A 241354-nucleotide genomic window follows, 5' to 3' on the forward strand; every position below is an offset into this window, starting at 1 on the left:
AGAAGAAGAGTTAAGCATGGACAATAAGTTTTCTTAGGATAAGAGTCCTGGTCCTGTTGAGTTCAAACTTATAGCTGAATTCACAGCTGAGCCCGACGAAACGGCCAGAGTTTTACTGCACTGCAAACACTGTTCAGCAGGCGGCGCTGTTGTTATGATGATGATCAGTGCTGGATTGTTTTGTGGGAGCAAAAGAGGGTTCCACTTTATTCTTGCTATTAAATCATGGTTGGTATGAACCTCACAGCTTCATGAAGCCTACAAAAAGAGGATGGGCAAAACAGTCTTCTTCACAGAGGGCTGCTGCTTCGAGAGAGAGAAGCGCGAGAGAGGCAGATACTCGTTGACTAAGGTGAGTTCTTTGTACTCTGAAGGGCTAAGAATCTGGCATCCATAAGGACCAACTGCAAAAATTCTCAAGGCAGAATTAGTTCCTGAATGTTATTTCATGCATTCGCTGAGAGGAGTTTATAGAATGACTCCAGAGGCAAGGTGCCAGTCCTGAAATTGCATATATTCTATAACATTTCACGTCTCTTGCATTTTCTAACTTTACTAGAACTTCCCTTTCTGCCGGACTTTCTGTTGCAGTCCATTCTGTCAAAACCTTTTCTTTTCTTCCTCGAGATTTTCTCATTGCACTCTGTTTACCGTTCTAGTGCAACCTTTCTGTCTATTTCTCCCATTCTTTCTTGCCCTTTTCCCTAGCTTTATTTATTTGTTTTCATTCATTCATTCAAATTCACACTTGAGTCAGTTAGAAAGAGCTTTAGGAAAAGTTCTGTTAGAGAAATACAGTAATGCATCACTTTACTTGTGTGTACTTTGTCTAGCATTTCACGATCTGTTTGCCGCTTGTAAAATGGAAAAACTAAAGACATAATGAGAATGAATGACTGCAGATATGAATGAGATAGGTGTGGGGAAAGCATTTTTCATGATAAAAGTCTGTAAGCATTGCCAGTGCTTTCTCTGGGGGGACGCATACCCCTAAACATTTTGCAAATCTAAGTTTGGCCTCATTGAGGGGCAGTATTTCAATATGAGTACGAAAATGCAGAGTACCCCTAAACATTTTTTTAGAGGGGAAAAAAGCACTGAGCATTGCTATTTATTTGTTATGGTCTATAACCTGCCTTTCCAAAACTACACAAACACACACACAACAGAGAGAGAATTCAAGGTGTCTTAATGGTTTGTTGGAATTAGCTACTTTCCAGATGACAATTAAGTAAGACTGGGAAAGTTTTGAAAACTTATGAGCACCAGACCAGTATAGTGAAAAGAGTATAATATATAACAGACTCCGGTTCAAATCTTTGCTTAGCTGTGAACTCATAGAATGTCTGCCAGTTGGTTTTTTTTAACCCCCCCTTTTTCTTGCAATGTTAACAAACAAAGGTAAGGGAGGGGAAGGGAGGAAAAAGAATGGAATGCAATAAAATAAAAACAAAGACATCATGTATAAATAATACTAACTGTAACAAAAACAAAACAAAAACAAGCTTTTGCCAGATTGACCTATAGCACAGAATCATTGTGAGAATACCATGGTGTATACCCAGATTCTCCCTGTACATGGCTCTGAGTTCCTTGGTTAAAGATCAGAACCCAGAGGAACCCAGGAAGCTGCCTTCTACCAAGTCAGATCATTGGTCCATCTGGGTCAGTATTGTTTGCTCTGGCTGGCAGCATCTCTGCACAGTTTCACGGAGGTAGTCTTTCCCAGCCTTAACTGGAGATGCCAGGGATTGACTGACAGAGCCGATGACCCACCACTGAGCTGCGACTCTTCTCCTTTGCAAAATGCGGTAAGATGAAGAGGCTTGTCACTAACTCGCCTTCTGTCTTCTCGCCTTTCCTCACTCCGCCGACCCTTACGAATCAGGACTGTGACATGATCAGGCTTTTGCTTTTGTCGTTCCTGCTGGCAGTCATCGGTCAGAATGGGACTTGGGGAAAACCTGTTCACGGGGACATCAGGTCCATCCTGCAGGTTGATTTTTCAGGTATGGCTTTCATCTTATTTATCCATCTGTCTGTCCTGCCTACCTTGTCTCTCCGCTGGTTCTCTTATTCCCGGGTTGTGGTTGTTCTATTCTCTCGACCATCTAACTCAGGCACCCCCAACCTGTGGCCTTTCAGATGTTTTGGCCTACAACTCCCATGATCCCTAGCTAACAGGACCAGTGGTCAGAGGTGATGAGAATTGTAGTCCAAAAATCTGGAGGGCCGAGGTTTGGGGGTGCCTGATCTAACCCTAACCCTAAGGGCATAGCAGCTTCTAGACAAAAGTCAGCTCATTCTGATCTCTTGCCAGTTCAGGTCACGGCAAGCTGGTCACGCGCTTGGCAGCCATCTTAAATGTGGGACTAGGACGCGGGTGGCGCTGTGGGTTAAACCACAGAGCCTAGGACTTGAAGATCAGAAGGTCGGCGGTTCGAATCCCCGTGACGGGGTGAGCTCCCGTTGCTCAGTCCCTGCTCCTGCCAACCTAGCAGTTCGAAAGCACGTCAAAGTGCAAGTAGATAAATAGGTACCGCTCCGGCGGGAAAGTAAACAACATTTCCGTGTGCTACTCTGGTTTTCCAGAAGCGGCTTAGTCATGCTGGCCACATGACCCGGAAGCTGTATGCCGGCTCCCTTGGCCAATAAAGCGAGATGAGCACCGCAACCCCAGAATCAGTCACGACTGGACCTAATGGTCAGGGGTCCCCTTTACCTTTAGAGATGAGTGGGCTTGCCCAAATTGGAATCCATTCTCTCCTTCCGGAACATTCCCCAGCTGTTAGCTCCTATGGTCAGTGGTGCAGCATGTAGCGTGCCCCCTGATAGGCTCCCTCATCGAGGCCAGAGCTGCGGGGAGACAAGCTGCGCCCAGGCCTTTGGGACTGGGCCAGTAGTGGTGCCTCCTTCTCCTCATGGCTGGCAAAGGGGCGACCATGTCCACCCCACCCCTGGTCTGTCCAAGAGGGGGCAGAGGGAGGGCGCCAGCGCCGCCCACCGAGGAGAGAGGAAGAGGAAGGCAGGAAAGCACTGCCAGAGCCACATGAGTTGCCCAGGGTGCTGCACTGCAGAGACAGGATCCGACACAACAGCGCTCCTGGCTTCACGTTTCTGTGATCCCAGGTTGCGGCTAGTTTGCAAGGAGAGACTCCCTTCATTAGATGCTGGCCGCCGAAGGGACTAACTACTGCCCAGTGCACCAGTGACACTTGCCCCAGCCCGGGTGCCAGCAACCCACGCTATGCCCCAAGTCTCCTGTGCTTGGCTGACTGTTTAGCCTAACAAGGCCGGACCTTTTTGGCAGGGTAGACTACATAAGTTGCTCCTCTGTTTGTCCAGATCTTACAACCATGGAATTACTAAACTGGGGTCATTCCACTCAACCACAAATACCACTACAGGCTAATTGTTCCCGAGTTTCCTCCTAGACGCAGCAGATCCAGCCAACGATTTCCAAGCCAAGAGGAATTCTTATCACGCTGCCCGAGGCCCTGAGGTTCTCAACCCGGCAGACCCGTCCAGCCTTTGCTACCTCATCCAAGAGAGCGATACCGAGAGCCAGATCTCTTGCAGGCTCCGCTTCACCAGGAGCAAATTCAATTTCAACCCTTTCGGACTGCGATTCGGGAAACGGCAGGGGGGCGTCTTGGAAGCCGATACCGGGAAACTGGGTCCCCAGAGCAGCAGCAGCAAAATGCTGCAGTCCCTGCTGAAACCCAAACTGGACAGGATGATAGAGCTGTGTGGGGAGATGTGGGGAGAAGATTGTTAAGCTTTGCAAATCAAATCCATTCCAGGGGCCAGGCATTTGTAGCACAGATATCAATAACCGGGTTAGGGAAACGATTTCAGGCACCCACAAAGAGCCCTTAAAAAAACACAAAACAAAAAAAACCACTGTTGAAACCAACAAATCAGGCAAACTACAAATTCTGGCCCTCAGAATAATCTAGAATATATTCTGCCCTGTCTGAGGTTATTAAATATCCCCTGCTTTCAAAAATGTATGTGCTTCTGCTTGGGTGCCTCTTCTCATAAAAGGAACTATTATTATTATTTTGTCAGTTAAAAAGGACTTAAAAGTCCTTCTAATTACATGCCATGTGTCTTTTCTTTACGAAGGAGGCTATTGTCCTGCTTTTAAAATAGACAAAATCTTCCAGAGTATGTGTTGTTTTTCCTGAAGGAGATACTCTGCTTGGGTGGCTATTTATACACCACCAAAAAAGGAGAGAGAAAATGCATCACCACAGCTATGCACAAAATTTGAATGAGTTAATTTATAGGTAGATGTGCAAAATTAGAAGGGGGGGGGATTAATGTGATTTAAATAGAAATAAAATTCTTCTCCCTTAAGTGGGGCACACACAGGTAACCTGTCTGCAGACGTTCCTAGTATAGTAAGAAGTTCTGAATTTCTATTCAAAGAAATTGTTGATGGACAACTGTCTTCTGTAAAGCAGGACAAATGGTGACCCTTCATTCTATACCTTTATGCCTCCTTTTTGATTTAAAAAATGAGGTGCCAGTCCCCATGCCTTGATAAAAGTGCCACAGTTGCAGAAAGAGGTGCCATTATTCCGTACCAGCGAGTACCATCACAAAAAAGGATGGCAGAGAAAAACGGCATTTGTTAAGCATTGGTGAATTATTTATTTCATAAAATTTATGTACCGCTCGATTGCAGAACCTTAGGCCTTGCCTCAGGCCTGGTAGTATAACTCAACAAGTTTGGAGAGCAGAGTCCAGCCTCCACCATTTACCATGTAAACCCAAGAAGAACTCATTTGAATTTACTTGTATTCACTGTATTTTTTGTAACTTAGGCTTAGTTCTCACTGAGGTGAAAAACCTTTGTCCGGGCTGCACAATGTCAGCCCACTTGTGGAAGCTTATGTGGCAAAACTTCCTCATAACAAAAACAGTTCCTCCTGTAAGAAAATGAGAACGTCGGGGGGAAAGTTAAGCTGGACCCCTTTTGTGATAACAAATATTCAGTGTGGAGGCCATTATTTCGGGAGGAGAAAGATTCAAACTGTATTGCCATTGTTGTTGTTGAGTCATTTAGTCATGTCCGACTCTTTGTGACCCCATGGACCAGTAGTCAAGACTTAAATTTACCCTCAGTGGGAACTGGGCCTCAGCACAATCAATATTCAAGTTTGCAGTCTCGTCAAAAACGCTTTTTCATGTGCTAGAATATGGCACAAAAGCTGCACGTTTGTTTTCTGACAATAAAATGTGTTATCTGTGTCACAATATGGGTGTGAAAATGGCCAGTGTTGTGACTTAATTTTCATCTACAATGAAGCAAGTGGGAATCCTGGTTTCACCGTGAATGATGTGCACTTGCTTCCCTCAGACTTTTGCCCTCCTTCCAGGAGCATAAAAGGATGCTTTACCAAATCAGACCATAGGCCCCATCTGGTTCAGTCATGTCCACATTGTATACAGAATCAGGTCCAGCTCCCTGCAATGCAGGAATCAAAACTCTGGCTGGCTCTCCCAAGGTTTCGGGCATCTCCCTATCTGGAGATGTGCTGGACCTGGAGATGCAAAACATGCTCTACTATTGAGCCACAGCCTCTTTCCCAGTTTATAAATACAACCGTATCCTGCCCCCCCCCCCCAATTCTGTTTTATCTATCCAGGAGTTTTGTCACTGACTAATAAAGTATTTGTGAATCCCTTTTATCTGCAGTGAACAAGGCAGAAATTCACCATTGTTGAGGTTTGGACAGGCCTTTTCAAAACAGGGTCAGAGAGAGGATTTATAGATCCTGGAGGAAATGACTCAGATTGTACTTCTTAACATGCACTGGCTGTCAAGTTTTCCTCTCTGCTTCATATGCTACTGGATCTTAGTGAAATAAGATTCATCTGTGAGACAATTTACAAAGCACCAACTCATAAAAATAGGTCACTGCATAACAGAACCATCAGATTAGCACAGGATTATCAAATACAAAGCAAATGACCATCACTGAATCAAATTAGTTCTCTAAAAACTCATGAGAAACACATGTTTTCAGCAGGAAGTGAAACAGCAAAATTGTAGGTGCTGATTTGCTATCAATGGGGGAAGTGTTCTGAAATACTGGTGCCGAGAGTTCACATGGAAACTAAACAAATGAGTAGGGCTTCTCCAGAAGATCAGTGATCTGGCCAGTGCCTTAAGAGATAATATGGTCCTTCACTTTTTAAACTTACTCCTCTTCCTGACTTAAGCTAGTCCTAGGCCAGGCATCCCCAAACTCGATCCTCCAGCAGTTTTGGGACTACAATTCCCATCATCCCTAGCTAACAGGACCAGTGGTCAGGGATGTTCCAAAACAGCTGGAGGGCCGAGTTTGGGGGTGCCTGGCCTAGGGTGTTTAGGGCTTTGTACGGTGTGGGTTTTATGGGGTGTTAGAGGAGAGGGCCAGTGCCTCTGCTGGGGGACACACTGTGTTCCTTTGGGGGCAGTTTGTCCACCTTTGGTCCCCACCCTGAACTCAGCTCTCACCTATGGCTCCTAGAAACTGACCGGCTGAACCAAGTGAGAGTAGCCAACAGGCCTCAAACTCTTGGTGAATTAGGGACATTCCCTGCATGCAAAGTAATCTTTTTCGGACATTTCAATTAACCTAACCGAAGTCTGTTGATTTCAATGGATCTACAGTGGTACCTCGGGTTACAGATGCTTCAGGTTACAGACTCCGCTAACCCAGAAATAGTACCTCGGGTTAAGAACTTTGCTTCAGGATGAGAACAGAAATCATGTGGCGGCAGCGGGAGGCCCCATTAGCTAAAGTGGTACCTCAGCTTAAGAACAGTTTCAGGTTAAGAACGGACCTCCGGAACGAATTAAGTACGTAACCAGAGGTACCACTGTACTCGTGTATGAGTTACGTCACATACAACCCTATAGAAAAGCAGAAAAGCAGCATCTTCTTGTAATATTAATCATCCAAATAATAATAATAATAAATGCAAAGCTGCCAGATTGTAGATGTTTGGAAAATTCTATCCCCCAACCCCATCATCACATACACAGAATCTGAATGCTGAGGTTTTGTATTATTATTTTTTTTAAAATGAGCACCCACTGCAAGAATAGAGCACACACAAAAGAGCTGGTTTTATTTAGTTTGAAAAGGTCTGCGTTACACCAAGCACACATCTTAACCGTGGTGGGTGAAAACTTGTACGGTTTTGGGGTTGATTACTGGAAGCTCAGCTACGGAGATATGCTAGAGAGGCTCGCGCAAAATTGCGGGGTCCAACTTTGAACGTTGGTTATCATTCTTGCTGCTGCTGCTGCTACTGGTGGGAAGGTGGCCCTTCTAAGCCTACAGGTCCTTGATGTCCTTCTGGACGTTCCACAACGTGGTGGCACTCTTCTGGAGCTGGGCCACCTCGTCGTCCTTCAGCTTCTGGTTGATCACGCTGGTCAAGCCAACAGACCCCAGCACACAAGGCAGGCTCAGGAAGACTTCGTTTTCAATGCCATACATGCCCTGCAAGGAAGATTTAAGAGAGAAGTTGGAAACTAGGAGATCCCTCTTAACACGTACTCTTGGCCCTGAGTGAGAAGGCTCAGAGGCTTCCATGGCCGGAAGCAGCTTTCATCAGCTTGGGCTGATACGCCAGTTGTGACTCTAAGCTAAGAGACCTTTCTTCCATTTGTTTATTTCACATTTATATACCGGTTGATTGTCGCAAACCCTTTCCCATATCCATGCACTAGCGACATCCTGTCAAAGAGCAAGCCGGCAGTAAACCGCATCATTCAAAGTTGGAGTTAACTCTATTAGCAAAAGCACAATCGCCACGGACTTGGTGGAGTGTCAGCCCTAATGAGCACAACAGCTCATCCCTGGTAGGTCTGGTCCCATGAATCGGTTGACTAGACTGAAAGTCCCCGCCTCCCCATGGCCGTCTAAGTCCTCTCCTCTCTAGGGCTTTCTCCAAGCAATCAGAGACTGAGCCTGTGTGCAGCCTGCTAGAGTTCCACTCATTTCAGCCCTCTTCTGGTTCTGGGAGAACAGGGGTGAGGGCACCCATGACTCTTCACCAACCTGACTCATCTCTGTCTCCTGGCCATCCTACTGCTTCAGCTTCTGCCTCCGATTCTGGACTTCTCTCTGCCACAGACTCTCCCACCTCACTAAGCCCTGTTACCTTTTCAGCTTCCGACACGTCCTCTTCCCAGCCTTCTCCCTTTTTTCCCTCTGACCACTCATTGTGGTCCCACCACCACTCCCTGGGCTCAGAGCCGTCTTCCTTTGGGGTTTCCCCAGCTGATTGTCCCCACCGTTCTTCTGCCTCTAACCAGCCCACGGCGCTTCCCTCCAACGAACTGATACAGAAGTAATATGGAAGAGGGCAAAGGGATGCATTCAGGACCACCACTCCCATCTACTGAGTAAACCCAATCCTTTCCCCTGGTGAACTAACCTTGCTCGCCCTGCAAGTGACGCCGCTATTACGACCTACACTGTTCTGCAAACACAGTCTTGCATTCTCCAAATCTACTGCACTGAGCACCCAGAAAATGAAAAGGCGGAGGGGGAACTGTTCATCCCCATTTCTCTATTTCCCATCTGGAAGCAGGGACGAAATATAGCAAAGGGCAGAAACACAACCAAGCTATTAACGTTCCTTACCTTTACCATGGTGGACACTGGATGAACTCGGCAAAGGTTCCCGAAGATGGTCTCCAGTAGGTCAGCAACACTCAAGCCAATGGCCCAGTTGGTGTAGCCTTTCAGCTTGATCACTTCATAGGCACTACCAAAAACACATTGCAGAAAGCCCAGTTAGACCATGTAAAGTGGTTGTGAAAGATAGCAAGGGAATAGCGAAACATGGTCATGGCAAGAAAGAAGAAAGAGAAATGATCGCATTTCTAATTCTGGGGGGAACTAGCACCAGGAAAAGTCCCGCTAAAGGAGGAGACACACTAGTACAGAGGTGGGAACTTCTGTCCTATGAAACAAATTAGGCTTGTCAGTTCTCCCCGTCTGGCTTGCAAGGCTGTTTTGGCCAAGCCACAGCCACCTGCTCCTCACCTGTGAAGGGCAGGTAAAGAGGAGGTAGGGCTATAAGGGGGCTTCCACCTGAAAGTGCTTTGCAAGCCCCGACAATCAGCTGGTTGGCAGGGCTTGCAAAGCACAGCGTCTCTGCCTGCACGTTTTGAGGACGTTGTTAGGATGTCCGGTGACTGGCAGCTGGGCAACTCGTCTCTCTAGTGGGAGGAGGGTGGGGGAGATAAAAAGATTCAGCCCGCTGCCCAGATCCAGATCCACCTCTGCTCTAATTGAAGGTGTGGGGTATGTATGTGCATGAAACTCCAGGTTTAAATGCATTAGTAGGCACGAAATTTTGAATGGCGCATGTCTGAAATATCCAAATCTCCACTAAAAACATGTGGCCCCATTCCAACCAGGCTCAGAACCCACTTCGTATCAGGCCTGGAGCTAGCAGGTGACAGTCTTGGGCACCACCAACATCTACAGAGTCTCTATCCTGACCACCCCCCTTTTAAAAACTCATTGCAAAGCAACAACTAAGCAGTCATTCCCAGACAACCCGTACTGCTTCTCTCCATGCCAGGGGGAACCAGGAGGTATCACTCTGAATTAACAATTTTGCCTGATTATGTACTCCAGAGAACTCAACAACCGCTCACAGTTTTGGTGATAAATGTACTGACCATAGATTTAGGAAGTTTCAAGTTTGCTGAGGCTCTCTTTTACCCAGATCCCTCATACACAGATGTTCAAGAAGGCAACCCTCGTAAAGACTGAAGTTGCGTCTGCCAACCTTGGTCATCCCCAACGCACCATACCTGTCAACCACCTCCTTGTGAACTTGCTTCCAGCCCTCTGGATCTTGGTCAGTCCCCATGTCAGGGTTTAGCTGCTGGAGAGAAACACCTGCGACGTTAACCCCACTCCAGACAGCCACTGCAACGACAAGAAGAGCCCAGGTTATGATAGGTGGTAGGTTCCCTGTTTAAAGGTAAAGGGACCCCTGACCATTAGGTCCAGCCATGGCCGACTCTGGGGTTGCGGCGCTCATCTTGCTTTATTGGCCAAGGGAGCTGGTGTACAGCTTCCAGGTCATGTGGCCAGCATGACTAAGCCGCTTCTGGTGAACCAGAGCAGCGCATGGAAATGCCGTTTACCTTCCCGCCGGAGTGGTACCTATTTATCTACTTGCATTTTTGACGTGCTTTCGAACTGCTAGGTTGGCAGGAGCTGGGACCGAGCAATGGGAGCTCACCCCATCACGGGGATTCGAACCACCAACCTTCTGATCTGCAAGTCCTAGGCTCAGTGGTTTAACCCACAGCGCCACCCGCGTCCCAGGTTCCCTGTTCAGGGAAGCTTTTAATGTTTAACAGACTATTGTATTTTAATATTTTGTTGGAAGCCGCCCAGAATGGCTGGGGAAGACACTGAGAGATACGATAGCCATCTTCAAATATCTCAAGGTCTGTTGCATGGAAGAGGGAGCAAGCTTGTTTTCTTCTGCTCCAGAGGGTAGGACTCAAACCAACGGATGCAAGTTACGAGAAAGAAGATCCTGGCTAAACGTCAGGAAGAACTTTTTGACAGCAAGACCTGTTTTGACAGTGGAACGGTCTCCTCGTGAGGTGGTGGACTCTCCTTCCTTGGAGGTTTTCAAGCAGAGATTGGGTGGCCATCTGCCATGGATGAGATTCCTGCATCGCAGGAGGTTGGACTAGATGACCCTCGGGGTCCCTTCCAACCCTACAATTCTACGGTTCTATATCCTATTGGGCTGGGTATGTCCCGTCTGAAGCCCCTGGGGAGCTGGGCTAGACAGACCAATGGTCTGACTCACTATAAGGCAGCTCCCTTCCTATGTTCACATATACTGGGGCTTATAGCTCAGAGGCGGAGCCTGTGCTTTGCATCCAGAAGATCCCAGGTAGGACTGGGAATGCCGTGTTTGTAATCCTGTAGAGCCACAGCCACACAGCGAGGCAATGCTGAGCTAAAGTCAACGCTCTGACTTCAATGCCATCGTCCTATGTTCTGTACCATTCAAATAAACAATACTTTATTCGTTCTGGCTACTGTCCAAAGGCACGCATGTGTGTCTGTACAACACAGAAGGGACCGGGAACTCAAGAAGTCCAACTAGGAAAAAAACATCCTTAGAAAGGGATCTCCGCTCCTGAGTAGAACGCTTCCCCCGCTATAGTTGATTTCATCTCTCACGGCCGTGTTTGAACTATTTTCAACAATGGGGTTGTTTGCTTTCCTTGCTCCATGTTAACTGCTTTGGGCAGGAAAGGAGAGATGTGCAGATCTGCTCCATAAATAAGCACAGGAAAGTATGATTTATAAGCTCAGCTATCGTCTCCCGTGATTCGCAACAGCTCTCCAGGGAAGAGTCCTTCGCATCACCTGGCAACGTTTTAACAGGAGATGCTAAGGAATGAAACTGGGACCTCCTCAAACACTGAGCTATGGCCTTTCCGCATGAAATAAAAAATTAGGGGGGGGGGGACACGCTTTAAATCTCTGGCACTTCTTGTTAAAGGATTTCAGCCCTGCCTGGACCTTTGAGGTCTCCTTGCGGCAGGGGAAGCAGGACCCTCTTCTGGAAGACCCTCACAAGACCAGTGACCACGAGGTCTCAAGATATGGTAGCCACAAGGCTAGAGGACTCCACACTTGTTTACTGATTTCCTGGCTGGATCTCACCTTTTGCCCCCATCACCTCCAAGAGCAGTCAGGAGAAAGCTTTCAGGAGTGCCAATTAGCCACACATAACTGTACCTCGGAGGAGGGGGCGAGCTTGTGAAATCGCCTGCTTGGATCAGGGCCTGGCTCAGAACCAGGAAGGGGTGGAGCCTCGACTTCAATATAGCCTGAAGCTCTAGTTTCCAACCTTCTGTGAACTGTGTAACACAGTGGTTCTCAACCTGCGGGTCCCCAGATGTTGTTGGACTACAACTCCCATCATCCCTGAGCTCTGGCCTTGCTAGCTAGGGGTGATGGGAGTTGTAGTCCCAAAACATCTGGGGACCCACAGGTTGAGAAAGGTTGGAACAAGTCACAAAGATGGACCACCTCTCTTCCCCCCCCCCAAAGCAGCTGGGAGTGCAGAGCTAGCCTAGAAAGACTCCATATACAGCAACTTCAAATGTCCCCCAACCCAGCAGTGTTCTTCTTTTCTTGGGTTGCCGGATGCTGCTGTTGGACTACAACTCCCATTATCCCTGATCACTGGGCCAAACAGGTTGTGGGTGATGGGAGTTGTAGTCCCCCACACTTGGGGACCCAAGGTTGCAGCATGCTGCCCTACAGGATCACTGCAGGTTTCGGACAACGCTGCTCACCGCTGGAATCGCCGTGTTCTCCCAGGATCCAACCGTGACAGCTGGTGGGATGGACGCCCAGCTTTTCGGCCATCAGGAAACGGAACCGAGCCGAATCGAGGTTGCAACCGCTGCCGATGACGCGGTGCTTAGGCAGGCCGCTCAGTTTCCACGTCACGTAGGTGAGGATATCCACTGGGGAAAGGAGGAGAGAGAGGATGAGGGGCTGGTGCACTCAAGAGTCAACTCTCTGGCCCCATCTGCACTGCACGTTTAAAGCGCTATGATACCACTTTAAACAGATACGGCTTCCCACAAAGAATCCTGGAAGCTGTAGTTTGCTAAGCGTGCCAAGAGTGGTTAGGTGACTCCCCTTGCCTTCACTGATGCTCAAGATGCGGAATGTCCCAGGAACGAGCCAGTGCCACACTCTCATAAAAAGGTAAAAGGTAAAGGACCCCTGGATGGTTAAGTCCAGTCAAAGGCGACTATGGGGTGCAGTACTCATCTCGCTTTCAGGCCGAGGGAGCTGGCGTTTGTCCACAGACAGCTTTCCAGGTCATGTGGCCAGCATGACTAAATCGCTTCTGGCACAACGGAACACCGTGACGGAAACCAGAGTGCACAGAAATGCCATTCACCTTCCTGCCACAGTAATACCTATTTATCTACTTGCACTGGTGTGCTTTCGAACTGCTAGGTTGGCAGGAGCTGGAACAGAGCAAAGGGAGCTCACCCCATCACGGGGATTCAAACCACCAACCTTCTGATTGGCTAGCCCAAGAGGCTCAGTGGTTTAGACCACAGCGCCACTCCTGTCGATAATCAACGCAAAGAATTTTAAGCAAGCCTTCCACCACAACCTTGCCCCTTCCACGTTTGCCGCAAATTGATGGGGAGTTGTAACACAAAAAACCAGCAGAGCACGAGGTGAGGGAAGGCTGGCTTAAGCAAATATGCCAGGACCCAAATTTATTTCTTGTTTACTGAAGCGGCTGCCTTGTGCATCTGGATTTGTCTGGATTGCAACCAGGCTCTGGAACTCGACTGGGAGTGAGTGCAAGAAATATAAAAGGCCATGATCTAGCTACAGGGGCTGCTCTAACTGCTAGCCCAATTTACCTGGGTTCGAAACCACCAGGATGATGCAGTCCGGACTATGTTTCACGACCTGTGGGATAATGAACTTGAAGACATTCACGTTCCTCTGGACCAAGTCGAGGCGGGACTCCCCTTCCTGCTGGCGGACTCCGGCGGTCACCACGACAACCTTGGAATTAGCGGTGACCGCGTAATCTGCAGGCAAAAATGTAACCGAGAAGTTATCAGGAGGCAGGGCAAAGTTCTGCGGCCTTCCAGAAGTTGTCAGATGACAGCTCCCATCATCCCCAACTGATAGGAGATGGAGTTCAACAACATCTGGAGGCCCAACAGCTGGCTGTCAAATGGGAACCAAGGGGAAGACAGGTTGAAATTCCCACTCAGCCCTTAAGTTCATTAGGACACTTTGGGACAAGCCACTATTTATTTAAAGGTAAAGGGACCGCTCACCATCAGGTCCAGTCGTGCCAACTCTGGGGTTGCGGAGCTCATCTTGCTTTACTGGCCGAGGGAGCCGGCGTACAGCTTCCAGATCATGTGGCCAGCATGACTAAGCCACTTCTGGCAAACCAGAGCAGCACACGGAAACACCGTTTACCTTCCCGCTGGAGCGGTACCTATTTATTTACTTGCACTTTGACGTGCTTTCGAACTGCTAGGTTGGCAGGAGCTGGGACTGAGCAACGGGAGCTCACCCCGTTGCGGGGATTCGAACCGCCGACCTTCTGATCGGCAAGTCCTAGGCTCTGTGGTTTAACCCACAGCGCCACCCGCGACCCTTAAGAGTTTGGATTTGATATCCCGCTTTATCGCTACCCGGAGAAGTCTCAAAGCAGCTAACATTCTCCTTTCCCTTCCTCCCCCACAACAAACACTATTTATTTACAAGCATTTATAAACCACTTTACACATAAATACTAAAAAAATTAATTGAAGTGCGTACAAAATAAAAATAATAAACATGTGTTATCATTACATTTATTATCGGCCCTTTACCAGTAGGTCCCAAGGTGGGTTATCATTAAATTTAAAAAGTTTGAATATGCTGCAGTTACAGGAATAGGTGGAGCCCTGAAAACACACATCTTGAGTGTCAAAGGGCAGAGTAAACTGGTGTGTCTTCTGCATATGCCAAAAGTTACACAATGAAGGTGCCGGGCGCACCTCTATGGGGGTGGGAATTCCACATCCCAGCGGATGCCACAAAGAAAGCCCTTTCACAATCTATCATCCCCCACAAACTTCTGAGGGAGTTGGAACTACAAAGGCGGCTCCATCTCCTGATCTTAACACCCAGGAGCGACCATAAGGAAAGAAGCGGTCTTCAAGATCTTTGTGGCCTCGGTCGTTTATATTGAAAACCAGGCAAGCAGTGGTATAAAAGCATATAAAACCAGGGTTTTCGAGCAAATGAAAACTAAAAACAGTCCGGTCTTGTGCACCAGGGAAAGCCTGTGCAAAAACAGACGCCTTTGCTATCTCTCAAGCTACTTCACCAGGTTGCTGACAGGATACAGAAGACAGCAGGGAGACTCACATACATCAGCCTGGACTCTGTGCAGGAGCTTGCCCAGGATATAAAAGAAGCAGGCGAACAGGCGTTGAAAGGTCTGAGGCCCTCCTTTCCACCCACAAGAATAATGAATGTTATAATGGACTGCATAACTGCATGTCCTGGCTATAGACAAAGGTCGCCTGTATGTTAAGATTCATAGTCCCTGTATCAGCTTACAAAGAAGTTCACAGAAGTTCTGCATTGCTGGTCTCGAGGGATGGGGAGCCAGCCCCCTCCTCTGAAACCGGCATAGAAACACAAGTTGCTAGCCTCTTAGGAGGTAGTTAAAAACAACAACCCTGCCTTCCATGAAGGAGACTGTTGGAGGACAGTGGTCTGTTCCTCCTCGCTCGCCTGCGTGGAATTTCTGATCACCTATGGCTACCAGGCAAGTTGTGGCCTTCCACTCTTCAGTAGCTCAGGGAAAGCGGATTTCAAACATCTGTTTCCCAATGTGACCTGTTGAGCAAGGACATAAGTCTGGCTCTCCCCCACCGGGCTCACATGGCGGTAAGATATAATATAAAACCTACCCTTGCCCGCTATGATCTTATGTGTCTTAAGAAATAAGCTTCCATGCTGAAGATCCATCATTTCTCCCTTCAGTTTGTCTTCCAGGACATCAACCAATGCAAGCTCATCGCAGAGACCCTGGCAGCGAAGGTGGGGGAAAAACCACAAGTGTTAAGTATATGAATGATGATGATGATGATGTACCCCACCCACTTGACTGGGTTGCCCCAGCTGCTCTGGGCGACTCCCAACATAATATACAGAAACACAACACCACAGCGGAACATCATACATTTAAAGTGTCCGATACTTCCCATGGACTGCCTTCAGACATTTATGCAAGGTTGTATAATTATTTATCTCATGCAAGGGACAGTGTTTGTGTGCTTCCAATATTTCTAATCACAGGTCTAGAGGAAGTCCATCCTGCGTCCAAACAGCACCCAAGCCTTCTTGCGTTATAGAGAGGAGAAATATTTATACAGTGGACGCTCAGGTTGCAAACGTGATCCATGCGGGATGTGCGTTCGCAACCCGCGTCTGCGCATGCATGGGTTGAGATTTGGCGCTTCTGCGCATACGCAAAGCGTGATTTAGTGCTTATGTGCATGCACGAGCACCGAAACCCAGAAGTAACCCGTTCCAGTACTTCCGGGTTTTGGCGGTCCGTAACCTGAAAAAACACAACCTGAAGCGTCTGTAACCTGTCTGTATGACTGTAATATAATGTAATGTAATATTGTACCAGCAAAAAAGTGGTGCCAGTCCTGACTTGATTCGCTTTGTTGTTGTTTAGTCGTTTAGTCGTGTCCAACTCTTCGTGACCCCATGGACCAGAGCACTCCAGGCACTCCTGTCTTCCACTGCCTCCCGCAGTTTGGTCAAACTCATGCTGGTAGCTTCGAGAACACTGTCCAACTATCTCGTCCTCTGTCGTCCCCTTCTCCTTGTGCCCTCCATGTTTCCCAACATCAGGGTCTTTTCCAGGGAGTCTTCTCTTCTCATGAGGTGGCCAAAGTATTGGAGCCTCAGCTTCAGGATCTGCCCTTCCAGTGAGCACTCAGGGCTGATTTCCTTCAGAATGGATAGGTCTGATCTTCTTGCTGTCCATGGGACTCTCAAGAGTCTCCTCCAGCACCATAATTCAAAAGCATCAATTCTTCGGCGATCAGCCTTCTTTCTTTCTTTCTTTCTTTCTTTCTTTATTTCTTGATTCGCTTTAGGCTAAGTTAAATCCAGGGTTTGCTCTCCTACCGCAGATGCCCATGACTGCTGCCCTTGACACCTTGGTCAGCTAACGTGAAAAGGGACTCCGTGCACATATGATCATCAGGGAAGGAGCCGTACAGAACAGAGCCTCTTCTCAGCCTGGTCAAATTTGTGCAAATTTGGTAGCCCACTGAGTTGTCCAACTGAATGTTAATTACAAAAAAAAAATAGCACCAAGAGAATAGACTTCATGCATCTCTCTATATATTCATAGAGTCATAGAATTGGGACCACAAGGGTCATATACTGCAACCCACTGCAATAATGCAGGAATCTTTTGCCCAGCATGGGGATTTAACTCATGACCCCGAGACTCTTGTGCTCTACCAACTGAGCTACCCCAAGTCCTGGAATCGAATCATGTGGATTCTAACCCTTGGAGCTTACAAAGCCAAGGATGGGGCTCCACAACTCCCATCAGAGCCCAGCCACCAAGGACGATGGGAGTTGTAGTCGAGCTGCAACAGGAGGAACCCGTATGTTCTTCACACTGTCTGTTATATCGCTAAAGAAGCCCATCCATCACATTCCCCTTTTGCTACAACAGGGTAACAGAGTAACCAGATGGTTCTGGACTCCCCGCTCCAATCTTCCCTAACCATTGGTCATGCTTGCTGGAGCTGGTGGGAGCCGGGAGCCTGCCAACACCTAGATGTCACCATGTCAGCCCTCTTTGACTAACCAATATTCCATGGGTAGGCAAACTAAGGCCCGGGGCCCGGATCCAGCCCAATCGCCTTCTAAATCTGGCCCATGGATAGTCCTGGAATCAGCATGTTTTTACATGAGTAGAATGTGTGCTTTTATTTAAAATGCATCTCTGTGTTATTTGTGGGGCATAGGAATTCGTTCACATTTTTTTTTTTCAAAATATAGTCCGGCTCCCCACAAGGTCTGAGGGACAGTGGACCGGCCCCCTGCTGAAAAAGTTTGCTGACCCCTGCATTTGTCTCTTACAATGAAGTTGACTTAAAGGGAAGATGATGGAGCATCTGTTTTGCATGGTCCCAAGATTCTCCAGGTAGGACTGGGAATGGTCCTCATCTGAGATCCTGGAAGGCTGCCGCCAGACAGTGCAAATGAACTAGATGAACCCATGGTCTGACTCTGCACAAAGCAGCTGCCTGCATTCCTAACCGGAGAACCTGCATCTTGCTCCTCTAGATGTTGCTGGAGGACAGTTTCCACCATCCCTCTGCCCATGGGTACCACTTGCATGGAAGAACCTATTAACCAGATTATTATTATTATTTTGGTGGGGGGGAGTCATAATTGCACTTAAAAAGGTAAAGGGACCCCTGACCATTAGGTCCAGTCGTGACTCTAGGGTTGCGGCGCTCATCTCGCTTTACTGGCCAAGGGAGCTGGCGAACAGCTTCCGGGTCATGTGGCCAGCATGACTAAGCCGCTTCTGGCAAACCAGAGCAGCGCACCAAAACGCCGTTTACCTTCCCGCCAGAGCGGTACCTATTTATCTACTTGCACTTTGACGTGCTTTCGAACTGCTAGGTTGGCAGGAGCTGGGACTGAGCAACGGGAGCTCACCCCGTCACAGGGATTCGAACCGCCGACCTTCTGATCGGCAAGTCCTAGGCTCTGTGGTTTAACCCACAACGCCACCCGTGTCCCTAATTGCACTTAGGTCTGGCCGTTTATGCCACCCAAACACAGACACACACACTGACCTTTTCCAGGACGCTGATGGCACAAGCCATCCCAACTTGACCGACTCCTACCACGGTGACTTTGTTGTTTGGCTTGGTGGCCGGCTGCGTCACGGGTGTGATCAGTTTGTCCTTGAGCGAAGCCATTTTTTGCTGCAAAAAAAGGAGAAACCAGATAGAACAAAGGTCAATTTCCAGCTTCTTCAAAACAACGAAAGCAAGGTCCTCAAGTGCTTTCAAAAGAAGACTCCAGCTCCTACCAAAATGCAGTTGAGAAATAAACAGGATTAGCTTGAGACTGACAAAACACAGCACGTGGCCACCAGACTATTACATTTCTACCCATTTACGTTTGCCCTACAAATCTGCAACACCTGCCAGCAGTTTCTCAACGTGCGGTTGCATAACGCCACAAATTGTGGAGTCTCAGCTGTTCCTTTTCATTTAAGTACCTCCCCATTTCATTTCAGTTCTGTCTTCCTTTCAAGGTCAGTGTTATGCACAGGTCTTCTTCCCTTGATCCATTTTATTCTCACGATGTCCCTGTAAGGTACGTCAGGCTGAGAGACGATGGCTGGCCCATGGCTAAGCTGGGATTTAGAGCAGTGACTCCCTAGTCCTAGCCCAGCCACATGGGATTTTATTTTTTTTTGCCCACCAAATACTTCTTTGAGGCATTGCCATTAATTTGCACCAGTACAGAGGTGCTTAAAAGGCGTTAGGAGATGCAAAGCCTTAAATACATAACTATTAATTTGATTTAAAACTCACAACTTCCTCAAAAGGAGCCCAAGGTGGTAAACCTATCAACACAATTAAAACTTCTATAAAAATAAAAAAAAGTTTACAACTCCTGAAAGCAACCACCTGCTCTCAAAACTAACCACCTGCTCTCAGGGTTGCCTTGGACAGAAACCTTCACCCATTTAATGCCTGTATAAACAGGAATGTTTTAAAACTTCTCCAAGAAATTAATAGGGAGGGAGGCTAGCACACCACACAATCTAATTTACACCCTTTCCTTAGCAATTCAGTTTCCCATCCTTACAGTCATGTTTCTCCACCGACAATTTCCTGCTGCCTTATACACGGTACTTATACATTTATTCATTTATTGCATCCTGACTATCCTTCCCTCGCTTATACAGTCGTACCTTGGTTTTCAAACACCTTGGGAGTCGAACGTTTTGGCGCCCAAACGATCGAAAACCGGAAGCGACTGTTCTGGTTTCCAAACGTTCTTTGGAACCCAAACGTCCGGCGCGACTTCCATGGCTTCCGATTGGCTGCAGGAACTTCCTGCAGCCAATCGGAAGCCGCGCCTTGGTTCCCAGACATTTTGGAAGTCGAACGGACTTCCAGAACAGATTCCGTTCAGCTTCCAAGGTACCACTGTACTTCAAGACCTGCTCACGATTTCATTTGGCTAGAATACTGTTTTAAATAGTCCGAAAGGAATTTCCATTCTTCCATGATGATGATAATAATAATAATATTTTATTTATATCCTGCCCTCCCCAAAGCCAGGCTCAGAGCAGCTAGCAACAATAAAAATAGCACCGTTCACATAAAATCACAGTCAGTTAATTGAAATACATTCTAAAATCAATTCAGAATCAAATTAATGGCAACCATTGGGCTAGAGTTCTATGAGGATTACAGGAGAGGGGGTTAGACTGTGTCTTGGCCAAAGGCCTGGTGGAACAGCTCTGTCTTGCAGGCCCTGTGGAAAGATGTCAAGTCCCGCAGGGCCCTAGTCTCTTGTGACAGAGCGTTCCACCAGATTGGGGCCACAGCCGAAAAAGCCCTGGCTCTGGTTGAGGCCAGCCTAACCTCCCTGTGGCCCGGGATCTCCAAGATGTTTTTATTTGAAGACCGTAAGGTCCTCCGTGGGACATACACCTTTCTTCATTTTGATCTCTTATTTTCGCCGTTCATTTGGCTAGAATACTGTTTTAAATAGTCCGAAAGGAATTTCCATTCTTCCATACACCTTTCTTCGTTTTGGTCTCCTATTTTCACCGTCAATCTCTCCACCTCCACATAGTTCTTCAAAATCCGGTCCTCTTTTCTTTGAACCTCGCTTTCTTCCCATTTCTGCACGTACAGAACTCTGGCTGCTGTGGTCACACACATAAACAATTTGACCATCTTTTGGGGGGACTTCTCATCCTATTTTTCCTATTAAGAATGCTTCAGGCTTTTTTGGGAAATAACGATTTTAAACATCTTTTAAAATTCATTATGTATCATTCCCCCAAAGCCTGTTGCTTTTTTACAAGTCCACTACGTATTTTTTTTTAAAAAAGGTCCTTTCTGCCTGCTGCCACTTCCAGAATTTATTTGACACAGTCTTATACAGGCTTCCTTAACCTCGTCGCTCCAGATGTTTTGAGACTACAATTCCCATCATCCCTGACCACTGGTCCTGCTAGCTAGGGATCATGGGAGTTGTAGACCAAAAACATCTGGAGGGTCGAGGTTGAGGAAGCCTGGTCTTATACATCTTGGCTAATTTACTCGGAGTTAGGTATCACCCATATATCATTTTCATGTACCGTATTTTTTGCTCTATAAGATTCATTTTTCCCCTCCTAAAAAGTAAGGGGAAATGTGTGTGCGTCTTATGGAGTGAATGCAGGCTGCACAGCTATCAGAGAAGCGAGAACAGCAAGAGGGATTGCTGCTTTCACTGCACAGAGATCCCTCTTGCTGTTCTGGCTTCTGAGATTCAGAATATTTTTTTTCTTGTTTTCCTCCTCCAAAAACTAGGTGCGTCTTGTGGTCTGGTGCGTCTTATAGAGCGAAAAATACAGTAGTTTTCCTTTAATGTATAACACGCCATAATTTTCAAATCTACTTTCCACAGCTTTTCCCACGCTGCCGTATCGATAAAATGGCCCAAGTCCTTAGCCCATTGTATCCAGACTTAACCAGCTCATTTTTTTGTTTTCCATTCTCTTCCACCACTTTTATTGGTTTTCAGAGGTTTGGTTGCATAAATTCTGTCATAAGGTAGAAACGTTGCCGTTTCTACGGGGATATACGCTCGGGATTTATTACCCCTGCTATCCAAAAATCTCCAAATGAATCTGAACTTCAGCGTCTAAAATTCCTGGTAGAGGACAAGGATCCTGAGTTCACGTTAAGGGTAGCCAAATTCTGCGCAATTGCCATAAAACTGAGGGAACAAGCTGTGCTATCATAAAGGTTTTAAATGATAATTTTAGGCTATATGTTAGTGACTAGGTTTTAATTTATATATATTTAAACTGTTGCTATATCTGTACTGTCCTTGTTATACGTAATTGCAAATTCAAATGTATCCCTATCGTGTTTTATGACTTCCTTGATATTGTATGTGGGCTGGAACTGGTCTGTGACCGAAATAATAAAATTCATTCATTCATTCATTCATTCATTCAAATTCTGTCATATATAATTGCTAGTCGCTTTATCTTGCGCAAGGCAACCCAAAGTGACTTACTACCAACCAAGCAAAAACAAACACACAAAGCCCATATAAATACATTGGGAGGGGGGAATAAATCAAAACCTTCCCACCCACTTCTAAAAGGGCACTGATAGAATTGTAGAGTTGGAAGGGACCCCAAGAGCCATCTAGTCCAACCCCCTGCAATACAGGAATAAATACCATATTTTTCGCTCTATAAGATGCACTTTTTCCCTCCTAAAAAGTAAGGGGAAATGTGTGTGCGTCTTATGGAGCGAATGCAGGCTGCGCAGCTATCGCTGAAGCCAGAACAGCAAGAGGGATCGTTGTGCAGTGTTCTGGCTTCTGGGATTTTTTTTCTTGTTTTCCTCCTCCAAAAACTAGGTGCATCTTATGGCCGGGTGCGTCTTATAGAGCAAAAAATACGTTAGTTAAAGGCCAATGGCCTGGTTGAAGAGGAACGTTTTCGCCTGGCACCTATAAATATGTAAGGAAGGTACCAGGCGAAAGCTCCCTGGGGAGAGCATTCCACAAACAGGGAGCCACCACAGAAAAGGCCCGTCCTCGTGTTGCCACCCTCCGGACCTCTCGTGAAGGCGGCACACAAGAAAGGGCCTCAGAAGATGAACACAGAATCTGGGCTAGTTCATATGGAAAGAGGCGGCCCTTGGGGTATATATTTGTTGAAATATGAAGCAGCACATAAATTAATTAAACTAACTAAATAGACATATGCTGTTCAGTAAAGATTGCTTTTTAAAAAGTTGCATCAGCATTACAAATCAGCCCCTGAAATTTACTAGTCTGCAAACAAACTTACTATTCCGCGGGGATCTGGCCGAGGGCGGGCAGACTGCTGAGTAGGAGGAGCTTCCTCTCCTGTGGCTCTGATTTTTTCCTCCTAAAAAGTAAGGGGAAATGTCTGTGCGTCTTCTGGAGTAAATGCATGGTCCCCGGAACCGAATTGCCCAGGGGCAAAAAGCAGATTGTGCTTTTTTTTTTTTTAGAAAGAGGGAAGGGGGTGTTGAAACAAAGCCGCTGAGCAGCTGATCTGCAAGCGATCGGGGAAGGAGATAAGGGACTCTAGAGATAAAGGAGGCTGCCAAGGAGGGGGGAGGTAAAAGCCCATGGATCCTCAGGATTTTTGCATTGGGTCACCCCAAATTCACTATCAGATCACATAGTATGTCCATAGCTACAGCCTGCACCAAAAAAACCACGCATCCACTGTTTCGTGGGGCCACAATGCTGCAAAAATGTGGTTACAAAGCACGGATCCTCAGGATTTTTGCACTGGGTCACCCCAAATTCACCATCAGATCACATAGCATGTCCATGGCTACAGCCTGCACCAAAAAAATCACACATCCACTGTTTTGTGGGGCAAAAATGTGGCTACAAAGCACGGATCCACATGGATCCTCAGGATTTTTGCACTGGGCTACCCCAAACTCACCGTCAAATCACCTATCATGTCTGTGGCCACAGCATGAACCACAAAAATCATACATCCACTGTTTCATTCAGAATATTTTTCCCCCTTGTTTCCCTCCTCTAAAAACTAGGTGCGTCTTATGGCTCGAAAAATACGGCAGCTACAAAGCTACTCTGCCCTCCTGCTTACCTTCTCTTGAGGGCTCCGATACGGAGGCCAACTGTTGCCGTCGCTGTCGCTATCACTGCCACTGCCGTTGCTATACGTGCTGAACACGTAAAGAAAGCAAGTGAAGTCACTCATACTGAACTGCCACTGGCTTTAACGCACCAAAGACATGCTGGCAACATAAGGAGCTGACAAGGTCCCTGCCCAGAAAGGCTTACAGTCTACAATAACAGACAAAACAGGAATGGGGGGAGAAGTCAAAGGCTGCGTATATCTCCTGCACACTTACACCACAGGCAGCAGAAGGGAGTCCCCCATGAACCCAAGCAATAGTTGGAAGAGACCCTGTGGGTCATCTAGTCCAACCCGCCCCCCTGTAATATGCTGACTTCCGTTCATTTTTTAAAAAATAATTTTGTAAGTTGTGTGTCCTTGTTGCTCAACTTGACCCTTTTACATGATTTTGTATGTTTTGTGGCATTTGTGCATTGTGATCTGCTGTTATTTTATTGATTACAGATTAGTAATTCTTTATTGTAATTGATAAGTGTGAACTGCTAGATTATTATTTGATGATGTTTAATTTTACTGTTTAGTACTGGATCCTAACGGATTGTTGAGTATTGCTTTATTTGATATAAGTTGTTTATTTTAAAGCTATTGTGGCTTTTTATATAGGATCTGATTGTTACTATTAATTTTTTGATGTTTTATTATTACTTTTATGTGCGTTGGAAGCCACCCAGAGTGGCTGTGGCAACCCAGCCAGATGGGTGGGGTATAAATAATAAATTTATTATCATTATTATTATTATTATTATTGCTGTCTCAAACGGGGTTCGAACCTGCAACCTTGGCATTATCAACACCATGCTCTGACCAGCTGAACTAGCTAGGCCGATTTCTGATCTCCATGTTGCATAGGATGAAGTTCGGCGGTGGGGGGGTGGGAAAGGGTGGGGTCCTGGAAACTATGGCCAGGGGGTGGAACTCAATGGTAGAGCACATATTTTGCATTCCAAGTCATAGGTTTGATCCCCAGCATCTCCAGGTTAAGACCCTTGTCCCAAACCCTGGAGAACCACTGCCAGCCGGTGGAGAGCAATGGTGGGGGAACCTCAGCCTAGGGGCCAAATTATTCTTAAATGTGGCCCTCCAAGCATCTGTCTGGCCCTTAGGACCACCCCCCTTCTCCCACAGGCTACCCCTCTCAGCAGCCTGGCTATGCACCCTCCTCGAATGTTTCTGCCTGACTGGGATGTGTCCCTGAACTGTGACAGAATCGTGGGGTTGGAAGGGGTCCCGAGGGTCATCTAGTCCAACCCCCTGCAATGCAGGAATCTCAACTATAGCATCCATGGCAGAGAGCCATCCCTCTTAGCTTGGTGGAGATCTGTGCTTGTGTAGAACAGTCAAATTCAGGCTTCCTCAACCTCGCCCCTCCAGATGTTTCTGGCCTACAACTCCCATGATCCCTAGCTAGCAGGACCAGTGGTCAGGGATGATGGGAACTGTAGTCTCAAAAACATCTGGAGGGCCGAGGATGTGGAAGCCTAGTCTAACTTTTGCATGGATGGGATGTGGCCAGCTGTACAAACGGTGGCCTTTGCTGATCCACCCATTTTTTTCCCCTCTGGCCCCCTCCACCACTGGCAAGCAGCCCTCTGAAGATTGCCTATGAGGGAATGTACCACATAGACTGTAAATAAATAAATAAATAATAATAATAATAATAATAATAATTTATTTATACCCTGCCCAACTGTCTGGGTTTCCCCAGCCACTCTGGGCGGCTTCCAACAGAACACTAAAATACAATAACCTATTAAACATTAAAAGCTTCCCTAAACAGAGCTGCCTTCAGATGTCTTCTAAAAGTCTGGTAGTTGTTTTTCTCTTTGACATCTGGTGGGAGGGCGTTCCACAGGGTGGGGGCCACTGCCGAGAAGGCCCTCTGCCTGGTTCCCTGTAACTTGGTTTCTCGCAGGGAGGGAACCGCCAGAAGACCCTCAGCGCTGGACCACAGTGTCTGGGCAGAACGATGGGGGTGGAGACGCTCCTTCAGGTATACTGGACCGAGGCCGTTTTGGCTTTCAAGGTCAGCACCAACACTTTGAATTGTGCTCGGAAACCAAATTGCCCCCCCTCCCCCATGTCTGCCCTTGGCATAGGCTGGTAGTCTTCAGCCTTTGCAGAAACATTATTCCCCTAACCCAGAGATGGAGGTCCCATCTGTTGGTCCAAGACCCACCAGTTGAAATCCAACGGTGCACACCAGCGTTTCTTATAGAATTGAAGGGACCCTGAGGGTCATCTAGTTCAACCCCCGGCCGTGCAGGAATTGGACTACAACTCCCATCATCCCTGACCACTGGGGTCCTGCTAGCTAGGGATGATGGGATTTGTAGTCTAAGAACATCAAAGGGCCTAAGGCTGAGATGGGCTGGTATAGGCAGCTCTGAATGAGACGGGCTAATGGCAGGAGTCAAGGTAAGGCAGCCAGTGGCCGACACAGGAGGAATGAGGAGTACAGGCTGATGCACACATGTGTCTCTAAGAACGCATGAAGGGTCCTGCTGGATCAGGCCAAAGGCCTATCCAGTCCGGCATCCTGTTCTCACAGTGGCCAAATAAATGCCTGTGGGAAACCTTCAAGCAAGAGCGTTCTCTCCTCTTGCGGTTTCTAGGAACTGGTATTCAAAAGCAGTAATGCCACCAACTGGGATATAGGAGAGAGCAGCCATTGTTGCTAGTAGCCACTGCCTAGGTTCTCTCTCAGCCAGGTGAAAATAACTAGGCCTCAAAGGGATGCCTCATTCCTTATCTTCCTCTCTTTTTCTCTCCAACCAAAAAAGAGGTCTGGCAGCTTTTGGAAGATCTCATTCCTAAGTTTTATAGTCGATAGCAGTAATTATTCCTGCACCATTTTCCACCTATCTTATGCCCTCCCGTTTTTGTGCATCTTTACTCCATCTCCCACCAGCCCCAGCCAGCAGAGTAAAAATCTTGCCGGCTCCCCCCTTGCCGTTTTCTTGCAGGGAGTGGAAAACATTTTATTCCAGCCGGCTTTTGGGAACAGACTGATCTTAACGAACGGGATTGCGCCATGCTGTTTTTTCTGAAATTATCTGTATGTTTTTAATAGATTACATAGTTTTAATTCGATCCACATATGACTGTTTTTTTAGCTGCTCTTATTTTTATCTGTATGCTGCCTGGAGTCCCTATGGGGGGGGGGGGAGAGGCAGGGTATAAATAAATATAATCATCATCATCATCATCATCTGGAGGGCACCACATTGACGTCCCTTGCTCTGAGTTATAGAACTGCAGACCATACCGCAAATGTGCATGGGTCATATATACCCCCCCAAATCCTCCAGCCCCCACTATAAGATAAACCTCCATTCAGGCTGCAAAACGAGCAACATCATGGACAGAAGGACAGCGCAGTTGGGCTCTAACGGGGCATTCATGGACCTATGGCAGCCACAACACGCCGCTTCGTTCCAGATTCACGTGGCCACCCGTTCTCACAGGACGCGCGCGCCTTGCAGGCTGCATCGCGCGAGGCTCTTGCGCTCCAGCGCGCGCAGGATCCCGATCCTGGCCTGGGCAAGTCGGGCAGGATGCGGCCCGGCCCGGGCGCTGAGCGGGAAGCGTTTTCCTCGCCTGCCTCACCCGATTCTGCTAAGAAAAGGCAGGGGGTGTGCGCATTTCGCTGCTCCCCCCGCCTAGGCACGTGATGCCTTTGCGCTCCTTCATTTTTTTTGGGGGGGGGGGGCTTCTTCCCTCTTGCAAAAAGGAATGAGCAGCCTCCCCCAGCGGATGCTCCCCGTTTTGAACGCGCGCATCCCACCCCAAGTTGGCAGGGCCATTTCAAGCACCCAGGGAGATTCTGCTGTTGCAAAAAAAAAATAAAAAATAACTGTTTCCTTTCCCCTCCCGCTCTTTGGCAGAGCACATGTTCGCGGCGATGGCACGAGGAACGGGGGGGGGGGGGGAGAGGCGCCGCGATGCGCAACAAGTTTTCTTTTCCTCCCCCGCGTCTTCCGCGATGGTTGCCTCTGTGGCCCGGCCTCCCTTCCTCCTCCTCCGCTGAGCCAAGGCCGGCCCGAAATCCTCTACCAGGACGAATTAAAAATGCAATTCGCAAACCTTTAAAATGCAACAAGCCTGTCCCGGGGATCAAAAGGAAAAGGCGGAGCGGGAGGTGGGTAGATTGCGCCTCTAACCACTAGGCCACCGCTCCTCTGGGCGGAAAGAAAAGGCAGGGCAGGATCGTCCACCCGGAGCCTCTTTCCAACGCAAAGGAAAAAACTCTTTTTCCTTTGCATCATTTTTGTTTTTTGTAAGTCCTTGGTGCGTTTTGGGGAGAAAAGGGCTATATATATATTTTTGCAACCGCATTGACCTTTAGAAATGAGGGGGACGCGCGATGCAAAGCGGGAGTAAAAGATGGGGAGGGGGAGATGGCTCAAGACCCCGGAGGGCAAGAGATCGACCTCCAACCCCACTTTCTCACATGCATACACGCACACGCGAGCGCCAGGCCACGATGCGCAGGAGAGATCTCCCCTAACCGATCCCTCCCCACCCATTTGAAGCGCTTGAGTCCATCAACCGTTGCCAAAGGCTTGGGAGGGGGGGAGAAGATGGAGGGCCACCCCTCCCCCCCAAAAAAAACAACAACAGAGGATCGGTGCGTTTGCTATGTGATACCCACCTCCGGGGTTTGTTTGTGCGCCTAGGACCGGCTTAGCAGCAGCAAGAAGACGAGGAGCGCAGCTGAGGCACAGCCTGGATGGAGGAGGGGAAAGAAGACAATGTCAGCCGGGCAAGGGGAAGGAGGCGGATCCGGAGCCGCTCCGCGTCGCTTTCCTCGGGTTACGCTTTTGTGATTGGAAACCAGAGCCCCGCCCGCCCCCTCGGCTCGCGCAATCCTCTTCAAGGACGGCGCGCCAAGGGTGAAGCTGGTGCGCGCAGCCTCGGTCCTCCTCCTCCTTCCTCCAAATTCCTTCCTTTCTTCCACCTGCGCCTTGCCCCCCTCCCCAAAAAAGAGAGAAACGACCACGTGGGTGCTTGCACCCAGGAGGACGGGGAGGTCACCGGGCCTCTGCTCACGCCATCAGCACTGCCCCCCCCCCCCACCAGATCATACAATGCAGCTTTGTTGTTCTGGCTCATTTTTATTTATTTATTCCGGCCTTTTCTCACCGGCAAAGCCAGAAGCGGCCTGCTAGATCTCCGCCTGCGGCTGTTGCAGACAAACATTTCGTGTGTGCCTTAAGACGCCTTAATTTATGGCGTCGATTTTCACAGGCTGCGTCTCATGAACTCGCCTGCGCCATATAGTTGCAGCAATATTGTACCGTACTGCTTTAGCAGTGGGGAATCATGGGAAATGTAGTTTCCTAAGGGTGCAGACATCCCAGATCTACAGTTACCAGGTGGTGCGCCCTAATAAGGCTGCCGGCTTCAGAGATCCTACAGGACTCCCGCTTCACGTCGCTTTTGCAGAAACAGACTAACAATGCAGCTAGTCCCTCTGGAGGTAGGAACTAGGAAGAGGCTTGTGGCAGTTTAAAATAGCAGCTTTTTACTGTAGTTTGAGCTTTGAAGGATATAGGAACTTTCGTGGCAATCAATCTTTAAGATGCCACAAGAGTTCCGTTTGTGCTGCAACGGGCTTATTTATTCAGTGTGAGCACCTTGAATTGAGTCCAGGAACAAACGGGTTATACGAGTTCTAAATTAAATGCTAGGTGCTAATCTGGCTGCTGCATTTTGCACTAGTTGAAGTTCCCAAGTTGTCTTCAAGGGGAGCACCACGCAGAGTGCAGTGCAGTAGTCCAAACTGGAAGTCCATGCTGATCAGCTGATTGGCAGTAACTTTTAACCACTGCTTGGATCAGCTTGGGCCTTCCCTTTGCAGCTTGGCTGGAACGCAAGGCATGCTGTAAAGGAAAACGGGCTACCTGAAGCCAAGGTGATGCCAGGTGACTGACAGGTGGGCGGGGGGGGGGGAGGGCAGAGGAACCCAGGATCCAACCAACCGGCTGGAAAAAGTTACCAGTCCTTGCTGTACCTGCATGCTTCCGCATGCTCCTCTGCAACCTTCCAGATCTAGGGCCTTTTTTGGGAAAGTTGGCCTTTTTAACATCTGTGCAACAGACCGAAATCAACAGGTGTCTTGACATCAAAGCAAGTCAGAGAAAAAGGTTGCACCTATGAAAGTTGCTTGTTTGAGACTGAAGTTGGGACTTTTAATATGCATGGGAGCTCTTCCACTGAAACATGTGCCACCAAACTGGTATTCTGCACATCTTCTGTTGCAGTTTCCCCCACATTCTTATATGCCAATATTTCATGCAGTAAGACAAACTGAGACAATAAGCAGAGGGACAACTTGTGCAAGTTTCTCCCCCAAGCCTGGCTGACCCCACCCAGCTGCCCAGCCTCTTGGCAAACTACAGTACAGGGGATAAATATCCTGTTACCCAGAGGAGCCGCACTGCTACTTATCCCCAATGTCCTTCAAATTAGAATCCTGGCACCAGCTGTCAGGATGCAGGGAATTCTTCGAGAGAATAAACACCACTGCAGGAACCCCAGCGGGCACAAATTTCGCACTGCAAAACTAGTTCGTGTGCCAGTTTGGCTGGAGTCTTTGCTCACAGCAGCAAAACTTGGAGCAGATGTGGCACATCTACGTAAGCAATCGATTTGGGAGTATCTCCAAAGGCTTTCAACCGTTTTGGGTGGGTTTTGCTTTGTTTTTAATCCTTTTTTATACTGTTCTTAAGAATGCTGCCATGAGAGGTTGAGTAGGCAGAGCTTGATTCTGAAAAAGTTAAAGATTCCCGAATTTGGGAGACCCCTATCATTTTCTCTGTGCCTCGCTTCCAGGTGTGTAGGTGACATCTGGCAGATGTTCAGTGCTGCGGCAGAAGCACTCTGCACATGCCCAGATGTCCTTTCCTTTATCGCACTTTGTATATTTTTACATTTTTATTAATATGAACACACAGAAAAGATAGCAAAAGTGATGTGTAACAGATAAAAATGCTTATAGAACTAGAAAAAAATAAAACACAGGTGCAATGGGGAGGAAAACCCTGAAAACAACTGAGAATACAATACTGCGTTCAACTGGAAATATATATTCCACATGCTTATGACAGCTGGGTAGGTGGAGATAACTTCAAGGCCAACAGGACCTGCAAGAGCTTTTGACCTTTTGTTTTACTTACACCACTTATGTGCTCTGCAGAGTCCGTGGCATGGTGGTCAGTCCAGCCCTGGTGTGCGCTGCAAGCAGAGAGCAAGAATCAGTAGGGTGCCTTGAAGCAAGATGTATGCAGATGACTCAAGCAAGAATTACCGGGGAAGGCAGTGCAATCCGAGTCATTAAGCAATCTGACTGTAAGGGGGGGAATTCCTTCCTGGTGACAAACAAGGTGATGAACCAGATTCTGAGCAAAATGCAAACCCGTGTTCTGCGTCACCCATGGGAAATCTGGGGGCATGCAAAGCTTGGTGACCCCACTTGTGGAATTCCTAGCAGTGCTACACTGCTATCAACCTATTCTGCTAGCCAGGTTTCACTTGGATATTGGTCCAAATTAGGAGAAAACAAGCCAAGCTGAATGCTTTTTATGAATCATAAGTATAAGAATCACTAGAAGTGGCCTTAGCAATATAGTCTGTCTAATTTAGAATCTTGTTTTAAGAATACTACTACAACTGCTACTACTACTACTACTACTAATATTTTTAGTATTTATATGCCACCCGTCTGATGGGGTTGCCCCAGCCACTGAACTAATTATTAAAAACACAACAAAACATCAAATATTAACAACTTCCGTATACAAGGCTGCCTTCAGATGTCTTATAAAAGTCAAATAGAGTGGTACCTCGGTGGTACCTCGGGTTAAGAACTTAATTCGTTACGGAGGTCCATTCTTAACCTGAAACTGTTCTTAACCTGAAGCACCACTTTAGCTAATGGGGCTTCCCGCTGCCGCCACGCCGCCAGAACACGATTTCTGTTCTCATCCCGAAGCAAAGTTCTTAACCCGAGGTACTATTTCTGGGTTAGCGGAGTCTGTAACCTGAAGCATATGTAACCCGAGGTACCACTGTAGTTGTTTATCTCCTTGACATCTAATAGGAGGGCATTCCACAGGGCGGGCAACACTGCTGAGAAGGCCCTCTGCCTTGTTCCCTGTAACCTCACTTCTCACTGTGCGGGAACCAGCAGAAGACCCTCGGAGCTGGACCTCAGTGTCTGGGCAGAACGATGGGGGTGGTAATGCTCTTTCAGGTATACTGGACCAAGGCTGTTTAGGACTGTAAAGGTCAGCACCAACACTTTGAATTGTGCTCGGAAATGTACTGGGAGCTAATGTAGATCCTTTGGGACCAGTGTTATATGTTCCCAGCGGCCACTCCCAGTCTAGCTGCTGCATTCTGAATTAAAGGCCAAGCTCTCGTCCATCACTCTGTTCTCTCAGTGGCCAATCAGATGCCTCTGGGAAGCCCACCAGCAGGAAAAAGGAACAAAGGAACACAAAGGCCACTAGCAGAAGCCCATCAACCCAAGCTAACATGGTCCATGGTCAGGGATGATGGGAGCTAGAGTCCAGCAACGTCATAAGAATATAAGAAGGGCCTGTTGGACCAGCTCAGTGGCCCATCTAATCTCACAGGGGCCAGTCATATGCCTGGTGGAAACATGGAGGGACACAGAGTCCCTAACTTGGACAACATCTGTATCTGAGGGGCAGATTTATCCCATACAGACAACCTTCCAGATGTTGTTGAACTGTAACTTCTGTCAGCCCTAGCCAGCAACATCTGAGGGTCTCCTAACTCCAGTTCAGTTGTTTGGGCTAGTTTATGGAGTACAACAAACCTACCTCTTTTTTTCCCTTCCTCTCTCTCTCTCTCTGTCCCTCCCCCCCTGCTCCCCTTTGTCCTGTGTCCTGAACTGGACTTTTCATTATTTATGTGCCAGATGCTTTGTGATGCATGTGAGGCAAGGACAACCATCCTGACGCATCACAATAGCAGCTTCCCGGGGTAACTGTAGTTAGGGCTGGGCACCTATGGGAAATTGTAAACAAAAGTGCAGGGGAGCCTAGAGTGAACAGGAATGGGCGGTAAAGAACATTCAAAGTGCAGAGGTTCTCTCTGGGTGGAAAGCGACACACTCTCCCAAAAACAGGGCATGACAAGACAACAAATAGGCATTGAACTCCAACTCCAACCACCTGATATCCAGTTCTGACCTCGAGATTAGCCCATCTTTTTAGCCCACCTGGTCTTGCCTGTAGTCCATGCTCTTGACACAAAGTCCTTGATAAGCTCTATCAGGAGGACGAGGGAAGAACCAAAAAACCAACACATATTATAAAAAGAAAGGAAGTTGCCAGAATCAGTATTACATCCAATCTTTAATGACTCCAATCTTCAAATTTCTCCTACCAAAGTGAAGTAAAAAATAGCCCACTTTTCACAAATTTGTTCTCTTGCATTGTCGTTTATCACACGTACAGCATGTTTACGTATCATCACCTTGTCATCTCATATTGTGACAGAAGATGGGGACTCCCCCCCTCAATATTTTGAGGTCAGTGTTTGAGATGCTATTAGGAGTTTGGGGACAATTTCCACATCCTTCCAAATAATTCAAAAGTGTGTCGGTTGGGTTTCTTGGAATCTCATTCCCAGTAATTTGCTTGACTTGTTGTTCCAATACTTGTTGCTAAAAACGTTGATGCTTTCTACATCCCAAAAAGAAGTAGCTGTTTCAGTCTCTCATTTTGCCCCAGCTTCTACCTGCGATGGTGTTATTTACTTTTGGTTCAGTGTGTATAAAGGTCGCGCGGTGCCCCAGATAACCGTCACCAGATGATGTTGTACAACGTCAATTCAACAAACATTGCAAATGGGAAAAAGAACAGGTTGATCGCTGAAATTTGGAACAGCAGGTTCAACAGGGGAGACTAAATGGAGGGATGCCTTTAATTGCAAAATAACTTGTCAGGCAGCGGAGGTTGAGGACCAGAGTTTTCCTTCTTTTAGATGGGCTACCATCCCAGGCTGATGAGCTCCACATACCCCTCATTTCCCTCTACAGCACGTTCAGAAACTGCCTTCTTGACTGTTGGACAGATGAGAGCTGAGTGCAGGGTTGGGAACATCTTCCTGAGACAGAAGGATGCCAAAACTGCCTCTGACAGTGGGAGCAGAACATAGATATTGTGACTGATAGTCTCATCCTCTGTGAATTTGTCTGGTCCTCTTTTAAAGCAATCGAAGTTGGTGGCCATCCCTGTTTAAATATGTGCGGCACATTCCAACCAAACACAAACACTCTGTGATGCTTAGGGGGGGGGAGGCATCTGCTAAGGGAAAGTGTGCATAAAAATGAATACATTAGTGGAAACAACACACAAAATGCATTATATTAGGGGAAATCGGTTTGCAAAAAAATGTGTACAGCTATCAAACTCCATACCAAAAAAAATGTGTTTACAAGAGAAATTCACTCTAAAATGCTGGTGAAATCTGCAGAGGATTTTTTTTTAATGACAAATACTAGCAGAAATGTGGAGAACTTGTTTTAAAGACTGGGAAAGCGAGAAGCCGAGAGAACTGCAGCAGACAGATCTGTCCATCCCTAGGAAGGGACAGAAAGCAAATCTGGGTTAAAAGTCACGTAGGTTATTCTACGCGAACCGTTTCCCCAATAGCTGCCAATGCGTGGCAGAGGGCAATATGCTTTCTGCAGCTACTGACCTGGCCCAGTTTCGAAACGCTCACCTTGACATCACATCAGCACCACCAGAACCTTTCATCTCCCTGCCTCCACCATGTCCTTTGTTGCTGTTGTGCAAATAATATGGAAAAACAAGAATCGGTCCAGCCGATCAATTACAAAATGAACGAGACATTTCCAAAACAAGCTGATGGGCAAACATGAAGCCCCACTGAGTGCAATGAGGCTTGGTCCCAAGAAAACGAAAACTTAAAGAGAGATAAACCAGGGTGGTCAAGAAGTAAAGGTAAAGGGTCCAGTCCATCAGGTCCAGTCGTGGCCGACTCCGGGGTTGCGGCGCTCATCTCGCTTTATTGGCCGAGGGAGCCGGCGTACAGCTTCCGGGTCATGTGGCCAGCATGACTAAGCCACTTCTGGCGAACCAGAGCAGCTCACAGAAATGCCGTTTACCTTCCCATCGGAGCGGTACCTATTTATCTACTTGCACTTTGGCGTGCTTTCGAACTGCTAGGTTGGCAGGAGCAGGGACAGAGCAATGGGAGCTCACCCCGTTGTGGGAATTCGAACTGCCAACCTTCTGATTGGCAAGCCCTAGGCTCTGTGGTTTAACCCACAGTGCCACCCGCGTCCCTAGTCAAGAAGTAAACCCTACACAGATCCAGAGTGGAGTCCCTAAGATGGTTGAATGGCTCCTTGTACGCCTCCTTCTGGCAACTCCTGCAGCCAAGCTGGTGCCAAACGTCTTGCTCTGCTTTCCTTTAGACCACATCAGCAAGTCCAAGAAGGGGGTCTTGTCGTCTGGGCAGGTCAGGACCTCCACACACTGATTGCAGAGCCAGTTGTGGGAGTGCTGCTGCATTGAGGTCCTGCTTGCAGGCTTTCCACAAACATCTGGTTGGCCACTCTTGCGAACCAGAGGCTGGATGAGATTGGCTGTTGCCCTTATCCAGCAGGTCCTTCTTACCTTCTTAAGCTCTTCCAGCTTTTGAACCGCATAAGGTGCCCTAGTGCCTTCACCTTTTTTGTTGCTCCAGCCTCAACTACCTAGAAAGCTATGAGTTTATGTTTGGGCTAAAATCTGGGGGAGTCTATGGGTGACGCTTGAGGGTTTTATAAATAATAATAATAATAATAATAATAATAATAATAATTTATACCCCGCCCGTCTGGCTGGGTTTCCCTAGCCACTCTGGGCGGCTTCCAACAGAACACTAAAATACAATAACCTATTAAACATTAAAAGCTTCCCTAAACAGGGCTGCCTTCAGATGTCTTCTAAAAGTCTGGTAGTTGTTTTTCTCTTTGACATCTGGTGGGAGGGCGTTCCACAGGGAGGGCACCACTACTGAGAAGGCCCTCCTGGTTCCCTGTAACTTGGCTTCTCTCAGTGAAGGAAACGCAAGAAGGCCCTCGGCGCTGGACCTCAGTGTCTGGGCAGAATGATGGAGGTGGAGACGCTCCTTCAGGTATACAGGACCGAGGCCGTTTAGGGCTTTAAAAGTCAGCACCAATACTTTGAATTGTGCTCGGAAACGTACTGGGAGCCAGTGTAGGTCTTTCTACAATCTCCTATTGTCTCCTGCATAACTTTTCAGAACCTGGCCTGCTGATATGCTGCGTCGCTGCTGCAAGTGGACCCACTCCACGGTGGTGGGCCCTGATTTCTCTCTGACCTTGCCTCCTTTCCACATCTTGACCTCCACACTGCCATCATGCACAGCTTCAAGCAACCGGCACAAGCCACCTCCTGCCTCATGACAGCATCTGCCCTTGTTTTCCTGTACGCGCATTTTAGGTGCTTAACATTCCTGTGACCGGCGATAAAGAAACGCTGCTATAAATATTGCCGGAGGAATGCGACCTTGGCCGTTGAGGCTTTGGCTCACACAATACCCTTCAGAAACCGTTGGAGGGCATCCCATAACCGTGCCCTTCCATGCCCGCCCGTCAGTGAGGGTGGAGACATCCTGCTTTGCACTATAACTCGCAAATTCAATAAAATATATTTTATGGGCACTAAAGGAAATATTAAAATGCATGTATGTAGTCTTAGCCTACGCATGTAGTGTTAGCTTGATGAATTTTGGGAGGGTCTTTTTTTTTAAGAGAAGGAAATGGGGAGGGTGCTTAACCCTTTCCTTGCCAGCCTGTTTCCTCCTGAAACTTTCCACACTCCCCCTGAAGATATAATAATAATAATAATAATAATAATAATAATAATAATAATAATAATTTATTTATACCCTGCCCATCTGGGAGGCTCCCAACAGAATATTAAAAACACGATAAAAAATCAGACATTAAAAACTTCCCTAAACAGGGCTGTTTTCAGATGTCTTCTAAAAGTCAGATATTTGTTTAAATGGCCTCGGCCCAGTATACCTGAAGGAGCATCTCCACCCCCATCGTTCAGCCCGGACACTGAGGTCCAACTCTGAGGGCCTTCTGGCAGTTCCCTCACTGTGAGAAGCGAAGTTACAGGGAACCAGGCAGAGGGCCTTTTCGGTAGTGGTGCCCGCCCTGTGGAACGGGGATGGGAAGGAAATAAACAACTATCTGACTTTTAGAATACATCTGAAGGCAGCCCTGTTTAGGGAAGCTTTTAATATTTGATGAATTGTTGTATTTTAATATTTTGCTGGAAGCCGCCCAGAGTGGCTGGGGTATAAATTGTTGTTGTTGTTTCCTTGGCACCTGATGGGAGGACGTTCCACAGGGCAGGCGCCACCACCGAGAAGGCCCTCTGCCTGGTTCCCTGTAACCTCACTTCTCACAGTGAGGGAACAGCCAGAAGGCTTTCGGAGCTTGACCTCACAATCTACTTTTGTGTCATTTCTTCCTCCCTCCACTTTACCATGCAGATTAATGCTTCTCACACCTGCCGTTAAATGCATAAGAACTCTGATCAGGAAATCTAGCAACCATTCAAAACTCAACCAGAACATTAGTAAGTGCTCTAAGGTCACCAGGGAAAATTCACACCCCAGTCATTAAGCAACTTGAGCTTCATTTACAAAAGTAGCAGAAGTCATGCGGGAAAATGCTTTTGGTGTACCAAAGCTGGAAAGTTTTGAGGTTTGACTTTTAATAAGTGTTGCGAAAACCCCTCATTTTCCAAACGAGTTTCATATGGACCATGTGTTTGTTCTTTCCTTTTTTTCTGGTTTCAGAGCAATCTGAATTTTGCCTTTTAACCACAAAAACCAGAGACAGAGTGTGTGTGGTGTAAGAAAACTTGCATACCATGCAATCACAGCCTTGTTTATGCAGAACTAAGTCCCTGTGCTCGGTGGACAGAAAGCATGGAGAAGGTGTTCTCCCAGGGTACGTCAGAATCCATGTTCGGGATCCGTAGGAGAGGGATTGAAAATAAAACTGCCAATATTATAATGCTGTTATATAAATCTGTGGCGTGGATGTGTACAGTTCTGGCCGCCTCACTTGGAAAAGCGTCTTGCAGAGCTAAAAACCGTTCAGAAAAGGGCAAGCAAAATGATCAAGGGGTTGAGCAACTCCCTTGTGAAGAAACTGAAATATACTCGGAGTCGAGAGTGGATTTCATGCTCTTTATTCAGCTCATAGTGGTGAGGAGGAATGGAAGTTGCCCCAGAATGTCTCCTTTATATACATTCTTTAAACAATGGGCCCCACGTGATTGGCTAATTCCGGGATTCTCCTGTAGGCCAATCAGGTCGCGGATTCCCTTCCACCTGGAGCTGGATTGGGTGGCTCCTGTGGACCAATCAGACTGCTGCATTCTGAATCCCATTGTTCAGCTCTGTACATAACAGAAACCTTACATCATTTGGGGATTTTTAGTCTGGAGAAAAGGCAAGTAAGAGGAGACATATTAGAGGTGTATAAAATTGTGTATGGAGAAAGTGAAAGCACCCCCCCTTTAATAACAGAATCTGGGAGCTACACAGCTGCAAATAAAATGTTTCAAGTGACACAGATGTGACACTAGATGGCGATGGTGAGCTATGGCAAATTCGATATATTTTTCAAATTTTTTTTCAAAAAAGCATTTTCACATTGTGTGTGTGTGTGTGTGTGTGTGTGTGTGTATTCTAGATTTCACCTAGGTCTTCCAAGGTAACTGGTTGTTGGAAAAATCAGGACAGGACTTCCGCCCGTTTCACACTTCCATGTCATCATCATCTCTTCTTTTTTTTGGGGGGGGGGTAGCATTGGATGGGGAGAACAGATTGCTGATTGTGCTATTTATTAAATTTACTCCCACAAGGTGTAGTAACGGACACCAACTTTGATAGAGGTTTAGACAAATTCATGGGAAATGTAAATCCACTAATTTGTGTGTGAGCCATGTGATGGTTGTGGAACAATATGTAACCCCCCACCAAAAATTAAGCACTTTTAAGGCCCACTGATTTTCGTTGGATAATTGAGCAGATGCTTAAGGCTAAATCCTAATACCATTTTCTAGGGAGTAAACCCAATAGAATTTAATTATATTTAGTTTTGAGTAAGCATGTGTAGGATTGTGCTGTAAGACTGCAGTCCTACGCACCGCTTACCAGGGATTAGGGATGGGCAAATTTGTCATTTTTACTTTCTTTCAATATTTGATTTTTTCCATTCTCGGGTATAGTTCTCCACATTTCCACATGAAAACACACCAGTATTTATAGTGCAAAATTATCACAATGTACCCATGTTTGTATGCAGTTTTGCCTCACTTGAATATTTTTGTGCAGCAGTTTTCCTTAATATGATCATTTTTGTATGTTACTTCCACAAATATATGCATTTTAATGCACACTATATGCATTTTTTGCACACTTGCCTGGAGAACTGCAGAATGTCTAGGAGACACCAGTTAAAGAAAAATCCTCATTCGTGATTTCTGGGTTAACACGGTGGGTAATTTGCCTGCGATCTGCTCTGCTGTTTCGTACATGTCATGAACAGCAAACATGAGTACCGGAATTATGTGACGTCAGGCTGCAGGATTCTGGTTCCTTGCCAACCAGGTTATCTTTAAGTGTGCATGCTGAAGTCACGTGACCAAGTGCTCCCAAGATAACCAGATTTTCCAGCTCTCATTCAGTTCTGAGCTGACTGGACTCCCACAGGTTTAAAAGAAAAAGGAAAAGGAAAAAGCTTCCAGTAGAATGAAAGTCGAGTGTGTAATGGAGCTTGCTTTGGTTGGCATCCATCTGTCTCAGAGTTGAGGAAGGAGTGTGCCTTTGTGGGAAAAGTCAAATTGATGGAAGGTTGCAGTGCCAGCTGTCACTGTAGATATTGATCCCTGGATCCTGTGATCCTCGGACGAAGGGCGGTATAGAAATTTAATAAATAGTAGTAGTAATAATGGAGTTTTCTTGTCAGGGATACTGGAGTGGCTTGCCGGTTCCTGCTCCAGGTGGATCAGGTTTGGTCAAAACTCTCCACTATGACCTGTCCATCTTGGGTGGCCCTGCACAGCATAGCCCATAGCTTCTCTGAGTTATTCAAGCCCCTTCGCCTCGGCAAGGCAGCGATCCATGAAGGGATCACAAATGCAATGACAAACCTAGACAGCATCTTAAAAAGCAGAGACATCATCTTGCCAACAAAGGTCCGTATAGTTAAAGCTATAGTTTTCCCAGTAGTGATATCTGGACGTGAGAGCTGGACCATAAAGAAGGCTGATCACCAAAGAATTGATGCTTTTGAATTATGGTGTTGGAGGAGACTCTTGAGAGTCCCATGGACTGCAAGAAGATCAAACCTATCCATTCTGAAGGAAATCAGCCCTGAGTGCTCACTGGAAGGACAGATCCTGAAGCTGAGGCTCCAATACTTTGGCCACCTCATGAGAAGAGAAGACTCCCTGGAAAAGACCCTGATGTTGGGAAAGATGGAGGGCACAAGGAGAAGGGGACGACAGAGGACGAGATGGTTGGACAGTGTTCTCGAAGTTACGAACATGAGTTTGACCAAACTGCGGGAGGCAGTGGAAGACAGGAGTGCCTGGCGTGCTCTGGTCCATGGGGTCACAAAGAGTCGGACACGACTAAACAACTAAACAATAAAAGTGATGATAATAATAATAATAGTAAGAAATAACTTCAAGGCTCTCGCTGCTCTCCTTTCTGAAGGTTCATCATATTTAACCTGACCTAGGACCAGACAGCTGCTTAACCTGAGGACCATAATTTGTCCAACCAAACACAGGGCCGCTACGATTTAGAAAGCCCTCAGCTTTCAGATACAACTAAGTCCAGTACCATCTTGTGGCTTAACTGTATAGTGGCACTATCAACACATGTTCCTAAGCCTGACTTGGGCTGTACCATTTCATCCTGCAAGTGGTTCTCCCAAGACAGAACAAACCTCCATCCAAAGAGATTTCTCTACACATTGAAAACCTGCAAATCAAGCCTGGGGTTAAGTGATATAAAATTTCTGGAAATTTTGAAGCTATGGTTAAAAAAAAACACCAATAAAAAAACCTGTTGCATTTTCAGGGCTTGGGGTTGAGACAATAACAAAAAATGGGGTGTGAGAGAGAAAATATGCAATACTTATTATTATTTTTAGCGCCTTTTAAAGTTTGAAAGTCACTACATTACGTCGAGAGCATAGAACGATTTATGTATACCTTGGTTCAACATTAGGTTGTCATGCTGGGTATATTATAAGTACAACTTACTCAGCCAATAATTGCAAATTGATTTTTAGTTTTAGTTTTACAAAGTGTCAAGCAGATATAAAGTACTCATTTTTGTGAAGAGAGAGGGAAAACCAAGACTCAGTGAATACTATATGAAATTTAATCAGTCTCATTTCCTGAGCTACTGTTACCATTTTCTGCTTCTTCATATTTTTCAGCGTATTTATCACAGACTTCTAAAAACCGGAGGTTTACCTGGATGCAAACAAGCTTCTCTACCCTTCTGTATGTCATACTCCAACATTTTTCATTTCCCCCCTGATTTTTTGAGGGGGCAAGGGGCTTTGGGAGAAAAAAGGGGGGGCTTTATTCTCTCAAGCCTTCATGTCTCTGACTTGAGTAGAAGAAGTCTTCACCATGACACCTTGTTTTCAACACAGAGACATTTTTAAAATTTACTGTAGCAGTTAAACATGTGAATCGGCTCCCCCTACTGAAAGAATTCAAGGCAGGCATGGGATTTAATCTCAGTGAGAACTGGGACTGAATTCTGAAGCTCCGTGCCATTTCTCTCCTTGATAAATTCTGGGAAATGAAAAAGAAATGGTGAATTATTTTCTCCCGCAATGTAGAATTTGGAATCCTTACGTGTACCGATATGCACAAGCATATGTCAGCTACCCTTGCGTAACAGAAATCAAGTCTGTTATCCTTAAGCTGGCTGCTAAGAAGGTATTATCTGACACTGCCCTGATGGAAAACAAGGGTTGTCATGGCGCTGATCCTTTCAATATTTTGCAAAGCCCTTTTGCCTAATTATATGGGTGCATTTCAGGGCTGCGGAAACAAATCCATTAGGCAGCCACTTAAATTCCATGTGAAATTTGCTTCGTTAACATGGCAAGGCCATCAACCCAGTGCATGTGTCTTCTGTTTGGGGTTGTTTCCCCCCCCCCAAATAAAATTCAGAAACGAGCTAATGGCAACCACTCTTGCCATTTCGACAGGTCCTGAAACAGCCAATTTGTACCTCGGGTGCTATTTTGCCGCCCGGCTTTGCTGATTGCGGCAACTCTGGGAGACTCCAAAAACAAGGCTTTCAGTAAATTAATGGCTAAGTGTATCATTATCTGCAGGCTCAAAAATGGCTGTTTCTTTCAGTTCACATATTGCGTCCTTCCCAACTCTTCCCTGAGCATGGGCGCAGTTACAAAGACCCTGAGATATTTGATATGAATAAGAAGGGCCCATAACTCATCGTTTGAGCATGTTCAAGAGGTCTGAGGTTCCGGCATCCTCACATCTGAAGATCTCAGGAGATGGGGAAAGCTGTGGATTGGATCCAGATGTTCAGTGCAACCCTGAACATGTCTACTCAGTGTTCTGTTGCATACAGGGAAGCTCACTCCCAGGTAAGTGGGGTCAGGATTGCACCCTAAGGCTAGATCTGGTGAGATGAGCAAGATTAAGATGTGTACTGAAAGATTAAGATGTAGTGCAGGGTTTCTGTAAAGTTTTTGTGGCTTGGGCCGGTTCACGGTCCCGCAGACGCCGCAATGGGCCGGAGAGTGTGTGTGTGTGTGTGCGCGCACACATGCGCAAAGTGTGTTCTCCTTCATGGAGAACACGGGTTGCGGTGGGGTTAACAAGACACCTCGCTGTTGCCGGGCGGGTTAGTTTGGATGTCCACTGTTGTGATTGGGGAGAGTTTGATGTTGCCAATTATTGATTGACAGCCTTAGGTTATATTTTCTCTGTGCGCAGCGTTGAGCTTCCTCTTTTCGCTGCGCGCATCAGATCACCCACCCACCCTCCCTAATTTTAGGGCTTTTGCGTATGACCTTGCTATCCCTGTCATGGGGTCGTCTGCTTTTGGGGCAGGGGCCTGGTAGGAATTTTGTCCATTTGGCTGATTGGCTGGTGCCATTTGGTTTTTTGCCTACTGCATAGCAAATTGTCACAACTTGTAAGGTTGCGGTTAGGCATTGGTTTTAGAAAATTGGTTGGTGGAGGGGCATGGATTGGCTGTGCCAGCCCCTCCAATGCTGCTGCAAGGGTATTCCGTTAAAGGAATCCAGGGGCTCACCATGCTTTTGTCCGCACCTCTGTCAAGGGGGCTAGGGCCACGCAAGAGCCCCTGGGAGCACTTGGGGAGAGGTGAGGGTCTGGCACCCAGCTCCATTTTCTCCCCAAAAATGTTTTCCCTTACTGATTTCACAGGTTTGCGGATGTCATTTCTGTCCCTGGGCGGGAACAGATAGTCACAACCAACGCCTAAGCAACCACTCACATTTTGTATTTTATCCATTTAAAACCATACACACACTTAAGGGGAGAGATAGTGACATGTTCATTTATCTATTTATTTCATTAAGTTTATATACCACTTGATTGGTTGGGGAGGGGATCATCAAAGCGGTTTTACAAAAGATGGAACAGCAAAATGAAGAAAAAATTACAACCCTACCTTAAGGCATACAAAGGTTAAAATACTGAAGCAGATTAAAATTACAGTAACTTTCTAAACATCACTTATATGGTTCTATGCAGGGGGGGGGACAGGGTTATTTTGTGTGTTATTGGGGTGATTTAGAGTGGACCAGGGAAAGGGTTAAGCAGCCCCTGGAGTCTACTCAAAAGTTGCTTTTAAAAAAGGATACAGGGGACATTAACACACAACTGAGCATTGTGTTAATCACAAAATTCCGCCTCCCTGTTTTGTTGATCCAACAAAATAGCGCATGCCTTTCAAAATACCCCATGCGCTGTCTGTGACTCTTGTTCAGGTACAATGTCATTGTGAAACACACGCCAAGCCTCCCTGATGCCCATTCTAATATCACAGCGACCTGCCGCCATTACAAAGGCACCGTCCATTAGCCTCTTGCATCCGAACTGAAATTTGCGGCTGCGTGGACTTTGATGGACTGAATTAGGTGGAACTGTGAAGTGTTGTCTAGATGTTGCTCAAAAGCTAAACGACAGAAAAACAGAGCTCGGGAAGGGCCCATGCAAAACTTTCTTACGATGAGTTGGCAAAGTTGCCAAAATATACCGTATTTTTTGCTCTATAAGACTCACTTTTTCCCTCCTAAAAAGTAAGGGGAAATGTGTGTGCATCTTATGGAGCGAATGCAGGCTGTGCAGCTATCCCAGAAGCCAGAGCAGCAAGAGGGGTTGCTGCTTTCACTGTGCAGTGATCCCTCTTGCTGTTCTGGCTTCTGGGATTCAGAATATTTTTTTTCTTGTTTTCCTCCTCCAAAAACTAGGTGCGTCTTGTGGTCTGGTGTGTCTTATAGAACGAAAAATACGGTGGTTTGCATGGGGTGGAGGATGAGAATGGGTAGGCAGGTGAACACAGAGGAATTTTGGGAGATATCCAATAAGGTCATACTCAGATCCCTACTTGACTCTGATGGGTTCTAAATATTCCATTATTATTATTATTATTATTATTATTATTATTATTATTATTCTCCGCCCATCTGACTGGGCAGCTTCCAACATATATAAAAAGATAATAAAACATTACACATTAAAATGCTTCGCTGCCTTCAGATGTCTTCTAAAGGTCGCAGAGTTGCTCATCTTGGGTTTTTTTTCTTTTAAAATTTTTATTTATACTTTTCAGGTTTATACATTTCATTACTTTTACAATCATTTTAACATTTCAGAGTCTGATTTCCTTCCCCCTCTTTCTGCGGTTCCTTGAATTTATTTTTTAATACCTTCTGCATATCCAAATTCATTTAAGTTGCTCATTTAATTATCTACTTTAAATATATACTCTTATGAAACTGTAGGTTATTACAACAATCCTGCCAATGTTTTTATCTGTTGGCAATTTGTCTGTAAATATTCAATAAACCATTTCCATTCTTTTATAAAAAGTTTGTTATCTTGATTTCTTATTCTTCTGGTAAGTTTTGCCATTTCTGCATATTCCACAAGTTTTTCTATCCATTCTTCCTTTGCTGGGACTTTTGCTTCTTTCCACTTTTGGGCGAGTAGCATTCCTCCTGCTGTAGTCACATACATGAATAAATTTCTATACTGTTTGGGTAGTTCTGTCCCTACAATTCCCAAAAGAAAAACTTCTGGGTTGTTTTTTTTATAACAAAAGTTATTTTGAACATCCTTTTCAATTCATTATAAATCATTTCCCAATAAACTTTAACCTTACTACAAGACCACCCTCTCAAGTACCTGTTGCAGCTAGTAGTCACTGAATAGCCTTATCAGGAGTCAGCAAACCTTTTCAGCAGGGGGCCGGTCCACTGTCCCTCAGACCTTGTGGGGGGGCTGGACTATATGGGGGGAGGGAATGAATGAATTCCTATGCCCCACAAATAACCCAGAGATGCATTTTAAATAAAAGGACACATTCTACTCATGTAAAAACATGCTGATTCCCGGACCATCCATGGGCTGGACTTAGAAGGCGATTGGGCCGGATCCGGTCCCTGGGCCTTAGCTTGCCTACCCATGGTAGGCGCTCTTCTTGCTTAGTGGATGGAGCTGATCTGGTCCTCCGTCGCTGTCAACGGGCGCTTCCTCCTCCGTGCTGAAGGTACCGGAATAGTTTCCTGGATTTGACTTAAGAACAATGGGGATCCAAGGTTTGCTCCAATTTATCAAAGAGGCTGCCAAATCTGCTCATGTAAAGAAAAGCTAGCCAAAGGAGAACCCACAGATCAATATGTAGCTTATTGCATGAAGCTTGGTGATATGTTTCTGTCATTTGGGGTCAAACCCATTCTATTATTTGAATTCCCAGGTCAGATCCTCCCTCTGTTGTGTGGGCAGGTAGTCCCTCCCCTACCTGGCTTGGTCTCCTTGGCAACCCTTTCCCCAGGCGGGATTGGACAACTGACTGAGGTAGGCGGAGACCTCCAGGTATCCCACGCAAAGGGCGCCCCCCATTTAATGTGGGGAGCGGTCATTCTAGTATTTGATGCCTGTACCCTGCCTTCCAAGAAGAAAGTTGAAAAGTCGCGACGAGAAAAATGGCAAGAAAACCTCCTAAAAGGGAAACGGCTGCTTCATGAAGGGAAATTATCAGAAGCCAGAGAATGTTTTGCATGTAGCATTGATGTTACACATGCTATGGCCTGTGAAGTGATTAAAGCCGCCCGAGCCCGGGGAATAGATTGCATTGTTGCTCCATATGAAGCGGATGCTCAGCTCGCCTACCTTAACAAGACTGGCTTAGTCGAAGCTAGAATTACAGAGGATTCTGATCGTCTTGCTTTTGAATGTAAAAAGGTATTTCTGAAAATTGACAAGTGTGGAAATGGCTTACAAATGAACCAGACTCGGCTTGGAATGTGCAAACAACTTGGTGATGTGTTTACAGAAGAGAATTTCCGTTACATGCGTATTCTGTCTGGTTGTGACTACCTTCCATCTCTTCATGGTACAGTGGTACCTCAGGTTACATACTGTCAGGGGTTCAGGAGCAGAGGCAAGGGCAAGGGAGGAAACAGAGAGCGAGGGAGAGGAGGCAGAAGAAAAGATGAGTGATGACGACGACCCGAGATCTCCGAGTCTTTCCAGTGAATCAGAAGATTCACAGAAAGGAGCACCAGTGGCCAGGGCAAGGGGGGAGCCTAGGGGGACACCCCAGGAAGATAGAGCCAGAGGGGACTCAGAGGGGAGCAGTTGGAAATCAGGACCAGCGTCACCGCCAGAGAGCAGGGAAGAGGAAGGGCGCCAGGGATCAAGCGCTGGCAGCTCACAACAGGGGGGAGGGCACGAGTCAGGAGTGGCCACACCTCCATCGGGGAGCGAAGAAACGGTCAGACGGAAGGTGGAAGGTTGGGCGCGCGTGCCAAGTTCAAATGCACAGGAAGGTGGCGCAGTAGGCAGCCCGGAAAGGGAGCCAGGTCCTAAAGCCCGCCGAAAGGAGGGAGAAGAGTCAGGGGGGTCAGCGTCAGCGTCAGAGGAATCCCGGAAGGAAGAGACCCCGGGGGGCAGAGGGACCCAGAGAAGAACAGTCAGGCGGAAAAGGTGGAGCAAGGCTAGGATATTAAGTTGGTGTACAAGGGGCGGAGACTCAGATGGGGCTTCGCCGATCTAACCATGAGACGTAGAGTTGCACGCAGCAGCTTGAGAATGGAAACTGTAACTCAATAAAGACTTTTATTTAATGATCGCTGGCTAGCGTGATCCTCTGTGAGCTAGGATCTGGAAGCAGCTCTGACAGTAAGCCCCATCTCTAGATTGTGGGCATCTACGTCCTCGAGGAGAGGAGAGAAAGCGGGTGCCTACTAGCAAGCTCACGAACGGCAGACAACATGACGGCCGAACAGCAGATAGTGGAACTCAGAGAAGCAGTGACACGACTGAATGCCGAGGCTCTTGCATCCAGGAAGAGAGAGGAGGACGCAGCTGCCGCCTACAGGGATCTCCAGGTCAGGTTGGAAGTGCTTACGAAGCAAGGGCAACTGACACCCAAACCGGAGGGGATTGGGTTGGGGAGACGAACAGGCGGTCTGGTCTCTCACTTCGATGGGAATTTGCAACAGTACCCCAACTTTAGAGCAGATGTAATGTGTGCACTGCAACTGCTGAACAAAGACTTTAGAGATGAGCAAGAGAAGGTGGGATTCATCATGTCCCATTTGCATGGAGATGCTAAAGCATGGCTGCGCAATTTGTGGAGAGATAATGATCCAGCGCTCCAAAATGCGGATGCCTTTATTAAAGCGATGGATGGGTGCTTTTTATCAAGCATTGACGTGGATCTTGCTCGGCAGGAGATACATGGACTGAAGCAAGGGAGGGCCAGCGTAAGGCAGTACCATGCCCGCTTTTTCGCTTTGGTCAGTGCCCTGGAATGGGACAGAGATTCGGCTCCTGTAAGAGACCTGTTTTGGGAGGGATTGCACGGCTCGGTTAAAGATGAAATTGCGAGGGGGGAGAGACCCCGGACCACGCAGGAGATCGTTCAGAGGGCGCTGGCGGTGGGGGTGCGGCTGGAAGGACGTCCGTGGAGCAGGGACGAAGGGCGTGGAGGGCGCGAACCAGCCAGGGGCTCCTCCTTCCTTCCCAGAGAAGCAGCGCGTGCGCAATCCACGCCTCCGCCAGGAGGAGGAGCGGAACCTATGGAGGTTGGAGGTGCAAGGGCTCAGTCAGCAGCCAGAGCCCTAGCACCGGCAGCAGTGAAAGCGAAGCCTCCTAGAGGGAACAGGAAGTGTTACATCTGCGATGATCCACAGCATATGGCGAAAGAGTGTCCCCAGAGGCTCCACAAGCACACTGCAGCCTCAGCAATGGTAACTGCAGCAACGCAGGAAGGACAACCACAGCAGGGAAACGAAGGAGTCTGGTTGGAGGAAGAGGCACTGGGGCCCAACCAGACGTGTCAGTGAAGCAGTCCCCAGAGATTTTACAGCCCATGGACCCCCTCCCGCCCAAACCGGTAGTGAAGCTCACCGCGTCGCTCCAGCTGCCCAATGGAATCACCATGGACGTGCCAATCACCATTGACTCCGGAAGCAATGCGGACTTTATAGGGCAGGACTTTGTCGACCGGCACGCTATACAGTTGCTGCCTGCCACGCTGCCCCTGCAGGTTGTCACGGTGGATGGCAGGGAGCTGCTAGGGGGGCAAGTGGTGAAGCAGACGCCACCAATGGTGATGCGACTTGGGAATCACAGGGAAATCATCAGCTTCAATGTCACTCAACTATCGGACACGCCCATTGTATTGGGCATGAGTTGGCTGGACAAGCACAGCCCGACGCTGGCTTGGTACCAGAGGCGGCTGACCTTCGGCTCTTCCTTTTGCGCTGAACACTGCATCGTGCCCAGGCAGGAAGGAGGGGAAGAGGAGTCACAGCTGCAGCTAGGCACGCTGCAAGCGGTCCCCCACAAGTACGCAGAATTTTTGGAGGTTTTCTGCGAGAAAGAGGCAGACAGGCTACCCCCCCACAGACCATATGACTGCAAAATTGACCTGCTGCCGGGGGCGGCGCTACCCAAAGGGAAGCTGTATTCCATGTCTGAGGACGAACTGCAGGAACTCAAAGAGTTCATAGATCATAATTTGGAGCGCGGTTTCATCCGAGAGTCCAAGGCAGCGGGGGGCAGTCCGGTATTCTTTGTTAAGAAGCGGGACACGCCCCAAAAAAGACTTGTAGTGGACTTTCGCATCTTGAACAGTGTGACCAAGCCATCGGACTTCCCCATGCCCCGAATCGACGACCTCCTCGCAAAGGTATGGAAGGGCAGAGTGTTCACCAAGTTGGACCTGCGAGGGGCATACAACCTCATTCGCATGCGGGAGGGAGATGAGTGGAAGACAGCCATGTTCACGCCCCTGGGCACCTACGAATATAGAGTTATGCCTTTTGGATTGCAAAATGGCTCCCACGTTTTTCAAGCTTTCATGCATCACGTGTTGGCGGGGCTCCTCTACAAGACGTGCGTCTGTTTCTTGGATGACATCCTGATCTTTTCGGAATCGCAGCAGGAGCATGACAGACACGTCAAGGAAGTGCTGAGCAGGCTACAGCAACATAGGCTTTACGCCAAGCTGGAGAAGTGCCAATTCGACGTGACCGAGGTGGATTTCCTGGGCTACAAGTTGTCTGATAAAGGGCTCGCCATGGACAGCGCCAAGGTCCGAGCAGTGTTGGATTGGAAAAGCCCACGCAACCGGAAGGAGGTCCAACGGTTTGTCGGCTTCGTGAACTTCTATCGCAAGTTTATCAAAGGCTTTGCGATGCAGACAGCGGCCATCACGGACACGCTCAGCTCCAAGAAAAAGAAGTTCATCTGGACAGAGCAGGCGGAGCAGTCCTTTCAGGCACTCAAGCGTCTCTTCGCGTCGGAAGAGCAGCTGCTTCATGTCAACCCCAGCAGGCCGATGAGGGTGGAGACAGACGCTTCGGACAGAGCCGTGGGAGCAGTCCTGCTGCAGAAAGACCCGCAGGGGGTTTGGAGGCCGGGAGCGTTTTACTCAAGGAAGCTCAGCAAGTCCGAACAGAACTACACCATCTGGGACAGGGAGTTGCTGGCCATTCATGCAGCGTTCAAAGCGTGGAGGCACTTCCTGATCGGCGCCAAGCACACGGTGCAGGTCTGCACGGACCACAAGAATCTAGAGCACTGGCGCACGGCACAGTTCCTGAACCAGAGGCAGATACGTTGGGCTGAGTTCTTTGCGAATTTCGACTTCCGAATAGAGTATGTCCCGGGGGACACCAACATCATGGCGGATGCTCTCTCCCGTAAGCCACAGTATCTGGAGGAGGCAACGCCAGCGGCCGCCATGCACATCTTCGCACCGACAGTGTGGGCGTGCGCGGCGGCAACAGTTGACCTGGATGCGGTGCGACGAGCGTTGCAGGATGACTCCTTCGCGCAAGCAAAGATGGCAGAGGTGCACAGGGGCACGGCAGCGACCGACGAGTTCCAGCTGCGAGATGGTTTGCTCATCCGTAAAGGGGCCATCTACGTGCCGGGAGACGAACTTCGCGCCAAGGTACTGCAGCAGCTGCACGACGCGCCCACTGCCGGGCACTTTGGCAAGGAGAAGACGGTGGAATTAGTAGCCAGAGACTTCTGGTGGCCCGGAATGAGAGGGGAAGTCGCGGACTACGTGGCGAGGTGTGACACCTGCCAGAGGTCCAAACCAGTGCACAGACCGCCGGCCGGACTGCTGGAACCGCTGCAAACTCCGTTCGAGCCATGGGAGAGAGTGGCCCTGGACTTTGTCACGGATCTGCCCAGCTCGAGGGGCAAGACGGCTGTGCTGGTGGTGGTGGATTTGTTCTCCAAGATGGCACATTTCATTCCGTGTGCGAAGGTGGCCACGGCGGAACAAACCGCCAAACTGTTCATAGACCACGTGTTCAAGGTTCACGGTCTGCCGCGGTCTATTCTGTCCGACCGAGGGCGACAGTTCATCTCAAACTTCTGGCAGAGGCTGATGGGCTTCCTGAACGTCAAGATCAACCTGGCGTCGGCTAGACACCCGCAGACCAACGGGCAAGCGGAGCGGGTCAATGCCATCATGCAGCAGTACCTGAGATGTTATGCGAATCAACAGCCTGCGACGTGGGTGGATTACCTGCCTCTCGCCGAGTTCGCCTACAACAACACGAAGCACGTGTCCACGGGGGTCACGCCGTTCTTCGCCAACAACGGGAGGCACCCTAGAACCTTCCCGGGACTGGAAAGAATGGGGGAGGGGGAGCCGCAGACAGCAGATGCGTTCGCGTCGGAGTTGCAGGAGGTCCACGATCAGCTGCGGCGGCACCTGGAGCTGGCTAAACACGCATACAAGGTACAAGCGGACAAACACAGAAGGGTTGGCGAAGAGATCCATGTGGGAGACTGGGTCTGGTTAGCAGCCCACGCAGTGCCGGCCAGGTCGTTGGCGAAGAAGAAACTAGGGCATAAACAACTGGGGCCCTACCAAGTCGACGAACAGGTCAACCCGGTGGCTTTCAGGCTGGCTCTTCCGGAGGGTTCCAGAATGCATCCGGTGTTCCACAGATCGGTGCTCACTCCCTACAAGGCACCTCACAGGTTTCAGGAACCAGGAACGGCACCGGGTCCGCTCCGAGAGAGAACCGGGCAAGGGGGAGTGGCACAGGAGGAGCGCATCAACGAAGTCACGGAGATTTTGGACTCCAGATGGGGGGAAGAGGGGGTAGAATACCTTCTCGCCAAGGAGGGCACCCCGGCCAGTGCCAACAGCTGGGTGCCGGGCTACGCTTTAGACGAACCTCTGCTCAAAGAAGAGTTTCATGCCCTCTTCCCACATAGGCCAATGCCAGCAGACTTTTTCGACGACTGGCTTTTCACGCCCACGCTTTCAGCCAGCACGTTCCGGGGGTTCGACTCGGACGAGGAACCGACACGAGACGCCCGTTCCCCAGAGGGGTCACCCTCGGGATCTGCTTCAGAACCCTCGTATTGGTGGGATGATCGACCAGAGGAGCAGTTCCGCAGAAGGTGGCTGGAGGGTCCAGGACGAGCAACGTCTCCTGAAGGCAACGAAGGAGAGACGGACATGGACGTTTTCGGGGACGACCCGGGTTTCGAGCACGGCGGCACAGAGATGGAAGCGGAGGTGACCGTCGTCAACGAGAGCAGGGAGGAAGAACCGGAAGACTTCGGATGGCGGCCCGCCACGGGAAGCGAACTGTATCCGACATTCGTCCCCCTGACACGGCAGCACCCAGATCCCGCACCGGAAGGAGGGGAGGGGGGAAGAGGGGGCTTCGAGGGGGGGATGGATGTCAGGGGTTCAGGAGCAGAGGCAAGGGCAAGGGAGGAAACAGAGAGCGAGGGAGAGGAGGCAGAAGAAAAGATGAGTGATGACGACGACCCGAGATCTCCGAGTCTTTCCAGTGAATCAGAAGATTCACAGAAAGGAGCACCAGTGGCCAGGGCAAGGGGGGAGCCTAGGGGGACACCCCAGGAAGATAGAGCCAGAGGGGACTCAGAGGGGAGCAGTTGGAAATCAGGACCAGCGTCACCGCCAGAGAGCAGGGAAGAGGAAGGGCGCCAGGGATCAAGCGCTGGCAGCTCACAACAGGGGGGAGGGCACGAGTCAGGAGTGGCCACACCTCCATCGGGGAGCGAAGAAACGGTCAGACGGAAGGTGGAAGGTTGGGCGCGCGTGCCAAGTTCAAATGCACAGGAAGGTGGCGCAGTAGGCAGCCCGGAAAGGGAGCCAGGTCCTAAAGCCCGCCGAAAGGAGGGAGAAGAGTCAGGGGGGTCAGCGTCAGCGTCAGAGGAATCCCGGAAGGAAGAGACCCCGGGGGGCAGAGGGACCCAGAGAAGAACAGTCAGGCGGAAAAGGTGGAGCAAGGCTAGGATATTAAGTTGGTGTACAAGGGGCGGAGACTCAGATGGGGCTTCGCCGATCTAACCATGAGACGTAGAGTTGCACGCAGCAGCTTGAGAATGGAAACTGTAACTCAATAAAGACTTTTATTTAATGATCGCTGGCTAGCGTGATCCTCTGTGAGCTAGGATCTGGAAGCAGCTCTGACACATACGCTTCAGGTTATAGACTCCGCTAACCCAGAAATAGTACCTCGGGTTAAGAACTTTGCTTCAGGATAAGAACAGAAATCATGCTCTGGCAGCACGGCGGCAGCAGGAGGCCCCATTAGCTAAAGTGATGCTTCAGGTTAAGAACAGTTTCAGGTTAAGTACGGATCTCTGGAATGAATTAAGTACTTAACCCGAGGTACCACTGTATTGGATTAGGCAAGGCTTGCAGGCTGATAAAAATAGCCAAAAACCCTGATATTATAATGGTCATTGGGTAAATGGGGCAGTATTTGAAGATGAATATTTTGGTACCAGAAGAATACATGCAAGGATTTACTTGTGCTACCCATGGTATAAGGCATCTTTTTATGCTCCTGGAAGGAGGGGAAAGTCGGAGGGAATCATAGAATAGAATCATAGAGTTGGAAGAGACCACAAGGGCCATTGAGTCCAACCCCCTGCCAAGCAGGAAACACCATCAGAGCACTCCTGACATATGGTTGTCAAGCCTCTGCTTAAAGACCTCCAAAGAAGGAGACTCCACCACACTCCTTGGCAGCAAATTCCACTGTCGAACAGCTCTTACTGTCAGGAAGTTCTTCCTAATGTTTAGGTGGAATCTTCTTTCTTGTAGTTTGGATCCATCGCTCCGTGTCCGCTTCTCTGGAGCAGCAGAAAACAACTTTTCTCCCTCCTCTATGTGACATCCTTTTATATATTTGAACATGGCTATCATATCACCCCTTAACCTCCTCTTCTCCAGGCTAAACATGCCCAGCTCCCTTAGCCGTTCCTCATAAGGCATCGTTTCCAGGCCTTTGACCATTTTGGTTGCCCTCCTCTGGACACGTTCCAGTTTGTCAGTGTCCTTCTTGAACTGTGGTGCCCAGAACTGGACACAGTACTCCAGGTAAGGTCTGACCAGAGCAGAATACAGTGGCACTATTACTTCCCTTGATCTAGATGCTATACTCCTATTGATGCAGCCCAGAATTGCATTGGCTTTTTTAGCTGCCGTGTCACACTGTTGGCTCATGTCAAGTTTGTGGTCAACCAAGACTCCTAGTAAGTGCACATCATTCACAGTGAAACCAGGATTCCCACTTGCTTCATTGTAGATTAAAATTAAGTCACAACACTGGCTGCTTTCACATCCACACATCCATATTTTGACACAGATACACATTTTATTGTCAGAAAACAAACATGCAGCTTTTGTGTCACATTATAGCGGGCCGGATTTAGAAGGCGATTGGACCAGATCCAGCCCTCGGGCCTTAGTTTGCCTACCCATGAGCCTTATTATTCATGAGTTTGTCCTGAGTCAGAGCACTGGTCCATTTAACACAGTACCGTATTTTTCGCTCCATAGGATGCACCCAACCATAGGATGCACCCAACCATAGGACACACCTAGTTTTAGAGGGGGAGAGAACAAGAAAAAAAAAATCTCTCCCTCTCTGCGCAGCACCCCTTCAGTGAAGCGGCAGGAGAAACGGAGCCCCTTCCATTTCTCCTCCCGCTTTGCTGAAGGGGCGCTGCGCAAAGAGGGAAAGCTGCACAGTGCCTCTCCAGCGAAGCGAAGCCAGGAGAGCAAGAGGGATCGGTGCACACCTACCCCTCTCGCTCTCCAGGCTTCAGTGAAAACAACGTGAAGCCTCCGGAGAGTGGCGGGAGCACTCCCGCTGCGCTTCAGAGGCTTCACGTTGCGTTTGTGAAGCCATGGAGCCTGCATTTCCTCCATAACACACACACACATTTCCCCTTAATTTTTGGAGGGGGAAAAGTGTGTCTTATAGAGCAAAAAATAAGGTATTTTATTTTGTTTGCTCTCTTGGGCATTATAGTTCTCTAGATGGGGGGCATTCCCTGACCTGCTACTTGGAGATACTGTATGCACGTGGAACAGATTCTGTGTCTCTGAGCTACACCCTTCCCCACTGGCACAACTGGAAGGTGTGTTTTTTAAAACAACAACAACAACATTGCAGCTGCTCATCGTTTTGCCTGCAGAACATCAGCTTCCATGCTTTACAATGTAGCTTGAGCTTAGTAGCTTTTCCCACCCACCAAGGGGAACCAGCTGGGAGCAGCAGCTGTTGCTAGTATGCATCATTGCGCCGGCCTGTTGCTCAGCCCTGTTCCCCATTGCCACTTCTAGTCTGTGTTTGAAGAGAGCTTAGATGTTGAAGAGACGATGGATGAGTTTTCCTATTTCATTATTGTGCAATTACGGCTTCCACCAGAAAGTCATTCATCTCACGTTAACCTTCTGTTTTAGGGCCTGCAAGTGCTCTGCAAACATTTGCTTTTGACGGTCTTCAGTAACTCCTGAGCTGTAGCATTGCTGCCCTAACCCAAAGCGAATGGTGTGCAGAAGTAACGGAAACTAGAATTAATTCGCAGGGCAAGGGAGTTAACGGTTATTCAGCCAAGTTATGATGCCAGTTTTCTTGAACGTAGGAAGCTATTGCTATGTACACAGTTTGTAGCACAAAAATGTAGTTTTTTTCTCAATCTGCAAAAGTTCCTGCTCATCTTCAACATGCTGTTTCAAACTAGATTGATTCTATTTTTTTAAAATGATATTTATTGAGAATTTTAAAGTTACAAAGAAAGAAGGAAAAAACAAGAGAAAGAGAAAAAGAAAGAAAAAAGTAGATAAAAGTAACATTTAAACAATACAAATCAATGAAAACCAACGTCAAAAAGAAAAAACAAAACACACAATGCATCAAAATCAAAAAGCAAAAATAAACAAAAAATTTAAAAACAAATCCAATATTCCCAGATCCTTAACTGTCATTAACTTATTTCATCAACCTCCTCACACCTCCCTTTTTTGTATTCTAGTTGTTAATTATCTCAGCAAATCCTTTCCAATCTTTCACAATATTCTGTCATTAAATTACCTTAATCTATTTTAACCTTATCTTACCATAAAAAAAACCTAAAACTTAAAACTTAAATCTTATTTATACCAAATTCTCTTAACCATAACATATTCTTACATAATTCTTTTTAACATTTCTGCTAAAGCCAAATAATTTCATTCCAACATTTTTCTAATACTCATTAATTTTACGATACCTTTCTAAAAAATTTTTTAAAATTTTCTTCCAATCTTCATCCATCGTCTCTTCTTCCTGGTCTCGGGTTTTGTCAGTCCTTTCTATCCCATCCATCTAGTCCATCAACCTGGTGACCTTATATCCGAGGCTCTTAAGTCTCTTCCATGTCCCTTACGCAGGTCTTCTTCATGTTTATACCTATACTTTACTTTGTCTTCTGCTCCTTTCACTCGGGGAGACTCCAGCTTAACAATATTTTTGTCCCTTCTCGACAAGTCAGCCCCTTTTCCATAGTCAACACTGAAATCCATGTGATATTTAAAGGCATGTTTCAAGGTCCCTCTAAAGTTAAAGGCCCCCGCAACTCCAAGCTCCCCCCGGCCCAAAGCCAGACTTGAAAGGTCAAAACATCCCTGCATAAGGGGGTCTGTCCAGTCCCCCATCTCCAAGCCAAACTGGACTCCATCTCTCCAAATCTGACTTTTCCCAGGTTCGTTCGTCAAATCCAACAACTCATGTTCCTTCTGGGCCACAGCTCCCTCCATCTCTGCCACCCGAGATTGATTCTAGATCCTGGTGCCTACCAGGCTGGGTATCGTTACTTGAAAATCTTCCCTTTCATTTGGTAACCTGTGCCTTTTCCATTCCTGCAGAAGTCAATGAAGAAGTGCAAGGATCCTTCATTGTTCTTGCACCGCTGTGGTTGACAGACAACAGACAACAACATGAGTTGGGACAGTGCATGCTGCTGTGATGTCACAGAATGTTTGCCCACAATGATTCTCTGTGTAAGTGAGGGCGGGGGGGGGGGCGAGAGGGAGAAGTGGTTAAGGTTGCCATATTTCAAAAAGTTCCTGACATGCAAAATTGTTGAGCTTTTGGGGGAAAACACTGTTAGAATTCCTGCTCCATGGTTGCAGTCATGGGATTGTTGTCTATCATGTTTTGACTCCACAGAGTGGAAAGTGACCCCCCAAAATAGTGATTTTTAGCTTTTGGAGCTATTTCTACTGATTTTTCCATTGCGTTGCCATACACCTAGGTTTTCCTTGACATTTTGCCAGTTCGGCAAAATCCCCCCCGACGCCATTTTTACACCCGAAAACCAGGACATGTCAGGAATTTTCCTGTTATATGGCAAGCCCAACAGTGGCAACTCTTGTCGCATCTACTGAAGCGCTCAGATAAACAACTGGTCTTCCAATTCATCATCTGTTAGAGAAGAAATTGGTTGTTGTTGGGTTTGCTGTCGTTATTATTATTATTACTTCCATTGTTTCGCAGCGCACTGAATTTTCCGTGCAATCATTTTACTCCTTATGCAAGCCTAATCAAGCAGCCGCAGGGAAGGAAGTGCAAAAGAACAGCAAAAGGCCCCAAACAAATCCCAGGTGAATCATCTCAAGCCGTCTTTTGTGTGGAAGAAAACCTGGCAGAACAATGAGTGTGTTCGAGGTTTATAAAGGGCAAAAAAAAAAAACCTTGACGCATTATTAGGCTTATTATCTCTCACCTATCCTGGCTCTGAGATCTTTCCAGACCTCACACAAACCTTATGCCACTCTGCACATAACTCTTACAATCTGTCCATGCATTTTTAAGTTCAATGGCAGCCAAATGGAGCATCGTCTGCCACCGGCGTCATTCCGAAGACCACGTCAAACGTCATGCAACAGGCGCGACTGGCAATTGCATGCTGCCCGTCCGTCAATGAAAATCACGCAAGTGCGAAGTCGAGACACGTATTGCTAAACTAGAGCTGTGCCTGGATATAATTTGTGACAATTTCAATTGTGTGTTTGGCATTTCAGGAGATGCTCCCCTTTAGAACGAGAAATTTCAAGTTTATTTTCCAATATGTTGAATGACACCAACCCCACTTTTAAGAATTACCGTATTTTTTGCTCTATAAGACTCACCTTTTCCCTCCTAAAAAGTAAGGGGAAATGTGTGTGCGTCTTATGGAGCGAATGCAGGCTGCGCAGCTATCCCAGAAGCCAGAACAGCAAGAGGGATTGCTGCTTTCACTGCACAGCGATTCCTCCTGCTGTTCTGGCTTCTGAGATTCAGAATATTTTTTTCCCTTGTTTTCCTCCTCCAAAAACTAGGTGCGTCTTATGGTCTGGTGTGTCTTATAGAGCGAAAAATACGGTATATCTGAACTAGAGTCCTACATGACTCCAAAACTTAACTTTTGGCATTCCTTCATATTGTTGCAAGTTTCAGCTGGGATTTGATCCCAAAGCAGCAAATTCAGGTTGCAGCGTTGTAGCTATATACTCATTGTTGCTCCAAAGTTCAAAGAAACAAAGCAAAACAAATCGGTGCAGATTGGTTCAATTCTCCGTCTCAATTCAAAGTGGCACCCAACTGTATCTGAACATAGACAAAAAGCTGCTTCTTGATACGCAGAAGCACCATGCAAAATTTGGTTGCAATAGCTTAAGAGATGCCCCAACGTTTAGCGAACAGACAAACAACTTTCCAAATTATGTCGTGGAACAGGAGGTCTTGTGCAAGAAACCTGTTTCCCGTGTGCGTGTTAAGGAAACTGGTGGGACGCACTGGAAAGTGTGGGATGACAAATGACACAACTTCATCTAACCTCCCTGCAAACAAAGTCAGAATAAATATTCGTTCAATAGCCAACGTCGTCTAATCTCCTTGCAAACAAATCAGGGTGAAAACTCAATGAGCAGGCTGTCTGGAAGCATCGTAAAATGATCAGATAAAGGGATTGCTATGTAATGTCTTAGTAGCACCAATATCAATAAAGAGACTTTGTTTGGTAGGGATATCATGACCTCTGGTGGTGATCATGAGTACTGGCGTTATAAAATTAGCATGCTTTGTTCGGCAAAAGAAATGCCTTCTTGCATATATATATATATATATATATATATATACACACACTCCGTGTGTGTGTGTGTGTGTGTGTGTGTGTGTGTGTATCTATGATAAGCCATTTCATACTGTCATGTGGTTCTGATATATTAGCAGTGTCTCATCATCGCTTCTGCTGCTACCTATACAGTCATACCTCGGGTTTCAGATGCTTCAGGTTACGTGGTGAACCCGGAAGTACTGGAACGGGTTTCTTCCACGTTTCGGCATTCACTCATGCGCAGAAGCACTAAATCACGCTTTGCACATGTGCAGAAGCACCGAATCGCAACTTGCGCGTGCGCAGACGCCTCGCTGCGGGTTGCAAACATGCCTCCCACACGGATCACGTTCACAACCCGAGCATCCACTGTATAGTGGAAAGTCAAAAATAAACAGAGAGAAGAATGGTAGAGTTCTCATTAGGCACCATTCCATAAATGATTATCTGAGCCAATCTGTTTTATTGTAATAGTATGAACAAGTACAAAAACAAAAAGTGAGGGGTGTATAGAAGAGGGGGCATAATAAGAAGAAAAAAGAGAAAAGGTATCCAGGAGTATGGACACTAAGTTCATGGTAGACACTGTCCTAAACTCTTTCATTCCATAAACTTAGGAAAAGAACCCAGTGTTCTAAGAAATGGTTTTCTTGTTGGTTTCTCTCCTTGAGTATGTTGATGTGATACGCATTAACACTTGCTATGCCTGTGTTGTTGATATTGTTATTGTTATCTACTACCGTATTTTTCACTCTATAACACGCACCCGACCATAACACGCACATAGTTTTTAGAGGAGGGAAATCCGTAGGCACATGTGCCACCTGTAGGCATTCCCTCCATAACACGCACAGACATTTCCCCTTACTTTTTAGGAGGAAAAAAGTGAGTGTTATGGTGCAAAAAATACGGTATATATTTTGGAAAGTTGTTTCCAACTTTGTTCACTATGCATTTTGGACACCTCTTAAGATATTATAACCAAATTTTGCATGATGGTTCCCGATATCAAGATGACATAATAATAATAATAATAATAATAATAATAATAATAATAATAATTTATTTGTACCCCACCCATCTGACTGGGTTCCCCACTCTGGGTGGCTTCCAACATACAGTGGTACCTCAGGTTACATACGCTTCAGGTTACAGACTCCGCTAACCCAGAAATAGTGCTTCAAGTTAAGAACTTTGCTTCAGGATAAGAACAGAAATCGTTCTCCGGAGGCGCAGCGGCAGCAGGAGGCCCCATTAGCTAAAGTGGTGCTTCAGGTTAAGAACAGTTTCAGGTTAAGAACGGACCTCCGGAATGAATTAAGTACTTAACCCGAGGTACCACTGTATATAAAAACATAATAAAACCTTAAACCTTAAAATGCTTCCCTATACAGGGCCGCACTGTTTTTATCCGCTGATGTCAAAACTGATTTTGGTTCATTCAGATTCCTGAACAATAGTGGGTACAAGGCTGGTAGTAATTATTCTTTGAGGTCTTTTTTAAGAAAAGGGGGAGGGATGGGCTCTCTCACATGAAGGGGGCCACATCGACCATGACAAACAACAGCAGAGGAAAACGTGACATTGTCAGGGGATGGAATGAGAAGGAACTGCCGCTTTAAAAGATCGTTCAACCTCGTAGCATCTTTCTTGGTGATGATGTTGATGATAAATTACTTTTGCCCCGCCCATCTGACTGGGTTGCCCCTAGCCACTCTGGGCAGCTTGCAGCATAATGAAAAGACAGCAAAACATCAAACATCAAAAACTTCTCAATAGAGAGCTGCCTTTAGATGTCTATGGAAAGTTGTGTATTTGTTTATCTGTGCATTTTTCAGGCTTTGAAATAAACACCTTACTTTTCCGTGTATAAGACGAGGTTTTTATACTGTAAAATAAGGTCAGAAAACCGGGGGCGTCTTATACACGGGTAGTGGGTAGGGGGATGACAGATGATTGGTTGCAGCCGTGAGCTGCAGGTTGTCATTGGTGCGTGATTGGTGGCTGCGGCAAAGGCTGTTTCGTATTGGCTGATGCTGTGTTAAATAGGTGTGTGACTGGTTGCTGTGTCAAATGCTGTTTTGTATTTGCTGCTGCTGCTGCAATTTGGGTTGCGATTTCCTTCCGCTGTGGGCGACCGGGCAGATGCGTTTTGCTGACGCGAGTGATTGTTAGCGAGCGGCACATACAATTTTAAGTGTCAGGTTGGTGATTTACTGCATTTCCCCCCATAAAAACCTCAACAACCTTTGTCTCCCTCCCCCCCAAAAAAGTTGTACAGCTCTGGGCAATCCTCTGTAAAAAAGCTCAACATTGTCTTTATTTGGAGCCCCCCAAAATAGGGGGTGTCTTATACAAGACTCCCTTGTATAAGAAAAGTAAAAAGGTACCACAGAAAAGGTACCACAGAAAAAGGTACCACAGAAAAGTAAAAAGGTAAAGGGACCCCTGACCGTTAGATCCAGTCGTGGCCGACTCTGGGGTTGCAGCGCTCATCTCGCTTTATTGGCCGAGGGAGCCGGCGTACAGCTTCCAGGTCATGTGGCCAGCATGACTAAGCCACTTCTGGCGAACCAGAGCAGCGCACGGAAACGCCGTTTACCTTCCCGCCGGAGCGGCACCTATTTATCTACTTGCACTTTGACGTGCTTTCGAACTGCTAAGTTGGCAGGAGCAGGGGCCGAGCAACGGGAGCTCACCCCGTTGTGGGGATTCAAACCACCGACCTTCTGATCGGCAAGCCCTAGGCTCTGTGGTTTAACCCACAGCGCCACCCGTGTCCCACACGGAAAAGTACTTATGCTTAAAATGGCCACTTTTTATTCTGAAGAAGGATCTACCTAGCTCTTATCCTTGACATGTTCTCCATCCAGATCGGGGCCCGTAGCAATTTCCTGTGAACCTCGACAACCACCATTTTGGGTGCAAATAGCACCTGGGTGACAAGTTTTCACAGAAAGTGGCTTGATCCCCAGTAGAGGATGTGCCATGCGTAGCTCCTAGGCTTGCCACATGGAGGAGCTGCGCTCAGATCCAGCAGTTCCTAATAACTTGGGGGCAAGGCAGCTCCCTACATATTCCTGCTTGAGCAATCCTCTTTTCGTGATCTATTTTTGTAGAAACCTTGGCACCGCAAGCGGCCTGCCTCGGCGGTATCGCTCCCCTGAGATTAATGGTGCTTTGGATTGGCTCAGCGGGCTTTTCAACCTCATGGAAATGTAATCACACCATGTTGCCATTCCCGCAAATTGATAAGGTGTCAGGTCAGAAGGCCTCGTCTGCCTGTTAGCGGGCTGGGGTGAAACACGCTGTTGTTTCAGAGTCGCTCGGAAGACGTCACGGGCACAAAGCCCACTTTCAAATCTCCCCCTGGGAGCATCTCTTAAGAACGTCAAAGCAGATTTACAGTAAAGAATTTGTAACTGCCTATGGCTGGAGTGCAGGGGGAAGTGGAGGGGAGCACAAACACAAAACAATTTATATTAGTTGGTGACTGTACAATTTTTCTTTTCTTTTCCGCGTGTGCCCTGAACACTTTGGCAACACATCTAGCAAAGAACAATGGGGATCTGCCAGACTTCCACAATACAAAATGAATTGTGTTTTGCGTTTTCATCAAGTGGCTAATGACACGCAAAGAGCTGTTTCAAAAACTCTTGCCAAGGTTGCAAATTTGAGAACTTGGGCTTGATGTAACAGCACATTGAGCAAAATGCTGGCATTTATTATCTTGCGTAATTCTGGCATTAAGGAAGGTGAGGTCTGGTCTTCCGGAGAGACGTACCCAGGCTCCTGGTACCTAGAGCCAGTGTGGTGTAGTGGTTAAGAGCAGTAGTCTCGTAATCTGGGGAACCGGGTTCGCGTCTCCGTTCCTCCACATGCAGCTGCTGGGTGACCTTGGGCCAGTCACACTTCTTTGAATTTTCTCAGCCCCACTCACCTCAAGAGTGTTTGTTGTGGGGGAGGAAGGGAAAGGAGAATGTTAGCCGCTTTGAGACTCCTTAAAGGGAGTGAAAGGCGGGATATCAAATCCAAACTCTTCTTCTTCTTCTTCTTCCTTTGTGCCCTTGGCAAGGGGCTGTATTGGCGACACCCCCCCCCCAAAAAAATCACGAATATAACTGGAATACTGCAGTTGGAAGTACAGTCATATCTCGGGTTACAGATGCGTCAGGTTGTGCTTTTCCGGGTTGCAGACCGCCAAAACCCAGAAGTACCCAAACAGGTTACTTCCAGGTTTCAGCGGTCACGCATGCACAGAAGCACTAAATCACGCTTTGCATATGTGCAGACGTGCCGAATTGCAATCCGCACGTGTGCAGACACGCCGCAACCCGAGTGTCCACTGTAATATCCTGGCAGAAAGCACTAAAAGTGTCAGGGGAAATCCAGAATGTATGGCAACCCATTCATTTTTGGGTGTGATTTTGCAAAAAAAAAAAAATATCTCAAAATTTTTGTCTGGATTTTTACTTTTTGAAATATGGCAACCCTACTTTCACCCTTGGCTAGAACGACTGAGCCAGAATGGAGAGGTGCCCTTGGTGGGGGGGAAATCTAAACAACCCCTTGGTACTCCATTGCTGAGACTCCAAGGGAAAACTTTTCATTTCCCTCAACATCTAGTCAGTAGTCTAGCCAGGAGATTACCGATGCATGGACCACTGCAGCAAGTCTATCCTTGTCCAGGAACGTCCTAGCAGAAGTGGCGGTGGGAAAGCCCCTTTTTTAAAACACCCAGAACTATAAACGTCCGATAAACAAAATCCTTTGGCCTGAGCAATAACTCTGACGCATTCAATCATTTCTCCTAGCATTGCAGCACTCCCATATTCCCATCAGGTTTATTATAATGGAAGCATTGTTTGTGTTGTGATGTCACAGCTTCTGGGAGCACATCTATAAATGGTCACCGTGATTTGATGCCTCGAGTCCAGTGGTTCAGAATTTTCTCCTGAGAGGTTTTGAAAAGCCCAAGGCGGGAAAGTTTATAGAGGCATGGGGTGTGTCAGTCCTTAATGCATTTAAGTCTGCCGTTAGGAGCAAAGGAACACAACCAGCAGAAAATAGATGACAAAAATAAGGTGGCCGAGTCATAACCCTAACCCATCTCCTGCCCTACTCCTCTGTGGGTTGGTTTGCCCCCCTTTCCCTCCCACAGAGCTGGCTCCGGGTTTGGGGGAGCCCTATAGCAATATCCCTCCTGGTACTCCCCTATCAACCCTCCTGAGCAGGGGTGCCAACTTGAATAAAATATTTGGGGGGCAGGAAAGTCCCACCCCACATAATCGAACACAAGACATAGCACACACCATTTGAATTGCAATTCCCATTAACTTTTTTGGGGGGGCCTTCAAATATTTTATTGGGGAGAGATGAACCAGTTCCTAGCAGTTGGCTCCTATGCTCCCCATTGTTGGTGAGCCTAGGAGATCTTACATGGTGTCAGAAGTGGGCTGCTAACCCTATGAACCAATCAGGTCTCCGTCCTGATAAGCACAAGGACACACCTTCACAATGACCAATGAAATACAAGGAACAATAAAAACATTTACTTGGAAGTATTTCTCATAGTTTTTAGAATTTCCTTCCAAGTGAGGCTCATGCATACTGCTGAATAGCTGCCTCTTAGAGCATAACTCAAGGAGATGCTGTTCTCAGATAGCAGACATTCAGAATAATTATTTTTATTTTTATTTATTTTTTTATACCCTACCCATCTGGCTGGGTTACCCTAGTCATTCTGGGTGGTTTCCAACACACACAAAAATAATAATAAAACGTCAAACATTAATAGTAACAATCTGATCCAATATAAAAAGTCATAGTAACTTTAAAATAAACAACTTATATCAAATACAGTGGTACCTCGGTTTACAAACTTAATCCGTTCCGGAAGTCCATTCTTAAACCAAAGCTGTTCTTAAACTGAAGTGCGCTTTCCCTAATGAGGTCTCACACTGCTGGTGCCGTTCCGCTGTTCGGCTTCCATTCATAGACCGGGGTAAAGTTCACAAACCAGGACACGGCTTCCGGTTTTGCGAAGTTCATATACCGAATAGTTCGTAAACAGGGCTGTTCTTAATCCGAGGTACCACTGTAAAGCAATATGCAATAATCCATTGCAATCAAATAGTAAACAGTAAAATTAAACACCAGCACATAATAATTAAACAGTTTACACTTATCAGGGACGCAGGTGGCGCTGTGGGTTAAACCACAGAGCCTAGGGCTTGCTGATCAGAAGGTTGGTGGTTTGAATCCCCACGACGGGGGGAGCTCCCATTGCTCGGTCCCTGCTCCTGCCAACCTAGCAGTTCAAAAGCATGTCAAAGTGCAAGTAGATAAATAGGTACCGCTCCGGCGGGAAGGTAAACGGCGTTTTTGTGTGCTACTCTGGTTCACCAGAAGCGGCTTAGTCATTCTGGCCACATGACCCGGAAGCTGTACACCGGCTCCCTCGGCCAATAAAGCGAGATGAGCGCCACAACCCCAGAGTCGTCCACGACTGGACCTAATGGTCAGGGGTCCCTTTACCTTTACCTTTACCTTTACCTTTACCTTTACACTTATCAACTACAATAAAGAATTACTCATCTGTAATCAATAAAAATAACAGCAAATTACAATGCATAAAATACCACAAAACATACAAAGCCATGTAAAAGGATCAAATTGAGAAACAATATCCATGGACTCCTTTCTTCCCAGCTGTTGCTGTTGCTGCTTCTGTTCTCAAAGTCATGGTCTGGGAAATGATCCTGGGGCTGGAGGCTGGAGGCCGGGGCAAAGCAGGTGGGAAAGCCATTGCCTGAAGAAAGTCTCTCTCCCATGAACCTTTGCCTGGTGAATTTCTGGCTGTTGTGCTATTATTATTATTATTATTATTATTATTATTGCTATTTTCATGAAGACATGAATAAAAATAAGCAAATGTATATTGAAATGGAGTGAGCTGATTTTAAGACTGGGAAAATTTGAAACCGAGAGACACCAAAAATGGCAGTTTCATCTGTTCCCTCCTCTCAGGAGGCAAATTTCAGAGGAGGAAAGTTAGTTTCCAGGTTAGGATGGGTGTCTTCCTCACCTTCTTCACAGGATCTGGAGAGAAATAGGCCCTAGTTTAAAGGGAAAGAGACAAGGCCAGATTTGGGGGAGGTGGGGGGAAACCCACCAAGATTTAAAGCATCGTCATCATTCAGATGGGAATTTGATTCTTTCCCAATATCTCCTGATCCCTTTCCATAGTCTTTCATTTCCCCATTCATCACATGCACGTCCTTTTAATGAACTGCGTGATATTATGACAGATGTCCCAAAGCCCTGAGTAGCATATTAACAACGTGTCTTGGATTCCCAGAAGTCCTTTGTAACTCCATGAAGAATCTGTTTCGTGCTAGCTTTGTCCTTCCTGGGAAGCAAGGACCCTGGGAAACTAGAGGAAATGGAATTTGTTCCCAGGCGGAAGATAATAAAAAAGGACGTGGTCCTTCTTAGGCTCCGTGATAATGAGGCCTGCGGTCACGGTGGAGGTTGAGGCTGTCTCCACGGGGGCTGAAGGATGCTCTTTAGATTACCAGTGTTGGTCTGAGGGGGATAGTGGTTCCTCAGATTGCTTCCGCCTCCGCTTATGAACCGAGTGGATCCCACTTTACATAGGACACACAGCTGTTTCAAGGAGTCCTCAGTTTACAGGGCTGCCCATTCTAAGTCCTGTGTAAAGAAAAAGACCCCTTCGAAAGAAGATTAGAATTACTGCTAGGGATGGAGGAATCTATCAATTTCAGCTTAGTTTCTCTTTTTTCTTAAGTTCATTTCACATTTTCAGGCTGGAAAATGTGCGTTTCAGAATTTGGAGATGTGCACATTTCATCAGCCATATTGTTTTGGACACTGTGAGTCTGGTAGGTTCACCTTTAAATGTGAACAGAATTGAATTTGTGCCCCCATCCCTATGACTGGAATATCTTTTGCTCCTGACATGAAATCTGAAATGACACGGCTGAAAAAAGGAACCCATCATCGCATACCCCCCCCCCCAACACATAGTATTTATTTTCTGCCTTGAAACCAGAATATAATATCTCCCCCACCCTCTCTTGTTTAATTATTTTTTGATTTGTAAAAAACAACCCTATTTGAAATCCGTCAACATAAATGCCCCCCAGAGATGTTCACTTATCCCAATCTAATTAATCTCATGATTTTTCATAGCATGTAACCTCTCTCTCCCACACACAGCAGCATGTAGCATCCTACTTTATTTATTTTGAAGCAGAGATTTTGTGGCTGTTGACATCAGTTGTCCAGCTTTTATAATATGAAACATCTGCCACTCCGTCTCACACTGTTGCCTGTAGGTCATGGGAAAGCTTTCTTTATCTTCCTAAATGAAGGATGTCCCACTGTACAGTCTAGCCCAGATGACCAGGGCCAACCCTTGGTATTGTCCGGCTGTGAGTGCTTCCCACCACGTCTCTGAGGAGATAAGATTTAGCCTTCAATCCTCAAGACATTTGCTCCACAGCAATCCCACCGAGCTGTCGTCAAAGGGAGTTGGCGACCTGCCCTCTTCTGTGGTGGGTGAGAACCTTTCTACCGCAGCCGTATGTCATTTGATTTATACGCAGACAAAGTCCCCCAGAGTATTAGCTCAATGACTCTGAGAAGTGCAATGCTTCAGAGCGCTTAGGAATAATAAAAAAGACTAATTGCCTCTCCCCAATTTGCTTCCTTGTTTTCTCTTCAACAATACTTCCTACCAGTTTTCCTGAGACAGACCTTAAGCTAACCGGCCTGTGATTAACAGAATCCGCCCCAGATCCTTTTTTGAAAATTGGTGCTAATTGACTGTTTTCCAGTGCTCAGGTATGGAGGCTGATCTGTGGGACAAGTGACAAATTTTGCCCAGTTATAAAACCACAGTAAAACATCGAAATTAAAAACTTCCCTACACAAGGCTGCCTTCAGACATCTTCTAAAAGTCAGATAGTTGCTTATCTCCTTAACATCTGACAGAAAGTCAGATAGTTGCTTATCTCCTTAACATCTGACAGAAGGGCGTTCCACAGGACAGGTGCCACTACCAAGAAGACCCTCTGCCTGGTTCCCTGTAACCTCACTTCTTGCAGTGAGGGAACCACCAGAAGGTCCTCGGAGCTGGATCTCAACATTATACAATAATCTTATAATTATACAATAAATAATAATTGGGAGTGAATTGCAGAACTCCATGCGTTGCCTTTCTACTGTTTTCTATGCACCTACATGGGCAAATGAGTTGGAGAGCTCCAATATCTCATTTGGGAGGGACTTCAAGTTGTGTTTTCCACGAAGTCCCATTGCATGTAACAGAACTTTGGCACCATACTTCTGGAACAGAAACACCTTGGGTTCTCAGTGTTCCCAAATTCGTAGCTTTGAAGCACACTAGGGCTAAAAAAATTTATCCCCTTTTATGTTGGTTAGGCAGCTCTGGGACAATGGAGACAGGGAACCAGGCAGAGGGCCTTCTTGGTAGTTGCACCCACCCTGTGGAACGCCCTCCCGCCAGATGTCAAAGGGAAAAATAATTACCAAACTTTTAGAAGACATCTGAAGGCAGCCCTGTTCAGGGAAGCTTTTAATGTTTAATAGGTTATTGTATTTTAGTGTTCTGTTGGAAGCTGCCCAGAGTGGGAAACCCAGCCAGATGGGCGGGGTATAAATAATAAATTATTATTATTATTATTATTATTATTATTGGGACCCTTAAGATTCTGCTGCAAATATAGTGGAGTATTTGACCTGCCTCAACCCCAGACCATTATACCACCGGCTAGATGTATCGATGGATCAGGATTCCTACTCTTCTAAGAACGTTCATGAGCTACAGAGATCGACAACCACAAATGGCTAAGTAACTCCAGGTTCATTCCCTGCACATGATGGGTATTTTGTTCTCGTATGATAAAAGGAAAGAAGTACACTGATGCTTCGTGTTGCCATGTTCTAAAACATCAGCCTTCGGTTCTCTAAATGCTGAGTCTGGGTAGTAGTATTACACAATTTAACTGTACGTTCTCAGTTTGGATGTCTTGGTTCTGCATCTCCAGTGATGTGAAAAGAAGGTAAGAACATGTTCTATCTATCTCTCAGGGACCTTCTAAATTATCAGTGGCACCTAACTGAAGCCTACAGAGATGGAGTAGGACATCTATTATGCCTCAGAATCATTGCACACCCTTTAGTAACTGTGCTCATTACCAGAAGAGAGAGAGCTTTTTAAAACTTGACGTTTCTATAATTTTTTTTATTCATCTTTGAAATAAAGACCCTGGGGAAGAAAGCCACATTTACATGATTAGAGAAATGTGGCTTTTTGTGTTAATTCTTTGTGAGAAATTTTCTTAATTTCAGAACTACAATGTACTTTACCTCAAAGGAGAGGGGGAGTGTGGAGTAGCACCAGCTGGCTTTGTTACTCTGCTGCTCAACTGGCTGCCCAGTCAGTTGGTCAGTTAACTGGTCAGCTACACTGCTGCTCAGTCAGTCCGCTGCTCACTTGGTCAGTTGTTCCATCCCTCTCTCACTTGCTCGGCAAACACTTGGCCAGCCAGCCACTTGGTGAATCGGACCTCAGTTGGTCGGTCACCCTGCTGCTCATTCGGCCAACCAGTTGGTCACTCCACTGCCTGGCCAGTCTGCTGCTCGCTGGGTCAGTCATTCTGCCATTTGCTACACCGACCGCTTGGTTGGTACTTGGTCACTTGGTCATTCGGTCTGTCGTTCTGCCAGCTCACTGGGTGAGTAGTTTTGTTGCTTGCTCAGGCCACTGTTCATTCCCTCAGTTGTTTCACTGCTCAGAAGGTTGGTCTCTCAGCTGGACCACCAGTTGGCCACTCCTGGTTGGTCCGCGGCCACTCAGTCACTCCCTGCCACCCAGTTGGTAACTGGGCCACTCTCCTGCACTTGGTTACTTCCTCTCACTAAGTATCCAACTCTCCTCAGAAGGCCACTAAAGATGTCTGGCAGTCCTTCAAGAATGGAACGTGCCACAACACAGGCTATGTCGCTGTTACTTTAACAACCGCATCCCAATAGCTTAGTTTTCATGGCCCTTAATCTGTTAAACCTATTGTGTGTTACATATGTATTTTACAAGTGTCTAATCGCCTTTTGGGACGCGGGTGGTTGTCGAGGTTCACAGGAAATTGCTACGAGCCCCGATCTGGATGGAGAACATGTCAAGGATAAGAGCTAGGTAGATCCTTCTTCAGAATAAAAAGTGGCCATTTTAAGCATAAGTACTTTTCCGTGTGGGACACGGGTGGCGCTGTGGGTTAAACCACAGAGCCTAGGGCTTGCCGATCAGAAGGTCGGTGTTCGAATCCCCACGACGGGGTGAGCTCCCGTTGCTCGGCCCCTGCTCCTGCCAACCTAGCAGTTCAAAAGCACGTCAAAGTGTAAGTAGATAAATAGGTACCGCTCCGGCAGGAAGGCAAACGGTGTTTCCGTGTGTTGCTCTGGTTCGCCAGAAGCAGCTTAGTCATGCTGGCCACATGACCCGGAAGCTGTACGCCGGCTCCCTCGGCCAATAAAGCGAGATGAGCGCCGCAACCCCAGAGTCGGCCACGACTGGACCTAACAGTCAGGGGTCCCTTTACCTTTAATCGCCATTTAAAGCCATCCACATTAGCGGCCACCATTACATCTCATGGGAGCAAATTCTGTAGTTTAATTATGCACGGTGTGAATAAGTACTTTCTTAGATCTCTCCTGAATCTTCTCACATTCAGCTTCAACAGGGCAACCATATGTCTGGGTTTTTTTTTTGGGGGGGGGGGATATTTCTAAAGCTCAACAACTTTATCCAGATTTTCATTTTTGGGAATATGGCAACTCTAGCTTCAATGGCTTCTAGTATTATGAGAGAAAACCTCTCTCCACCCGCTTTCCCTATACCATGTATAATTCTACACACCTCTATAATATCTCCTCTCGCTCATATTTTCTCTTAAGTAAAAATTCCCAAACGTTGCAACTACTCACACACTCCTCTGTCCTCTATCTGCGGCCTCGGAGGCTGATATTTTCCACCCTGGGAAGGCAGAGCAAATCAGCTTATTTTGTTGATTTAAAGATATACACACTGCTTAGTGAATCTGAAGGAATTTACTGCTGAAAATGGAGTAGGAAAGTATTTCCTAACATATACAATCACGATGCGCTGGAAAAATGAGAACTTCAGTGCAGTGCCTGCTGTTACCTTACAAATGATTAAATATTCCTTACCCTCCGAGGATGGAAACAGGAGGAGAATGGTTTACCATAACTTACTGAATCGGAGCGGCTGCAATGAGTCTCTCTTTAGACCCTCATTTAGAAACACTTATGTGTGACTGAGAAGGACCAGTATTTCATACTATTTATTGAATCATCTCTTGGAAAAGAAACTCTAAATCTAAGAAATGACCACCCAAGCGTGCTGCTGAAAACTGAGCGAGCTAAGCAAGTTTTGGATGCCTTTGTAGTTCTGCTGGTTTTGGCAAAGCTCTTTGAAGTGGAAATGCTGTATCTGTTAAGTGGGGTCAAATCCACTGGACTCAATAGGACACACATAGGATCGCTCTGTCAACAGCACTAATTTTCTGAAAAGAGGAGCGGTTTGCTGGATAGTGCATCGCCTGATGTAGATGTGTTGTACAGGGTGCATAGGGAGTTAGGGGAGGGATAGAACCTCTGGTAGGGGACACATTGAGCTCCTTCTGGGGTGGTTTTCCACCTTTGGTCCCCACCCTGCACTCAGCATCTCATGTGGCTCCTTGGCCACATCTTGGGAATAGCTTTGACTGGCTGGCTAAACCAGGTCTCAAACCCTCAGGGAGTTAGGGACCTCCCTTGAATGTGAAGACATGCTCCGGCAGATTGAGCGGACAAGACCAATAGTGGGTCCAATGTGTGCTGGGCCCCGGGGTTAACCTGAGCAACGCGGTCCAGGTCCGGTCCCAAAATCCAAGGATTCCATGAGGAGTCAGTCCAAAAGGGCCAAGGCAGGAAACCAGGCTAGGTCAGGCACAGGGTAACAGGCAGGTTCCAGCAAGCAGCAATGTTGCTCCCACAACCTGGGGCGGGGTCTGGCAGCCTTTTATCTCTGATAGGGTAACGGCTGGTCCTGATCCCCCGGTGACTTACTTCCCTGTTTCGCCCGAAGGCGAGCATTCCTCCTGCGAGTACTCAGGTCTCTCCTTCTCTCAGACCTCAGTCTCTGCAGCTCGGGAGACGTTGGTGGGTTACTAGACCCAGAAGCCGCCTCAGCCTCTCCTGACCCAACTGGTAGTGGAGCAGCTACATGTGATTGCCCAGTAGAGGGCAACAAGGTAATCCCCGCATCTGGAGCCAGGGCAGGCTCAGGCCCCTGACTTGGCCCAGCTGGTGCTTGTTGCAGGGAAACCTGTGCAGACTGGGGCTCTTCAGAATCAGGCCCCAGACTCGGTTCAGATACGAGGATCCAGCACGGGCCGAGACTCCTCTGGTTCCGAGTCCAAGCCTGAGTCCCAGGCCATCACACAATGGTCAAGAAGGCAGTTTCTGCAGGTGCTGTAGAGGGAAATGAGGGAGCCCATCTAGGAGAAGGAAAATTCCGATGCTAAACCTCCACTGCCTTACCAGATAACTTCAGGGGAAGAAAAGGCTCAGGAGTAAACCCTACACAAATCTTCAGTGGAGTCCCTAAGATGTGGGTGTTGTCTTGTACATCTCCTTCCGGCAACTGCTGTAGCCAAGCTGGTGCCAAACCAATTGCGCTGCTTTCCTCTGGACCACATGAGTGAGGCCGAGAGGGTCACTTCATACACACCTCCATACACACTGTCCCAACTTTTGTCCTGGGGAGGTCACTTCAGTACTGCTAGTCCAGTGGTTTGACTTCACCCCTCGAGGCGTACCCCATTGCCTCTCAACACAGACGGATGCCGACATGTGGCCTAGCCTGTTCTTCAAGGGCTATCTGCAGTTGCTCACTCAAGAGGGACAAACACTCTACACGTGCTCAGAGGCAGTGCACTTGTAATTCATCCAAGCATTTTTGAGCAGTGTTCTAGCACAGAATATGCATTGCTGGGATGACTTCTGTGGCGTTTGCCCTCCTAGGTGTGTGACATCATACTGGGTTCATAAGGAAAGGGTTAACTAATTGTAAAAGGACTAACCAATGGGAACCCAAGGGGTGGAGTTAACTGTGTATAAGGTTTAAGCACAGAGGTTTTTGGGGGGAGTTAGAGTTAGAGTGGTTGAGAAAACAGTCTGGAGTTAGACAAGAGAGAGGGAAGATAAGTCTGTGGGTTGGGCTAGTCTGGTGTGAGAGAGGGAGAGAATTTGTTAAGAGGGGTCAGTCAAACAGCTGAGATGATCAGTCAGAAGGTATTAGGAAGGTATAGGCTGGTAAAGAAGCTAAAGTTAAGATACTAACAGGAATATTATCTGAGAAACCATAAACTTGTTAATGTTTGTAAAATAAACTTGTTTTTTTGGTTCACTTTTAACAACTGAGTGGACTCAGTGTTTTACCCGAGAGTAACTGGTTGGTGGCAGCGGGGAAGCGAGCACAGTGGTGGCGCAGGGATCAATAGACCGTTAAACGTCCAGGGACCCTGTGTGATCGCCACAACTTCTTCAGGGAGTGACTCAAGAAGTTGTTGTTGTTGCTGCTGCTGCTGTTAATCCAACCCCTTCCTCCAAGAAACTCAGGATCGTGTACCTATTGCTCCCCTCCTCATTTCTTCCTCACAACAACTCTGCGAGGATGGTTAGGACTGGGAGATGGTGGTGTGGCCCCTGTTTCGTTAGCTCAAAAATGGAAAATGAGTGAGGTCCCAACTAAAGAAGAATGGCAATTTAAACTGATGGAATATGCTCAGTTTGTGGACCTGAAGAACATACATTTAAAGAAGATTGGAAAATGTTTATTGAATATATGGGGGGGGGCAATTGTGTACACTTGAAAATGTTGGCAGCATTAAGATAAATCCAACAGTGTAAATAATTTGTGATGGATGTAATAATGGAATACTGAATGGTTTAGTTTACGTAAAATATGCAGGGATTTATGATATGCAAAATGAACCATGGAAAGAGAAGAAGGGAAGTCATTGATTTCTTAAGGTTGTTTAAATGAGTATTCTAAATTGTAAAACAGAAAATTTAATAAAAATTATATACACATAAGGACTGGGAGATGGTGTCTGACGCAAGGAACTTTACAGAGCTCCATCACTGGGAAGGGATTTAAACCTGAATCTCCCCAATTCTAGTTTGATGTGGAGGGCCACAGCCCCTTCTTCTCTGAGTTACATAGACTGTTGGTCCAACCCACAGGGATAAAAGGAGCTGCCTTATAGTACCAGATCATTGGTCCACTTAGCTCAGTTTTGTCTAAGGCACAGGTCAGTTCTGTGTCCAGGGCAGCTGTCTACAAGCTCCATCTGGTACACAGGCTGAGACCCTCCCTGCCCGCAGACTGTCTCGCCAGAGTGGTGCATGCTCTAGTTATCTCCCGCTTGGACTACTGCAATGCGCTCTACGTGGGGCTACCTTTGAAGGTGACCTGGAAACTACAACTAATCCAGAATGCAGCAGCTAGACTGGTGACTGGGAGCGGCCGCCGAGACCACATAACACCGGTCTTGAAAGACCTACACTGGCTCCCAGTACGTTTCCAAGCACAATTCAAAGTGTTGGTGCTGACCTTTAAAACCCTAAACAGCCTCAGCTCAGTATAACTGAAGGAGCGTCTCCACCCCCATCATTCTGCCCAGACACTGAGGTCTAATGCCGAGGGCCTTCTGGCGGTTCTCTCACTACGAGATGCCAAGTTACAGGGAACCAGGTAGAGGGCCTTCTCGGTAGTAGCACTCACCCTGTGGAACGCCCTCCCACCAGATGTCAAAGAGAAGAACAACTACCAGACTTTTAGAAAACATCTGAAGGCAGCCCTGTTTAGGGAAGCTTTTAATGTTTAATAGACTATTGTATTTTGATATTGTGTTGGAAGCCGCCCAGAGTGGCTGGGGAAACCCAGCCAGATGGGCGGGGTATAAATTATTATTATTATTATTATTATTATTATTATTATTATTATACATCAGGGTAGCTAAACTGTGGCATCCCAGATGTTGCTGGAGACTACAGCTCTTATAATTCCTGACTATTGGTCATGTTTGCCAGGGCTTTTGGAAGTTGTACAGTCCAACAGCATCTGAAAGACACCATGCTGACTTACCCCTCTCCAGGATTTCACTCTTCTACAGCCATACCTGGAGCTGCTGGGGATTGGGCCCTACATGCAACACCAAGACTATTCCAATTCTAAATAGAATCACAATGTTCTTATGCAACATCAAGGCAATTCCAATTCTAAATAGAATCACAATGTTCTTATGCAGATGTGATGCCCATTCAGCCTCTGTTCTCCACCCATTACTAATCTCATTAGCGTTGTCGATTCTGCCATCACAAAGCACCTGAAATTATTCCATTCAACGAGGCGCCCTATTTGTAACTATGCAGATTCCTAATCACCACAATACAGCTTTACGGTTATATTCAGAAGCTGGACTTTACAGGACTGCTTTGAGGCGCAGCTGGATGTAGAAGAAAATTGTACATCCATTCTGATTGTTAGTGCCCAGATTTTCTTTCCAAAGTGCTTTTCAGCTCTTAAAAATACTGGCTGCTCTCAAGGAGGAACTGCAGGTTTTCTGAAGAAGAATAAAGAAGTATTGTCTCTTGAATCCACTTTTCTGTATGCTGTTTTGTCACGGGCCACGAGCAGTTTTACTCTAAGTTTGCAGCTCTTGAGATCCTTGTTCTAAAGTAGCTCCATAGATAAAGTTATTTGAGGACTGAATCTTTACAGCTGTTTGCCAGCTATAAAGAAACTGGCTCCTCCAAACTGGGTGGTTTCTACCCCTCCCCCATGTGCATTCTGTTTTTATTATTATTATTAAATTTTTATTGAAAATTTTATTTACAACATAACATAAGCCCCCCAATACAGAAATACAATAAGCATAACATACAACGTTGTTGTTGTTTAGTTGTTTAGTCGTGTCCGACTCTTCGTGACCCCGTGGACCAGAGCACGCCAGGCACTCCTGTCTTCCACTGCCTCCTGCAGTTTGGTCAAACTCATGCTGGTAGCTTCGAGAACACTGTCCAACCATCTCGCCCTCTGCCGTCCCCTTCTCCTTGTGCCCTCCATCTTTCCCAACATCAGGGTCTTTTCCAGGGAGTCTTCTCTTCTCATGAGGTGGCCAAAGTATTGGAGCCTCAGCTTCAGGATCTGTCCTTCCAGTGAGCACTCAGGGCTGATTTCCTTCAGAATGGAGAGGTTTGATCTTCTTGCAGTCCATGGGACTCTCAAGAGTCTCTTCCAGCACCAAAATTCAAAAGCATCAATTCTTCAGCGATCAGCCTTCTTTATGGTCCAGCTCTCACTTCCATACATCACTACTGGGAAAACCATAGCTTTTACTATACAGACCTTTGTTGGTAAGGTGATGTCTCTGCTTTTTAAGTCTTTGACCATGGAGTTTTCTTGGCAGGGATACTGGAGTGGCTTGCCAGTTCCTGCTCCAGGTGGATCACGTTTGGTCAAAACTCTCCACTATGACCTGTCCATCTTGGGTGGCCCTGCACGGCATAGTTCATAGCTTCTCTGAGTTATTCAAGTCCCTTCACCACGGCAGGGCAGTGATCCATGAAGGGGACATACAACAATACAAACAACCAATTAAAAGACTTCCTTTATCCTGTATCTGGCCTCCTTATTTACTTCTTATAAGCTGTTTCCTTTATGAATAATTATTAAGATTTTTCTAATTATAACTTAAATATCCACAAAATCTCCTGCAGACATTAATCAAAACAAGTCCAGGTATGTATTTTAGGGCACTGTTTTGTGAAGTATTCTCTGCATTTTCCCCATGCTTTTTGAAACTCTTGTCTAGTGTGATCTCTAATTGCTTCTGTTAATCTAGCCAGTTCAATATACTCTAACAGTTTGTCTTACCATTTCTTTTTTGTTGGCACAATTTCCAGTTTTTAGCAATTAGGATCCTTGCCGCTCCTGTGGCATAGATGAATATTTTCTGATCTTCTCTTGCTATATCCCCATGTGCATTCTGAATAGGGATGGGAGAATCTGACCATTTCAGTTTCTATCAGTTTCTCATTTTTCCAGTCTTAAATCCAGTTCTTCGTATTTCCACATAAGTTTGATATATCTATATCTATTTATCTATAGAGATATAGTTATAGATACAGATATATATTCTTCATGAAAATTCATCAGCACTTTAGTGCGAATTTCCTGAATTTCACTTTTGTATGCAATGCTGCAAAGCAATTTCCCCTACTACAATTCACTTTTTATTTTCACGGATGCATGCATTTATATACTCTACCTTAGCGTATGCATTTAGCTGGATATTACCTGGCAGGAGAACTGCACTGCAAAACTTGGAGAAATGCGAATTTCTAAGCATGGCTGGGTTTCAGCACTTTCAGCATCCTATTTCGGAAAGTGCAGATTTGGTAGGTTTGCCTGTCAGTGTGAACTGAATTTCTCTTCCATTCTGAATTCTGCAACAAATCATGGGCTCTGCAATAGTGCATTAGTGGTGGGTTTATACTGGACTGTCCACACATCATTCATCTTCGTTGGTTTTGCATTGCTTCCCTAATGTTACCCTGTCTGGAGAAGAAGAAGAAGAGTTTGAAGAGTTTGGATTTGATATCCCGCTTTATCACTACCCTAAGGAGTCTCAAAGCGGCTAACATTCTCCTTTCCCTTCCTCCCCCACAACAAACACTCTGTGAGGTGAGTGGGGCTGAGAGACTTCAGAGAAGTGTGACTGGCCCAAGGTCACCCAGCAGCTGCATGTGGAGGAGCGGGGACACGAACCTGGTTCATCAGATTACGAGTCTATCGCTCTTAACCACTACACCACACTGGCTCTCTTGAACTATATCAGGGCAAAATTGGGGTGACAACAACCCTGGATCTCTCATGGTATAAAAAGTCACAGGATATTAGCAGGAGGTTATGGCACATGCACTGATTGGAAATGAACTTAAAAAATTCCTCCCAGTAGCACCTTAGAGACCAACTAAGTTTGTTATTGGTATGAGCTCTCGTGTGCATGCATTGGAAATTAATCTGTATTTCCATCCCAAAACTTTTGCAGGTGCAAGCAGTATTGAAAGAGGATTGAGTATCACTGCCCAGATACCATCATGAGCGCAAATCATCATAAATACACAATAAACACAGCATCTGGAGTGGGACAAAATTTAGCCGCTTTGAAGCTGTTTTTAGGACTCGCATAAAGAAAGAGCAAGCAAAGACGTCCGAAACTACTTGAGATTTATTATATTTGGCCAAGGGACCAGGCATGCAGAGTGTCACGAGTTTTATGGGCCTGTTTTAATGCAGCTGCCCCATTCACATTATGTTCCATTTTAAGCAATGCTGTCTTTTGTCCTATGATACTCCTAACTATGCTACTCATCTCTTCCTTTTGATGTAGACAAGCCTCCTGGCTGGGCAAAGATTAACATTGCCCTAGATCAGCGATTCTCAACCTGTGGGTCCCCAGATGTTGTTGGACTACAACTCCCATCATCCCTGAGCTCTGGCCTTGCTAGCTAGGGGTGATGGGAGTTGTAGTCCAACAACATCTGGGGACCCACAGGTTGAGAAAGGCTGCCCTAGATGAAAACAAAGGACATCATCACCATAAGTTTTCAGGATCCCCAGAATGGGGGAGGGTGATAAGCTCAGAGTCAATTGCTTTGATGAAGAAAAAGCAGAAATACTGAAGCCAACATAGTAGATTTTAGTTTATGCAAGCTTATTCCTCTGTTTCTATGTGTTATGCAATCGTTACAGGGCTGACCCTATTATTAGGTAGAATGAGGCAGCCGCTTCAGGCAGCGAATGCTGTTGGGTGGCCCATGACCTTTCCTGGGCCTCCTAAGCTGCCCTCATGCACCAGTGTTGAAGTAAGATTCAGCTGCCAATTTGGTAAGCTTTTGTACAAGGGGGGCCACTGTGTTGCCAATTGCCTCAGGTAGCAAAATGTCTCGGGGCAGCCTTGAGTAAGTAGATCATGCAAGTTGAAATCATAGAATCTAGTCCAACCCTCTGCAATGCAGGGATCTCAGCTAAAGCTTCCATGGCATGTGACCATCCAACCTCTGCTTAAAATTCTCTAAGGAAGGGGAGTCCACAACTTCCCAAGGGAGACTGTTCCACTGTCGAACATTTCTTGTGTGGTTTGCTGCTTGCAATCCACATCAGAAGAGGACAGCCTAGGGATACAATATTTCAAAAAGTGACAATCCAGACACAAAAGCTGGGACACGGGTGGTGCTGTGGGTTAAACCACAGAGCCTTGGACTTGCCGATCAGAAGGTTGGCGGTTCGAATCCCCGCGACGGGGTGAGCTCCCGTTGCTCGGTCCCTGCTCCTGCCCACCTAGCAGTTCGAAAGCACGTCAAAGTGCAAGTAGATAAATACCTTCCGGCGGGAAGGTAAACGGCATTTCCATGCGCTGCTCTGGTTCACCAGAAGCGGCTTAGTCATGCTGGCCACATGACCTGGAAGCTGTACGCCGGCTCCCTCGGCCAATAAAGCGAGATGAGCGCCACAACCCTAGAGTTGGCCACGACTGGACCTAATGGTCAGGGGTCCCTTTACCTTTATCCAATCCAGATATGGAGGGCCAGATACAGAAGTCTGGAGAGCCACATTGAGACCCTGTTCCTGTGATTTCTTCCCTCTGCTTTATCCCAATCGAAAGGAAATTCCATCTCCAGGCAACGAGGTTTGTTACTGCATTGTTTTTATATCTCTATGGCTCCAACAGTGTTTGCCATCCAACTGGCAGTGAGAAGGAAAGATAAATAGCGTTGTACTCTGGGACACCAAGATCCCAGGGACACTGGGAGTCCGTGCTGCTGGTATGATTTACAGTCCCCAGAATGTGAGTAAATGAATTCAGCCTCAGGAATCTAGTGTGCACTGTGGAACTGACAGAGAACCACATCTAAAGAGCCTTTGTCACTCGTGTATAAGTAATATCTGTAGGAAAACAGGGGCAGCAACAAATATTGCCACTGCTTATCCTTCTAATAGGGATGTGGGTGGTGCTTTGGGTTAAACCACAGAGCCTAGGACTTGCCGATCAGAAGGTTGGTGGTTCGAATCCCTGTGACAGGGTGAGCTCCTGTTGCTCAGTCTCTGCTCCTGCCAACCTAGCAGTTTGAAAGCACGTCAAAGTGCAAGTACATAAATAGGTCCCGCTCCAGCGGGAAGGTAAACGGTGTTTCCGTGCGCTGCTCTGGTTCGCCAGGAACGGCTTAGTCATGCTGGCCACATGACCCGGAAGCTGTACGCCGGCTCCCTCGGCCCATAAAGCGAGATGAGCGCCACAACCCCAGAGTCATCCGCGACTGGACCTAATGGTCAGGGGTCCCTTTACCTTTATCCTTCTAATAAAAGCACTCCTGTTCAGGGTTCCAGCCAGCCAGGCCCGTCTTCAAGATACTCCGTTCCATCCCTCCTCATTTCCTTTTAACTTCCCACCTCCCTAACTGACACACATTCTGTGGTTACTGAGTATGCTCAGTCCTCATGGGGCTGTTTTGAGATTCTTTTTGCCCCCCTTAGATTTAATTTTTAAAAGGTTTCAGATTTGTGCTTCCATATACCTTAGGGTTCCCATGAGCTTGTGGATCCTTCTCTCTTTTTCCTAAGAGACCCTCTGCTTGGACTCTGCCATTTCCTTCAGCATGGAGTCACCTGTCTTCACAGTTTGAGGGCGTAGCAAGCTCCTTCAGCAACTGGCTAGAAATATAAGCCGGGCAGCCAAAGCATAAATAAGCTAAGGGAGATCCATCAGTTATTCTGTTTCTTTCAAAACTGGCAAGGCTTTCCTTGGCCTGTTTTGGAAAAACAAAGCAAGAACAAAATACTGATGCAGAGCCACCACCAGCTCTGCTGAGGAATCATAGAGTTGTTAGAGTTGGAAGGGACCCTTTGGGTCATCTAGTCCAACCCCCTGCAATTCAGGAGTCTCAGCTCACAACCCCCCCATCCAACCTCCCCAACCAATGGAGAAATGAACAGGGATGCAGGGCCTATCCATTGGCAGAGCCGAGAAACAACTGCCGTATTTTTTGCTCTATAAGACTCACTTTTTCCCTCCTCAAAAGTAAGGGGAAATGTGTGTGCGTCTTATGGAGCGAGTGCAGGCTGTGCAGCTATCCCAGAAGCCAGAACAGCAAGAGGGATTGCTGCTTTCACTGCACAGAGATCCCTCTTGCTGTTCTGGCTTCTGAGATTCAGAATATATTTTTTCTTGTTTTCCTCCTCCAAAAACTAGGTGCGTCTTGAGGTCTGGTGCGTCTTATAGAGAGAAAAATACGGTACTTTATGCTCCTCCACTTCTCAACGTTTTCCTCCCCAGCTGGTCATCAGAGGAGCTTGGAACCAATAACTTATATCTTGCGTACTTCCTCCTCCCTCCCAGCCCATTTTCCTTTTGTGAGGTGTCTTCTGTTTGCTTGGTTTTTGTAAGTTTGCCTTGCTTATAGCGTCTAAAGGCCTGTAAGCAACACGGAGAGCTTATATTTTTTAGCCATAGGTCAGCGGTAGAGCATCTGCTTTTAAAGCAGAAGGTCTCCAGTTCAATCCTCAGGGAGGACTGTGTAGACAATACTGAGCTAGACTAATGGAATGATGGTCTGATTCAGTAGAAGGCATCTTCCTATGTTCCTATGATAGCTAGATCTATCCATGCGTCCCAAATCTCTGAGTAGTGAGAGACTTCAGTGGTTCCAGATCTTACCTGGGGTTCGGTTTCCTTGGAATAAAGGTCAATGGAGACTGTGGTGCCTTTAGGATATATGGTTTTATTTACACACACACACAGAACCTGAGGCTAGCATGGAAGGGCTCACAGCATTGACATTTCAACAGACCTTTCCCTCCCCGTTAGGTTTCCAAGGGATCTCAAAGACATAGCTTTGGGTCCAGCACAGAGCGAGACAATCCTCTGTGTATCCAGCTTCCAGCATCAGCCAAAACACACACTCTCTCTCACACACAAAAACCCTCCGTGACCTATTGTTCCCCATCCTAGGTTAATGTTGCATCTAGCCAGGTGAAGGCAGGTGGGGAAAATGCCTCTTCCTGTAGATCACCATCACTTAGCTGCCGCTATGGCAACACAGCATCTTTAAGATGCTGATGAGAGCACTTAACTGGCGAGCTAAGGCGATTTCCTGATAAGGAGAAATGCCTCAACAGCTTCTTGTACTCGATTCTAAAACTCACTGGATACAGAATCACCTGCATGGAAGGGGACCCCGCTCCCTCAAATATCATTCAAGTTAGCCACCACCCCCATAACAATATCTATAATGGAATTTTGAAAAATCAGTGTTTGAACCAGGCCTAGAGAAATGATGCTGCGGTCCTGGATAGTGTTATGATTCAAGGTTGTCTTTTCTTGTCATCAGTTGGCTCAGTCACAGTTCCAGATCTCCCTGATCCAACGTGAGCATCTAGCTAGGCAACTGACATGGCTGGGCGTAGGCAGAGTTTCAGGACATAAAACTTAAACATAATTACACATCACAACAAAGAAAGTGGGGAAAACCTTTATTTAAAAAGGTTGTCTTTATGAAGTGGACAACTAGTAGATCTACATATGCTGAGGTTCTTAATATAGTTTTCTGATATGCATTATTTTCTTTAAAAAAAAAGATTTGAATGACAATAACCATGGTATTTGCTGGTAAACGTACCCTACACAGAATCTTACTACATAGTGAAGTAAATTTTACCTCACCTCTCTTTCCACCCACTTCTGATCGCTGCAGGGGCATGGTAATATTTAAGTTCATTCTACTCAAGTCCGATTGATTTAAGCATAATTCTAAGGCTGGGTCCAAATCCTTGGTTCAAGAAGTAATCTAGGTCATTTAGGGTTGTTTACAGCAATGCCATAACTTTGAACTTCTCCTGGAGCAAGCTCCCCTCTCCGATGGTCTTCCAGGACCAGGAAGGCATGAAGTGGGAGGAGCAAAGGCAGACATGCTGGCGCAGTCTCAGATTGCTTGGGAAAAGCCCTGGAAGGAAGAGACTTAGGCAGCTGTGGAAGGCAGGGACCTTTAGTCTCTGCAACTGCCTCATAGGGGCACTCCTGAACAGATCCTGTTTCTTCTAATAGTTAACTTCACTTACTCTGTGTGATTTATTGCTAGCTCCCTCCTGACACTGGCCTAGTTTAGTCTCTGAAGAGCTTAAAAAAACCTGAAGGGATTCATTGTATTTTTGTATGGAACCATCTTGTCCAACCAGGTGCCCTCCAGATGTTGTTGGACTACAACTCCCAACACCCCTGCCCATTGGCCATGCTGACTGAGGCTGATGGGAGTTGAAGTCCTGCAACACCTGAAGGACACTGGGCTGAGGGAAGCTAGTCTAGAGGAAAGTTTGATTGTGTCAGCCCTCACCTCCGATCTAAAATGGTACACACGCTGGAAGGTGGGCCTGGCTCTGGTAGACCATGTCAGTGACAACTACACTACAATTACAGTGTTTCTCTCTATTTCAGGGGTGAGGGACCTGTGGCCCTCCAGGTGTTGTGGGGCTCTGGGCTCCCACCAGACCCTGCTAGCATGGCCAAAATTTAGGAATGATGGGAACTTTAGTCCAACATCATCTGGATGGCAACACATCCCCTACCCCTGCTCCGTTTGGTTCGACCTGGTGCTTGCACATAATAAATAGCTCCCAGCTCCATTAATTTTTTACATCGAGTTAACACAAATGTCTTAAGAGGTCTTTTTTTTACAGAATAGGGTGCGGGATTGCTTGAGACCTGTCATGTCTCCAGCAAGTTCTGGTTTCCTTCTGGTGTCATGAACTGGACCTTGGGCACCACAAAGGATGAATTATTCCTCCTCATGGAGTTGTTCCTCCTTATGGAGTTATTCCTCCTCATGGAATTGCGTTTCCTCAGGGAGTTCTGGTGTGACAGCTCGCTCTTCTGGAGGGTCTGGATGAGGATGGAAGGCTTCTCGTCCAGCTCCTTAGCACTGCAACGCGGCGCTGCGACTTTGCTTGTGTTGCCAAACTTGGAGTAGTCGACAGCGTAGGCCCCTTCTTCTTCCGCTACGATGGGCACGAAGCGGTGGCCCCAGAGGATCTCTTCGGATATGTAGGACGTTCTTGCTTGGGTGGTGATTCCAGTGGTTTCCACCACACCTTCAAGTATGACAATGATCTCTAGGTCTTGGCTGGCCAAGTCATTGGCAGAGATGTCATAGAGAGGACTCCGCTTGTCAATGATGTGGCTAATAATCAAAGGGGCCACTAGGAAAATATTGTTGCTCTCAATGGGATTGTCTACCGGGACATCTAGCTGGTGGATCGGGATGACTTCTCCTTCAGGGGTGGTGGTCTTCTTGACCACCTGGATCCGCACTGAGGCACTGATGATCATGCTTTTCCTCAGGTCCCCAACCCGAAACATGAAGCAGAGTTTGCCATTGCGTACGGCGATGACCGCGTTCCGGCTGAATATCAAGGTCTCGGCTCGCCGGTGTGCCTGCGCCGTCTTCATGAAGATGCAGCCCAACATGACGGCGTTGATGATCAAGCCCACAATGTTCTGGAGCATCAGTACGGTGATCGCTATGGGACATTCTTCGGTCATCATCCTCCCTCCAAAGCCAATGGTCACCTGGACCTCAATAGAGAAGAGGAAAGCGGAGGTGAAAGACCTAAGGGAAAGGAGAGAGGGGAAACAATGCACACCATTATCAAATACTGTATGAAGGGTGACTCGTGTTATCCATTACTGAAACTTCTGTACCGTCAGGAACGAGCCAGCAGTAAATCACACCATGCAAGATGGAGTTAACTCTTTATTAGCAAAATCATGATCTGCACAGGAGTGTCAGGCCTAATGAGCACAGCGGCTCATCTCTGGCAGGTCTTGCTCCCATGAAGCAGTTGCTGGACTGAAGGTACCCGCCTCCCCATAGCTAGTCCCCTCCTCTGCAGGGCTTTCCCCAAGCAATCAGAGACTGTGCCTGCCTGTCACCAATATCTCCTCCGCTCTTTTCATGCCTCTTCTCGTTCTGGGAGACCAGTGGGGAGGGGAGCTTTAGAGAAAAGGTGAGTAAGAGGCAACAAGATAGAATATTTTTGTAAAATTCTCCATGGCATGGAGAAAGTGGATGAATGCAATAATCAACTGGGGCTTTTCTTCAAGTGCCCCCTCTATGGGAAGTCTAGAGGATAGCAACAAGAGAGCGGGCCTTTTCTGTGGTGGCTGCTCAATTGAGAGCCAGTGTGGTGTAGTGGTTAGGAGCAGTAGACTTGTAATCTGGTGAACCGGGTTCGCGTCTCCGCTCCTCCACATGCAGCTGCTGGGTGACCTTGGGCTAGTCACACTTCTTTGAAGTCTCTCAGCCCCACTCACCTCACAGAGTGTTTGTTGTGGGGGAGGAAGGGAAAGGAGATTGTGAGCCGCTTTGAGACTCCTTCGGGTAGTGATAAAGCGGGATATCAAATCCAAACTCTTTTTCTCCCCAGGGAGACTCACCTGACTCCATCACTGGATATGTTTAGGTACCAGGCAAAATCATTCAGCTAGGACTTTGGATGATAATGATCTATGGTCTTGTAAATCAGTGTGTGTGTGTGTGTGTGTGTGTGTGTGTGTGGTGTTGTTAAAATTTGTACACTGCCCCTCATCCTTAGATCTCAGGTCGGTTCACAACATTTTAAATGTACAGTCGTACCTCGGAAGTTGAACGTTTGGCAAGACAAACGTTTTGGCTCCTGAATGCCGCAGACCCGGAAGTGATTGTTCCATTTTGCAAACGTCCTTTGGAACCCGAATGTCCATTGCGGCTTCTGATTGGCTGCAGCAGCTGCCTGCAGCCAATCAGAAGCTGCGCCTTGGTTCTTGAACATTTTGGAAGTTGAATGGACTTCTGGAACGGATTCCGTTTGACTTCCAAGGTACAACTGTATTTAATTTTTCTGGTGTATTTCCCCCTTGGTTTTAATCAACGTACGGCTTTCCTTTTGCTTTTCGTATAGTTGCTTTGAGTTGCTTGCGGCAAGAAATTTAATCAATCGTCGCTATTACCTGACGCAAGTGACGCAAGGCCTATTGATGTCCTCGCTGGTTGTGCACGGCTTGTCCATGTCCCCGTGAGCAAAGGCCACCAGCCACCACATCATGGCAAAGAAGAGCCAGCTGCACAGGAAGGACATGGTGAAGATGACCAGTGTGTGGCGCCACTTCAGGTCCACCAGGGTGGTAAAGATGTCCTGCAGGAAGCGCCCTTGCTCACGGATGTTCTTGTGAGCCAAGTTGCAAGCCCCGTTCTTGGCGATGAAGCGGGCTTTCTGTTGCCGGTCCCTGACGCGCGGCTTGCCCAGGTTCTCGGCCGCGATCCGTGCGAGGACATACTCTTCGGGGATGATGCTCTTCCTGGCCAGCATCTCCCTGTCACCATAGTCCACCGATCAACCGAAAATGGGCAGAGGTGGAGAGGATGGAAGAATCCTATAGAGACCTCTCGTGTATTCTGTTTGCTCTATCCGATCCTGGAGAAAGAAAGGAGCTTGCATAAGTCACCCCATCCCACTAATTCACTCCATTCTTGCCAATGATTATAGGCCTAGCTAGGACGTGGGTGGCACTGTGGGTTAAACTACAGAGCCTAGGACTTGCCGATCAGAAGGTTGGAGGTTCGAATCCCCGCAATGGGGTGAGCTCCCATTGCTCTGTCCCAGCTTCTGCCAACATGGCAGTTCGAAAGCACGTCAAAGTGCAAGTAGATAAATAGGTACCGCTCCGGCGGGAAGGTAAACGGCATTTCCGTGCACTGCTCTGGTTCGCCAGAAGCTGCTTAGTCATGATGGCCACATGACCCAGAAGCTGTACGCCGGCTCCCTCAGCCAATAAAGCGAGATGAGCGCCACAACCCCAGAGTCGGCCACGACTGGACCTAATGGTCAGGGGTCCCTTTACCTTTACCTTTAGGAAAGAAATTTGGGGGAGATTTGCCAGGAGGGTGGGGATTCTCATCTGAGGATCAACGGTTTCTGTACAAGTTAGGAGATCTTTTGCACTCTTGTACAAACAAATCCAAGAATTCTGGGCTGCTCCAATCAAAAATTCTATACAGAATGGGAATGTATAGGTGAATACGTGAAGAAATAGGGTGTTAAAGCAGAACTCTTAATAGGCAATTGTTAAGCGTTTAAGGACAAGTAATTATAATTTATCAGTTTTCATGTTATTTTATTTTGTTAAAGCAACTAGAAAAAAATATTATGTTGGGAAGATCTCACACAGGTGAAGGGAAGCAGTGGGGTGGAGGGGAGGGTTAGGTTGAATAAAAATAATATATGGGACAGCAAAGGATATAATAGATCCTTATAGAATAGTAATATATTGTAACCAGAATAGAAGTTCAAAAGGGGAAGTAAATGTACTTTTAGTATTTTCATTATTGTAATAGTTATTATTATTTCTTATCAGTAGAAGGCAATGTTAACTTAGACGTCTTCGTTTTGCTGTCTGTATAATTTTCTTAAGTCAATAAAAAATATATATTCTGGATTGCAACTTCAAAGCATTCATTTTCATGATTCCATTGGACTTTCTTTTTTTTAGTGTAATACTTTTTATTAGCTTTCAATTACAACAACCCAGTAAAAGCCTCATTGTCACAATACCAAATTATAATACAATTAATAATGCCAATGGTTCAGATGCCAAATTATATTATTTTGTAGGCACCCTTCATGCTAGAATTGATGATTTGGTAATTTACTTTAACTCTGCGATTCCATTAGACTTGCATTCCTCGATAATGAAATTGTCTTTTCCCCACCCTCTGCAAAAATATATAGTTTTTCAATCTGAAGAGCTGTCACATGGGAAATGGAACAAACCGCTTTTCTTCTGCTCCAGAGGGTAGGACCCAAACTGATGTATTCAAATTACAAGAAAGGCGATTCTGGCTAAACATTAGAAAGAACTATCTGCCGGTAAGAGCTGTTCAACAATGGAACAGACGGCAGGTAGTGGATTCTCCTTCCTTGGAGGTTTCTAAGCAGAGGTTGGGCGGACATCTGCCATGGATGCTTGAGTTGAGATTCCTGCATTGTGGGGGGTTGGACTAGATGACCCTTGGGGTCCCTTCCAACTCTACAATTCTATGATTCTGTGGATGAGTCCCACAAAGGATTTGTGCCCTAGGAAAGCAAAACTCCACACGTTCTCCAACTAAACTCATATAAACATGGTCCGAAGACTGTTTGGGTTTAATTAATACTTTCTTGGGCAACATGAAAGGTTAAATGCACTGTTTAAACTCTTTCCCCCATTATACCTGCATGTTTCTAGCAAATGGAATACTGTGTATGAATGCATTTAGGGGATCTTCCCAACAAATGCTGAGAAACACTAAGGGATAAGCAGAACCTTAGCAGTTGTGTCAATTTCACGATACAAGTAAGAGAAAGCATCTTTGTTTGGGAATCTGGTGTTTATTTACAATGCAGGAAGCAAGTTTTTGAGTCACACAGGGCTCTTTCTATATGCATGACATCCTTAAACACAGAAGTTGCTAATCCAGAAATGGCTGGGATCCACTATTAAGGGCAAGTATTCAGTATCCCAGGAAAGTGAAACAAGCAAACAATAAATAAATAAATATCTAGCCTGGTTGAAGAGCCCTGTTTGACTCAAAAGCTTGCTTCTAGCATTTTAAATGCTAGTCCTCCAAATAAAATGCTAGTTCTCCCAAGTACGTTTGCACATGTGCTTCATGTCAGGAGAAAAGTTGTACAACAAACCAAGGACACAGAATGAGCGGCGCTGAACTAAGTTTTAAGTCAGAGTAGACCTACTGAAATAAATGGACCTAACTTAGGCATGTTTATGCATTTCGTTGGATGTACTCTGAGTAAAACATAGTTGATTGCTGCTTCTTGACTAGTAAAACGTGAAATACCTATAAGTGTTGACATAATATTCAATGGAAATGTCTGCTACAAATAATCCAATGAAGCCTGGAAAACGGAAAATAAAAACAAAAGACTCTGTCATCCTGCAGGCACTTTTTAATCTGAGCAGGAGCAAGCAGGGGCTCTTTTCCCCTCAGTATGAGCCCTGAGCCATGATAATAAGAGTTCCTCTGAGCATGTTTGAAATCCCTTTTTGTAATTCGTACAGTGGTACCTTGGGTTACAGACGCTTCAGGTTACAGACTCTGCTAACCCAGAAATAGTACCTCCGGTTAAGAACTTTGCTTCAGGATGAGAACAGAAATCGTGCGGTGTCAGCAGGAGGCCCCATTAGCTAAAGTGGTGCTTCAGGTTAAGAACAGTTTCAGGTTAAGAACGGACCTCCAGAACGAATTAAGTTCTTATCCTGAGGTACCAACCCTGCCTTAGACAAGGGAGAAAATCCCCTCAAGGGCTCTCCAAAAGCACAGAGCATCACTTTCGAAATCCACCACCAGAACTCTTACATAAAAGTTACTTTGAGAGGAGGGGATAACAGCTTGTTTTAAGTCCCGGGGTGTGGGGATGCCAAATGAAAATGCGAAGCCACAACAGCTGCAGACACCTGAACTGCCTTCCTTAGCATTAAGGGGAGACCCACTAAGGGAACTCAGACAGACCCAAGAAAGAAAGTGGAAACTTACAGAGATTCTGCAGCGACAGAACAGATGCAGTCTGGGCTCTCAGCCTGGCCAGATCCTTTGAGCTTCCATGGCAGCTGAATCCCCAAGAGGCGAAAGGCAGGATTTAAGACGCAGGTATTGCTGGTCTTCCTCAATCTCTGCTCCCCTCTGGGATTCTTCAGCCGCCTGCAGACTGGACGTGGTGGTCAGAGAATTGGCAGAGCCATTATTTGGTCTGCCTTGGCCCGGGGAAATGTTCTTTGGAGGAGAGGAAGAGGGAGGGGCGGAGGAGAGAGAGAGTGGAGGGGATGAAGGAGATCCAAGTTCAGGAAAGGCTGGCTGAGGCTGTGTATGGCGCTAGGTAGGAGAGAGGAATCTTGACATCAACAGTAGCAGCGACCAGAGCCCTGCCTCTTCTCATCTTCCTCCTCCCTCGACATACAGATCGTTGCAAAGTTTTCAGCGTTTCCCCTGAGTTTGGGGATGGGACAGAGAGAGCAGGGGGAGGGATGCTGGCCCCAGTCCAAGCACCACTGACGCAGAGAGCAAGAGAGAGAGAGAGAATTAAATTCTCTTTTAACCTCTGGCCTGAATAGGACTCAGTGACAAGCTACAGCAAAGAAACTCCATCTTCGGAGTCTCCATCCCGGCCAGTTGATTCGGTGTTTGGCTGTTTTCCATAAGAAACAGGGGGCTGAAATAAATGACCTTTCTGACCTTATAGGGGTCGAACCTCTCTTGGGAGGCTCAGCAGGCAATATAGTGCTCTCCCTAAGCTGTTGTGCCATGTGATTTAAGAGGTGCGATGAAATATACTCAGAGTCAAGAGTGGATTTCATGCTCTTTATTCAGCTCATAGTGGTGAGGAGGGAATGAAAGTCCCCTCAAAGTATCTGTTTTATATACATTATTTACACAATGGGCTGCACGTGATTGGCTAATTCTGGGATTCTCCTGTAGGCCAATCAGGTTGTGGATTCACTTCTATCTGGAGCTGGATTGGGTGGCTCCTGCAGACCAGTCATACTGCTGCATTGTCCTAGGACCAATCAGACTGCTGCGTTCTGAATCCTATTGTGTTTTTTTTGTTTTTTTTTAAAGATATTTATTAAAGTTTCAACATATTACAAAAATAAGCGAAAAAAGAAAGAAAAAAGAGAGAGAAAAAATAGAAAATGAAAATACAAGATAAAAACAGTTAAAAAACAGATTAGTCTTTCCATATCTTATCTTTCATTTGCTTGTTTCCCTGACCTCCTCACACCTCCCTTTTTTGTATTCCAGTTCAAATTAGTTAATTCAGCAAATCCTTTCCCTCTTTGATTTTATCTTAATCTTTTATCTTAATATATTATAACTTTAGATTATCACCTGTTAACAGTCCATTTTTACATATTCCTTTATAACATTGCTGCTAAAAACCACTCAACTTCAATCCAACATCATTCTAACATTCATTAATTTTGCAGTATTTCTGTAGATAGTCTTTAAATTTCTTCCAATCTTCTTCCACCGACTCTTCTCCCTGGTCTTGGATTCTGCCAGTCATTTCCGCCCGTTCCATATAGTCCATCACCTTCATCTGCCATTCTTCCAGAGTGGGTAAATCTTGTGTCTTCCAATACTTTGCTATAAGTATTCTTGCTGCTGTTGTAGCATACCTGAATCCTATTGTTCTAGGACCAATCAGACTGCTGCATTTTGGATCCTATTGCTCTAGGACCAATCAGACTGCTGCATTTTAGATCCTATTCAACTCATTTTTTTTTTTTTTTTAAATAATATTTATTAAGATTTTCAAAAAAAAAAGAAAATACAGAAAGCAAGAATTAAAATACGTTCATAGCCTTATTTTCATATATCCACTTTCTGGGACTCCCCCCTTCCCCCACCCCTACCATATTCCTTTTTCATATTGTTGGCTCCACAAGCTCTCAGTTCTAATTAAAAACTTAATTTGTTTAAACCATTATTCGAATTTAAAATTTCTACACTCCACATCCATACCCTTAATAAAACACAAAAAATTTCTTTCCCAGGGCCCACCCCATTTTCATTCCACAATTTCCCTTTTTTTAATAATAAAAACACCCCACATAATAAAAGTATCAGAAATAAGAAATAAAGAGTATAATAGATGAGACAAAGCCAGTTCAAAAAAAGAAGTTAACAAGCCTTTGGATTTTAGTTCTCCCCCCCTGTCCCCGGTTTAATTTCCCCCTGACCACCAAACCATGTTATCCGCCTGGGATTCTTACAATCCATAAATCACCTATTTCCCCCAACTCCTTGCTGGTTTTTTCTTTTTTTTTTTTTCCCTTTCATAATCATTTTTAGAACACTTAACTTCAGATCTTTAATAAAGCTCCCCCCATTGTTCTTTCCAAATTGTAGTCCAGTTTCCTCTTGTTCCGCTGCTGAAACGTTCTAATTCAGAAGCTTAGTAAGTCTGCAGGGATTATTGTTATTCAGGAACAAAAACTTGCGTTCAGTCCCTTCCTTTCTTCAATAGAAAATTCTATTGTCTCCTTTAGCTGAACACCCTGTAGACAAAATATTATTTCCGTTTCGCAGCTTTCCCAGAAGATAACCAGTCCTGTAAAATTCCAATGGTGTTTTTTTCACTTACGACCATCTTTGTAATGTCCCGAAACTCCTCTAGGGGGATTGTTATAACTTTGTCTTCTCTAGTCCAAAAGTCCGATTGTTATCCATGTTTTCGCCATTTTGTATCCAAGTTTTAACAAGTTGTAGCAAATTGTAACAAATTTAGCCAGCAAAGTTCTCATAATAAAATCCTCTCTGCTTTCCGACTTTGACAGCTACTTTGACAGCTGTCAAAATCTCCGACTCTTTTCACCAGGCTCTCTCTTCAATCACCCCGGTTCCCAGGGGGGGGGGGTTACGTTTCTTCTCCCTCAGTTCATCCTCCAGCACAGTTCTTATAATTCCCCATCGTGGAATTCTTAGTTTTTATCAGCAATACAAATCTTTTTGGACCTTGGTTGCCCCGTCCTTGTCTTGAAAGGTTTACAATAGGGGGGGGGGGACTGACTTCCTTTTTGGATCCCCCCCCGCTCGTATCCAATTCAAAAAGAAATTCTTTTTTTCCTCCTTTTAAACCCAGGTTCCAAATTACTCACGGGTTGTTGTCTAAAAGTCCGAATTTTCAATAGAAGAAGTCAGCGCTCTCCGCCGGATGGCATGCGGCTGCGCTCGGCAGGGATAGCAGAGGACTCAAAGCACCACGCTTCTCCCCGGCACCCGATCCGTAGCCTTTAAAAAGGCTCCTTCACGAGTCGGGAGGGCGCTAGCGGTGCCAGCCGAGTCTCCATGTCCACGACCCTCGTGGCCGTGGTTTTTAAGGGTCCCCGCATCGCCGGTGCGGTAGGACCCAGCCCCTGCCGAGCAGGCTCCCTCCGGAGCTCGGAGGGAGTCCGCCATTCGGCGATGGCGCCAACCCGGAAGTCCCCTATTCAACTCAGTACATAACATGCGATCTGGGATCCCTTGCAATGTCACAGAAGATACTGCAGAAGCCATCCTGGTTTCTGATTTGATCCTGGAATGTCCTATTTGCACAGAATAGGGATGTCCGATTCCATAATAATGATGATAACAATTTTATTATGTATACCCCACCCATCGGACTGGGTTGCCCCAGACACTCTGGGCAGCTTCCAACGTATATGAAAACTTAATATGAACCTACCTGGACCCTGAGATCACCTTCTGAGTTCCACCTTCGTGTGCCTCCTCCTCAAGAGGTCTGGAGGGTGGCAACATGAGAACGGGGCCTTCTATGCAGTGGCTCTCTGTCTGTGGAATGCTCTCCCCAGGGATGTTCACCTGGCGCCTATAGACCTATAGGCGCCATGCAAAAATGTTCCTTTTAAACCAGGCCTTTGGTCGGTTTGATTGACATCCCATGCCCTTTTAAAATGTGGGGGTTTTGGGGGGTGGGGAGTTATTGAGTTGTTGTTGTTGTTGTTTTGATTATGTATTTTGTGGTTTTATATTTTGATTTTATTCTGTGAACCACCCTGAGACCTGCCGGTATAGTGCAGTATATAAATTCAATAAATAAAATAAACAATAAAACATTTAACACTTTTTTTAAAAAAAAACACCCTTCCCCATACAGGGCTGCCTTCAGGTGTCTTCTAAAGGCTGCATAGTTATTTATCTCCTTGGCTTGGTGGCGGGGTCACAGAACTCTACATTCCGATGAAAATAGGGACGTCCTAAGGAAAAGCGGGACATTCTGGAATCAAATCAGAAACCGAGATGGCTTCTGTAAATCCAGGACTGTCGCAGGAAAATAGAGACACTTGGAGTGTCCGTCCAAGTACTGGACATGGAATTTGAGAAGACACTCTCCTGCTCCCATTTTCTCCTCCTCTGTAGCCCCTGTGTCACCGCCACCAATTCTTCCTCCATAGATCCCCCACTTCTTCTTTCTGTGCTGATGGCCGATGGCGTGTGAAGTGTAGGTGGGATCCCACGAGGCAAGACACAGTGATAACAGCAAGAACATTTCATGACCTACATAACTAGGAAACAGGGGCAAAGCAACTGCTTATATACATTCCTGAAAGCCTGGGCCACTCCCACTCCCAACATGATTTGCTGTCTCAACTTCTAAGCTGTGAATCATGACTCCAAGGGCCAATGGCAGAGGCCCAAATCCTGAAATGTTCTGTGATTGGACATCATGTATCGAATCAGGACACAGGAGCTCATAAATCCTTAGTCCAGGCTCAAGCTCAGGCAAACACAGACCACTGAATACATAACACCATGCTCCGCGGAGACTGGATCTGCTGCCTGAGGCTACTGCCTCATCAGGCCTCATGGGTGGGACAGCCCTGCTGCCATGGAAGGTTTTGGAAGACATCGGTTGGGCCTGTGTCCTCCTCTGGAAAACTTAGCCACTCCCTTGACTTCAATGAGGCTTCCTTGTAACTGAGTTTCTCTGGATTGCGCCCAGCTAATCTTGTCTTCTAAATCTTGCAGTGGTTGCCCAAAGGTCAAGGCCCAAAATGGTGTGCATTATTTGCATTCGAAGTGCAAGCTATTGCTGTTTGAACACCGGCAAATCGTTTCCTTTAAATCTCTGGTCTTCTTATAAAAAGGTCTCCTTAACGTAAATCTCTCTCACACACATACCCTGAGAAATATGCCGTGGAAACTGAAGAAATCATGCAGGCCAAAACCCATTTCAAAACAAAACAAAGCTAATCAGGGCACAGCAGAAGGAGGCCGTGAAGTTTTCCCACTGGTTTGAGCCGGCAGAGTGTATAATTCTGGCACTCAACGTCGTCTGTTTAATGGAAACTTGAATTCTTGGAAATCTGATTCCACTCCCCCCACCCACCCCAGCCAACTATTAGGGTTCATAATCAGAAGGATAAACAATGAGGCTGATGTATAAAACGAAGTTTAGAAAAGTACATGTGACTTTAACTGTCAACCCAAAGCCAATGAGATGCTCAACTGAGACAGTGATCAGATAGGCAGTGTGCTGTGGTTTAGACTTAAGAGTAAGATTGGGGAGACCCAGGTTGCTTCCAGGTGACCAGTTTATTGAGCATTCATCCTAATTTGATTCCTGCATTGCAGGGCGTTGGACTAGATGACTCTTGTGGTCCCTTCCAACTCTACAATTCTATGATTCTACAACTCATCTGGACAGCAATGTCCCACACGGGGCTGCCAATAGCTTGCAACTAAACTTCGCTTCTTTGACGCACAATTGACTTGGACTGAGATACGAGTCTCATGCTCGCTCTTCGTTTGCAAGAGTCAAAGTCCTCTTATCTCACGAGAAACGATAATCTTAATAGACTCCACTCTGGAGAACGACATAGAAAAGGCTAGAACCTGGTCAAGGCACTCAGTAATTTGCAGAATTAATTGTGGCAGCCTCTTGGACAGATTGTGGAGGACTTGCTTTCAGGGCAAGTTCTGCGCTGATATTAAACTGTTTTCCCCATCCCAAAAGAAACACAAGGATGGTTCTTCATTTCTAGGAGGCAGCTTGTTCCATGAAACATTATTGCTTTTACTCAGAGCCTTTTTGTAGCTCCTAGGCATTTGAGGGGGTGGGTGTAATTTTCATTCTGTATTTAAATGCATACCTACTTAATTCATGCTTCGCCAAATAACATTTGAACTGAAATGCAGCCTTCAGAATTTGCATTCCTCCAATGCCGTTCTCCAGCCAACTGATATGTTCAAAAACGCATATACAGTGGTACCTCGGGTTAAGAACTTAATTCATTCCGGAGGCCCGTTCTTAACCTGAAACTGTTCTTAACCTGAAGCACCACTTTAGCTAATGGGGCCTCCTGCTGCTGCCGTGCTGCCAGAGCACGATTTCTGTTCTCATCCTAAAGCAAAGTTCTTAACCTGAAGCACTATTTCTGGATTAGCGGAGTCTGTAACCTGAAGCGTATATAACCTGAAGCGTATGTAACCCGAGGTACCACTGTACCATGGTTATGTGCGCATATGAATGCAAATATCCACAATAACGACATACAAAAATGCCTTACTCAACTGCTTCAATTGGTGAATTTGGCACTGCCACAGAAATCTGTAAAACCTTGGAACTCCCTGCCTATTGAGATCAAGCGGGCACCTTCACTTTACTATTTTCGGCACCTGCTAAAAACATTCTCATCTAGGCAAGCCTAACCAGAGGCTTAGAAATGCTGGTGTCAATTTTAATCTGTTTTTGTTATTTTAACCTCTTGGGTTTTAATGCACTGCAAACGTTTCCTTGGTTATATGGTTTTATGTTTTTGCAAACTCCTTTGAGATTTTCTTTTGCAATCAGGTGGTGTATAAATTTTACAAAACAAATAAGGTTACGCAGTGGTTCTCAACCTGTGGGTCCCCAGATGTTGTTGGACTACAACTCCCATCCCCCCTGAGCTCTGGCCTTGCTAGCTAGGGGTGATGGGAGTTGTAGTTCAACAAAATCTGGGGACCCACAGGTTGAGAAAGGCTGGGTTAGGGGAAATATGCTTTGCCCAAATTTGCCAAAATATATGGGGGAAATTGCATACAATCTTCAGGAGGTGCTGCTCAGTGAGCTGCCAGAGATACATGTTTGCAGGGATAGCCAACACAGTGACTTCCACAGCTGAGCTACATCCCTGACCTTTGACCATGTTGGCTCGGGCTGATGGGGTTTGGAGTCCAACACCACCCAGAGACAATGCCCCCCCATCCCTGCTCTAGGTAATAAGGGGATCATAGGTACTGGAATAGGGACACGGGTGGCGCTGTGGGTTAAACCACAGAGCCTAGGACTTGCCGATCAGAAGGTTGGCTGTTCGAATCCCCACGACAGGGTGAGCTCCCATTGCTCCGTCCCTGCTCCTGCCAACCTGGCAGTTCGAAAGCACGTCAAAGTGCAAGTAGATAAATAGGTACTGCTCCGGCGGGAAGGTAAACGGCGTTTCGGTGTGCTGCTCTGGTTTGACAAAAGCGGCTTAGTTATGCTGGCCACATGACCTGGAAGCTGTCTGCAGACAAAAGCTGGCACCCTCGGCCTATAGAGCGAGATGTGGACCGCAACTCCAGAGTCGGCCACAACTGGACCTAATGGTCAGGGATCCCTTTACCTTTACCTTTAGGTACTGGAATAATTTCATCTACACACAGACTAGCTGCTGTAAAGACTTCCTGTTCAGGTTGGGACTTTGCCTGAAGGAAAACAGACTTCACTGTAAAAGACACAGCACATATTTCATTTCTTTAAAAAATAGTGGCAGTGAAATCCCAGTATACCTGAAGGAGCATTTCCACCCCCATCATTCAGCCCAGACACTGAGGTCCAGCTCCGAGGGCCTTCTGGCGGTTCCCTCCCATCAGATGTCAAGGAAATAAACAACTACCTGACTTCTAGAAGACATCTGAAGGCAGCCCTGTTTAGGGAAGTTTTTAATGTTTATCATGTTTTTAATATTCTGTCGGGAGCTGCCCAGAGTGGCTGGGGAAACCCCGCCAGATGGGCGGGGTATAAATAAATGATTACAGTGGTGCCTCTGGATGCGAACGGGATCCGTTCTGGAGCCCCATTCGCATCCTGAAGCGAACGCAACCCACATCTGCGTGTCTGCACATGTGCGGGTCGTGATTCACAGCTTCCGTGCATGCACGTGACGTCATTTTGAGCGTCTGCGCATGCACAAGCAGCGAAATCCGGAAGTAACGCATTCCGTTACTTCCGAGTTGCTGTGGAGCGCAACCCGAAAATGCTTAACCCGAAGCTACTTCAACCTGAGGTATAACTGTATTATTATTATTATCCATTTAAAAGAGTTGGGTTTCTTAGTACAGGTCCTAAGCACACAGCTATACTGAACCTTACTTCTGAGGAAGCATGCATGAAATCAGATGGCAGATCCCTTTCCTTTGCTTTCAATAGAAGTTAGCAATAATTGTGTTTATCTGGATTTTACCTATTCCTTCTCTTCTCCCCCAGAGGAAAATGATTGGACCGTTCTCCATCTGCAAAGTCCACCCAGGAATTCAGCTACCATTCCCAGTGCTGTAAATCCTTTCGCGCACCAAAAAAGGGGAACATTTCAACTCCGAGTACTCCAAGAAATTGCCAACTCTCTCCATTGCCAAGGGATCGAATTGCTGAGGAAATACAAGGGAGAATTGCCTAGCATTTTGTGAAGAAGAATTTATTGCACTGAAGTCAGCGTACATAACAGGTTTCGGTTTTATAAAAACTAGACAGATGCAAAAATCCTTGGCAAAGTCTGCAGTGATGCTACAGTGTATAGAAAATATACATATATGTTTTTTCCTCAATCGTTGAAAAGTCAGGCATTAGAAAAGCGAATGGCATGCATTTCCCCCCAGCCCTTTCACATGTCGGCCCGAACAAAGGATGCAAAGATGCCGTCTTCCTGAGCCAGCAGATTCTCGGGTGTGTCGTACTCCAAAATGACCCCTCGCTTCATCACAATGACCAGGTCTGCAGTCAGGATGGTGTGGACCCGGTGCTACAATTAAAAGACATACCTAAATTATTTCATTTCCCTACCAGGCATCATCTAGATGCGAGTTTGTACAATTATTGGACCAGCAGCATTATTTGCAAGCAGCATGGTGGAGGACCCCACACGCTGCTCCCCATTCACAGCTAAAATGCATTGGGGCAGAGCCACATATTAAGGATTTAAGAGTGTGTGTAACCTGTGGATCAGCAGCAGCCACAACAGCAAAAACTGAGCAGGAGTTTGAAGAGAGGGCTTGCTGCAAACCGAGTCAGAAATTACTGTATTTTTCCATGTATAAGATGATGCTTTTTGCTTTAAAAAAATTAGGCAAAAATTGGGTGTCATATTATACACCAGGCTTCCTCAACCTCAGCCCTCCAGGTGTTTTTGGCCCACAACTCCCATGATCCCTAGCTAGCAGGACCAGTGGTCAGGGATGATGGGAATTGTAGTCTCAAAACATCTGGAGGGCCGAGGTTGAGGAAGCCTGTTATATACGGATGGTGAATTAATGGCAGCAGCAAGCAGGAGATTGGCAGCGGTGATTTGGCGGGTGATTGGTGGCTGTGGCAAGGCCTGCTGGCGAATGGCTGCGGCTGCGGCAATTGGACAGGCGATTGGTGGCTGCAGCAAGTGGGTGGGTGGGCTGTTGGTGGCGGCGAGAGGACAGACAATTGGCGGCTGCAGTGAGGTGTGCGATCGGCAGTGGCAGGCAGGTGGGTGAGCGATTGGCAGAAGTGACCACCCCCACCCACCCCCAAAAGCTAAACAACTTAATTTCTTAATTTTGGGTTTAAAAAGATAGGGGTCGTCTTATACATGGGGACGTCTTATACACAGAAAAATACAGTACCTTTTTTTAAAAAAAAAAGAAAGAAAGATGTATACCTAAGGCATCATTCCAAGGGAATGAGTAAAGAGCACATTGTGATTCTCTGGGGATATATAGCTGACTGGTGCAGGGAAATTCCCGACACATTGACACTGCCTTGCGGAATGCAGGATCCCATCTCCAAGTCCCAAAGGAGAATGCTGGAATACCCTGTAGTGGGAATTGCTACAAAATCATAGAATTGTAGACTTGGAAGGGACCACAGGGGTCACGTAGTCCAACCTCCTGCAATGCAAGGATCTTCCAGTCAACATGGGGCTCAAACCCACGACTGAGATTGAGGGTCACATGGTCTACCAACTGAGACATCTCAGTTGCAGAGCAGAGTGTTCCTCTTCAGGGTTCAAGCCAGCCAGCCAGCCAGCCAGCCAGCCCTGTTTTGGGATACTCCATTCCAATCCTCCCCTTGTTTTCCACCCCTTCTCTTTGCCATAGATACTTCACAGTCTCTGCTCAGTCCTCTTTGGGCTGTTTTGTTTGGGCTTTGCTTCCTGTCCCCTTAGAGTCTTTCCTCTGAAGTTCCTTTTTTAATTTCTTTAAATCTTGGGGTTCCCCCAAGCTTGTTGATACACCCCTCCCTGCACAACGATGACCAACTTCTTTTGTTACGTAAGAATCCACACTTGGGTGATGAGTTATCTGTTCGCACATATAATTAAATTCATAGGCTGCTTTTCTTTAAAACACACACACACATACACAACACCTACAACTCACCTCAAAGGTATCTAAAATTTGTATGCTACAAATTCAAAACAAAAATAACAAAAAGGCACAAAGCACTGTTAAAATAAACTGTAATAGACCTAGTTGTAGTAGAGCAATCATTCCTCACATGCTCAAAGGAAAAGGACTCTCTTGGCTTGCTTGCTAAAGAATGAAAAAAAGTGAGAAGAGCTAATTGTCTTTGGTGTTCCAAAGCTCTGTAGAGCAATTACATAATAAAAGGTTCTTCTGATTTGCATGGGTGTAATTCATAAATGTTGGCGTCTGCAGAAGGGCCTCATTATCTGATCTCAAATTTCAGAATAGTGGTGGGGTTAACTTCATATGGGAGAAAGTGGTGTTTCCTAGGTGGGCAGCCCTCACACTATTTAGGGCTTGGTTGTAGCAGCTATTCTAGAAAATATGCCTGCATCTCTCTTTTTGTTTTGGAAGAGTGAAGCAGGCCTCCATGTTTAATACAGGAATAAATTCTGCCCTACTGTAAAAACCTTTGGATCTCAAGTGTCAGAATGCCCCAGACCCCCCGCCAACACTATCACGATTGACTGTTCAGAGACTGAATGAAGAACGGGACCATACAGGACTGAGTGAATGAATACCGAAAATCTTTCCGGAATCCTGGGTCAAGAGTATCTATTTGTTTGTCTTCACCAAAGTGGTGAAAAGGCCTCCCTCTTTGAGGAGCAGGTTGGCTGCCGCGTCACACTCGACGAGATCGCCTTCGGACAAGACTAAGACGAGGTCTGCATCTAGGATTTGAGAGACCCGGTGCTGGAAGGAAGAAAAGGAAAGGAAAGGAAAGGAAAGGAAAGGAAAGGGAAAGTAACAGAAAGGGAATGCCATGCAAAGATCAGGAAAGCTTAGAATAAATACAGACAGAGATCTTTATTGAAAGGAGAGGAGCATGTAAAGTAAATATGCCAGGATTGAAATCAGCATGGTGATCTATATAAGAACCCACTAAAGCAGTACTTATTCATTCCCACAATTACCTCCTTCTGTTGAGTGGATGGGTATTATTGTCCCAAATACACGCCATAATGCCTCATTTAGGTTGTTCCAAATTCAGTGACAAAGCGAAGCCAGAACTCCGCATGAACACTTCCCTCGTTCTCTTACAATGGCAATGGCACCCACCCAAGAGGGGCTGGAACAGAGGTCTGGTGCGTTCCGGCTGAAAAAAAGCCCTGTCACAGGTAATTCAAAGACTTGGTGCTCATCTTTAAAGCCCTAAACAGCCTTGGTCCTGTATACCTGAAGGAGCGTCTCCAACTCCCATCATTCTGCCCGGACACTGAGGTCCAGCTCTGAGGGCCTTCTGGTGGTTCCCTCACTGTGAGAAGCAAAATTACAGGGAACCAGGCAGAGGGCCTTCTCGGTAGTGGTGCCCGCCCTGTGGAACACCCTCCTGTCAGATGTCAAGGAAATAAACAATTATCTGATGTTTAGAAGACATCTGAAGGCAGCCCTGTTTAGGGACGTTTTTAATGACGGATGTTTTAATGTATTTTTAATCTCTTGTTGGAAGCTGCCCATAGTGGCTGGGGAAACCCAGCCAGATGGGCAGGGTATAAGTAATAAATTATTATTATTATCACACATGACTATCTGCACCCAAGATCTGCCATTTCCTAGATGGGAAAGGTCTCCTTGTATTATGGATTTTGATCCCACTCAAAATTCTGGAGTAGTCTCAGCTTGGGATTTCATTTAATACTGGCAGTGTTTGAATGTAACCCAAAACCATGGTTAAGCACTACACGCATGAACTGGAAAAAGGCCTCAAAAGGACTTGGGCTCATATGCTTCTCTCATTCCCTCCTCCTACATGGTTGGGTGAAGGATTCCCAATGCTTTCAATTTCACTTTCATAGCATCCTGTCTTGTCTTTATGTATGAAGCAGAAGTTATGGTTTACAACAAAGCTTGGTTAATGAAACAGGCCAGCTTCATAAACTATGGTTTGAAGTCAGCTTGCTTTTTTTCAAAATAATAATAATAATGATCAGAGTTTGTTTTAAACCACTATCTTTTGTTTGGACATAGACACGAGCCAGGATTTTGAGAAAGTACACAGAAGTCTTCAGAAGGGGTGGAGGAGGACTTCTGCAGGGTTTAGTTGTGCTTTCTGGGAAGCCTGGCTTGTCTTTACACATGAAACAGAGATTGAAGAGGGCCAGGAGAGGTGAATGTAAGCCGATGGTGAGCTTCTTTTTGCTTCTGCATGTGCTGTTTCAGGACATTGTTTCCAGCAGACCAAGTTTATCATCTGCTGGGGAAATGCAGAAAGGAGGTCCACTGTGGAACGGCATACTTACAGCTATCGTCACCACTGTGCGATCAGCGAAGGCAGTCATCACAACCTTCTGCAAAATGTTCTCCTAGCAAATGAGAGATGCAACAGTCACTTAATGACCACAGGAGTGGAGTTTGTCATATGACCACACCTACAGAAGCTCCTGGGTCTGGGTCTTGCATGGCTTGTGGTTAAATATTGAGTAAACCTGACCTGTAAAATTCACCCAATCACCTGTACATATGCATCACAGTTGACCACCCATGTGGGTCACTCACTGCCTGTATAAATGTGTCCTGGATTAGATGTTGGTAGTACTTTTTTCTGGGGGTACGCATACCCCTAAACATTTTGTGAATCTTTGTACTTTTGTCCATTAACTGTATTTATTTTTCCCCATTTGAACTATAAAATGGTGATTTTCTTGAGTCAAAATGAGAGTACCCCTAAACATTTTTTTAGGAAAAAAGCACGGGATGTTGGAATCAAAGGTGTGTTGACAAAGATAAAGTCTCCATAACAGTCCCCCTTAGAAAAAAAAAGCTTAGGAACCACCAATCCCATTGAAACAGAGGAGTGTGCTATGTACTGAGCTGAATTCTAGAACGATAGGATCCAGAATGCAGCAGTCTGATTGGTCCGTAGGAGCAACCCAATCCAGCTCCAGGTGGAAGTGAATCAGCAACCTGATTGGCATACAGGAGCAGCCTGGAATTAGCCAATCCCGTGGGGGCCATTGTGTAAATAATGTATATATAGCTAGACGTTTTGGGGAAAGTTTCATTCATTGCTACTACGAGCTGAATAAAGAGCATGAAATTCACACTCAACTCTGAGTATCTTTCAGTAAGGAACCCAGTGAGACAATGAAACAAGATCTTCTCCCTCCCCACATTTCCTAAAGCACCCATGTCCAACATCTCCCATTCAGGGGCTGGACTTTCCCTGACCAAGCTCTTTGGGGGATAGACCCTCTAATTGGGTTATGAGGTCATCAGGGCAAAGCACCACTTCTGCCCTGGAAGGCATTCTGTACAAAGTGGTGGTAAGACCTCCGCTGTAATGGTTCAGCAACTGACTCTTGAGCAGATTGGTCTGAGTTTTGCATATTAATGTAATGTTCCATGATCTCCTACTACGTGAACATGGAGGAACAAAAATGTGTCAGTCGTTTGTGGTTTGGGGTAGTGCTGGGGTTGGGAACCTAAGGCATGGGGATCAAATGTAGCCCTGCAAGCTTCTCTGCCTGGACCACAGAATGGTCCCCAGGCATGGTCCTCCTCCTCAGCCACACCCTCTTTCCCCAGGTCACACCCCTCACCCGTGATGCTCAGCACCCGACTTGAGTGTTTTTGCCTGGCTGCAATGTGTCCTTGAACAATGATCATGAATCTTGCTTGCCTGGATGGGAGATAGAGTGTGAATGTGAAGCTAGCCTGGTGTGTGAAGGTACAATGTACATTTGCTTCTCTGCCCACGTTCCCCTCTGGCCCTGTCCACCTCTGGCATGTGGCCCTCAGAAGCTACTTCAGAAAAGAATGTGGTCCTCAAGGTGAAAAGGGATCCCCACTCCTGATGTAAACCGAAGAAGAAAGTCCTCTGAATGGGTGGAACTAGGTGAACAGGGTCATCTTCTTCAGTCTTGGCTGAAGGTAAAAAAAAAAAAATTACATTCCTGGCTCTTCCTACTTTTGTCTAGTGCCATCCACAATTGGCATGTTGGCTGCAGATGTCTGTCCAGAAAGCGATGCAGCCCGTGGCCTGAAATCGGTTCCCTTTTTCTTAAGAAAAATGCAAACAGAAGGGCAGTGGTTTACTCACTGTGGCCATATCGATGGATGCTGTGGCTTCATCCATGATGAGGATGCTGCTCTTGCGTACAAAAGCTCTAGCCAAGCAGAAGAGCTGCCGCTGGCCTACGCTGAAGTTCTCGCCTCCTTCAGTTACTATAGCATCTGGATGGGAGCACGAGGAGGCAATAATTAGAATTTCTACACCTGTCTCCAGCTGCCATTTATCACCAGGCAAGCCTCAAGAAGTTTTGGAGCAAGGTGCCATTGGTACATCAATGACATGAACTTCTGTCTCTCCATAATATCTGTCCTAAAGCACCAGGAACACAGCCCTGAGGCCATTTTGGACTCACAGCTGTCCATGGAGGAGCAGGTTAATTCTGTACCCGGGACGGCTGTCTAACAGCTCCATCTGGTACACTGGCTGAGACCCTACCTGCCCACAGACTGTCTTGCCAGAGTGGTGCCTGCTCTGGTTATCTCCTGCTTGGACTACTGCAATGCGCTCTACGTGGGCAGATTTTTTTAAGTGTACACCCAAAAAAGTAACATGTGAATAGGACAACCAAAAGACTGCAGGCACGTGGATCATGCAGAGGGGCAGGATTGGCTGCACCTCCTTATCAAGTACACACCTGACCACAAACCCAGAGTTGTTGCCAACATAACTTGTGGAACGGCTCTCTGAAACATCAAGCAGCCAAATGATTCCACTGCAGGCTGGACTCTTGTTTTTAATTGCATGTGTTGATAGGGGCAAACTAGTATTGCATCTGCCCCCGATATACACACCTAGACCTCCTGGCAATGACTTGACCATGTTCTTCAACTGGGCAATCTCCAGAGCTTCCCAAAGCGTATCATCCGTACATTTGCACTCTGGATCCAAATTAAAGCTAAAGAAAAGGAGAGGTAGAAATGCTCAGAGTTTGTTGCTGGATACATTGCCTAGTTAAATCCTGGCTGGACTGCTCATCCGTTCAGTGAGCACATGCTTATTTTGTTACACTTCTATTCTGTTGTTCTTCCGTCATAGATCTGGATGTGTGATAATGTGGTTCCAGACCCAGACCTGCTTAGCTTCAGCAAAGTGGTGGCCTCATGTGACTTTAGACCATATACTAGTTCCCTTTTTATTTGAATCTCCTCTTTCACATGGCACATTCTTCCCAGAGCGAGAGAATCAGCAGAGTGGGAGAGAAAGTAGGGAAAGACACAAGCAAACCTGAAGCCCAATGTAAACGTATCCAAAGCCATCGAACATTTCCTATCTGTTGCAGTGGGGTAGCAGTGGGGGCTAGCCTCTCTTCCTCCTGCCCTATGCCAGTCTGGGAACATATATCAATGTGGAGAGTATGACACAAGATCATTCATATTCTCCAACAAAATAAACATATTTTGTGCCCAGAGAACCAAATTCTAACCCCCGCCCAAATAATTTGTATTTGGCACAGATTTTGTTCATTATACATTTGTTGCTGTTGTTGTTTTCTTTTTAATGATTTTTATTAAATATTTTATTAGTTTACAAAAGTACGTGCATTGCCTCTTTTTCAGGTAATAATAATGATGATAATAATAATAATAATAATAATAATAATAATAATAATAATAATTTATTTATACCCCACCCATCTGGCTGGGTTTCTCCAGCCACTCTAGGCGGCTTCCAACGGAATATTAAAATACAATAACCTATTAAACATTAAAAGCTTCCCTAAACAGGGATGCCTTCAGATGTCCTCTAAAAATCTGGTAGTTGTTTTTCTCTTTGACATCTGGTGGGAGGGCATTCCACAGGGTGGGTGCCACTACTGAGAAGGCCCTCTGCCTGGTTCCCTATAACTTGGCTTCTCGCAGCGAGGGAACCGCCAGAAGGCCATTGGCAGTGGACCCCAGTGTCCGGGCAGAACGATGGGGGTGGAGACGCTCCTTCAGGTACACTGGTCCTTCAGGTATATTGGTTGTGAGAACCTGACTTTGGGACATCCTCTCCCATCTCGACCAACAGCATTTAGGCAGACGTAAATATCTCCAAGTCCACCGTAACCAATGTTCCATCAGTCTTTCACAGTCTCTGAGGAAAGTGAGTCACAATAGGAGACTCAGAATCGTAGGCGAGTGCGTATGGGGAACACTTCCTGATTTAAGGAGCACAGTTCCAGTTAATAGGACTGGCCTGAAATAGATGGATAGCCTTTGCTTTCTCACTGAGCATCACCACGTGGGGGAACTTTTGAGTATTAGGTATCCTGATTCAGGGCCTGAGTGGTATGTTCCATGCAATTCTGAGCTGGTTTGCAACTGTGCTTTGTGCATGCCTGTTTGGTGGTCAAATCCACAAGTGAAAAAGTTCAAAGGCAACAGCTGCCCTAGCTGTGCTTGGGGAAGACTTAGGTGAGTCCCATCCAAAGATAGCACCAACATTCTCTGAAATCCCTGCTATGCAAAATTCTGGGCGCACAGCAACACCGCAGCTCACCAGCCAAGGGAACTGCAAGAGGAGGCGTTTGTGCTTACCGAATGGAACCACTGAATAATATGGGATCCTGCAGGATTATGGATAGCCTCGAGCGCAACATATCCAGGGGTATCTTTGAAATGTCGATCCCATCGATAACAATCTTGCCTGTTTGGAACAACAGAAAACACAACGGAACAACAGAAAACAGAAAAAGGTGAGGTGCTCAGTGATGTAAATAAAGCCTACAGAAAGGCAGAAAGGCACCTGGAAACAACCCCAAATGTCTGTTGGGTCATAGGGCAATGCTTTGGGGACAGAGGTCTAGGGTCCTACTCAGAGGAATGAGCGGGGGGAGTGGGCGATGCAGCAGGCTTGGTGTTAATCATGTTTTGAAGCAATATACTCGATGTTAGAATTCCTGCTCCATGATTGCAGTCATGGGATTTTTGTCTATCACATGACGGTATATGTTTTGACTCCACAAAGTGGGAAGTGACGGAGACAGTATGTTTGTGTTACTGTGTTCCGTGAAATGGGACTATTTGTTCTTTTTCTCTTTGCTGTCTGATGCTAGAGAGAGAAGGAGCCATGTTGCAGTGCTCCGTGTATGTTTGCATGTAAATAAAGTAGATTAGCCAAAATGCTGAGTTGCTGAGGTCTGTTACGCAACTGCGCAAACTCTGCGGATCCCTAAGTGTGCCGATGTCTGTTGGCATCGGTCGCTGTGATGTTCGGGCAGAAGAAAACTTTTGAAGCTCCTGAACGAATGACCAGGAGGGAGAGAACATGTCAGTCGGGCATGTGTCTCTGTCAGGATCCTACTCAAGTGTAGGATGAGCTGCTGACACTTGACCGCTAAAGTTATCTTGGGCTAGTTACTGCACCTGCATGGCCTCATCTTCTGTTCTGTCTCAGACTATACAATAGCCTTCCCCCAAACCGGAGCTCTCCAGACATTTTGGACTACAACCACCATTTGGCATGCTGGTTGGGGCTCATGGGAGTTGGAGTCCAAAGCATTTGGAGAGACACCAAGCTAGGAAAGAGTCAGCTCTAGAGGGAGGGGGTGCTGCTAGCTGGATTTTACCAAGGCAGAGTTTAGAACACAGATCTTTCCTGATGCTGCTGCTTCATAGATTCATCACTCTCAAGTTCAAACACAATCCCGGGAACTGCATACACTTTCATCTCCATTCCTTTTGTCCTTTCTGATGTAAGTGCGATAGTTTGAACCCTAAGCCCAAGTGAAAGGTGTATAAGAGCGGTTGAAATATAAAGCAGCAATTCATTAATTAACCAGTAATAGGGGCACTGAATAGGAGGAGGCAGCAAACAGGTTGGCTGGGAACGTGGTGAGAATCAACAACGCTGAATACCGCAAGGCACTGAAGTAGCCCAAATGTATTCCGCTGCTTGCACTTGAAAGAGTGTACTTTTTAGAGTCATAATATCATGACTCATGAGCCTGCAATACAAGGTCTTTTCTGATCAACTAGCTTGCTTCTTAAATCTTCAGCTAAGCTCTGCTAGACCAAACACAGCTATCCATCAGCCCTAAATGAACATACCGGTGTGGGGGGTGGCCCTAAGGAAGAGCAGCAAAATGTGTGGGTCACCTCTGGGTCCAGATTCTTGGTCAGCCTATAGAGGCACCTACCCTTTACTGATCCAACACAGCCTGACGGAGAATTATTGACTGACCCTCACTCCTTTGTTCCCTCCCCCCTCTTTCTCCAATTCTCTTTTGTTCTTCCCATAAAGGAAATATTTTGATTCCACGGCGCATGATTAACGACGCTACTGAAGGGATAATTTACGACGTGTTGGACACGGGGGCAGAGAAAAAGCAGCACCTAATGTAGCTGTCACTATGGGAGGCTGATCTAACTCAGCCATGAAATAGGATATGGCCCTTTTGCGTTTTGGCTCTTCCTTTTAGATGATTGGCTGCATAAGCCTTCAGCTGCAAGGAGAGGAGAGAATAGCTCAGAACAGATGCTTAGTGGCAGTGTTATGTACTAACCCTGGAACCTAGAACAATAGGCAAGTAGAATCCTAGAATGCAACAACTGATTGGCTTGCAGGAGAAGACCAATCAGGCTCCAGGAAGAAGTTTATCAGCCTATTAGGCTGGTAGGATCCTAGAATGCAACAACTGATTGGCCTGCAGGAAAAGACCAATCAGGCTCCAGGAGGGAAGCAGAATCAGCCAATCAGACAGGACTCATTGTGTAAATAATGTACAGTGGTGCCTCGCAAGACTAAAAGAATCCGTTCCGCGAGTCTCTTCGTCTTGCGGTTTTTTCGTCTTGCGAAGCAAGCCCATTAGCGGTTTAGCGGATTAGCGCTATTAGCGGCTTAGCGGGCTTAGCGGATCAGCTGATTAGCGGCTTAGCGGATCAGCTGATAAGCGGCTTAGTGGCTTAACGGATCAGCTGTTAAGCAGCTTAGTGGATCAGCTGATAAGCGGCTTAGCGATCAGCTGATAAGCGGTTTAGCGGCTTGGGAAAAAGGGGGGGAAAGGGAAAAAACCCCGCAGGAACTCGCAAGACATTTTCGTCTTGCGAAGCAAGCCCATAGGAAATTCGTTTTGCGAAGCACCTCCAAAACGGAAAACCCTTTCGTCTAGCGGGTTTTCCGTCTTGCGAGGCATTCGTCTCGCGGGGCACCACTGTATATAAAAGCCTGAGGTTTGGGGGGCAATTCAATCACTGTTTTACAAGCTACAATAAAGAGCATGAAATTACTACAGGACTCAGAGTATATTTCAGGCAGTAAAGGTGAGGCGTTAAAATGGGCTAGGTTAGGGATGGGGTACCTGAGCGCCTCCGGATGTTGCTAGATTGCAGCTTCCTTCATCTCTAGCTATTGGTCATGCTGGCTGGGGCTGATGGGAGTTAAGAGTCCAACAACATCTAGGGTTCTCCCCCCCCCCACACACAACAGGTTCCCTGCCCTTGGAATAGGCAGGGAGTGATACTGGACCAAATGGACCAACTGGACCAAATGGTCAGGGGTCTCTTTACCTTTACCTAACAATGTCCACTGCAGGGGATTGGACAAGATGACCCTCAGGTTCCCTTCCAACTCTAAAGTTCTATGGCTCTATGGCTGCTTAGTTGCATTTGGTTTGGTAATTCACAGGTGGCACAAACCTATACTAAGAAGTGACCAAGTACTCACCATCAAATATGTCTACCATTCTGAAGAAGGCCAAGGACAATGATGATTTTCCGCTGCCAGTGCGACCGCAAATCCCAACCTGAAAGAGAAGGTTCATTGTGGCTTTTCTTGAGCATCGATGGAGGATTGGGGGAGGAGACCACAGCGAGCAAATCCACACACCCCTCCGCAAAAAAGTCCATGATGTTTTTTCTTTAACTACCTGAGATGGAGAAACGCTTCAGGCACATTGAGTTTTAAGCTGAGATTTGGCAGTGAAGCGGTTGAGGACACTCGGCAAGAGACAGATATGGGGTAGTGTTAAATTAAATTCATTAAAGTTCCATCAAAGTTTGGAAGATAATCCAAATTTTTCAAGACTTGTTTGAACTGAATGAATTATGAACCACACTTGGCCAATATACAGCAATAGGCCAAGTTAAGTATATTCCTATTCAAGAAAAGAATTGGTTGGATGGATTTAATTCCTTGTGTTAGCTACCGGTAGGGTTTGGACCTATTTAAAATTGGCATACACACACACACACACACACACACATATATACATATACATATATATATATATATATATATATATATATATATATACACACACACACATACATACACACGCACACACACACACATATATATATATATATATATATATATATACACATATATATATATATCTCACATCTGTGACAATGGTCATCCTTCATTAACTTTATGGTAAGAAAGAGAGTAAAATTATTTAAGTCTGAATACTGTAAACCGCCCTGAGATCCTTGGGGGAAAGGTGGTATAATAAATTAATAAATAATAAATTTATGAAACCTTCTGGCCTGGTTTGATGTAAGCTTTGACGTGCTTGAGAACCGGCTTCAGGTTGTTTTCATATCGGACGCACAGATTTTCAATCTTGATTTCTCCTTCTTGCGGCCAGTCTTTGGGGACCTGAGAAATATCTGGAAACGAATGAAGTCGTTGACCGTCAGTGCTTGGAAGCCTTATCTATGCGATCAGTTAGCATGCAAGCGCAATATTGTTTTGCTCTCTGGCTTGTATGCATGTGCAAGATAAAGACATTCATCTAAGTGAAAGATGAGCAAAATATACAACCAAAGAGCCTCCAACTGGATTAGAGGCTATTGACTCCGTTATGTTTCATCTTAAGCTAGAACGGCAGTGTTAAGACTGCATACATTAGGTGATATCCAAGTCATAGTCAAAGAAAACCAACTAAAATCAATAGGCTTCATTTCAGTAGGTCTACCATGATGCTGATTTAGAATCATAGAATGTAGAGATGGAAGGGTCCCTGGGGTCATCTGGTCCAACCCCATGCAATGCAGGAATCTCAACTAAAGCATCCATGACAGATGGCCATCCAACCTCTGCTTCCAAACTTCCAAGGAGGGAGAGTCCACAACCTCCCAGGGGAGACAATTCCACTGTCGAACAGCTCTTACTGTCAGAAAGTTCTGATGTTTAGTCAGAATCTCCTTTCTTGTAACTTGAAGCCGTTAGTTTGGGTCCTACCCTCTGGGGAAGGAGAAAGCCACTTCCGCCCTTCGGAGGAGGTGGAGTTACGGGCGTCATGCGTGCTTGGGGGGATTCCCGGCCGCATCACCTCCTGGCCAGCCAATCGGCTGGCTCTGGGGGCGTGGCCTGCCCTAGATAAAGCAGAACGTGGCTGGGAATCTCCCTCTTTGCCAGCTGTTCCTGGTATAGTTCTGTAGATGGAAGAGGGGAGGTAGCGCCATCACCTGCCCCACATATTGAAGGGTAGTCCGATAAAGGATTCCAGGGGGCGTGGCCCTGTCCAAAGCCTGGGGAGGTGAGGGCCTAAGGTACACCCCCTATCGATGACCCTGGGGGAGTTCCTAGTTGATGTGCATCAGCAGGACTCCCCCTACTGGTGGTTAACCCTTCCCGGACTTCAAGCGGACGGGCTGAAGTCGGATATAGTCGGTTAGGACCAATGCCTAAGCCAATACCGCTCATCACCTGTAACCAACAAAGTTGTGGCCTTATTTAGCCCGTTAACCTTAATAATTGTGTCATTATTTCCACGGGGGGGGGGGGGGGACTCGCCACGCAAAACAAGCTTGCTCCATCTTTCATGTGACAGCCCTTGAGATATCTGAAGATGGCTATCATATCTCCTATCAGTCTCCTCTTTTCCAGTCTAAACATACCAAGCTCCCTCAACCTCATAAAGCTTGATTTCCAGACCCTGGGTCATCCTGATTGCCCTCCTCTGCACACGTTCCAGCTTGTCAATATCCTTAGTTGGGTATCACTTACTTATGAGTAAATCAAGGAATGGGACCACACTGACTGTTCCACCTTCTGAGCATAACCTTTGAAAGAGCCTACAAATGTAGGAAAGAACTGGAAAAGTGTTGGCAATCAAGTCAGGTTCCCAATTGCACAAACAGAGCCAGTTCACACAGCTTTTACAGATGTGTGCTCCTTCAGAAGTTATAGTGACTGTATCTATGGGGCAGAAGTGAGGTCAGCAGGCATGAAGAACAGGACTGTAAGCATTTTGACATACCCATGGTGCCTTCATAGTTCTCTGACTCCATGTTGAGAAAACTGTTCACTTTCTTTACCGCACTCATTTGTACTTCTAAGTCGGCCAGGTTTCTCACCACCCAGTTCAAATAATTGGTGATCTGAAATGATACAATAGGATAATTTCACAGGATGGAAACGGGCCGCTAGTAGTACAATGTGACGGAGTGAGGCTTCATTCATCCACGCATCATTTCCGAAAGTCCGAACAGTGCTGACAGAGTCGTCGTTTTAAAATGGTAGCCGGATAAACAGAACCAATGATTGTGTAGATTTATACCATTGGGTGATGTCTCCATTGAGTGATGCCTCCATCTCTACCATTGGGTAGAGACATCACCTTGCCAACAAAGGTCTGTATAGTAAAAGCTATGGTTTTCCCAGTAGTGATGTATGGAAGTGAGAGCTGGACCATAAAGAAGGCTGATCGCCGAAGAATTGATGCTTTTGAATTTTGGTGCTGGAGGAGACTCTTGAGAGTCCCATGGACTGCAAGAAGATCAAACCTCTGAGATCTTGTGGTGAAGGACAGTAGATAAATGTAATAAAAAATAATAGCATAGAAACATTTAAAAGTATAACCTCGTAGCACCCTGCGTACAGTGGCTTGATTCAGGTGTCACCAATGGCCATTCACAAGCTGTCTGAGCACCATCTCTAGCATCAAGTTGAACAGAGTCTGTTGCTGCTCCTGGCTCTTGTCACTGCTTGCACACCTGGGCAGGTGTGCAAGGCTATAACAAGAAGCAGGGGCTTGGGGTGGAAGGTTCGCAGGCTGTGAAGGACTTGTTCACAAATTTATTGACAGCTGCACAAATTATTATAGCTAGGAAGTGGAAGGGGCAAGCAGGAGATAAAATGGAAGAAGATATAAAGAGGTGATATAACTACAGTGGATGCTCGGGTTGTGAACGTGATCCGTGCGGGAGGCACGTTCGCAACCCGCCACGCTGCGTCTGCGCACATGCAGGTCGCAATTTGGTGCATGCACAAAGCACAATTTAGTGCTTCTGCGCATGCGTGAGCACCAAAACCCGGAAGTAACCCGTTCCGGTACTTTTGGGTTTGCCGCGGTGCACAACCCAAAAACCATAGCTGTCAACTTTTCCCTTTTCTTGCGAGGAATCCTATTCGGAATAAGGGGATTTCCCTTTTAAAAAGGGAAACATTGACAGCTATGCCGAAAACGCACAACCTGAAGCGTCTGTAAGCCGAGGTATGACTGTATTAATTTTCAATTAGCATGTGCCATTAAGGGAATATTCCCTTAATATTCCTCCTCCAACTTTTCCATTCCCTTCCCTCCTATCTCTTCCCCCTGCTGAAATTTAGACTGCAGATTCCTCAGGCTGTGGAAGGATCTGCTTTTCCTTTGCTGTAAGGCATTGCAGGGGTCCCTTCCAACTCTACAATTCTGTGTACAGCAAGGATGAGTGACTGTGCTTCTCTGAAAGAGAGGCAGATTTCATCACTTGATTTTTACCTAAATATCCAGCCTGCCTTTCAAGCTGAACTGTCCTGTAAAAGCTCCTTACAAAGGTTCAGGAAAAAAGTAGAGATTTTTAGAAAGTGAAATGAGGTTTTGCTTTTGTTTTTGTTTTGTTTTTTAAAAGGACAGTAAAGTGGATCCCCTGTCGAAAGCTGGATTTGGGAAGGCTAAAGTCCTTGCATGCACTTTCTTTGGGAGCACTCAGGGCCTGGGAATCTCAGTGACTTTGTTATGATTATTTCCAATTGGCTCGTAAAGCCAGAAGCTGATCCAAGTCATTCCAAACTCCCTCAGCCCTGGCTTGAATCCATAACTTGCAAGATTGTTTCTGTCAATATTGAGAGTGTTGGGAAGTGAACCATTTACGGGTTTTATTTTTATTCTTTTAACGGTGGCTGTGAACCCAGCGGATTGGTTTTGGAGTGTGCAAGGCACCGGCAGATTCTGCTGTGCAAAGTGCAGCAAAACAAGTGGGATCTGTACTGGCTCCTGCAGAGCTTCTCGTTCAGTTTGGTGCAGCTTTCATCAAAATGAACTGCGCCCAAGTGCTGTAAACCTCTGTACGTACCGTTAATGCATAGAGGAGACCCAAGCCCACAAGGCCAGACTTTGGACCATCATTTGGAGAAATGGAAGCCACAGCTGCAGTGAGAACAATGAAAGCCCCCAGATAATCCTGCAGAAAGAAAACAAAACACAAAAGGTGAGGGGCAGATTTATGCTACAGTTCAGTTAAATTAAAGTTCACTGAATTAGTTCAAAAATCTCTAACAACACCTGAAAGCAGGTCCCATAATTGCTGGGTGAACTGTACGTATATCAAGATCATTTTGGGGTAGAACTTTGAACAACTTCCGATTCATCTTCAAATTAATTCTCTTCTATGTGGGCTAGACTTAGACTTTTCAGTTTCATTGGTAGGGAAAATAAATGCTTCCTTAGACATCTTAAGTATGTTTTATACTTCAGCACAGCGGCTTGTAGCATTTGAAAAGCCGACCCAAAAATTTTTTAGCTGATTTGGATGAACTTGAATTGAACTGTGAACTGAATGCAAACCCAACTAGTTCATATTGTGAAAGAACAGAACGTGAACTGCAACCAGCTCCTTTTTGGGCACGTTGAACTGGAACAAGAACTAGTTCTTTTTTTTTAAAAAAAAAAGAACTTTTCAAGCTCTAAGTGGATCCAATACATCGATTTCGCATTTCTTTGCTTAACATTCACCCTGCCTTACAAAGGACTAGTGCACCTTTACTTATTGTACAGCAGAAGGGATTTCAGCAGGGGGAGCAGGAGTGTGACTGAGGTTTTCAGCAACTGCTGTGCCTTTAAGTGCAGAGGTAGCAAATGTGGTGCCACCAGATATTGCAGGAATACAGTTCCTAGCATTCTGCAGATGCCAGGGCAAAGAATGTGTGTGTGTGTGTGTGTGTGCACATGCGCGCGTGTGCATGTGCGTGTTACAACCCTCTGGTGGAATCTGTGACGGATGGATACAGAACCGGTGACTCCCAGATTTGTTGGACTATAACTCCCATCACCCCTGATCAGTGGCCATGCTGGCTGGGGTTGATAGGAGCAGGAGTCCAGCATCTGCAGGAGATGGGTTTTCTCCCCCCAAATCTCTTCCCCTGTGCTGTGTTGGTGGGCTGATCTAAATCACCCATAGAAGGTGCCACTAGGAGAAATTTATGGACACAAAAACCTGTCATCGTCCCCCCTCCCATGGTTCATAGTGGCAGCGGCGGTGGGGAGGGTTAAGTCAGGCACAATGGGGAAAAGCTAGTACAGGCCTTCATCCAAATCCTCAGTCCCTCGTGGCTGCTTTTACAAGACGAAAGTTATGGCTTTGGTGTTCCAATCACAGAACTCCAATTTAACACATAACAGGGGTCACCAGCCTTTCTGAGCTCGTGGGAACTTTTGGGATTCTGAGGGCATCCCATCCAAACTTTAGTTGTTGTTTTCCACTGGGTAACTCTCCCCGCCCCCAGGCAACATAAGGAGAGAAAGCACACATACAGATAATTCTTCCTACACAACACACACACACCATCACGAATTCACAAGGGGGTCTGGTTAAAAGTTGGATCCAGCAGAACTAAAAGGGATCCTCTTCAATTTGCATGTTTTACACAGTGTCTAAGGGACACGGGTGGCGCTGTGGGTTAAACCACAGAGCCTGGGACTTGCCGATCAGAAGGTAGGTCAGCGGTTCAAATCCCCACGACGGGGTGAGCTCCCGTTGCTCACTCCCTGCTCCTGCCAACCTAGCAGTTTGAAAGCACGTCCAAGTGCAAGTAGATAAATAGGTACCGCTCCGGTGGGAAGGTAAACGGCGTTTTGTGTGCTGCTCTGGTTCGCCAGAAGTGGCTTAGTCCTGCTGGCCACATGACCCGGAAGCTGTACGCCGGCTCCCTCGGCCTATAGAGCGAGATGAGCGCCGCAACCCCAGAGTCGGCCACAACTGGACCTAATGGTCAGGGGTCCCTTTACCTTTACCTTTAGGAAAGAAATTTGGGGGAGATTTGCCAGGAGGGTGGGGATTTTCATCTGAGGATCAACAGTTTCTGTACAAGTTAGGAGATCACGACTGGACCTAATGGTGAGGGGTCCCTTTACCTTTTAGGGGTGGGGAGGAGGTAGCCACCCTCAACACAGGCGCCACATTGGCAAGCAGGGGTGTATAGTTTGGCCCTCAGCAGTCCTGTGCCATTCAATGGCTCTAGCACAGGCATAGGCAAACTCGGCCCTCCAGATGTTTTGGGACTACAACTCCCACCATCCCTAGCTAACAGGACCAGTGGTCAGGGATGATGGGAACTGTAGTCCCAAAACATCTGGAGGGCTGAATTTGCCTTTCACTGCTCTAACATAATAGTCCAGCCTGCAGCAGGTCTTGAACTGGTGACCGAAGGAACTCAGGAGGGTTTTCAGCCTGTGTGCTACCATCCATCTCTGGTCAGATTTGGGAAACCAGCAAAGAAGCCTCTTAAAATCAATAGTTCAGGTGATATTCCTCAACTCAAAGCTTCTGGTTTCCTTTATGGCCTTGCATGTACACCCAGGGGCAGCATAGTTGGGGGTCACCTCACCAGGTGAGCTGGGAGGACACACTCTCATTCTCCTCTGTATAGCTGGATTGGGGGTGGGGAGTATAATCCATCCCAGCCTAGCCCAACTCAGATTCTCTTCTGAATGACAATCACCCCCAGCAGCAGCAAATGAAGAAGTTTCTTGGCTTCATCGAGGAGAAAACTCAACAGAAATAACAATGAGCTATTTTAAGGATTGGCGCATATGAAAGTGTGGGTGTTTCGTAGCCAGATGTATTCCAGTTATAATTCTTTGCCCAGCATTTCACATCAAACAAAAGTTAACTGCCGGGTTCTAAGGTTTCAAAACCGTGGCAGGGATGCAGGAGTACGTACCGTCCTGACCTCCAACCATCTGTTGGCAGCCGACAGGAACAAGTATGCAATGTTGTTTGTGTCCGTCAGTTCCAGCATTCGCTGTTTAAATCTGGGTTCGTGCCTGCGAAAGACAAAGGGATTCTTACGTTAGCAACTCGCAATCCTGATGATACAACGCACAGAGCACAGGTTGCAGGGAAGTGGAACCTCAACATTCAGATCAGCTAAATCTGAGTAGGATTGTGCCAAGTTGCCGGGTGCCTTTTGAAGTTCAGGAACCAGAATAAAAGCGTCCCACTCATTTGCTCACATTCATCCCTTTTTCTTAGGTCGCCATATTTCTAGAAGTAAAATTCAGGACACAAATTTTTTGGGAAATGAAACTCAAAGTTGTTCCCCTCCCCCCAGATACTGTTTTCACTGGTTTAATCTCAGCAACCTTTTCCCTTCTGAGTTCTCCCCTACCCTTCCCTCCTTCTATTTTCTTCCCCCGACTTCATCAAAATGTTCAACCTGATCCAAATCATAAAGCTAAAAGGAAAAGTGGGATAGAGTGTCGCTTTTCTAACTTCCTCCTTTAGCTCTATGTGTCGACATGCAGAGGGCCGGGAGGCCAGCTGAGAAATCCCCAGCTGGGCCGTTTCCTTCCAGCCATCCTGCTGCGAAGACTATCAGTCTCTGCTCCGACATAAATCAGCAACCCGGGCTATCAGCAGAGTGACCTGTGCACACAGAATAGGCGTGAGGCTTTTGGAAGCATACTACAACTACAGATTTATTAATCATAAATCAGGACAAAGAAACATGTCGTCTCTCTCTCAGAACAGGGGAAAAGCAAAAGCTATACACACAACGGAAGTTCCCAGCAAGCGGTGCTGGAATATAAACAGACATGTGACACGCAACAGTTCCACACGTCTGCTCCTTAAGGTGGAATGGAAATCTCAACACTATGCACATATTAGACTGCTTCCTATGCGTCATGCATTAACTCAGTAGTTCGCAAACTTTTTTCTCTGGGCCACACTTTTGGAATAAAAATTTGCTCATGCCACTCCAGTTTTTTTCTTGATAAGAAATACAATGGAAAACAAAAAGAAACAAATCTTAGCAGTGCTTGATTTGTAACATAGAACACAACTACCGTATTTTTTGCACCATAACATTCACTTTTTTCCTCCTAGAAAGTAAGGGGAAATGTCTGTGTGTGTTATGGAGGGAATGCCTATGGGTGGCATGCCTACAGATTTTCCTCCTCTAAAAACTACGTGCATGTTATGGTCGGGTGCGTGTTATAGAGCAAAAAATACGGTACTTTATAATACAGTGGACACTCGGCTTGCGAACGTGATCCGTGCGGGAGGCACGTTCACAACCCACAGCGTTTGCAATCCGCAGTGCAGCGTGTGCACATGTGCGGGTCGCAATTCGGCGCTTCTGTGCAAAGTGTGATTTAGTGCTTTTGTGTATGTGCGAGTGCCGAAACCCGGAAGTAACCCGTTCCAATACTTCTGGGTTCGGCGCGGTGTGCAACCCGAAAACACGCAACCTGAAGCATCTGTAACCCGAGGTATGACTGTATAACCGTGGGACATCCAGGAAGTATAAAACAAAGCAGCTACATAAGAACATGAATCATTCCCACCACACTTGCCATTCTCTCCTGCCACACCACTGTGGCACATCACACCCTTTGAGAACCACTGAACTAACTGGAATCAGTCAAGTAAAAGTGTGGGGAGAATCTTTGCCTGATGCCTAATCCAGAAGCACAGGCATCATTGATCTCTTTGGGGAGGGTTTTTCAGAGGCAAGGAGCCACCGCACAATAGGCCCAAAGCCCAACTTATTCCCAGTGTCACCCAAAGCAGGTCCCCGGTTAAAGATCAAAGTCAGGGATGGGGAACATCTGTGAACTTTCAGATGTTATTGGTACATCTAGAAGTCAGGGAAGATGGGATTCACAGAGCAGCCATGTAAGGAGGCCAGTCATTCTGTCCCTGCTTTAGGGAACAGACTGCTCAGTCGCTATAGCATTCCTGGATGGCCGGGGGTTGGAATAGATGGTCCTCCTGGTCGCTTCCAACTCTACAATTCTACGGTTCTATGACAAGTTCATACAGGAGAACAGCCCTTCAGAAACCAGTGCATCAGCTTGTCCTCTCTGACCTATCTGGCAGGTACTGATAATATGAAATCCCATGAGTGGGAGGAGAAGAACCCAGAAAACACCCCTCCATTTATACATCCTCCCTTGTCCTTATCCCGTCCAATGTACTGGCTATCTGATGAAGACCATGTCGGGATTCACAGAATGCTGTGTGAGATAGTAAGTCTGCAGGCTTGAGTTTGCTAGCTGATGCAACTTCTGATGTACTTCTATAGAAGTACTCAGCAGTGTTGTACTGACAGTTGATTGGCTGCCATCGGTTTAAAAGGGAAACCTGTCCAGCAGTAAGTGTGGTGGTGTAGAGGAGTGTGGTCAGAGAGAGAGTTTGAGGTCTTCCTATTTGCCTTAAGGTGCAGCCAGGTACTCTGTTTGACTATGAACTGCTTGTGTATTATAGCCTGTAGATATTTGTATATATAGCTCACAATAAATATACTGCACTGAAGAACCTGGAACGCTGATCATTTCTGCTAAAGCGTCACAAAGAATTCACGACAGACCAATCACAAAATGCCATCATCCCAGAAGATGGGAGGAGATTGGGTTTTATGCTTTGGTCAACATTTAGTAAGTGATGCTGTAAAGCCAATGACATGCTTTTGATGCTCTTTTTGGGCTCTGTGTGCTGGCTGGCCATCTTTTAACTCGAGCCAGGTGTTTACATAACTACCAAGTCTCCCTCCCTCCCAAAAACTAGCTCAGAGACATTTCATCATGATACATACATTTCTCCATTAGGGGGAAGGGAAGAAACCCAGTATTGCTTCAGCTTGGAGTGCAGCAACTCTGCTACAGTGATGTTTAGAAGAAATTGTAAATATTGGCAGGAGGCTGACTGTATTGTATAAACGTTACTGTTGTACTTCTGCTCTGGTCAAAACAGATGAATTGCTCTTTGCTGGTTTATTATAAATTGCAAGAATGCAGCGCTTGTGGTGCATTTTTGTTTAATTCCATTTTGCTTTTTGCAAACTTGGGAGCCAAGAACGGTTTTTACCAAACGAATAGCCTGATTAACAATAGCAATTGATCCAGTTTAGGATACAGAAAGGGGAAGCTTTGCTCTGTTTGAGTAAGCCTTGATTGGTGCCAAGGTGGGTTACAAAAATGCCACTATGAAAATAAGCACAATTTACATTTGCACAATGCAACAAAAAAACAAAGCACCCAATGACAAAATAAGAAAACTGGAGCACAGAAAAGCCATGCAGAATATAGGAATACTCAACAAAAGGCGTGGTAATGAGATGCATCTTGGGTAATTGATGAACGGCATACGTATTGACATGAAGCCTATCCAACACATCGTAAAATCCCTGGATACACAGCACTGAAATGATTTGAATGATTGCCAGTACAGTGGTACCTCTGGTTACATACGCTTCAGGTTACATGCGCTTCTAGAAGACATCTGAAGGCAGCCCTGTCTAGGGAAGCTTTTAATGTTTGATGTATTACTGTATTTTAATATTTGGTTGGAAGCCACCCAGAGTGGCTGGGGAAGCCGAGCAAGATGGGCGGGGTATAAATAATATATTATTATTATTATTATTATTATTATTATTATTATTATTAGTTACAGACTCCACTAACCCAGAAATAGTACCTCGGGTTAAGAACTTTGCTTCAGGATGAGAACAGAAATCATGCAGCAGCGGCGCAGCGGCAGGCCCCATTAGCTAAAGTGGTGCTTCAGGTTAAGAACAGTTTCAGGTTAAGAACGGACCTCCAGAACGAATTAAGTACTTAACCCGAGGTACCACTGTAGATACTGGTTTAAGGTGGCAAAGCTGTACTGGGTCTTAGAAAGCCTTGGTCTGCATATTCCTGCAGGTTTATCTCTGGGGTATCTGGATAAGGGATTGGCCATTTGGCCATTGCAGAAACAGAGCTTCAGATCTCAAGAGGTTGTAAGAGACAGCAACATATGTACCTGGAAGCACTTATTTTGTTTTTCCTGCCAGGGTGACTATTGAATTGACAAACCTGCCCTGGTCTTCGTTATCAATAAGAGTGTAATTCCTAGATGCTGTCGGACTACAACTTCCATCAGTCCTAGCCAGCTTGGCCAGTGGTCAGAAATTATGGGAGTTGTGGTCCAAGAACAGCTGGGCACCCAAGGTTGAGAAAGGCTGGTATAAGGCATCTCAGTTGTTGTTTTGGATAGGGGGGAAATGTAGAGGGACTTATGTGACTCACAATCAGTGCTTTTTTCTGGGGGGATGCAGGGGGATGCATACGGCTAAACATTTTGGGAATCTAAGTTTGGCTTCATTGAGGGGCAGTATGTAGTTTTTATGTAGTTTTGTGGTAGTTTTATGTAGTTTTATGTAGTTTTCAATTTCATTGTTCTGCAAGGGGCAATGACAATAAAGATATCGTATCGTATCGTATCGTATCGTATCGTATCGTATCGTATCGTATCGTATCGTATCGTATCATCGTATTTCAATATGAGGGGCAGTATTTCAATATTTCATAAAGAAGGCTGATCGCCGAAGAATTGATGCTTTTGAATTATGGTGCTGGAGGAGACTCTTGAGAGTCCCATGGACTGCAAGAAGATCAAACCTCTCCATTCTGAAGGAAATCAGCCCTGAGTGTTCACTGGAAGGACAGATCCTGAAGCTGAGGCTCTAATACTCTGACCACCTCATGAGAAGAGAAGACTCCCTGGAAAAGACCTAGATGTTGGGAAAGATGGAGGGCACAAGGAGAAGGGGACGACAGAGGACGAGATGGTTGGACAGTGTTCTCGAAGCTACAAACATGAGTTTGACCAAACTGCGGGAGGCAGTGGAAGACAGGAGTGCCTGACGTGCTCTGGTCCATGGGGTCACAAAGAGTCGGACACGACTAAATGACTAAACAACAACAACAACAGCCTCACCTGTCCCGGGGACAGTCTACGGGATATCTAAAAATCCAGGATAGCAGTGGGAAGCATCGGGAAACGGCGCTGGAATAAAGGAATTTCCAGCAAAAAAAGGGAAGGTTGACAGCTATGCACTGTGCGTGCCCAACATAGTTGTGATGATGTAATGACGTTGTGATGTGGCATGATATACAGAAGGAAATGTGGACCCCAGGCTGCAAAACATTCCCCAGCCCTGTACAGAATGAATCCTGTGATGTGTGAACAAATGTTGGCAAGTCTGCAAAACTTTGAAGTGCTGGGAAGTGGGTAAGAAAGTAATTGCCCAGTTATTAAATGTATGTGCCCTGCTTCCTCTGAGACTCACAGAACAGTTCAGAAAAATGAAGACTCAAAAATACAAAGAGTAAGAAAGAAAGATCTTGCCGATTCTGTTTCGGCAGTGGGATAAAAGGGCGGTATGCCTACAACGAAAGCAGCAAAGTCACTATGAGCGAACTACTTTTTCTCTCTCCGAAAAGCTATTGTCTGTCTCCCGCTTTGGAGAGCTTCTCTTTGGCAGCCACAATCCCCTTCCCTTCCCTTCCCTCCCCTCCCCCCCACCACCACACACACAATGGAAACTCTGACACACTCAATCTGCATCTTTTCATCTGCCTCCAGCTCCTTCTTCTGCACATTCTTTAACTTTTTATCCTGTTCAGATGACGAACAAAAAGGTCACCCAAATCCCAGTCTACTTGGCCTGTACAACGTTGCGGTTAAGTAGTCCAGGGAGCTCATGACTGCTTGAGGGGGTACATAATGAACTCAGAACAAAGGGAGGCAACTATCAGGCTTATCTGGGGGGGGAGACACTTTGGTTCTGGGATGGAAGAAAATTGGTTAGCTGCTGGAAGAAAGCATGGGTGGAATGGAATGATCTTAGGAAATTAAGGTGAGACGGACCCAAGACAGAGGATTTTTTTTTTTAAGTTTGCAGTTCAAAATCTAGGTTGCCACACACCATCTAAAAATATTGGTCAGGATGAGAGGAATTCCATAGATAAGGATGGAGCAGAGATTTGTTTGATCTGCATTTTAATGCAAAACTCCTTAATTCACATTTCCCGAAACCAAAACGTGGCTAATCCATCAAAACACATGCTTTCAAAAAAAAATAAAAAAAAATGCAACTCAGTTCTCCATCCAGAATACCCGGTTCGAATCCCCACCATGAGGTGAGCTCCCGTTGCTCGGTCCCTGCTCCCGCCAACCTAGCAGTTCGAAAGCACGTCCAAGTGCAAGTAGATAAATAGGTACTGCTCTGGCGAGAAGGTAAACGGCATTTCCATGCGCTGCTCTGGTTCGGCAGAAGCGGCTTAGTCATGCTGGCCACATGACCCAGAAGCTGTACGCCGGCTCCCTTGGCCAATAAAATGAGATGAGCGCCGCAACCCCAGAGTCGGCCACGACTGGACCTAATGGTCAGGGGTCCCTTTACCTTTACTTCTCCACCTAGACATAAGTATAAAAATGCATATATTGTTGAGAGCAAAGCAACAATGCTTGCACTGTTACCTGAACCAGTGTAGGTGTGGATAGACAGAAAGGCAACCTGTTCTTCCTCCTCACCGATTCCTTCTCTTTTAGTAACTGCTTGTTGGTAGAGTAGATCACTTCCTCTCAGGCTTAACTCGCAAGGCAGCAGAGGTTTAGGACCTCCTAGATAGCCTACCTTCCCAGGTTGATGAGCTCCATCTGCCCCTCACTTCCCTCTACACTACCTACAGGACCACCTCTCCTGGTATGTCCCACAGAGAAATTTACGGCCTGCAAATAAAAACACCCTGAAGATCCCAGGCCACAGAGAGGTTAGGCTGGCCTCAACTAGAGCCAGGGCTTTCTCAGCCGCGGCTCCAATCTGGTGGAACGCTCTGTCACAAGAGACTAGGGCCCTGCGGGACCTGCCATCTTTCCGCAGGGCCTGCAAGACAGAGCTGTTCCACCAGGCCTTTGGTCAGGGCACAGCCTGACCCCCTCCTCTGGCAATCTGCACAGAATTTTGCTTAATGGTTGCCATCAATTTGATTTTAATTAATTTTATAATGAATGTTTTTAGAATGCTGGATTATTTTGATTGTTGTTAGCCACCCTGAGCCCAGCTTCGGCTGGGGAGGGTGGGAATATAAATAAAATTTATTATTATTATTATTATTATTATTATTATTATTATTCTCAACCTGTGGGTCCCCAGATGTTGTTGAACTACAACTCCCATCACCCCTAGCTAGCAAGGCCAGAGCTCAGGGATGATGGGAGTTGTAGTCCAACAACATCTGGGGACCCACAGGTTGAGAACCGCTGCTCTACACCATATGCAGAAACTGCCTTCTTGACCACTGGACCCACCGTTGGTCTTGTCTGCTCACCTGGCTTAGCCAGCCAGTCAAAGGCGTTTCCCGGGGTGTGGCCGCTGCCACATACTACATGCTGACAACTTATAGGAGCCCCAGGTGAGAGGTGAGTGCAGGGTGGGGACCTCAGAAGGAGCATGATGTGCCCCCTACCAGAGCTAATAGCCCTCCCCTAACACCCCATACACTCCAAATTGTTTATATATAATGTTTCAGGAGCTCCTCCTACACTCAAGTAGGACCCTGGCAGAGACACATGCCCAACTGGCATGTTCCCTCCCTCCTGGTCGATCGTTCAGGAGCTTCAAAAGCTTTCTTCTGCCCGAACATCACAGCGACCGATGCCAACAGACATCAGCACACGTAGGGATCTGCAGAGTCTGCACAGTTTGCATGACAGACCTCAGCAACTCAGCATTTTGGCTAATCTACTTTATTTACATATAAACACACACGGAGCACTGCAACATGGCTCCCTGTCTCTCTAGCATCAGACAGCAAAGAGAAAAAGAACAAAGGACAATAGTCCCACTTCGCAGAACACAGTAACACAAACATCCTGTCTCCTTCACTTCCCACTCTGTGGAGTCAAAACATACACTATCATGTGATAGACAACAATCCCATGACTGCAATCATGGAGCAGGAATTCTAACATAATGTGTGTATAAGGAGAAATGTGCTGTAAAAAAAGAAATCTGTTGCGATACAGACATTGAAAATAGGAGAAATCAAAATGGGCAGATTCATCTATCCCTATCCATAACTATTTATGATATCCAATGAAACTTTGCACTGGCATTGCAGGAACACCAGACCACTTTGCCACATGGCAAACCACTTTGCTAGATTTTTAGGTCTACTGTTGAGAGGGGGAAAGTAAAAAATTTGCATTCTGCAAAAAAGGGGGGTACACACACAGTTTGCACACACATCCCCCAAAATTTGGCAGTTTATAAGTTTGACCAAACCTTTGTCTGAACCAGGGAAAGGGGTAGAGCTTCATGCTCCATCACTGGGGTGTGGAGAGCAGGCGGGGCAGGGCTGGCGCACGTTCCGGGGCGTGGCTTGCAGCCCTCAGGGGTGTGGCGCGTTTTCTGGGGGGCGTGGCATGCTGCCTGCAGGGGCGGGGTGCCCAGTGCAGGTGGGGTGGCAGCCACGATGGCACCCCACCGGGATCGCGCTGCCGGGGGCAGTGAGCTCCCCCCATACTCCTCTTCCTCTGCCAATGACCAGGGGAAGCCAACATGCTGCCCTCCAGAAATGATAAGGCTATGAGTCCCATCGTTCCTGCCCACTGAGCATCCTGGCTGAGGCTGATGGGAGTTGTAGTCCAGCAACACCTGCAGGCTGCCATGTTGGCTACATTAAGCAGACAGGGGGTTCTGCTCTGGCTTCTGTCTACGGATTGCCTTCGCCTCTCACTTGGCAGGAGCTTGGCCTGCAAACAGCCAGTTGGCAGCTGAACCAACCGAGCTTCCCAGGGTCCCTTTAACCAGCACCTACTATAAAGGGAAGTCCTTGTTTACAAACCTGAATGCTCTGATGGTAGTGAGGCCTTCCGCCGTCTCTGAAAAGTGGCAGAGGAGAGGCAGCTGCGTGCTGTCATCAAGTTCCTGAAGGTCCCTGTCACCAGTCGAAGGAAGGTACGTAAATAGCGAAGAACAGATTATGGAAATTGAAACGGGAAACACAAAACGAAAGAGCGGCAGCAAATGGCAAACAACCTCACTCTTTTAAAGCAGGAACCCTGTTTCAACCTGAGGGCCACAATTTGTCCTGGGCAACCTCCCAGGGGGGACAAACCAAGGGTGCATATGCCCAAAAAATGGGTGTGGCCAGACACAGGCCACTCCCCATTCAGGAAAGAGAGATGCTTCCATTAAAGGACACCTACCAACCGGGTAAAGTCACTAGACTTTCTCAACCTGTGGGTCCCCAGATGTTGTTGGACTACAACTCCCATCTTCCCTAGCTAGCAAGGCCAGAGCTCAGGGATGATGGGAGTTGTAGTCCAACAACATCTGGGGACCCACAGGTTGAGAACCGCTGCACTAGAGGGTCACATAGAGCAGGGTCAGTGAATTATGTGGCCAGAAAGGGGGGGTGTGGTGGGCTGGGCAGGATCCTGATGGCTGGGTAGAGAGGTCCAGAGGGCCACATTCAGTCCTTGGTCCTCTGGTTTTCCACCATTGATTTAAAACTTGCTTTTGCTTAATTGGCGGCAGCTACAAGCATCGGAATTATAATGGAAAACATCAATAGCTATGGACTTAGGCTATATTTGGGGTGGTTGCTTGTTTTTGTTTTAAACTTACTTGGATGCAACTCTGAAGTATTTCTGGATGAAATAGAAGGCTATCCCCAGGGGCACGAGAGCGACCACGAACCACGGCGTGGCATACGAAATTATTCCGATGGCAGACAGGCAGAGCAACGTGGACCGCGAGAGGGACTCCAAAGTCGGGGGGATGTGCTGCACCAAAGATAATTTGCAAGCGTTTATCCACAACAATTTATTCACTGTTTTATTTATAGCATTCTTCCTTCATAGAACTTGAGGTGGCCTGCTTCTTCATCTCTTTTGACCGTACCAATGCTTCCTTTATGCCTCCCAAGGCAGCATAAAATACAGCTGCAAGATTTCACTACGCTCTTCTAACACTGGCCAGACACAGACCTCATTAGCTAACTTCTGGCGTCTTCAGATTTGGGGACAAAAGACTGGATAGCACACTTGGTTAGAGTGTGGTACTGACAAACGCCAAGGCTGTAGGCTTGGATCCTGATAAAAGACAGATGCATATTCTTGCATTGCAGGGAGTTGAACTAGGTCAGCCTTTCTCAACCTGTGGGTCCCCAGATGTTGTTGAACTACAACTCCCATCACCCTTAGCTAGCAAGGCCAGAACTCAGGGATTATGGGAGTCATAGTCCAACAACATCTGGGGACCCACAGGTTGAGAAAGGCTGAACTAGGTGGTCCTCAGGGTACCTTCCAACTCTATGATTCTATGAGAAAACTATCTTACTGTTTGTGCATGCACTTCCATTTTCACTATCCTCCTGTTTTCACCCCCTATTTCTCTGGCAGCAAGTCCCACAGGTAATAGCTGCAGTGAGAAGTTCCCTCATCAGGAAATACCTTGCACAGCCGTGGGTGCTTGCTGTCACTGCCCATCAGCTGAGCCCCACTTTGATAGCTTGCAGATGAGGTCTAAACCCAGACCTGTGAATGGACTTGGAAGGGGTTTGCTGCAACGGTCCCCTCTGAACTTTTGACAAATGCCAGTTGTCTCTCGTCCCACATATTTTGGCCTGTGGGGGTGGGGGAATAAAGGCTCTGGACCACCTGATGAGATCAATGAGCTTACCTGATCAATGATATTTGTGTCGGCAGAAAAGCGGTTGAGAATCAGCCCCAAGGGTGTTGTGTCAAAGAATCTATCAGATGGCAAAAATATATAAACGAGGAGGAGGAAGAAGAAGAAGAAGAAGAAGAAGAAGAAGAAGAAGAAGAGATCAGTGCTTATATTCTTCTGCTTCCTGAATTAATCCCACATAAAGTACTAGGTGATCCAAGCTGCTCTCTGGCAACAGAACTCAAGGCACCTTGACCCAAATACCATCATGGCAGCTTTGAGGCTGAGGGTGCTTAGGGCCAGATCTCCACTGAGTTGCAATGCCACCTACGTAATGGCGAGAGTGGGTACTGCAGCCCATCAGCCCAGCCAGACCAGGTGACTTGAGGAGCCAATAGGAGCCTGCCTGGCTCTATAAAATTACTGCTCCAGGCGCAGCTCTTCAATCTGAGCAAACACCTTTTTGTGAGGAGTTGCTGAAAAGCCTCACCTCTTTAGCAACTTGATCACAAGCCTCACACAAGCCCTATGTTATCTGCCTATGGGTCCTAAAGGTGACTCGTTTCATTTTCACTGCACCTGATTGGTCCAAGGATGATCTTGTTGAGGAGATCGTGGTGAAGGTTCTTAGCTGCTGTCAGGCCCATCCATTCAACAGTCAAAGAAGTGACCAGGCAAAGGACAATCCCTGCGCCACTAAGGATGCTGAACACAGCCACGTAACAAGTCTATTAAAACAAGGGCAGGAAGAAGAAGAAGAAGAAGAAGAGTTTGGATTTGATATCCCGCTTTATCACTACCCGAAGGAGTCTCAAAGCGGTTAACATTCTCCTTTCCCTTCCTCCCCCACAACAAACACTCTGTGAGGTGAGTGGGGCTGAGAGACTTCAAAGAAGTGTGACTGGCCCAAGGTCACCCAGCAGCTGCATGTGGAGGAGCGGAGACGCGAACCCGGTTCACCAGATTACGAGTCTACTGCTCTTAACCACTACACCACACTGGAAGAAGACAGATTTCTCATCCTGAGAAGTAGGGTATGCATTGAAGTAGAGCATGCAATTTGGTATGCACTGAAGGCGGAATCTATCAAATGCACACTTTCCAAAACAATATGTCAACTGAAATTTTGAAATTCACAACGGTCTGAATTTTTCGATGTAGTACATCAGTCAAACACAATTTGCAAAAAAAGCATAAATTAGGGGGAAATTGCTTGCAAAAATGTGCACATTATTCAAAACTGCATATAAACATGTTTTATAATTAAAATAATACAATGACATTATAATTATAAATTTGCCCTAAAATCCTCATGAATTTTCAGGAAAGTTTGTTTAAAAATAATAATGTGCAAAATGCAGAGACATGAAGTTAAGACTGGAAAAATGAGAAACAAAGAGAATCAACACTGACAGAGCCTTCAGCCCCTACTGGGAAACAACTTAATTTTCCTTTGATTATGAAGCACCCTCAAAGACATGCTTAGTTTTGCGGTGCAGTCCAGCTGGTGGGTCATAGTTCCAAAGACTTCTGTTTTAGGACTCTGTGCACTTCCTATTCAAATTAACTGAATGTTTTTATAGCACTTTGGGGGAAAGAACGAAGTTTTCTGGTCTCCTGTGTGCGCCTGTGGGAATTCGGCTGAGATACAAAACTAGATCACAATATTACTGCTGAAATTACCTTAGAAGGAATGTCTCTAAGCAGTGGGGTAATACAAGGGCACAAAACAGGACTGACATACCAGTCAATCAGTGAGCCCCAAGTGTCTCATTTGCTCCAGGGATGGGGAGCCTTAGTTCTAGGGGCTGAATGTAGCACTGTGTTTTTCTATCTCGCCCTCAGGACTCTCCATAGGCTGTAACCTCTCATCAAACATACTCCTTCTCCACAAAATGCTTTGTGCATCCATGTCTAATCTTGCCCCCTTTCTAAAATGTATTTATTGGTATGTGTTTATCTTTTTGTAAATCTACAAAGGACAAAAATAAAATAAAATGGGGATTATGGGGTTTTCTCAAGACGGTGGAGGGCGTGTGTGCTGTGCCCATAGGTGGAGAAAATGCTCTACGGGTGGGGAGAGGGACAAAAACGGGGTGCCAATTGGGGGGGAGTGAGAAATGTCCCTATTTTCATCTCAGGAATTTTGGAGGGTATGCCTCCTTCCAAATTTGGGAAAGCACTAACTAGGCTGGTTGAAGAAGGGTGGGGGATTCTTGGACCCTATCAGGGCCTCATGCCCCCTTCCCAAAGCCAAGGGCCTCCTTACCCAGCCTTCAGGCCATGCGTTGGACCACCCTGCAGGTTGTTTATCTGTTTATCAAACCATAAACCTGTTTATCAACCCTAAACCGCTTTAACCTCTGCATGTCGGCCTACCTTTCTGGCCGGCTCCTCTGTGGAACACAATGCCTTGCCGTTGTTAGTCATCGATGTCCACTGTGCCAGCCAGTAATCAATTGCAACGATGACCGAATGCTTCAGCAATTTTGAGAAGATCATCAGGGAGAGTAAGAGAAACCCTCCCGAGGTGAGGTACTGCCAGCAGGTTTTCCAGGGCAAGTTTGTCCGAAGTCTCATGACGGTTGACATGTTGTCATCGTCTTCCTCCTCCTCCTCTTCCTCTGCTAGGTCACAAATTTAACTTAGTCAGTTCATCTGGCGTGTGTGTCTCGGCTGCAAGCAGGGGTGGTCCACATTGTATGTGAACAGACCTGATTCACACCTCCTGGACTAAATACATGGATGAGATTGTGACTGCTCTTCAGATTTTGCACTTCCCTGAATTTTATGACTGGGAAAAGTACCCAAAATGTGTAATAAATAAATAAATTACACATTTTAGGGTAGAATAAATTTAGAAACAAAGACACCGAGATGAAATAAGTATTTAAATATGTATTTTGTGAACAAATGCATAATTAAAAACGTATTTTCATGAAGTTATATGTGTGTGTGTGTGAAAATAACAGATTTATATTAATCATATTCTTTATTGCTGTTGTTTCAACCATCCCAGCATCAACCAAAATATATCTTTACATTAAAATATACCAGAAATAGTAATGTACAAAAGGTTAAAAGAAGAAAAGAATATGAGAATACATAAGGTTAACGGAATTAATACATTTCAATCATCCAACTAAAATTTTGCAGTTCACTCAATTTTAAATTTCTCAGCTTTTGGGCAGCCAAAAATCTCACATATCTGTCAAAAATGTGCCAAAACCAGACAACAAATATGTTGTTTTCACTTGATCATGACCATCAGGTATCTTACTTAAGGAATTCAGAATGAACTTTGCCCTTGGTTCGGAATGCAAAGAGCAGTATAAAAATATTTTACTGCTCAAGCACCATATATACAGAGAAGCTGTTCTACTGATATATTGCTATAACGTCCCTCTAAATATAGTTACAGGTAGGTAGCCGTGTTGGTCTGCTGTAGTCGAAACAAAATAAAAAAATTCTTTCCAGTAGCACCTTAGAGACCAACTAAGTTTGTTATTGGTATGAGCTTTTGTGTGCATGCACACTTCTTCAGATACACTGAAACATCTAAATATGGTGAAGGCATAGTCTGGAATAGCAAAGCCAGAAATGCTTTTCTAAACAAACTAACTGATAAATTATGTGGATAATGCTCAACTCCATGTGTTAATTTAAGGAAATGCAAACATGGAGACAAAAATTATTCATTGAATTAATTCATTGAATTCTTCTCTCTCTCTCCCTCTTTAAGCAAAGGATCAATCAATCAGTCAATATAGGGTATTTCATTACCTTCATCTTCATCTTCCAGCTGAGCTTTCGATTCTCTTGGGTACATAGCTCTTCGGAGAGTCTTCCTTTCCAGGGTGGTCTGGTCAGCTTCCATATCCTACAACCAAGGTTTCAAAAATGAAACTTCTGCAAGGACTACTTAGGTGAGACGTAGGAAGCTTCAGGTTTGGGAGCCAAATACAACTTTCCAGGCCTTTCTAACCTCACCAGACTAGGCTCACTGCCCCTGGTGCTTTTAAGTGCTTTTGGCTGGTTAGAATGTCCCCTTGAAATGGGATAACCATAGAACTGAAGGGTTGGAAGGGACTCCAAGGATCATCTAGTCAAACCCTCTTACTTGGAGGCTGGATCTGCTGCCCCTGTGGATCTGCCACCTGAGGTGGACTTCTCACCTTGCCTTTCGGGTGGGCCAACCCTGGCCAGAACAATAGAGAACAGAATGGACAGCGGTGAGGGGTAGTTGTTCTCCAAAAATTGGAGCGAATAAATAACATTTCCATAATGGAACGAGGAATGCTGTGTATTCTGACTATCTGGTGTGCAGCTAGCAGCTAACTCTGGTGCTAAGTGCATTTTAGACTGGTTTTCTGTAGACTCCAATCCTTTGTGAAATGTGGTAGCCAAGAATGGACAAAACACATCAACCGATCATCTGTTGACGAATTCCTGAAGTGACATTCTGGGTAGAAATGCTTTCATGTGTGAAGCAAGCACAAAAGCCACGTTTGGATGGCAAAAGAGGAAAGGAGTTCTGCTCCCCCTTAAGGAAACACCACCTGATAGGTCAATAAAAAGGTAGAGGACCCCTGACAGTTAAATCCAGTCACGAACAACTCTGGGGTTGCGGTGCTCATCTCGCTTTACTAGCCAAGGGAGCTGGCTTATGTCCGCAGACAGTTTTTCCAGGTCATGTGGCCAGTAGGACCAAGCCGCTTCTAGCGAAACCAGCGCAGCACACGGAAACACCGTTCACCTTCCCGCCACAGTGGTACCTATTTATCTACTTGTATTTTTGGTGTGCTTTTGAACTGCTAGGTTGGCAGGAGCTGGGACCGAGCAACGGGAGCTCACCCCGTCGCGGGGATTCGAACCACCGACCTTCTGATCGGCAAGCCCTAGGCTCTGTGGTTTAACCCACAGCGCCACCCGCGTCAATATGGTGTGCCAAATATGGATCCACAGCTTGTCTTGAATGGAGCTCTGCTGTTTGCGTTACCTTTTCCAGTTCCTGATCTTGGCGATTCATCAGCGTTTTCCAGTGTTCGTAGAGTTCGACATCTTTAGTTTGGATGTCCTTCAGGGTCCCTTCTCTAAGCACGGTGCCATCCTTCATGGCAATGATCTGAGGAGAAAGAGAAGGAAGGGGCAAGGGCCATAGCTCAATTGGCAAAGCAAATCCTTTACGTGCAGATAGTCACGGGTTCAAATTCTGGCTTCTCCAGGTAGGTCTGGGAGAGACTCCTGCCTGAAACCCTGGAGAGTCACTGCCAGCCAGTGTAGACACTATTGAACTGGAAGGACCAATGGTCCTACTCATTATAAGGCAGCTTTCTAGGTTCCTAATGTTGTGCTGCTTTGGAAATTCAACAACCCAAGGGATGGGTGAGTGTGCAAATTTTACTTTCTCTCAATTTCCCATTTCCCTAATCTCAAGTTAACCACATTTCTGCATTTAAACCACATTAATTTGAGTTTTGCTTTAAAAAAAAATGCTTATGAAAAATTGTCTGCACATTGGTGTGCATTTCTCTTAATACACACACGTTATATGCAGATTTCTCTAATATGCATATTTTGCAAGTCATGTCCCCTAATGTAATGCTTTTTTTTTTTGCACGGATACATGCATTTTTATCCGTTCTTTTCTATCCGTTCCCTATTTTGGGTGGGGGTGGAGAACTGCCCTGCAAAATTTGGAGATGCATGAATATCAAGGGAGGCCTGCCTTTCAGTTTGTACATTATTTCAGGAAAGGTGAATTAGGCAAGGGCATATTTTCACTGCACTTCTCCCCCACCTCTCAACAACATATATAATTTGGTCCTTCAGCAAGTTTCCAATTAAACCCATTCAGAGCCTTAGCACAAAATCAGATATACAGAAAACAGCGTCTGGAAAACAAATTGTGTGCTTCCTGCCCCATCTGGACTGTGCTATCACTGCTGACCTTGATGACCCAGCAATTGCTCTATGATTCCAGACTACCAGGAGATTAGCATGGTCTGCTCATGGGTTACGTGCAGGGACTGGATGTGCTAAATCAGCACACTAGAGCCCTGAGATGATCCGGCCTGAAACCAGCATCGTTTCTCTTCAACGGATGGTCTTCTTAACCAGTTATCTGAGCAGGAGGATCTCTCCAACCCTGAAAACTTTGTAAGTGAAGGCAGTGTGGTTCATTGGTTACGAGCATCAGACTAGGACCTAAGTGACTAGAGTTCGAACCGACACTCAGTCATGAAGCTTTACTGGGAGACCTTGGACCAGCCATTGCCTCTCAGCCAAACCCACCTCACAGAGGTATTGTGGGGGTTATATGAGATGGGGGAGAACCACACATGCTACCTTGAGCTCCTTGAAGGAAAAAGTGGGGTATAACTGCAATAAACAAATAAGGATGAATTCCAAGCGTCAGACATGCATTCATAAGAGCATGAGAAGCTGCTGGATCAGCTAAGTGGCCCATCTAGTCCAGCATCATGCTTTTGCAGTGGGCACATGGATCATGTGCTGCTTGCTAGCTTCACAGGGGTCTTCTTCTTCTTTCTTCTTTGGCGATCACTCGTAGCCGAGTAAGATTGTCTTCCATGAACACAGCCTTAACAGTGAGTCTGTAAGTGACTGTGGAGGCCAATTCTGGATCTACGCGTCCTTCCACAGTGGGGACCTAGATTTCTGGGCGGGAGTTGATCACGGTGAGGGTTTGCCAAGCGTGCCTTCCTCCTAGCACGTTTCTCCCTTGCATCCTGAGTTTGAGCGTCTTCAAAGCCCATGACACCTTTGGTAAAGGCTGTTCTCCAACTGGAGCGCTCGCAGGCCAGTGTTTCCCAATTGCTGGTGTTTATACTACATTTTTTAAGATTTGCCTTGAGAGAGTCTTTAAACCTCTTTTGTTGACCACCAGCATTACGCTTTCCATTTTTAAGTTCGGAATAGAGTAGTTGCTTTGGAAGACGGTAATCAGGCATCGGCATAACACGACCAGTCCAACGAAGTTGATGTTGAAGAATCGTTGCTTCGACACTGGTGATCTTTGCTTCTTCCAGTACACTGACATTAGTTCGCCTGTCTTCCCAAGTGATGTATAAAAATTTTCGGAGACACCATTGATGGAATCTTTCAAGGAGTTGCAGATGGCGTTTATAAGTGGTCCATGTCTCACAACCATACAGTAAGGTTGGTAGTACAATAGCTTTGTAAACAAGCATTTTGGTTTCCCTGCGAATTTCCCAGTCCTCAAACACTCTGCACTTCAACTGGGAGAAAGCTGCACTCGTAGAGCTCAGGCAATGCTGGATTTTTGGCATCAATGTTGCCCTTGTGGAAAGATAACTGCCCAGGTAGGAGAAGTGACCAACATTTTCCAGGTAAAGGGGTGATGTCAGAGTCTTGATGGGACCTCCAGTGCATACTCCAGTGCAGCCTAGGACCCACATACCTATGGGACCGCCTCTCCTGGTATGCCCCGCAGAGGACCTTAAGGTCCACAAATGACAATATTTTGGAGGTCCCAGGTCGCAAGGTGGTTAGATTGGTCTCAGCTAGGGCCAGGGCCTTTTCAGTACTGGCCCCGACTTGGTGGAACACTCTGTCACAAGAGACTAGGGCCCTGCGGGACTTAACATCTTTCCGCAGGGCCTACAAGACAGAGCTGTTCCGCCTGGCCTTTGGTTTGGACTCAGTCTGACCCTTATGTTTACCTCCCCTTATGGTCTTGATTTATTGGCTATTTTAAAATGAGGCTGCATTTTAAATTGCATTTTAACCTGTATTTTAAATTGGTGTTTTCCCCCCTCCCTTCTTTCCCCCCTATTATGTTTTTACTGTGATTTTATTGGTGTTAGCCGCCCTGAGCCCGGCTCTGGCCGGGGAGGGCAGGGTATAAATAAAAATTATTATTAGCTGGACCATAAAGAAGGCTGATCGCCGAAGAATTGATCCTTTTGAATTATGGTGCTGGAGGAGACTCTTGAGAGTCCCATGGACTGCAAGAAGAACAAACCTATCCATTCTGAAGGAAATCAGCCCTGAGTGCTGCAGGACAGATCCTGAAGCTGAGGGTCCAATACTTTGGCTACCTCATGAGAAGAGAAGACTCCCTGGAAAAGACCCTGATGTTGGGAAAGATGGAGGGCACAAGGAGAAGGGGACGACAGAGGACGAGATGGTTGGACAGTGTTCTCGAAGCTACCAGCATGAGTTTGACCAACTGCGGGAGGCAGTGGAAGACAGGAGTGCCTGGCGTGCTCTGGTCCATGGGGTCACGAAGAGTCGGACACGACTAAACGACTAAACAACAACAACTATTATTATTATTATACTCAAACTATGGAACTCACTCCCCTGGGAGGCAGTGATGACCAACTCGTGGGTGGCTTTAGAAGAGGATTAGACAAATTCACAGAGGAGAGAGCTATCAATGGCTACTAGCCATGATGGCTGTCCTACCTCCACAGTTGGAGGTAGCGATTCTTTTGAATACCACTCGCTGGAAACCAGGGGAGGAAAGAGGGTTCTTGTGCTCATGTTCTGCTCCCTGGTTTCCCCCAAGTTGGCCACTGGGAGAACAGGATGCTGGACCAGATGGGCCATTGGCCTGATTCAGCAGAGCTGTTCTTATATTCTTAGTTTGATACGTAAGAAAATCCGGCAATGTTTGGACTATGCAGAATTGGACAAAATGACAGGAAGGATTTGAAACCTGCGGGACCAGAGATTTACAGAAGAAGTATATGAATTATTTAAAGAGCAACTGTAGTCAACAAATTACGCTAGTAGGACTACAGGAAGTTTTGTAAGGAGAAATATACGAAGTGTTACAAAGTAGGAAAAGATAGAGATATTGGTTATGAGTTTGAAATGCAATAGGGAAGATAAGAAATGCATACTGAGAGACTAGATTGTAAAATTTTCAGACAGGATTGATGGAAGTCAAAAAAACTGAATAAGATGCAAAAGTATGTTTAATTACTGTTGAAAATGATGTTTAAAAAGGTAATAAAAATTTATATATATAAAAAAGAAAATTCGGCAATTTTATTTTTTTTAGAAAGTCCACGATGCATACCCAATCCGCGTGTGGCAGGTACTGCAATTTATGAGTCACCAATACAAGGGTCCTTTTGTCATCCTTAAGAAACTTCAGGATGCCTTCTTGCATCAGGTGATCACTCAGGTGAATGTCCAAGGCAGAAAATGGGTCATCCTGGAATTAAATATATGAAAAGAGAGCATTTTGAAACCAGGCTAAAGCATAATACCTGCAGGTCTTGCTATCCCTAAAGGAATTGGAGTTCTTGTTGAAACTACACTGAAAAGGATATATCAAGAACTCTGGCCAAAAGTTTCAATATAAGGAATAATTCCTACTCAAGAGTTGAAATGAAAAACGTGTGTGTAACATCCAGAAAATTCATGATACATCAGTTAATTTTCTGGATGTTACACACACGTTTTTCATTTCAACTCTTGAGTAGGAATTATTCCTTATATTGAAACTTTTGGCCAGAGTTCTTGATATATCCTTTTCGGTCTTGCTATCCCAACACAATGTGCTCTCGGGGAAATCATTTGTTAGGCGAATGTTCACATACCAAGTCAACAAATTCCATGGGGAAATTTCTACTACGTTCCCAACCGCAGAATTTTGACACCAAAAGATGGGAAAACATGGAAAAACAATCTGAAACCTTTCAAAAGGCAAACAAAGAAGGGCGGGAGCTCTCTTATTTCCCTCCCCCCTCCCTCCCTGGTTTCTGGCAAAATGGCTGCCGTGGGTCAGCAAAACACAAAAAGTAAGGCTTGTTAAAGGTTGATTTAAAACAAACAAACAAAACAGTACTGCATGAAGGTCCAGCCATTTGGATATCTGAATCTGTGGTGTGTATAGCATGCTTATACACTCCTTGTGAATTTTCGCACAAAAGACATTTGGATAGCACAACCAATTTTTAAAAAAAAAATTCTAAAAAATAAAGAATTAAAACTGAAGTATGAAAAAAGCCTTACCAGGAACACAATGTTGGTGTTTTGGTAGAGAGCCCGAGCAACACAGATTCGTTGGCGTTGACCTCCGCTCAAGTTAATTCCCTAATGGGTACAACAGGCCATGCAAAATTATTTCTCTTGAGTAAGTGCCAACGACGTCTGATTTGCCAAAGCCTTGAAATAACCAGTTTCTAAAATTAACCCCTCACCCTCAAGAACGCCTTCAAATTTATGTAATGATGTGTTATATTAAATATTAGGGCTGTTGGTTGCCAAACCTAGACGACAACTAAGATAGAAAGTGCATCTCAGAAATCAAATAGGGAAGAAAGTGTCCCAAAATTATTTGTAAGCTGCAAATGCCCTCTTTTATGAAGACAGATGACAGAATGTTTTTATTATGTGGACCTGAACAAAATAAAGCCAACATCCATACAGGTAAAATCTCATAACAGAAAAATAAATTAAAGTGGATTGTAATACATAAAAGATGTAAAATATCAGGAATGTTTAAAACGAGTCTAAAATAAGATATAAAACTTGATACCTTAAAATATGAAAGTTAAAAGTGAGTTAAAATAATTGACAACAATAATGCCAGATTATGCTATTATTATTAAAATTATAGATTAATAATGGTAATGTATGAGAACAGCAACCAGACGAGGATAGGTTCAGCCTGGGGAGATTTCCTTTCTGTGTTTTTGCAGCCAGAAGGTAAATCTAGCCACAGTCACTGTTAATAATTTGTTCTAATCTGTCCAGAGGTAGGCCAGATAGCATTCAGAAGTCCTACCTGGAAATTTTGAGACAAAAGAAGTCACCAATCTGCTTCGGTTCTCTGAATAGAAATTACAGGCAAAAAGCACATGAGCCAAAGATTGTATATGTAAACAGTTAAGGGGTACCCTCAAACTGTCCAATCCAGTGGAGGTCAAGCAATTAAACCTAGCTTTAGTGAAAACCCAAAATGGTATTTGAGAATAGTTAAATTCTCCAAATATCTAGCATGGCTTCCTGTAGCGTTCCCAAAGCAAGGAAGGATTGGACTCTGATGAATAAAATACACACGAGGCATGACCAGCAAGACTAGGAGGAGGTGCCAATAATAATCCTGTCCACCCCTTGGCCCAGGTTGTTTTATTCACAAAAGAACTTTTTACACAGTGTTCGTAAGAACCAATCAGATTTCCTCTGAGCTTTTCAAAAAAAACCACGTGGGACAAAGTTAAAGTTAAAACTACAAAGAAACTATTTCCTACTTGAGCATAGTAGTCCAAAGTAAATAAAATAGGAATAAAGGAGGAATGTTTTTAGGAAAACCCCGGAGGTCATAAACAGGAATAAACGGGAGAGGAAGGATGGCAGTATTTACCATCTCCTTGTGAACTCTCTTCCTGGCCCTTAATATCTATCTAAAGATTAAACTACATCAAAGCTACCTTCTATCTTTATGACCCAGGATTCCTGGTGAAGCGACTGGCCTGTGCATTTAGAATGCTTATATGTGCCTGTAAGGCAGAGAAATAGCACATTGATGCAGAGGCATGGATTGATCAGAAATCATATCAAAATGTCTCAAACCCAGTCAACACAATGCTTTCATTGCTGACACAAATGGCTGGCTCCATATTTTTTAAAAATTCCTCCTAGCGATCCCACCTGATCACTACAGCTTCCTGACATCGGGGCAAAGAAAAAACCCAGATAGATTTGGAGGCAGGAAACCATTCAGGCAAAGGACACAGAATACCAAATATCAATGCCCTTAATCCAGAAAGCAATAGTGGATTTCACCTGACGATTGCCCAGGGTAGGCCAAGGGGTTTATGGAAAAACTTAGAAATTGTAATATGTTGATCAGGCTTTTAAGATTTTGAATGTTGTTGCGGGCACCTGCCGGTGAACGTTTCCTCAGGTAAAGACCTCAGACAGGGCCGGCCCTATCATTTGGCAAAGTGAGGCAGCAAAATATGGGTGCCCTGAAAAGGCAGCACATTGCTGGTTACTTAATACATTATTGTAATCGTTTTTACTGCCAAGGATTAGGAAAGGCACGTGTGGGGCTTCCTCCTGCCTCAGGGGCCAAAATAACTTGGCTGGCCTTGGATAATAATGCACTTGGGCTTGAGCCCAGGGGAGAGGGGCACCATTTGCTGCTCTGCCTCAGGCAGCAACATTTATTGGGCCAGCCTTTGCCCTGGTAAGACAAAGAAATCATGCCCCAATAACTGACAGGGGGGTGCTTCTGGACTGCTGAGTGTTGCGGGCACAGAGGCTGCTTCTGCTGAAAACTAGCTTGTGCTGATGTCATTACTAACAACAGCTGCGATCATGAATCCACTTAGACCGAGAGCATAAGCGCAAGTTCCTCATGCTTCATTTACCCTTTCTCCAATTTCGGTCTGGTCTCCAAATGGCAATAGATCGATGTCAGGCTGCAGAGAACACGCATCTGTGACGGCTTTGTACCTGTTGAAGGAATAGAAGAAACTTGATGCGCACAAAGGGATCCCTGGGCAGGGCCAGTGCAAAGAGAGGAAGCTGATTTTGTCCAGAGGAGGGCAACCAAAATGGTCAAAGGCCTGGAAACGATGCCTTATGAGGAACAGCTAAGGGAGCTGGGCATGTTTAGCCTGGAGAAGAGGAGGTTAAGGGGTGATATGATAGCCATGTTCAAATATATAAAAGGATGTCATATAGAGGAGGGAGAAAGGTTGTTTTCTGCTGCTCCAGAGAAGCAGACACGGAGCAATGGATCCAAACTACAAGAAAGAAGATTCCACCTAAACATTAGGAAGAACTTCCTGACAGTAAGAGCTGTTCGACAGTGGAATTTGCTGCCAAGGAGTGTGGTGGAGTCTCCTTCTTTGGAGGTCTTTAAGCAGAGGTTTGACAACCATATGTCAGGAGTGCTCTGATGGTGTTTCCTGCTTGGCAGGGGGTTGGACTCGATGGCACTTGTGGTCTCTTCCAACTCTATGATTCTATGATTCTATGATTTGAACGAAGTTACATCATTGTGTCCATCGAGCTTGATACTGTCTGTGCTGAATGACTGCAGTTCTTCAAGATTTCAGGCAAGATCTCTCCCAGCTGTACCTGAACTTGCTGGCAACTGAACTTGGGGTCTTCTGTATGCAGATTATTTCCTCTTCCACTGAGCCATGCGGCAATGTGGAAAGTTTATGGTCACAGCCTGACAGACACTAGCAGAGCTAATAGCAATTTTTTTCATCTTGTTTTCGTGGCCTGTGCTTGACTGTAGGCTGGACTTAGGTCTGGATTTTACTCCTAGGCAAAGAAGCTTCCAGACTGTCGTCAGGTGATTGACACAGGTGAGTGACTCTGGGGTTTGTGTGCAAATCAGGAGCTGGTCCATTGCCTGGATCCATTTCCCCACTCTTTGCAATATAAGTGCAAAGGTTTGAATTATGGGTTCTCTCTGTAGATGCATGATCTCAACATCACAATTCATGAGACAACAGGGAAGACTGGGCTGGAGGTGGGAGGGAATACCTTTTTTGCTCATATTTGTCATTTCACACACAGCTTTATTGTGGTCCATAGACCCAAAATACAGAGTACAACAATAGTATATAGTCATTTCAGTGGCACTGGGATGGGAAGATTTCCTGATGAATTGCCCCCATCCTCCAAATTAGCAGTTGCCATTCTCCAACTAAAAATCCCCATTGGGAATCTTTACGGCTTTGCTCTTCCATCTTCCTTACCTGAGCAAAGAGCAGGAAGAAGTGTGGCTGTTAGAAGCATTATTCCCTTACCTCTGTTTATTAAATGGGCTGCCAAAGGTGATGTTTTCCTCCACCGTAGCATTGAGGAGCCAGGGCTTCTGGGCCGCATAAGCCACAGAGTATCGGTTCCTGGTGGGAGAGGTGAGTGCGTTAGGAGCAGTGGGCAGGCAGAGCTTTTCCCGCACATAGTTTATAGCAAATTGGTAAGAGACAAAGATGCACGCAAGAGAAAAGCAGCTGTTATAACAAGAGTGAAAGGAGGGGAAGTTTTTTTCCAGGAGAAGGTTACGTTAAAGGAGCACCCATCCCTGCCACTGCTTTTTCTTCCTATGATGAACTCCAAGTAAAAATGTGTACCACATGTGCTCTATTTATACTAATTGCCCACTCTGATGCTGGGCTCTCCAATGAACATGCGCCCAATCAATGTATTCTTTACAAGCAGGGTCCAGTATGATTTCAAATTGGGAGACAACGTGTTGAGATTCCTGCATTGCAGGAGGTTGGAACAGATGATCCTTGGGATCTCTCCCAACTCTGCATGTGATGGCCTGGAATTCAGACTCAGAGGCTGAACCTGAGGAATCCCAGCCTGCACAGGAGTCCCCGCCTCCAGAACCAGCTGAGCCGGGGCTGGGGCCTGAGCCTGAGCCTGAAGGGTCCTCACCTGCGCTGGATCCTCAGGTGCAGGCACTAGCTGAATCTGCTCTGGCCCCTGAGGTGATGGAGGACCCATTGCCTGCAGGTGCTCCACTCTCAGCCCCGTCAGGGGAAGAGGAGGTTGCCTCTGGGTCCGGTAACCCTCCATCCTCTCCTGAGCTGCAGAGGCTCAGGGCAGAAAGGTGGAGGGAACTAAGTTCCTGCAGGAGGAGTGCTCGCCTCCAGGCCAGGAGAGGCGAGTCACCTGTGGACTGGGGCTGCCCTATGCCTCGGGGCAAATAAAAGCCAGTCAGCCCCAGTCCCAGGTTGCAGGAGCAACGTTGTTGCTAGCCTGTTCCTGCCTGCATCCTGTCCTGCTCTTCTGCCAGAGTTCCTGACTCCTCCTGACTCTGACCCAGCTACAGCTTTGATGGCCAGCCTCCACACCGCACCATTGACCTCGGACTGGATTCGGACCTTGCCTCTCGGTTAGCTCCTGGGATCTGCACACTGCAGTTCTATGATTCTATCAAGTTGAACTCCAGCTGCATAGATTCCACCATCTAAGCATAGACATCAGGTTCCGTAGAATTGCACATATGTTGGAGCATGCACAGGAGGCTAGTCAAAGACAGAAGCTCTCAATGGTGCCTTTGTGAACTCCAGCCATCAGTGGCCACTTCTGTGTTGGCCTTAGCAGACACCTAAGCGAGATAACTGCCAAAAGAAAGCTCAGCATGCTGGGCTGCAGAAGAGAAATGCAAAACAGCGGGCGGGATGCCTTGCTCAAATGGCTGGTTGGAACCGTGAACAGGAACACTCTTGTTAGGAGGGAGAATATACTGCAACATTTTGTTGCAGGTCCCACCTGTAACATTAATGTTCCATCCTTTTTCAGTGATAGATCCTTTCAAGGCTCTGTACACAGGATTCCCAGGTGGTAAATAAGGTAAAGGTAAATGACCCCTGGATGGTTAAGTCCAGTCAAAGGTGCCTATGGGGTGCGGCGCTCATCTCGCTTTGCAGGCCGAGGGAACCGGCGTTTATCCACAGACAGTTTTCCAGGTCATGTGGCCAGCATGACTAAACCGCTTCTGGTGCAACAGAACACTGCGACAGAAGCCAGAGTGCACGAAAATGCTGTTTACCTTCCCGCCGCAGCAGTATCTATTTATCTACTTGCACTGGTGTGCTTTTCAACCGCCAAGTTGGCAGGAGCTGGGACAGAGCAATGGGAGCTCACCCCATTGCGAGGATCAGCAAGCCCAAGAAGCTCAGTGGTTTAGACCACAGCGCCAGCCACGTTCCTATTCCCAGGTGACCTCCTACTGAGATATGGATCAGTCCCAGACCTCCTTCGCTTCAACAAAACTGCAGCATCAAGTGCTTTCAAACCATGCCCTGCAGCCTACATACAACGTTTCCTTCCAGGTATGTACTGAAGAGGAAAATCAGCATGGTTTGCAAGCTGCCTTTTGGATTAGCTTAGCTACCATTATTGACCTCATGGAACAGGGACAGTCAATGTTGTGCCCTCCATATGTTGTTGGACTACACTGTAGTCGCTGACCAATGACTTTAGGCAGCATAGCCAAAAGTCAGAGATGATGGGATTTGTAGTCCACCAACATCTGGAGGGCATCACGTGGACTACCGCTGTAATAGAGGAACCCCTGATAAGCTTCAAAGGAACCCAAGATGGAGCAAATGGCAGTTTGGAAAACTCCTGATGCATCATAGCATTTAATGATGAGCATATAATAGTCTTTAATATTTGACAGTATTTAACAGCTGGCATGCATTATAAAAAATCTGTCAGAATTTGATAGATAACATGCATTGGTATTAGTATCTGCCAGCATTCTAATAAGTTGCATGCAATAGAGATTAGTATTTGACATTTGACAACTTAGGTGATTTCTTCTCCGGTCAAAATCAATACTATCAAATTAAGCCATTGTGTCATTTGAATGTTGCAGTTAAAATGCCACATTCAAAACGCAACTACAAATTCAAATCTTGAATTCAAAATTCCTCATTCAAAATATGTATAACAACTATGGGAAACGCACAGCATTTTGGGGGGGGGGGGAATGCTGGCATTTGTTTCTTTTAAAAAGTGCTGCTACGTTCCATCACAATAGGTTTTCCACAAGTTCCACCGGCAGTTTGATAAAAGAGATATGGGTGCTGTGAAAACTGAGTGTTAGTTAGAAGCATTTAATGTAAACTTAGCAAGTTTCCACATTACAGGAGTTTAGAAGGCACAAAAATGTGATGGGCAATGTTAATTTCCCTTAAGTTATCAGGTATCTGATAACACAGTGGTTCCCAATTGATGCCACAAGAACTACCAGTAGAAGCTGAAATGAAAATTCATCTTAGTTCATAGTGAATGTCTGTGCAATCCTATGCAGGTCTGCTCAGAAGCAAGTCCAATTGAGTTCAATAGAACTTACTTTCTGGTCAGTTGATAATAGGGTTGCTGCCTGATTCACTGAAACTTGGGAATGAAACTCGAAGAATCATGAAAGGTTGTTTATGTGAAGAAGGATAAGGAAGAGAGGGCTGGTTTGTTCCTCTATCACATGAAGTCACTGGTTCTTGGGGGGTCTTAACTGTCCAAACTGGGTCTTAAAATTTCTTGCGGCTCGTATTCGGATATTTACTTGACCAGGACATTAAACCCACCCCACCACCCAAAAAAGATTGGGAACCACTGCATTGGAGAAGTTTACTAGTTAATATTCTCTAGCAAAGTGTTGTAACTGGGGTAAGGAAACAAGGAGTTGGTTGTAGAAAAGGGAGGGATTCAAAAAGAAGAAGATTCAAGAATAATACCTCCGGCTGGCTTCAAAAGAAGACTCACTTTCATATCCACTGCAAGTTATGGTAAACAGTATTTTAGTGGTAGTTGGTGAAAAGATAACAGCAACGAGGTGAGCAAATTTCACATACTTGGGAGAAATATTTGAAAGCAATAAACTCCTGATGCTGAAGAATAGGGGGGAAGATATTTGCATCTGCAAATCAGAACACCACTCAGCTGCAACTGTAACAAGATACTGGTAGAAATTCTGACCAGTTTTGCACAGTTTCCATTCTGGAGCCCCACCAGCAACTAGTACAGTGGTACCTTGGGTTAAGAACTTAACTCGTTCTGGAGGTCCGTTCTTAACCTGAAACTGTTCTTAACCTGAGGTACCTACCACTTTAGCTAATGGGGCCTCCCACTGCCACTGCACGATTTCTGTTCTCATCCTGAAGCAAAGTTCTTAACCTGGGGTACTATTTCTGGGTTAGCGGAGACTGTAACCTGAAGCGTCTGTAACCTGAAGCATCTGTAACCTGAGATACCACTGTACAATTAAATCCAACATGCTACACACTGGGCAAGCATTTACATCCATGTGTGTGTGTTTGTATAAGCTCCAAGAGTGGCTATAATTGTTGTTGTTGCATCTGATGGGATTTGAGATTTTTTACCCTCCATGGGATGTCATAAAACGTCCTTCAGGATCCCATGCACTCAATTCATCTTTACTGAGATATCAAAAAGAGATCTCACTCACATGAGATCCTAAGGACTAACTTTTTATGGGATCTCCAGATCTGGGTCAATATTCCTCATGATAGGCAAATGTCTCACACTCTTTCAAGATTGCTGACAAAGAGGAGAGGGCGCTCCTTGCAAGGCTTGCAGGAGACAAACACAGGACACTTCCAGACTACTTTTTTTTGGGTGGGATTCAATCACATGCTGGCAAATTCAGGTCATGCAATTACAGTTGCTTGAGAAGGTCTTGCACAACAAACCCGCTTCCCTAAAAGCTCAGGCTTTTTGCAGTAAGGAAAGTGATGGGGGAAATGCAATGGAAAGTGTGGGATGGCATTTGCTTTGTGCAACACCATATATCCTCCCCACAAACAAAGCAGAATGAACACTCATTAAATCGCCAGCATTGTCAAATCTCCCTGCAAGCAAATCGGGTTGGGTGCTCAATAAACAAGTCATATGGAAGCAGCCTAAATTTCTCTGCAATTCTTTATTTCTGTGGTCCTGTGGAAACCAAATGTTCTTTGGTTTCTTTATGAATACAGCAAACTTTTGTTACACCCAACTGTGAATTTAGTTTTCTGGCATGCTTATTTCAAAGTCCCACATCATAGTTTTGAACACCTGTTGGGAGGAAAAATACCTTTTCATGTAAGACGTAGTCTCCCTCCCCAATTTCTTATCCTTCCCATCCCCCCCCCGACCCCAAATTCCTTAAATGATATGTAAACAGCATATTCATGCAAGTGACAATGGTACTAAGTATGGCTTCACAGCTTAGTATTAATGAAGGTCAATGCTTCACTGCAACAAGCAATGGGTTGGGCAGGCTAAAATCACACCTGGTAGATGGAAGGAGAAAGCGTCATTGTTAATTAATTCACAACTGCATGGATATGGACTTTAAAAAAACACATCCCAAGAGCATGAGGCAAAGGTTTAGAACAACGGAAGAAGGAGCAACAGCTGAAGCAAGACATATACAGTCGTACCTCGGAAGTCGAATGGAATCCATTCTGGAAGTCCGTTCAACTTCCAAAACATTTGAAAACCAAAGCGCGGCTTCTGATTGGTTACAGGAAGCTCCTGCAGCCAATCGGAAGCCAAGGAAGCCCCGCCGGATATTTGGCTTCCAAAAATAGTTCACAAACTGGAACACTCACTTCTGGGTTTGCGGCGTTCGGGAGCCAAAACGTTTGAGAACTAAGCTGTTCGAAAACCAAGGTATGAGTGTATATACACACATTAACTGAATCCTGCTAACCTCAGGGTCATGTTTCTAGAGTATTAGCTGGTTGAGTAACCTGGCATCCCATGCTCAAATGAAGGAATGAGATTTCATCAGAAGGTGGGGAGTTTTCTCTCAGAAAGGCAGAGATTCTTTCTTGTTCAATTAGCCATTTCCCCATTCAGCAGAACAGGTTCATAAATTTTGGGGTTTTGTGGATCCCACAAGCTCCTGCAGACACTGAGATACACACAAAGCTGCTCCCTCTGTTGAGGTGAAGGGAAAAGTTCTCTGTACAAAAACACAGGCCATAAGTCAGAAAGCCACTGGGTGGGCTCTTGATATCGACCACACCAACCCTTCCTGATAGGACAGGTGTGGTGTGGAAGATGCAGCAGGATATGACCTTCTTGCGTTGCTCAGAAGATGGAGATCATGGAGGAGAACATCTATGGTGCAACTTCTATTCATATCAGGGCTGCTCCCTCTACAGTGGTTCTCAGCCTGTGGGTCCCCAGATGTTGTTGGACTACAACTCCCATCATTCCTAGCCAGCATGACCAGTGGTCAGGGATGATGGGAGCTGTAGTCCAACAACATCTCGGGGCACATTTTGAGGGCCACATTTTCTCGAATTAACCTATCAGGAGCAGGCATGGTTGTGATGAGTGGCACCAGAACCCAAAGTGGCCTGGGCCGCCTTGTTTTCTCTCTCTACCACCACTTTGTCCTCTTTCCCCCACTCTCAAAATCCCTTCTCTTCCTTCCTTCTGGGGGAACGGGGGCAGGCTGCTTTTGCCAGAGACTTGCACTGATCACTTGCAGTTTCCATCAGCCTCGGACAACATGGCCGATGCTCAGGGACGGTGGGGAAATTGTAGTCTTGAGGCCCACATGTTCGCAACCCCTGACCCACCTAGTCTGTGTTTGTCTATTCTGAATGGCAGAGGGTCTCAAAGGTCTCAGGCAGAGTCCTAGCCCCTATTAGGATATTCCATTCCACCTTAAGTTCAGGCATGACTGTTTTGTGTCACATGCCTGTTTACACTCCAGCATAGCTTGCTGAGAACTTCCATTTTGAGTATAGCTATTGCTTATGCTGCTTGCTTGGACATGAAGGGGAGAAGACATGTTTTTCCTTTTGTCCTGATGTACGCTGAATAAACTGCTTGTAAATATGCTCATCACAGCCTCTCCCTGCCGCTTCTGTTGTGTAGCGTTTACTCTGCTATTAGAGCATGCTCCAGCTTCTAAAGCTGGGGTCGCTGACACTGAACCAAAGACTGGAGATCGCCCCACACATCGGCCGGTGGGCTGGTGCCAGCTGTGGGCTTGCAAATTGCCCCCATTTCCTTGGCTGCATCCCAACAGCCCCGCTGTCTGTGATCTCAGTCGAAGATGCCAAGGATCAAATCTTCCTCAAGCAGGGTGTACACTGCACAACATTCACTGGCAAGCTTATTTACTTTCCAGCTCCAAAGTCCTGAAGTAACATTCCCCTGTAAAACCTGCTGGCAATATACAGAAGGATGCTTGGAGATACTGGGCATACACATATTCTGTCCTCTGGAAATGCTTGACTCTATGAATTTAGCTCTTGTTGTTGTTTAGTCGTTTAGTCGTGTCCGACTCTTCATGACCCCATGGACCAAAGCACGCCAGGCACTCCTGTCTTCCACTGCCTCCGCAGTTTGGTCAAACTCATGCTGGTAGCTTCGAGAACACTGTCCAACCATCTCGTCCTCTGTCGTCCCCTTCTCCTTGTGCGCTCCATCTTTCCCAACATCAGGGTCTTTTCCAGGGAGTCTTCTCTTCTCATGAGGTGGCCAAAGTATTGGAGCCTCCGCTTCAGGATCTGTCCTTCCAGTGAGCACTCAGGGCTGATTTCCTTCAGAATGGATAGGTTTGTTCTTCTTGCAGTCCATGGGACTCTCAAGAGTCTCCTCCAGCACCATAATTCAAAAGCATCAATTATTTGGCGATCAGCCTTCTTTATGGTCCAGCTCTCACTTCCATACATCACTACTGGGAAAACCATGGCTTTAACTATATGAATTTAGCTCTAAGGTAAAGGTACCCCTGCCCGTACGGGCCAGTCGTGTCCGACTCTAGGGTTGTGCGCCCATCTCACTTAAGAAGCCGGGGGCCAGCGCTGTCTGGAGACACTTCCGGGTCATGTGGCCAGCGTGACGAAGCTGCTCTGGCGAGCCAGCACCAGCGCAGCACAGGGAAACCCCGTTTACCTTCCCGCTATAAAGCGGTACCTATTTATCTACTTGCACTTGGGGGTGCTTTCGAACTGCTAGGTGGGCAGGAGCTGGGACCGAAAGACAGGAGCTCACCCCGCCACGGGGATTCGAACTGCCGACCATGCGATCGGCAAGTCCTAGGCACTGAGGTTTTACCCACAGCGCCACCCGCGTCCCAGCTGCTAGCTTCAGTACTACAAAAATCTTCATGTACTTCTCCAGATGTTTTTGGTGCTCTTTTCTAACCCTTATAAGATCAGTGGGCAAACTCAAGCATGCAGAATTATGTAGGAAGGGAATTATAGTAGGGATTTATTGTTATGTCACGGAACTGAAACCATTAGGGTTGTATTTGGTAATACCTGTAGGATTTTCCTGAAAACTCCTCTCTGTCAGGCTGTCTGAAATTACCAGCAAAACACAACCACATTTGTTTGTGCCAGGATTGGGAAAACATCAGGCTCCACAATATAACTGCATGCCCTCTTCATAGGAAAGCTTCTAGACCTCACAATCCCAAAATTAAATGTGTAATATGGAAAGATATTAAATAACTGGAATCAAGGATATACCGTATTTTTTGCTCTATAACACGCACCCGACCATAACACGCACGTAGTTTTTAGAGGAGGAAAATCTGTAGGCATGCCACCCGTAGGCATTTCCTCCATAACACGCACAGACATTTTCCCTTACTTTCTAGGAGGAAAAAAGTGAGTGTTATGGTGCAAAAAATACGGTAGGTAAAAAACAAAAAAGGAACAAAGCAGTTACGTTTTTTAACAGTTGTGACCTCAAAATCCATCTGTCAACTTTCCCCCCAGGGCTAACTCATAGATCAGTTCATTCATTAACCCTATAAAAGCACCAAAGTGAAGGAAATGACAAACATACCGGTTCCAATGAACTTTGCCTTCCAGAGCTTGCATCTCACCAAGAACAGCAAGAAGGAGAGAAGATTTGCCACAGCCAACCTGACCCACAATCATTGTCATTTGGCCTGCAAAGCAACAACGGACTAACATTAGACCCTTTGACCCACCAATAACTGAATGGTCTTGGTTGCTTTGATCATAACACGCATGAATGGTGAACGCTTGCATATATGAATTAGATGTTGATACTATTGATTGGCTGCTGTTTAATAGCTACAGTGGTACTTCTGGTTGTGAAGGGGATCCGTTCCAGAGCCCCTTCACAACCGGAAAAGAACACAACCCACGTCTGCGCATGTGCGGGTCATGATTCACCGCTTCTGCACATGCACGTGATGTCATTTTGCGCATCTGCACCTGCACGAGCAACGAAACCTGGAAGTAACCCGTTCCGTTACTTTCGGGTTGCCGCGGGACACAACCTGAAAATGTGCAACCTGAAGCAAACGTAACTTGAGGTATGACTGTATTACCTTTTTTAGAATCTGCTGATTCTTTTCTTATTTGTCAGTTATAGAAGAAAGGAAAAGAGAGGAGGAGGAGGAAGAGGAGGAGAAATCACCGAGTCAAATAGAGACGTGATTCTGCAGAATTTTGTCTCATTCATTTCAGTGTAACAGATTCCTGTTTCAGGAAGCTTTTAATGTTAGAGGCCCCCCCCCCTTTTCTAAATGTATTTTTGCTGGCAACCCAGTCAGATGGGAGTGGTATAAGAAATAATAATAATAATAATAATAATAATAATAATAATAATAAATATTAGTATTCGTATTATAAATAGCCTACCTAGAAGTAAGCCCCATGGAGTTCAGGAAGACTCCCAATTTAGTATGATTGCTGCTTTATAGTTCAATAAAAATGTATGTCTCTTCTGAAGTAAGTTGCATGGAGTGTGACTTAATCCAAAGTAAGCGTGCATAGGATTGCAGGTGTTATCATATCTCCCATTAGCACTGGTGGTTTAAACACGCTTGACTTATTATTAACATACATTTGTGTTCATCTATAATCTCTATAATCTCTATCTGTGTGTTTACATGTTTGTATGCATACTGAAGCTGAGGCTCCAATACTTTGGCCACCTCATGAGAAGAGAAGACTCCCTGGAAAAGACCCTGATGTTGGGAAAGATGGAGGGCACAAGAAGAAGGGGACGACAGAGGACAAGATGGTTAGACAGCATTCTCGAAGCTACCAACATGAGTCTGACCAAACTGCGGGAGGCAGTGGAAGATAGGAGTGCCTGGCGTGCTCTGGTCCATGGAGTCATGAAGGGTCGGACACGACTAAACGACTAAAGAACAAATGCATACTCAATAAACTAGGAGTGAGGAACCCGTTGTTGAACTACAGTTCCCATCATCTCTGTCCTTTGCCTGGGGCTGATAGGAGTTGGGATCCAACAACCTCTGGAGGGCCGCAGCTTCCACACCCATCCTCTAAACCATCCTGCGGCTATGAGAGAAGGTATGATAAATGAAACGATGTTGAAAATGTGAGGCTATTAATTAATCATACCTGTGGGTATTCTGATATCAATATTGGATAATGTGGCTAAGCCACTTCCCCAAGAGAAGTACCCGTTGGTTACCTGCAATAAATACCACATATTAGAACCACAAGAACATGCAACCATTATACTGAGTATGTGCATGTAGGAATCTATATAAAATAATCAACTCTTACAAACCGTATTTTAATATTTTGTTGGAAGCCGCCCAGAGTGGCTTGGGAAGCCCAGCCAGATGGGTGGGGTATAAATAATAAATTATTATTATTATTATTATTATTATTATTATTATTATTATTGTAAAGGGACCCCTGACCATTAGGTCCAGTCGTGGCCGACTCTGGGGTTGCGGCGCTCATCTTGCTTTATTGGCCAAGGGAGCCGGCGTACAGCTTCCAGGTCATGTGGCCACCATGACTAAGCCGCTTCTGGCGAACCAGAGCAGCACACGGAAATGCCGTTTACCTTCCCACCAGATCGGTACCTATTTATCTACTTGCGCTTTGACGTGCTTTCGAACTGCTAGGTTGGCAGGACCAGGGACCGAGCAGCGGGAGCTTGCGGGGATTCGAACCGCTGACCTTCTGATCAGCAAGCCCTAGGCTCTGTGGTTTAACCCACAGCGCCACCCGTGTCTATTATTATTATTATTATTATTATTATTATTATTATTATTATTAACTAAACTGATATTTGTGGCTTTGTTTCCCCATAATACTACCCCATGGTTTGTTAAACCATGATTAGCATGGTGTGTGAAGACGGCCCTGCAGCTTAACTGTGGTTTATTTCTTACCAACAAGCCACAGTTTCTTTATTGATGCACAAACCTTAGTTTCTGTCAATTATGTCTTGGTGTTATGTGTGAACTCAGCACCCTGCCTTAACCATGGTTTGTCTTTCAAACCCCAGACACTCGCCTTGCTAAAAAGGCATGAGGCAAGTTGGGAGCACTTGTTTGACTGAACTTTGGTGAAACAAACCATGGTTTGCTTGATCATCTGTGGCAGAACTTGTGGTTTGTTAACCAAACCATGGCTTGGCATCATGTGAAAACCAGGCTGGCCAAAGATTTTTAAAAACCAGGAAAATGTCACAAGAGTAAGAATTACAAAGGAAGGAGGGTTTTTTTGGGGGGGGGGTCTGTGTATTTCACATTAAACACTGGTTTCGAACTTTCTCAGCCTAACATATCATAAAGCACATAATAACAAGGGTACAAAAACAACAAACCCAGTAACAGCTGGTAAAATACATTTTATGCCATGCATGTCACCGGGGCATCGAAGGACACAATAATAATCCTGAGATGAAAAGTTGTTCTTTAAGAGAAAATGCAATCCCACCCAGAACATCACTTTCCTGGTTAGATGCCCCACGCAACAACACAGCATCTGTCTTACCTGGCTTGAGCTTACACGCAATTCATTAATTAATGGATTAATTAATTGAACACCTGGCAGTGGATGCACTTAAAAAATAATTTGTTGGATGCCCTACTGAAAACGCAAGTCACCTTGATAGCGCAGTCATCAATGTCTAAATGACGGGTTGGAATCCTTAGAGGAGGCTCATAGCTATCCAGCTGGTGCCTCAGCGGCTGCTTTCGATTTATGGCTTTGGAGGGCTAGGCAGGTCGACAGCAGGGAACAAAGAAGTAGAGACGTTTTGCAGAAGGTTAACACAGTAAGATAATGCATGAAAGGTATAGAAGCTATGCATGGCAGTAAAAGAGGCATTTCCTCCTGCGTACAAAAGGAACAACCCTTCTAAGACAACGCCGGCTGCAACAAATCTCCTCAAAACAAGGAAAGGGGCTTCTAAAAAACACTTTCAAGCTATTTTGTATCGCTGTATACATGGAGATTTAAATCAGCTAATCCCTCTGCTTGTTCATGTGTTAAAATGCCTTTCTGTGAAATCAAGAATGTCCATAACTATATGCAATAATCAAGAGGTTATTCAAAGTGTTATCTCAAGTTTTCAAAGATGCATTCCATTGATGCAAAAACATTCAGAGTGTGAGGCAGGGCCAGTGAGATGTGTGGCTTGGGGTTCCTTGCCCCTGCTTTAAATGTATACCATTTCACTGTGATCAAAATGTACTTTTTATAGCATTTCATTGTGTTGTTTTTAAGCAAAGGTGATGAACTGGGGCACCTCCGCAAGGCAGTTTGTTGCAGGTTCTGTGCCGTTGGTGTGCGCAAATATTTTTTTTACAATGTCCGCACCACGGCATCCTCTTCAAAATGCCATCCTGTTCCCACTCCTCCCCCGTTTAATTTGAATTTGCAGTTTCTTTGGAAACTCTGACAAGTGAAGAATAGCCACAGAAGTGGTCCCAATTAAAAGGATGTGAAAATATGGGATAGGGTTTCAATGAGGATGAAGTTGCGTGGATGCTGCAAAAAAAAGGTGAATGCACGCATAAACAGCATCAAATACAAAATATCCTGCCATGTGCAAGAGTCCCAGGGTGAGCTGTAGGAATGGGAGATGGGGGATTCAATTCAGTTCAAACTTTAAAGTGAATCTGCCTACTTCACACTTTCTGCAACAATATGTTACCGAAACACAGCCATCTGCCAAAACTTGCACATCTCTGAATTTTGCAATGCAGTTTTCCAGCAATGTGTAAAAAAATGCATAAAAATGTGCATTAAAATGCATATACTGGTGAAAATGACATACAAAAATGCATTATACTGTGGGCAATTTATCTGCAAAAATGTGTATTGTGGGCAAAATTGCATACAAAGATGTGCACATTCAGGGGAAAATATTGCACTGGATGCTAATGAATTTTCATGAGGATTTTTTTTTTTTTACGATTGCAGACTGATGTGGAAAATGAGAAACCGTAATTAACAGATTCCCTTATCCCCAGTCACTAGTGTGCTTAGTTCAATTTTATAAAGAGAGAGGCACTTACAAGTCCCGTGTGCTTCTTGCAAGACTCGCATGTTAAGGCAGTATCTCCATTTCTCCAGCTGTCATCTCCAATTTCATCACTTATGAGAAATTCATTCAGTTTTTGCACACTGGGACAAGACATGGAAAAAGACAAATTGTTACAAGTCATAACAACACACTGAGAAACTACTGAATAACGATTACAACATCTTCATGGCATATGGTGTAATCCACTTGTTCCAACCGCATGTTTCTTGGCACTGTGACAGATGCTCTCTGGACAAACAGTTCATCACAGGGCCAGAAGCGCTCACAGACTGCGCCATTTCCAACTGAGAGTGGCGGTGCTGCAAAGATCCCACGATTATTTTCTCTCCAATGGGAAAAGAACATGTCTACACTTTAAAAGGAGGGATGTTCTGCCCCAGTCGTCATCATCCTAACCTTCTAAGTTGGGAATTTTGGTTCATATGGGGAAGAGCTCAAATGCAACCCTTCGTCACCTGAATTTGCACTCGGGTCCTCCCTGTGAGCTTCCCATAATAGGTCTCTGATTAGCCAGAATGCTGGGCTTGGTGGCCATTCTTCTTATCTTAGTTTAAGCTGGTACAACCAAGGAAGAATTTTACCTAGCAGTGGGCAAACTTTCTTCAGCTCGATTTAGAAATGGGTCACCCATTACAAATACGTTTGAAGAAGTTGGGGACCAGGGGGAGGACTTACTGAGATGATTCTTCAACATCAACTTTGTTGGACTGGTCATGTTGTGCGGATGCCTAATTATCGTCTTCCAAAGCAACTACTCTATTCTGAACTTCAAAATGGAAAGCGTAATGCCGGTGGTCAACAAAAGAGGTTTAAAGACTCTCTCAAGGCAAATCTTTTAAAATGTAGTGTCAGGGGTTCAGGAGCAGAGGCACAGGAAAGGGAGGAAATAGAGAGCGAGGGGGAGGAGTCCGAAGGAAATGTTAGCGATGACAGCGGTCCGAGGTCTCTGAGTCTTTCCAGCGAATCGGAAGATTCACAGAAAGGGGCTCCCATGGTCAGAGCAAGGGGGGTGCCTAGGGGGACACCCCAGGAAGAAGGGGCCAGAGGGGACTCAGAGAGCAGCAGTTGGAAATCAGGACCAGCGTCCACACCAGAGTGCAGTAGGGGGGAGGAGTCCCAGGCATCGGGATCAGGCGGCGCACTGCCAGTGGGAGGACATGAGTCAGGATTGGCCACGCCTCCATCGGGGAGCGAGGAAACGGTCGAGAGGAAGGTTGAAGGCTGGGCGCGCGCGCCAAGTTCAAATGTACAGGAGGGCGGCGCAGTTGGCAGCCCGGATAGGGAGCCAGGTCCCAAAGCCCGCCGAAAAGAGGGGGAGGAGTCAGGGGGGTCAACGTCAGCGTCAGAAGAATCCAGGAAGGAAGGGACCCCGGGGGGTAGCAGGACCCAGAGGAGAAAGGAGAGACGGAAGAGGTGGAGTAAGGCTAGAATCTTAAACTGGTGTTTACAGGGGGCGGAGACTCAGATGGAGCTTCGCCGATCTAACCCCTAGACGTAGAGCTGGGGCGCTGCGGCTTGAAAATGGAAACTGTACTTCAATAAAGACTTTTGTACATTACTGCCGGCTAGCGTTGGTCCTCTGTGAGCTGGGACCTGGAGCCAGCTCTGACATGTAGCATAAACACCAACAACTGGGAAACACTGGCCTGCAAGAGCTCCAGTTGGAGAACAGCCTTTACCAAAGATGTCATTACAGACTCACTATTAAAAATGTGTTTATGGAAGACAATCTTACTCAGCTACGAGTGATCGCCAAAGAAGATTACATTGGTTTAAAATTACCTTTCTATTTTATCCAAATTTCAGGCACTAATCTAGCTCAAACACACCTTTCCAAACACCCATAAAATGATATTTTTAAGGCTCTCGTGAGAAAACCTGGAACTCTCTCGTTTCCTGCTCTGAACTGGAGACCTTTGGGGGTGATAAAGCACACCTTATATTTGACAAGCTGCCAAGATGTGTGTTTTTGAGCCAGGCATTGCAAAACATGGCGACATCATTGGATTTACTGTGCTCTACCCTGCTTATCTAGGGGACTTCCAGACCGTTACTGTTTTGTTGGTGGGATTCAATTGCATACCAGCAAATCCAGTGAAATTAAGTGTAAAATTAAGTGTATATGGCATTGTTGCATAACAAACCCACTTCCAAAAGAATCTGGATTTTCTGCGGAAAGGAAAGTGATGAGAAGATGCACAGGAAAGTGTGGGGTAGAAATTGATTAGTGCAAAGTTGCACAACCTGCCTTCAAAATAAATCAGAATGAATGTTCAATAGGCAGCCAACACTGTATAGCCTACCCCTTGCAAACCTGGTGCAAAGAAATCAGGATGAATGTTCAATAAGCACATTGATGGAAATCACCCTGGTCTTTCAAATGACCACACTCCTAAGGGAGTTTACATTATCATAAGCTGAGATTCACTCTTTAGTAGACTGCAATGGTGCATTTAAAATTCAAATGGGATTCATTCACAGAAACCCATAAAAGGTTGTCTACCAGTGCAACATGCCTATTTCCTAAATGAAGGGGATTGGCAGACCCAAGTAACCACTTAGTTATCCTGGGAATGGAGCATTTAATTCTATATGCTAATTGGATGGGTGATAATGAGGATAGAGTGGCCCAGTCTATATTCACTGGGGTATTGCCTTGGCTGTAAGAGAAAAAATAAGAGGAGGAGGAGGAGGAGGAGGAGGAGGAGGAGGAGGAGGAGGAGGAGAAAGCTTCTTAAAGGTTGAGATTTGTCTTGGCAAAAAATGGGATCTTTGCAGAGCTCAAGTGTGCAAAGCAAGACAGACATTCTCTACTGGTGTTACAGCTGAGCTAAATATAGCACAGAGAGAGAGAGAACATTTAAACAAATAGAAGGCGGGTTTGGAGACTAGAAGGAAAGATGGAAGATACCATGTTTAGGGTTAGAAAGCAATTTTCTTTCAGACTTCTCGTTGGACTGACCCCTCTGCTCCCCTCCACCTCAGCTTCCTATGCAGTTGATTTCCGTTCAGTTTAGGAAAAACAAAGATAATTCAGAATCCTCACAAAGAAAAGGTCAGATCTGTAACTTACATAAATTCTGTACATGTATTTTTCCTTTATTTTGCTTGCACTAACCACCGCCTCATTGGCTGGGGCAAAGAATTACGTAGGACAAAAGTGGTTAAAATCGTTAACCAAAGAAGGAGAGGGCGGTAGGTTAGGAGCAAAGCAGGCGCTTTGCTCAATTAGCCACACCCATTAATTTCAGTGGGTCTAACATTGGATACAACATTAACCTAAGTTCACTAATTTTAATGGCTCTGCTCTGAGTAAAAGTTAGTTGTCTACAACCCATGACTGCCTCAGACTTAATCTTCAATTAGTGACCAGATTGGGAAAGACCTGTCTGAGGCAATGGAGGGCTAGCTGTAGATTAGCAAGACTAGGGTTGCCATATTCCCCAAAAGTGAAAATCCGGACAAAGTTCTTGAGCTTTTTTGCGAAACATCTCTCCACCAAAATTAAGTTTTTTTGATTTTTAAATATCCGCCTGGACGCCAATTTCAGAGCCCGATTCCTGGACGTATGGCAGCTGTAAGGAAGACACAATGTCATACTAGACTGTCCAACAATCTTACATAATAAATTATTATTTGCTTATTACATTCGCTTACCACCTTTTCCTTCAAGGAGCTCAAGGTGGCATACATGGTTTTTTCTCTCCCCATTCTCTCCTGACAATGAAGTGACCCGGACCCTGAGATCATCATCTGAGGTCCTTCTTCATGTGTATCCTCCATGAGAGATCCAGAGTGTGGAAACAGGAGAAGGGGGGCCTTTGTGGAATGCTCTCCCCAAGAAGGCTCGCCTGGTGCCATCATTACTTATCTTTAGACTATACTTATCTATAACCAGGCCTGTTGGAAGTGGGGCGGTGGTGATGTTTTTAAAGTATTTCTTGTTTTCCTCTTGGCTTTCATGTATCTATGTGGGGAGCTTGTCTGTCTGCCTGTTTGGTTCAGGTACGTAGCTGTGTTGGTCTGACACAGTCAATATAGATAGATGATAGATAGATAGATAGATAGATAGATAGATAGATAGATAGATGATAGATAGATAATTGTCCAGTAGCACCTTAGAGACCAACTAAGTTTGGTATCTGAAGAAGTGTGCATGCACACAAAAGCTTATACCAAGAACAAACTTAGTTGGTCTCTAAGGTATATATTTTGCCTGTTTGGTTGTAAGTCACTCTGGGTTGCTCTGGGCAAGATAAAGCAAGTAACAAATTCAATAAATAATAATAACAACAACCCGGTGAGATATGTTAGGCTGAGAGGCAGTGACTGGCCCAAGCTTTGTGGCTGAGTGGGGATTTGAATCATGGACTCCCAGGTCCTAGTCCAACACTCTAGCTGTTTCTCCACACGGGCTCTCAGCATGTTCCTATGCATTAAAGCACATACAGTGGTACCTCTGGTTATGTACTTAATTCGTTCCGGAGGTCCGTTCTTAACCTGAAACTGTTCTTAACCTGAAGCACCACTTTAGCTAATGGGGCCTCCTTCTGCTGCCACGCCGCCGGAGCACGATTTCTGTTCTCATCCTGAAGCAAAGTTCTTAACCAGAGGTAATATTTCTGGGTTAGTGGAGTCTGTAACCTGAAGCGTCTGTAACCTGAAGCGTATGTAACCTGAGGTAGCACTGTACCTGATGATGGCCTTGACAGCAAATCGAACAACTGTGGAAAGCAGGAACAACGGTGTGACCAGGATGTGGAAGAGCGACAACGACGCGAAGGCCTGGGCTGTAGTTGGTGGTTCCTCTTTAATATACGTGTATGTCACAAAGGTCTGTCATGTCAGGAAAAAGAGGGTGTTGGTTATGTTGCTTCGTGCAGAACAAGCGAGGCAAAGAATGTGTGAGATGGGAGGAGGGGGTTGGAATGCAATGCTCTTTGCATTTTAATGACAAACTATCTAATTTGGATAGATGGTTTTGGAACCAATTTTGGAACCATTTTGGAACCAATACGCAAAGTGAAACCAAATTCTATTCCTCAGGGATTCGCACTTCTCTGAATTTTGCACCCCATTTATGCAACCAAAAGTGTATAAAAATGAGGGTCCTCTGAATCCAGTTTGTAAATCTGGATCGGACCCGATCCTGTCTTGACTGATCTGGATCCCTTCCGATCCATCCCGGATGGATTGTGAGACTCTTTGATTAAGTTTATTTATTTATTTCATGAAATTTATAGACTGTAGAGAAAAGCAACAACTCAGAAGAGGGTTTATGGAAAAGATAAAATAATATTGACACTTTAAAAACCGCAACAATTATTTAAGACCTACAGGAAGTCAAAACCACAGTAGAGTAGACTGAAACAAACTAAAACTCATACAAGTTTTCTAAACATCTGGGTAGGCTTGCCAAATAAAAATATCTTCAGCAGGCTCTGAAAAGAATGAAGTGAAGGCAGCTGCCTGATATCAACAGGCAAGGAGTTCTCAGGGCTATTAAGTGAGATGCAAGTACCATGCTTTCCAACTTGGGGCACACGCTCCACAGTGGGGCAATTTGATTTTTAATGGGGGAAATTCAAGAATGAGTTATTTACAGTTAATGGCCTTTTAGGCTTCCTCCACATGAATAGTTCACTTTTTGAATAATAAAAATTATATGTCAAGGGTGGGGGTGGATCAGGATTTTAGAGATGCTTAGGTGGGGCATGGCCCCCCAAAAAGTTGGGTACCACTGTGTAAGTATCCTAAACAAGTAAATAGGTGTCCTGTTGCCACTGCTGCTGCTCCTGGACCACTGATACAAATACAGTGGTACCTTGGTTCTCAAACGCATTGGTTCTCAAATGCCGAAAACCCAGAAGCAAGTGTTCTGATTTTTGAACGTTTTTCGGAAACTGAACGTCCAATGCGGCTGTCAGCTATTGTTTCCGGGGCACCTGCACCAATCAGAAGCCGTGTCTTGGTTTTCAAACATTTCAGAAGTCAAACAGACTTCCAGAACGGATTAAGTTTGGCGCTTTTGTTTTTGCAATTTATTTTGTGTTTTTGTTTTTGAGGCTTTTTCAGTTAATTTGTTTTTGTGACTGTGTGGAACCCAGTTCAGCTACTGATTGATTGATTGATTGATTGATTGATTGATTGTGTGGCTGCAGAAATGGATAAAAGCCCTCCATCCAAACAATGACTATCATGCAGGTATGAAAAGTATTGAATTTTAATTTTTATCATCTACAATACTGTCTTATTTATTTTATAGTACAGTACATTGATTATTGCTTTCACTTTATGGATCAATGGTCTTGCTAGATAGTAAAATTCATGTTAAATTGCTGTTTTAGGGGTTGTTTTTAAAAGTCTGGAACGGATTAATCAATTCTGCATTACTTTCTATGGGAAAGCGCGCCTTGGTTTTGCAACGCTTTGGTTTTGGAACGGACTTCCGGAACGGATTGAGTTTGAGAACCAAGGTACCACTGTAGAAATACAAGTAGGAGGTATGCTTGGCAACACGTATCCCAGCCCTCACATGGCTTGAGAATATTTTTTGGAGATTTTCCATTTTCTTCCAAGCAATTTCAGAAAAATCCTGAGCTAATCTCAGGACAGTATTGTGTGGTAAGTGATTTGTCATCTTTAGTTAGAATCTTTCTCCATAAGTTGTTGTTGATGATGATGATGTTTTACATCTGGGAACATTCAAGGGGACATCTGCCCTGCTGTCTGAAATAATACAATCTACTCTACCACCTCAAAAATCTAGCACTTCATTCTTCTGTATGTCTACAGCTAATTTAAAAGTATGCTTAATAAACCACCCAACATTCACCCCCCCAAAAAAAATTAATTCTTACCGCAAGAACAGCTGCAATTGGTATAGCTGCATTCATAAAAACTGTGGAAACAAGCACAACCATGAATTATATACAGCAACATTTGTCAATGTCTGAACTATACTATAGATGTTTGCCTTAAGATTATTTCCTGCCTGGACAACTCCATAATTGGAGGTTGGGGGGGGGGAGCTTTTCCTGTCAAATGAAAACATACTTGGAAATATTATGGTTTGTGTATTTTACTGAGCTGGGGAACATATTCCCGAAAGAATTGACGGGTTGTATTGCACAGTTAAAAACGTTGGCTTGGTGGGGAAAAGGGAATTATTTAAATTGCTGAGGTTATGCTAACCTAAATCAAAGGCCATTAAAAAAAATAAACAAACTCTGCTATATCAGCTGCCCATAAATGCTGCGTGTGATTGTTAATGTAAACTAATGGATGTCAACAAGCTTAATAAGGAAGGTTAGAAGATTATTTGGAGAGATCTTGTCGTGCTTGTCCCAGGGTATGAGAAAGGCAACAGGAGGTCAGGAAATCATTTCCCCTCGGCCAAGTTTCATAAACTTGCAAGCTTCACAAGGTTTTTTTTCCATCTTGGAAGACAAAGAAAACGTAGAGATGCTGGAAGCTCATCTTGTGGGAAACGGGACCTGCTCTGCTGCGTGTGATCTCTCTTCCGTCTCTCTGCTAAGGTTGGAAATGGAGAGGTGACTGAATCCTGGGAATGGGCAGAGGGAGAAAGAGAATTGCCCCTGCAGGCCCTGGGGATAGCCTTCCCAGTCTTGTAAAATCAGGATCAGAAGCCACATGCAGGAAGTACGATAATTCAATTCTCTGCCTTGGAGCTCCCTAATCAGCTAAAATAATAATAATGTTTAACTGGCGGACCTAAAACTAGGAATGACCACCAATTATGATTAATGTCAGTCAAAAGGCGCTACTGAAATCATGGTCTGCCTGTTGGCTTCCCACAAACATCTGGGTGGTCGCTGTGGAAAGCAGGATACTGGGCTAGAAGGGTCTTTTTTGATCTCATCCAGCTGGGATCTTGTTACTTTGCAGCATTTCACAGATGACAACAGAGACTCTGGAGGCTTGCAACCTCCAGAGCAGTTTGGTGCAGGTCTGTGTTGAAGGTGCCCATGGACGTGGGCAGTTTTTGTGGCAGGTGCTGCCTCTAATGGCTCTATAAGACCATGAGAAGAGCCCGCTTTTTGAAGCCAAAGATCTATCTATTCCTGCATCCTGTTATCACAGTGGCCAACTAGGTGCCTCTGGGTGGCTTGCAAGGCCACTTCCAAGCTAGTGGCGGTTAGGCATTGGTAGGGGTATTGTTATGTAGATGAAGGGGGGGAGGAAGCGCCATCACTTCCCCTGGATTGCGAAGGGTAGTCCGATAAATGATTCCAGGGGGCGTGGCCCTGTCCGAAGCCTATGGAGGTGAGGACCTAAGGCACGCCCCCAAGCGGTGACCCCGGGGGAGTTCCTAGTTGATGTGCATCAGCAGGACTCCCCCTACTGGTGGTTAACCCTTCCTGGTCTTCAAGCAAACAGGCTGAAGCTGGATAGTCAGTAGGACCAATGCCTAAGCCAATACCGCTCATCACCTGTAACCAATAAAGTTGTGGCCAATTTTAGCCCATTAACCTCAAGACTTGTGTCATGTGTCGTTATTTCCACTGGGGGGAGGCGGAAACTCGCCATGCAAGAAGGTTCGGGGTGTTTACAGCACTCTTCCCACCTGTGATTTTCAGCTACTGGTATTCAGAGACATGCGGCTTCCAACACTGGAGGTAAAATATAGCCCTTGTGGCTAGTAACCACTCTTTAAAAGCCAGCTCCATCTGGTACGCTGGCTGAGTCCCTACCTGCCTGCCCACTGTCTCGCCAGAGTGATACATCCTCTGGTTATCTCCCACTTGGACTACTGCAATGTGCTCTACGTGGAACTACCTTTGAAGGTGGCCCGGAAACCACAACTACTCCAGAATGCGGCAGCTAAACGGGTGACTGGGAGCGACCGCTGAGACCACATAACACCGGTCTCGAAAGACCTACATCGGCTCCCAGTACGTTTGCGAGCACAATTCAAAGTGTTGGTGCTGACCTTTAAAGCCCTAAATTGCCTCGGCCCAGTATACCTGAAGGAGCATCTCCACCTCCATCATTCAGCCCAGACACTGAGGTCCAGCTCTGACGGCCTTCTGGCAGTTCCCTCATGGCAAGCAGTGAGGTTACAGGGAACAAGGCAGAGGAACTTCTCGGTAGTGGCACCTACCCTATGAAACGCACTCCCACCAGTTGTCAAGGAAATAAACAATTATACAACCTTTTGAAGACATCTGAAGACAGCTCTGTATAGGGAAGTTTAATGTTTTATTAAGTTTTTGTATATGCCGGGAGCAGCCCAGGGTGGCTGGGGCAACCCAGTTAGATGATAGATAAATAATAGAACGTTGTTGTTGTTGACAGCCATCACTACTGCTTGTGGGAACAAATTCCATAGTTTAACAAATAACATAACTGGCAACCTGTTCTATCCACCCAAACAATAAGATATGGCAACGTTTAAGTATGCCATGCATATATATATATATATAGAGAGAGAGAGAGAGAGAGAGAGAGAGAGAGAGAGAGAGAGAGAGAGTATGCCTATTCCTGTATTTATTGCTGTGACTTTTGTATTTTATAGCATATGTGGCATGTGTGTGCTTTTAAAAAAGCATTTATTCTAATTTGTGCACAGCTGTTTTTGCGTTTGTCTTTGGATAAAAAGGGAGGAGGGTCAAACAATGAGATGGTGGCCTTCCAGCCAGCCTGCCACACTCAAGGATATATATACTTACTGGAGAGAGATGTGTACAGAGCAAAGGTTTTGAGGCTCGTAAGCTCCTTCACCCTCGTTTCTTCTACGCTTCTGCAGAATATGTGCTCCCAGGCGTACAGCTTTAAAAGCTTGATCCCTTTCAGTATTTCATTGGTTTTCTTCAGCCTCTCTGTGGAGTAATCCTTTCCATTGATGGAAAATGGAGAGAGAAAAGGGGAAAAGAGCATTAAACCACCCATATAAAAAAATGCAAATAAATAATAAATAATATTTAAGCAAACTATGGAGTGTGCCAAACTGCAAAGTGAGGCCACAGGGTGGAGAGGGGAGAGACTGAGAGCCCATAATGTGTTGCTGATCGTCGAAACCATGGTTTGAAGATCAGCTTGAAACATCAGGAGCTGCCACATTTTCAAATCAGTTCAATAGTTTTTGATGCAAGAATTATGGTACAGTCAAACGTTCGTTGTCAAACGTAATCCATTCCGGAAGCCTGTTCAGCTTCCAAAAATGTTCACCAACTGAGGCACGGCTTCTGACTGGTTGCAGGAGCTTCCTGCACTCAAGCGGAAGCCTCGTCAGACGTTCAGCTTCCAAAAAACATTCGAAAACCAGAACATTTACTTCTGAGTTTTCGGCATTTGGGAACCGAAACGTTCCAAAACAGAGGCGTTCGGGAGCCAAGGTTTGACTGTAGTCAGTTATATCGCTGTTCCTTTGGTTGATCTGAAACCACTAAGTGCCCATCTAAACAAAGATGATGATGTTGATGATGATAATAATGTCTGGGGTTTGAAAGTCAAACCATGGTTAAGGCAGAGTGCTGAGTTCAAACTTAACACCAAGACATAATTGACAGAAACTAAGGTTTGTGCATCAATAAAGAAACTGTGGCTTGTTGGTAATAAATAAACCACAGTTAAGCTGCTGGGCTTAACTAATCATGCTAATCATGGTTTAACAAACCATGGGGTCCTACTCGAGGGTAGGACGAGCTCCTGACAATATTATGGGGAAACAAAGCCACGAGTGTCAGTTTAGTTGTTAATAATAATAATAATAATAATAATAATAATGCTATTATTTATACTCCGCCCATCTGGCTGGGTTTCCCCAGCCTCTCTGTTAAGCAACATAGAGCCATAGAGTCGTAGAATTGGAAGGTCCCCATGGTCATCTAGCCCAACCTTCTGCAATGGAGGAAGCTTTTGCCCAACCTGGGGCTCGAACTCACGACCTTGAGGTTAAAAGTCTCATGCTCTGCCGAATGAGCTACATCCAACAGCATACAGTAGCCAGGCACAGAACTCCAGTGTGTTACCACTCCAGTCGCGTGCTTTAAATAGCTGCCAAGTCTCATGTGTGGAAAAACAACTTACAAGCGTGCTCTTCTGAGCCTCGGCCAACTTTGTCGCTATGAAATATTGTATTGGAGCCAGCAATACAATGACAGCAGCGCCGACCAAGGCACTCTGGCCAAGTAAGTTGTAGAGCAGGATCACCCCCATGATAATCTACAAAAAAGGGGGGATGAAGGGAGAGAAGACTTAGGAAACATTGCCAGTTCTGTAGTTCAGTGCACAAACCTGTATGAGATGACCTAAAGGTGAAGCTGCCAAATTCAAAATATGCCGTATAATGCTTAACTGTAAAGGGTGTGTAACAAAGGCTACTAAGTCATACTAAGTCAGATGCGGGTGGCTCTGTGGTCTAAACCACTGAGCCTCTTGGGCTTGCCGATCAGAAGGTGGGCGGTTTGAATCCCCGTGACAGGGTGGGTTCCCGTTGCTCTGTCCCAGCTCCTGCCAACCTAGCAGTTCAAAAGCACGCCAGTGCAAGTAGATAAACAGGTACCACTGTGGCAGGAAGGGAAATGATGTTTCCATGAGCTCTGGTTTCCGTCACAGTGTTCCGTTGTGCCAGAAGCAGTTTAGTCCTGCTGGCCACATGACCCGGAAAGCTGTCGGTGGACAAACACCAGCTCCCTCGGTCTGAAAGCAAGATGAGTGCCACAATCCTATAGTTGCCTTTGACTGGACTTAACCGTCCAGGGGTCCTTTACCTTACCTTACTAATGTATGTTCACTCCATACATTTAAAGCACTATGATATTGCTTTAAACAGTCATGGCTTCCCCCAGAGGATTCTGGGAGCTGAAGTTTGTTTAAGGGTGCTGAGAGCTATTAGGTCCTTGTCCCCTCCGCCCAGAGCTACGATTCCCCAAATTCCCTGTAAAGAGGGATTTATTGTTAGGCCACTCTGGCAATTGCAGCTCTATGAGGGGAATAGGGGCCTCAAAACAATTCTCAGCACCCTTCACATAACACAGCTCCCAGAATTCTTTGGGGGAATCCATGACAGTTTTAAGTGGTATTGTAGTGTTTTGAATGTATGGGGTAAACGTGGCTGTAGTATTAATTGCTCTGCCTTGTGGTGGCTATCCGAGATCTCTGGCAAAGGAGGTCCCCCCCCCCCGCTACCCTGCTAGCAGGGGGGGAATTCAGGGCAGAGGTGAAACCTGTGGCCCTCAGCTGTTTTGGGGTTCCTACTCCATCTACCCCACCCAGCATGGCCAAAGGATAACTGCAATGCCCTTTGTGTGGGGCTCTCTTTGCACTTGATCTGGAAACTGCAGCTAATGCAGAATGCTGCAGCACGGTTGCTGACAGGAGCGACAGCCTCTCAGCATGTAACATCTCTGCTCAGAGATCTACACTGGTTACCAATTTGTCACTGGGATAACTGCAAAGTTTTCTCGCACCCACTCGCATGTTTAACAGCTGCATAGTAAAACTGCAGGAAGTCCTCAACAGCCTGGGACTAGTTTACTTGCAAGATTGCTTACACCATTTGCAGTAAATCATTTGTTTAGTGTGGCGGCAGCTACACTTTGGAACTCCTTGCCAATTGACACCAGGCAGATGCCTTTGCAGCACCTGCTTAAGACATTTTTGCCTAGGCAGCCTATCCAGACACATAGATGCTGATGTCTCTTTAATCTCTTTTCAGTTTTCTGTTGGTTTTAATCGTTTTTTTAAAAATGGTTTCAAATACTTGGTTTTAACTAAATTTAAAATTTGCCCAGTAGCACCCTAGAGCCCAACTAAGTTTGTTCTAGGTATAAGCTTTCGTGTGCATGCATACTTCTTCAGATTTTTTGGTTTTAACTATTCTTATTTATCATTTTAATGACCCAGATTCAACCTTCCCTGGCCGCCAGTACAAGGGCTGTTGTGCTAGCCTAAGTGGCAATAATAACAGTTGTGCAATATGAAATCAAGTGCAATGGTTGCACTAGCTGCATTTAATTCCTCCCAGTATTTCTTGTAAGCAGCCCAGATGTTCCGTTACAATCAAGCAGTATACGGATTTTGCCAAATCCAGCAAAATAAAGTGTCACGCATGATGGGAGTTGTAGACAAGCAACATCTGGAGGGACATGGCAAGTTCATCCTCTGCTTTAACTGGTGATGCCAAGAATTGAACTCAGAAGCACCTCCATCCATCCCTGTGCTCTAACCCTGAGCTTTGGTTCCTCCTTTAAGGCTCCGTCATTCTTTAAGATTCAGTAAAGTTGTGTGGGTGTGTTTTTTTGCAATGAATGAAATGAAATCTGTTGCGTCTTCCAAAAATCAGTCCCTTACTTCGATGCTCTACCTGAACGGGCATAGCCCATAGGTTGGGACACAGGAAAAGGAACCACATCAGTTGATTAGTTTCAATGGCGACCAAGTTATTGATCTGTCCCAGAGTCATCTCTCCCATGGACAGGTTGGATGTGGAAAGTCTCAGCATCTTATTATAGATCATTGCCTGTGGAAAGAAGCAGGGCAAAATTTTGGTGGGTGGTATACATTCCTTTTCTTTAAATTATTATTATTTGTTTGCATATTTAATGAAGGAAAAAAGGAGAAAAACATTTAAGACCATAATGTGAAAAAATAGTATATAAATGATACTGAGATGTCAGGGACCGTACTGAGGAGGAATGGTGGGAGCCACCCCTTCCCCCTGATCCTGATCCTGAATCTTCCCAGGAGCAGGAGGACAGAATAGATTTAGAACAGTGGTTTGCAGAGGGACATAGTTCAGAAGGCAGAAGCTGGGAAATACTGGATGAGGAACAGCTAGCAGAAGAAACACTGGAAAAGAAAGTTAACAGATTCACAGTCTATGGATAGCATCCACCCCCCTTCTCCAAAGTCTCGAAGAGCTCAGGACGTCTTGTAATTTGACGTAGATTAATAGGGATGGAGGGGGTGTAAGCCTTAATTGGGAGCACCGCAATTTCTAGGAGACGGGTTCTTTGTTCACCCGCTGTGATTATCAAAGATTCTAACTGGTAAGGCATTCCTTTCCTTTGATCTCTTATCTACTGCCATGGGGGGAGGAAGCCAATTCCCCGAAGCCTAACATGAGACTAACAACAACAACGACAAAAATACCATCATCAATTCACAATCTAAATACAATAACTATCAGTATTGTGTTTAGTTAAATGTGTAAGTAGAATGAGGCGCTCCAAATGTCCAGAGAAATATCCACACAAAATTGACAAATGTAGCAAGGGCTGCCTGCAATAGATAGTGGGTATTGCTGTATAAGTCTCTTAGCAACCATAAGGGCTCATAAAATCCGCTTTTGACGTCCTGCCATTAATCCCCATACTACAGGAATAAAAGTTCATGATCCCTAGGGATGTGCTCCACAAGGAGCTGGCTCAAGGCCCGAGGCCCATTGGCAGACCAACTCTACGCTACAAAGATGTCTGCAAACAAGACATGAAGGTTAGCAACATCAACTTCGCTGTTTGGGTATCTCTTGCAGATGACCACAGCACCTAGAGGCAGTCAGATGGTATATCCAAATCAGTGACCAGAGGAGGAATCATAGGCAGATTTGGGGAGTGCTGCTGGTTCGGTCACACTAGGCATGGAACCTTGGGGGCGCTGAAGGGAGCGCCGTAACTCTGCTTTAGGATGGAGTATGAGAGACAGGGGGCGCCGAATTTCGGCATCGTTTGCGGGTGGGGAGAAACCTTCCCTCAGCATCAATCTGTAGGGGGCAAATGTCACAAGACAGTCTGGGAGGGGGTTCATTACAGATTTATGAATTGTGGGTGTTTTTCTGTACCCCTCTTTCTTTCTTTTCAATCCAGAAAAAAAAAAAAGACTTGCCACTGCTTCAGGCCGGGGTTCCTCTCCTCAGAACAGCCTTGCAACATTTCTGGGCCAGACTGGGCATGGGAACGATGTTTCATTTTGATGCAGTGGCATTCCTACGGCCCAGGAATGTGACAGGGCTCCTCTGAGGAGGAAGTGCGCCAAAGCTTATAAAAAGAAAAAGAAAAAAATACAACTACTCGCAGCCACCTCATAAAAACGTAAGTGAATCTGAAAGTAGTGCAAGTTACATTCTCTCATTGCCCCTGAAAGTCAACAATACCCCCCCCACACACACACAACCTTTGTGGGGGACAAAATGTTGTTTGAAGGTGGGGTGGGGGCTAAGGGATGGGGAGACTTCTGCCCAGGCCAATTTTAAAAGCCTGGTACCACTTGGTGGGGCAGACCTATATGATTCAAATCAGGCATCCTCAGCTGGTTTTGGACTACAACTCCCATCATCCCTCACTAACAGGACCAGTGGTCAAGGATGATGGGAATTGTAGTTCCCAAAACATCTGGAGGGCCAGACTTGGGGGTGCCTGATTCAAATATTATTTCTTTAAAATTTCTATCCTGTCATTCCTCCCAGAGGAGCCCAAGGTATAAAATACCCAAACACGAAGACAGTAAACATAATTTTTAAACCCTACAAACTTATGAAAACATATTTTAAAGCAGTTAATGTTGTCAAGATTGCCAGACAATGTCTTTTAGTCCTCAAGTGCCTGAGTGAACAGTAATGTTTTACAATTTCTCTGGAATGTTATTAATGAGGGAGCAGACGCATCTTACAAGGGAGAGCATCCTATAAACAAGGAGCCACCACCAAGAAGGCCCTGTCATGGGTCAATGCTAACCAGGCAGCAGGCAGCAATGGCAGTATGATGGAAGAAGCGTGGGATGAAGTAAGATGTAAACAAGTCTTTTGCCTCTGCTATCAGGTACAAAGGACACGGGAGAGACTCCTTAATCCAATCCAAACAGCCAAACACTTTTTATCAAATCTGCCCCAATCCTCCTGGTCCAATTAGGCCAAAGTATGGATAACTTGAAGCCTGTGGAGTAATGCCTTTATTTACCAGCAAAGCTCCTCGTAGATTGATGCCTGTTTCTATGGTAACATAGTAGGAGGCCTGGAGAAAGGTCCTCTGCAGGATGAGGGCCAGGAAGAGGAGAACTGCCAGGACATAGGCGGTTTTGAGGAAATTGGTCGAAGTGAGGAACGGATCTGTAGAATTCTACGGAGCAAAACGAAAGAGATTGTTTCAACTGAGAGATAATATTGGAGGTCTAACCGAACAGCAAAGAAATGAAAAATAATAATAATTAGGGCTGTCACCCTAATTGGCCTAAGGCAATTAACCTGGAAAAAATGCATAAACGTGAATGTGACTAAACAATAATTGCTAAGAAAAAATCATTGTTTAAACAAACCACATTTTTTCTCTAAAAAAAAGAGAAAGTACAGTTAAAAATAAAAAGACTAAAATAATTCTGGAGTCTCTGATAAACAATAGTTTGTTGGTTGAAGAAACACACACACACACACACACACACACACACACACACACACACATCTTCCTTCCCCCTGTTTCATTCATGATTTGTTAAACCATAGTTTCCTGTGACATATGAATTGGGAAGCTTTTGGTATAAGTGCTTGTTACAAACCAGGCTATAAAATGTCTCGACTTGGTCTGTTTAAAAAGAAAAAGCCTATTCAAATGATGCTTCCACACACAAACACACACGCCCTTCCCCCATCACCTAAATTTTAGGTCCCATGAATAGTAACCAGCTGAGGGCCAACAAGCCATCTCCCTAAAAAACATACTCTATTTTTACTTACTCTAACTGGGTAAATAGCTCCAGAGGTTAAGGCAGTGTAGTTTGCAGACGTTGCATTGGTCATGAGAATGTCGTCTTCAGTCTCGTTAGAAAAACTCATAACGATGCCGGAAATACAGAGCGGTCCAGCAAACCCCAACAGATCGGCTAAGTAACGGAAGGTACTGCTCAGAAGGATTGGCCGCCCGAAGGCACGATACATGGCAAGCCAGATGGAAGGCTTGCGGTTTGGCTTGTCCTCCACTTTTTTCTGAGAAAGAAATAATAATAATAATAACAATTTATTATTTATACCCCGCCCATCTGGCTGAGTTTCCCCAGCCACTCTGGGCGGCTTCCAATCGAGTGTTAAAAACAATAGAGCATTAAATAGGGTGGATGCAAATTTTCAAAATAAATAAAACTCTTTTTTTCCTTGTGAGGATACTGCTATGTTTCTCTTCTAAAAATAAATCAACTTACATGAAACAACCCAAACAGAAGCATGTTTGTCCTACAATCAATCTCTAAAACTGAATCGATACAGGGTACGTTGAGATAAAGGGGCTTTTCTACGTAAACGAAGAACCAGCGTGACTGTTTCCCCAAATATGGATACAGTGGTACCTTGGGTTACATACACTTCAGGTTACATACGCTTCAGGTTACAGACTCCGCTAACCCAGAAATAGTACCTCGGGTTAAGAACTTTGCTTCAGGATGAGAACAGAAATCATGCAGCGGCGGCATGGCAGCAGCGGGAGGCCCCATTAGCTAAAGTGGTACCTCAGGTTAAGAACAGTTTCAGGTTAAGAACGGACCTCTGGAACGAATTAAGTGCTTAACCCAAGGTACCACTGTATTCACGTTCTGTCTGATTTGCACTATTGCTTGGGAAATGTGAAGAAATATCAATGGAAAACCAGATTTAAATCATCTATTTAAACTTGTTGCTTTTCTTGCTGATTTCAGCTCATGAATCAACTCGTTGATTCGAGCTGCTTTCATTTAAAGCAGGGGCGGGGAAAACCTTTTTAAATTTTTTTTTATTTATTTTTTTGCTGCGAGGGCCCCATTCTCTTCATGGCAACGTTCTGGGGGCTGCGTGCCAGCGGTGGGCAGGGTTAGAGGCAAAAGTGGGAGGAGCAATGATAGCTTTATGTTTGTACAGTAAGGTAGCTTCTGTGCACGCACACACACCTATCATCTTCCATGAAGCAAGTAAGAAACATTATCAGAGTTCAAGGACATGTTCCAGCCAGGCAAAAACACTCGGAGCGTGAAGAGGGACAGTGTGTAAAGCAGGTGAGGCTCAGGAGAGTCCTGAGGGCCAGATGGAGAAGCCATGGAGGAGACTGACGATAAACCATGATGAAAGCAACTCAAAACATACATCCTATGCAGACATCCTTAGGAATATTTGGTTATTAATGAATATTTATTCACACTTCTACACAGGCAACAGTGTAACCCTTTCACATCCAAGGACAGCTTTGATCTCCAGTATGTCACTGCCACTGCCCACCCCTCATTTCTGCCGCCTAAGGCAGCTTCCTCAATTTCCCTAAAGGTAGGGCTGGTGGGGTCTGGACACATTCAAAAGCAATGAAGGCCTCGAAAGGGCGAATGTGGAATAAATTTACCTCTGATTTTGCGGTAGGTGAAATTGACAGGCAGCAGGTACGGGTGGACTAAACAATGGCTATAAATGTTACTACTACTACTACTACTACTGGAGAGTCAGTGTGGTGTAGTGGTTAAGAGCAGTGGACTCGTAATCTGGTGAACCAGGTTCGATTCCCCTCTCCTCCACATGCTGCTGCTGGGTGACCCTGGGCCAGTCACACTTCTTTGAAGTCTCTCAGCCCCACTCACCTCACAGAGTGTTTGTTGTGGGGGAGGAAGGGAAAGGAGAATGTTAGCTGCTTTGAGACTCCTTAGGGTAGTGATAAATCGGGATATCAAATCCAAACTCTTCTCTTCTCTTCTACTAATAAAAATAATAATTTGATTCTTCCAAATTGACTGTAGATGTTGTTGTTTTCCCCCTGAGGGGATCCTCTATATTTATATTTTTGCTTTAGGAAAAATGGAGTGGCAACTATCCTTTGGAAACAGGACTCACAGAAATTGGAGCTGACGGTCCATTCAATTAACTATCCAAAATCATCCCACATGGAGATTGTGCTGAAGGCACTCCCTATTCATTATTCTTGGTTTGACTTTGGATCCTTTTAGTTTGGTTTATTGTTCATTTGATCCCCTCCCCCACCCAACCCTCACACCCTGTAATCTGCCTTGAAACTCTTCTTGGAATAAATGTGACATATAACTTTAGAAAATAGCCAACTAAATAAAAATGGAATTATTACCGCTGCTATTATAGTAACAGATCTTTGGTAGATTGCTTTGATATAGGACCATGAACCTGAGGCTGACAAGAGTTATTCTCACCACAAAATTGTGTCTGAGATAATTTAACAGCCTCATGTTCAGCATCTTTCACTGAAGGCTTTGGGGGAGAACAGACTCCTACATTCTCAAAAGGCCAGCTCTGTCCCATTTTATACAGGAACAGTTTGGCTTAATCCTTCTCTCCTCAGAAACCTTATAAACCGGCTATGCATGAGTAACAGCTAGCAAGATCGCTGAAATTTAAGTTTTTGGTACCAGTGTAAACAATGGCAAAAGTTAGCAGCTGCCTCAGGCCCCCAGATGTAGAATAATTTTCGGAGCTTTCCTAAATTTGCCTGTAGTTCCTTTTTCAAAGCAGGTGTGGCAAGGATTGGATATGAAAAGCATGCAATCTACCCCCAAGTTTAGGCATTTTGGGGCACCGTGAGACCCCAAAACAGGATGTCCCAATTTTATCAGGACAGTTGAGGGGTATACAATGGCCATCTGACCTCTGGTGACCTCAAAAATCTCTGGTGAAGGATCCGATGAAGATGAATTCGGCTGGATCAATGGGAGAAATTATGGAAATGTGATATTAAATTTACCGCATGTTACACAATCAGAGAAAATTTGATGAAAATGGTGTACCAATGGTACTTAACTCTGGTAAAATTGGCTAAAATTTGAAAACTAAAATCAAATACCTGTTGGAGATGCAAGAAAGAAATAGGAACAATGTTTCACATGTGGTGGGAATGCCAACCTATTAAACAGTTTTGGAATGAAATATATGAAGAAATCAAAAAGATGTTTAAAATATCTTTTAGTAAAAACCCGGAGGCATTCCTTTTAGGTATAATCACAAATGATATTCCTGACAATCAAAGGAAAGTATTCCTCTATGCGACAACAGCTGCCAGGATGCTCATAGCAAAAAATTGGAAAGGGAGAAAAAATCCATCAATGAAAGAATGGCAAATTAAATTTTGTGAATATATACATCTGGCAAGACTCACAGCATTCATAAGGGGACAATCGGACCTAAAATTATTAAAAGAATGGGGATGTGCTAAAGAGTATATGAAAAAACATTGTTCTGGAGTAAGTATATCGGTATGTAACGAATGAAGCTTTGCAGGGTTAAAGAAAGAGAAAAATGGTGCAAAACGTATAAAGATAGTGTCTACATTAGACACAACAATTTAGAAAGAGTAAAAATTTCGAGGTCTTAGAACAAAGGAAGGAAGTCAAGATGTGTATACATAACGTTACGATCAGAATGATGATATGGATTTATTTGTAGATGTGTTTTTGGTTTTTATTTGTTTTTTCTAGTGTTTTGTGTTTTTGCTTGTTTGTACTGCTTTATTTTGGATTCAATGTTTGTAATTTTTGTTGTAATGTTGCATTGAAAATAAAAAAAATAAAAATAGGAAGATGAATGAACTTGGGTAGCTTTAAAAGTGGGTTAGACAAATTACTGGAAGGTAAGATTGCCTCAATTGGCTAACAGCCACAATGGCTGTGTTCGACCTCAACTATTGGAGGCATTATAGGAATCAAAAGCAGAGCGAGTGGCTGTCACAGTCAGGTTCTGTTCCCGCTCAGGAAGTTACCTTTTGCTCCTCATACGCATCTTTCAAGCGGACGTAGTTTGTAAGGGCTCGCATGGCGATCGGCAGTTTCCCAATCGCCTTCAGGTCAATAGGCTTCCTGTGAGCTGATATGATAAGCGTGTTCATCCACCAGTAGGTTGCTTTGGAGAGCAAGTTGACGAAAGGCTGCAGGAACCTCACACCCAGATCCTGTAGATCTTCGGGAGGCTTCACTTTCTGAGGGTCTGTGAAAAACACATATTTCTGGAGATAAAAACAACAAAGAACAAGTTGAGTGGCAGGTGATTTTTTAAATGCCCCCCCCATTTCTTTTATTTATTTATTTTATTTATGTACAGTGGTACCTCGGGTTACAAACGCTTCAGGTTACATACGCTTCAGGTTACAGACTCCACTAACCCAGAAATAGTACCTCAGGTTAAGAACTTTGCTTCAGGATGAGAACAGAAATCACGCAGCAGCAGCGGGAGGCCCCATTAGCTAAAGTGGTGCTTCAGGTTAAGAACAGTTTCAGGTTAAGAACGGACCTCCAGAACGAATTAAGTACTTAACCCAAGGTACCACCCGAGAAGCACAGGGATTATTCCCCCATATGGGGTAGATCCACATGTACATATTTGTAACTATGTCTGCCTTCAGGAATCCAACTGTGAACTGATGTAAGTAAACTTCTTTTACTGACTTTGAATAAGGTTGTGGCATCTTTATTCTTTTAAGAGGGATTTAAGGGAACTGACCAGGAACGTACAATTCAATCTGAGACAGACTGAATTGTATAATAGTGAGAAGCTCACATGATCTTGCAACCAGCTATCTGCTGTGCATGTAAAAAGGGGAATGTAACTCTGCTGAGTAAAGGAACTTGCTAGCGTAAATTAGGAAGGATATCAATTAACAATATATCCTCTCCTGCCACTCTGAACATTTCCACAGCAGAGACCTGCAGAGGGGCTACACAAGAAGAAGTTCCTATAGGGCAGGGTTTCCCAAACTTGGGTCTCCAGCTGGTTTTGGACTACAAGTCCCATCATGCCTAGCTAGCAATCAGCTGGAAACTCAAGTTTGGAAACATTGCTATAGTGCATGGGAAGTGGGGAGGTTGATATACACACTAATTCAAAGCCTCTGTGTGATGCACCTTTTTGTGTGTGTGTTTTTCACAGGGTCCTAAATCTGTAAGCCATCATTTCAAAATATAGTGGTACCTCGGGTTACATACGCTTCAGGTTACATACGCTTCAGGTTACACACTCCGCTAACCCAGAAATAGTGCTTCAGGTTAAGAACTTTGCTTCAGGATGAGAACAGAAATTGTGCTCCGGCGGCGCGGCGGCAGTGGGAGGCCCCATTAGCTAAAGTGGTGCTTCAGGTTAACAGTTTCAGGTTAAGAACGGACCTCCGGAACGAATTAAGTACTTAACCCGAGGTACCACTGTAAACACTCCAAGAGCTGGAAGATGATGGGAGTGATTGACTTCAGCAAGGGCTAAACTCTTCCACTCTACTGGCCAGTGGCTGGTAGATAACACAGCAAAGTTATATCAAGTCTGGAATCTATGCCAAGTGGAACACACCCTGACACGGATGACGTTGATCTCCACTGCCATCAATAACCCATAGAGCACAACCATCAGTCCGGTGATGCAGAAACGCAGCTGCTGAAAGCTGAACCCATCTTGGCAATATCTGACCAGCTTGATAGTTTTGGTGACAAAGGCCATGACCCAGTACAGAAACAGAGCTGCGACACAAAGGAAGAAATAACACTTAGTTATACATAAGTATCAGTAATCTCTAATCTATCAATCAATCTGACCAGAGTCTGCTGAGGATATAACCAGTTTAAAAACAGGGATTATGGAAACAGTGTGTTGTTTACAATGCTTTTCTTCTTCTTTGGCAATTGTTAAACATGGTTTTAACAATGAGTCCGTAAGTGACTGTGGAGGCCATTTCTGGATCCACACGTCTTTCCACAGTGGGGACATTGGTTTCTGGGCAGCAGTTGATCACGGTGTGGATTTGCCAAGCATGCCTTCCTCTTAGCACATTTCTCCCTTGTGTCCTGAGTTCAAGTGTCTTCAAAGCCCATGACACCTTTGGTAAAAGCTGTTCTCCAACTGGAGCGCTCGCAGGCCAGTGTTTCCCAGTTGTCAGTGTTTATACTACATTTTTTTTTAGATTTGCCTTGAGACAGTCTTTAAACCTCTTTTGTTGACCACCAGCATTACGCTTTCCATTTTAGCCATACTCAAAGTAGGCCCAGCAATCTTAATGGACGTGGCTAACTTAAGTGCATTAATTTTGCTGGGTCTACTCTGAGTCGGATACAATCCACTAGAGACAACTGAACAAGGCTGACATATAATAGGCATCTAAAGATTGCTATCCTAAATCTACAAGCCCTTTTCTCAATGCACTGGTGTCTTCTGCTCTGTGGGATGTACACAGCCTCTCTAGCTGTTGTGTCTCTGCCATGCATTCCCATGGAGGGAAAACACACGTGTGTCTCATTTTATTCCTCACAGCACAAATATTTATTTATCAGCAGGGAATCCAGCATGGCTTAGGTTGCACCAGTTTGCTCAAAAAGCCCACTGAAAAGAGAGTGTGTGCTTTTTAAAACAAAAACAAAAAACCAACCGCTTACCCAGAAGTAGTTTTGGAAAATTTGAGGTCTCAATATTGTGGTAATAAACGATAGATGTTGTTGCTGCTACAAATCCCATTATAGCAGGGAGGAAGAGATGTAGGTGGCGGGACTTCAACTGTCTGCAAGGGAACAAGGGTGATGTCAAAAATGTGACTGGATTGCCAAGTATGGAGTTCAAGCAGATAAGCTGTAAAGCTCAGAAGCCCCTGTTCAGATCTCACCTCTTCAAAAGATTCACTAGCCAGCCTTGGGCACCAAGCCTACACCACAGGACCGGCTCTAGATGTTGTTTTGTAAAGTGCTTTGAGGTGGGTTTTGTTTTGTTACGATCACATGGTTATATAAATTTAATGGTCAGTGGTCAGGGGACATAAGGGTGGTCAGTGGTCAGGGGACATAAGAGTTGTGGTTCAACAACTTTTGGAAGCCACAAGGTTGGGGAAGCTTGGAGTAGGATATTGCTAAAAAGCACACGGGAAGATGGTAGAAAGCGAGGATATTAGGATAATATGAGCTTTAGCCCAATGGCCCACCTAGACCAGCATCCTGTGGCCAGCCAGATGTCTGTAGGAAACCTGGAAGCAGGATGTGAGCTCAAGAGCATTCCCCCTATGATGTGGTCTCCAACAACTAGAATTCAGAAACACTTAATGCCTTTGACTGTAAAGGCCAGGGGTCAGCAACCTAAGGCCCATGGGCCACAAGCAGCCCATGGGGGTCGTTTAACCAGCCCATGGACCCCCACTGCCCACTCAGGGACCCCCGCCACCCGCTCAGTTGGCTCCTGTGCACCACGCTAAACCAACATGGAGCAGAGTGGGGACCGCCTTCCACGACGCTGGCCGGCTTCCCATTGACTGCAGGAAGCTCCTGCAGTCAATGGGAAGCTGTGCACACCTCTTCCACGCCAGAAGGAGCGCCGGAAATAGCATTTGTGCATGCATGCACACACATACACACACACACACCGGCATCTTAAGACCGTGAACCAGCCCAAGCCACAAAAACTTTGCCAACCCCTGGTGCAGGCAGAGCTAGCAGCCATGGCTAGCAGCCACTGGTAGGATGAAGCTCTAAGTGTTCCATTTCTTGGCTGTAGTCTACTAGAGGACAATTGTGGGGGACCTCCAGACCCTCCCTGTTTCGGAGTGGGATTCAATCACACACTGTACCAGCAACTTCAAGTTGAGCAATAAATGCTGATATGGAGCTGTTGCGCAACAAACCGCCTTTCCCAGAAGATCAGACTTTTTGCAATAAGGAAAGTGGTGGGAAACGCATCGGAAAACATGAGACAGCACTTGCTTTGACGCAGCGTTGCCCAGAAAACAGACCAGTGTGAACAAATAGTTGACTTTGTCTCATCTCCCTGCAAATAAAAGCGGGATGGATGCTGGCCTAGACTCTTCCTGCTGTTTCAAGAGGGAGACGAACAACAGCAAGGAAAGTGAAATGTTCCACCTGCTGCTGGCATTTCTGTCTCAGTGTCTGTTGCAGCTGGGGAAAGTTAAATAGAACGGCAATGCCTTTTCCCTTTAGGAAGCAAAGAAGAAAGAGGTTTGCTATCCTTTGGAAAATGCTATGAGCTTGGTGTTACACAAGTAGCAAGGGATTTTTTTCTCCCACTCCGTAAGAACGTAAGAGATCAGGTCAGTGCCCACCATAGATCAGTACCCTGTTCTGACAGTGGCCAACTTGATGCCAGTGGCAAACCCACAAGCAGGGGCAGAGGAAGGGGGGTGCGGTGGGCACGGGTGAACCCGGGTGTCACCACTGAGGGGGTGACAAAAATGCCAGGCAGCACTCACCATGGAGCCTGCAGCGCGCCTGAGCCACACGTCTCTCCTGGGAGTGACATGGTGGCTTGGGCGCCCACGGGCTCCACGCTGCCCCAAATGGTCTGCCCGTCACCTCCCCATCAGCTGTAGGGCGGCTGAGTGGGAGGAGGCAGGCAGACTTCTCAGAGGCCCCATGGAGCGTCCTGCCCCAGCTGGCCCTGCCCCTGGGTGCACTGGCCCAGGTGCCCAATCGGCTTGCTCTGCCGCTGCCCGCGACCAGGAGTCAAGAACAATAGCCCTTCCCCTTCCTGTGGCATCCAACACAACTGTGGAGGTGGAACATAGACATGAAACCTCGTAGCCATCAATAGCTCTCTCCTCCATGAATCTGCCTAAACCTCTTTTAAAGCCATCTAGGCTGGTGGCCATCACTGTGGGAGCGAGTTCCAAAGTTGAACTCTGTGCAGCCAAGCACTTACGCATCTGAAACGATGCCCTCTCCTATTTCACACACGTGCACAAAGAGGAGGGTGAACGTCAGGATCCATCGCAGGTTGTGTCCGGGGAAGTGAAGCCAAGTGTTGTGATGGATCTGAACTTTTGAGCTTTGACTTCCCCATCCTGAAACATACAAACATAAGCGTCAAAAGATATTCCTGGGGACTCCTAAAACCCTTGGACCCTTTTGGAAGCAAATGACAATAAAAGCATCATGAAGGAACTTCAGACAGATTGGCTTAGTTTTATTGATTACCTCGCACTGGCATAGTGGTCTTGGGAGGCAGGGTTTTTTAACAGTAATTCTACTATAACTCTTTACAGAAGCTTCTCTGTCTTTTCTTGAATTTCGCAGACTCATACAACCATAGAATGGTAGAGTTCAAAGGTGCCCCAAGAGTCATCAAGACTGTTTTTCAGTACCCACCCCATGTACATATGCAGTGGTACCTCAGGTTACATACGCTTCAGGTTACATACGCTTCAGGTTACAGACTCTGCTAACCCAGAAATATTACCTTGGGTTAAGAACTTTGCTTCAGGATGAGAACAGAAATCGTGCAGTGGCGGCACAGAGGCAGCAGGAGGCACCATTAGCTAAAGTGGTGCTTCAGGTTAAGAACAGTTTCAGGTTAAGAACGGACCTTCAGAGCGAATTAAGTACTTAACCCGAGGTACCACTGTATAGGTATAGAGCAGGCTTCCACAACCTCGGCCCTCCAGATGTTTTGAGACTACAATTCCCATCATCCCTGACCACTGGTCCTGCTAGCTAGGGATCATGGGAGTTGTAGGCCAAAAACATCTGGAGGGCCAAGTTTGAGGAAGCCTGGTATATAGCAACATTTCAGACAGGAATGTTCCAAACAACAATGCACATAACTTAGCAGGTCATAAGCTCTCAGTCGTATTACTTACCAATGAACAGTATAGGAAAGGTGATAAATAAGAGGAAAACATGAGGTACCAAATTGAGGGCATCCAGAAAGCAGACGTTCTTTAAGAAGCCGGCGCTGATGTTATAGGCAGAAGGGTTGTCATTGCCACAAAATGCGACTTTCATTGCTTCCACTCAGTTGCGCTGACGAGAGGGAAACAAACCAAATGTTTGTGATAACATCAGGGAAAACTTTTTGGGCTGTTTATTTATTTGCTTGTTAGCCCAAACACAAACCTGTCCTTAGCAAACAGATCAGATCTTTGAAGAATTACAGGACTAGAGGAGCCTCTGCGAAGAACAGCACGAGGCCTACAGGGCAAAGAGCCAAAACTTGAGCCATATCCGCACCAAACATTTAAAGCACCATTATGTCACTTTAATGGCCATGGCTTCCCCCAAAGAATCCTGGGAGCTGTAGTTTGCTAAGGATGCTGAGAGGAGTTCGGGCACCCTTATTCCCCTCACAAGACCACAATGCTCCAAGGGGCTCAGACTGGCAAACACAGTCCAGGTATCTTCATAACAAGGCTGTAAGGTAGGATAGACTGAGAAAAAGAGGTTGTTTTTGTTTTTGTTTTTTTTGTTGTTGTTAATATACCACCCTATACTCCAAGGTCTCAGGGTGGTTCACAGAATTATTTAGCTCTGATACCAAACCCAATATGCTCCCTGCCGCCAGCAAAGATGGATTGGTAGGTAGCAAATCCTGAGCAGTAAATTATATGCTAACGTGCACAAAATAAAGGCGTATATTGTGTACATAACGCATATACAGTGGTGCCTCGCAAGACGAAATTAATCCGTTCCGCGAGTCTCTTCGTCTTGCGGTTTTTTCGTCTTGCGAAGCACGGCTATTAGCGGCTTAGCGGCTATTAGCGGCTTAGCGGCTATTAACGGCTTAGCGGCTTTAAGAAAAAGGAAACAAACTCGCAAGAACTCGCAAGACGTTTCGTCTTGCGAAGCAAGCCCATAGGGAAATTCGTCTTGCGAAACGACTCAAAAAACAGAAAACTCTTTCGGCTTGCGCGTTTTTTGTCTTGCGATGCATTCGTCTTGCGAGGTACCACTGTATAAAAGAGTTGAGCCCTGTGCTGTACTATATTTCTACAGCATAATGTTAATACATTTTTTTTTTAACCATTATATGCATTCTTGAATGTATCTGCTTATGTGCTGGCGACTTTCGGAAACCTGGATTAATAATATATGTGCAGTGTTGTCTATCATATGAACAGGGATGGGAGCCTATGGCAATTTCGGTTTCTCTCAGTTTCTCACTTTTCCAATCTTAAATTCAGTTCTCCACATCCATTTGCTATTGTTTGTTTGTTTGTTTGCTTGTCTGTTTGTTTTAAAGAGTCATGAAAATTCACCAGCATTTTAGTGAGAATTGTTCCTAATAAACACATTTTTTGTATAAAGAATACATTTTTGTATTCTTTTTGTAGAAGAAGACATTTTTGAATGCTTTTTCCACAAATGCCTGCATTGTTACGCACCCCTCATCCTTGTATTCATGCTTCTTGACCAGAGAAATGCATTGCAAAATTTGGGGAAGTGCAAATTTTGAAATATGGCTGTGTTCCAGAGTTCAAATATTGTTCCAGAAAATGCAGATATAGATAGGTTCACTTTTAAACACAAACTGAATCAAATTTCACCCGGATCACTAGCTCCAACTCACATCCACCACAGACTCTGTGGCCAGAATTCTTTATCTGGGAAACGCAAATTGCTAACGGTGAGATGTTATTTAATCAGAACTCCCAACAAATCATCATGAGTTGCTTGGGCTGTGTTGAAGAAAGCCAGAGAGTATTAAGAAAATATCTTCAACATATGTGCAATGGACCTAAATCACCCCGGACACGAACCTGCCAAAATTAAGTCCTCTTCTCTCTAGCTGATTTCGGTGAGAGAAGTTAAACATGTGCTGAATTCATTCTGATTGACATCAACAAAAAATCCAAGGCTGCAATCCTACACACACACACTGAAGAGAAAGCAATCGTATACCCACTCACAGGCAAAGTAAACCCCATTAAATTCGATAGGACGTAAAGTGGATCTTATTTCGAGGTGAAAATACTTCGGAATATGCTGCAAATACACTGAACATCTTTAGCTGGATTGTGAGTTAAGTGTGTTAAGAAAAAGCACAGACTTATTGTCATAGTTGTGTATAAAGCGGTTAAAACGACACTACAAAGTAACATGTGCAACTATATATTACCAACTATACAAATACTCTTTCCCCCCTTCGTTTTTACAAAAAGCTTAATGCACGCACTTGTACAGTCCCTGGTTTCATTATTCCGTGATTCTACGCTGTATTGTTTTGTGCGTCGTAACCAGTTTCAGAAAAAGAAATCTCCCACCCAGCCAGTCTAAACGATACAAGAGAGCAAAAGTGATCTCTAGGTAGGAACCGGTAAATAAAAAGTTAAAACAGCTCCCAGTGTCAAACCCTAGAGAAGTAGAGAAGGAGTTTGGAGCTGGGGAGGGGAAAGAGGACTTTCTTCCAAGGAAAAGCAGGGAAAAGTTTAGGAGCGGATCAGACCCGGTTGTAGAATTACTTACCTTCCCAAACAAACACACACGCACACACTTCGCACAGAATGCCAAGGCACACTTCTCCAGGTGGGACCAGGATCACGGAGGCGGAGGAGATCTGCTCCTCTGGAGGAAGCAGACACAAGCAAGACCCAGAGCGGCTTATTTTTAGGCTGGTGATGGGGAGGTCAGCTGCTGCCTCCTATCGGGTTTCCAAAGTGAACGGATTCTTCTTGCGTCTTTCTCACACAGGCACTGTGGCGGGAAGGAAACTAGGGAGAGAGATGAGCGAGCTTAAAAGAATCACACTTTATATGGGTTTTTAACATATAAATTCCTCCTTCCTCTGTACTGAAGGGTACTCAAGGGAGAGGGATGGGAGAACCTGCCAATTTTGGTTTCTCATTTCAAGTTCAGTTCCCCACATTTCTTCCATCGTTTTGTGATCATTTTATATATTAAAAAGTCCTCATGAAAATTCATCAGCATTTTCTCTCCTTACAGACACATCTTTGCGTGCAATTTTGCCCAATATACACATTTTTGCAAAGCGATTTCCCCTTCTACCATGCATTTTATAGATCCTATTTTCCCCAGCATTATGCACACTTTACCCTACTGTGTGCATTCTTATACGCATTACTTGGCCAGAGAAATGCATTACAAAATTCAGGAAAATGTGGATTTTTATGGATGGCTGCTTTTTAGTTCACATGCTGTTTCAGAATGCACGGATTATGTAGGTTCACCTACAGATGCAAACTGAATCGGATTTCTTCCCCAGCTGTACCAAAAGCGGCTAAATCATAATAATGCACTGGCTACGGTTGAGTACAGGGTCAGGTTTAAGGTGCTGGTTTTGACCTTTAAAGCTCTATGCGACCTAGGACCCACGTACCTACGGGACCGCCTCTCCTGGTATGCCCTGTGGAGGACCTTAAGGTCTACAAATGGCAACATTTTGGAGGTTCCGAGTCACAAGGAGGTTAGATTGGTCTCAACTAGGGCCAGGGCCTTTTCAGTACTGGCCCCAACTTGGTGGAACACTCTGTCACAAGAGACTAGGGCCCTGGGGGACTTGACATCTTTCCGCGGGGCCTGCAAGACAGAGCTGTTCCACCTGGCCTTTGGTTTGGACTCAGTCTGACCCTCATGTTTCCCTCCCCTTATGGTTTTGACTTTTAAAATGAGGCTGCATTTTAAATTGCATTTTAACCTGTATTTTAATTTCCCCCCCTTTTTTTCTTATTATGTTTTTACTGAAATTTTATTGGTGTTAGCCGCCCTGAGCCCGGCTCTGGCCGGGGAAGGCGGGGTATAAATAAAAATTATTATTATTATTATTATTATTATTATTATTATTATTACTCTTTCAGAACTTCATTTCCAAGTATGATGTGCTAGTTCCCCCCTTTGGTAGGGCACCTTGTCCCTTCAAATCTTCCTGACTGGAAAGCCCCAAAATGCTGCTGTTGCTGTTATTAAACAACATTTAAATAACAAATCATAATATTTATATAGCAGGGAAACAGGGAGGCAAACCAGCAAAAATAAAAAATGAAAAGACCCAAGTCAGAACCTGGTGATAGCAGTTTTCAGCAATGGCACAACTGTGGCATGTAATTCTGCATGAGAATAGATAAGCCCCACCCCTTATAGCAGGCATAGGCAAACTCGGCCCTCCAGATGTTTTGGGTCTACAATTCCCATCATCCCTGACCACGGGTCTTGTTAGCTAGGGATCATAGGAGTTGTAGTCCCAAAACATCTGGAGGGCTGAGTTTGCCTTATAGCAGGGGTGATGAGCACTTTCTTTAAGCTCATCAGCCGCATTCCCTTCCGGGTCACCTTTCAAGGGCCACTTGTTAGTGGTGGGCGGAGCCAGAGGCAAAAGTGGGTGGGGCAACTCATGTAAATTCTACCTTTGTACAGTAGGCTAGTTTCTGTGCCCGTTCACATGCCCCCTCTTTGTCCACCGTCCAGGCAAGCGAAAGGCATTATCAGAATTCAAGGACACATTCCAGACAGGGAAAACACTCAAGGAGGGTGCAAGGCAGGGCCAGTGTCATGTGAACTGGCTAGATCCACAGGTGGGAGGCATTAGCTGGGGAACCCCCAAGGGAAGGTTTTCGGGTTTGGTTTTTTAAAAAAGATGGCCTTGCCACAAATTGAACCCAATTAATTTTTGTTTGCATATTAAGCCGTCTGCCATGGTTACTTCATAGCTGAACCTGTATAGTACGCATGTTTGATCCATTCACGTTTCATGTTATGAAATATACACATGACACCTTGCATTTTAATCATTTCTGACATCCTCTTCTATTTTCAACAATAACCATTATTACAACTGCATACAGTGGTACCTCGGGTTAAGTACTTAATTCGTTCTGGAGGTCCGTTCTTAACCTGAAACTGTTCTTAACCTGAAGCACCACTTTAGCTAATGGGGCCTCCCGCTGCTGCCGTGCCACCACTGCACGATTTATGTTCTCATCCTGAAGCAAAGTTCTTAACCTGAGGTACTATTTCTAGGTTAGCGGAGTCTGTAACCTGAAGTGTATGTAACCTGAAGCGTATGTAACCTGAGGTACCACTGTATTTTCACACTGAACTGGTGTCATTGTTTCGGGAATATAATTAAATCTATATATTAAAAAAATTAGCCGATTTTGGCCAAAAGCAACTGGTTTTTTCCTCTACACCTCATATCTATTTATATATGCTGCTAAGTAGCTGTAAGCCGGTGCTACACTGGAGAAGTCCCATGATTTTTAGCACCTTGTGAAAACGGTGCTGCATTTGCCCAGCTGTTTTCTGCATGCTCCCTAACTTTATTCTTCGCACAACGGAACTTGAAGAAACTAGGAGACCCCTTTTCTCAGAACGCCTCTAGCGCATGGGAAATGCGACCAGCATCAGAGCTCCTGGTGCCCATGTAATTGTCATGAACTCTCCGCAAATGTACGCTGCATTGCCTGAAACATTTTGTGCGACATTCATGCTACAGCAAACCTTCCAAGTTGTGAATAACAATCCCATCTCTCTCTACCCCCCCCACCTCCGCCTCGCGCTTTCCTCCCTGCCATCCCCATTCGCCTATTGAAAAGGGCTTACCGGGATCTATTGCGGCAATCCGAGGAACCCGGGTGAACACAGAGATGGCTCTCCAGAGATGCCATCTCACAAGACTGCAGCATGAGGTTTATGGAGCAAGACACACTGCCTTCTGCCGCCGGCTCAGAGCATGCAGACGGGGAAAGCAGAGAACAACCAAAGCCGTCATTTAAGCGCTTGCAAAGACAATGCCGTTCCCATTAATGTGCAAGCTTTATGCTTCAGCCATCTGACCTCCTCCAGGGGTGAGATGAGGGCACTCTCCTTCTCTGGCTTAAAAAGAAAGCAAAATAAAAGGCTTTCTGTGGAGCTGGAGCAGATTAGGACACATCAGCACAGCTGGATTTCTATAGGTTCACTAGACACGCTATCAGTTTCCTGGTTTGCACGCACATCTAAATGGATTGTGTGCATATGTGTTTATTCTTTAAGAGTTTTCAATGCAAATAGCATTCGTTTTTATTTGTATACTGCCGGGCATACAGATATGTTGCAAGATGCTTCACAATAGGAAAATCACAGGCAAGGAAGACCACACAATTAAAGTGCTCTTGGAAAAGACACATATGTGATTAAAGGCGATCTCAGATGAGGTTCAACCCACTAATATCCCTTTAGTTGGAAATCTATGAAATTTGCTGCAAAATGGCGATCTGCTCAAATTCCCATTCAAAGAGGATGGCTTCGCAGGGTGTTGTGAAAATGGCAAAATATCCAGATCTAGTGAAAACTAGGAGATGGGGTGGTGGGAACAGCAATTTAAAGAAACACGATTTCCCTTTGTCAAGTCATAAGGAGCAAAAGTTTAATTTGGAATTACCTGACAACTTTTCCACTGCTGAGAAAACATTAGCATGATTTATATAGATTTTATCAATGCTTAAATGTTTATCTATTTAAAGTGGTTTGTTTCAGATTCAGTATGTACTTATGTGCATCAAAGTGGTGGAGCATAGTGTGTGTGTATATATAGACCTCTTTATTACACGGGAGCAGGTGGCGCTGTGGTCTAAACCACTGAGCCTCTGGGGCTTGCTGATCCAAAGGTTGGCGATTTGAATCCCAGCGACAGAGTGAGCTCCTGTTGCTCTGTCCCAGCTCCTGCCAACCTAGCAGTTCGAAATCACACCAGTGCAAGTAGATAAATGGGTACCACTGTGGCGGGAAGGTAAACAATGTTTCTGTGCGCTCTGGCTTCCGTCACGGTATCCCATTGCTCCAGAAGCGGTTTAGTCATGCTGGCCACATGACCCAGGAAGCTGTCTGTGGACAAACACCGGCTCCTTTGGCCTGAAAGCAAGTTGAGCGCTGCAACCCCATAGCTGCCTTTGACTGAACAAGGCAAACTAAGGCCCGGGGGTCGGATCCGGCCCAATTGCCTTCTAAATCTGGCCCGTGGACGGTCCAGGAATCAGTGTGTTTTTACATGAGTAGAGAATGTGTCCTTTTATTGAAAATGCATCTCTGGGTTATTTGTGGGGTCTGCATGGTGTTTTTACATGAGTAGAATGTGTCCTTTTATTGAGAATGCATTTCTGGATTATTTGTGGGGCCTGCCTGGTGTTTTTACATGAGTAGAAAGTGTCCTTTTATTTAAAATGCACTTCTGGGTTATTTGTGGGGCATAGAAATTAGTCATTTTTCCCCCTTTCAAAATATAGTCTGGTCCCCCACAAGGTCTGAGGGACAGTGGACCGGCCCCATGCTGAAAAAGTTTGCTGACCCCTGGCCTAAAAGGTGCCCCATCTACAAATGGGGCACTACAACCCAGAAGAATCATAATCACTAGAATCATAGAATTGGATGGGATCACAAGGGTCATCTAGTCCAACCCCCTACAATGCAGGAATCTTTTGCCCACACCCTGACATTAAGAGTCTCATGCTCTACCATCACAGCAGTCTCTCCCAATTTGTCACCCACTAGAACTCAATCAGCAGGGACACCCAGGGAAGGGTATCTGAAGACACCTTTATGTTATAGCCGGGAGGTATAATGTCAAACTCAGCCAAGAGCATAAGGTCAAACAGATTCCTCACTGGCCTTGCAGACAACTTCATTGTCCAGAAAGTGGGAGAAGCAACAAGAGGAACAGCCATTTTAGATCTGGTCCTAACCAATGTTGATGACCTGGTTAATGGGGTAGAAGTGGAAGGATCATTAGGCGCGAGTGATCATGCTCTTCTGAAGTTTACTATACAGTGGAAAGGAGCAGCCAAGCATACTAGGACTCAATTTCTTGACTTTAAGAAAGCCGACTTCATAAAACTTAGGGAAGTGCTGGGTGAGATCCCATGGACAGTAATACTAAAAGGAAAGGGAGTTCATGATGGCTGGGAGTTTGTTAAGAGGGAGATAGTAAAAGCACAACTTCAGGCAATACCAATGAGACGGAAACATGGAAGGTGCCTAAAGAAGCCAGGGTGGCTATCTAAAGAACTTTTAACTGAGTTAAGATTTAAAAAGGATGTGTACAAAAAATGGAAAAGGGGGGAGACCACCAAAGAGGAATTCAAACAAATAGCCAGCACGTGTAGACACAAAGTCAGAAAAGCTAAAGCACAGAATGAACTCAGGCTTGCTAGAGAGGTTAAAAGCAACAAAAAAGGCTTTTATGGGTATGTTCGTAGCAAAAGGAAGAACAAAGAAACAGTGGGGTCACTCAGAGGAGAAGATGGTGAAATGCAAACAGGGGACACAGAAAGGGCTGAACTCCTCAATGCCTTCTTTGCCTCAGTCTTCTCCGATAAAGAAAACAATGCCCGACCTGAAGAATTTGGAGCAAATGATTCAGCAGAGGAAACACAGTCCAGAATAACTAAGGAGATAGTACAAGAATACTTGGCTAGTTTAGATGTATTCAAGTCTCCAGGGCCAGATGAACTGCATCCAAGAGTATTAAAAGAACTGGCAGATGTGATCTCAGAACCACTGGCAGTCATCTTTGAGAATTCCTGGAGAACAGGCGAAGTCCCGGCAGACTGGAGGAGGGCAAATGTTGTCCCTATTTTCAAAAAGGGGAAAAGAGAGGACCCAAATAATTACCGCCCAGTCAGTCTGACATCAATACCAGGGAAGATTCTGGAGCAGATCATTAAGCAAACAGTCTGTGAGCACCTAGAAAGGAATGCTGTGATCACCAATAGTCAGCATGGATTTCTGAAAAATAAGTCATGTCAGAGTAACCTGATCTCGTTTTTGAGAGAATTACAAGCCTGGTAGATGAAGGGAACGCAGTGGATGTAGCCTACCCTGATTTCAGCAAGGCATTTGACAAGGTGCCCCATGATATTCTTGTAAAGAAGCTGGTAAAATGCAGTCTTGACTATGCTACCACTCAGTGGATTTGTAACTGGCTGACTGACCGAACCCAAAGGGTGCTCATCAATGGTTCCTCTTCATCCTGGAGAAGAGTGACTAGTGGGGTGCCACAGGGTTCTGTCTTGGGCCCGGTCTTATTCAACATCTTTATCAACGACTTGGATGATGGACTCAAGGGCATCCTGATCAAATTTGCAGATGACACCAAACTGGGAGGGGTGGCTAACACCCTAGAGGACAGGGGTCAAAACGACCTTGACAGATTAGAGAACTGGGCAAAAACAAACAAGATGAATTTTAACAGGGAGAAATGTAAAGTATTGCACTTGGGCAAAAAAAATGAGAGGCACAAATACAAGATGGGGGACACCTGGCTTGAGAGCAGTACATGTGAAAAGGATCTAGGAGTCTTGGTTGACCACAAACTTGACATGAGCCAACAGTGTGACGCGGCAGCTAAAAAAGCCAATGCAATTCTGGGCTGCATCAATAGGAGTATAGCATCTAGAGCAAGGGAAGTAATAGTGCCACTGTATTCTGCTCTGGTCAGACCTCACCTGGAGTACTGTGTCCACTTCTGGGCACCACAGTTCAAGAAGGACACTGACAAACTGGAATGTGTCCAGAGGAGGGCAACCAAAATGGTCAAAGGCCTGGAAACGATGCCTTATGAAGAACGGCTAAGGGAGCTGGGCATGTTTAGCCTGGAGAAGAGGAGGTTAAGGGGTGATATGATAGCCATGTTCAAATATATAAAAGGATGTCACATAGAGGAGGGAGAAAGGTTGTTTTCTGCTGCTCCAGAGAAGCGGACACGGAGCAATGGATCCAAACTACAAGAAAGAAGATTCCACCTAAACATTAGGAAGAACTTCCTGACAGTAAAAGCTGTTCGACAGTGGAATTTGCTGCCAAGGAGTGTGGTGGAGTCTCCTTCTTTGGAGGTCTTTAAGCAGAGGCTTGACAACCATATGTCAGGAGTGCTCTGATGGTGTTTCCTGCTTGGCAGGGGGTTGGACTCGATGGCCCTTGTGGTCTCTTCCAACTCTATGATTCTATGATTCTAGGTAGCCTCTGGCCTGCAAGCCACCCTAGGCCAACCAGGCTGGCAAGTTCCGTCCATTTATGGCCGGCTGCAGCCACCTGTTGTTCACCTGGCATCAGGTGCAGGGCACATAAAGCTAAGTAGCACCTGGGAGCACACAAACGCATTCCGAATTACAGTCATACCTTGGGTCAAATATGCTTCAGGTTGAGCGTTTTCAGGTTACGCTCCTCGGCGACCTGGAAGTAACGGAACGCGTTACGTCCGGGTTTCGCCGCTCGCGCATGTGCAGACGCTCAAAATGACGTCACACGCATGCGTGGAAGTGGCGAATTGCGACCCGTGCATGCGCAGATGTGCATTGCATTCGCTTCAGGATGCGAATGGGGCTCCAGAACGGATCCCGTTCGCATCCAGAGGTACCACTGTATTGCTTTTGTTATGTACTGAGTTGAATAGCATCCAAATTGCAGCAGTCTGATTGGTCCTAGAACAATAGGATCCAGAAGGCAGCAGTCTGATTGATCCGCAGGAGCCACCCAATCCAACTCCAGGTGGAAGTGAATCCGCAACCTGATTGGCCTACAGGAGAATCCCGGAACTAGCCAATCACGTGGGGCCCATTGTGTAAATAATGTATATAAAGCAGACATTTCGGGGGAACTTCCATTCCTCACTACTATGAGCTGAATAAAGAGCATGAAATCCACACTCGACTCTGAGTATATTTCAGCTTTGCAGTGGGGCTGGTGCTTGGCTCTGCTTAAATTTAGTGCCAAATGCACGCTCTACCTAGATTGGCTCCACTAGGGCAGGCTTCCTCAAACTCGGCCCTCCAGATGTTTTGAGACTACATTTCCCATCATCCCTGACCACTGGTCCTGCTAGCTAGGGATCATGGGAGTTGTAGGCCAAAAAATATCTGGAGGGCCGAGTTTGAGGCAGCCTGCACTAGGGTGACAGGAGGATGTGGTTTTCAGTGGGAACCGTTGCTTGTTGAAGGGCGAAGAAGGTAAAATACTTCTTCCCCTCTCACTGAACTCCCTACCATGAATACCTTGGCAGCATTTGGGGGAAGAGAGAAAGGAAAATGCCCACCACTGACATTGGTCCCTGGAAGGCTGCACAGAACAGGATGCGGCCTTCAAGCCGAAGGTTCCTTCCTCTTTTACAGGGCTTGTCCCAAAGCTGTGTGACTTTACCATATCCATCATCCTGTGAGAAGATCATTTGGATAATATTTCCCTTATTACGACATCTGAATCCCTTTAAGATAAGAGCAGACTGGAGCAAATGGTCAACTCTTGTCTTCAAGAAAGCCAGCTGCATGACATAGTGCATCACCATGACAATAGAAAAAGTATAATGAGAACGATTGGAAGTTGGTTTTTTTGCAGAAAACTTTATTGGATAAGACATGATGTTGTATAAATATCTGGTTCTTTCTTTATTATTATTTTTCCTTTGTTTCGATATCTTTAAACCCTTTTTTACCCTTTTTGATGTGATGACTTCTTTTCTTTTTCTTTATCTCTTTTTCTTTCTTTGTACCCAATATTGTTATACTTACCTTTGTTGTATGACTGTATTTTAAAACAATAAAGACTTATTTTAAAAAATAAAAAGGCATTAGGAGAATTTCTCTCTGCCCCATGGAAGTTACGCCTTGGTTCCACCTTGTCCATCATTCTCTTTAACATCCCTGTGAAGCTACAGAGAGGTGTCATCTGGGGATCTGGAGCACAGGGTCACCAATATGCAAATGTTATGTAGCTCTACCATACGAATCAGGCAAGGCTGTGCTGGCACTGGGCCAGTGACTCAAGGCAGTAACAGGTTGGGTGAGGGCCAATAAACCAAGTCTGCATCCCAACAAGGTGCTATTGTTAGTGGATGCTTGTCCTGTCTGGAGAGAAGCACAGAGAACCAAGGAGAGCAACTGATCCGTGAGCTGTTTGCCTCAGGATCCTCTGCAACATTGCAAGGGATCATGAGGTTCAGCCACTTTGCTAAGATTTGCTGCCTCTCCAGAGCCTCTCAGAGAGGAGGCTGAAAGATAGATAGGGAGTCCTACTGGGTTTGTGGCAGCTGAATGGTGCAGGAGAAAGCTCAGGAATGGACTCTGAAACCTATAGACCCTAAAAGAATCATTATGGCACTGTAGCTCAGTTAGACAGCAACGCAGAGCCAGTTTTTGCTTCCAATTTGCCCCCCATTTTGCCTCCCTGAGGAGAAAGTGAGAGCTGCCTATGGAGTTAATGGGAAAATCCATGATTTAGCACAGCTTTAGGTGGAGGAAATCAGCCCGATTCTCTTTCCACCCCACCCCAGGGTATCCTGAGTGATGGACTTCCATTCCCTGCCCTCAAGTCTTGGGGCACAAGAGATTATTTTAAACACAGACTTCACATGGACCTTGTAGATGGGGAGCAACCCAACACAGGGTGCACCAATACCTCCCTACTGGGTGAATTCAAAGACCAACATTTTGCGAGACCAACACCCTTCAGGAACTGATGGCAAGAAGCCCCTCAGGCCTTGAGATTCCAGAGAGAAAGGGAGAGGAATGTAGGATACTGCCTTCCATCTTGGTAGCTCTCCAGGGTTTCAGGCAGAGGACATCCCCACCTTTACCCAGAGTTGTCAAGGACTGAACCCGGGACGGTAACAGAGATTGTGGTGCCACTGAACTGCAAAGCTCCTTCTCCGTAAGAAAGAGAAGCAAGCGCCCCCCTGCCCACGTGTGGCCAGGCTGCACTCTGCAGGACTTGAAAATTTACTGCAGGAATGAGGAGAGGATAAGAACCCAGGGAGGTTGTTAGGATAAAAGGTGAGGGCATCACACAAGCTGCGTTGCAGTGAGACACAGTGGATTAAAGGCACAACCTCCAGACTTCCCTCCCTCTCTTCCTTTAGACCGGGGCAGTGATGGGGAACCTGTGGCCATCTGGACGTTGATGGACCACAGCTCCCATCATCCTTGACCGCTGACCATGCTTGCTAGAGCTGATGGGAGCCAGAGTCCAACAGCATCAGGAACATAGGTCAGGAACCGTCCCTTATTTGGCGGGAAAGTCCCTTATCCCAGCGCCGTGTCCCGCTGCTGTCCCTTATTGATGATGTCCCTTAAATATCCTGGATTTCAAACTAAGCAGCCCCTCTTCCTCCCTCCCTGCCGGCCAGGGAGGAGGGAGGCTCCAACTGTGTTGCTCGCCTGCGTTGCTCACCCAATAAGGAGTCTAAGAACGACTGGGGGGTGGAGCTTGCACGCCTTGTGCCAATCAAATCGGCCGCGTTGCCTGGGGACTCGCCTTTGCTCAGCGCTTCCCAGTGGAGAGGTGACGGTGGTTTTCCTTGCTGCATCCCCTTTGCTGGGTTGCTACGCTGTGGGAACCACCGCTTGAGGCTTCGTTTGGCTGCTGGCTGGGCTTTCTGCCTTTGGCTCGGAGGGGCTCAAAAGTTGAACATACCCGTGTTCGGAAAATCCCTTATTTTGGCTGCTGATCTCTTATTTTTGAGGCTGCTGGTCCCTTATTTTCAAATCTGTAAGTTGACAGCTATGATCAGGAAGGCACCAGTTCCGCATCCCCAAAGTAAGATAAACCCTGCTGCAGGCCTGTATTAGGTGCTTTGCCAAGGACCACCTCTGTGTTTGTTACATTTGTAACCCTCCTTTTGCCCAGAGAGCTCGAGATGATGTACATAAGTTCTCCTCCCCATTAGGGCTGGGCGAGATCAGCTTTTCAACATCGTGGTATATCACCAGCTGAAGATCGCGGTTTGGCGATATACCGCAATGTTGAGAAAACAAGCTGCTTGGCCTCAGCCTGCGACACACCGGATGAAATTGCTGCAGCTCTCACTAAGGGAATGGAGGGGGTTTCACCCCAGCAACTAGTGGGCTGGGACAAAGCAGCTTGTTTGTATGGCTCAGCTGGGGCAAGGGATGGCTCTCCATCCCCTGCAGAGCCATCCCCAGTGGTCCCCCACTCATGGTTGAATGGCCGGGGGGGGGAGCATCAGGGCTCCTTTGCCAGGCAGAGGGCCTTCCCAGTAGTGGCACCCGCCCTGTGGAACGTCCTCCCATCAGATGGCAAGGAAATAAACAACTATCTGACTTTTAGGAGACATCTGAAGGCAGCCCTGTATCAGGAAGTTTTTAATATTTGATTTTTTAAATTGTGTTTTTAATATACTGTTGGGAGCTGCCCAGTGTGGCTGGGAAAACCCAGCCAGATGGGCAGGGTATGTATGTATCGTTGTTGTTTAGTCGTTTAGTTGTGTCCGACTCTTCGTGACCCCATGGATCAGAGAACGCCAAGCACTCCTGTCTTCCATGGCCTCCCGCAGCTTGGTCAAACTCATGCTGGTAGCTTCAAGAACACTGTCCAACCATCTCGTCCTCTGTCGTCCCCTTCTCCTTGTGCCCGCAATCTTTCCCAACATCAGGGTTTTTTCCAAGGAGTCTTCTCTTCTCATGAGGTGGCCAAAGTATTGGAGCCTCAGCTTCAGGATCTGTCCTTCCAGTGAGCACTCAGGGCTGATTTCCTTCAGAATGGATAAATAAATATCCAAATAATAATAAATAAATATTATTATTATTATTATTATTGCTGTGCTGGGGATCAGGGGCCCTCCCCATCCCCAGGAGAGTCATCCCTGGTGCCAGCTCTCTCCTCCTCCATGATCCCCTTTCAAAGCCATCCAAGTCGGTGGCCACCACTGCCTGCTGTGGCAGGGAGTTCCACACTTTAACCATATCCTGCATGAAGAAGCGCTTCCCCTTTTATGCGTCCCGCCCTAGCGAACTACACTTCCCATCATCCCTGGCGCAGCTGCCGCGCAGCTTATTCCCAGAACCCCTTGCCCGAAGCGAGGTTCATAAAGCCACGCCTCTTTAACTGTTTCCTGGCACGCTCCTCGAGCGCCGCGCATGCGCGAAGGGGCGCGGCCTGCGGACGTGGCTTCCTTTTTTCCCCCCTCAGCAGGCAATGGCTGCGCCGGCCGCTGATTCCTCCTCGGGAGGGCCCGCCACCCTCCAGCCGGCGGGAGATGCCGGCCGGCCGCCGCTGCATATGGCGGCGCTGGTGTTGGCTCGCGGCGGCAGCAAAGGAATCCCGCTGAAGAACATTAAGCTCCTGGCCGGGGTCCCGCTGATTGGTTGGGTGCTGAGGGCAGCCCTCGACTCCGGCGTCTTTCAGAGGTGTGCGCATGCGCGAATACCATTTCCCTTTTTTCCCTCTCTCTCCCCCCCCCCTCACTTCACCCACCCAAGGAGTGAGAGTTCTTTTGTCTCCAGGCGAGACTTTGGGGTTATTTTGAGACTCTCTGTAGATTCCTACAGAGGAGTTGGGGGGCGGGGGAGGGAATGCAATGCAATGGCGCCTTTTTCTTTTTCAAATTTCAAAGCAAGGCTTTTTAGCTTAATTTATATATAGCCCGGGCTTGCTGTGGTTTTTTGTGGTTTTTTCATTTTTTAAAAAAATGACTCTTGTGTGTGTTAATTTATTTCACAAAATTTATATATCGCTTGATTGTAAAGTGGAGGGAAACCACAAAGCAGCTTACAGAATGAATGAAACAGTTGTTCTTTTTTTGTAATTAAACAATGACAGCGTAAAAACTACAAATGTGTCACTGTGTCTGAAGATTTACTCCACTACTTACTGGTTTGCCCAGTCTAGAAGGACTTAAGAGCAGTCGTATTCAGACACTTAAATCCCCCACTTGGGAGATTGATTAGGTCTTTGATTAACTTTTTATTAAGGGACAGTTCCTTCTACACCTCTGGAAAAGTGGCCTGTTCTGTGGCAGTTTGAAGGAGAAAGGTTTTGTGGGGACGATCTGATTCTTCAGGGGAGCAGAATGTGCCGGATTGTCTGCTTCAAATAATTATTTTAACTGTGCAATGTGTTTTATTCTGTTTTGTGTACTTTATCTTTTGCAGTGGCTTCAGCCACACAAATAATATTTATTTTAAAATAAAATAAAAGTCCAGCAATTTGATAGATAGATCTAAAACAACACAAACATTTCGGAACAGTACCCCATACATATAAAAACAGTCAAAAGTTGTTCCATAAAGGCACAACTTTGGGGAGATGCCCGAATGACTATAGGTAGGGGTTGGGTGGGGATTCTCTCCAGAACTGGTATAACTGCTTCTGGAGCATAGTGGTGTGAAAAGTTGACACGGAGTGACAAGGACTTCATTGAGTCAGCTGTGCTTGAAAGTCTGGTTGCCTTTTGTTTCCTTTATCCATGTCACAGTTGAAGGACTGTGATTGTCATGTTCCCAGGGCTCTTTGGAGGGGGTTGGTCTAGATGACCCTCAGGGTCCCTTCCAACTCAACAATTCTATGATTTTTTTTCTGGCGATAGACTCTTGGACATGAATGTTGCCTTGCTTTTATGCAGCGTTGCCCGCTGCACCTTCCTCTCTCCTTTCTTCCTTTCCAGCTGAAAACAATAAACAAATAATTTTTAAAAAAAAATGCATAGGATCAGTCTGTCTTATCTGTTGCATTTAACAACTCATTTTTTTGATACTGAAGTCGGCGTTCCATGAGTCTTCCATTCTGCCCTCTTGGATATTATTCCCACACATGAGATACCAAATCACTTGGCTATTTACAGGCCTGCCACTAAGGCTGAGAAATTGAGAACCTGTGGCCCTTCAGATGTTGTTGGGCTCCAACTCCCGTCAGCCTGGCCAGCCATCACAGATTGATGGGGGCAGTGGTCCCGACGACATTCAGAAGGCTGTAGATTCCTCATCCCTGTCCTAGGTAAGCAGCCTCAGGCCAGTATACCTGAAGGAGCATCTCCACCCCCATTGTTCTGCCTGGACACTGAGATCCAGTGCTGAGGGTCTTCTGGCGGTTTCCTCACTGCGAGAAGCCAAGTTACAGGGAACCAGGCATAGGGCCTTCTCGGTAGTGGCCCCTGCCCTGTGGAACGCCCTCCCGTCAGATGTCAAAGAGAAAAACAACCACCAGACTTTTAGAAGACCTTTGAAGGCAGCCCTGTTTAGGGAAGCTGTTAATGTTTAATAGACAATTGTGTTTTAATACTTTGTTGGAAGCCGCCCAGGGTGGGTGGGGAGACCCACCCAGAAGGGCGCGGTATAAATAATAAATTACTATTATTATTATTATTATTATTAATTGGTACAAAGGAAGATGTGAACATCATGCAGCTGCATTAAATGTCCTATGTTTGCAAGGTTTTCCTTTCTTGTGACTGCCGTTCTCGGTGGCTTGTAGGGAAATAGCTTTGATCCTTCTTGTCTGTCTGGGCAATAACTTGTTGCTGCTGCCTTCTGCTTGCCAATAGCGTGTGGGTTTCCACAGACCACGACGAAATCGAGAAAGTGGCCAAGCAGTTTGGGGCAAAAGTCCACCGGAGAAGCTCAGAAGTGTCAAAAGACTCCTCTACCTCCCTAGATGCCATCGTGGAGTTCCTCCAGTATCACGATGGTATGGCGTCCACCTTTGTTTTAAAAAGTATCTATATTTTTATATCCCCTCCGCCTTTCTCAAGGCATCTTAAACGTTGAAAACAAATAATAAATCAAATCACCATCTTTAAAATTTAGGCAAGAGGCAAAATAAGGCAATTCACATTGCAGTGACGTGCACCAGAAAAAAAATTGAGTTTGCATTGGAAATTGTTCTGATTCAGCATGTTTATTTTACCAGCATTTAGTAAACAAAGCTAAACACTTTGAAACTGTGAAGGATGCCTAATAATTGCATTTGCAACTAGCGTGCAGTCATTGTTTCTAAATAATTTTATGAAATGGGGGGGGGGGATTGACACACACATACACACCATCAGCTTGCTATTTCATGACTTTCAGTTCAGCCTTGTAAACAAGTCTGCAAAAGTTACTAGCTTGTTTTTGGTTTGTTTGCTTTTAATAAAGTAGCCTGCTGGGGACCAGCGAAGAATGGAGCCCTGCCCCTCTGGCTCACCTGCGTGGAATTTCATATTGCCAGTGGTTACCAGGCTACTGGCTAAATTCAGATATGGTCCTGCTAAAGATAATAGCCTGCTCATGTTTTGGATTTCCTCTTATGTCTCCGCCTGAACTTTTTTTTATGTGGTGCTGGAAATGCTATTGATGCATTGTGAGTAATATTGCACATTGTTACCTAAACACTGTGATATTCATCTCCTCTGTGTCATTCTCTTCTCCTTTCCCCTCCCCACTTCAGAGGTTGATGTCATAGGAAATATCCAAGCAACTTCCCCTTGTTTACATCCCACTGATCTTACCAGGGTGGCCAAAATGATCCAGGAGGATGGCTTTGATTCCGTGTTCTCCGTCGTCAGGCGGCATCAGTTTCGGTGGAGCGAAATAAAAAAAGGAGGTGAGCGGTATTGCTTCTCATAAAAGCATTCAAGCAAATATAAATTATTATCATTTTCATCATTATTACATGTGCATAAGTGCCATACATAGCACAATGCAGTCCTCATGTCACACACCCAAACCACCTACCTTCCTACCATTCCAGAATCCCACATACACATTTTTTCCTCCGTCTATCCCTATTAGACTGATACTCGATCTTTAATTCTAGGTATTCATTGGTCATTTTGAGTGGTTGCAGTTCAGATTGTGTGGTTAGGCTCGCGTTAAGCGCTTCATTTGCCATTTGCATTATATAGGCTCTGCGATCAGATACTATCTCAACTTTAGCTTCAAGTGGCTGCAGAGCAGCAGTCCAGCCATTTGCTAGAGCTTGTCTTATTTTGGCAGTGAGTTGCTTTGAATCCCTCTCCTCCTTTGGGGCCATTGGAGGTTTTTACGCCCTTTTGCCTGGAAACGCCAGGTGCCATGTCTTCCACACCAGCTTTGTCCGACAGCTCTGAGTAATCAACCTTTAGAGCATCCTAGAGATCCTAGGATCATAGAATTGTAGAGTCGAAAGGAACACCAAGCTCCATCTAGTCCAGCCCCCCTCAAGCCTCGTTAATTTGCTTTTGGAACTGCCAGGTTAGATTTGATTTAAGTCAAATCGATTTCAATCACTAGTCAGTAAGACTTGATTTCAATCACTAGTCAGTAAGACTTGATTTAAATCATTTTTTTACAGAAAGACTCATTCTTGCTGGTATAATCCTAATATTTACAACCAGATGAAGGTTTCATTTTTGGAATAATAAATTTTCAGAGTAGTTTTTGCAGTTATATAAAAAATTACTGATTTTGGTTATACTATTAGAAACACATTGTAAGATAATTATGAGGTTATTGTGAGGTTTAATAAGTTAACTGTTTATATTTGGACAACTTTCCTGCTGTACTTTATTGGAAAGAGACAATTTATTTAAATAAAACAATAACATTATAGCATATGTATCCATGTTTGTTAACTGATGTGGTTAAATGGTTTTAAAAAAAACAAAAACCTTAGACTGAGTTTTAGCACACATGAAAAACTTAAAACAAATCCTTATTTCCTGATGAATAGCCTTTGGACTATAATGTAACTTAAATAGAAAACTATCTTTAAAAAGATTTTTCCTCCAAAAGCATTTTATTTTAAAAATCTGATTTAATTTTTTTTAAAAAAAATCAATTTTATTTATTTATTCACTTTAATCTTTGATTTCTATCCACCCTGGAGACTGTGAAAGCCCCACAGGGAGAGGTCTCAGAGAGGTGGGAAACAGCATCATTGCATGCATTAATCCCGAGGGTATAGTGTATAATAGACGTGGGTAGCAGAGATTCAAAATCGAGCTGCCATTGGACTTCTTCTTTTGCCTCTCGTCTCTCTCCCCCCCCCCCCCCCCGCTTTTATCAGTAAGTGAAGTGACTGTACCTCAAAATCTGAATCCGGCCAAGCGCCCCCGCCGGCAGGACTGGGACGGAGAGCTCTATGAAAACGGGTCTTTCTACTTTGCCAAAAGGCCCCTGATCGAAAAGGGGTATTTGCAGGTTGGTGCAGGTGTTGCGCTGGGAATTTCGTCCTTCCCATCTTAACAGTTTTTCTTCTTCTTCTTTTTTTGAAATCGTGTTCTAAGGTGAGCTTGAGACTCCTGTCTCCCAGGTCTCAGTCCAACGCTCTTAACACTATACAACACTTACTTCAATGCAGATCCCTTCATTGCTCTTTAAACGCCTACATTATGGGAAGGAATCCTGGCTGGCTGGGTGCGTGTCTTCTCTCCTGTGCCATTTCCCCACAAAAAAATCCCCCTTCAAAGCTGTCATTTGCCCCAAAGGTGCCACTGAGAGCCCCTGTGGTGTAATACTTAGAGTGCTGGACTGAGCCCTGGGAAACCGGGATTCTTGTCCCAACTCAGCAATGAAGCTCACTGGGTGACCTTAGGCCGTTTCTCAACCTAACCCACCTCACAGAGTTGTTGTGAGGATAAAATGGGGAGAAAGGGGATCAATGTAATAAACAAATATGTTGCAATGGCACCTTCTGGGCAAACACCAGCCTTTTTTGCTGGCTGTGGGGGGGATTTGGCAGGAAAATTGAAAGGGGAGAAGGTTTAGAACTTCCTGCCTGGGTTGTGGTTCCCCAGCAAGGTAACTGTTTGAAAGCAGTGCTTATCTGAGATTTTAACGATACCACATCCAGTAATCTGGCTGCTGCATTTTGGACCTGAATTGACACTTCCTAGCTGTCTCCAAGGGCAGCCCCATGTGGAGCACATTGCGGTGGTCCAGTCTGGGCTGGCTCATGGAGTGCAGTGTACAAGATATAAATCTTGTCAAGTCAAAATAAATAAGTGGAAAGGTGTAGGAGGAGGCTCCAGTGTAGCGCAAGACCAGAGAGACTTTAGTTTGCATTCACACCTGGCTAAGAAAGCTACCAGTTTGCCTTGCTTAGGCGCTTAAGCTCAGGTCTCCTTGAGACCCTTCCAGGAAGCATTAAGTGGCGGACTTCCTTCCTTCCTTCCTTCCTTCCTTCCTTCCTTCCTTCTGTGTTGGGAATGCCCTCTTCTGCTGGAGAAAGGGTTGGGCCGAGGCCCCTGCTGCTCTCCAGGTGGTTGCATGTGCCCCAGAGGTCATTTGACATGAAATACCACATGCTGGCATATTCTGCCCCTTCCTCCCTCTCTGCTTCAGCCAAACTGACTGGCGTGTTCTTTTAATTTTGCTTAGGGTGGGAAAATGGCTTATTACGAAATGCGAGCCGAGCATAGCGTGGATATAGATGTTGACATTGACTGGCCCATTGCAGAGCAAAGAGTCCTGCGGTAATATATGTGTATATTTCATTTATTTGGCGCCTCCACAGTTTGCTCCAGTTTGTATTACATGTGTTTGTTTTAAGGTAAAGGTAAAGGGACCCCTGACCATTACGTCCAGTCGTGACAGACTCTGGGGTTGCGGCGCTCATCTCGCTTTATTGGCCGAGGGAGCCGGCGTACAGCTTCCAGGTCATGTGGCCAGCATGACTAAGCCGCTTCTGGCCAACCAGAGCAGCTCACAGAAATGCCGTTTACCTTGCCGCCAGAGCGGTACCCATTTATCTACTTGCACTTTGACATGCTTTCGAACTTCTAGGTTGGCAGGAGCTGGGAGAGAGCAATGGGAGCTCACCCCGTCGCAGGGATTTGAACCGCTGACCTTCTGATCAGCAAGTCTTAGGCTCTGTGGTTTAACCCATATATAATTTTAGTGTTCACGTTATGCTGTTCACCATCATATGGCAGTCTTTTGCTTAATGTTGATGGTATGGAAATTTTTACCCTTTGCCTTGTGGGGCAGCAACGGGAGAAGAAAGGGCTGAGGAGGAAACCCTAGGTCAGACCTCACCTGGAGTACTGTGTCCAGTTCTGGGCACCACAGTTCAAGAAAGACACTGACAAACTGGAACGTATCCAGAGGAGGGCAACCAAAATGGTCAAAGGCCTGGAAACGATGCCTTATGAGGAACGGCTAAGGGAGCTGGGCATGTTTAGCCTGGAGAAGAGGAGGTTAAGGGGTGATATGATAGCCATGTTCAAATATATAAAAGGATATCACATAGAGGAGGGAGAAAGGTTGTTTTCTGCTGCTCCAGAGAAGCGGACACGGAGCAATGGATCCAAACTACAAGAAAGAAGATTCCACCTAAACATTAGGAAGAACTTCCTGACAGTAAGAGCTGTTTGACAGTGGAATTTGCTGCCAAGGAGTGTGGTGGAGTCTCCTTCTTTGGAGGTCTTTAAGCAGAGGCTTGACAATCATATGTCAGGAGTGCTCTGATGGTGTTTCCTGCTTGGCAGGGGGTTGGACTCGATGGCCCTTGTGGTCTATTCCAACTCTATGATTCTATGATTCTAATACACAAATCCAGACTCGTGTCCCTAAGACTGTTGGATGGTGCCTTGTACGCCTCCTTCCAGCAACTCCTGCAGCCAAGCTGGTGTCAAATGTATTGCTCTGTTTTCCTTTGGACCACATCGGCAAGGCTGGGGGGGCGGATCTTGTTGTCTGGGCAGCCCAGGACCGCAACACACACTGTCCAGGCTCCAGGAGAGGTCACTTTGGTGCTGCTAAGGCAACTTAGCAGTTTCTGCAGCCACAGCAGGCGCTGTGATTCTCCAGCACTTTGACTTCACCCCTAGATGTGCATTCCATTGTCTCTCGAGACATACGGATGCCCACAACAAAAATGAATTTTTTGCAAATGAATAATGTGAATTGCCTTATGAATTTTTAAATTGAAGAGTGCTATAAAAACATTAATAAAATTTAAAAAACGGCCTCGGTCCTGTATACCTGAAGGAGCATCTCCACCCCCACTGAGATCCAGCACCGAGGGCCTTCTGGCGGTTCCCTCATTGCGAGAAGTGAGGTTACAGGGAACCAAACAGAGGGCCTTCTCGGTAGTGGCACCCACCCTGTGGAACACCCTCCCTTCAGATGTCAAAGAGAGAAACAACTACCTGACATTCAGAAGAAATCTTAAGGCAGCCCTGTTCAGGGACGTTTTTAATGTGTGACATTTTAGTGTATTTTTGGTCTCTGTGGAAGCCGCCCAGAGTGGCTGGGGAAACCCAGCCAGATGGGCGGGGTACAAATAATAAATTATTATTATTATTATTATTATTATTAATGTAAGGAATACATACCTAAAATGTCCGGCCACACTGTGTCCCAGTTTTCATTGAGGTTGAAAATCTGTGCCTGGGCTATACCATTCCATCCTGCGATTGGGGATTCACACGATCAAATACATCCTGTATGCAAAAATGCCCTCTTCAAAGGGGAAAAAAAAAATCAGGTAGAAGGTGTGGCGATCACTCAGGGTCCCCGGACGTTTCACCGTCTATTGATCCCTGTGCCACCACTTTATTTCTCGCTGCCACCACCCAGGCCCTACCTGGGACAATGCTGAGTCCAGTCAGGGTTAAATTGGAACAAAAACTTTTGTTTATTTATTGCAGTTTAACAAGCATGTGGTTTCATAAACAGTATCAGTCAATTACATTCATGGGGTGCCTATCCAGTCCTATAACCTTCGCTACCTGCTCTCCCTCACTAAACCACCTCTCCGATATTTACTTGTCTTCCTAGCTCCTAACTGTTCCTGACTCAGCCTATTTTGTTACACTAACTCAACCTACCCACAACTCTATCCCAATTCACTCCCACTCCACCCAACTCCCAACGAACTCTCCCCTTTGCCCCTCCCAGAGCTGGTTTTATAGTCCCACTGACTCCACCCCCCTGGGTCCTGATTGGGCAGCCTGTTTAACTATTTCACCTCCAGAACTCTCTCATCTGTTAACGTCACAGAAGGCTAGCCTAGCTTCCTTTATTCCTGACACCTGCTTGTTCAGGGAATCATATTAGAGGAAAAATATATTGGGTGGTTTAAAGACTCTATCAAGGCAAATCTTAAAAAATGTAGTATAAACACCAACAACTGGGAAACTCTGGCCTGCAAGCTCTCCAATCGGAGAACAGCCTTTACCAAAGGTGTCATGAACTTCGAAGACGCTCGAACTCAGGACAAAAGGGAGAAACGTGCTAAGAGGAAGGCCCACTTGGCAGACCCTCACCATGATCAGCTTCTGCCCAGAAACCAATGTCCCCGCTGTGGAAGGACATGTGGGTCCAGAATTGGCCTCCACAGTCACTTACGGACTCACTGTTAAAACCGTGTTTATGGAAAACAATCTTACTTGGCTACGAGTGATCGCCAAAGAAGACAGAAGTGGTGCAGCCCAGAGGCAGGTTTGCAACCTCAGTGAGAATGAAGTTCCTATTGTCTTATTTGTTTCCCCTTTCCCCAGTCATGTGAGATTGCATAGCAGAGGCAAATGTCACACACAAACACACAGACGCCACCCCCTTACTTATGATTGCCACATCCATCTTTCCAGGTACGGCTACTTCGGTAAAGAGGCCTTGAAAGAGGTGAAGCTGCTGGTTTGTACCATTGATGGATGCCTCACCACGGGCCACATCTACGTCTCGGGAGATGAGAAGGAGATTCTTTCCTATGACGTCAGGGATGCGACTGGAATCTGCCTGCTTCAGAAAAGAGGTGTCGAGGTGTGTCTTCGCTTCTTTCAGTTGTCTTGCGGCTGATTCACCCGTCAGGGTTGCCAGGAGGAACTTGCCTTTCCTTGCAAGGAAAGCAAGTTTCTAGATCTCAGCGTTTCAGGGAGAAAACCTCAAAACCATATGGCTCAGTGTGGTTGGGACTTTAGAAGGGGCTTAGTGGGGCTTTGTTGCCCTGATTAAATGCGGCCATTTCTCCCATCTCCCGCTAAACTCAGGAACTGCACGTATGAGTTCACAAAAAGAAAACATCCCAAATTGCTGCAATAAGATTTGTTCCAACAAGATTTCCTCGTGTTATTTTTACAGGAGCTTTTCACGTTGCAAAACTATTGTGTAAAGCTCCTGTAAAAATAACAAGATAAAATTCACTCCCCCAGAATACAGTGGTACCAACCAACCCAGGCGACTTTTTTTTTCTTTCTTTTTTTGTATGTTTCTATTATTATTATTTTGGGGAAATAATTTTTATTTGATTTTACAAGTACAGAGTTATAACAATACAAAATACATATCCATATTTAGAGATTTCTTTGAATCTCTAGACTTCCCACCTTTCCCCTCCATGGGCCCTATTATAAACCTTTTCAACTGCATATTATTTCATCATCCAAACTTGATGTCTTTTCCTTTTCATCCACAGTACAGTGGTACTGCAGGTTAAGTACGGAGGTCCGTTCTTAACCTGAAACTGTTCTTAACCTGAAGCACCACTTTAGCTAACGGGGCCTCCTGCTGCTGCTGCGCCACTGCTGCATGATTTCTGTTCTCATCCTGAAGCAAAGTTCTTAGCCTGAAGCACTATTTCTGGGTTAGCGGAGTCTGTAACCTGAAGCGTATGTAACCCGAGGTACCACTGTATATTCTACATTAGAAGTGTTATAGTGTTTTCATCTGCTTATAGTGGTTTCTCCAGTAAATTATAAATTTTCCCCATTCTTTTTTGAAGTTTTGGTCTTCTTGGTTCCTGAGCTTTCCGGTCAGTTTTACCATTTCATTGTAGTCCATCAGCTTATTTTGCCATTCTTCTCTGGTAGGGACTTTGTCTTTCCATCTCTTAACCCAGATGACTTTCAAAGAGGAGCAGACTATTGGTGGCTGCTAGCCGTGCTGGAAACTATGCTCTGTGAGAGGCCTGCAAGATGAACTCTTCTTCTGGCCTCTAACATGCTCTGCCTCCACAATTGAAGGCAGCCGTGGTTCTGAATACCAGTTGCTGGAAGTTGCTCAGGACAGGATAGTACTATATATTATTATTATTATTATTATTATTATTATTATTATTATTATTATCATTTATACCCTGCCCTTCTGGCTGGGTCCCCCCAGCCACTCTGGGCGGCTGCCAACAAAAGACTAAAATACAATAACCTATTAAACATTAAAAGCTTCCCTAAACAGGGCTGCCTTTAGATGTCTTCTAAAAGTCTGGTAGTTGTTTATTTCTTTGGCATCTGGTGGAAGGGCATTTCACAGGGCGGACGCCACTACCAGGGAACTGCCTGGTTCCCTGTAACTTGGCTTCTCGCAGCGAGGAAACCGCCAGAAGGCCCTCGGCGCTGGACCTCAGTGTCCGGACAGAAGGATGGAGGTTCACGTCCCCCTTGCTCACGTCCCCCTTGCAGGCTTCCTACAGACACCTGGTCGGCCACTGTGAGAACAGGATGCTGGACTGGGTGGGCCATTGGCCTGATCCTGCAGGCTCCTCTTGTGTCCATAGGTGCGGCTGATCTCCGAGAGGGACTGCTCATCGAAGACTCTTTCTGCCATGAAGTTGGGCTGTGCTGCGGAAGTCAACGTGGCTGACAAGCTGCTGGTCGTAGAGAAATGGAGGAAGGAAATGGGGCTTTGCTGGAAGGAAGTGGCGTATTTAGGTGAGGCCTGATCTCCACCTGAAAAATCGGGCTCTGTGCTGTATGTCAGAGATGGGGAGCCTGTGGACTACAACTCCCATCATCCCTGGCCATTAGCTGCGCTGGCTGGAGCTGCTGGGAGCTGGAGTCCATCAACAACTGGAGAGCCAACCCACAAGCTTTTATTACATACACTATATTGCATGTGGGATGGAAGGGCGCCAAATTTTGGGCTTACCTCCAGCACAAACAACAAGGCAGTGGTGCAGCCCGCGGGTTCCATGCCAAGGTTGGTCTGCCCTGATCTAAAGTATCTATGACAGCTCTAGTCGAAGTTTGCATTTAAGGGTTTGGTGTTGTTGTTTTTTTGTGTTTGGTCTAATCTAGGGATGACCATCCTTTGACCTTCCACACACTGTTGAACTACTGTTGAACTACAGCTCCCATCAGATTTGTAGTCCAACAACATCTTGAAGGCCACAGATTGGCCACCCTAGAGAATCTCATCTTCTCCTGAAGAATACGAGCAAAATTATGACGCTTACCAAGCAAAGGCTCCTGTTCCCAATGTGCTGGGAAGTTCTCCTGCTCAGCTGTGATTCCTTCAGTGCAGGTGATTGGATTAAATGACCCCTGGGGGGGGGGGTCCCTGTTCCGTTGAGCATCCGTTTAGGCTGTGAACAGCGGGACTGATGTGGCGTCCAGTCCACTTCCACTGAGCCAACCTGCTTCTCCCGGCTACCAGCAGAGTATCTTGCGCAGTGGTGTGCCTGTGTGGAAGGAATCTCAGCCATGCAGTAAAACTCTCGTACAACAGCTTCTCTATTCTACGAAGCTTTATTGTACAGCAGCAAAAATAAACAGTTCGGCCAGGAGAGAGCGAAGGCATGAAGCTTCTCCTGTCGCAGCAAAACAGAAAGTAAAAGGTTCACATAACAAAGATGCGAACACACCCCCAGTGACAGGACATAACATCCCATGAGCTGTTAACCCTATAAGCTCTGGGTATCCTCACAGTCCCTTCCAACTCTCCAATCCTATGAGCCTATGAAACCTTAGGTTTTGTGGTGTACTGTTGCAAGCACCTTCATTGCCTTGGGAATGAAACTCTGAAGCTTCGATGAATGAATGCTTGGGATCAACAGTCTTCTACTAGCGGTGGGCTTTTGTTGTTAGGGTCCTGATCGAATGTGTGTCTCTGTCGCTGCAGGAAATGAGGAATCGGATGTGGAGTGCCTGAAGAAAGCTGGCATGAGCGCAGTCCCCGCTGACGGCTGCCCTGCTGCCCAGAAAGCCACAGGCTACATCTGCAAATGCAACGGTGGCCGCGGCGCGATCCGGGAGTTTGCAGAGCACATATTCCTCCTAATGGAAAAGGTGAATTCAGCTGGAAAGAAGCTCTGCTGATAAAATCCTGAAAGCCACCACCCTTGGGGAAGCAGTCTCCTAATTCATTTCTTATCGTTCAGTCACTGTGCTCTTTTTTTTCTTTTTTCTTTTGACATTTCAAGGATCCCAAAGGGCATTCTCAGGAAATTGTAAAAGCATGGATTTCCAAGCGTTTAAATCAAATTGTTATGTTTCCTGTTGTGGTCCCATGCTGGCATAAAAAAAGCCAGCCAGATCAAGCCAATATTGCAATATAGATCAACATCATGGGTCTTGCTGGAATGTTAAAGTTTGCAACATTCATGTCTTTCTTCCTGGGGTGGGGGCAGACCTGGGGTATTTTTTTCTTTGGCAAATGTGATTCTTGGTGGTTTGGGGTTTTTTTCAGGCAAATGTAGGATTTTATCAGTATCAAATGCTATTGCTCAAGGAACGGATTTGACGGGAACGAGAAGGGGCCATTGTTTTCAAAGTTCAGTTCCTTGCAGAGATAATAATAAGAAGTTATTATTTATACCCCGCCCATCTGGCTGGGTTTCCCCAGCCATTCTGGGCGGCTCCCAACAGAATAGGGAGTGGTCTTCTACGTGAGAAAGGGTCTGCGCTCTCCTGTCTAGTAGGAATACAGGCGTTCCACTGTCCATCTCTCAAGAATTGTGCTCCTGCAGCAAGGTTATGTATAAGGACTCTCAAGTTTGCAAGAAACTGAATCCCACCGCTGTTCTGGATTGTACAGTCAAGGGGCCCATAATTCAGGGGTGGCATGTGTGGAAAGTTCCCAGATTCAAACCCCGGCATCTCCAGTTAATAGGATCAAGCGGGTGGTGATGTGAAAGGGCCGTAGACCCTTGATCAATAATCCTGGGCTTGATGGACACATAATTTTCCTACAAAGGCAGCGATAGGCTGCCCTGGTTCCATTAGTTGCTGCTCAAGATGCCGTCTGGTTGGCTATCTGTTTGACTTTTGCAACGGTTCATAGGCCACGCTACCTTTTGAGTCTGGTCTTAAGGTCTGATTCTCTTTTTCTCCTCCCATCCCTCTCCTCTTATTGGCGAATGTCCCTCCCCCCCCCCGAGGGTGCATATGATAAACCCTTCCTATATATTGAGGGAGGGTGGCTTTGCATGCTGAGGAAAGGCTAGGGTCAACACTTCTCCCCAAAATGCCGAATTCTGAATCAGCAAGGGATGGGTTGGGTTTTTGTTTTGTTTTTAACATGCGAGGGCCATTCAAACATTCAGCTCCCTCACCTGCAGCAAGATGTAACACAGTCTGATAAACGTTTTCCCTCCTGTCCTTTTGGGCTGAGTTTAACTGAAGGATAAGCTCCCCCTGAAAGCACTTAACCGCACAATGCACAGCACAGTGGGTGCTTCGTTTTAAAGGACAATAGAGGCATTTGCTAGCTGCTATGTACTCGGAGCCAGTAATCATATTCTGGAAGTGCTCTGTTTGTTTGCAAGCACCGCACACATAGAGACTTGTATCACCCTTGCTTAATGTTGGCTGGGTCACATTTATGCATAGATCCAATACGCACTGGATTAAAGCATGTGCTTTGCAGTCTTCTACCTTCTTCTCAGAAATCCCTTCCTGGCAAGACTGGATATATGGACCTCTGAAACAAATTCTAAAAACCTAGGGGTTCTCCACGTTCAAAACTGGTCACCTCTCCAGAGGAAGAAAACCCCACTCTCGTGAGCAGAATACCTGCAAATAAGTTTGGCTATATTTATCTTCTGTCCCCCCCCCCAAAAAAAAATGGAATAGCCAGGTGTGAACTAGAGTGGATTTTGGCCAGTTTGGAAGAGACAAGAGAGGAGTTGACGATTTAGTACCAAAGGAATTGTCTTCCTTTCTCCCGAGACCTTAGCACTTAAGCAGAAAGATGAGCAATGAATTTATATTGAATTACTTGTGAGCGGAGGGTGGGTTGTACTGTTTTCTGACTGTTGTATTCAGAAAATTACCAGGCGCTGGGACTTGCAAGTCAGGAGAGTGCTTTTGCACTCAGGTAGCAACAGAATTCTGTATCAGATGGACTTTGGCCTCCCGCAGCAGGAATCTTCTTACTTGCTTAAATACTGTATAGGATAAATTTTCTTCCAGCGGGTGGAGTTATGTTGTGTTCTTTGTGTTTAGTAAATTCCTGGGAGCTGGAAATGGAGAACTTCTACTGCTCAGTTGCTTGGTTGGGTAAAAGACTATATATATATATATATATATATATATATATATATATATGAATGATAATTGATTTGTCTTGTTGATTATTTATAAGCTCAGGTAATGAGCTGCCAATGGTTAAAAGAAATCTTAATCAGAGTAGGCTTTGCTTTTCTATCCAAGAATAAAAAAGGTTTAAAAAAAAAAAACACTTCTGTGATTTGGTTTGGTTTGGTTTTTCTTCCTTGGGCCAGTCACTGCCTCTAGGCCTACCTCGCATGGTTGTCGTGGGGGATTAAATGAGGAGGAGGAACACCATGTATGCCACCTTGAGCTCCTTGGATATTATCTCACTTATGATATAAATGCAATAAATAAATAACCTACCTCACTGGATGCTTGTGAGGATAAGAGGTGGAGGGGGTGTACTAATAAGCTGGACTAGCGATCCTTTGCCCTAGAGACCCAGGGCAAGCATGATTTGTACCAATCCAGGGGTAACTAGCTGATGAAGTCAAAGGTAACTGTGCACCCTTTGCAAGGTTCAGCGAGGGATGGCCTTAAATCAATGGGGTTTGCTTGGAAAACAACTGCCCTGAGAAGTGCAAAAATCGGATGCTTCCCCTCTGCCTCCTGTTTCAGCCACTAGATGTTGCTGCCACCTTCCTCCTCCAAAGCCAGAAGCACAGAATTGCCAGGGGTTTTGATCATATCGCAGCCTCCGGCTCTTTTCACTTACGCATCCCCGCTATAATTTGTGACGCCGATTTGTTAAATGGTTGCTCGTAAAAACGACTGCCAGAATAGTCCCCACGGAGCGATACATATTTTTTCCCTGCTTTCTTTTTAAAATCCTCTGTGGCAGAGGGATTGAATTCTAAGCGCGGATAAGCGGCCGCAGGCTGGGGATATTGACATTGCACACATCATGGCCTGGTAAATGGCTTTCTAAGAGGGGTTGGTCTATCCGTAAGAATGCGCCCGATCTCAGGGGCACAATACCTCTCACCTCTAGATGCTGCCGAGTTTTTATTGCCATCAGCTGCAGTCTGCATAGGCCAGGGTCCGAGATATTGGTCCGTGCTTAGTTAGACTGTGGAACTCACTCCCACAAGAGCCAGTGTTGGCCATCCACTTGGAAGTGGATCCACTAATTCAGAAGATTAGATGGGGGGAAGGGTTAGGGTTCTCCTTATGTTCTCAATGACAGATGAAGACCAGCAAACATCAGTACAGCCGCAAGTTCCCCATCTCACAGTTTTGCCTTTTTGCAGATATAAACTGTAGTCTTACATTTCTGCATTTTACATTTCTTTTTTCTTTCTTTTTTGTATATAATTTTTATTAAATTTTCTGTTTTACAGTTTAAAATACTCATTTAAACATCCTTAAAATGTCAGTGACTTCGCTTCTTCTCTTTCCGCGGTTCATTTTGCATATCATAAATCCCTGCGTATTTTACAAAAACTAAACCATTCAGGATTCCATTATTGCATCCATCAAAACTTATTTACACTGTTGAATTTATCTTAATGCTGCCAATGTTTTCAAGTGTACACAATTCCCCCCCCCCCCCATATACTCAATAAATGTTTTCCAACCTTCTCATTAGCAAAACATGTCTATCTAGTTCTGCAAACTTGACATTATGGAAATATGCCATTTCCCCCCCTGCAATTTGTCAATGCCTGCTAGGGTCGAACAATTTCTCCTTGTGCTGTGACTTTATTTTAGCCTCTTAAATGGCTAGTTTCATGCTTGACAGACTCGTTTGCATTAGGTCTCTTTTTTTATTGGGTGGGGATCCCTGGTATCCCAGGTCAGAGTCCAGAACTCAAACCACTACACTGCCACTTCCAATACACAAGAAGGCAATATTAGCAGGTGATATCAAAGCCAAACATTTGCAATGTTGTAAAAACAGAAGGAACAGGAACCCCAGTGACCAAGTGGGGACAGACTATTTGGAGAGAGGAGAAAACAGAAAATGGGGGTAAGTGAAATGGAGTGGAGAGGCTTAAGATTATGGACAGATAAACTGCAACATTTGGTCACCGTTCCCACATTTGTGCTTTCTGTTTTCCTCTTTAGAAGAGACATAACCCCAAAACCTGGAGAATACAAGCCTTTTTAAAATATATACAGATCTCCCCAACAAACGTTTCCGTACAGTCACCAGCTGGTGGCTGGTTGCCATCACAATCAGAACTCATAGACAAGATGTTTTGCCACTTCGCTAAATTTCATTTTCTTGTTAAATGTCTCTTCGAACATCCGGTTCTGTTTGGGAGTGAAATGGTTTTTCCAGTCGCCGACGGCACCTGGAGAATGAGCGATGGAAAAAAATTAAACTGCGCTCTGTCGCAGAGTCTGACTGCTCACTAAACCCTGTTGCCTCTTCGGCTTCCAATGCCTCATCTTTCTCCCAGTCTTCTCCCTTCTGACCACTCATAGTCATCCCACCACCGGCCCCCTGGCTCTGAGCCTTTTTCCCTTGGGGGTTCCCCGGCTGGTTCCTCTCACCATTCCTCTCTTTCCAACCAATCCCTGTACAGATTGGATTGCTGCAGCTGCGTCCTGCCTTGCCTATCCTACATTGAGCAGTGGGTTGAGCTAGGTGTCTTCCCAACTCTAAACATTTATTTATTTTTTGCTCCCTGGTGCATGGTGCTCAGTGCTGACTACCTTCCACAGCCTCCAAGGCTCTTGCCATCCCAGCCATGATGCCGGAGCAAACTTCACCCTGGGACTGAACTTGGGACGTCCTACGTTAAAGGCTTCGCCTCTACCCGTTCCAGCCGAGGTTTTCTTTGGGCTGCCACCCTGTCAACCCTTTCACCTGTTCACGATGTACCCAGCATATTGCCTTGTTTTCTTCACTGTGTCTGGCCTCTATTTGGTTTCAGATAAACCCAGACACTTTGTCCTGCAATACTGGCTGGGTGGATTATACGAGTGTTGGCAAGCGGGAGAGAAGCAGCGAAATTAAGATAAGGGAGATAAGGGAGATAAAGGAGGAGGGCTGGAGTCCTCATTCACCTGGAAAACGCAGCCCCTGGGAGTAAACAGAGGATTTTATCTATAGCATCCCACCAGTTGGTTATTCTAGTGCTCCATAGGGCACGGCAAAAGGAAAATTGCTTGGAAACATGGCTATCTATGAGAAACGGGCACCAAATGGCTGGTTTCCATGCAGACATTTATTTATTTATTTATTTATTTATTAAAAATGCAAACGAGCACAGCAGCAATGAAGTGGCCTGAACTTCAGGCTGGAGAAACGAGAGAGTGGGAGAAGCAGAAATGGACCAGTTTTTGCTCAGCCCTCCTCCGCCTCCCCTTACCTTTTCGGAATACCAGCTTCCGGTTGGACGTGAGCGTGCAGACCGTGTGGTTCGGATCGTTCTCCTTCTCCGTGTTGGTTTTCATCTCGCTGAACGAGGATTTCTTGCAGATCTCGTGGATCCTGCTCTCGCTGGTGTTGAGCGCCAGGAAAGCACTGACTTTCTTCACAACCTTTGGGAGGTCCTGGGAGATGAAAGCAGCAGAGGATGACCCCTGCAGGCACCTGCTCCATTGAAGTGAATGGGGAGCACACCAAATCGTAGCCTTTTTGTGCTTTTCGGCAAAGACTGGGCAGGGCTATGGGTGGGTTTGGGAGGGGTTTTTGAAGCAGGCACAATTTTGCACCTGAATCATGGAAGAACCCGAGGAAGTAATCTGGATTTTGCTAGAATACAATTCCCATCATCCCTGTGCCTTGGCCAAGCTGACTGGGGAATAAAGGGAGATGGGAGTCCAATAATACCTAGAGGACCACAGATTTCCCACTTCTGTTCTACAGAATTACCAGGAAGGAAGCACTGATGAACTCAGCTAATTCTTGGTTGTCATGCCTAAATAAAGATGAGCAGAACAGAAGCTTCCCACCCATCTTTCTGGTACTGAATCGCCCAAGCTCTGCTGGCAGCATTAACACAGGTGCTACCTTGCAAGGAAGGGATGCGGGTGGCGCTGTGGGTTAAACCATATAACCTAGGACTTGCCGATCAGAAGGTCAGTGGTTCGAATCCACGCGACGGGGTGAGCTCCCGTTGCTCGGTCCCTGCTCCTGCCAACCTAGCAGTTTGAAAGCACATCAAAGTTCAAGTAGATAAATAGGTACCGCTCCAGCGGGAAGGTAAACGGTGTTTCCGTGCACTGTTCTGGTTCGCCAGAAGCGGCTTAGTCATGCTGGCCACATGACCCGGAAGCTGTACGCCGGCTCCCTCGGCCAATAAAGCGAGATGAGCGCCGCAACCCCAGGGTCGGTCATGACTGGACTTAATGGTCAGGGGTCCCTTTACCTTTATTTACCTTGCAAGGACATATGAGTGGGGGAACAACTTAACATTCGACATTTATTCCCTCTCAGGATGCCATGTGGGCATTTAATAAAGGACACCTGAGTTCAAATTCTTACTCAGCCACAAAACTCACTGGGTAACCTTTGGGGCTAACATACCTCGCAAGGTTGTTGTTCAGGTCAAAGTAACAAAAAGTTAAAGGAAAGGACCCCTGGACAGTTAAGTCCAGACAAAGACAACTATGGGGTACAGCGCTCATCTCGCTTTCAGGCCGAGGGAGCCTGCGTTTGTCCGCAGACAGTTTTCCAGGTCGTGTGGCCAGCATGACTAAACCGCTTCTGGCGCAACGGGACACTGTGACGGAGGCCAGAGCGCACAGAAACACTGTTTACCTTCCTGCTGCAGTGGTACCTATTTATCTACTTGTACTGGCATGCTTTCGAACTGCTAGGTTAGCAGGAGTTGGGACAGAGCAACGGGAGTTCACCCCGTCGCGGGGATTCGAACCGCCGACTTTCTGATCAGCAAGCCCAAGAGGCTCAGTGGTTTAGACCACAGTGCCACCTGCTCCCAATTCAGGTCAAAGTAGAGGGAGGATCACATATGCTACTCTGATCTTTTTGAGAGGAAAGGTGGGATAAATGTCTTTTAACTGTTTGCTACCTGAGCATCATAAATTTAATTTTCACAGGAATTTAGGAGTTTGCTTAGTTTAGATTTGCCTTGCTTTTCTCTTCCTACTTGGGAAAAAGGCAGATTTTAGTTTTACCTGTTTCATGTCTTCGTAGAACAAGAACAGAGTGTTTTTGTCATCGGTGTGTTTCTCCCAGCTTAAGACGTGATCAAACCAGGATCCGCAGACAACTAGGAAGGGAGAGCAAAAATGAGATTATTATTGGAGGCATTTGCTGGACCAGCATTCAAATCTCCCACTCAGCCTAACCTACCTCACAGGGCTGTCGTGAACATAAAATGGGGGAGGGGAGAAAAATGGAGGAAAGGTTGAGTGTAAATGTAATAAAATAAATACATAAATTTCCATGAACTCTGCACAGCCAGAAGGATAGAGTGAAATTCTCATACAAGAGGAAGATAGGCCCTACTAAAGATTATGTATAGCCACAGTCAAATTTTGGCTTCTTTCAGGCCTCCACCCATTCAGTACCCAGTCAGAGAGGTTGCTGGCATCTGTTTGTCTCGAGAGACAATGGAGTGAACCTCTGAGGGTGAAGTCAAATTGCTGCGTTGTCAGTGTGTATGGAGGTCTTGGGATACCCAGACGACAAGACTCCCCTCTTGACCTGTGATTCAAAGGAAAGCAGAGCAAGACGTTTGGCACCAGCTTGGCTGCAGAAGTTGATGGAAGGAGGCGTACATGGCACCATCCAACCTTCTTAGGGACTCTGCTTAGCCTTTTCTTCTCCCGAAGATATTCCACAAGGCAGTGGATGTTTGGGGTCAGGATTTCCTTCACCTAGATGAGTTCTCTTCCCAGGTTGATGAGCCCCATCTGCCCTTGACTTCCCTCTACGGCACATTCAGAAACTGCCTTCTTGACAATTGGGTTCGCTATTGGTCTCGCCCACTCAATCCATTGGAGAGGAGAGACAGATAAAAATAAAAAGTCTTGTCCTATAGTCTAGGACAAGAGTGGGGAACATGTCACCTTCCAGATTTTGTTGGACTATAATGTTGTTGGACTAATAATGTTGTCTCCAAGCACAATTCAAAGTGTTGGTGCTGACCTTTAAAGCCCTAAATGGCCTCGGCCCAGTATACCTGAAGGAGCGTCCCCACCCCCATTGTTCTGCCCGGACACTGAGGTCCAGCGCTGAGGGCCTTCTGACAGCTCCCTCACTGCAAGAAGTGAGGTTACAGGGAACCAGGCAGAGGGCCTTCTTGGTAGTGGCACCCACCCTGTGGAACACCCTCCCATCAGATGTCAAAGAGAACAACAACTACCAGACTTTTAGAAGACATTCCCTGTTTAGGGAAGCTTTTAATGTTTAACAGACCACTGTATTTTAATACTTTGTTGGAAGCCGCCCAGGGTGGCTGGGGAGACCCAGCCAGATGGGCGAGGTATAAATAATAAATTATTATTATTATTATTATTATTATTATTATTATTATTATTCCCATTATCCATACTGTCTGGGCCAGATTGAAATCATAGCTCAGCAACATCTAGAGGCCCAAAGATTCCCCTGCCCTTTACACTTTATCTGTTGCTGTGAACAGTTACCAGTCCTTCAGGCAAGAGTATGGAACCTGCAGCCTTCCAGATGCAAATGGACTACAACTCCCATCATCCCTTACCATTGGCTGGTGCTGATGTGAACTGGAGTTCAGCAGCATCTATAATAATAATATTGTGGGCAGGGGTGCTATTGTTTCTGTTTGTACTTACGGTATGTATTTTTGTGTTTTTATATTGCAAACCACCCTGTGATCTTCGGGTGAAGGGCAGCATAGGAATTTAATAAATAAAAATAAACATTCCCCAACTCTGCCTTAAATGAATCATAGAATCATAGAGTTGGAAGAGACCACAAGGGCCATCGAGTCCAACCCCCTGCCAAGCAGGAAACACCATCAGAGCACTCCTGACATATGGTTGCCAAGCCTCTGCTTAAAGACCTCCAAAGAAGGAGACTCCACCACACTCCTTGGCAGCAAATTCCACTGTCAAACAGCTCTTACTGTCAGGAAGTTCTTCCTAATGTTTAGGTGGAATCTTCTTTCTTGTAGTTTGGATCCATTGCTCCGTGTCCGCTTCTCTGGAGCAGCAGAAAACAACCTTTCTCCCTCCTCTATGTGACATCCTTTTATATATTTGAACATGGCTATCATATCACCCCTTAACCTCCTCTTCTCCAGGCTAAACATGCCCAGCTCCCTTAGCCGTTCCTCATAAGGCATCGTTTCCAGGCCTTTGACCATTTTGGTTGCCCTCCTCTGGACCCGTTCCAGTTTGTCAGTGTCCTTCTTGAACTGTGGTGCCCAGAACTGGACACAGTACTCCAGGTGAGGTCTGACCAGAGCAGAATACAGTGGCACTATTACTTCCCTTGCTCTAGATGCTATACTCCTATTGATGCAGCCCAGAATTGCATTGGCTTTTTTAGCTGCCGCGTCACACTGTTGGCTCATGTCAAGTTTGTGGTCAACCAAGACTCCTAGATCCTTTTCACATGTACTGCTCTCAAGCCAGGTGTCACCCATCTTGTATTTGTGCCTCTTTTTTTTTTTTTTTTTTTTGCCCAAGTGCAGAATGGACCGGTTGTCTTATCCAGCTAAGTCCATTTATTGCATTTAAGTCAAATCAAGTCCACGATGGTACAAAAAGGAAGAAAGGATAAGAAAAAACAGATTGTTAAATTGGTGAAAGGAGGGAAAGTAAAGTTACATTATACTAAGATAAAATATAGGACAAAAACTGGAAAAGATGGAAAGGACTTCCTGAAATAGCTAACTGAACTAGAATACAAAAAGGGAGGTGTGAGGAGGTCAAGGAAACAAGCAAATGAAAGATAAGTTATGGGAAGGTTCATTGTATTTATTTTTTTTTCTAACTGTTTTTATTTTTCTAGGGTTTTTTTTGTTTTCCCCCCCTTATTGTGATGTGATGTTTTGTTTTTGCTTAATATGCTGTTTTCTATTTTCTCTTTTTGTAACCTTTTAAATCTTATTATTTAAAAAATCTCCCTTTAAATCTTATTATTAAAAAAAAAACAAAAAGGAAGAAAGGAAGGCCTCTCAAGTCACACTTCAAATTACTATTTTGATCCTTATCTTACAAATCACAGCGTCAATTTGCGTTCCTTTGTTAATGACACCAATTCAATTTGTTGCTCGGTTGATCTTTGGATCTCCAGCTTTGTGGGAGCTTTTTTTTCTTTTTCTTTTTACAGCCATGCAGTAAAATGATGTGACCAATGTTTTGATAACAGGAACCAGGGCCTCATGCCCTTGACCTCAGCCGAGGGTTAATGCAGCTGCAATCAGAGTGTCTGCATTGTGGTCTTCAGAACTTGGATCTGACATTCCAAAATAACCAACCTAAGGTAGGGGGATGGAAATGAGAGCTGGACCATAAAGAAGGCCGATAGCCGAAGAACTGATGCTTTTGAATTATGGTGCTGGAGGAGACTCTTGAGAGTCCCATGGACTGCAAGAAGATCAAACCTCTCCATTCTGAAGGAAATCAGCCCTGGGTGCTCACTGGAAGGACAGATCCTGAAGCTGAGGCTCCAGTACTTTGGCCACCTCATGAGAAGAGAAGACTCCATGGAAAAGACCCTGATGTTGGAAAAGATGGAGGGCACAAGGAGAAGGGGACGACAGAGGACGAGATGGTTGGACAGTGTTCTCGAAGAGACCAGCATGAGTTTGACCAAACTGCGGGAGGCAGTGGAAGACAGGAGTGCCTGGTGTGCTCTGGTCCATGGGGTCACAAAGAGTAGGACACGACTAAACAAAAGGTAGGGGGTTTCTACATATACAAGTCCAAAAACCCTCTAAGGACTTGGAGCTTCTGGGGAGCAAGCAGGAAACCGAAGCCAATAATCCAGCTGATGATCTCTTGGGAAACCAGGAGCGTAAGGAACCCCTACTGGATCAGGCCAATGGCCCACCTGGTCTAGCATCCTGTTCTCACCTTGGCCAACCAGATGCCTGTGGGAAACCAGTTAGCAGGATCTGAGCACAAGAGCACTCACTCCTCCAGAGGTTTCCAACAACCGGTCTTCAGAAGCGTTTAACTTCCTCTCTCATTTGCAGCAATACAGCCAGCCACCAAGGAGGGGAAATTCGTATTATTTTCACTTGGGGGTTGTCACTATGCACTAGAGTTTGCAAGGTGAGAGAGAGGAAAGGTGCTATTCAGTCTTCTTACCGTCTCCTCTTAAGAACATCTCCAGGAAAACAGGCCAGGAATCAACGGTGGGGAGGTTTGGATTGTCTCTGTAATAATGATACATGGAAACCGCAATGTCTTTTGGGTTTCTGATGATGTAGATAGCCTGCAAATGAAGACAACACGTTAATAAGGCAGTGACATTGAAAGGTGCTCTATTACCAATGGGAAGGCCAATGGGAAGCTGCTCAGTTAGAGTGAATGGGGCTTCGCCCCCACTACCCTCAATGCCCCACCTGCCTGCCTTCTTACAACCAGTCAGGGAGTAGATCTGCCTAACATTGACTATGGAGCCACCAATTTCTGGTCTCCCTAGCACAGGGGTAGGCAACCTAAGGCCCATGGCCCACAAACGGCCCCCGGGGGTCGTTTAACCAGCCCACGAGCAGCCCCCGAACCGAGCCACCCGTTCGATGAGTCCCTGCACGCTGTGCTAAACCAGCACACCTAAGCGAGGTGCGGGGACTCGCTTCCATGGCACCGGAAATCATGTCTGTGCATGCGCAGATGCTGGAAATCGCATTTGTGCAGTTGTAGACTACAGAAATCGTGGGGGTGCATGTGATCCAGCCCATGGAGGGATCTCCGCTGGAGTGAACCGGCCCAGGTGAGGTAAACCTTGCAGACCCCTGCCTAGCATCCGCCATATCGGTCTCAAGGTGCACCAGCCACCAGCTAGTGCTCAATATGATCTCTACACCTACACACACACACACACACAACCTTGTGTGGTTGGACTACAAGTCCCATCATCCCCAATCAATGCTGAAGACTATACTGACTAGTGGTGAGTTTTGGAGACTTGGAGCTGCCAGGAATTGATCTTGGGACTTCCTGCAAGGCAAAGTGTGAATTCTACTGCTGGGCTACTGTCTTCCCCCCAAATCACAGCAGAGATAAGTTTCATTCAAAGCAAACCTGTTGAAATGATTGATCGTAGCCAAGGGCTTATCCAGACTTGTGCCACAAGTTGTGCGTGCACATGCTTCTCAGCGACAGGTCCAAGCGTTTGGGGGTTTTCATCCCACCAAGAAATCCTACTGTTTATCACTGAATTGGAATAAACGTCAATCAGGGTTTTTTGCGGGTTTATGTTTGTTCCAATTCAGCAGTAAATGGCAGGTTTTCCCCAGGGAAAGCAGAGTGACCTGACTCAGACCCTGGAAAGCACAGGCGTGCACCTACAAATCAGGGCACAAAATGAAGTATGGCTGAGCCCTTAGTCCTGATCATAGAATCATTGATTCATTGAATTGTAGAGTTGGAAGGGATCATGAGAAACATCTAGTCCAGCCCCCAGCCCCCTGATCATTCATTTCAGTGGGTCTACCCTGAGTAAAAAAGGGAAACGGGTGGCACTGTGTCTTAAACCACAGAGCCTAGCTAGGACTTGGCGATCAGAAGGTCGGCGGTTCAAATCCCCGTGACGGGGTGAGCTCCCGTTGCTCGGTCCCTGCTCCTGCCAACCTAGCAGTTCGAAAGCACATCAAAGTGCAAGTAGATAAATAGGTATCACTGTGGCAGGAAGGTAAACAGCGTTTCCGTATGCTGCTCTGGTTCGCCAGAAACGGCTTAGTCATGCTGGCCACATGACCCAGAAGCTGTACGCAGGCTCCCTCGGCAAATAAAGCAAGATGAGCGTCGCAACCCCAGAGTTGGCCACGACTGGACCTAATGGTCAGGGGTCCCTTTACCTTTTACCCTGAGTAAAACTTAGCTTAGTTAGTTTTCCGTTAACATATTGTTACAGCTAGGGTTCCAGAGTCTGTTAAGGAACAATGAGGAACAAAGTACAGTGGTACCTCGGAAGTTGAACACCTTGTGAGTCAAATGTTTTGGCTCCCGAATGCCGCAAACCCAGAAATGATTGTTCTGGTTTGTGAACGTTCTTTTGGAACCCGTACATCTGATGGGGCTTCCGCAGCTTCTGATTGGCTGCAGGAGCTTCCCGCAGCCACCTGGAAGCCGCGAGTTGGTTTTCGAATGTTTTGGAAGTTGAACGGACTTCTGGAACGGATTCCGTTTGACTTCCAAGGTACAACTGTATTGAGCCATTAAGGACCACTGGCAATGCAAAAGAACTGTCTCACCCCCACCCCCAGAGGTGTAAAGAAACAGGAGAATTGGCAGGTGGCCAAGGTGACAGGGGCATGATGTCACAGGAAAAGTTGTCCTTTTTGAAAGCTCAAGGTTTGCTGGGAACGAATGGGGCAGAATTCAATGGGGTGCTGTGTAGGCGAGAAGCAGAGGCAGTTTGTGGGATGGCTCTGAATGCAACGCCAGGGAGCGAGGAAGGACAAACTGCTCCTGCTGTAAGCTCTGCACTCCCTTCATCTGCATTCAAGTTGTAAATAGGTTTTAATAAATGTGGTTTTAAATAGGTTTTAATAAATTTCTAAGACCCACGTACCTACGGGACCGCCTCTCCTGGTATGCCCCGCGGAGGACCTTAAGGTCCACAAATAACACTTTGGAGGTCTCAAGCCTCAAGGAGGTTAGATTGGTTTCAACTAGGGCCAGGGCCTTTTCAGCACTGGCCCCGACGTGGTGGAACACTCTGTCACGAGAGACTAGGGCTCTGCGGGACTTGACATCTTTCCACAGGGCCTGCAAGACAGAGCTGTTCCGCTTGGCCTTTGGCTTGGACTCGGTCTGACCCTTATGTTTTCCTCCCCTTATGGTCTTGATTTATCGGCTACTTTAAAATGAGGCTGCATTTTAAATTGCATTTTAACCTGTATTTTAAATTGGTTCCCCCCACTTTCCTCCTATTATGTTTTTACTGTGATTTTATTGGTGTTAGCCAGGGAGGGCGGGGTATAAATAAAATTTATTATTATTATTATTATTATTATTATTATTATTATTATTATTATTTTTCAACAATAATGCAGACTCTGCTGCGCCTTATTTCTCCCTTGAAGAGATGCAGATTCTGGTTGAGGGCCAAGACCCGAGAAATCTCATGCACTGCTTGGCAGAGTTTGGGGAGGCTTGTAAAAATATCATTTTGAGATCAAGATGCGTACCTAGCTGCAAAACCAGGGCTGCCTACCAGATTTCACTGGGCGGCTCATTCGGGAACCTTTTTATTTATTTATTTCCTCCCCAGTGCCTGAAATAATACCCTGCCCATATCTCACCTTACATTGCTTGAGTGTAAAAGCAGGTGGCAGCATGTAGCCGTCCAAATGGGTTGGAATGATTCTCTTGCCTGAAAGACGGTCCAGTTGATCCAGTTTGGAAAGATCTCCAAATTCAATTGGGGGTGTTAAAGACACTCTGGGTGCGTAGAGGTGCATGAGGATTTCGGCAAGCCAGTGAGTGCCTGCGGGAGAGGAGAAAAGAAAGGGAAAAAAGCATGAACAATACAGTGGTACCTCGGGTTAAGAACTTACCGTATTTTTTGCTCTATAAGACTCACTTTTTCCCTCCTAAAAAGTAAGGGGAAATGTGTGTGTGCGTCTTATGGAGCGAATGCAGGCTGCGCAGCTATCCCAGAAGCCAGAACAGCAAGAGGGGTTGCTGCTTACACTGCGCAGCGATCCCTCTTGCTGTTCTGGCTTCTGAGATTCAGAATATTTTTTACCTGTTTTCCTCCTCAAAAAACTAGGCGCGTCTTGTGGTCTGGTGCGTCTTATAGAGCGAAAAATACAGTAATTCATTCCGGAGCTCCGTTCTTAACCTGAAACTGTTCTTAACCTGAAGCACCACTTTAGCTAATGGGGCCTCCCACTGCCGCTGCGCCACCAGAGCACAATTTCTGTTCTCATCCTGAAGCAAAGTTCTTAACCTGAGGTAATATTTCTGGGTTAGTGGAGTCTGTAACCTGAAGCGTATGTAATCCAAGGTACCACTGTACCGGCAAAGTGTTGAATATATATGGCTTTATAAACTGGGTGATGAAGGTTATGTACACAGGAGGACCATAAACGGTCTAATTGCCAAGGATAAGAAATAATTGCCTCCAGATTGAGGCAGATTGAGGACAAGGAACCTTAGTGGGTTTATTTTGAAGATGCTCCTCTCTAAAGAGCAATGAAGCTGATGAAACCCGAAGTAAAAGGATGGGTTTGTTTGACTAGCAACTTTGGATCTGGTTGATTTCATTTCTGAAGAAGAGAAGGGGGGAAATTCTGAATGCTGGAATTTGCTCCACAAGAGAAAGAAGCAAGGTTTTGCAGGCTCTTTGGTTTTTAAAGGGCTCCCTGTACGTTTACTGATAGTGGGAGCTCATCCTGTCCTAACTGGGAAGGGATATGGTTCCTAAACGCACACCCCCCCTTGGGGCAGGAGGAGAACATTCCTCAAACCGCAGTGGACGTGAGGGTGCTCCTCAAAATTACTGTGCAAAGGAAACCTTGCAAGTCACTTGCAATAGCTCAGTACCAACTAGGGAGAGGTAGATCTGTCAGTTTCAGTTTCTATCCGTTTCTCATTTTTCCACTCTTTTGAGTTCAGTTCTCCACATCAATTTGCCATTTTTAAGCCTCACAGCGACTCCACAGCCGTGCCTCTGTTATCTGTGTGGCATGGTGGCTAATTTATTGTCTGGCACAGTTCTGCAGACAGTTCTGTATTTTCCCTTCGTATCCCAAGGTAAAAGTAAAGGGACCCCTGACCGTTAGGTCCAGTTGCAGACAACTCTGGGGTTGCGGGGCTCATCTCACTTTATTGGCCAAGGGAGCTTCCGGGTCATGTGGCCAGCATGACTAAGCCGCTTCTGGTGAACCAGAGCAGCGCACGGAAACACCGTTTACCTTCCTGCCGGAGCGGTACCTATTTATCTACTTGCACTTTGACGTGCTTTCGAACTGCTAGGTTGGCAGGAGCAGGGACCGAGCAACTGGAGCTCATCCCATGGCGGGGATTTGAACCTCCGACCTTCTGATCAGCAAGCCCTAGGCTCTGTGGTTTAGACCACAGTGCCACCCGCATCCCAAACATTATCTAAATACTACTGTTTATTAGTTTCTAATATTTGCTAACCCAAGGTTATCTTCTGGCAGGATATCGTAGGAAATCTCACAAGATCTCACGCAAGATCTCGCTGAAATCCCACAAGCTCGGGCAGCAGAGGCAGCGCACCTTGCCTCATTAGTGAGCAGGAACCTGCCGCCCTGAGGCCTCACTGCACCTCATGGTTGGTGTACTCATGCAAACCGGCTTTGCTGAATCTTTTTTTAAAGGCTGTTCCCGCATCTCCAAGACTACTTCAGGGCTAAAAGAAGAATGAACATATATACTGCCATCAATTATTCTACCTGGCCTTTAACATGGTATGCTTTTGCCCAGTGTTTCCCAGACTTGGGTCTCCAGCTGTTTTTGGACCACAATTCCCATCATCCATAGCTAGCAGGACCAGTGGTCAGGGATGGTGGGAACTGTAGTCCAAATACAACTGGAGACCCAAGTTTGGGGAACACTCTTTTAGCCCATCTTACCTAGCATCCTGTTCTCACAGTGGCCAGTGAGATACTTATGGGAAGCTAATAATAATAATAATAATAATAATAATAATAATAATAGCAAATCCTGAGCGCAACAGCAATCTCTGTACCAGAAACTGGAAAAGCATTGTGTCTCTGACCCAGTGGAAGTAGAGTGTTGTCATCATGGAGTCATTGATTGACTCTATGAACAAAGTTTGTTAATCGCTTCCGACAATTGACAGTGAGGCCAATGACTTGCATGATTAACTCATGAGTCCTTAAAGCTGCCCATTAATGTTTGAGTTGATTAATTGCACACTTACTCAGCAATTAAGTCTTCCAGCTGACTAATCCAGTCATACCAGGGGTTGGGGTGGGGGAGTAAAGTCAAGTGTTGTTTTTTTTTTAAAAAAACCTTTCCTAGAGGATTCACAACAAATACAGATTCAATACAAAGGATATTTTGCACATTAACTACCAGCCCTACTGGTCTCGTGATCCCACCATGAGTTGTCAAAAACCAGATCTGATTGGGACATAGGAGGCTACTCTCAAAGACAGCCAGTATTCCTGTAGACGGAACTATACGGGACTATATTATAAGAACTGTAACCTTAAGAACAGGTGTAACAATCTGCATTTTTCCTCCTCCCTCTCCATCTCTTTTTCCTCTTGTGCCGTGTATTTTAAATTGTAAGCTTGAGGCGTAGGGACTATCTCGCTACTGATTTTTGAAAGCTGCACTGGGAAGGCTTTTTGGCAAAAGAGCGGCATGTAAATGCTTTAAATAAATAAACAAACAAATGAGACCACCGCAGCTCTTTCTGGTTTAGTTTTGGTATCGCTTCTCTGAGTCAAGCTTTCATGGGGGGCGGTGGCAGAAGAGCAAGCAGTTTATGGGGTACACCCTTAAGATGGATCTCAATCCCACTTTCTCTCTTCTCTGCTTCTCTCTCTCTCTCGCTCACACAGAATTTCTTATTCTAGTTAACTAAGCCTGGAATAATAAGGCGTAGATTAGGATTCTTTCCCCATTCCAAATCAAGCGAGACTTTACCAGACTTTGGGTACGAAACCAAAAGGATGTCATCTTCTCTAGCGTCAAATGTGTCCAGGGATTTCAAGAGCTCGGGTGAAGTCCTGATGGTGAAAGTGATGCCATTGAAAGTGTGCATGAGATCGTCTTCACTGCGCGACGACATCTGGTGTCTTGGGGGTGGTCTCAGTCAAACTGGACGCTTCTTCCCAAACCAGGAGAGAAGGAAACCTCTGGCCAGCCGAGCAATTATTAGCAGCGACTGAGCAAGAAAGGAGCTGGAAAAGACCCATTTATGCACTTTGTAACATCTCGAAGAGGCATTTGGGGGCTTATCTTTATGGATTACAATAAATGCAAAGCAACAGAAAGGTTATCCAGATAAACAGCAAATCCGGGAGGTGGTTCACTGAAACTTGGCTTCTGGCACAGAAATGAGCGAAAACGCAACAGTGGAAAATAACCAGGATTGTAATTGCACAAATGATTGCGGTGCACTCATTAACAAATGGGGCTCTTGGTGTGAGTGGCGTGTTGTTAATGAGTTCCTAATGAGCGTGTGTGTGTGTCCTTAATAGCACCATAGCTCTGTAGAAATGCACTGTGTTCTCTCCCGTCACAGTAAATCCTGAAGGAGGAAATGAAGTTGGAGAATTTGTGGTGCCCAGCGGCAAGCGCACTCTCCTGCAGGGTCGTAGCTCGGTGGCACAGCACCTGCTTTTGGTAGGCAGGTCCCAGGCTCAGCCCCCAGCATCTCCAAGCCTGGAGAGATGCTGCCAGTCAGTGCAGACAGTATGGAGCTAGATGGACCCAATGGAGTCAATACAAAGTATTTTCCTAATTTCAAAGGATGTGACTGCTGCCCAGGATAGCATTGAGGGCAGATCTCAATGAAAAAAATAAGCAGCATAGATAAGTGAAACTGCCAATTTTGCCCATCCCTAGTCAGCGAGGATAGGAGCCTACGCTCCAACAATTCTCTGATGAAAAGAAGGATGTCCTGTTCTATTATTATTATTATTATTATTACGCCCATCTGACTGAGTTGCCCCAGCTACTCTGGGCAGCTTCCAATATATATACAGTGGTACCTTGGGATGCGAATGGGATCCGTTCCGGAGCCCCATTCGCATCCTGAACAAAACGTAAGACATGATTGCGCGTCTGCGCGTGCGCGGGTTGCATTTTGCCACTTCCGCGCATGCCGTGACATCATCTTGACAGTCTGCGCATGCGCGAGCAGTGAAATCCGGAAGTAATGTGCTCCGTTACTTCCGTGTCTCCCAGAGCGCAATCTGGAAATACCGTATTTTTTGCTCTGTAAGACTCACTTTTCCCCTCCTAAAAAGTAAGGGGAAATGTGTGTGCATCTTATGGAGGAAATGCAGGCTGCGCAGCTATCTCTGAAGCCAGAAGAGCAAGAGGGATCGGTACGCACCAATCCCTCTTGCTCTCCTGGCTTCGGAGATAGCCCCGCAAAGCCTCTTGAGGGCAGCCGGAGCGCTCCTGCCTCTTTGCTCAGGAGGCTTTGCATTGCTTTCTTGTTTTCCTTCTCAAAAAACTAGGTGTGTCTTATGGTTGGGTGCGTCTTATAGAGCAAAAAGTATGTTACTTATCCTGAAGCGTAGCACTGTGGGTTAAACCACAGAGCCTAGGACTTGCCAATCAGAAGGTCAGCGGTTCGAATCCCTGCAACAGGGTGAGCTCCCGTTGCTCGGTCCCTGCTCCTGCCAACCTAGCAGTTCAAAAGCACGTCAAAGTGCCAGTAGATAAGGGAAGGTAAACGGCGTTTCTGTGTGCTGCTCTGGTTCGCCAGAAGCGGCTTAGTCATGCTGGCCACATGACCTCTGGAAGCTGTACACCGGCTCCCTTGGCCAATAAAGCGAGATGAGCGCCGGTCACGACTGGACCTAATGGTCAGGGGTCCCTTTACCTTTACATGACTGTAAAAACATAATAAAACACTAAACATTTTAAAACTTCCCTATACAAGGCTGCCTTCATATGGCTCGGGGGTCAGATAACTCCACAGGGACTTCCTACCATCTCCTCCAACACTTCTCCAATGAAAATAGGGATGTCCTAAGGAAAAGCGGGACATTCTGGGATCAAATCAGAAACCAGGATGACTTCTGTAAATTCAGGACTATCCCTGGAAAATAGGGACACTTGGAGAGTCTGAAGCACAACCTTTTAAGCAGTGCTATTTCTCTAGAAAAAGAAGTGCCAGAACTCACCACGAATACCTCTCTTGTTAGAATGGCAATGGTGCCCACCTGAGAGGTGCGGGAACTGAGTTCCACCTGAAAAAAAGCCCTGCTTTTAAGCCTACTGTCAGGGAACTGACATCGGAGCTAGAGGCGGAGGGAAGGCTCTCAAATGATGCTGGAGAAGGGCCCAGCAGGGAGAGAGGCAGCTCCGCAGATGGGGAAGCAAATCAGCGCTACACCAGGGATAAGGAGGGGCTGATGGGGGAATCGGCGAGAGGGCTCCAGGACTCTTCACCGGACACCAGCGGGGAGAGCACTGGTCCCCCGCTACCCACGCCCACCCTGCGCAGAAGACTTCCACGCAGAGAGAGTAGGAGGAGACTGGGTGTCAAACAACTTTTATGTTGGAAAAGATTTAAGAAACGCCCACTGACGGATTCTGCTAGCGACTGAGGCAGCCACGAAGTGAAGGGCTGCCCAGACTGAAAGGTTTAGCAAGGCAACAAAGCCTGGAGAGGCGGCAACTTACGCACGAGCAACCCATACTCATTACACCTACATTTCCTGGCATTTGCCCTGCAATTCCTCTCTTCCCTTCCAGTGAAGCAGGTTGTTGGTGCCAAATTCTGGGGGCCCCTGAAGGTAAGGTAAGCTTAGAAGTTGGGGCCAACGTCAAAAAGTTGGAGAAAGACCGATGGAAGGGCATTCAGTTCAATGAGATGTCTTCATCCTAATCAGACACTTGCTAATCTGCAATACTGCAATCATGCCACCGTGTTCCCATTAGTTTTGCATAATGTACTAAACGGAGGAGGAAATACGTGTGAAGTCCGAGATAAAGAACAGTAGCTTTACAATGCCAGGGCAATTTCATGTCTGGATTCAGGTGAATTCCATAAACTCCTCTTTCAGGAAGAAGGAGATGAATTGTGTCCCTAAAACTGCACTAGGCCAGAATTTCTCAAATCTTAAGTTGTGGGTGAACATATCAGATGACACAGTGATTCTTCAAACAGCTCTTGTTTATTCACAGGCCAGAACAGAACTGTACTGAAGGGTTCAGCCAGCCTGCTTATATAGAGCTCCACTACAATGCAACTGTAACCATTTTCTGTAACTATCCAATCACTGAACGTCACCTTCAATCCCCTATTTGCATATGTGGACCTGAGTGAAAACTATCTACAGTATCCCCCTGCTGGCCCAGGGTGAGAACTTCAGTACATAACCCCAAACCTTTGATACTGAGCCGTGCTTTAAAATAAATAAATAAATTCTAAGTATGCACCACTCTTATACCCAAGACATTTAAAAATAAAATGGAGAGTCTCCATTAAAGCAGAATTGGGGACCGTTCAAGACAACTCCTATGGGGGGCAAATCCCTTGTAGGGGTTCAAGTATGGAGGTTTACATCAAATTCCCAATCAACCAGATTTTATTACAGGAAAGAGTCCAAAGAGTCTGCAAGAGCGTTTCCATCAGGACAAAATTATATAGACAAATATACAGCATCTTTCCCAAAGGACCAGAGGAAACTGTTCATGTACGCGACAACAGCCGCTCAGATGTTACTAGCCCAGAGATCAAAGGAAGAAACAACCCAGACCAGAGAAGAATGGCAAACCAAGTTGATGGACTATGCTGAAATGGCAAAACTAACTGGGAAGCTCAGCAACCAAGAAGACAAGAAATTTCAAAAAGAATGGGAAATGCTTATAACGTATATACAAAATTATTGTAAACAGGTCAAAACATTAGCAGGATTTTAAACACACTTGTAATATAATGTATAGATAACCTTTGTTGTTGTTTAGTCGTTTAGTCGTGTCCAACTCTTCGTGACCCCATAGACCAGAGAACGCCAGGCACTCCTGTCTTCCACTGCCTCCCGCAGTTTGGTCAAACTCATGCTGGTAGCTTCGAGAAAATTGTCCAAACATCTCGTCCTCTGTCGTCCCCTTCTCCTCCTTGTGCCCTCAATCTTCCCCAACATCAGGGTATTTTCCAGGGAGTCTTCTCTTCTCATGAGGTGGCCAAAGTATTGGAGCCTCAGCTTCAGGATCTGTCCTTCCAGTGAGCACTCAGGGTTGATTTCCTTAAGAATGGGTAGGTTGGATCTTCTTGCAGTCCATGGGACTCTCAAGAGTCTCCTCCAGCACCATAATTCAAAAGCATCAATTCTTCAGCAATCAGCCTTCTTTACAGTCCAGCTCTCACTTCCATACATCACTACTGGGAAAACCATAGCTTTAACTATACGGACCTTTGTTGGCAAGGTGATGTCTCTGCTTTTTAAGATGCTGTCTAGGTTTTCATTGCTCTAAAAAACAACAACTGGAGAAGCATTGATATGCAATTGAAAATAGGATCAATGGGACCCATGGAAGGGATGGGGGGAAGTCAGGAGATTCAGAGTAATCTCGATAATTAGATTCAGAATTCATTTTGTTGTTGTATGTTTATGTTTTGGAAAATCAAATAAAATTTTGTTTTTTAAAAAAAATAAGACAAATACACAGCATCTTAGCTGTTCATCCAACCACTTCCTGCCACCCCAGCACTTCGCCATCTCACTTCCAGCAGCAGTCCAGGAAATACAATTTACTCAATCCATTTTGTACTATACATGTCAGAACCCTCCTTGTACCTTATAGGGAGTTGTTTGTTCAATTTAACCGTCAGCCATCAGTTTCCCCTTTATGTGGTTCTTACCGTTCCCTGTGTGGGACGTGGGTGGTGCTATGGGTTAAACCACAGAGCCTAGGACTTGCCGATCAGAAGGTCGGCAGTTCGAATCCCTGCCATGGGGTGAGCTCCCGTTGCTCCATCCCAGCTCCTGCCCACCTAGCAGTTCGAAAGCACATCAAAGTGCAAGTAGATAAATAGGTACCGCTCCGGCAGGAAGGTAAACGGCATTTCCATGCACTGCTCTGGTTCGCCAGAAGCGGCTTCGTCATGCTGGCCACATGACCTGGAAGCTGTACGCCAGCTCCCTCGGCCAATAAAGTGAGATGAGCGCCGCAACCCCAGAGTCGGTCACAACTGGATCTAATGGTCAGGGGTCCCTTTACCTTTACCTATACCGTTCCCTGTGGTCAGGCCACACGCCACTGGCCACACTAATAATGGGCCTTGTAGTTTTAGAGTTAGGCTCCATTTTACTCCACAATTTTACACCCTTTTAATCCATGACGCTGTCCCTGCCCGGACCACAGTTTGGTTCGCTGAGCTTCAGAAAAGCAAAGGAAGGCAAGGAAGGAAAAGCAGCTCTTTGAGCAATGCCACATCTGCAAAATTTTGCCACAGGCTTACAGCACAGCGGCGACTGTTTCTGTTTGAAGGATGGAGGCAAGGAACATCTGCTCCCAAGCAGATCCACCACATGGCTTCGATTACAATTGACAGGTATACTTGCTCCCAGGTGTGGAACCTGGCAGGTATCGGCGGCTGAAATATTATGGAAAGCGCCAGAAGTGGAGGGGAAATAGGAGCTACGAGTGACTTTTGTTTTGCTGATGGAAAACATCTTAAGCTTAGACATGCCTATTATGGGACCGTTATAGATCTATTGAGCGTCAGAGGGACCCAACACTCATCTCCTGGTGGTGTTGACAGGCCCTCGGTCATAGCAGATGACGTAGGTTTATCCACGTGAGTTTGTGATGAGATCTTTGTTTACTGTCTCTGTTTCGGATTTCATGTTTCATAAAGGCCTGGGAGAAAATAGGGGAGTGACTAAATATAAGAAGTTAAAGGTGAGACCACTCTGGGCAGTCTTAGCAACTGTTGTTCTTCAGGAAAAGGGAAAAGGGAATCATTTTAAAATACAGTGGTACCTCAGGTTAAGAACTTAATTCGTTCTGGAGGTCCGTTCTTAACCGGAAACTGTTGTTAATCCGAAGCATCACTTTAGCTAATGGGGCCTCCCACTGCCGCCGCACCACCGCCGCACAATTTCTGTTCTTATCCTGAAGCAAAGTTCTTAACCCGAGGTACTATTTCTGGGTTAGCGGAGTCTGTAACCTGAAGCGTCAGTAACCTGAAGCGTCTGTAACCCAAAGTACCACTGTACAGAATTTGGCACTTTTGTTTTTGCTATTTATTTTGTGTTTTTGTTTTCAAGGCTTTTTCAGTTAATTTGTTTTTGTGACTGTGTGGAACCTAGTTCAGCCATTGATTGATTGATTGATTGATTGATTGTGTCACTGCAGAAATGGATAAAAGCCCTCCATCCAAACAACAACTATCATCAGTCCAGGTAAGAAAAAAAATAATAACTTTTTTATCATATACAATACTGTCTTATTTATTTTATAGTACAGTACATTGATTATTGCTTTCATTTTATGGATCAATGGTCTCATTAGATAGTAAAAAAAGGTAAAGGTAAAGGACCCCTGACAGTTAAGTCCAGTCGCGAACAACTCTGGGGTTGCAACGCTCATCTCGCTTTACTGGCCGAGGGAGCTGACGTTTGTCCGCAGACAGTTTTTCTGGGTCATGTGGCCAGCATGACTAAGGCAGTTCTGGCAAACCAGAGCAGCGCACAGAAACACCGTTTACCTTCTCGCCGGAGCAGTACCTATTTATCTACTTGCACTGGCATGCTTTCGAACTGCTAGGTTGGCAGGAGCTGGGACTGAGCAAGAGGAGCACACCCCGTCACGGGGATTCAAACCACCGATCGGCAAGCCCTAGGCTCAGTGGTTTAGACCACATTGCCACCCGTGTCCCTTTAGATAGCTGTTTTAGGCTTTGTTTTTAAAAGTCTGTAACGGATTAATCCGTTTCTATGGGAAAGGGCGCCTTTGTTTTGGAACGCTTTGGTTTTGGAATGGACTTCTGGAATGGATTAAGTTTGAGAACCAAGATACCACTGAAGCAGTAGTACCACTCTATTCTGCATTGGTCAGACCACACCTGGAATACTGTGTCCAGTCCTGGGCACCACAATTTACGGATGATGACAAGCTGAAACATGGGCAGAGAAGGGCAACCAAGATGATAAAGGGTCTGGAAACCAAGCCTTATGAGGGAGTTAGGAATGTTTAGCTTTGGAGAAGAGGAGACTGGGAAATGATATGATCACCATCTTCAAATATCTAAAGGGTGGTCACGTGGAAGACGTGATTTCTGCTGCTCCAGAGGGTAGGACCCAAACCAACAGATCCAAGTTACAAGAAAGGAGATTCCAACTAACATTAGGAAGAACTTTCTGATGGTAAGAGATGTCCAACAATGGAATGCACTGCCTTGGAAGGTGCTGAACCGTCCGTGTGTGTGTGTGTGTGTGTGTGTGTGTGTTAAACAGAGGTTGGCTGCCCATATATCAGGGATTATTTGGCTGTAATCCCTGCATTGCAAGGAGTTGGACTAGTTGACCCTTGGAGTTCCTTCCAGATGAGCAATTCTATGAATAATAATAATAACAACAATAATTTTATTATTTATATTCCACCCATCTGGCTAGGTTTCCCCAGCCACTCTGGGCAGCTTACAGCACATTTTTAAAAATGTAAAACATTAGACATTTAACATTTCCCAATACAGGGCTGCTTTCAGAGGTCTTCTGAAAGTCAGATAGTTGTTTATTTCCTTGTCATCTGATGGGAGGGTGTTCCACAGGGCGGGCACCACTACCAAGAAGGCCCTCTGCCTGAATCTATGAATTAATGAGAGAGAAAAAATGCATTTGAAAATTATCTAAAGAGGAAAGTTCTTTTTTTTTATGAAGTTCACTCCAGCCTTATTTTCCAAGTGGTCAAGGGCTGTTGTTGAGTAAGGAAGCGTGAATTTGTCTATTTTAGTGCAAATTTCTCTGAATATAAACATCTTTGTGGGCAACCTTCTGCAAAGCAATTTCCCCATATATAATGTATTTTCCAATGCAGGAAATAGGAAAACGAACCATTTCCCTACTTTGATTGGGGCAGCCTTCATGCTAACAGTGAATTTAGTGTTCCTAGTGTGGACCATTATGGGGCCAAAATGACATTATCCATACTTGAGATGGGGAAGACCTAGGGAACCCTGAAACTTTGTAAAAGGAGAAAGGAGGGAGAGAGGGAAAGAAGCAACCGTCCCACACTTACAACTTCGGGATTTTGCATAATCTTTCTGACTGAAATGCAAGCACTCTCCTTAATTCACCAGCTGATTAGTTTTACGATGGATGAAAAGCAATTAACCCTGGCTGTGTACAATAGCACTTCCTCCTCTTCCCAAACAATCAAATGTTTGCACAGATACGAGTAAATCACATTATCTGACTGCTTTAACATATTCAAATGAGTTTTAGGATTGCCACGGGACCAGGGGGCTCGATGCCTGCCACCTAGTGGCCAACAACCTCTTCCTGTAGTCTCAGTCTAGGAGAACCTGTGACCTTCTAGACCAGGCTTCCTCAAACTCGGCCCTCCAGATGTTTTGGGACTACAACTCCCATGTTCCCTAGCTAACAGGACCAGTGGTCAGGGATTATGGGAACTGTAGCCCCAAAACCTCTAGAGGGCCGAGTTTGCCTGCCTGTAAATCTAGACGTTGTTGAGACCAACCAGTATGGCCAATAAGCAGGGATTCTGGGAATTGCAGTCCAGCAACCTCTCCTAGCCAAGGGAAGATGGAAATGCAGTCAGGCCAAGGCATCATACAGAGATGCAGTGGGCACACTCCTCTGTGATGTATACAGATAAGAGTTTAGTTATTCAGTTGTGGATTTGGATGAGGGGTTTTCCCCCTTTTCTTTGCAGCATTCTAGGAGCTGGACCATAAAGAAGGCTGATCGCCGAAGAATTGATGCTTTCGAATTATGGTGCTGGAGGAGACTCTTGAGAGTCCCATGGACTGCAAGAAAATCAAACCTCTCCATTCTTAATGAAATCAGCCTTGAATGCTCACTGGAAGGACAGATCGTGAAGCTGAGGCTCCAGTACTTTGGCCACCTCATGAGAAGAGAAGACACCCTGGAAAAGACCCTGATGTTGGGAAAGATTGAGGGCACAAGGAGAAGGGGACGACAGAGGACGAGATGGTTGGACAGTGTTCTCGAAGCTACCAACATGAGTTTGACCAACTGCGGGAGGCAGTGGAAGACAGGAGTGCCTGGCATGCTCTGGTCCATGGGGTCACGAAGAGTCGGACATGACTAAACGACTAAACAACAACAACAGGAGCTCTTTCGCAGCACTCTCATGTGCCTGTCACACAACATGGGAATCATGTAGAGGGGGGGAAATGTCAAAGGAAAATCTGGCACGGGAGTTGACCACACAAAGTTCCCCCCTGCTTTCCTTCTTCTTGTTTGAAGGTGAACCACGTTGGTGTGTCGTTTGTGGCTGATGTGATTCCAAAGGCAGGACCGGGTTCATTTGACCTATCTCTTCCCTCACTGTTCTTTCTGATGTGTGAAATTGCAGCTGCGCAGGACAAAGCAGGCGGCTTTATTCTGGTAAACAAGCCTGGCTGATCCATCAAGAGGCTCCTTGCTTAGTTCTGATCAATTGCCGCCAACATCTTCAATGTTCCCTGCAGGAAGGAGATCGAGATGAGACAAATCTCGTCTGTATTTCACTTTGTTAACGGAGAAATCCGAGGGCTCCCTTGGACAAAAAAACAAGGACACCAGCCAGGAATACCAGAGCAAAACAGCCGCCAGTAGGCTTGGTCTTTATTGAAGACTGTCGCGACAGGACTCCCACCTGCCACCAGGTGAAACAAAATGGAAGACCCCAACTTTTATTAGTTACTAATCCCCCAAACTACACCCCTAGAACTACATCACAATTACATCATGACTACATCATTGAAACATCACAAAAAGGAGGGGTCGAGGGAGGAGTTGTGGAGGTAACCTGAGTATCTTGTCACCTGGCTGGTTCCTCCTCTCCCCCTCCCCATGAGTCATTTCCAGAGGACAAAAGGGAGTTGGCAGTTTCCTGCCCCCAGAGGGAAGATCTGATCATTGTCCTTTGTTCCAGTCTGTGTTGAATCCACTCCCATATGCAAGTTCTTTGTGACCTTGATGGTCTTCTGTCTAGGACCATCAGGGCTGGCATAGCAACTGGGTAGGGCTCCTGTGTATGTGCTGGTATGCTCAAGGGATTATGGGTGGCCTGTATCAAACCTTCCCCATTTTGTAGTCCTTCCTTCATGGAGTAAAATAAAAGTGGAACGGTGCAGATCCGATGTATGGTTGATTTTCTATGAATTTATAACAGAAGCGTAGCTTATGTCTTGTGTGTGTGTGTGTGTGTGTGTGTGTGTGTGTGTGTGTGTGGAGTTTGTACAAACTGAATGATTGGGGGGGGGGGTTCCTGCGACAACCTGGCTCTCCTCTGACAGATGTGTTAGGAGCAGAGACACAATTGCATTACAACAGCTCCCTCTTTACTCACCAATGGACCCATGCCTGTTCTCGCTCTCTTTCCTTGTGACTACTGTGGCACAGAAAACCAGTAAGATGGTTTTCTTAATTGTGCATCACACCGTCATTGCGATTTCACGGAGGTGCATATCTTGCTCAGCGATTGCTCAGAATATTCACCCAACATCGAAGGAAGTGTGGGGTTATCAGACCCCCCCACCCCACCCAGAGACCGCCCCTATCTAAATTATAATGCACTGCTTGTGATTGGCTTAGCTGCTGTGATGTCAGAGAGAAGCAGGAGGGAGAGAAGATCTCTGGGCTGCCGTAGGAAGCTACCTTACTCTACCCCAAGCTCATTGGTCCCTCTAGTTCAGTAGAGTCTTCTCCAGGGGTGGCTGACCAACAGACCCTCATATGTTGTCAGGATCCAACTCTCATCAGCTCCAGCTAGAAGGGTCAATGGACGGGGTGATGGGAGTCGCCTCGGGGAGCATAGGTTAGCCATCCTGGTCTACTCCAACAAGCAACAGCTCTCCACATTCTTTTGCAAAGGTCTTCCTGACCCAGTTGTGATCCTTTTAAATAGAAGTAGGATGGATGAGACCTAAGGCCTTCTGTACAGTAACTTGAACCAGCGGAGATTCCACTAAACACCAGGAAGTGTCAGGAGTTCAGCCTACACTCGAGTAGGACCCTGGCAGAGACACATGCCCGACTGGCATGTTCTCTCCCTCCTGGTCGATCATTCGGGAGCTTCATAAGCTTTCTTCAGCCCAAACATCACAGCGACTGATGCCAACCGACACCGGCACATTTAGGGATCAGCAGAGTGTGTGCAGTTGCGTAACAGAACTCCAGCAATTCAGCATTTTGGCTAATCTACTTTATTTACATATAAACACACACGGAGCACTGCAACATGGCTCCCTCTCTCTTTAGCATCAGACAGCAAAGAGAAAAAGAACAAAGGACAATAGTCCCACTTCATGGAACACATTAACACAAACATCCTGTCTCCGTCACTTCCCACACTGTGGAGTCACAACATATACCATCATGTGATAGACAAAAATCCCATGACTGCAATCACGGAGCAGGAATTCTAACAGGAAGAACTTTATGACAGTAAGAGCTGTTTAATAGTGGAATGGACTCCCTTGGGAGGTAGTGGACTTTCTTCCACTGGAGGTTTTTAAGCAAAGGTTGGCTGGCCATCCGTTATGGATGCTTTAGTTCAGATTTCTACAATGCAGGGGGTTGGACTAGATGCCCCTGGGTCCCCCTTCCAACTCCACAATTCCACAATTCTATATACTCAGTCATTGCCTCTCTTTTTTTATTTTATTTTATTAAATTTTTCAAGAAACAGAAATTAAACAAAGAACAATACATAACACTGTAAACACACTTTTGTACATATTTTCCAAAATGAAAACTAATAAAAAAAGAAAGAAAGGAAAGGAAAAATTGAAGATATAAAGAAAAAAAGAGAAAAAATTCATAACCTGGAATATTACCAAATTCTTGCTTCAAATACTGCAGTATCTAAATCTTAGTTAAAATATTATAAATGCCTCTTACGGCATTGCTCAGGTCTCTGAATGAGTGTCTGTTCTGAGGGTGCTGTTAACCTGAGCATCTCGAGAGTGCTGGACCTCATCACTTTTTGAATGGTAGCCCTGACTTCTCCTTGCCATCTGAAGTAACGGAGTCACGAAACAAACCCTCTGCTTTGGCAATCCTGTGGCTGGGTATTTAGTCCTGGGAGGAAGAAGTCGCTGGTGCCTAGCTCAGCAGCAGATAATCTTCATTGCATGCAGAGGATCCCGGGATCAACCCCCGGTTCCTCCAGGTAGGGTTGGGAGAAATACCTTCCCTGAAATCCTGCAGTGATCTTGCTCCTTTGACACAATGCTGAACTGGGTGGGCCAATGTTTCTGACTCCTTATGTGGCAGCTTCCTGAGGTTCTCCCCATCCCAAACGGAGCCTTCCTGAAGCCAAGGCCTGTGCTGTTAACTACATGGGAGTGTTTAAGGGCAAACAGCAGAGTAAATGCTTTAATGGCTGGCACTGAGTGTGCTATTATGATCCATTTTCATGGCTTGGCATGCCGCTGGCAAGCGGGAGGTGTTTTTCCTTTGTACAACCGAGGAATTAGGAGGCATTGAAAGGTTGCGAGAGCATACGAGGTTCGGCTTTTATTTCTTTTCAGCCAGTCGATGCTAAAACACATGCCACCTCGCTGGGATGGGGCTGCCTGAGGTACTGAATGAATAGTTTCAAGGGGGGTGGATTAAGTGCATGAGGCAATTACGGAATGAGTCACTTTTGCAGCAACTTCTCTCTCAAAGAGCTCTTGAGAAGCAGATCAGTAGGAGGTTTGCGCTGTGCCCACCCCACTCCCCAAAACTCCATGGGGTGAAAGGAGGCGCAATTTGTCTTGACTGAAAGGACTGTTGCACTACCGCGTCGAGCAATGCGGCTGATCCCACAGGGAAGGAAAATTACATACAAGAGTCCATTGGTCCCTGCATTGCAGGGGGTCAATTTTTCTTACTCTGCTTTTCCGCCCAACCCCTGCAAAGCAAAAACCCAAATCCATCAAAACTCCTTTGGGGAAGGTTCTCAGACAGGGTGGAAGGAGAAAGAACTTGCCCATGTGAAGACCACCTGGTGGAAACCCTTACACATATGCTTCTTAATTGTAAACTATATGCTGATCTCCATCAGCAATTTCTAGATCAACTCTGTATCCCCAAATGAAAACCAGAGCTGGAGATCACACATTTTCTATTACTGGGGAATGATCAGGAGCTCACCAAGTTACAGTCATGCCTTGGGTTGAATGTGCTTCAGGTTGAGCACGTTCGAGTTGCGCTCCGTGGAAACCCGGAAGTAACGGAGCGCGTTACTTCCAGGTTTCACCGCTTGCGCATGCACAGACCAAGGCAGAATAGAACAGTACTATTACTTCCCTTGCTCTGGACTGTTGATGGACCCTAGAATAGCATTAGCCTTTTTCGCTGCTGCATCGCACTGACTCACAGCTTGTCACGGCTAAAAATTGGCCACTGTTTCTTTAATGCTAAAAGAACTGAGTCAGCATGAGTCAGCGGCCTACAATGACTCATGCAACCTTTCACCAAATTGTACCTGTATATATAGAGTGGTCAATGTTAGTGTGGTGTGGGTTGGTTGTATGGTAGAAAGCTGGTTGCATTTGGTGTGTGTTCAAAGCTGTCGGTCGTGGTTGGAGAAGGAGACTTTTTAGGAATAAAAGCAGCATTCTGCAAAATATTCTTTCTTACGGACTCTTTGTGCCAACTAAGGTCTGAGGACTAGGCAAAGGAGTGAAAAGGAGGTCAGAACTTTTTCTTTTACAAAAAC

The 241354-nt window shown here is 45.8% G+C and overlaps 6 protein-coding genes and 2 long non-coding RNA genes across 24 annotated transcripts; 2 read left to right on the plus strand and 6 right to left on the minus strand.

Annotated features, from left to right (window-relative positions):
* Window positions 1–241: 241 nt before the first annotated feature.
* On the plus strand, window positions 242–5265 carry LOC308486442 (uncharacterized protein). The gene is made up of 3 exons (XM_081023302.1): window positions 242–352; window positions 1889–2009; window positions 3435–5265. Exons 1-3 carry the CDS (start codon window positions 272–274, stop codon window positions 3776–3778), a joined length of 546 nt encoding a protein of 181 aa, XP_080879428.1. The 5' UTR covers window positions 242–271; the 3' UTR covers window positions 3779–5265.
* Window positions 5266–7102: 1837 nt separating this feature from the next.
* Window positions 7103–30816, minus strand: LDHB (lactate dehydrogenase B). 7 transcript variants are annotated; one of them, XM_081023146.1, is made up of 11 exons: window positions 30759–30816; window positions 28232–28305; window positions 23527–23605; window positions 22723–22803; window positions 18470–18601; window positions 15536–15653; window positions 13469–13642; window positions 12368–12541; window positions 9839–9956; window positions 8655–8778; window positions 7103–7505 (listed from the first exon to the last, which is right to left on the minus strand). In XM_081023146.1, the coding sequence occupies exons 5-11, from the start codon at window positions 18593–18595 to the stop codon at window positions 7338–7340; spliced, it is 1002 nt and encodes a 333-aa protein (XP_080879272.1). In that variant the 5' UTR covers window positions 18596–18601; window positions 22723–22803; window positions 23527–23605; window positions 28232–28305; window positions 30759–30816; the 3' UTR covers window positions 7103–7337. The 7 variants fall into 7 exon arrangements, with proteins under 7 accessions (XP_080879272.1, XP_080879270.1, XP_080879273.1 ...); XM_081023144.1 differs by having other exon boundaries at window positions 23527–23726; XM_081023147.1 differs by lacking the exon at window positions 23527–23605.
* Window positions 30817–64834: 34018 nt separating this feature from the next.
* LOC308486525 lies at window positions 64835–79705 on the minus strand. Its single transcript, XR_013991126.1, has 3 exons — window positions 79627–79705; window positions 77359–77619; window positions 64835–64983 (listed from the first exon to the last, which is right to left on the minus strand). It is a non-coding gene; the product is annotated as an uncharacterized lncRNA (long non-coding RNA).
* Window positions 67133–68222, minus strand: LOC308486507. The gene is made up of 2 exons (XR_013991108.1): window positions 68154–68222; window positions 67133–67364 (listed from the first exon to the last, which is right to left on the minus strand). It is a non-coding gene; the product is annotated as an uncharacterized lncRNA (long non-coding RNA).
* A 2872-nt stretch (window positions 79706–82577) lies between the features above and the next one.
* KCNJ8 (potassium inwardly rectifying channel subfamily J member 8) lies at window positions 82578–90141 on the minus strand. Its single transcript, XM_081024139.1, has 3 exons — window positions 89682–90141; window positions 86102–86565; window positions 82578–84722 (listed from the first exon to the last, which is right to left on the minus strand). The coding sequence occupies exons 2-3, from the start codon at window positions 86458–86460 to the stop codon at window positions 83822–83824; spliced, it is 1260 nt and encodes a 419-aa protein (XP_080880265.1). The 5' UTR covers window positions 86461–86565; window positions 89682–90141; the 3' UTR covers window positions 82578–83821.
* Window positions 90142–98349: 8208 nt separating this feature from the next.
* Window positions 98350–184427, minus strand: ABCC9 (ATP binding cassette subfamily C member 9). 10 transcript variants are annotated; one of them, XM_081022620.1, is made up of 42 exons: window positions 184264–184427; window positions 183558–183586; window positions 181662–181824; window positions 180725–180866; window positions 178465–178586; window positions 177389–177555; window positions 175815–176057; window positions 171824–172072; window positions 171054–171212; window positions 168464–168619; window positions 166186–166320; window positions 164826–164988; window positions 161994–162034; window positions 159827–159969; window positions 155105–155213; window positions 153689–153799; window positions 152181–152253; window positions 150622–150727; window positions 150090–150128; window positions 145536–145574; window positions 142086–142184; window positions 140688–140772; window positions 138322–138402; window positions 137381–137518; window positions 133310–133435; window positions 132094–132190; window positions 130690–130937; window positions 128890–129038; window positions 128323–128392; window positions 127267–127424; window positions 126482–126574; window positions 117526–117628; window positions 114660–114767; window positions 112583–112703; window positions 110857–110987; window positions 110041–110119; window positions 106914–107022; window positions 105186–105289; window positions 104422–104555; window positions 102623–102685; window positions 100904–101075; window positions 98550–98689 (listed from the first exon to the last, which is right to left on the minus strand). In XM_081022620.1, the coding sequence occupies exons 3-41, from the start codon at window positions 181804–181806 to the stop codon at window positions 100938–100940; spliced, it is 4776 nt and encodes a 1591-aa protein (XP_080878746.1). In that variant the 5' UTR covers window positions 181807–181824; window positions 183558–183586; window positions 184264–184427; the 3' UTR covers window positions 98550–98689; window positions 100904–100937. The 10 variants fall into 10 exon arrangements, with proteins under 10 accessions (XP_080878749.1, XP_080878747.1, XP_080878752.1 ...); XM_081022622.1 differs by lacking the exon at window positions 183558–183586 and having other exon boundaries at window positions 130690–130934; window positions 184264–184426; XM_081022618.1 differs by lacking the exon at window positions 183558–183586 and having other exon boundaries at window positions 184264–184426.
* A 12267-nt stretch (window positions 184428–196694) lies between these two features.
* CMAS (cytidine monophosphate N-acetylneuraminic acid synthetase) lies at window positions 196695–211866 on the plus strand. 2 transcript variants are annotated; one of them, XM_081023124.1, is made up of 8 exons: window positions 196695–196922; window positions 199055–199197; window positions 199939–200094; window positions 201538–201671; window positions 202851–202945; window positions 206066–206237; window positions 207967–208120; window positions 209310–211866. In XM_081023124.1, exons 1-8 carry the CDS (start codon window positions 196711–196713, stop codon window positions 209504–209506), a joined length of 1263 nt encoding a protein of 420 aa, XP_080879250.1. In that variant the 5' UTR covers window positions 196695–196710; the 3' UTR covers window positions 209507–211866. The 2 variants fall into 2 exon arrangements, with proteins under 2 accessions (XP_080879250.1, XP_080879251.1); XM_081023125.1 differs by lacking the exon at window positions 209310–211866 and adding an exon at window positions 208487–208614.
* On the minus strand, window positions 209577–227673 carry LOC308486412 (sulfotransferase 6B1-like). The gene is made up of 6 exons (XM_081023245.1): window positions 227411–227673; window positions 224065–224249; window positions 220901–221027; window positions 216773–216867; window positions 215002–215185; window positions 209577–213978 (listed from the first exon to the last, which is right to left on the minus strand). The coding sequence occupies exons 1-6, from the start codon at window positions 227553–227555 to the stop codon at window positions 213860–213862; spliced, it is 855 nt and encodes a 284-aa protein (XP_080879371.1). The 5' UTR covers window positions 227556–227673; the 3' UTR covers window positions 209577–213859.
* Between the last annotated feature and the right edge of the window lie 13681 nt (window positions 227674–241354).

The sequence above is a fragment of the Podarcis pityusensis genome (assembly GCF_964106645.2).
Source record: "Podarcis pityusensis genome assembly, chromosome: 10".
Classification (NCBI taxonomy): Eukaryota; Metazoa; Chordata; class Lepidosauria; order Squamata; family Lacertidae; genus Podarcis; species Podarcis pityusensis.

Excerpts from the sequence above, each read along its gene's own strand:
- LOC308486442 (XM_081023302.1), top strand. The coding sequence starts at position 272 with ATGGGCAAAACAGTCTTCTTCACAGAGGGCTGCTGCTTCGAGAGAGAG. Across the intron at positions 353-1,888 it reads GCAGATACTCGTTGACTAAG|GACTGTGACATGATCAGGCT; the intron begins GTGAGTTCTTTG and ends CTTACGAATCAG. Across the intron at positions 2,010-3,434 it reads CCTGCAGGTTGATTTTTCAG|ACGCAGCAGATCCAGCCAAC; the intron begins GTATGGCTTTCA and ends GTTTCCTCCTAG.
- LDHB (XM_081023144.1), bottom strand. The coding sequence starts at position 23,640 with ATGAGTGACTTCACTTGCTTTCTTTACGTGTTCAGCACGTATAGCAAC. Across the intron at positions 13,643-15,535 it reads TAAGATCATAGCGGGCAAGG|ATTACGCGGTCACCGCTAAT; the intron begins GTAGGTTTTATA and ends TTTTGCCTGCAG. Across the intron at positions 12,542-13,468 it reads CCTGGTGGTTTCGAACCCAG|TGGATATCCTCACCTACGTG; the intron begins GTAAATTGGGCT and ends TCCTTTCCCCAG.
- KCNJ8 (XM_081024139.1), bottom strand. The coding sequence starts at position 86,460 with ATGCTGGCCAGGAAGAGCATCATCCCCGAAGAGTATGTCCTCGCACGG. Across the intron at positions 84,723-86,101 it reads CCTTGCGTCACTTGCGTCAG|GTCTTTCACCTCCGCTTTCC; the intron begins GTAATAGCGACG and ends CCTTTCCCTTAG.
- ABCC9 (XM_081022621.1), bottom strand. The coding sequence starts at position 181,806 with ATGAAAGTCGCATTTTGTGGCAATGACAACCCTTCTGCCTATAACATC. Across the intron at positions 132,191-133,309 it reads AAGATCAGGAACTGGAAAAG|GATATGGAAGCTGACCAGAC; the intron begins GTAACGCAAACA and ends CCTTGGTTGTAG. Across the intron at positions 107,023-110,040 it reads AATGGTAGACATATTTGATG|GCAAGATTGTTATCGATGGG; the intron begins GTGAGTACTTGG and ends TGTTCCAAACAG.
- CMAS (XM_081023124.1), top strand. The coding sequence starts at position 196,711 with ATGGCTGCGCCGGCCGCTGATTCCTCCTCGGGAGGGCCCGCCACCCTC. Across the intron at positions 202,946-206,065 it reads GCAGAGCAAAGAGTCCTGCG|GTACGGCTACTTCGGTAAAG; the intron begins GTAATATATGTG and ends CCATCTTTCCAG. Across the intron at positions 208,121-209,309 it reads GAAGGAAGTGGCGTATTTAG|GAAATGAGGAATCGGATGTG; the intron begins GTGAGGCCTGAT and ends CTGTCGCTGCAG.
- LOC308486412 (XM_081023245.1), bottom strand. The coding sequence starts at position 227,555 with ATGTCGTCGCGCAGTGAAGACGATCTCATGCACACTTTCAATGGCATC. Across the intron at positions 215,186-216,772 it reads TCTACGAAGACATGAAACAG|GACCTCCCAAAGGTTGTGAA; the intron begins GTAAAACTAAAA and ends TTCATCTCCCAG. Across the intron at positions 213,979-215,001 it reads GAAGCTGGTATTCCGAAAAG|GTGCCGTCGGCGACTGGAAA; the intron begins GTAAGGGGAGGC and ends CTCATTCTCCAG.